Source organism: Oncorhynchus gorbuscha, linkage group LG19 (assembly GCF_021184085.1).
Source record: "Oncorhynchus gorbuscha isolate QuinsamMale2020 ecotype Even-year linkage group LG19, OgorEven_v1.0, whole genome shotgun sequence".
In the NCBI taxonomy this organism is placed as follows: domain Eukaryota; kingdom Metazoa; phylum Chordata; class Actinopteri; order Salmoniformes; family Salmonidae; genus Oncorhynchus; species Oncorhynchus gorbuscha.
In genome coordinates, this window is record NC_060191.1 from 28,421,221 (window position 1) to 28,709,578 (window position 288,358).

The 288,358-nt window shown below is 44.6% G+C and overlaps 5 protein-coding genes across 18 annotated transcripts in view; 2 read left to right on the plus strand and 3 right to left on the minus strand.

Annotated features, from left to right (window-relative positions):
• LOC124005441 (nuclear factor of activated T-cells, cytoplasmic 1-like) overlaps positions 1-16,263 on the plus strand; it is a 99,118-nt gene extending 82,855 nt beyond the window's left edge. For both annotated transcript variants that reach the window (XM_046314710.1, XM_046314711.1), the window contains exon 10: positions 15,548-16,263. In XM_046314710.1, the coding sequence (XP_046170666.1) occupies positions 15,548-15,603 (56 nt within the window). In that variant the 3' untranslated portion in view covers positions 15,604-16,263. The remainder of the gene's footprint in view (positions 1-15,547) is intronic.
• A 12,470-nt stretch (positions 16,264-28,733) lies between these two features.
• On the minus strand, positions 28,734-36,041 carry LOC124005831 (riboflavin transporter 2). 3 transcript variants are annotated; one of them, XM_046315432.1, is made up of 4 exons: positions 35,731-36,041; positions 30,716-31,800; positions 30,281-30,404; positions 28,734-29,888 (listed from the first exon to the last, which is right to left on the minus strand). In XM_046315432.1, exons 2-4 carry the CDS (start codon positions 31,753-31,755, stop codon positions 29,676-29,678), a joined length of 1,377 nt encoding a protein of 458 aa, XP_046171388.1. In that variant the 5' UTR covers positions 31,756-31,800; positions 35,731-36,041; the 3' UTR covers positions 28,734-29,675. The 3 variants fall into 3 exon arrangements, with proteins under 3 accessions (XP_046171388.1, XP_046171387.1, XP_046171390.1); XM_046315431.1 differs by lacking the exon at positions 35,731-36,041 and adding an exon at positions 33,033-33,246; XM_046315434.1 differs by lacking the exon at positions 35,731-36,041 and adding an exon at positions 32,734-33,005.
• A 2,244-nt stretch (positions 36,042-38,285) lies between these two features.
• Positions 38,286-92,103, minus strand: macf1b (microtubule actin crosslinking factor 1b). Its single transcript, XM_046313698.1, has 42 exons — positions 91,999-92,103; positions 91,707-91,759; positions 88,373-88,484; positions 74,469-74,525; positions 74,114-74,284; positions 70,823-70,989; positions 70,483-70,642; positions 70,252-70,336; positions 69,440-69,684; positions 69,086-69,205; positions 68,717-68,824; positions 68,383-68,601; positions 67,599-67,802; positions 66,841-67,072; positions 61,871-62,097; positions 61,528-61,650; positions 61,325-61,426; positions 60,682-60,783; positions 60,324-60,488; positions 59,908-60,063; positions 59,573-59,770; positions 59,112-59,240; positions 53,607-53,777; positions 53,160-53,315; positions 52,753-52,959; positions 52,416-52,535; positions 52,249-52,259; positions 52,050-52,172; positions 51,599-51,758; positions 51,246-51,440; positions 50,824-50,949; positions 50,014-50,157; positions 47,847-48,035; positions 45,734-45,848; positions 44,982-45,151; positions 44,676-44,838; positions 44,259-44,413; positions 43,967-44,041; positions 43,684-43,801; positions 43,239-43,393; positions 42,660-42,780; positions 38,286-40,692 (listed from the first exon to the last, which is right to left on the minus strand). The coding sequence occupies exons 1-42, from the start codon at positions 92,101-92,103 to the stop codon at positions 40,667-40,669; spliced, it is 5,940 nt and encodes a 1,979-aa protein (XP_046169654.1). The 3' UTR covers positions 38,286-40,666.
• Positions 55,722-58,892, plus strand: LOC124004677 (nuclear factor 7, brain-like). Of its 2 annotated transcripts, XM_046313365.1 has the most exons (6): positions 55,722-56,157; positions 57,128-57,223; positions 57,301-57,531; positions 57,637-57,659; positions 57,735-57,862; positions 57,969-58,892. In XM_046313365.1, the coding sequence occupies exons 2-6, from the start codon at positions 57,191-57,193 to the stop codon at positions 58,490-58,492; spliced, it is 939 nt and encodes a 312-aa protein (XP_046169321.1). In that variant the 5' UTR covers positions 55,722-56,157; positions 57,128-57,190; the 3' UTR covers positions 58,493-58,892. The 2 variants fall into 2 exon arrangements, with proteins under 2 accessions (XP_046169321.1, XP_046169323.1); XM_046313367.1 differs by lacking the exon at positions 55,722-56,157 and having other exon boundaries at positions 56,634-57,223.
• A 2,855-nt stretch (positions 92,104-94,958) lies between the features above and the next one.
• plecb (plectin b) lies at positions 94,959-188,746 on the minus strand. Of its 10 annotated transcripts, XM_046313354.1 has the most exons (37): positions 186,001-188,746; positions 146,432-146,493; positions 140,695-140,709; positions 139,622-139,711; positions 139,025-139,060; positions 138,021-138,098; positions 137,727-137,819; positions 134,679-134,845; positions 130,648-130,763; positions 129,967-130,067; positions 128,973-129,092; positions 124,899-124,994; positions 124,549-124,676; positions 122,050-122,143; positions 121,316-121,470; positions 120,734-121,055; positions 120,392-120,469; positions 120,059-120,220; positions 119,744-119,848; positions 119,417-119,512; positions 119,146-119,271; positions 118,663-118,815; positions 118,261-118,418; positions 117,900-118,026; positions 116,832-117,015; positions 116,477-116,497; positions 113,823-113,980; positions 111,079-111,260; positions 110,757-110,895; positions 109,890-110,246; positions 109,556-109,639; positions 109,338-109,439; positions 109,096-109,194; positions 104,079-107,432; positions 96,329-103,576; positions 95,954-96,070; positions 94,959-95,799 (listed from the first exon to the last, which is right to left on the minus strand). In XM_046313354.1, the coding sequence occupies exons 1-35, from the start codon at positions 188,729-188,731 to the stop codon at positions 97,223-97,225; spliced, it is 16,443 nt and encodes a 5,480-aa protein (XP_046169310.1). In that variant the 5' UTR covers positions 188,732-188,746; the 3' UTR covers positions 94,959-95,799; positions 95,954-96,070; positions 96,329-97,222. The 10 variants fall into 10 exon arrangements, with proteins under 10 accessions (XP_046169310.1, XP_046169316.1, XP_046169313.1 ...); XM_046313360.1 differs by lacking the exon at positions 139,025-139,060; XM_046313357.1 differs by lacking the exon at positions 139,025-139,060 and having other exon boundaries at positions 120,710-121,055.
• Positions 188,747-288,358: the final 99,612 nt, after the last annotated feature.

Genomic DNA, 288,358 nt, shown 5'->3' on the forward strand with positions numbered 1-288,358 from the left:
AGAGAGAGAGATGTAGATGGGGAGAGAAAGAGAGATGAAGATGAGAGAGAGAGATGTAGATAGAGAGAGATGTAGTGAGAGAAAAAGACAGAGAGAGATGTATATGGGGAGAGAGAGAGAGAGAGAGAGAGAGAGAGAGAGAGAGAGAGAGAGAGAGAGAGAGAGAGAGAGAGAGAAAGAGAGAGAGAGGGAGAGGAGGGCCACTGAGTCTGGAACTCAGTGAGGTCACTATCCACATCACTGGAGGCGGGAAAGGAAGTCAACCACCTCCTCATATCCACTCTGCACCCACAGACCTGGGCAGACTGGGCCTACTTTATCAGCTCCTAGCCCACTGGACAAACAGGCAGAGAGGAGGGGGCGGGGGCTTATCTAATGAGGGCACCCTTTCATTTATTGTGGGAGTAGAAGTGTGTACATGATTAAATACTGTATTTTCCCGGTGTTTCTATGAATATGAATGTTTATGGATATGTGTTGTGATAAACGAGTTCAGTGTGTGAATTATGATTGACTTAAACAGCTCGGTACAGGTAAACATTTTTAAATCATTCTGAATAGAATGCTTGGACATATGCACGCATGCGCACATGCACACACACACTCACACACACAGAGTTGGGGCTCACCTCCCTTTCATGAGGAACTACTGGATAAAGTCAACCGAAGCCGGCTGTTTTTAACCAGTGATTCCGCTCCGGGCTAAACAGGCTTTTACACGTTGAGGTTATTTTTAGTTACGCCTCGAGAGAGAGAGAGTTACGCCTTGCGAGAGAGAGAGAGATGGGGAGAGAGAGCGAGACGTGGGGAGAGAGAGAGATGTAGATGGGGAGAGAGAGAGACGTAGGGAGAGAGAGAGATGTAGAGAGAGAGAGAGAGAGATGTAGATGGGGAGAGAGAGACATAGGGAGAGAGAGAGATGGAGAGAGAGAGAGAGAGAGGGAGGGAAAGATATATGTAGATGGGGAGTGAGAGAGATGTAGATGGGGAGAGAGAGAGAGAGAGAGAGAGAGAGAGAGAGAGAGAGAGAGAGAGAGAGAGAGAGAGAGAGAGAGAGAGAGAGATGTAGATGGGGAGAGAAAGAGAGATGAAGATGAGAGAGAGAGATGTAGATAGAGAGAGATGTAGTGAGAGAAAAAAACAGAGAGAGATGTATATGGGGGAGAGGGAGAGAGAGAGAGAGAGAGAGAGAGAGAGAGAGAGAGAGAGAGAGAGAGAGAGAGAGAGAGAGAGAGAGAGAGAGAGAGAGAGAGAGAGAGAGAGAGAGAGAGAGATGTAGATGGGGAGAGAGAGAGATGTACAGTGGGGCAAAAAAGTATTTAGTCAGCCACCAATTGGGCAAGTTCTCCCACTTAATAATATGAGAGAGGCCTGTAATTTTCATCACACTTCAACTATGACAGACAAAATGAGAAATCAAATCCAGAAAATCACATTGTAGGATTTTTAATGAATTTATTTGCAAATTATGGTGGAAAATAAGAGAGAGAGAGATGTGGGGATGGAGAGAGAGAGATAGATGTAGATGGGGAGAGAGAGAGAGATGTAGAGAGAGAGAGAGATGTATATGGGGGGAGAGAGAGAGAGATGTAGATGGGGAGAGAGAGAGATGTAGAGAGAGAGAGAGAGAGAGATGTAGATGGGGAGAGAGAGTGAGATGTGGGGAGAGAGAGAGATGTAGAGAGAGAGAGAGATGTAGATGGGGGGAGAGAGAGAGAGATGTAGAGAGAGAGAGAGAGATGTAGGGGGAGAGAGAGATGTAGAGAGAGAGAGAGATGTAGATGGGGAGAGAGAGTGATGTATATGGGGAGAGAGAGAGATGTATATGGGGAGAGAGAGAAAGATGTATATGGGGAGAGAGAGAGATGTAGAGAGAGAGAGATGTAGATTGGGAGAGAGAGAGAGATGGGGAGAGAGAGCGAGACGTGGGGAGAGAGAGAGATGTAGATGGGGAGAGAGAGAGACGTAGGGAGAGAGAGAGAGATGGAGAGAGAGAGAGAGAGAGGGAGGGAAAGATATATGTAGATGGGGAGTGAGAGAGATGTAGATGGAGAGAGAGAGAGAGAGAGAGAGAGAGAGAGAGAGAGAGAGAGAGAGAGAGAGAGAGAGAGAGAGAGAGAGAGAGAGAGAGATGTAGATGGGGAGAGAAAGAGAGATGAAGATGAGAGAGAGAGATGTAGATAGAGAGAGATGTAGTGAGAGAAAAAGACAGAGAGAGATGTATATGGGGAGAGAGAGAGAGAGAGAGAGAGAGAGAGAGAGAGAGAGAGAGAGAGAGAGAGAGAGAGAGAGAGAGAGAGATGTAGATGGGGAGAGAGAGAGATGTACAGTGGGGCAAAAAAGTATTTAGTCAGCCACCAATTGGGCAAGTTCTCCCACTTAATAATATGAGAGAGGCCTGTAATTTTCATCACACTTCAACTATGACAGACAAAATGAGAAATCAAATCCAGAAAATCACATTGTAGGATTTTTAATGAATTTATTTGCAAATTATGGTGGAAAATAAGAGAGAGAGAGATGTGGGGATGGAGAGAGAGAGATAGATGTAGATGGGGAGAGAGAGAGATGTAGATGGGGAGAGAGAGAGATGTAGAGAGAGAGAGAGATGTATATGGGGGGAGAGAGAGAGATGTAGATGGGGAGAGAGAGAGATGTAGAGAGAGAGAGAGATGTAGATGGGGAGAGAGAGTGAGACGTGGGGAGAGAGAGAGATGTAGAGAGAGAGAGAGATGTAGATGGGGGGGAGAGAGAGAGAGAGAGAGAGAGAGAGAGAGAGAGAGAGAGAGAGAGAGAGAGAGAGAGAGAGAGAGAGAGAGAGAGAGAGAGAGAGAGGTGTATATGTGGGAGAGAGAGAGAGATGTAGATGGGGAGAGAGAGAGATGTACAGTGGGGCAAAAAAGTATTTAGTCAGCCACCAATTGGGCAAGTTCTCCCACTTAATAATATGAGAGAGGCCTGTAATTTTCATCACACTTCAACTATGACAGACAAAATGAGAAATCAAATCCAGAAAATCACATTGTAGGATTTTTAATGAATTTATTTGCAAATTATGGTGGAAAATAAGAGAGAGAGAGATGTGGGGATGGAGAGAGAGAGATAGATGTAGATGGGGAGAGAGAGAGGTAGATGGGGAGAGAGAGATATGTAGATGGGGAGAGAGAGAGAGATGTAGAGAGAGAGAGAGATGTATATGGGGGGAGAGAGAGAGATGTAGATGGGGAGAGAGAGAGATGTAGAGAGAGAGAGAGAGATGTAGATGGGGAGAGAGAGTGAGACGTGGGGAGAGAGAGATGAAGAGAGAGAGAGAGATGTAGATGGGGAGAGAGAGAGATGTAGAGAGAGAGAGGGAAGGAGAGAGAGAGAGAGAGATGTAGATGGAGAGAGAGAGAGAGAGAGAGAGAGAGAGAGAGAGAGAGAGAGAGAGAGAGAGAGAGAGAGAGAGAGAGAGAGAGAGATGTAGATGGAGAGAGAGAGATGTAGATGGGGAGGGAGAGAGACCTGCTAGAGCAGTACTGCCAGACCTGGGCCCAAGACTGAAATAATGATTTTCCAGAGAAGATCCAGATCTCAGGGAATTAGACCAAAGTTCTCAATTGGTACAACATATATAGAGTACTGTACACACTACAATTACTTAGGTTTAAAAATAAGCTCAAATGGACACCTTAATGAGGCAGTGAATGAGCTGAGAGAGAAAGCACGCAGGGCATTCTATGCCATTAAAAATCAAATTAAATTTGAAATACCTATTCAAATTTGGCTAAATCTAATTGAATATGTCATTGAACCAATTGCACTTTATGGCAGTGAGGTGTGGAGTCCACTCGCAAAACAAGATTTCATCAAATGGGACAAACACCCAATTGAAACCCTGCATGCAGAGATCTGTAAGATTCTCCTACATGTCCAGAGGAAAACTACAAACAATGCATGCACGGCAGAATTAGGCCAATATCCACTAATAATAAAAACTCAAAAAATAGCAATTCAGTTCATATCATTACCAAGCCCTGCAATGCCAAGCCAAGAGCTGAGCAAAGAAAAGTGTCCCCTCCTCCAGCTGGTCCTGGGGCTGAGTTCACAAACCTGTTCTACTAACACACGGAAACCTCAGGACCAGAACACCCAATCAATCAGGATAAACCAAATTACAACACAGTCAAAACAAAACTATATTTCTTATTGGGAAACACAAACACAAGCACAAAGCAAAAGAAAAACATTGACAAAGTACAGGCTCAGTGAGCACAGCCTTGCCATTGAGAAGGGTAGACACAGGAAAACCTGGCTCCCTGTAGAGGAAAGGCTGTGCAACCACTGCACAACTGCAGAACCTGAGACGGAGCTGCATTTCCTGACAACATGTAAAAAATATATAACAATTAAAGAGTGTCATTTCCAAAAATGTGAAACCCTTATTCAAGGTTTTAAAGACCTCTCTCATGAGGATAGGCTACGCGTGGGGAGAACGCAGAGAGCTGTGGGTTGGCAGCACACTACATTGCTGCCTGCCAAAAGTTGAGGGACATAGTCTGACAGACCAATCAACCTGCACATGTCCTCTACTGTATGCTTATTGTTACTGTTGAATGTATGGTTATTTTGACCCTTGGTTATTGTTGTTACTGTTGTCCCGTTGACAATTTTGATTCTCATTTTATATATTTTTTTTTATATTGTAAATATCCAAAATAAGCTTTGGCAATATGTACATTGTTATGTCATGCCCATAAAGCGAATTGAATTGAGAGATGTGGAGAGAGAAATGTGGAGAGAGAGAGAGAGAGAGAGAGAGAGAGAGAGAGAGAGAGAGAGAGAGAGAGAGAGAGAGAGAGAGAGAGAGAGAGAGAGAGAGAGAGAGAGAGAGAGAGAGAGAGAGAGGGGAGGGAGGGAGGGATGTGGAGAGAGAGAGATGGCGGGGAGAGAGAGATGTGGAGAGAGAGATGTGGAGAGAGAGATGTGGAGAGAGAGAGAGATGGAGACAGAGAGGAGAGAGAGACTGGGGAAGAACGAATAGTCCCCCAGGAGCTTCTGACACTAGCCTATATACTAACAGCACATCACCCCCGGTTTCAATGGTGCCGGCCGTTACACAAATCATCCTCTACACAGATGTTTCAACAGAGAGGAAAGGAGTTTTCTCGTATACACATTTATAATCGTGCAGTTATTTATCGATTTCTTCTGTAGTTCTTTCTGTAATCATGTCAAGTTTTAGCATCATGATCACGGGAGATATTTTCTACTTTGGAGCATATATTCTCCTTGTGAAATGAGAATCGTAGACAGAGAAAGAGACAGAGAGACAGAGAGAGCGAGACAGAGAGAGAGACATGTAGAGAGAGAGAGAGAGAGAGAGAGAGAGAGAGAGAGAGAGAGAGAGAGAGAGAGAGAGAGAGAGAGAGAGAGAGAGAGAGAGAGAGAGAGACAGAGAGAGAGACAGAGAGAGACAGAGAGACAGAGACGAGAGAGAGAGAGAGAGAGAGAGAGAGAGAGAGAGAGAGAGAGAGAGAGAGAGAGAGAGAGAGAGAGAGAGAGAGAGACAGAGAGAGCGAGACAGAGAGAGAGACATGTAGAGAGAGAGCGAGAGAGAGAGAGAGACAGAGAGAGTGAGACAGAGAGAGAGACATGTAGAGAGAGAGAGGGAGAGAGAGAGAGAGAGAGACAGAGAAAGAGAGGGACAGAGAGAGACAGCGAGACAGAGAGAGGGGAGAGAGAGAGAGAGAGTAATATACTGTACGCACGCATGACTGTAACACACGGGGCACAGACCTCAGTTCAACATTTAGTTTTTATTTACATTTGATTGAGTTGTGAACTAACCTAGAATCCAACGTAAAATCAACAATAAATGTCACTATGTCATTGGATTTAGGTTAAAAGATGGGTGAAAAAATGACTAAATAGCCTTACAGTACGTTGTTGACCTTTTGCAAATCCAATCAGTTTTCCACGTTGATTTAGCGTCGTCACATTGATTTCTTGGGTTGAAATGACGTGTAAACAACATTGATTCAACCAGTTTTCACCCAGTGGGAAGTTCCTTTGGATAAAAGTGTCTACTAAATGGCATACAAGTATATTTATATATATTTATATATATATATATATATATATATATATATATATATATATATATATATATATATATATATTGAGAGAGATAGGAAGCAATAGGGCAGAAGCTGCAATGAGAAGGGCTATAGGTGGCTGGGGGAGGGGGGGGGGGGTTGCAGGCACCCTCAACACCTATTTAGATCCAGGGATATTCAGTCAGAAACACACAGGGCAGACTCACAGGAAGCTTGTCGACCAGAGAAAACTTAGTTGGGAAGAAGAGGTGAACAGACATACTGAGAGTGAGAGGGGAAAATGTGAACGTGAAGCAAGAAGCACGCAATCTCCGGTTAGATTCCCTGGCAGTTTCTCCCGGTGCCGCTGTACTTCACACGCAGACAGAACATACTTGCTCGTTATCTTAGAAGTCTAAGAAATAAAAACACGACTCAGAGTGGAGGAGTGTATTTCTCTCTCTTTTTCTCATTTTCCCACTGAGCACCTGTAGGGCAGAGAATGACCATGCTGAGGTTGAATGAGTTTGCTTTTAAGGATCCTTCAGTGAGCATTCAGTGTCTAAGAGCTAGTCTGGGGAGTCCAGTTTCAAACTAGGAGGTGATATGAGATGGCAAAGCTGCACTCTTTTCCTCTGTTAGGTATTATAAATCACTCATGTCAAACCTGCTCGCACGCTCCTCGCGTCAGATAAGGTCAGTTGTTAAATGCTCCAAGTGAGCGGAGATGTCACATATGTTTTAATTGAGTCAGCGAGATTGACTGTATTTAGGAAAAAAAAGAGCAGGACTCCCTCTCTGCTAAGACGTTCATGTGGCCGAACTCCCCGAGCGATGTCAACCATTAAATCTACAGGGGATGAAATTGTATGGCCATAATCAGGTGAAACCACCAGCTAGGATTTACCAGTGACGGCTCAGATAGGTTTTTGTTTATGTGTGTGTGTGCGTGCGTGCGTTCGTGTGTGTGTGTGTGTCTGTCTGTGTGTGTTAGTTTGCATGTGGGCGCTTGTGGGTTGCTATGATGTGTGTAGGAAGAAGTTGGAACAGATATCCTGGGGTCCATATCGATGTTATATTATCTAGGATGGCTGGATGGATCAGGACCTCCAGATGTAGGAAGGTTGTCTGTCTGCACAGGTAAATTAAAAGCGGTTGGCATGAGGAGAGGACTTGCCAAGCCAACCCTTCACTTTAACCCTATCCCAGGTAAGTAAGTCCACAAGTTGACCCTTTTACCTCTCAGTCTACCAATCGGAGCAGGTGGGAGAAGATTTCAAACCGTGCAGACTCAGAGCAGATTCCAGGTCAGTGGAATGAGAGTAAATCAGATCTGAGACTTACAGTATAATATAAGTCTGGCCCTGTAGGTCAGCCGCGAGATCCCAGCGGGAGTGTTGGAGACCAGAGACGTTTCTCTGCACTGCTTGAGCCTTTTGTGGATTTTAGTGTCCATGCTGAGTTTTAGTGCTGCGCTGTGATGTGCCGTGACTCCTGGAAGTTCCTCATTGCAAGGTCTTCACAGTATATCCAATACTGCGAGGCAGATTGAGACAATATCCCTGCTGGCATTGGGATGGGTGCTCCAGGAGAATGTTGTCAAGTTCAAGGGCTCCCTTTCATAATGCATGAAAGAGATGGCGAAGAACAGTAGCTCATACCCCTTCACCGGGATGGAAAGAGCAACGGTCCAGTCCAAGGCCAAGCGCCAGGCTCTCCACACACACACACGCACACTCAAACGACGAGGTACCTCTCTAAGCCTTGTGTCTGTGATAGATAGGGGCTAATAAAACGTGCACTTAAGGTAAGCCTTTTTGGATGCAGGGAATGTGGTTTTCTAGATAAAACGTGGATTCTGAAATCCCACATTACAACTGACAGGGAACAGGTGATTTAAAGAGGCAGAATACAAACGCTGATGTCATAAATCCCATTATGTGCAGGTGTACGGCCAAATCCTCACTCAGATGGTTGTAATCTAGCGCAGTATGATCGCTTCAACATGGCCATGCTTTTCCGCCATATTCAAGAAGTGAGATCTCTATCCATGTGCATTAGCCACTGTTGCCTCATGCCTTTCCAATTCACTATCAATCAGACTGGCCATATCCGACGGCCATCGTTATTTTAGCATGAAACTTTTAGTCAAATGAGGCATGCTGAACGTTTTTAAATCTGTCTCCTTTCATATCTCCACCATGCAGACGTGTGTTTCACTCACTTTCTCACTCGGATACTTTTAGTCGTTGTGGCTTTAAACATAAAGAAACACATATCGCATTGCTATAGCATGAAGGAAGGGACGAACCCCTGTTTGATTTTATTACCAAATATATCAGGAAATCTTGGTACCACTGCTTTACTTTGTACTGTTAGTAGCAGAGAAACTGGGAGAGGACACAGCGAAGGCAATCAAGTGACTTATTTCAGTCCATCAATGATGAGCTCACAGGAGAGCGGCCCTAACCATGTAAACACCTCCCCAGCCTCGTCCCCGGAGACGGGCCCCGCCGAACACACCCACCGCCCCCAGGGCCTTAGAGGAAGTGAGAGGAGGAGAGGAACGGGTGGTGGCGGCGGCATCTCACAGAGAAGTAAGATAGGGAGGGGAGGCAGCAGTAGCGACACACCATAGAAGATCAAAGAGAAAGTGCCTTGCCAAAACAAGCAAATCAGTGTCGGGTGGTTTTCAGTGAAGAATCTGTTGTGTTTAGATTGGCTGTCCAATTTTGGGGTGGCTGGCTATTGTTTTTTCAGCCTGTTTCGGTCTGTGATGCGGCAGTTGCAGCCCTCTGGCTACTGCCTGGGCTGAGCACAGAGAAGGCGCTCGCTAGCTCTCTAGGGGTCCACTCGTTTAGCCTGGCAACGAGCGGGGCTTCATCTCACTTCGGAGACAAAGGAAGCAAGCTGTCTGAGATATGAGGAGCACATCAGAGACTCACGTAGGAAGACACAGGTGGAGATGAGATGAGAGCAGCACTTCACTTTATCTCACGTTATCTCCCTGCTCCCTGCTCTCCACCGCTCCACGTGGTATTAAGAAACAAATGGCTTTGCCATCTTTCAAAGCCGTTCTCCGTGGAGCAATACTCAGAGGTCCAGCAAGCAGTAGCAGCCATCAGAGGAAAGTATTCTTGGAGATCCAAGGACTCCCGCTCTCCCTATATCCGCCAGCGTGGCCTCAGCCTCTGTTAACCATTACCCCCCCCCCCCCCCGTTCTCTCCTCCCCCCCTTACCATTGGTCTGCACCTTGGCAGTGAAGGAAGCGGATTGGCCGAGGACCAGGGCACACAGCAACGTGTGCGCAGCTGCCCAGCTGCTGCCGGAAGGGTTGTAAAACTCGAGCAGAGACCCTCAGAGTCGACTCCAGCTACCCCCCCCCCCCCGCGCCTCTCTCAACTCTCTCTTCCACACACTTTAACTTTTTCTTTCGTCTCCTCCGGTCAGTTGTGAGGCTGAGTGCTTCCACATGGGGAAAGGCAGGCTTCACACATCCGCAGAGTTGTGGGGATGATATATCCACATCTGCACATATAATCACATCATTACACCCACAGGGCATCCCAGGGTATCAGTCTCTGTTGTCTACCTGCTAGTCTGAGACGAATTAGCTTAGTGTCATTTCTCCGTGTCCAACTGCGTTTATCTATGGGAGTGCACGTGTCTGTCTGTCTGTCTGTCTGTGTGTCTGTCTGTCTGTCTGTCTGTCTGTCTGTCTGTCTGTCTGTCTGTCTGTCTGTCTGTCTGTCTGTCTGTCTGTCTGTCTGTCTGTCTGTCTGTCTGTCTGTCTGTCTGTCTGTCTGTCTGTCTGTCTGTCTGTCTGTCTGTCTGTCTGTCTGTCTGTCTGTCTGTCTGTCTGTGTCTGCGTGCATGTATAGGTTCTGTGTGTGTGTGTACCGCGTGCGTGCGTATGTGTGTGCCTGTCTGCATGCTCTGACCCTTTCACCCCCCCCTTCACAACACTGGTTCTGACAGATCCTTATGAGAAGAGGAGTGAGTGATGTCCATCCAGCCTCTCCCTCTAGCTGTCGCAGACATGCGTGGGAGGCTGCAAATTGTCAATGAAGCGTTTCTGCTGAAACCCGAGAGCAGATTTGATATTTGTGGGGAAACAAAAGTAATATGTAGCAGGATATTCAATTGTCTCTCTTTAGCAGCTTCAAACTCCAGTTCAGCTTCCTCACCAAATCAATTTCATGTACACGTTCAGTTCAAACGAGGTTTAGCATTTATTTTGGTGGATATCCTAATGGCTGTGCGCCCCTCTTCTGCCTATTACAGTATTTTGAACATAGAGATGGGTAATGCATAATTTTGTTGCATTACGTTATTGCTCCTAAATCATCTGAATTTTCATGGCATTGTTTGCATGTGTGTGTCTGCCTGCGTGCTCCTCTGTGCGTGCCTGTTTGCGTCTGTCTGCATCTCTGCTTGCCTATGTGCTCCTCTGTGCGTGCCTGTTTGCGTCTGTCTGCATCTCTGCTTGCCTGTGTGCGTGCATTCACGGACGCTGTCTTGTGGGCCTGCATGCGGGTGTGTGTCCATGTTTATATTCAGAATGTTTACATGAATGACCATTATGATTCAGAGCAGCTTCTTCATATGCAGTAGGGAGCCAGAACACAATAGGTGGAAGCTGTGCTTGTCTTTCTCACAAGGCACGATGGGTCACGAGAGGATCCGGGGAAGTGTAAGCATATGAAGAGTACCCCTACGTACGGCACCAAGTCCTCTAACCCTAACACAACTGGAGTTGATTTAGTTTATCCACCCTGTGAAAGTGTTTCAGGAAGTGAGCTATGCCTTTCTTCATGAGCAGCCAGAGAGAATAGAAACTCCCAAGCAGGATGCCTCTCTTACAGCGCTTACAACTCAGAGTTCAAAGGGTATGTTTAGAAAGTTGAACAGGAAGAAGGTGAAGTGAAGTCAGCGCTGCTGCTGCCAGGTCCTTGCCAGTCGTTGATTGGGTAAATTGGGAATCGGGTTACGCTTGCAGGGACCACCGAGTGTTTTTGCGGCCCGGGAGGCTCTCCTCTCCATCTCCTCTAACCACATGGCTATCCTCTGTTCTCAGAGGAAGCCCGGATGTTATCGAACCCCGACGCCAGCGCTATCTGCTAACCTCGGCTAACTCAATCCCCCGCGCGGGTCAGGTTCGGCTGGGGGAGCTCGGGTGGCACGTTCTCCTCGCCCAAATGAAGTCTTAATGCTTCTGCCTGAATAACTCAATCAAAACAGGGCCAAATTGCTCCACTGCTGCTCTGATGGACTTTGCTGTTGGTCTCGGATCAGTCTTTATCAGAATTGAACGTTGACAAGCTCTTTAACCTTTTGGGTGCCTACTGCCTTGGCGTCCATTTCAGGCACGTTACAGTAGCTTAACCTAACAGCAGCCTGTAATCCAAACCTCACGGTTCACTTGGTTCTGTGTTCTAATTTCATGAACAACTGACAAACATGGTTTATTCAAAGCTTGAAATTTAATTACATGGCATTGCAGTCCCTCTGCTGTGCACTTTGGGCCCTTTCAGAGGTGCCTGGTAGCTCCTCCCTGAGATGAGGGTAGTCTTTTTAATGACTGTTTATGCCGACAGAGAGAGTACCTTGGAGAGCTCTCTCTATACACTTGTTCAGTAGGGCCACACCCCGGAGGGAAAGCTGCTTCTTCCCTGATGTATTGTAGCAGAGAGATTAGAGAGCCCAACCCAAGCCAATCCCAGAGATACATCCATCTGTTGTCCGTCCGTCCTTAGAAACATGGTTCGACGTGTACTCCCCACCGCACAAACACATAGGAGGTACTGCGGCAGGATAATTATTGAGGTGGGTAGGAGCAATGTCTGCTTCATTGACACACTATATTTCCATACTACCTCCTCTCCTTCTACAAACACTGAGTACATTTACATGCACGGTAATAATTTGATTCTAAAATCGATTATGGTAATAATCGTGTAAACACTTTGCTTATAAGCAGCGTACGGTCAACATCGAAGTAAGCATACGCCGATTATAAAACACCTGGTCTTCTGAGTAATCTTTCGAAATTATCGGGACATGGAAACAGCTTCATTGGCGTTCCAACCCGTTTATGTGATCTGCAAATGCCAGCATCAGTAGCTCAAGCCTCCCTCTTACGCGCGAGTGAAGTGAGCTTGGAGAAACCGAAAGTACATTTTCTACATACAAACTTTATATGTCCGAACGCAGAATCAAAAAGGCTTCTCTGCGGTATAAAGGTTCATTAGGTAGCCGAAATTCAGATGTGTCCATATCAACAGGGTTATTAGGGAAATCGTTGTTCTTGCAAAATGTGTAAATGTTTTAAACAAACTATTATATTCCCCTGACCATGCACAATCATCATATGATTGTGTGCATGTAACCGCACTGATTGTAGGAGAAAATCAAATGATCCTTCCCTCTTAAGGAGGCGAGGAGAGAGGAGGTGAGAAACCAAGGATCCCAATTGAGATTCACCCTCTGTCACTCTCACACCTTCCAAAATGAGCTGTTAAACAGGCTGACAGCTATGGCTGTGGGTTGGATGTGATTAGAGGCACTTGAGCTAATAAAGTATGATGCTATTATTTATCTGGCGCGGATTGTGTTGTTTTGCATGAGTGGAATATGTTCCGTTGAATTTTCCACTGTTTCTGTCGATTCAACAAAGGACTTCTCCCACTTATAGCTTTCCATGCATCAGAAACAGGAACCTAAAAAGTTTCCAATGCTGTGTAGAAGCTGGTCAAACAGGTTGGATTTACATGACAATACGAGAGTGTTCTCATCAATCAAAGTTTGATCCAAGGAGAGTCACACATTAACGTCTGTAGTGGTTGCAATAATATTGCGATAATATTATCGTAACCTAAATTAATAGGACTTTATATAATATAACTACATTTGATACTGACTGCCTATCTAACGACGATTCACATTATCATGTGTGAAGTGTGATCGTTGGTCTTGTTTTTGTCAGTTGGGCATATCTGGTAGGGTCTTACTCCGTCTATGAGGAGACATTGCAGACCTGCACTAACTCACAAGGTTGTGCAATACCTTGAACTGCCTTGATTTATAGCAACATTTTACTGGGTTTTTGTGCTGATCTCCTTCATATGGGAGAGAGTGAGGTGGATGGGGGGAGTGAAGTGAGTGAAGCACTCTCATCTGGGTTAGTGTTGCGTCACGGAAGACGAATGCAGTGAGAGGACCTAGGCCAACCTCTGACCCCTTTCACCTTCTTTCTTCACCTCAGAAGAATGTGTTTCTCCTTAAGGACTCGGCAGGGTGGGCTAGGGTACAGTACTTTGTCATGTCCATCAGGTACCAAATGGAAGAAAACTGCCTGAAATAGGGAGGGACTACCTTTACTCGTCCAATGAGAAACATTGATTTTTTTTGTTTGAAACCATTTCCATGAACATGATCCAGGACTTGAAGCCTTAACCTTGATACTAGCCTACAACTTAGGACAGTCCCTACCTAGTAACATGTGCACATAATTTGAGACAGACTTCATAAATGAATAATGCAATAAAGTTTTACATAACATCTTATGGGGATCTCTAAGCACAGTAAAACACCAAACACGAATACAAACTCATTTGTCCCTGGTCAGTCAATTGTTTTGAGGCCTACCTAAGAATGATTCTTTTCTCCTTGAGGCACAGATAACTGACGGCAAAATAGCTAGTTATAAATAACTGTTTGTGATAGTTGTGTGGTGTAACAGTTAGCCACATCCTGTTTCGGTCGCTTGCTGAACGTCAACAGGGCTCAGATAGGAGGCCGTCAGTCAAAGGTAGTCCCTGTACAAATGAGATTTTTTTAAAATTCACCATGGAAAATCCTGCGCTTCGAAAATGGAAAATATTAGTTGATAAAGAATAGAAAAACAACACTGTGGTTAATGCGTGGGTGTTGAGATGGCAGTGTTTTTACCCTGACTGACAAGAAGAGAGGAAGCTACTCCTTTTCTCTCAGAGAAAAGGTACATTTGTGGCATACTCTGCTGAGGTGTTGGATTTTCCCTCCCTCGACAACACTTCTCTGCCCCCAGCTATTTTCTTGTTTCTCACACAACGATGGAATTGAAGACTGGCATTAAAGTTTGATCATTTAATTGTAACATCCTTGTTTGCCGTTTTTGTTTTGTCCCACGGAGGCGTAACTAAAAATAACCTCAACGTGTAAAAGCCTGTTTAGCCCGGAGCGGAATCACTGGTTAAAAACAGCCGGCTTCGGTTGACTTTATCCAGTAGTTCCTCATGAAAGGGAGGTGAGCCCCAACTCTGTGTGTGTGAGTGTGTGTGTGCATGTGCGCATGCGTGCATATGTCCAAGCATTCTATTCAGAATGATTTAAAAATGTTTACCTGTACCGAGCTGTTTAAGTCAATCATAATTCACACACTGAACTCGTTTATCACAACACATATCCATAAACATTCATATTCATAGAAACACCGGGAAAATACAGTATTTAATCATGTACACACTTCTACTCCCACAATAAATGAAAGGGTGCCCTCATTAGATAAGCCCCCGCCCCCTCCTCTCTGCCTGTTTGTCCAGTGGGCTAGGAGCTGATAAAGTAGGCCCAGTCTGCCCAGGTCTGTGGGTGCAGAGTGGATATGAGGAGGTGGTTGACTTCCTTTCCCGCCTCCAGTGATGTGGATAGTGACCTCACTGAGTTCCAGACTCAGTGGCCCTCCTCTCCCTCTCCCTCTCTCTCTCTCTCTCTCTCTCTCTCTCTCTCTCTCTTTCTTTCTTTCTTTCTTTCTCTCTCTCTCTCTCTCTCTCTCTCTCTCTCTCTCTCTCTCTCTCTCTCTCTCTCTCTCTCTCTCTCTCTCTCTCTCTCTCTCTCTCTCTCTCTCTCTCTCTCTGTCTCTCTCTCTCTCTCTCCCTCTCTCTCTCTGTCTCTGCTTTACATTGGAGTGCCCTGAGGAGCCTCTTGTTTGCTACCAGTCCTAGGGCCCTGGTCAGCCACTTCCCCCCAATGTGCCAAAACACACAGCAGATAAAGAGAGGGGACTGCTCTCTGTCTGCCCAACTGTGGGAAACACGCGGGCACAGGATCTAGAACGGAAAAGACGAAAAAGAGAATAAGGGTGTGTGTGAGTGTGTAATTGTATCTAAATCCCAGAGTGGTGATTCACTGAAAACTCTTAAGAAAAGTATATTTATTGCTGTGTCAAAAGAGATTTAGAATGAGTTATATCTTTTTCACCTTGCAGTTGTGCTGCTGTTGAGAAAGTGGAGATATTACTCTAACATGAACCCGCAGAAATCACAGTGACAAACTTTTAACCACCAAATATCATGTGGTACAGCTACAGATAATGGTGATGATGATGTTGATGAAGATGACGAAGATTAATATTGTGACAATGATGATATAATGAGAGGTATGTTTTTTACATTTTCTTCGAGTAACAATATCTCTCCTTTTATCTCCACAGTCAATGAGATCATCCGAAACGACCTGTCCAGCATCTCAGTGCATCTCAGTACATAAACTCTCTGCAGATACAAAAAGGGACAGAGGCAAAAGGACCCCAAACCAAGCTTCCACATGAGGAACCCCTTAACAGAGAGCTTTCACATTACCACTTCCTCATTGCTACATTTCCCAGATGCCTGATTTGCTTGCCCCTCATGACGCTGCAGAACGATTGGCCGACTGGTGGTCATTAACAGGAAACTGCAAAGCTTCATATGAACGAATGTTATAATATAATGTGAGATGGCCTTTAGATATAATGAGAGGGACTGTGACAATTACTACACTTGCCTTAAATGACAACTCTTGCTCTTCCACGGACCAAACAGCTCAGTAAGACTGAATACTCGTTTCGTTACTGATTGCCTCTTCTTTATGTGTGTTGGACTCTAATATACGGACAAGCCAATGGGTGTATCATATGTTGGTCAGAGCGTCCTGGCAAACCACAGCAACCCAAGCGGTGCCTTACAACATCACTCACTGACTAGAATGCAATGTCACTTCGATCACGTCAATCATTCGTTTACAGGGAAACAAAAAATGGCTGAAAATGATGTAGGGACGTGTGTATAGGTTAGATTTGTGTATCAGTTTTTTTTTTATTATGTCCTTGTCCATTTATACTGAATGTTGTGTATGATATTCTTTGTATAAACATGTATTTGAAATGTACTTATGCCTTAGCTCGTCGTTTTTTTCTTCTTCAATGCCTTCCTCTTTCTGATGATCCAATGTGTACCACCTCGTTGCTAGCATCTGTCTTGACACCTCGTTGCCTCTTCTTTCCTTCTGCTCTGGCCTCCCTCGTCCCTTCTTTCTAAAATATGCACAAATGCTTAGACAATCAGAAAAGAGCCTACTGTACACTTTGCAGGAGAACGACTGGGGTTTGCATGTACATACCATATGATGATAAGGACTATCTAAGACAAAAATATGTCCCTTGCCTGTATAATAAAGCTAGAGAAGGATGGAGGCTTCAGCTTGGGAATAATTGATTTCTTCATATCAAAGGATTTTTCGCCTTGGAAGTGATTGTTCAAGCTTCTTCTTTGCTATTAGAGACAGTGGCTCAGTCGGCTTCAATCAGGATGTAATGCACTTTGCCATAGTAGCAGTAACGGGTTTCCCTTCCGTCATGACCAAATGTTATAGGATCTAGATTCCTATACTTAGTGTGATAGTACAGACATCCCTTACTGAGCCACGGGGTCTCTTCTTATAAAGGTTGACAGGTCTGCAATCTTTTTCTACGTCGTCGAGTTCAATGTCTTTCTTCAGCATGCAGAGAATACTAATGATATATATATACGTGATTTCGCTTTACGACGCCGTTAAATAGCGTCTTGAATAAATGTGGACTATAGGATAGCATGGCTCTTATGTAACAGATTGATGTATCGTGCCTTATTCTCCATTGTCTCTCTGCTACGACATGATTGTAACTCTTAATCATTTTCTATCCAGGCACAAAGGTGAAACATATTTCCTCTTTAATATGAAATATTTATGGAAATTCAAATGGTGTTTTATGTACACTCAATGTGTTCTATAAAGAAAATGAATTAATAAATGACATAATGTTGACCATACTGACATGTGCATTGCTGTTATTAGGATTTTAGCTTGATTTTTATGTTGAGTATTTTACACTCACACACACATGCAGTGATACTCCAGCTGTTTTATATTGCAGTCTTTACCAGATGGCATTGTCCCTGAATTTATGCGTGTGCTATAAAAATCCTTTCCCTTTCGGCACAAATCATTACCAGAAATCATATATGGTGTTTAATCCCTCCGACTGTCTGGAATGACATAACATTTTTACATATCTAATTCACCCTCAACGTTGAAACAATCATTTCCATACAGCGACACAGAATCAATAACTTACCAATTGCATCTTTCTAAGCACATTGAACTCGTTCCCTCCCTTATCCGCCTTATGCTCCATATGGCTATGCTTTAGCTTCAGACTTTCTCTATATAATTCAGCAGCTTTGTGTTATACTATTTTTGACCAATGTAAACCTTGGATGGTTCCAACCTGTCCCCATATGCCTAATAAAGCTTGACATGGACACAGCAGGACTTTGACGTGAATGGGCTATATTCAATTATCTTACCATGGTTTTATGCAGACATTTAAACTCTGGTGATTTATTTATCTCTCTCTCTCTCTCTCTCTCTCTCTTTTCAAGGTCTCTTACAAGGCACAATACAGTAGTATAGATGTATGGCCTATGTATTAGCAAAATGGTGAAATACAATGCAAATATATGGACAATAGTTTTGAATTTTCACGTAGGCCATTCTTTTTTTATGGGGGGGGGGGGTTGCAAAAAGGTAGTTACATAAATGAACTGCGAATGGCAGGCGATGTTCGACATCATTTTTCTTCTTATGCAACTCTAGCCTTTGATCCAAGATTCAAGCCTTTACCTTAATTCAGACTGACCTGACGAACCTGGTGAGCTGCTGTACTCGATCAAACATGCACTTCCTTCAGGTGTGTGTCTTTGCACGGACGTGTATAGCCTCCGGTACGGTATTGCATGTGTGGAGTGGGTGGTTATGCGAGTGGCATGGTGTGTCTCACCGAGGGGAGCTGTACCACGCTCCTGTGTACCACCTGCCAGTCCTCCAGACTTTTTCCATCCAGCAGCAAAGTTTGGAATGGCCCATCGTCATAGTGACAGAAGTCAGGCGGGCAGGTCTGGGCGGTGCTCCCTTGTACACCCACGGCAGTCCCAAAATAGCCCCTCTATTTACAGATGCAGTCACGCCTCTTTTTCCTGGCGCCCGCTCTCACCTAGATCTTCCTCTGCCGGAGACAGCTACCCTTTGACACAGTTGAGTAATCTTTGAAATCGCTATCATTTTATTAGCGGACCCATATAGTTGATTTAGAAGAAGAATCGAACTGACAAACGAATAGCAATGGTCCTATCGTGTTCACGTTGTGCGGCATTTATTGATGAAGTGGCCTTAGACAGCGTGAGATAAATCAACAGATTTCACCACACCTACGTGGCTTGATTCCGTGTGCTTCCATTGTCAGTGTAAAAAGAAAATCGTCATGATTCTAGCTCGTGCCATTTGGTTCCTGGGGCTCTCGTGCACCCTTCACCGGGGCACGAGGCACTGCCTAGAAGTTCCAGAGGGTAGATTTACAGGTTATTTATGGCTCTGCTTCCTCTCTTATTGTATTCCTCACCTAGCCCTTGATTTCTGCTTTTATAAAGTGATAGCATAGCTAGGAACGGTGGTTCAGCTCATGCCCTCTCTTCTCCTCTCCTCCAGCCCAGCCATCTGCAGATCGTAAATCCGGGATATAACTTACCTCTGTTATGAAGGGCATGTTGAGAGAACCATGAGGGCGACTTTAAGAGATGCTTTAAGAGATGATTGCTTGACCATGCATACAGTTGGACTTTGATATTCTGTCATTCTAAGCAATAAAGATGTTTTTGATGTTTTTCTATTTTGGTTAAAGGGGACAACTGCATGGATATTTGTTCCATGATCACAGTTAGAGACATAAGGGTATGTCGCTATGCAAATTTAGCAGGATAGTGGCGATATTAATGATGGTCTTTGATCAGCATCTACTGCCCATGAAGAGGATGATTATATTGCCCCTCATAGGGAGTGGGGAAGGAGGGGCTGAGGGTAGATAGGGACTGCCTGTGTGTGTGTGTGTGTGTGTGTGTGTGTGTGTGTGTGTGTGTGTGTGTGTGTGTGTGTGTGTGTGTGTGTGTGTGTGTGTGTGTGTGTGGGGGGTATCCACAGGTGCACTCTCTCTCCGCATGGGCCCTCTGGACACGTGACAGGCCCAACAAATGACCCACTGACATGGTCACATCAGTACGGTCGCAAAGACGAATCCCTTTTTAAAAGAGACTTTAAGAGACTCTTAAAAAGACAGAGCCAGATGGACTGGAAAAAAAACATCTTTTCTTCATCTGCAATCATTCAACTTGACTCACTATTTCTCTCTCTTGCGACGCGTGAAATGTCATGCAAGGATTTATACAATTCTGACGCGGACATACTGTTGTGCTTGAGGAGACTTGAATCGAAAGAGTTAATTTATTGATATTATCATAAGGTTTCAGTGTGTCAATCTATACAATAAATGTAATTCTGATATCCCCTCCTGATTTTTAAAATAAATGTTACCTAAATGTTACCTTTATTTTACTAGGCAAGTCAGTTAAGAACAAATTCTTATTTTCAATGACGGCCTAGGGACTGTGGGTTAACTGCCTCTTCAGGGGCAGAATGACAGATTTGTACCTTGTCAGCTCGGGGATTTGAACTAGTAACCGAAAGGTTGAACTTTGCAACCTTTCGGTTACTAGTCCAATGCTACCACTAGGCTACCCTGATTCATTTGTAATGCTCTAAATTCATGCGGATAAAAACGCTGAAACACTCACACACACTACCGTCATCGACCCTGCATTTGCACATTAGCTTGTCTACCGTGCAGTTCTGTATACACTATGTAGTTGTGTTGACCTTACCGTAACGGCAGACACGTGGGCTGCTCTTAATGGGGCTAGTCAGAGTTCAGGTGGACTCTCTCTCTCTCTCCTCTCTCTCTCTCTCTCTCTCTCTCTCTCTCTCTCTCTCTCTCTCTCTCTCTCTCTCTCTCTCTCTCTCTCTCTCTCTCTCTCTCTCTCTCTCTCTCTCTCTCTCTCTCTCTCTCTCTCTCTCTCTCTCTCTCTCTCTCTCTCTCTCTCTCTCTCTCTCTCTCTCTCTCTCTCTCTCTCTCTCTCACTCAGCTATGGGCTCTCGGATTTAGAGGACTTCATTGTCAATCACTGGAGGCTTTTAGACGCCTTCTCTAAGCTCAATCTTCGTTTCCCCCTGACACTGATTTCACAATGAGGATCCGGAGGAGAGGGGAATGTCCAGCTATTCATTTGAATGATCCCTCTGTATTGATTGTTAGCAGGGTGGGGGCGGGGAGGAAGGGTAATGATTCTTTGCCTTAGCAGGCCGATCCCTCCTCTTAAAGGAGTAATCCACTAAATAAGCACTCTAATGGATGCCCAGCATGACCTCAGGGTGACCTGCTGGCACACCCCTGGTGGATTGGCTTCCTGACAGAGAGGAGACTATAGGATTTCTCAATAGGAGGTTTTAGTCTGGGTCACTGTCACGGACACATTTCGGCCGCAGCCTTTTTCAGCATATTTTTTATACATTTGTTTTCACCTTTATTTAAGCAGGTAGGCAAGTTGAGAACGAGTTCTCAATTACAATTGCGACCTGGCCAAGAAAAAGCAAAGCAGTTCGACACATACAACGACACAGAGTTACACATGGAGTAAAACAAACATACAGTCAATAATACAGTTTAAACAAGTCTATATACGATGTGAGCAAATGAGGTGAGAAGGGAGGTACAGGCAAAAAAAAGGCCATGGTGGCAAAGTAAATACAATATACAGTAGCAAGTAAAACACTGGAATGGTAGATTTGCAGTGGAAGAATGTGCAAAGTAGAAATACAAATAATGGGGTGCAAAGGAGCAAAATAAATAAATAAAATAAATACAGTAGGGAAAGAGGTAGTTGTTTGGGCTAAATTATAGGTGGGCTATGTACAGGTGCAGTAATCTGTGAGCTGCTCTGATGCTTAAAGCAAGTGAGGGAGGTAAGTGTTTCCAGTTTCAGAGATTTTTGTAGTTCGTTCCAGACATTGGCAGCAGAGAACTGGAAGGAGAGGCGGCCAAAGAAAGAATTGGTTTTGGGGGTGACCAGAGAGTTAAACCTGCTGGAGCGTGTGCTACAGGTGGATGATGCTAGAGAATATAGAGAATCAACATAGCCAGATTAGCTCAAGACACCTGTTAGACATGGAAATAAAATGCGTAGTGAACGGCTCGGGCTCTATTCAATATGTATCGCTGAAACGATAGAAATGTACAGGTCATTTCTGATTGAGCCCACATATGCAGTGTTTATGCAGTCTCGGCAAACGTGGGAACTTGCCTTTAAATGCCAATCACCCTGAGGCGCGGAACTTTCGTGATACAGATTGAATAGAGCCCCTAGTCTTACCTTCACAAAAATGTATCACAAAGAGCAAAACAATTAGGTAACTTAAGAAAATAGTGTCTTCCATCACTACTAACCTTTGCCATCAATAACTGTTCACTTGTCCTCCCATTCTGTGGTCCAACAGGGTTTTCCTCACCTGATACCATTTGGGATCCAGTAATTCCCCTCACATGAGACATTTTGTGATCCATCTCAAATCGGTTTTGAATGCCCTGCTTGGCCTTCAGCAGACGACTCGCAGAGGACTCACAAGGAAGTGCTTCCGCGTTTTAGAGAGCCAGTAAACACCAAGGTATTTCCTCCTCTGTCCGCAGCTCAGACATTCTGTTTCATAGTCCCTACTGTGTGTATTGTAGCACAGAAAACAGTCAGAATTTCTCAAAACAGCTGAGTATTATGTTAACAGAAGCGCCTGCACTCTCTGTGATGGGACTGTGTGTGTGTGTGTGTGTGTGTGTGTGTGTGTGTGTGTGTGTGTGTGTGTGTGTGTGTGTGTGTGTGTGTGTGTGTGTGTGTGTGTGTGTGTGTGTGTGTGTGTGTGTGTGTGTGTGTGTGTGTGTGTGTGTGTGTGTGTGTGTGTGTGTGTGTGTGCGTGCGTGCGTCGTGTGTGTGTGTGCGTGGTTGTGTGTGTGTGTGTCTGTTTGTGCATGCGTGTGAATGGTGTGTGTGTGTCTGTTTGTGCATGCGTGTGAATGGTGTGTGTGTATGTGTGTGTGTTTGTTTGTGCACGCGTGTGTGTGTGTGGTTGTGTGTGTGTGTGTCTGTTTGTGCATGCATGTGAATGGTGTGTGTGTGTGTGTGTGTGTGTGTGTGTGTGTGTGTGTGTGTGTGTGTGTGTGTGTGTGTGTGTGTGTGTGTGTGTGTGTGTGTGTGTGTGTGTGTGTGTGTGTGTGTGTGTGTGTGTTTGTGCACGCATGTGAATGGTGTGTGTGTGTGGTGCCCAGGGTCCCTGCACATGCTGCAAGGAGGCATGAGGACTGCAGATGTGACCAGGGCAGTAAATTAAAATGTCTGTACTGTGAGACACCTAAGACAGCACTACAGGGAGACAGGACAGACAGCTGATCGTCCTCGCAGTGGCAGACAGGATCGGTACATCCGAACATCACACCTGTGGGACAGGTACAGGATGGCAACAACAACTGTCCGAGTTGGCCTCCCGGGTGGTCAAGTGGTCTAAGGCACTGCATCACAGTGCTAGCTGTGCCACCACCAGGTTCACGGTGTTTCCTCCGATACATTGGTGCGTCTGGCTTCCGGGTTGAATGTGTATTATGTCAAGAAGCAGTGCGGCTTGGTTGGGTTGTGTTTCGGGGGACGCATGGCTCTCGACCTTCGCCTCTTCGGAGTCCGTACGGGAGTTGCAGGGATGAGACAAGACTGTAACTACTACCAATTGGATACTACGAAACTGGGGAGAAAAACGGGGGTAAAAATAATAATAAATTATGAAAAAACAACTGCCTGAGTTACACCAGGAACGCACAATCCCTCCATCAGACTGTCCGCAATAGGCTGAGAGTGGCTGGACAGGCTTGTAGGCCTGTTGTAGTAAGGCAGGTCCTCACCAGTCATCAGCAGAAACAACGTCGCCTATGGGCACAAACCCACCGTCGCTGGACCAGACAGGACTGGCAAAATGTGCTCTTCACTGACAAGTTGCGGCTTTCTCACCAGGGGTGATGGTCGGATTTGCGTTTATCGTCGAAGGAATGAACGTTACACCGAGGCCTGTACTCTGGAGCGGGATCGATTTGGAGGTGGAGGGTCCGTCATCTGCTGCGGTGTGTCACAACATCACCGGACTGAACTTGTTGTCATTGCAGGCAATCTCAATGCCGTGCGTTACAGGGTTGACATCCTCCTCCCTCATGTGGTACCCCTTCCTGCAGGCTTGTTGTGACATGACAATGCCACCAGCCATACTGCTCGTTCTGTGCGTGATTTCCTGCAAGACAAGAATGTCAGTGTTCTGCCATGGCCAGCAAAGAGCCCGGATCTCAATCCCATTGAGCACATCTGGGACCTGTTGGATCGGAGGGTGAGTGCCAGGGCCATTCCCCCCCAGAAATGTCTGGGAACTTGCAGGTGCCTTGGTTGAAGAGTGGGGTAACATCTCACAGCAAGAACTGGTAAGTCTGGTGCTTTCGATTTTGACCCCCCTTTGTTCAGAGACACATTATTCAATGTCTGTTAGTCACATGTCAGTGGAACTTGTTCAGTTTATGTCTCAGTTGTTGAATCTTGTTATGTTCATGCAAATATTTACACATGTAATGTTTGCGGAAAATAAACGCAGATGACAGTGAGAGGACGTTTCTTTTTTTGCTAAGTTTAGTACACTCTGATAGTACACTCCTGGCGTACGTAGGGTAGAGTGTCTGTCAGCTACAATTGGTCGATAAGGGGTGGGAGAAAGATGACATTAGAAGTAGCCATCTACTTTGTAAACCCATACTGCACTTAACCGCAAGACAACCCTGTCATCTCCAAAGATTGTTATTTAATATAGCCCATATGAATGTTTTATCATAAAAGCCTTGCTTTGTGTTGCTTTCAACTTTTGATGACCGTGTACATTGTTGCACAAAAAGAGGAGCCAAGGTCAAGACAACTGTGTAATGGGCTAAATGGAAAACAAAAGTCTCTGGCCTTCCACAAAGGGCCCAAAATGATACTATGAAGTTGCACTCAAAGTGTTTTTGATGAGTTTGGACAAAGTGGTAATGTTAATGCCTGGGAGTCAGCCAACCTTTGCGCATAAGACTTTCAAACGCAGCCAAGCAGGTGGAAGGAGTAGAATGAAAACAGACATGACTTAATCATATAAATAATTGTGCATAGCAGGATTCCCATAAGAACCATATGTTTCCCTCCGTCGGGAAATATAGTAAGTCAAGCATCACAGTGTTAAAAAAGAAGAAGAAGAAGAAGAATTCAGCAATATTAAAAGTCAGTCGCCTCCAGAGTCTGGAGGTGAATCAAATCTCATTTGGCTCAGCATTCCTTTAATATTGTCTTGAATCATTTAGAGAAATCCCTTTTTGGTCTCGTCCCTTTTTGGTCTCGTCCCTTTTTGGAAATCCCTTTTTGGCTTTCCAGTCCTCCCTCTCAGGCTTTTCCCAGACGTGGCGTAAGGAGGGGAGTATGGTCGATTGCATAACGTCAGGCGAGACCTGATTGTCCCTGGCCTTAACACAAAATTCAATCATTCTCAGCATTCTCCTATCCCACTTCGGCCCATTAAAGAGCAGTGGGAGCTAGGATTTCCCCTCATATGTTTTCAATTGAAATTAGGATCACAATGTATGCTGTACGCATAATCAAAGGGAGCCAATAGAGGGAAACAGACAGTGTGAGATTTGGGTCAAGAGCGGGCGACTGAATGAGAGAATTGGTTCGAGAGACAATAGGAGAGAGAGAGAGAGAGAGAGAGAGAGAGAGAGAGAGAGAGAGAGAGAGAGAGAGAGAGAGAGAGAGAGAGAGAGATTGCCACTGCTACACCAATGACGAGAGAGATGGCCACTGCTACTCCAATGACGAGAGAGATGGCCACTGCTACTCCAATGACGAGAGAGATGGCCACTGCTACTCCAATGATGGGAGAGATGGCCACTGCTACTGCAATGACGGGAGAGATGGCCACTGCTACTCCAATGACGAGAGAGATGACCACTGCTACTCCAATGACGAGAGAGATGGCCACTGCTACTCCAATGATGAGAGAGATGGCCATTGCTACTCCAATGACTAGAGGAATGGCCACTGCTACTCCAATGACGAGAAAGATGGCCATTGCTACTCCAATGACTAGAGAGATGGCCACTGCTACTCCAATGACGAGAGAGATGGCCACTGCTACTCCAATGACGCGAGAGATAGCCACTGCTACGCCAATGACGAGAGAGATGGCCACTGCTACTCCAATGACGAGAGAGATGGACACTGCTACTCTAATGACGAGAGAGATGGCCACTGCTACTCCAATGACGAGAGAGATGGCCACTGCTACTCCAATGACGAGAGAGATGGCCACTGCTACTCCAATGACGAGAGAGATGGCCACTGCTACTCCAATGACGAGAGAGATGGCCACTGCTACTCCAATGACGAGAGAGATGGCCACTGCTACTCCAATGACGAGAGAGATAGCCACTGCTACTGCAATGACGAGAGAGATGGCCACTGCTACTCCAATGACGAGAGAGATGGCCACTGCTACTCCAATGACGAGAGAGATGGCCCTTGCTACTCCAATGACGGGAGAGATGGCCACTGCTACTGCAATGACGAGAGATATGGCCACTGCTACTCCAATGACGAGAGAGATGGCCACTGCTACTCCAATGACGGTTACACCAAAGCACCCACCTTCAAGTAGGTCAGGCAGTCCACCTGCATTACAGTTTGTACATTCAAAGAAGGAATAGCATTCCTAGAAGCAATGGCATTCACAGAAAAAGCATCCTAATTTGCCAGGGCTCTCTCTCGACAAATAGTGGATAAATAAAATGAATCACTTCATATATTACTTAGCACCTAAAGTCATCTAACCTCTGCTATTGATGGGCCCCTGCACACTTAAACCACTAAAGCCACAAAGAGACATAAGAGCATATGTATGGTAGGAGACAACAGGAGATGATGAACCCAGATGTCCATTGGGGATCCTTGGGGGCCGCTGGGGTCTGAATCAGGCAATGACTTGGTTCCTCAGTGCTCTCTATCTTTAGGGCCTGTAGAGGAAAAAAGCACACACCTGCACCCGCTCTCACTCTCACTAAGTTACTGTGAGTGGGTGGGATTCGGAAAATGATCGAGACGTGACTCTAGCGGCATGGGGCAATACCCAAGAGACATGCACAACTCCTACGGTACTTTGAGCAATTTCAAGATGCATTCAAAAAGCAGAAGGAAGGGCAAATAGAAAATGAGTCATGTAGAAAAGAACAGAAGTATGGTCTCCGGAAATATATATATATATATATCTCCAGAAATTAGGATCAGAATAGATAGACAATTATCCTTCATCATTATCAATGTGATATAGTGAAATTTATACAATTATCTTGAATATGGCTTATTATGAAAGGGCTATTTTCATGGTACAGTTGAAGTCAGAAGTTTTCATACACTTAGGTTGGAGTCATTAAAACTCCACAAATGTCTTGTTAACAAACGATAGTTTTGGCAAGTCGGTTAGGACAACTTATTTAAAAAAAAAGTTGTATTCATAGCTATATAGTTTCCCATTAGATCTTGCTGGCAGATTGAAGGCGTATGTGATATCCATAGGTCTGAGCTGTAATTCCAGGATGTGGACCCCTGCTCTGTTCAGGTCTCGCATCTCACTCTCAGTTTGTGTTACCATTACCTTAGCCTGACATCTACTGGTCAAAGTATCTACAGTTGAAGTCGGAAGTTTACATACACTTAGGTTGGAGTCAATTAAAACTCGTTTTTCAACCACTCCACAAATTTCTTGATAACAAGCTAAAGTTTTGTCAAGTTGGTTAGGACATCTACTTTGTGCACGACACAAGTCATTTTTCCAACAATTGTTTCCAAACAAATTGTTTCACTTATAACTCACTGTATCACAATTCCAGTTGGTCAGAAGTTTATATACACTAAGTTGACTGTGCCTTTAAACAGCTTGGAAAATTCCAGAAAATGATATCATGGCTTTAGAAGCTTCTGATAGGCTAATTGACATCATTTGAGTCAATTGGAGGTGTACCTGTGGATGTATTTCAAGGCCTACCTTCAAACTCAGTGCCTCTTTGCTTGACATCATGGAAGAAAAAAAAAATCAGCCAAGACCTCAGAAAAAAAACTGTGGACCTCCACAAGTCTTTCATCCTTGGGAGCAATTTCCAAACGCCTGAAAGTACCATGTTCATCTGTACAAACAATAGTACTCAAGTATAAACACCATGGGACCACGCAGCTGTCATATCGCTCAGGAGGGAGATGCATTCTGTATCCTAGAGATTAATGTAATTTTATGTGAAAAGTGCAAATCAATCCCAGAACAACAGCAAAGGACCTTGTGAAGAAGCTGGAGGAAACAGGTACAAAAGTATCTATATCCAGAGTTAAACAAGTCCTATATCAACATAACCTGAAAGGCCGCTCAGCAAGGAAGAAGTCACTGCTCCAAAACCGCCATCAAAAAGCCAGACTACGGTTTGCAAGTGCACATGGGGACAAAGATCATACTTTTTGGAGAAATGTCCTCTGGTCTGATGAAACAAAAATAGAACTGTTTGGCCATAATGACCATTGTTATGCTTGGAGGAAAAAGGGGGAGGCTTGCAAGTCGAAGAACACAATCCCAACCGTGAAGCAAGGGGGTGACAGCATCATGTTGTGGGGGTGCTTTGCTGCAGGAGGGACTGGTGCATTTCACAAAATAGATGGCATCATGAAGTAGGAAAATTACATGGATATATTAAAGCAACATCTCAAGACATCAGTCAAGAAGTCAAAGCTTTGTTGCAAATGGGTCAAGGTATTGGAGTGGCCATCACAAAATCCTGACCTCAATCCTATAGAAAATTTGTGGGCAGAACTGAAAAGGCGTGTGCGAGCAAGAAGGCCTACAAACCTGTGTCCGTTACACCAGCTCTGTCAGGAGGAATGGGCCAAAATTCTCCCAACTTATTGTGGGAAGCTTGTGGAAGGCAACCCAAAACGTTTGACCCAAGTTAAACAATTTAAAGGTAATGCTACCAAATACTAATACTAATATGATGAAAGAAATCAAATCTGAAATAAATCATTCTCTCTACTATTAATATGACATTTCACATTCTTAAAATAAAGTTCCTAACTAATAAAGATCCTAACTGACCTAAGACAGGGAATTTTTACTAGGATTAGATGTCAGGAATTGTGAAAACTGAGTTTAAATGTTTTTGGCTAAGGTGTAAACTTTCCGACTTCAACTGTAAGTATGATTAGGATTACAGTGATACTTTATATCCATCCTGGTGATAAATAAACCACAGAAAGTTGATAATGAGGTCTGCAATTAGTACAGAAATACAAAACATGTACATAAGCATACATTTTAATTGACATGAGCCATACATAATTACAGTACATTACATTATAACTGCAGTAAGGTCGTATACAAATATTGTAACACAAACGTTGGTTTTGAAAAACTCCCATAAATTATAGACTGGTAAAGAATAAACATAAATTATCTTTTTGTTGACATTTGCAGAACTAGAAATTCAAAAATTAAGACACTGTTTTGTCCCAGTAACATATTCCAATCATCACTATTATATCACTATACTTAATTACCCTTCAAGCAAAAAAAAGGCATTCATCTTCTTTAAAGAAGATTTGTAAAAATCTTAGCAATAAAATTTGATAATCTTTGTGGCCTTTGTAACAATAAATGTCTAGTCTGAGACATCAATACACTGGCCTCCCATGGTGTTTACCTCAATATAGGCAAACTGAGTCGTATTCATTAGGGCACACTGTATAGATTTCGTATCTTAATTTGAGCCAGTTTGCTACAGCAGGAAAATAATCCTGCAACAACAGGCAATTTGGATTATAATTCATGGGCATTTTTGTAGGGGATGATATTTTTTTCGCAAGGGAAAATTAAGTCTGAAATGTCAAAGTGGAAATTGCAAACTTCAGAAGCCTTTTAAACCTTTTAAACCTTTTAAGTTCCTGCATTGCAGGAAAAATCTATCTTGCAACAGGGTGATCAAATTAAGGCCCTACATCTGAGGCAAAACGTTTTGAAACATAATTCAACAGTAAAATAAACACAAGCGATTTGGTACCATTTAGTTCCTAATCTGAGGATGTGCTTCAAAGAGATCCTTCCGCAACCATAGGAAGATATTTCATTGCTTACGCAACAGACGAGAAATCAGTTTAAAGAGGCAAACTCACATGATGAAAGATATATTTCCAGTGTCAACCATTTTTGTTTTCTACAGTGAGTTTCAACAGTAAGCCACGTATTGATCCCTATTTTGTGCACTTGGTGTTACAAGGGTCCCCTGATTTGAAGAGTCCATAGACACTGACCAAGGGAAACATGGACAGGGCACCCAGCATGGAGCCAAGCTGCACTACTGCTCCACACCAGACGAGGGCGCTGTGACCCTCATCCCGAAGGATCACCCCAATGATCACCTTCACATAGGAGAGGGTCAGGACAAACAACACCCAGGCTATGACCTACAACAGAGAGTAGATAGACATTACAAACAAAACAGAAATTAGAATTGTGTTTACATTCACAGTACATTAGAGGATCATCATTTAAACATTTTTAAAAATCACCTTTATTTAACCAGATAGGCCAGTTGAGAACAAGTTCTCATTTACAACTGCGACCTGGCCGTTGTAACTGCATATTGAACAACATGGACATGAGTTTGAATGTTTACTGTCGTTTAGGAAGCCTTTGTTTGACCTCAAACATCCCATTTTCACTCAGAAACACGTCGTTTTCAATGGCCCAATGAAATCAAATTGAAGTCATGTTGTGTTCAGATCATATCAGCAATCTTGCAACGTAACACATGTATTTTCTCTATTCCATGACGTAATAACAGAAAGAGCCTTACTATGAGTGCGGTGCCTGAGACGCTGTGGACCAGTAGAGGACAGGGGCTCAGTGCAGCCATAGCCATGATGTAAGTACCAAACCCTGTCCCAACTATTGTCAGAAGCCCAATCAGCACCAACGACCTAAAAAAGAACAAGGAAGAGCTACACGGTCAGTTGAGGAAGTGGGTTGGAAGTGGGTTGTGGAAATTATCCGCTGAAGTATTGCATGTTTTAGGATGAGACAGTGCAATGTTATTTAATACTGTTTATTCTGTATTTTCTTATAGAAATCAACTTGATTCAGTGACTGCCAGTCATTCTATTCCAGCCATTACAATGAATCCTCCCCATGTCTACCTTCAACAGCCTTCACTGGTGACTGCATAACTCTGACATTCTGTGTTCAGCAAATTATTCATCAGTCAGTTATGCTAATCCAATGTCGGGCTTACCTTAAGGGCAGGAACATGGCAATGAAGCAGGCCACGGGGTTGGCCACGGCTGCCATGGTGGCCGCCAGATGGTAGGCCTGGTTCCCGTAGGGCAGACAGGAGTAAGACTGCACTGAGGGCAGCACTGCATTGGTCAGGGCATTGACCCAAGCCAGAACCACAAAGATGAACGCCAGCTCCGGCCCACTGTAGAAGCCCGTCCCGAAGGAGCTCCGCCGGGCTCTCCGGTGGCTATCCGGAGAACTGATCATGGCCTTCTCCTCTTGAGGTCTGTGAGGCAGGGACAGGGCTTGGTCGCTCTTCTCCTCTGCCAGGCCTCCATTGACGTATAGCTCGCACTTCCTCTCCCTGGCCACGGCCGGGTGGTGGTTGAGCAGGAGGAAGGCGGCCAGACACACCACCATCATGGCACTGAGGAAGAGGAAGAAGACCTGGGCCGAGAAGTTAGCGGGCTGGTATTGAGCCTGGAGCTCTCCACTGGCCCCTACAGTGGCATTAACCCCTAAGGTCCCATTGGCTAGGCTAGCCACTGTAGCATTCCGACAGTGAACCACCCCCACCCCCTGCACCAGAGCCACTACGGCAGGCACCAAGCCACTAACGCCCTCCCCTACAAAGTACGTAGTGAGGTACTGGGGACCGAGGCGCATCATGAAGGGCAGGAAGGTGACCGAGGAGGTGCAGTCCACCACAGAGATTAGGAAACAGAGCACTAGAAGGGGAACACTATGCGTAGCGCCCGCTAAGGGCACCGTGTGCTTCCAGAAGAAGGCCAGGAGGAAGGTGGCGACCACGCCCAGGCCCACTATGGAGTAGATGACGGGTCGCTCGTCCAGTTTGCCCGGGCGGAAGCGGTGCATGAGGGTGACGAAAAGGGGCCCCGCATTGGCCATCTGGATGAGCACAGTGAGGTAAGAGGGCAGGTACCAACCCTCTGGGATTTCTGGCACGATGAGGGGCAGCTCCACCCACATCCCGTTGATGGCCACCCAGGAGCCCATGCCAAAAAGGCATGCCAGCACATGGGTTAGGAGAGTCATGGTGAAGGGCAGGGGCACAGCCAGTAAACAACTTGCATAAAGGACCTGAAACACATGAACAATGCACATTATTAAAAAGCAACAACATACATTGCCATAATACTGATCATGTACTGATATATTATTATTATTTTTATTTTTTATTTTTTTTAGGGTGTAGATCAGCTTTAATATTGCAGATACATTGTAGCTTCCATCAATGTAATTGTCTGCATCACTTCCAATCCCACATTTTTTTTGTGCATATATATATATACATACACACACATACACATATAAATATATACATATATACATACTGTATCTTTATTTCCTTTACTACCCTCCAACCCTACCAGCCCTCCCCCATTTGGAGCAAACTAGTGAACAACATGAAGTGAAATTTGTTGGGGTGTTGAAAGGCATAATTACCAGCACACTATTCCTTGTACCAGAACACAGAACTAAATCAATGTGCTGCTAAAATCCCTATTCTCAGCTCTGCAACACCAGCGCAATGACAACATTATATGAACACATTTCCATAGTTTTCTTGGTTCTCCTCAAGGTTAACCTACATGTAAATGTTGGTGGGGTCACACATGTTGTCATTGGTTACAAAAGCTAGCCTGTCTGCTAAACAGTATGTGACCATAAGACTCAGACTCAGCAGCCTTCCCTCCCCCGTCCTCCCTGAATGTTGAGTCTGACACAGAGTACCTGACCTTTCACACACAAACCCACTGGTCTCAGAACAGTCCATACAGACAGGCTGAACCTACACATCATCCTTTTCTGTGGAAGTACACCATGGTAAGAGGGTGTTACGGTGACTTCTGCGGATTCATAGTGCCATGTAATTCAACGTCTGTAACTGAATAGTTGATGAGTCACCTCACTCAGTGTATGGAGAGAAACACTGTTTTTATTTACATACATACCGATACACACACACACACACACATAAACTTAGAGTTTACAGAACTACTGTATGCTCACAGGAACTCAACCCTAGTTCCTCTCGTCCTGGTTCTTCTTCAGCTTGAATCCATCCTACACGGAAGAGATCATCATTCCACAAGCCTCTTTTAAGTCCATCTGTTCCACCCTGTAGCTGAGACATTTTGATAAATAGGCAACATGGGATGTGAGTGATGAGGAAATAGTCAAAGCAATAATACCACTGGTTAGACTATTTCCACAACCCATGTTGCCTAATTAACAAACTGGCTCAGCTTCAGTGTGGAGCAGATGGACTTACAGAGGCTTGTGGAATTACTTTCCAATCATGATCTTACCTTGTGATGGAGTGGGACTGCCTATTATATCTCCTTCTCTCTTGGGTAACTTCTCACTCCGTTGTGATCAGAGCATTATTTTATTACATCAGCCAGCATGTGTGCCCATTCAGTTCATATTCCCTCCCCCCGTCTTTATCTCTCTTACACACGCTCTCACATAGACGAACACACACACACACACACACACACACACACACACACACACACACACTCACGTGACTTCTGTGTCTCCCATTCAACTGACAGAACAGGCAGTGCGCAGGCTCCTCATCTCTATGACACTCTAATCCCCCGCGTTTGAAAGGAGTCTCTTTCGAAAATGATTTATCCATGTGCCCTGTCGCTCTGCCTCCCTGCAGCCCCAAGAGCACTAGAGAGGGGGGGTCAATTACTGTACCCTCCCCCTCGCCTCCACCCCTAGGAAATATGACCTTGGCTCTGCCCCCACTGAACAGAAAATGTTGGCTGTAGCTTGAGAGAAAGAGAGAGAGAGAGAGAGAGAGAGAGAGAGAGAGAGAGGGGGGGCGAGAGAGCGAGAGAGGCAGCTGCCTGGTACACTACTACACACTAGTCATAAGAAGCTGTGTATTTATAATTGATTGTTGGAGGGCTGTTCTGACTACTCCAGATTGGTTTTAGGAGAATGTTACAGTGACCTAAAGGGGTGATAATGAAACAGGTTGTTACTTTGCCCCTGAGTAACCTACTCAAAGGAAACGCAGTATATGCTACTTTGACCACTTTGTGTATCTGTAATGTCGATGACCTTACTGTAATACAACACACCCAAAACACATGAAAAGGCAGGATTTACTTGTTTGCTCAATCTTCTTCCTGTCCCATGTTCTCTCCAACAGCCTCGAGTCCTTAGAGAGTCATTAAACGTGTCTACCCCATAGAGGTTGATCCGTTGTGTTTATCTCTATGTTCTACCCTCTAGTGTGGTGCCTATATAATGTTGTCACAATCATATTGTGCTGTTGATCTTTTTCTAATTGTTCATTTGACATAACACAATTTTGTCTGGGGTTCAATCCGAAACAGTATTATAGCGAGATTGACATTCAAAGGTCATTTCCAATTGAGCTGGCATCTGCCGCGTTTATCTGGAACGTTGTCGACAACTCTTTGTTTGGAGTACACCGTGCCTCAAACCGTTTCTGACAGTGGAATTCAAGTCAGCTAACATTTGCTTTCGTTTGCTTTGGTTTAACGTTTGTCTCCTGATTCAGATGAATGTCGGGCTGTGGAAATTGGACCCAACACTGCATTATCTAGCTGGAGCATATGAACCAGTCTAATGAGAAAAAAAGGATTATTACCTAATTGTTCTTCCATTGTCCCCTAACAGAAATAGCAGGTATTTCCTCAATCTCTTACAACTTGTTTTTTTGTGTGTGTTTTTTTGTGTGCCAAAAACCAGATGTGTGCAGCCTATAGTGAACATGTGTTACTTCACAGTGAAGAAATGCCTGTGAAGTGCACTTTTGGCAAAATACAAACAATTATAAAAATCACACATCAGTGTAGCAAACTTGTTTTATGAAACAAGTAATTAAACTAAGTCATTTTTTGTTTAACCATTCACAATAAATCTTCAGTAGAAATCAACAAAAATCTTACGCAGCCATATGGTACTACTAAAACGCTATTGAATATACGTCACATCGCCAGTAGACCAGTAGAAAAGATGCTAAAAGCATCTGATTTCGTTTTTCTTCCTTCACCTCACATTGGAAGTAGCCCAGACAGTTATACAAGAGAAGGACAAAGTGATATGAAGACGGATGAGAAAGTACATTCATCTGCATTTTACATGACCATTGCAATGGCAATGGCAATTGTATTTCAACTACCCCATGTAATTCCAAGGAAAAGCGATAACATCATCCATACTGTATTTCCCCCATTTCAATTCGTTTGGTATTGTATAGCTGTAGCCAATCCCCAGCCATAATCACGGTGACAGAGAGACCATTCGTCTTTTCCTTCCTTGTGCGACACTTGGTAAAGTTTCCGTATGTTGTTGACTGTAAAAATAAGTCATGGAAATAAGTGCAGTCAAGTTTGTTTCACACAGGCTACTCGCTAGAAGAAGGAAAACCAAAGAACACCAAACTTCATATTGGATGTACTGCACTGTACCACTAATTGCTAGAAAAGGGGGTATACAACTTAATTCATGTGAATTGGCATTTAAATCCTATGAGGTAGGTCGTCTTAGGTAAGATGGGGTTAGTTTGGGACACCTGCAAATACATACAGTGCAGCGCGGTAAAGTAAGAAACATAGAAAGGTCCTCAATTATCTTTGAAGAGACCCGATTAACTTGTTGCAGCTCTCAATCCAAATTGTTACGTCATTTCTCCTCCAAACACAGTCAAATATGCTTCTGTTAGTCCATCCCAATTACCCTGGGAACTTGATAAATGATAGTAATGCACACCTGAAAAGTAATAGTCATGGGTCAAATCAAATCTAGAGGAAAACAGTACAATAAAAGTGAGGATTTTATAGCTCAATAAGCAACCAGGAAATATACCGCCCCCATTATACCAGTGATCCCTCAACCTCAGATGGCAATGTAGCATGATGGGAGTCAACACCTAACGCAACTATTTTCAAAACACGATATAGTAGTTCTTGACCTACACATTTCCTAACCTGACCGAAACACCTAACAGGAAGCGCCTACCTGACTCTGTAAGCTTCCTCTCAGTCAGACAGAGTTGGATGCAGTTGATGGATGTTGGCTGCCGGTGTTTGACTCCCACAGCGCGATGTGATGGTCCTCTGACAGAGTATGTGTGTGTGTGAAGTCGCCGTGCTGATACACTACGGTCTGGAGCGACCTTGTGCAGGTTGCTGATGTGTCTGTCTGTTAAAATAACAGCGGGATGGTGCTGTGTGTGTATAACTAGTGTATCAGAATGTCACGTGACTCTGGAGGGCTTCGTTGCACTTTGATTCACGGGGATCCAGTCAGGGAGCCAATGTCCTGGGCTACAGAGGCTGGAGAGGGGTAGAGGAGTTGGGTGGCTCTGGAAGTGAGGTAGGGTGGAGTAGCAGGGTTATGCCCTCCCTAATGGTTGGAAAGCTGGGTGTGTAGCACAGCTTAGCCAACCATACGACGGCTTCAGACAGCAGCTTGTGATGTTTGACTTCAGAAGGAGGGGGGCTGCAGGGTAGCTTTTGTTATGCTGTCAAATTAATGGGCCTGGTTAGCCTGGAGCTTGATTAATAGATGGGAGTTGATTTGAGTGCAGAGAACGAGCACCCCTCTACCTTCTATCTCAACCCCCCTCCTCTACTCAATTAAGATATTTATTCTCCTGAACATTTCCTAAAATTATTTTCACCCTGATTTGAGGCTTCTTCATTAAAACTTGAGCATGCTCACAGTAGATGCATTTTACTGAGTGTCTATCATCTGAACCTGCCACCAAAGATAAAACATTTCTAACAATCTTTGAAAGAGGGTTAACACTCACACTACAAAACTTATCACATTTTTGGTGTTGGGAGTTACTGACCCCAAAATCAACATTGTACTTTTTTTTTTTAAAGAATCCTGCACACATCCGTTACCTCTGCACATTTGTTGTCAACATTTATATTTCACAAGTTTTTATTGCAGGGCGTATACTTTTAATTGTTCTCTGCTGATCAAGTTCTGGAGTTACGAAAACATACTGTTTATTATTGAATTATTTAATTTAATTATTTTTTAGCATGTGCTGTGAATTCCCCAAAACAAAAAAAGTGACAAATAAACTAACAACCACGTTTGTTCTCTGAGCCCTCCCCATTCCTCCTACATACCTGGGTGGCAGGGTAGCCTAGTGGTTAGATTGTGTTGGACTAGTAACCAGAAGGTTGCAAGTTCAAATTCCTGAGCTGACAAGGTACAAATCTGTTGTTCTGCCCCTGAACAGGCAGTTAACCTAGGCTGGTATTGAAAATAAGAATTTGTTCTTAACTGACTTGCCTAGTTAAATACATTTTAAAAATACCCTCCCACATGCCCTGCCACCCGCAGGGCTTATACTTCTTGTCTGATAAAGTTCTAGAGTTACAAAAATGCCTTTGTTACTATTTGCTCAGATTTACTATTTGCAATCCAGGCTGGTTTTGTCAGATTCATGTGCCCTATAGCCATGGGATTAAGGTGGATGTCAGGCAGTGTTTGGCTGTGAATCGTGAACCATCCTCAGTAACACAGTTCACTGGTCTCTCATTAAGTTAGCTCTTTCCTGTCTTTGGGAAGGGATCCAAGCTGCAAGGCATTGTTCGGACTGTTCTTTACTTCATTACCAGCACAGTGAGAGTGTTGAGTCTGCCAAGTAGGACGAAAAAACTCACACTCTACTGTGCAGATGAAGGAGCCCATGATTGGCCTGGAGGAATTTGCTCTCATCGCTCTCACCGGGCACGTTCACTGGAACGCTTCAGCTTTACAGATTGAATAGAGCCCTAGATCAAAGTATTTGAGAGAAAGCAACTACTATTTGAACCCAGGCCTGGTGGGCACTCGCGAGCTGGACACAAGTCCAGCCACAGAACACAAGTCCAGCCACAGGGACCATGGTGGTTTCACTTCAGGCCAAGCCGGTCAAGCAGGTCACTCTCATGACCTGAGTTGGTGCTGGCTGTGTGTGTGGAAACACAATCGACCGTTTTCTTCCACTTCTCTCTTTCTGCCGGGTCTTTGTGGCTCCATTTTGCACAATACATATTCGTGTGTTTTGGCTGACATGCATTAATAGGACGTTGGACATGAAGGGTCTGAGTTTGGAGAAAGCCAAGAACAAAGGTTACAGAGTAAGACGCCCACCTGGGTATTATGTTAGATGTTGCTCTTTCTACACTCATATTAGGTACAGGAACAAAAGACATGATCATTTGAGACTAAGGATAGCTTTTTCCTCGATTTTGTGTGTGCATCGTGACCCAGCATCCTTCAGTACCCAGTTCATGCTAGCCGATGCCATCAGGATGTTTTCCTGTCTCTAAATTATTTCACAGAGTACTAACAAAGAGTACACTATGCATACATTTATGAGCCTCCGTGTCACTTCTCTGTAACATTTAAATATGAGAACATGGGCACATTTGAATTAAAAAGGAGGTTTTGAACCCCATGTTTTTAAATGTAGCAATGATGATGTCTCAAGGTCAGAAATAAATGATAGAAAATCAACGCTAAAAAGTAAGTGTGCAATAAAATATGAAACATTATCTCCATTTCATTACAAATGGTTTATTTTACAATGGACTTAAAACATTATTAGTTTCATTCTTCTACAGTGTTCCTAAATTAGATACCAGAACAAGCCCTGGATATAGAAATTGACATGTACCGTACAGAAAGATAGGGGTGCATAGCAGTAGAGGAATCTGGATATTGTGTTTTACAGTACATTGAGATTCTGTATTGCCCAACATTCTCACATTGAAGCGTAAAATGACAATAGAATGAATCGGAAACAAAGGAGTTTGAAATGTTGTTTTCTGTTTTTCTTAATCAGAACTGCATAAGCCCAAACCTTAGTCTACACAATCCACTGCTTTTGTCATGTAAGCTTGTACCTTTCTTGGACCAGTCTCAATAAAAAAATTAAAACCCATACTTAACACATGCCCATACACACACGTGCTAACAGTGGTAACATACACACACTTGCTTACAGTGGTACAATTTACCAGATATACAGTAAACCATAGAGAAGGCAAGCATGATACAAGATTAAGCAGGGACAAGTCCAGATGCCACCTATAGACAAAATATTTGTACGTTGTCCATTTTAGGACATTGTCAGCCTCAAGCCTCACACCTCATCTGTCTGAGCGGGTCACATGATATACAGTTTTCTTTTGGGTTTATAATATTGATATGAATTGTAGCACCGGCACAGTCATGGTGAGCGGCATCAATCCTCTGTCTGACAGTTGTTGTATGCAGAGGTGTAATTGTTTGAGACACACGTGAGGAACGTTTGCTATAGGTGGGACATTTTGCTTTTATGCCTAGGCTCAAAAGGAGGAAAGAGACATAAATGAATGTGTTGCTTTGCCTAAAATAGTCCGAATTAAGACCGAATGGAGGAAAGAAAGCCAAGATCTCATTGAGAACTACACTTTTGTATTTTGGGAGGGCCACACCCCGTGAAACCCTACAGTTGTTCATCAGAAATCAAATAAACTCCCGTCTATTTCTCTAGTCCTAAACACTGAAACGAAGTGAATTAAATCGCAAAAAGTGACACACACATACAGAACCAAACCAAAGAAAAAGTGCATTCCATGAGGAGAAGTTAATGTGTGAAGAACACAACTTGCCCTTCAAATGTCCCGCCATATAAAACCTCCAGTGGCTTCTCAGCGGTGACATAAAAAGTACATCTACAATCTCACAGTAATGTTCCACGTAGACATTCAACCCTTAAACATCAAAAGGCAAAACCAAACCTGAGAAAATAATCTCAACAAAACAATGACCCATGCCCATCTTCATACATGTTTTGACCTTAAAATGTAGCATTTAAAACAATACGTACAGGACGTTAAAAAGAAACCTTTACACTGACAGTGTAGCATCTGTTTAGGTTGAAGTTGTAACTTGAAACAGCAATGTGGCCCCGCCAGCAGTTTTTCCTTAGCCTGGTGCCAGATCTGTTTGTGCTGGCTTGCAAACTCCTATGGACGCTATTGGCGAAAACAGTACAAGCAGATCTGGGACCAGGCTAGTGTTTCCTATTATGTCATGGGAAAATAATTACAACGGTGAAAGATGATGGAACCATTGGCTCTGTAGGCTTTGGCATCATCCTTTGGACGGTCTGTGTCTTGTTACTAAATACAGCGTCTACTAGCACAACTTCACGTACTTGCATTTGAGCGCATTTTACAGACCCACTTACTTCAAAGGAGAAATGCAGTACACACAGTAACATAAGGGAACTAATTATGACGGTCGCTGATGAAACCCTGCCTTCATATGGCTTAGAAAACCATGATCCAGTTGCTAATGCACGCGTTTGTTCTTGCAGAGTATTGAGACAGCTTTAGGACACACCGTTGCTTGATCGCAGCTTGCCCTGACATCATTATAAGGGTGCAGGGGTAAAACAAATGTTGTAGATTGTAAGCTTTGTCGATAGCCGTCATGCAATTCGTATCCATGCAGACTGTTCCAATATCTTTATCCTCGGATACTGTCATATTCGGAAAGCCAGTATCGAAGTTGTTCAGACGATCGAAATGATGACTATGTCAATATAACGACTCAGAGAGGAGAGTAGTGGGTTATGTCCAGGTTTAGGTCAGAGGTCATGTCCAGATCCCTAGCTGACCAATCGAAGGCTCTCCAGAGAGCCTGCAAACACAGTGTCCAATAGTGTATCTGGCCCTTTTTGTATCACTTTCTGAAGGTTGTGAAGTTTGTGACTGAGGCCTTGTCTTGTTGGTCTCTCTGTCTCTCTCTCTCTGTCTCTCTCTCTCTCTCTCTCTCTCTCTCTCTCTCTCTCTCTCTCTCTCTCTCTCTCTCTCTCTCTCTCTCTGGACCCAAAGGCTGTAGTGGAGCTCATCACTGTAGCGTTCACATGATGCGCGTTGTGGACATACCTTCCTCATCATGTGGGCAGTCTTTCAGCTTCCTCTGAAAAATACAAAAGCCATCATTTGTATTTCTTTATTTCACCTTTATTTAACCAGGTAGGTCAGTTGAGAACAAGTTCTCATTTACAACTGTGACCTGGCCAAGATAAAGCAAAGCAGTGCGACAACAACAACAACACAGAGTTACACATAAACAAACGTGAAATCAATAACACATAAGAAAATAAAAATAGAAAAATCGATGTAGTGTGTGCAAATGTAGAAGAGTAGGGAGGTAGGCAATAAATAGGTCATATAGGTTGAAATAATTACAACTTAGCATTAATACTGGAGTGATAGATGTGCAGATGATGATGTGCAAGTAGAGATACTGGGGTGCAAAAGAGCAAGAGGGTAAGTAATAATATGGGGATGAGGTTGTGCTATTTACAGATTGGCTGTGTACAGGTATAGTGATCGGTAAGCTGCTCTGACAGCTGATGCTTAAAGTTAGAGAGGGAGATAAAAGACTCCAGCGTCAGAGATTTTTGCAATTTGTTCCAGTCATTGGCAGTAGAGAACCGGAAGGAAAGGCGGCCAAAGGAAGTGTTGGCTTTGGGGATGACCAGTGCAATATATACCATGCGGGTGGGTGTTGCTATGGTGACCAGTGACCAGTGAGCTGAGATAAGGTGGGGCTTTACCTAGCAAAGACTTAAAGATGACCTGGAGCCAGTGGGTTTGGTGACAGATATGTAGTGAAGGCCAGCCAACGAGAGCATACAGGTCGCAGTGGTGGGTAGTATATGGGGCTTTGGTGATAAAACGGATGGCACTGTGATAGACTACATCCAGTTTGCTGAGTAGAGTGTTGGGGGCTATTTTGTAAATTACATTGCCGAAGTCAAGGATAGGAAGGATAGTCAGTTTTATGAGGGTATGTTTGGCGGCATGAGTGAAGGAGGCTTTGTTGCGAAATGGGAAGCCGATTTGAGATTTAATTTTGGATTGGAGATGTTTAATGTGAGTCTGGAAGGAGAGTTTACAGTCTAACCAGACACCTAGGTATTTGTAGATGTCCACATATTCTAGGTCAGAACCGTCCAGAGTTGCGATGATAGTCGGGAGGGAGGGTGCGGGCAGCAATTGGTTGAAGACCATGCACTTAGTTTTACTGTCAGTTAAAAGCAGTTGGAGGCCACGGAAGGAGAGTTGTATGATATGAAGCTCATCTGAAGGGTTGTTAATTAACACAGTGTCCAAAGAAGGGCCAGAAGTATACAGAATGGTGTCGTCTGCGTAGAGGTGGATCAGAGAATCACCAGCAGCAAGAACAACATCATTGATATATATTCAGAGAAAAGAGTCTGCCCTAGAATTGAACCCTGTGGCACCCCCATAGAGACTGCCAGAGGTCCGGACAACAGGCCCTCCAATTTGACATACTGAACTCTATCTGAGAAGTAGTTGGTGAAACAGGCGAGGCAGTCATTTGAGAAGCCAAGGCTATTGAGTCTGCTGATAAGAATGCGGTGATTGGCAGAATCGAAAGCCTTGGCCAGGTCGATGAAGACGGCTGCACAGTACTGTCTTTTATCGATGGCGGTTATGATATCGTTTAGAACCTTGGGCGTGGCTGAGATGCACCCATAACCAGCTCGGAGACCAGATTGCATAGTGGAGAAGGTACGGTGGAAAAAGTATGGCTTTCGAAGATTTTAGAAAGGCAGGGCAGGATGGATATAGGTCTATAACAGTTTAGAGTGTCTCCCCCTTTGAAGAGGGGGATGACCGCGGCAGCTTTCCAATCTCTGGGGATCTCAGAAGGTACAAAAGAGAGGTTGAATAGGGTAGTAATAGGGGTTGCAACAATTTTGGCAGATCATTTTAGAAAGAGAGGGTCCAGATTGTCTAGCTGTCTAACCCAGCTGATTTGTAGGGACCCAGCTGATTTCTAGGGACTCATTTGAACTTCACTATAATTGCAAGTCCATTTCCATTCACAGAGGGTTTATTTACTGTACACACCTGATGGTGAAAGAGAATCGTCATCCCCCGCAGTGGAGAACTGTAGATCTGACCCCAGAGCAGCTATGGAGCTCCTGGGTCGGATGCAGCGGTCACCTGAGAGACTCCTCCGCAGTAAGGCCTGGAACATAGGCTTAGAGATGAGTTAACCATGACACTAGCCATCTCAATGACATGAATAGGTGAGCTTACCTTATTGCTTTGAGGACTACCATACTACTACAAAGGAGAGTGTGTTGTTTTTATCTATTTATTTGACATTTATTTAACTAGGCAAGTCAGTTAAGAACAAATTCTTATTTACAATGATGGCATAGGAACAGTGGGTTAACTGCCTTGTTCAGGGGCAGAACGACAGATTCTTACCTCGTCAGCTCAGGGATTCAAGCTAGCAACCTTTCAGTTACTGGCCCAACGCTCTAACCACTAGGCTACCTGATGCCCCAACAGATTGTGTTGGTTTGGGGCTAGTACAAAGTTACAGCGGCATGCTTACCTTGTTGGTTTGTAGGCTTATACACAGTTAGTGATGTGACTGTTTCTGGGTCTGGTAGTACACTACGATGGAGGAGATGTTACCTTGCGTGTTAGGGGGCTGCTAGGAGCCGAGGCGCTGCTGTAGAGACTCAGGCTGGAGTTGGACCTGCTGACCATCAGGGTTTTAGATGAGCCTCCTCTCCGAGAGTTGTCGAACAAGTACTTCTCCTTTATCTTTAGGTTCGTCCGACCTTTCACTGTGACATAAGTAACAGATGTCAACGGTCATTATGAATCTGGCTTCATTTTTGGAGGATGTAGTGGATGCAATGCTAGTGGAAATGGATTGTATTAAAAGCATGGGGAAAGAGCTCTACAGAGTTCGTCTTAGGTCCCCACGGCCTCTGTCCCCATGCTTTCTGGACGTTGCTAAATAACCAGCTAACAAACTTCAAAATGGTTTGGATGAAATGACAACATCCAAGATAAGTTAAAACCTTATTTTTGAGAATTATACGGCCCTACTGCACTTTAAGGCTCCACTAACCTCTACAAGGGTCGTTCTTGACCAGGAATTCATCAAGTGCTGTCCAGCCTCCTCCCACCCGTACCATCAGGGTACTGCGCAGGATACGCACCATCCGCAACTGTTGGGAATCCCCAAACTACAGCAGAGACCAACAAAAAACATAACTGGTTTTAATAGTCTGGCATTAATCAAGGCATTACCAACCCTATAACCAACATTTTCACTGGGTTCAGTTAAACACATGTTCCTTGTTCCAATGACCTACATACAATCAAAAGGTCAAAGGTTAAATGTCCCTCACCCTGTAGCGGTTGGCACTGATCTGCTCCACCTGGAACCTCTTGGGACAGTTGCACTGAGACACCTGTCGACCCACCTGAGGGAGATACGGGAGTCAGTCAGTCAGACAACTTTGTATGCATGCACACATGACTGTAAGTCGCTTTGGATAAAAGCGTCTGCTAAATGGCATATATTATTATTATTATTAACTTTCATCAAACCCAACTGTGGTTAGGTATGATACGTTGAACTGTATGCTGTTACATCGTTGAAGATCATGGGCATGAAAACAACTCTGAGAGACATTTCACCTCCTCGTTGATCTGATCTGCATCTAGCGTCCTCCTGTAGGGATCCCGGCTGGGATGGAGGGCACTCACAAACTCATAGTAGTCAATGAAGCCGTCCCTATTCATGTCAAAGATATTGGCCACTGCATTCATCTCTAGGGAGTTGGTGGGGAATTCTAAAAAGGTAATATGTGGATTTGTTCAAGTTTTAGACTTTGAATCAGTGATGGAAGTTGAAATTTCAATAACATTTTAATAACAGACCGATCAAAGTTTTATGCTGATTTAGTAAGGCCATCATTCTCTCCAGGACGTTAGTGTCAAGTGGCAGTTTTATACATGAATCAAATCAATAATGAATGGGCGTTGAGTAAATGAACGTAGGGCTTGAGGGACAGATACTGAGAGGCTGGGAGTGGGGATGGGGGCAGGGCTTACTGGATGCCAGGACGTTGTCGATTAACTCCTTCTTGCTGATTCGTCCGTCCTGGTCCCTGTCGATGTTTCGGAACACATCTAGGATCCGAGACTTGAGGTGGCTGATCCACTGCATGTAGCGCTTTCGCCAGACGTTGAAGTCGAAATTCGCAAATTCCTCCATCTGTTTGTTGAGAATCAATAATATTAGCGACAAATGACATTAACACTGTACAACGAGTAATTTATGTCCGGTTTTGAAGCTATTGAAAGGGAAACTAACGAACTAGAGCTAACACATCGGTGGCAGTATGTTGTGCCAGTCACCTCTTGGAGTCCCTGCTCGTGCTGCTCTAGGCGGCCCTGTCTGGCCAGAGCCAGGAGCCAGAGTTTCTGCCAGTGGCTGACCAGCTGACACAGCTGAGGGGTCTGAGGGTCCAGGTTCTCCAGGGGGAGAGGGATTACTGTAGGCTGGAGTTTCAGAGTGCTCCTCCGCTCTGGAGCAAACACAGAAGATGGATACCTCAATTAGCTTAGTAGATACAAACTTCAAGGAACATTTTACATTAACATACCTATATATATATTTTTTATCTCAATTTAAAATAATTTCTGGGTGAAAAAAATATACAAAAATAGCAAAGAACAATTTCTCAAGCAAGAATTTATCAAGGACTGTCTGGGAGTGATCTGATTGGGGGAGGGGGGACTGAAAACAAGCCGTTATTGACCGAGAGGTTTGGAACTCTCTTTAGTCTTTTCAGTAATTTACCGCCTGGTGATGTCAATAGGCAGGCCAAAACTCTTACACGAGAAGGGCATTATCATAATTTTCACAATTTCACAGTATTATTCCAACTTCATAGCGTGGAAATATATATATAAAACACAGGACAATTACGTGTTTGACTGCGTTGGGCCTTTAATGTAAAATGAGTCCATATTTCACATAATCCCTCAAAAAACGGACACGTCAACATTTTAATATGGCTCTAGATTAGAGCCGTAAGTAAAACAGTTATTCAATAAAATACAAAGTCCCGAAGCCAAGTGGTTGCTAACCCTAACCCTTCACTTACTTGTCAGTGCCTTGCGGCACGGTGAAGCCTGCTGTTTGGGGATCAGCTTCTCTTTGCAGGATTTTGTGGCATGTTCAACCTCTGGTAGTTTTCGGTTCAGCTTCTCCATGAATACCTGGAGGTAGGAATGGTGAGTTATTAACAGTCTTAACAAAAAAAGTAGTTGAGTCTGTAAAAAAAAAAATAGTATTTTGTGAACTAATACTCGCACTTGACTTTTTCCCCCTTAATACAGTGCCTTGCGAAAGTATTCGGCCCCCTTGAACTTTGCGACCTTTGGCCACATTTCAGGCTTCAAACATAAAGATATAAAACTGTATTTTTTTGTGAAGAATCAACAACAAGTGGGACACATTCATGAAGTGGAACGACATTTATAGGATATTTCAAACTTTTTTAACAAATCAAAAACTGAAAATTTGGCCGTGCAAAATTATTCAGTGCCTTTACTTTCAGTGCAGCAAACTCTCTCCAGAAGTTCAGTGAGGATCTCTGAATGATCCAATGTTGACCTAAATGACTAATGATGATAAATACAATCCACCTGTGTGTAATCAAGTCTCCGTATAAATGCACCTGCACTGTGATAGTCTCAGAGGTCCGTTAAAAGCGCAGTGAGCATCATGAAGTACAAGGAACACACCAGGCAGGTCCGAGATACTGTTGTGAAGAAGTTTAAAGCCGGATTTGGATACAAAAAGATTTCCCAAGCTTTAAACATCCCAAGGAGCACTGTGCAAGCGATAATATTGAAATGGAAGGAGTATCAGACAACTGCAAATCTACCAAGACCTGGCTGTCCCTCTAAACTTTCAGCTCATACAAGGAGAAGACTGATCAGAGATGCAGCCAAGAGGCCCATGATCACTCTGGATGAACTGCAGAGATCTACAGCTGAGGTGGGAGACTCTGTCCATAGGACAACAATCAGTCGTATATTGCACAAATCTGGCCTTTATGGAAGAGTGGCAAGAAGAAAGCCATTTCTTAAAGATATCCATAAAAAGTGTTGTTTAAAGTTTGCCACAAGCCACCTGGGAGACACACCAAACATGTGGAAGAAGGTGATCTGGTCAGATGAAACCAAAATTTAACTTTTTGGCAACAATGCAAAATGTTATGTTTGGCGTAAAAGTAACACAGCTCATCACCCTGAACACACCATCCCCACTGTCAAACATGGTGGTGGCAGCATCATGGTTTGGGCCTGCTTTTCTTCAGCAGGGACGGGGAAGATGGTTAAAATTGATGGGAAGATGGATGGAACCAAATACAGGACCATTCTTGAAGAAAACCTGATGGAGTCTGCAAAAGACCTGAGACTGGGACGGAGATTAGTCTTCCAACAAGACAATGATCCAAAACATAAAGCAAAATCTACAATGGAATGGTTCAAAAATAAACATATCCAGGTGTTAGAATGGCCAAGTCAAAGTCCAGACCTGAATCCAATCGAGAATCTGTGGAAAGAACTGAAAACTGCTGTTCACAAATGCTCTCCATCCAACCTCACTGAGCTAGAGCTGTTTTGCAAGGAGGAATGGGAAAAAATGTCAGTCTTTCGATGTGCAAAACTGATAGAGAGACATACCCCAAGCGACTTACAGCTGTAATCACAGCAAAAGGTGGCGCTACAAAGTATTAACTTAAGGGGGCTGAATAATTTTGCATGCCCAATTTTTCAGTTTTTGATTTGTTAAAAAAGTTTGAAATATCCAATAAATGTCGTTCCACTTCATGATTGTGTCCCGCTTGTTGTTGATTCTTCACAAAAAAATACAGTTTTATATCTTTATGTTTGAAGCGTGAAATGTGGCAAAAGGTCGCAAAGTTCAAGGGGGCCGAATACTTTCGCAAGGCACTGTAGCTCTGACTTCGATGATAGCTACTTTATTGTGGGAAATATATGTGGTTTTCCCACCTAGCTCTAAAGATGAATGCACAAACTAACGGTAAGCGTGTCTGCTAAATTACAAAAATGTAAAATGTCAATTTATTTGGTAATTGAATACTGTGTGAATTGGAACTGTTTAGCTGTGTTTGTTAGTTCTGTGCTCTGCATGGTTTGAGACTGTGTTTATGTGGTTTGAGACTGTGTGTTTATGCACGATACCATGTGTTTGGCGATGAGTTCCTGGTTGTGTTCTATGCTCTCAGCCGGTGGCTCCTGGTCTCTGAGGTTGAGGGCCTCCTCGGCGGATGAGATCCAGTCCAGTAGGCACTGTAGCTTCTCCCGCTCAGCCTCCAGAGCAGACAGGCTGGCCTGGATTCTCTGGCCCTGCTGCTGGGCCCAAGTCTGCACCTGAATCAGAGAGAGAGAGAAAGAGAGAGAGGGAACACCAGCAAAAAGTCACACCTGGATTCTGTGTTGTCTACAGGGAATCAGCGAGACCACCTAACAGAAAATGACTAACTGCAGACTGACTGCAGATTGACTGACAGGCTGCCAAAGAAGCAACCAAAACATAATTTTTCTTCAAAATGGATCAAACATTCACAGTTTTTTTTTTGGGGGGGGGGTCAATGTAAATATAACCTAGTGTAGCAGGCGTAGGAAGATGTCTGAGCAGAGTTCCCACTTCAGTTTTTAGGGGAAGCAGAATGTTTGGCTGTAAAATACTGTATCCCTGAAAACCGGATGTTAGTGTTTTCTGGTGACTCCGCAAAGGCTAATTTAAATACCTCTTTTATTTATTTATTTTTTGTTTGTTTTTTTCACCTTTATTTAACCAGGTAGGCTAGTTGAGAACAAGTTCTCATTTGCAACTGCGACCTGGCCAAGATAAAGCATAGCAGTGTGAACAGACAACACAGAGTTACACATGGAGTAAACAATTAACAAGTCAATAACACAGTAGAAAAAAAGGGGAGTCTATATACAATGTGTGCAAAAGGCATGAGGAGGTAGGGGAATAATTACAATATTGCAGATTAACACTAGAGTGATAAATGATCAGATGATCATGTACAGGTAGAGATATTGGTGTGCAAAAGAGCAGAAATGTAAATAAATAAAAACTGTGGGGATGAGGTAGGTGAAAATGGGTGGGCTATTTACCAATAGATTATGTACAGCTGCAGCGATCGTTTAGCTGCTCAGATAGCTGATGTTTGAAGTTGGTGAGGGAGATAAAAGTCTCCAACTTCAGCGATTTTTGCAATTCGTTCCAGTCACAGGCAGCAGAGTACTGGAACGAAAGGCGGCCGAATGAGGTGTTGGCTTTAGGGATGATCAGTGAGATACACCTTCTGGAGCGCGTGCTACGGATGGGTGTTGCCATCATGACCAGTGAACTGAGATAAGGTGGAGCTTTACCTAGCATGGCCTTGTAGATGACCTGGAGCCAGTGGGTCTGGCGACGAATATGTAGCGAGGGCCAGCCGACTAGAGCATACAAGTTGCAGTGGTAGGTAGTATAAGGTGCTTTAGTGACAAAACGGATGGCACTGTGATAAACTGCATCCAGTTTGCTGAGTAGAGTGTTGGAAGCGATTTTGTAGATGACATCGCCGAAGTCGAGGATCGGTAGGATAGTCAGTTTTACTAGGGTAAGCTTGGCAGTCTGAGTGAAGGAGGCTTTGTTGCGGAATAGAAAGCTGACTCTTGATTTGATTTTCGATTGGAGATGTTTGATATGGGTCTGGAAGGAGAGTTTGCAGTCTAGCCAGACACCTAGGTACTTATAGGTGTCCACATATTCAAGGTCGGAACCATCCAGTGTGGTGATGCTAGTCGGGCAAGCGGGTGCAGGCAGCGATCGGTTGAAAAGCATGCATTTGGTTTTACTAGCGTTTAAGAGCAGTTGGAGGCCACGGAAGGAGTGTTGTATGGCATTGAAGCTCGTTTGGAGGTTAGATAGCACAGTATCCAATGACGGGCCGAAAGTATATAGAATGGTGTTGTCTGCGTAGAGGTGGATCAGGGAATTGCCCGCAGCAAGACCAACATCATTGATATATACAGAGAAAAGAGTCGGCCCGAGAATTGAACCCTGTGGCACCCCCATAGAGACTGCCAGAGGACCGGACAGCATGCCCTCCGATTTGACACACTGAACTCTGTCTGCAAAGTAATTGGTGAACCAGGCAAGGCAGTCATCCGAAAAACCGAGGCTACTGAGTCTGCCGATAAGAATCTGGTGATTGACAGAGTCGAAAGCCTTGGCAAGGTCGATGAAGACGGCTGCACAGTACTCTAATAAATAAGGCTACAACGCTCAAGTCATAGTTATTATATTTTTGTCCTACGTAAAGTCCCAAGTAGGTAAGAGTGGACGCACCTCTTCGTAGCGGGTCTTGGTGACGCTGATCCAGGACTTGAGTGTGATGATGGAGTCTGGGTGACAGGAGGACAGGATTTCCTCATTCAGACACCGGATGCTCTCTAGCTCCATCTCCTGGGAGCGCAGGGAAGTGATTGACTCCTAGACACAGGGCATAAACGCAGAGCTCGTTACACCCCCTGTCTACTGGGTAATGCCATCAAAATATACTATGAGTAAATACAAAATGCTTGGTATCTTGAAAGCTTGGTATCTTGAAAGTCAGTAAAACTGTAAAAGTAAACACAAAACTGAAACGACCTTCCTCCAGCCATCTGAGTCCATCACCATCTTTCAGTCTAGCCCTACCTCTTCAGCATGGCTTACCCTTAAACCCCACTATCCTCACACACTCTTCTCAAGCACCTGCTATTTTCCACATACTCACACACACACACAACACCTGCTCGCTCAGTCATGCACCGACACATCACACCTTTTCCCATCCTTGAGCCCAGACCCTACCCTTTATTCCATGTTTTTGTCCTTTTCTTTAGTTTGGCATTGTTTGGTTTTGATTTCAGTTTCTTGTTTTTCATGTCTACAATTTTAAAGCAACTTTGGGTTCTTGAAAAATGCTTTGTAATTTCCATGACCTATTATTATTATTATTACTATAATTATTAATATAAAAAGCTAGATAAATGATCAGGCTTTTATAACTTGTATTTTGCAACCTCTACAAGCCCTGATGGTAATTGTTATTATGCTATTTATACACCTTAATAATGGAGGCTACAGTCATATTAGGCCTACATGTCTACCTACCTCATGCTGTTTGCGGAAGGCCAGCAGAGCTTCCTCCTCCTCAGGGATGACCCCGTACCTCAGCACCCTCTCTGCCTCCGCCAGATGCTCCAGGAAGGAGTGGACCAGCCTGTCAAACTTCTCAGCCTGACAGAGACACACATATGAAAGGACAATTGAGACAAACCATCCTTCAGAGAAAGACATAAAGCTTCAAGCACGTTTATAACAAGTCATAAATCATTATACCTGCAAAGCTATATTAAGTAAAGTGTTTAGGAAGGATAGGCTTTATTGTCCAAGAGGTGGGAAATTTTCTCGGACAATTTTTGGAGGCTCATCCGAGATGTGAACTTTGATATACCCTGTCCACACGAGACAATTACATAACAAGATAAGTCAGTGTTATCATAAAATGTGAATAAGACAGTATGGTGAGTTACCTGTTGAAGGGCTGCCTCCAGCCTGGCCTGCTTGGATACGGACAGTTTACACACGTCCTCCCAGCGTGCCTCCAATTCGTCCATCTGCTCCTGCAACCAATGGGCATCAGCAGTGCTGCTCCTGGTCAGGTCCCTCACCGAGCGCTTCAGGGTCCTAATGCACCCGGCTCGCTTCCCCAACTCCTTCTGGAACACCTGAGAAACAAGAGAGTCCAAGAGAGTGTCAGCTGTCCACTGTCTGCTGTCACACAGTTTACAGGTGAAGCCTCAAAGAAAGGCATTTTTATGGTGTCCATAGGAAAGCCTCAATATCTTATCGGATCACATACACAGAATGTATTTTAAAAAATGACCTTGTGCTTGTCGATCAGATTGTTGACCGTGTCTTTTTCCCCACCGACAGGTACGTCTTCAGCCAGCTGTGGCTCTGCTCTGTATAACCAGTCATTCAAGGCTTGAAGGGCGTCTGTGAATCTGCCTGAAAACAGCAGTGCTTCCTCCAGTTTGTGTTGCCTGAGGAAAATGTAATTGGATTATATACTCTGTCAAAGTTGCCATGTTGCCCAAACTGATTCCGATCACAATCCACTCTCTACCTTACCCTTCAATGTTTGCGAATCTGTAAGGTGGAAGCAAAATTGTGGATAGTCCACAACTATTTGGATTGAACCTATCCTATCACTTCAGGTCTACAGATATCAAAGGCCTAGGGGAAGAGGTAGGGAGCGAATTGGGACCAGTGTTTGAAATCATTTTAGGTGTGTGGAAATGCTATTTCCCTCATCAGTGCATTGTGTCCCTCACCTTTCCAAGGATTTGCCACTGATGGTATCCCATGAGTCCCGGAGCTCAGAGAGCAGGTTCTCCAGGTGCTGTCTGTCCTGGGCGCTCTGAGACCTCTCATGGAGGCCCCGCCCAGAGTGGCCTCTTTAGAAGTGGCACATACAGAAAAATACATTTACATTACATTTAAGTCCGCAGCGCTCTTATCCAGAAGACTTACTGGAAGACATCCTAGGAGCACACATACAGAAAAATACAGGAATGAAAGGGATAGTTCAGTGAAATATGTCATTTAAAAAGTAAAAACTATGGATTTAAATTATACATTCCAAGCTAGAAAAATATTCACAAGAGCTATAATTATTTACATAATTTCTTTAGGCCTACCTTCTGTTCGGTGAGCTGCAGTTTAATTTCCTCGTGGTCCACAGCAATCTCTTTATGTGTGTCCAGCGTCTGCTCCACCTCAGTCATCCAGTCCACTAGGAGGCGCCAAGATTCACTGAACTGAAATATTAGAGGTTTACACCCGCGTGTTATCATGAGAGCCCTTCTAAATTGGACGATTGAAACTGAGGCATTAGCTGTTTGGAAGGTTATTATGAGTTACTAGATAGAGGATGTTGGAAAGAAATGACTATGTGGGGTGGAAAATACAGAATAGTTTAATAATGACAAAAAAAAACTCTATTTCAGAGAATATCTGATGGTTCTGTATCTCTACCTGTTTTGCATTCTTCTTGACGTCCTCTAGTGTTCGGCCCCTCTCTGTGGCTCGCTGGTGAAGTTTCCTGTAGCGGTCGTGTACGGTCATGATCAGGTTGTGAACCACGTCACAGTCCTCCTTCCTGCTCAACTCGGTCAGCCTGGAGCCTGCAGTCTCCACCACTGTCTTCTTCTCACCGTAGCAGTTCACCTCACTCACCAGAGTCTGAGGGGGTGGTGGTTGGTGGGGGGGGTACACTATGATTTATCATATACACGCAGACATAATTCGCACATGCACACCCATATGCACAAACATACACTTTACTCTCACACACATAGACACACAAATGCATGTGCACATGCATGCTAATATGCACAAATACAAACTCACGTGCAGGCACAGACACACACACACAAACCCACCCTGTGGTCTTGCAGCTGGCCACAGACTGTGTCCAGGACAAAGCTGGGGAAAGGCAGGACTCCTATGGCCTCCTCACACTTGGCCATCCTGGTCAGCAGCTCCTGGACATTACAGTGGAACTCCTTCGCCAGGCTCAACCCTTCGGTTAGCTTAGCCTACGAACAGAACAGAAACCACACTTTTACTCAGGTCGTTCACAAACAACCTGTTCTTAGGCCCCTAGTCGGTGTCACTTAGCCTGGTCCCAGATCTGGGTTGGAAGTAAACTGATTGAAAAAGGGAGGGACTACTTGAACTTATCCAGTAAGAAATGCTCCTTTTCGTTTTCTGTAGCTAAAACATTGCCGCATGCCCCAGTGAACACAACCCTGTATGTAATGTTAACAATGGCCAGAGGAGTTGGCTAAAGCACGTAGATCCGGGAGCGAGAGAAGTCTCACTCTCACCTTGCGGTCCTGTACTTTCCCGTAGACGGTAGTCCACTTCTGCTCTAGGATACAGAGGCTGTGTTCCGTGCTGGAGCCCCGGGTCACATTGCTGCTCTCCAACATCCTGCGGATGGCATTCCTCACGTCTGTGTAGGCATGGAGCTTGGAGTCCATCTCATTACACAGTTCCTGGGGGGGGGGGGGGGGGTTAAAGACAGGGAAAGGGAAGGGGGATACCTAGTCAGTTGTACAACTGAAGGCCTGCAACTGAAATGTGTCTTCCGCATTTAACCCAACCCCTGAGAGGGGCGTTGAAAAGAGACACTCGAGTTTGGCGTAGGCCTTGTGGTTGACGCAGCGGACTCTGGACCACATCCCCTTGCAGTGGGGGATTGAACCCTGCTCAGCATCCACTATGTCCACTCATATACAGTACGTCTCCCACTTTCCTTTCAAACTGATATATATATATATATATATATATATATATATATATATATATATATATTTTTTTATTATTATTATTTTTTATTTTTTTTTTATGTACAAAATATTATTATTTATGTATGCAGTCAAACGGTCATCTACTCACTAGTTTTACCGTCCACCATAACTGTGTAACACAGGAGAGAAATAGCCTATTGACTAATTGTCATCTTTTTGCAAATCGGTTGATATGAGGCTGCAATAAATGTGACACCGTTATACTCTATTGATAACTATATTAAATATGCTCTCGGAGCCATTGCCATCAAAACCTTCCGTCTCCCCAGAGTCTGCGCAGCAGGGAGGAGCTCTACAGCACAGTGGCATTGTGACATTGAACAAAGAGGATGAGGGTATTTTGGGACAGGCACTGAGCATTAGCACCCGGTCCTCTCTCAGGACCCTCTGGGGAGTGCCAGTGTTGTAGTACTAAAGTCCAGTTTAGCGACTTGACTACAACACTAGGCCCAGCACACTGACACTGTGCTGTCAGCTCAAGAGGAAGATCATATTTTGGTACAGGCACTGGGCTCTAGCACCCTCTCCTGTCCCAAGGACCCTTGGAGAAGTGCAAACCACACTGACACTCTGTACTGTCAGCTCTGTAACACCCTGAGAGTGGTGTGAGACTGGTGGAGAGGTCTTGATGCACTCCAGAAGGCATCTGTCACTGAGACTAGTCCCAGGGAGAATAGTAAGAGAGAACACTATGTCAAACTGCCTAAGCTCATTAGAACCTAGGGGGATTGACAGCCATCCTCAGCCCTAATAAGGCTCCTAGCTTCCTGGCTGCCTGGGAGGGAGAACATTGGACAGTGTGAGATAAGTAATTCATCACTAAGCCTGTGTCCATCGCATTGCCTGCCTGCCGCTCCATCTTAAAGAGAGAGAGAGAGAGAGAGAGAGAGAGAGAGAGAGAGAGAGAGAGAGAGAGAGAGAGAGAGAGAGAGAGAGAGAGAGAGAGAGAGATGGCAGACGATAACATTTAGTTGAAGCTCTTAGAGATGCTTGCTAATAAGATGAAAGCATACCTTGGGACAGGTTTACTCTGACTGGGATTCACGGTGACTTTTCTCCACCAGATTGTAAAGGTAAAATGTTACATACTGTATTACAACAGTCTCAATGGTGAACATGGCTTTATGTTTACACCGTTTTAAGCAATACCTTCATCATTTCCATGTCTTCACCATGTCTGGAACTTACTGACATCTAGTGGTAAAGAGGTGTACTCACATAGGCAAAAGTCCTCACCAAATGTCGTTTTTTGCTATAATATAATAATAATAATATATGCCATTTAGCAGACGCTTTTATCCAAAGCGACTTACAGTCATGTATGCATACATTCTACGTATGGGTGGTCCTGGGGATCAAACCCACTACCCTGGCGTTACAAGCGCCATGCTCTACCAACTGAGCTACAGAAGGACCAAACTATGTCTAATAGTTTGTACAATATTTTGCCTTTGTTAATTGTTTGCCATATTGCTATAATCATAAACAGTTGACATTATTTTCCAAGACTGAGTTTCTGCACGGAGGCAGAGTGAGTTTGGTTTCTGTTATGTTTCTTGGTAACTCGTGGGAGGAGTCCATTTCAATCATATCAACATGCCCTTTGATCCAGCCACAGCTCACATCGACGAGGAAGGAATAGCACAGACGATCCCTGTGTGTGAAAAAGAATGGCAGCCAGTTTGTCTCTCTTGGAGGAGCACCTCTCTTGTCCCGTGTGCTGTGACATCTTCAGGAACCCTGTGGTCCTGAAATGCAGCCACAGCTTCTGTGAGGAGTGTCTGCAGAAATACTGGAAGGAAATGGGGAATCCGCTGAGTCCTGCATGCAGGGCAGAGTGTTCATCTGAGGAGCAGGGTTTAAGCATCGCCTTAAAGAGTCTCTGTGATTCCTTACAGAGGGGGGGTGAAAAGATCAGATCTGATACCTGCCGGCTGCATGGAGAGAAAATGAAAATCTTCTGTTTCGATGATAAACAGCCCATCTGTGTTGTCTGCTACACATAAAAAAAAACCATAAAGGTCATAACTGTTATCACATTGAGGAGGTTGTGCCGGATTTGAAGGTGAGACCATTTTGTAAACTTTCTGTTAACTTTGCTTTCATTTAACTGCCAATGTATCTCCCTCAGTGACGGAATAAATGTCTTCATCAGCGTTATTTTGTGAGTTGAGTGGACTTTGAGTTCAATTTGAAAAGGCTTGTTGGGTAAAATGACAAATTCATTCAAGGCAATGACAAAAGACATTGCACAAACGCACTTTCATCTTGGAGGTTGACGAAGAGAGCACATCACCAGAGAGGAAACCACTAAATACTCTCTATGGCAACACCATTTCCCAACGTGCCGTCCGTTGGTCTTGTCCTGGACCCGTATTGAAAAAGCATCTCAGAGTAGGTGCCTGGCTCCCAAGTGGATGGGCTTATGCCCTCCCAGGCAGGAGGAAATCCATAGATTAGGGCCTAATTCATTTACATCAATTAACTGATTTCCTTATATGAACTGTAACTCAGTAAAATTGTTGAAATTGTTGATATATTTGTTCCGTTTAAATTATACACCAGATAGGTGCGATGAAATAGTAATATTCGAAACAGCGACCTTTCAGTTACTAGCCCAGGGGGTAACATCCTGGTTCAATGCACATATACTGTTCCCCGAGGGGTTCAGTCCTTCACACCACCTTTCCAACAATTTATCCCACTATCCCTTATTCTGCATCTGTCTGAATAAAGTACAAAACCCTTTAAAAAGAAAAATGTTTTAAAATATATCAGGGGAGAGCCCAGCAGGAGGTTAGAGGGCTTCAGATCATTCAACACAGGCAACCAACCAGCTGCAATATGATTTCTCGTTACATTTGTTGGTTGAGCCAATATGCCTAAATGTTGAGCAAACTAAAAACGGTACTGCAGCTGGTTGCCTAGATGTTCTGAAGCTCAATCAACATGTTTTTTTTGTGTTTTTTTTTACAGTGTGACAGAGTTGTGTAACTAAAAAAAAAGATGTGTTCCAATTATCACTTCCAATCTAGAGTGAAATTCAGGCTGTGGTTTCCACTTTGAAGAACAAACTAGCAAACAGGAATGCAGCCAAGATGAGCCATCAAAGCTGGGAGGAGCACATCAAGGTAGCTATCGCAATACAATTTAAGCAACATGCGAATTGAGCAGTGTTGAAAAGTGAGCCTAATGTTTTCTACTGTAGGGCCAGGCCCAACGTGCAGAGGAGCAGATAAGGAGGGAGTTTAAGAAACTCCAGCAGTTCCTAGAAGAGGAAGAGACGGCCAAGATAGCAACCCTGCGAGAGGAAGAACAGAAGAAATCTGAAGTGATGCGAGAAAGAGCCGAGACATTGGCCAGAGAGATCACAACCCTTTCAGAGACAATTGTAGCTATCGATAAGGAAATGGAAGTGGACAATATCACATTCCTCAAGGTAAGGGGTCTGTCAAAATGTTTCAAATCCCATTGCTGTAAAACTATTTCTCTCACAGTTACCTGATATCAAAAGTGACGTCTGTCCTCATTCATTTTTTTATAGAACTACAAGGCCATACTTAACAGGTAAATCAATCAAAAATATATCTAAATATCTATATTTTTTTCCATTTCACTGACGCCATCCCTTTTTTACCATAGAGCCGACTGCACATTCCCAGATACTGCAGATACTGAGGTAGCATCAGGAGCACTGATTAACATGGCCAAACATGTAGGATCTCTCAAGTTCAAAGTTTGGGAGAAGATGCTTGAGTTTGTTGACTACAGTGAGTGCATTCCCTTCCCCCCCCAAAATAAATGTGTTTCTCTACTGTCTCCCCCACCAATATAGTTCAATATTAATATACAACATCTCTGCACACATCCCTATAGCTCCTGTGATCATGGATCCGAACACAATGTCCACTAAGTTCACCCTCTCTGATGACCTCACCACTATGACATACTGTGACGAGAGGCAGAGTCTCCCAGACAATCCCGAAAGTTTTCTTAACATAGGAGTGTTGGGTTCTGAAGGGTACAGTAAAGGCATCCATTACTGGGATGTGGACGTTGGAGATAATGATAACTGGATCTTAGGAGTAGCCAAAGAGTCCATTCCACGCAAGACGCAGGTCAAAACGGAGCCTCGGAGTGGGTTGTGGATCATCAAATACATCTGTGGGAAATACAAAGCAGGTATAAAATCATACGTCCAGATCGAGGTAGACGAGAGACTACGAGTGATCCGAGTACAACTGGACTGTAACAGAGGGGAGATGAAATTCTTTGACCTCACCAAGAACACGATCCTGTGCACCTTCAAAGACAAATTCACTGAAAAGATGTTCCCATACTTTAACAGTGGAAGTGGGATTTGCCCACTACGCCTTTTAGGAAAGGCAAAAATTAGTTAAATTGCCAGGGTTAAGTGAGGACAAAATGTACTAACATATGAAATGATGTAATGACTTCATGTACTGACTAGCTGAAGGGTTGTGAAGATAGTTAATGACTCAAACTCCATGTAATTAACAATAAAACTCGCCGTTGATATAAGACACACTGCCATCTCAGAAGTAATGAACAAGTGTTTCAAGCAGTTGATACAGTATATAAAAAAAATGTAATGTCAGTAACACAAATAAATAATATACGTAATTTTCCATTGCACCTTTCAATTCACCCTTGAATTTCCACATTCAAAGAAAAAGTTTGAATTAAAGAGATCAACTACTAGATGGGGTTATCCAGGTCTATAGATATCACTGTTGCTCGATGCCACAATGTGCATACTCAAAGATTAGGTTCCTCTGAGCTGAAGCAAAAACTTGTAAAAATCATACAATTACAATACACATTGGGTTTTAATGAGATGCAGTTGGATGGGGAAAGTGTTCTCACCCTATTATTATTAGGAATCTCTGAACTTGGATATCATTTTTTCATCAAGGCACAGGACAGTTTCAGCGGGCAGTTACTAGATACGTTACTGCGGTGGGGTACAGTTGGTGTGAGGTGTTGGGTTGGCCTTACCAGATGTGCGTTGAGCCTCTCGCTGGCAGAGTCCGGCATCCCCCACACTGTCTTACTGGAGGACAGTCTCAGGTCTGTGTTCTCCAACCACTGAAGAAGGTCCTGGATCTCCATGGTAACATCTTGGACCTAGGGTAGAAAAAAATTCAGATAAATAAATTTCTGAAAACCACATTTATAATGATTTAACAATCAATTAGTTATCTGTTACGACTGCAATATTTCTTATTAGTCGGATTCAGACACTGGCCCCTAGAGGGCACCACAGAGCAGATGATCATTCAGTACTGTGGACTAACGATATCGCAATGTTGGGCGAAAAACCTACTAAGTAGCTAGACCTAAGACTTCTAATAAGTTTGGCATCTCTTTGCGATAGTGAATGAGAGATGGAGGGACCATGAAAAAATAACCTTTAACTTGCCTCTTGGTCTATTCCCCCATTCCCAATCTCTCCCCACCTGACTGAGGTTGTTCTCCAGCCGTAGCTGTCTGCGCTCTGTCTCACAGCGGACAAACTCCCAGCGTTCGTTCAGCTGCTCCAGCCGCAGGTGCAGACCATGAGGGCTGTCCCCAGTCCCCACCTCCAACAGGCCCCGCCCCGCCTGGTTCAAAGACTCCACCGTACGCACGTGGGACATGACGTCATTACGCAGCACCTAGAGTGTGGAGAACATAGTACATGCATATCCAATATATCCAATTAGTATCATCCTTCCTCAAACACACACACCCATAGGTGTCAGAAGCATTAAAATGGCATTGATCCCAATAAACTGTGTTTTAAGTCACGAACCTTGTGTTTGGCCAGCTCTATCTCGCATGCCTGCAGGTCGATGCTGATTGGGCGGCTGCCCTGGAGGAGGTCGGCTGTGTGGGAGAGCCAGGTGTGCAGCTCGTCCAGAGTGTTCTGGAACTGACCCAGACCCAGCAGAGCACACTCCAACTGATGCTGCAACCACAAGTGGTGAAAACACATTCACGCATTGTCCGACCTCTTCAATAACATAACCCTTAATAAAACACTGAACAGGCGTCGGTTTCCCGAACACAGGCTATGCCTTATCCGAGACCAAAAAAACATCCTCAATGGAATTTCTCCATGGAAAGTGCTTCTTAATCCAGGACTCGTGTTAATCTGTGCCTGGGAAACCAGTCCCAGCCAGTCCCAGCCGATCCCACATATTGATGAGTGATTGAGTGGAGTCTGACCTGTCTGCTGACGGTCTCTGCCTCCAGGCTGTCCCAGCGCTGTCTGAAGTCACACAGGGGAGAGACGGATCCGGGACGCTCAGAGCCTGGAGACAGCCTGCACACGAAGCGGTGGTTCAGGCTCTCCACCTCGATCTTCTTCTGGTACAGCTCCCGTTTAAACTCCTGAGGAGAAAGGGGCACCTGGTTTCATATACTTTACAGAGCTGACAACGTGGAAAGACCTGTCAAAGACTCAAAGGCTTAAAGTGACAATTATGGAAAGTCTTGCTTCTCGCTCCCATGATAAACGTTTGGTTTGAGTTTAGAAAAGAGTGGGACCTCTTCAGTATGTTCTGTTTGCGTAGAGTAGACTGACCTTGAGATCACACAGCTGCTCTTTGACTGACTCCAGGTCAGTTCCTACCAAGAACTCCTCTGTGGATCTCAGCTCTGCTGACTTGAGCCACTCGAAAAGCCCCTGTGGGAAAAATAAGGAACGGATTGTTTTTATATGATTAAAAACATCATTCATTCATATACGCACAAGTTTGTGTCACAGGAGACTATGAATAGTTGCTATGTATTTTGAAGTGGTGAAATAACTTCCATATTGAACAATGAAACATGCGATCCTGCGGACTTGTATAAGTGGTGACACTGAGGCTGGCTTCCCAGACCTCGGGTATAGACGGGTGTCTCTCACAGTTAACACCGTCAACACCATTTGTTTCCCACTGGCAGGGAAGTGCACAGTCTGTCAGTCACTCGTCACCAACATCACAGGGAGCTCGAGTCTGGTTTCTGCCATTGCAATGGACATGAAAGACTAGTGGAGGCGTTTGTTGGCTGATTTCCACTGCACTGAGGGGAGTTCAGAGGAGAAGCGGCAGCCAAGCAAAGCTATGTGACAACACGGATATGTTAGTGACCGGCTCCCACACACAGGCACGCACAAACGCATTCACGAATGCACGCACGCACGCACTACACATGCACGCACACACACCGTACACACGCACCTGTATGGTGTCCTGGTAGTGTAGAGCCATCTGTAAAGAGTCCTCCAGCGTTTTGTGACACTCACTCCAGAGTTTACTCAGGTTGTTCCATGTGCAGTAGAGCTATGAAGTCAGTGACAAAGTTGTTTCGAAAACACATTGGAAAATGATTGTCTGACGGAAAATGAATGTTAAAATGAATGTTACCGCCTCTCACTCCTCACCTCATCTAGGCTCTTGGTGACATCAGGTTTGTCTGTATCCCCACATGCTGACATCAGGTCCATTCCCAGAATGCCAAGCGTGTCCAGCTCCCCCTGTAGACTGTCAATGTCCTTCCTGAGTGTCTGTAAGGCGATATCGTCAGGGGTGAGAGGCCCCACAATGGAATCGGTAAGAAGGGAGATAAATAGAAGCAGACAGCATAAAGTACATTAGTTGAAATACATCGTCTTGGATCGTCTTAGTACCCGACAGAGGACGAAACCAACACATGACAGAAGGTGAAAAAAACACATTCACTGGAAATCTTAAGATCAAACCAACAGCTCCACCGGCCGCAGTTACCTGCATGGTATCCAGGCTCTGGCGGATGGTTTCTGAGTCTGTCCTACTGGCGTTCAGGTCCAGGACAGCCTGTTGGGCATCGTTCAGGCCGGCCGCCACGTCACTAACATCGCTCCAGAACTTGAGAGCCAGGTCCAGCAGATTGAGCAGCCAGCCATCTCTCTCCTGAGCCTGCGTCTGAGCCTCCTCCCACAGCTGGGTCAGGCTGGACACCTGCTCCTGGATCGCTAGGGAGAACACGGAACATCGTCAATATAATACATTGTGTTTTAGTCATTTAGCACACATGGCACACACATATCACAAACATTGCAAGTCACAGTGACATTGTCATGTATTGTCATATATTGTCATGTCTTGTCCCTGTGCTTTCTCTTCTATTTGTTTCCCCCTGCTGGTCTTATTAGGTTTCTTTCCCTCTCTCTATCCCTCTCTCTCTATCGTTCCGTTCCTGTTCCCAGCTGTTCCTCATTCTCCTAACGACCTCGTTTACTCTTTCACACCTGTCCCCTATTTTGCCCTCTGATTAAGTCTCTATTTCTCTCTCTGTTTCTGCTTCTGTCCTTGTCGGATCCTTGTTTGCTGTGCTGTGTTCTTGTTCCGTCCTGTCGTGTTTTGCCTTCATCAGATGCTGCGTGTGAGCAGGTGTCTCTGTCAGCTACGGCCTGCGCCTACCCGAAGGGACCTGCAGTCTGTGGCCGCTTATCCTGTACTACCTTGTCGGTCCATCTACGCTGGACCGGTTCGGCAGCTTCCTGCAGTGCCTTGATAGACTCTGGGGCTGAGGGCTGTTTTATGGACGAAGCATGGGCTCGGGAACATGACATTCCTCTCAGACAGTTAGGGGAGCCCACGGCCATGTTCACCTTGGATGGTAGTCCTCTCCCCAGTATATTATGTGAAACACTACCTTTAACCCTCACAGTATCTGGTAACCATAGTGAGACCATTTCTTTTTTGATTTTTCGTTCACCTTTTACACCTGTTGTTTTGGGTCATCCCTGGCTAGTGTGTCATAATCCTTCTATTAATTGGTCTAGTAATTCTATCCTATCCTGGAACGTTTCTTGTCATGTGAAATGTTTAATGTCTGCTATCCCTCCTGTTTCTTCTGTCCCCTCTTCACAGGAGGAACCTGGTGATTTGACAGGGGTGCCGGAGGAATATCATGATCTGCGCACGGTCTTCAGTCGGTCCAGAGCCACCTCCCTTCCTCCTCACCGGTCGTATGATTGTAGCATTGATCTCCTTCCGGGGACCACTCCCCCCCGGGGTAGACTATACTCTCTGTCGGTTCCCGAACGTAAGGCTCTCGAAGATTATCTGTCTGTTGCTCTCGACGCCGGTACCGTTGTGCCTTCTTCCTCTCCCGCCGGACCGGGGTTTTTTTTTGTTAAGAAGAAGGACGGTACTCTGCGCCCCTGCGTGGATTATCGAGGGCTGAATGACATAACGGTTAAGAATCGTTATCCGCTTCCCCTTATGTCGTCAGCCTTCGAGATTCTGCAGGGAGCCAGGTTCTTTACTAAGTTGGACCTTCGTAACGCTTACCATCTCGTGCGCATCAGGGAGGGGGACGAGTGGAAAATGGCGTTTATCACTCCGTTAGGGCATTTTGAATACCGGGTTCTGCCGTTCGGTCTCGCTAATGCTCCAGCTGTCTTTCAGGCATTAGTGAATGATGTACTGAGAGACATGCTGAACATCTTTGTTTTCGTTTACCTTGACGATATCCTGATTTTTTCACCGTCACTCCAGATTCATGTTCAGCACGTTCGACGTGTTCTCCAGCGCCTTTTAGAGAATTGTCTTTATGTGAAGGCTGAGAAGTGCGCTTTTCATGTCTCCTCCGTCACATTTCTCGGTTCTGTTATTTCCGCTGAAGGCATTCAGATGGATCCCGCTAAGGTCCATGCTGTCAGCGATTGGCCCGTCCCTAAGTCACGTGTCGAGTTGCAGCGCTTTCTCGGTTTCGCGAATTTTTATCTGCGTTTCATTCGTAATTTCGGTCAAGTGGCAGCTCCTCTCACAGCCCTTACTTCTGTCAAGACGTGCTTTAAGTGGTCCGTTTCTGCCCAGGGAGCTTTTGATCTCCTCAAGAAGCGTTTTACATCCGCTCCTATCCTTGTTACTCCTGACGCGGTTTCGCGAATTTCTATCGGCGTTTCATTCGTAATTTCGGTCAAGTGGCAGCTCCTCTCACAGCCCTTACTTCTGTCAAGACGTGCTTTAAGTGGTCCGTTTCCGCCCAGGGAGCTTTTGATCTCCTCAAGAAGCGTTTTACATCCGCTCCTATCCTTGTTACTCCTGACGTCACTAAACAATTCATTGTCGAGGTTGACGCGTCAGAGGTGGGCGTGGGAGCCATTCTGTCCCAGCGCTCCCATTCTGACGATAAGGTCCATCCTTGCGCGTATTTTTCTCATCGCCTGTCGCCGTCGGAACGTAACTATGATGTGGGAAACCGCGAACTGCTCGCCATCCGCTTAGCCCTAGGCGAATGGCGACAGTGGTTGGAGGGGGCGACCGTTCCTTTTGTCGTTTGGACTGACCATAAGAACCTTGAGTACATCCGTTCTGCCAAACGACTCAATGCGCGTCAGGCTCGTTGGGAGTTGTTTTTCGCTCGTTTCGAGTTCGTGATTTCTTATCGTCCGGGCACTAAGAACACCAAGCCTGATGCTTTATCCCGTCTCTTCAGTTCTTCTGTAGCCTCTACCGACCCCAAGGGGATTCTCCCTGAAGGGCGTGTTGTCGGGTTGACTGTCTGGGGAATTGAGAGACAGGTAAAGCAAGCACTCACTCACACTCCGTCGCCGCGCACTTGTCCTAGTAACCTTCTTTTCGTTCCCGTTTCTACTCGTCTGGCCGTTCTTCAGTGGGCTCACTCTGCCAAGTTAGCTGGCCACCCCAGCGTTCGGGGTACGCTTGCTTCTATTCGCCAGCGGTTTTGGTGGCCTACTCAGGAGCGTGACACGCGCCGTTTCGTGGCTGCTTGTTCGGACTGCGCGCAGACTAAGTCAGGTAACTCTCCTCCTGCCGGTCGTCTCAGACCACTTCCCATTCCTTCTCGACCATGGTCTCACATCGCCTTAGACTTTATTACCGGTCTGCCTTCGTCAGTGGGGAAGACTGTTATTCTAACGGTTGTCGATAGGTTCTCTAAGGCGGCTCATTTTATTCCCCTCGCTAAGCTTCCTTCCGCTAAAGAGACGGCACAAATCATCATTGAGAATGTGTTCAGAATTCATGGCCTTCCGTTAGACGCCGTTTCGGACAGAGGTCCGCAATTCACGTCTCAGTTTTGGAGGGAGTTTTGTCGTTTGATTGGGGCTTCCGTCAGTCTCTCTTCCGGTTTTCATCCCCAGTCTAACGGTCAAGCAGAACGGGCCAATCAGACTATTGGTCGCATCTTACGCAGTCTTTCTTTTCGAAACCCTGCGTCTTGGGCAGAACAGCTCCCCTGGGCAGAATACGCTCACAACTCGCTTCCTTCGTCTGCGACCGGGCTATCTCCTTTTCAGAGTAGCCTTGGGTACCAGCCCCCTCTGTTCTCGTCCCAGCTCGCCGAGTCCAGCATTCCCTCCGCTCAGGCTTTTGTCCAACGTTGTGAACGCACCTGGAGGAGGGTCAGGTCTGCACTTTGCCGTTATAGGGCGCAGACTGTGAGAGCCGCCAATAAGCGTAGGACTAAGAGTCCTAGGTATTGTCGCGGTCAGAGAGTATGGCTTTCCACTCGTAACCTTCCCCTTACGAAAGCTTCTCGCAAGTTGACCCCGCGGTTCATTGGTCCGTACCGTAATTCTCAGGTCGTTAATCCTGTCGCAGTGCGACTTCTTCTTCCACGACATCTTCGTCTCGTCCACCCAGTCTTCCATGTCTCCTGTGTCAAGCCTTTTCTTCGCGCCCCCGTTCGTCTCCCCCCCCCCCGTCCTTGTCGAGGGCGCACCTATCTACAGGGTCCGGAAGATTATGGACATGCGTTCTCGGGGACGTGGTCACCAGTACTTAGTGGATTGGGAGGGGTACGGTCCTGAGGAGAGGAGTTGGGTTCCATCTCGGGACGTGCTGGACCGTTCGTTGATCGATGATTTCCTCCGTTGCCGCCAGGGTTCCTCCTCGAGTGCGCCAGGAGGCGCTCGGTGAGTGGGGGGGTACTGTCATGTATTGTCATATATTGTCATGTCTTGTCCCTGTGCTTTCTCTTCTATTCGTTTCCCCCTGCTGGTCTTATTAGGTTTCTTTCCCTCTCTCTATCCCCTCTCTCTCTCTCTATCGTTCCGTTCCTGCTCCCAGCTGTTCCTCATTCTCCTAACGACCTCGTTTACTCTTTCACACCTGTCCCCTATTTTGCCCTCTGATTAAGTCTCTATTTCTCTCTCTGTTTCTGCTTCTGTCCTTGTCGGATCCTTGTTTGCTGTGCTGTGTTCTTGTTCCGTCCTGTCGTGTTTTGCCTTCATCAGATGCTGCGTGTGAGCAGGTGTCTCTGTCAGCTACGGCCTGCGCCTACCCGAAGGGACCTGCAGTCTGTGGCCGCTTATCCTGTTATTCCCCTCTACAAACTAGAGGATTTCTGTTATCCCCGTTTGGACATTTCCTGTTAAGAATTCAGGATTTGTTATTTTCTGTTTGGACTTGAATAAACTCAGTTTCTGTTAAGTCGCTTTTGGGTCCTCACTCACCTGCATAACAGACATCTCTGCGTTTTCTCTCAAATTACGTTCTCTACACACTCCAAAAAAGAATGGAACCCATTGTAGGTAACCTATGCGGCATCTCTGTCAAAGGCGTTTCAAGATAAATTCATGACACAGGCAAGCAAGCAAAACACCTGCCATGTATTCCCCCTCTCCAGATGTCTGCTGCTAAACAAGAAAAGCTCCCTATTGATGGAAACAACTCACACAAAAGAAAGTTACACACCCTTTGCACTCCCAACCGTTTAACGCAAAGAACAGACATGGGTGTACCTGTACCGATGGAGGCGTCCCCAGCTGCCAGCGTGTTGGCCAGGAGCTCGTCAGCCTGGGTCCGGACACTCCCCAGCCCCAGCTCCAGCTTGGAGAGCTCAGCCAGGGTGTGCTTGTTGTCCTGTAGCTGCTCCTGGATGCGCGGGGTGTGGCCCTGCAGAGAGTCTGGGGACTGCATGTGGCCAAGCAGACGATCCAGACTCTCTCTAATCAGCGTCATCCTCTCATTCAACTACAGAGACAAGACACCATTGTGTTACTGTGTGTGTGTGATGGTCAAACATTTACATGTGTATAGTCTATTCTCACAGTATGCAGTTTGGCAACACTGCTGTGTGTTCTGTATTTAAGTATACGTGTACCATGTGTGTGTCTTCATGTGTGTCTCTTTATGCATGAGTGTGTGTGTGGGTGCGTGTGTTTCGGATGTGTGTGTGTGTTTATGTTGCACGTGTGTCTTTTAAAATATGTTAACCCTTATTTTACCAGGTAACTTGACTGAGAACACATTCTCACTTACAGCAACAACCTGGGAAATAGTTACAGGGGAGAGGAGGGGGGATGAATGAGCCAATAGTAAGCTGGGGATGATTAGGTGGCCATGATGGTATGTGAATTTAGCCAGGACACCAGGGTTAACACCCCTACTCACGATAAGTGTCATGAGATCTTTAGTGACCACAGAGAGTCCGAAAGACAGTCTTCGTGCATGCTTGCGTGCACATGTGTTCATGCAGCAGTGCGTGTATAACTGTCACCTGTGTGTATCTTGGCAGGGACTCTTCCAGCAGATTGGCAGCCTCTCTGACCCTGTCCCTGATGGCCCTGTGCTGCTCCTCAGCCTCTGTGGCGCTATGACAGAACTCCTCCCCCTGGGCGGGACTAAGCTCTGACAGACGCTTCCCCAGCGAGCACAGCCGTGCTATCAGAGGTCTATGCTCTGCTATGGACTCCCTTAGGCCCTAGGTGAGAAACGGTTAGGGGTCATAGAAATAGATCCCTAGACACAAAGATCTGGGTTGTATTCATTTAGGGCACATAGTAGTAAAACATTTTAAAACTGAAAACTAAAAGGACAGTTTCTTATTGGACAAATTCAGGTAATTCCTCCACGTTTTCTTCCGTTTGGTACCTAATGAATATGACCCAGATAACTTTTTGGGCATGGTAAAGGCATTGTAGAGTGCACTTAAATGGCTATGTTTGAAAAACGAGGAGTCTCAATTCTATCCCTGAGAACTGTTGAAGAGGAAAGGCAAAACGGGTCACCTTGTCTCACTTTCCATTAACTACCTACGAGAATAGAGATGTCTTTATGTACCTGTGGGAATGTTCAATGTTATCCTGTCAGGAAGTAGATTAAAGTACACTAATGAACGGAGCCAAACAATCTACAAGGGAAGAACAGTAGAACAGCACATTTGAGCAGAAAACGGAGGGGGAGCTATGAAGTCTAAAAGGGCATCATTGTTGAACGGGGGGGAAAAAGACGACAAACAAAGAATTGTCACTCCACTCCATGGCAGGTCTCTGGTACAGTACCTGTAAGAGGTCCTGTTGTTCTCGGAATGCCTTGTAGCTAATGGTGCTCAGGGAGAGCTGGCCAATGAGTGCTTGGGTTTCCTGTAGCCATGGTGACACCTCAGCAAAGCCCTCAGTGAACTGAACCAAGAGGGATTGGGCATGCTCCAGCTGCAGGACCACATGGGAGTTGGTGGCTGATGTGGTGTTGCATTGTTCCTGTAAGGCATCCAACGGGGTCTGGGGAGATCGGATGACAACGGCTTTAACGTGACCTGTATGCTAGTAGCTTGTCTCATTTGTTGGAACGTTTTCTATTCAGATGATAACACGGGTAAGATGGTACAGTATGTACCTGCAGATCCCTTATCTCCCCTTCATCGCCGTATGTCTGCAAGATTTCAGCGATCTTCACCATCTTCTCAATGTTGAACTTATGTTGCAGAATCTCCACCGCAAGGATCTTCATGCACACAACAACACAAAAGCAGGGCATATTTTACAATCTAAAATGAAGGTAATGTAAAATACTGTGCAAACACACAAGCCTTTGCAAACCAAGAAATATTTTCTAACTTCACACATCATCAGACCTCTACACAAATCTACATAGCTGGTTGTAAAACAAAACATGGCATATTTAGAGGTGGCTGAACAGGCTTGTATAGGGTGGCCCTAAAGGACAAAGTAGCTTTTAAAATGTAGTTCCAATGGGTCTCTTCACCTTCTGTTCATAGAGTTGGTCAGAGATTAGCTCAGGCTCCAGAGTAATGGCTTTGAGTTGCTCCAGGCCTAGGGCAGTGTCTCTGAACCAGGCCATCTCCTTCACCACAGCCTGCTCCAACTGACAATAAATAACACACACATACAGACAGGTTAACAAAAGGTTAACACAAGTACACATTGCTGTCTAGTTGAAGTCTGTGCAGAGATCCTACTACTTCATCCTTATCAGAAGACTATCAAAATGGACTAAATGCACAGGACCCAATGAGTAGTCGTGACTGCTGAGTAAGCAATCCATCAACCTCACATCAATTATTGTACACAGGCAATATTGCTAAGCCCCGCTTCTTACCCTCTGTCTCTCTGCAGCACAGAGCGCCGTGTCTCCACCCCCAGTCTGCCCCCCAGCAGGCCCCAGCAGTTCCCTCTCGATGCGGCCCAGCCACAGGTGGAGGTCTTCCTGGCTGGAGGTGCAGCGGCTGGATGCCTCCAGGGCCTGCTCCAGTCTCTGCAGCACGTCACCACTGGTCAGGCTCAACACCGAGCAGCGTATCCTCAGGCTGTCCACACGCTCTTGCACCTGCTGGGCCTCCTCTTCTGTGGGGACCACACCAACACAAAGACTTGTAGGATTAGCATGTTGCTACACATAGCATGTGGATGTTAGTACTAATATAATAATAATATATGCCATTTAGCAGACGCTTTTATCCAAAGCGACTTACAGTCATGTGTGCATACATTCTACATATGGGTGGTCCCGGGGATTGAACCCACTACCCTGGCGTTACAAGCGCCATGCTCTACCAACTGAGCTACAGAAGGACCTTAGCATGTTAGTACTCTTAGCATGTTGGTACGCTTAGCATGTTAGTACTCTTAGCATGTTAGTACTCTTAGCATGTTATTACTATTAGTATGTAGCACAGGAGGTTGGTGGCACCTTCATTGGGGAGAACAGGCTGGTGGTAATGACAGGAGGAATGGGTGGAATGGTATCAAATACATCAACCACATGGTTTCCATGTATTTGATGCCATTCCATTTGCTCCGTTCCGGCTTCTCATGTTGTTTCTCTATGTAAGTCATCTGTTCATGAATTTTGTGTATCGGTAAGGGTAAACATTTACAAACGCATTGATTTTGCAACATTCATTTATGTACCTGAAATCTTCTCCTTGAGGTCATGACCGCTCTGTTGAATTTTCACCAAGTCAGCGTTTTTCGCCTTGATCTCTTCCACCACAGCCTGAGGGGTATTCCAAAAATATGTCAGCCATTTTGTGTCAGACGATTTCTCCGCCCACCAGCCTCCACTGGTATATAAACATGCAGTATATGGCACAGGGTATAGGTCTGCATATAGAAGAAACATATACATAGATGATGTCCTACCTTGGCTTCCTCCGTACCCTCGGGGAGGTGTAGCATTTCCCTCTCAGCATTGCGTAGCTTGGCCAGGTCCTGCTCCACAGAGATGAGCCATTGCTGCAGGCTGTCCACCCTCTCCTGGAAGAGCTTGGCCCTGGGCAGGATGAGCTCCAGATTGCCCCGCCTGTCAACACCAATACACAACACCCATTACATTACAGCTCAGCCACGCTGCCAACAGCATGATAGCATAGCATAACATAGCAAAGCAAAGCTAAATAAAACATAACATGACATAGCATAGCAAAGCATAGCATAGCATAGCTTAACATGAAGGGAGATCACCACAGTTCAATGAGCTGACCTGTTCACCGCATCTACCAGTAAGGCCTCCCATTTGTGTCTGAGCGTGGAGAGCTGGACCCTGGCCTGCTCCCCCTCCTCCCCTGGGAAGGCCTCGGCCATATGAGGGCCCTCCAGCATCATGGTCTCCATACTATGCCTCCGGTCCTCCAGGAGACGCTGCAGGAGCTGTGAGATGATAATGGATACTCAGCCATTGCCTTATTGTTGTTATGACCAGGAGTTTTACCTGACCACAGTAACTGACCAGGGAAAACGCCAATTCTTACTCGTTGTCTTTCTGATGGTGAGACTCATAGATATTTTCTCAGTGATAAAAAAGTCGAAACCTGTGATAAGTCGGGGATGGGCTACTTTGGAACATTCCGTGTAATCTTACAAATGCATGAAAATCGGCTACAACTATTGAGAAGTGAAGTGTAAAGCCAGAGATGACCTCAAATAGACGTATTAGGAGTTAGGACAACCCCAGCTCAGACGACTCCGGTCTTAGCTGCAGAGAGTCATTGCTACTTGCTAGCCCTGGGAATTTACATTTGGGTATACAGTATGTGCCTTTTCTTGTCTCTCCTGCCTTTGTGTGAGTGCAGTGAAAGCACCATCTCAAGTGTCAGGCCTGCATTGTGAGGAGCCGGGCAGGTTTCACCTCACCCACTGTACTCACAATGGGCGCCGGTTCACACTGAAAGGTGAATGGCTTAAAAAAAAAAATATTATCCCAGGAATTGTATGAGTGAACCTTCCCTATTCAGCCCTGAATATAAGGGATTTAATAGAATAAAGGGAGCATTTTACTATTTCCATGATCTCAGTGCCATTTTCCATAGATAAAGTGTCCTCATGCGATTGATCAAACATTAGAGTTACTTAGCCGTGGGTGCTGTGTGTAAGCTTAGATATTTTGTGTACCGTGTTGTAAATTAAAGTACCAGTCAAATGTTTGGACCCCCCTACTCATTCAAGGGTTTTTCTTTATTTTTACTATTTTCTACTTTGTAGAATAAAAGCGAGGAAGTAACACATATGGGATCATGTAGTAGACAAAAAAGTGTCAAACAAATCTAAATATATTTTAGATTCTTCAAAGTAGCCACCCTTTGCCTTGGTGACAGCTTTGCACACTATTGGCGTTCTCTCAACCTGCATCCTTGAGGAAGGCTTTTCCAACAGTCTTGAAGGAGTTCCCACATATGCTGAGCACTCGTTGGCTGCTTTTCCTTCACTCTGCGGTCCAACTCATCCCAAACATTTACATTTACATTTAAGTCATTTAGCAGACGCTCTTATCCAGAGCGACTTACAAATTGGTGCATTCACCTTATGACATCCAGTGGAACAACCACTTTACAATAGTGCATCTAAATATTTTAAGGGGGGAGGGGGTGAGAAGGATTACTTTATCCTATCCTAGGTATTCCTTAAAGAGGTGGGGTTTCAGGTGTCTCCGGAAGGTGGTGATTGACTCCGCTGTCCTGGCGTCGTGAGGGAGTTTGTTCCACCATTGGGGAGCCAGAGCAGCGAACAGTTTTGACTGAGCTGAGCGGGAACTGTACTTCCTCAGTGGTAGGGAGGCGAGCAGGCCAGAGGTGGATGAACGCAGTGCCCTTATTTGGGTGTAGGGCCTGATCAGAGCCTGGAGGTACTGAGGTGCCGTTCCCCTCACAGCTCCGTAGGCAAGCACCATGGTCTTGTAGCGGATGCGAGCTTCAACTGGAAGCCAGTGGAGAGAGCGGAGGAGCGGGGTGACGTGAGAGAACTTGGGAAGGTTGAACACTAGACGGGCTGCGGCGTTCTGGATGAGTTGTAGGGGTTTAATGGCACAGGCAGGGAGCCCAGCCAACAGCGAGTTGCAGTAATCCAGACGGGAGATGACAAGTGCCTGGATTAGGACCTGCGCCACTTCCTGTGTGAGGCAGGGTCGTACTCTGCGGATGTTGTAGAGCATGAACCTACAGGAACGGGCCACCGCCTTGATGTTAGTTGAGAACGACAGTTTGTTGTCCAGGATCACGCCAAGGTTCTTAGCGCTCTGGGAGGAGGACACAATGGAGTTGTCAACCGTGATGGCGAGATCATGGAACGGGCAGTCCTTCCCCGGGAGGAAGAGCAGCTCCGTCTTGCCGAAGTTCAGCATCTCAATTGGGTTGAGGTCAGGTGATTGTGGAAGACAGGTCATCTGACGCAGCACTCCATCACTCTAATTCTTGGTCAAATAGCCCTTACACATCCTGGAGGGGTGTTGGGTCATTGTCCTGTGGAAAAACAAATCATAGTCCCACTAAGCGCAGACCAGATGGAATGGCGTATCGCTGCAGAATGCAGTGGTAGCCATGCTGGTTAAGTGTGCCTTGAATTCTAAATAAATCACTGACAGTGTCACCAGCAATGCACCCCCACACCATCACACTTCCTCCTCCATGCTTCACGGTGGGAACCACACATGCGGAGATCATCCGTTCACCTACTCTGGTTCTCACAAAGACACAGCGGTTGGAACAGAAAATATCACATTTGTCCTCACTAGACTAACGGACAAATTTCCACCAGTCTAATGTCCATTGCTCGTGTTTCTTGGCCCAAGCAATTCTCGTATTATTATTGGTGTCCTTTAGTAGTGGTTTCTTTTAACCAATTTGCATGAAGGCATGATTCACACTGTCTCCTCTAACCAGTTGATGTTGACATGTGTCTGTTACTTGAACTCTGTGAAGCATTCATTTGGGCTGCAATCTGAGGAGCAGTTAACTCTAATGAACTTATCTTCTGCAGCAAAGGTAACTCTGTGTCTTCCTTTCCTGTGGCGGTCCTTATAAGAGCCAATTTCATCATAGCGCTTTATGGTTTTTGCGACTGCACTTGAAGAAACAAGTTCTTGAAATTTTCCTGATTGACGGACCTACATGTCTTAAAGTAATGATGGATTGTCATTTGTCTTTGCTTATTTGAGCTGTTCTTGCAATAATATGGACTTGGTCTTTTAGCAAATAGGGCTATCTTCTGTATATCACCCCTACTTTGACACAATACAACTGATTGGCTCAAACGCATTAAGAGGAAAGAAATTCCACAAATGAACTTTTAACAAGGCACACATGTTAATTGAAATGCATTCCATGTGACTACCTCATGTAGCTGGTTAAGATAATTCCAAGAGTGTGCAAAGCTGTCATCAATGCAAAGGGTGGCGACTTTGAAGATGTCTTCACTATTATTCTACAATGTAGAAAATAGTAAAAATCAAGAAAAACCCTTGAATGAGTAGGTGTGTCCAAACGTTTGACTGGTACTGTACCTTCTGCTCTTGCAGCTGTGCTTTCACTACTTTGACCTCTGAAGATGGAGGCTTCTGATTGGCAGTCAGCTCCTCTATCTCACAGACCCAGGTCAACAGTGCTTCCAGGGATTGATGGAACGTTTCAGAATCTGCAAAATCATCTCTCAGAGTCAAGACAGATCTCGTTCCCTGGGGAAAAAGAGAGCATGACACAGCATTAACACTGTTTATAGTAACTCAACCATATGAAAACATGGACACCATGGAACCATTCTGTAATATCAGTGTTACCTTCATACTGTGCAGAGGCAATTGAGATAATGCTCAATAGTAAATCACATAAAAAAACAGACAAATGCACTGGATATCTTACCCTCCAACGATCCAAGCTGGAATCTTGGTCTGAACTAGAATGTCCATCACTTTGCAGCTGGGATAGAAATATAAAAGTCAACACAACAGCCGACTTCACTACTTCTCTGAAAAAGAGCACCGTCCTGACAAAAATATAACACATTCTGTAGCACAATGCTGCTGAAGAGATGTTAAGGAAATTGCAGAGCGGTAAAGATGAAAAGGTGAAGTTCAGGCGTTCAATGAAAGAATGGAATGGAAAGGGGGGAAAAAGGAAAGTCAAATCCTAGTCTACTGTACTGAATAATAATAGACACTTTAGAGAGGCTGTTTGCTGTTGAAGTTATATTGACCTCAGCGAGTTCCTCAGCTGCTCCAGTCAGAACCCTAACAGTCCTGGTGACTATGGGGTCTCCGCCCTTCTCTCCAGACGGGTACTCCGTCACCTCCACAATCTCTGTCACAACTGTCTCTGTCACTTCCGTCACCTCCGTGACCTCGCGGGAGGCCAAGGTCTTCCAGGACCAGGGGCTGCCCTCTCTAGAGTCTCTCCTTTGGAGGCTTCCTTCTCTGGAGTCTTTCCTCTGGAGGCTGGCCCTCCTCTCCGCTGAGCCTGGGACTGAGCCAGGCTGGGCTAGAGGGGATCTCCCATAGGGGATCTCTTGGACCACGGCCTTCCTAGTCAGGGTGCTGTTCCTGGAAGTCTTGATGGGGGAGGGGGTGCCTTGCCAGGCATTGTCCAGAGTACTGGTGGTGGTGACCGTGGGGGCGGGGGAGGGGTTGGTCCTTAGGGGTTTGTCCGAGGGAGGGGTGTTGCTGTGAGACACCTCATCCTCCTTCGTCCTGTCTGTCACCCTCTCCTCCTCCTCCTCCTCCCTCTCTCTGACCACCTCCTCCCGCCTGGTCTCCCCGTGGTGCGTCAGGGGCGGAGCTTGCCATTCGCGGCGCCGCTGGTAGCACTCTTTGAGGAAGTCCTCGTCGGACCTCACCTGCTTGGACTTCTGGCCCAGGCAGCTGGGCCGGCTGATCAGATTACCCATAACCTTTCAGCCCAGGGGATAGTGAGGTAATAGGTGAGAATGGGCCCCTCTGCCATGCATGCAGGAGATCCTTCAGATGCCTAGAGTGAGACAAGGGGGCTTGGGGTGAGCATCCAGCTTAACTGTAAAATCATTCCTCTTTGACCCCCCCCAAAACAGTTTGATTTATATTACATGTTTTGTTGATCTCTGATGTTATTGCACCAACTTTGGATAATGGTAAATATCATTATTTGCAATGTGCACGACTTGTGAAAGCAAACCCTAACTAAAATATGGTGAAAACTACTACAACTGCAGAAACATATCCATTTAGAGTTTAAGTACCTATTCGCTCCATCTCTAACCACGTGCCACCACAGCCCATTTGTTGAGAGAGAGAGACAGAGAGAGTAGTACAGTAAAATCAACTGAAGCACAGCAGAGCCAGGGACTCCTGGCTGGCTTACTGTGCAGACAAGCCTAGTTCTTTGTCATACATGCACGGATCTGGGCTCTCTTGGTCTTGGATGGTCTGCACCAGGCACCAGCTAAGACACTCTGGCTATTGAAATGTGTGTGACAGGCCTGTCCACTGAAAGCAGAATGTTCAAGGATACCCACTGTTAGGAAACCCACTGTTGAGCTCTGGCAGGCAGGACCACTATTTAGGAAACTATTTAGCCCATAATCAAATATGACAGGCATAAAAACGCCCCCTCAGTGATGCATAGTCGGGGAATCACAGATAAAAGATGTCTATGATGACACAGGACACCGTTCCACTTTCTGATCTTCTTGTGATGACCTGACATAACTGCAGAGACACTGGGCTCACGAAGCATTGTGAACAGGTTGTACTGTAAAGAATTGTGAATGGTAATAGCAGCAAGATTGCTGCTGTGACTGATCACTAACAAATCACATCATCACAACCATTTGGACTGTAAGCCACAGTACAGTCCACCATTTTCAAGTATTAAACATCTTTGCCTGGCTTACAGTGCATCCTTTTCCAAGAGTTCATTGGCTAATTCCAACATAACTGCCATGAGTTTTATCCATGACTAGGGACTCAAAGGGTTCAAAGGTGAGTGTATTTGTCCTGGCCTATATAGGGGCTGAGGTGGGCCCATCAGGGGCTACCAGGGAGGGGCTCTGCTATACTCGGCAGCGACTGCTTCCTCTGAGGTCAGAGTGGATTAGTGCCTCTGGATCGACAACAGGTCATTCCAGGTCATGGCTGGTCGCAACTGGTCTCGGCTGGCCGGGTCAGATAAAGTGAGGAAGCTCCAAAAAACCTGCCAAGCGGTTTTTCTGTTTTACTGGCTCGCTGAACCAGAAGACACCAAATTTTACAGTGCCGTCTTTGCTGGCTGTATCCGCTCTTTGTTCTTTGGTTACAATGAATATTCAGTACTCACAGGTTAGGAGCTCGAAACAGTTAGCTGCATGACTAGATTCGGCTGCTCCCTTTGCTGGAGAGAAAACAGCTTGTTCGGCTTGTAGCAGAACACAAACCCCATTGTGCCTCTGTCAGCAGTTTCATGTCATACTGGAATTCTATTCTATTCATAATTCATAATTCTATTCCGTTCATTCTGCTTCACAGCCATGATCCCCATTATAAACCAGGACGTATCTGTCCTCTATGATATAATAAGGGTGTAGCTGAACTGAACATTTTGATTAGGCCTCTCTCTGTGCATTTTTGTAATTACAGTCGTACTATGCACATGTCTGCAACGCAGATGATTTAGGCCATAGCATGGATCCCAGGGGGAACTCTGTGAATACACAGAATCAGAGAGGAGAGTGGCTCACAGACAAAGCCCCAGCCCAAGATCAATGATTACCCTGTTAGCCTTAATCACATCCTCCTATTCTCCAGAGGAGAGTGTCTGTGGCCAGGCAGCTGTGTCCATGTTCAGTAGGTTAACAAACCAAGGCAAAAAGGGTGAGGGTGTGCCAAGTCTGACTGGCTATTGCACTTGATGTGCTCCCAAGTGGTGCATCGGTCTAAGGCACTGCATCTCAGTGCAAAAGGCATCCCTACAGACCCTGGTTCGATTCCAGGCTGTATCACAACCGACCGTGATTGGAAGTCCCATAGGGTGGCGCACATTTGGCCCAGCATCATCCGGGTTAGGGTTTGGCCAGGGTAGGCCGCCGTTGTAAATAAGAATTTGTTCCAAACTGACTTGCCTAGTTAAATAAAACGTGTAGCCTGGAATTCAAACCGAGACGTCCTGTTTGCCCATTGTTTCACTTCAAAATAGCAGACAATGGAAACCGAGCATATCAGGTTGGATCCCAGGCTACCTGAGTGCGCTATCGTAAACTATTCCTATGAGACATACTGTATGTAGCGTGAAGATGCTGTTTGGCATCCTACTGACACACACTTACTACATCAACAGTGAGATGCCATCTGAAAACAAACACAGAGGATGCTAATTACCGCATCAATCCAATCAAATGAAATCGTATTGTATTTGTCCCATGCGTCGTAAACAACAGGGGTGGACTGACAGTGAAACGCTTACTTACGGCCCTTCCCAACAATGCAGAGAGGAAAACTTGAAAAATGACAACACAAAGAATAAATACACAATGAGTAACGCTAACCTTGCGATTTGCAGGGGTACGGGGTCATTGAGGTAGACATGTACATATAGGTCTGAGTCAAGGGACTAAGCAACAGGATAGATAATAAACAGTGGCGGCAGCGTATGTGAAGAGTCAAAAGTTAGCCCAAAAAGTGTCAATACAGATAGTCCGGGGTAGCTAGTATTATAGCGACAAAACTAGCAGTTACGTATTTCAACTGTACGAGGTAATTGGGTCATTCTAAGAGCCCATCTTCCAGGTCCATCAAAATCTCAAATAATCTGCAAGGACATACTGCAATTTAACTAAGAACTCAAACAACCCAGGCAATCATTCGACAACAGGTTAAATGATACTGTTTTGACACATTTTATTAAGGCCATGTTGCTATATGATACGATTGTGCACAGTAGCTTGTCCTGCGCTAAAGCTGAAGCCAGGCAACCATTTCACCGAACCCATATCTCAGATGACCTGGTCCAATCCACCACTTAACCTCTCTAGAAATGACCCTCAATTTAGACTCTGCCCTTTGTGTGCTCTCTGCAAGACCATTTCCCGATGAATCAAATTTAGAGTCGCAATAAAGGGCGACTCTGCAATATATAAAACATGCAATGAGACCTGAAAGGGCAGTGAAATGTCTGGTACTGTTATCTCCATCATTACAAATGGAAATCTATGTGTCCTATCACTGATGGACACTAGACAGTTTGAATGTGTGTGCGTTTCTTTTTCGGTGAGTGTCTGTGAGAAACCCACACCTATACCGACATACACTCACACACAAAAGAGAATCTGGTGTTTTTGGCACCATTGTCCCAGAATGTATCCCAAACCCCCCCGAAATGCATCCATTGACGGGCAAAACCAGACCCTTGATTCCATTAACCACAGAATAATAATCATCAATTACAATCTTGGAGCCGCACAAAGACAGGCCAGTCCCAATTCACGGAGGGTCTCTATGTGGTAATCAAGATAGCGGTCTTCTAATTAAAGCCGACAGCTGTGCGTTCACCCGTCACGGGTCTTATCACAGATTTTTTTTTTTTAAAAGGTCATCCGTTCGAGACTAAAACACAAACAATTGTATCAAACTGTTTTGATATCTAATACATATAAATATCTAAAACATTAAAACCAAGATGCAAATTGGCTATGGTAAGACAACATGTGACGGTTGCATCCAATGGTGAAATTGTTTGATATTTTGGTGAATTGCATTTAAAACTGCACATGTTGATTCTTGCACCACAATGTTTTTTTTTTTATCATTCTGATCATGACAAAATGTAGCAAGGGTCCATAGAATTGTCCCAATTTCACATATCAAACTCACTACTTTCTTCCTGAATCAAATCTGTAAATTAGAATATTCTATCTTGCACATTACCATTATCATGAAGACTTTATACTTACAACTGTGTGAAACAATCAAAAATACATATTTCCTATGTGTGGAGTAAAAATAAAAACATACTTCTAGCTTCACATTCACTGTTCAGACTCGGAACTGTCCCTTTGGCCCAATGTGGACCAGTGAACCAATGGCCATAGCCACGTTGCATCATCACATGCTCTTCCAAGCTACAATCACAGGAGAGTAAACTCCTACTGAACTTTTCTTACAAGCCAATCCAGGCCTGGTGGCAGTTTTGGCGGTTTGAGATTTAGGTGACGCACACTTACCCTGGAGCAGAGATGAGGCACAACGGCTAGAGCAAAGGAATTCAGCTAGTCCTCAGTCACCATTCAAAAAGGAGAGAAAAAAATTCCTGCCTTGTTTGAGCATCCTTTGAATTAGCCTCCCTTCCTTCCCAAGAAGTCTCCTCACGCACATACACTCACAACTCACTCAGACATCCTCACATCAAAACACACTCTCTAAACACAAACACACAAGCCCTGATAACCCATGCTTTCCGTTGCTCACAGCCACAGGCAAACAATGTCCTCCTCTCCCCTCTCACAGCACCCCCTCCTCCCCCTCACCACCAGCTCCGCTCCTCTCCCCTCTCTCCTTTGTTGTTGGAGCTCCGATAGAGGAATTCCTTCCTTGTTCACACCACCAATAGGATGATGGTGCACCCGGATCAAGACAATGTATTTCCAACGGCTCAACTAGATTCCCTCGGTTCCCAGCCAGAAAATGGTTATTGCATTGTGATCACACTCTGGGAGATCCATATGACCGCAGGGCAGAGGCTTGTGCTCCTGTGCCAGACAGTTAGACAGCAAAGTGCTTCCCTTACCTTCCTCCTTTCTACCCCCCCCCCCCCCCCTCTATAGCCCCTCCCTTAGAAGGTTTTATTTGGGCTCTGAAACTCCATGCTGCTTGTGGTGGAAAAAAAAGAGAGTGAGAAAAAAAAGCCTTCTAAAAAGCTCCGGGTCGCCCTCCTGGAAGCATTCACATGCCTCCAGCTGCCTCCAGCCCCTTCTCTCTGCCTCTAGCTCACACAGCGCCGGCAGGGGCAAGCAACGCAAGGCCACAAAAGGAGGGACCTTCACCCACCCACACCCATTCCCCCCCATCTCCATTCAGTCAGTGCAGCAGCCTTCACAGCAGCAACAAAGACAGCAAATGACTGTAAAAACATCTCTGATTACTTTTCTCAACTCACTTCCAGACCCATACAACTCCTATGAAAAACAAAGAAGGTAAATGAAGACGAAATTGAGAAAATTGGATGTTGGCAAAAATAGACCTTTCTGACTCCTGGGAAAGCTATGACGGAACCCTGTGGAGGTCATTTATCAAACTACATTTGCATCGAACTAAATCTCAACTATACAATAGCATCTACATGTGATTTGTCTTTTTACATTAACACTGTGTAACCTACTTGTTTTATGCCCTATTATATCTATTATAGGGAGACTAAGACTAGGGAAACCAACACCCCAGTTGAATGAAACCAGCTAATCACACACTCATGTGATCACCTGGAGATGATGTGTGTCGTGATCTCCCCTGGGATAAGAGCTGGGAGTACTACTAGCTGTGAGTAAGTGGACAGGTGCAGGGCAGCAGGTGCACTGGAAGCCCTGGAGGACAGGTGCATTTTAGGTCACTCCCTTCAAAGAGGTGTTTAGTCCCTGAAGCCCTGAACAACCTAATTTAACATCTCTGTCTGTCTGTCTCTCTCTCTCTCCGTATCTTTCTCTCTCCCTCCTCCAATATTCTCCCTCTCTCTCACAACACACTCTCGGTCTCTCTCTCATGGACACGCGCAGCCCCCTCCCTCTTCTATAATCTAAAGTCTTTCAAAATCAAATTAAACTTTATTTGCTACATGCTCCAAATACAACAAGTGTAGACTTTACTGTGAAATACTTACTTACAAGCCCTTAATAACCAACAGTGCAGTTCAAGAAGAAGAACATATTTACCATCTAGGCTAAAATAAAAAGTAATAATAAAAAGTAACACAATAAGAATAACAATAACTAGGCTATATACAGGGGGCACCGGTACCGAGTCAGTGTGCAGGGGGTGCAGGCTAGTTGAGGTAATCTGTACATGTAGGTGGTGGCGAAGTGACATTGGAATCCATGTCTCTAGAATGATTAGTCAGAGGAGAAAGTGCATGGCAGATGGAACAGGGGGCGAAATATGGACTCTTTCTGTGCAAAGACAGAAGGGGACACGAAATCACATGTCCCTCCCTTTTCACTGTGCCAGGATTAGCTGATTACCAAAACACCATCTTTCTGTAGCGTAAACACAACATGTTTCACACTGATGCCAAGATACTGTCATACCGGTATTGCACGTCTTCATGCGAGATTTAACCTTGCTTAGGCTTATTTTCTCAGGCGTGAATGTTTGTTTATGACAGTGTTACTTGCCCCTTTCAAAACAATGAGGGACAAGGAGTAACTGGGAAAGAGGTGATAGCATGAATCACAAAGGAGACTGAAAATGCCCTGGCTGCGAAGGAAAAGTGAATTCAATAGCGTGACCCCCACGGGGTCAAGTTATTTAACCCTGTGACTACTCCATCCCTGTGTGTCCTAAGTTATACTAGCCTCACATATTAGGAGCTCCCATACTTTAGCTTCTCCGTCCCAGAGATCTGAACCTGCAGGCAATGACAGAAATGCACGGACAGCTGCAACCGACAGTTCAGAGAGATTGATACTCTCGGCAGACACATTTACATTTACATTTAAGTCATTTAGCAGACGCTCTTATCCAGAGCGACTTACAAATTGGTGCATTCACCTTATGACATCCAGTGGGACAGTCACTTAACAATAGTGCATCTAAAACTTAGGGGGGTGGGGTGAGAGGGATTACTTAACCTATCCTAGGTATTCCTTAAAGAGGTGGGGTTTCAGGTGTCTCCGGAAGGTGGTGATTGACTCCGCTGTCCTGGCGTCGTGAGGGAGTTTGTTCCACCATTGGGGGGCCAGGGCAGCGAACAGTTTTGACTGGGCTGAGCGGGAGCTGTACTTCCTCAGTGGTAGGGAGGCGAGCAGGCCAGAGGTGGATGAACGCAGTGCCCTTGTTTGGGTGTAGGGCCTGATCAGAGCCTGGAGGTACTGAGGTGCCGTTCCCCTCACAGCTCCGTAGGCAAGCACCATGGTCTTGTAGCGGATGCAAGCTTCAACTGGAAGCCAGTGGAGAGAACGGAGGAGCGGGGTGACGTGAGAGAACTTGGGAAGGTTGAACACCAGACGGGCTGCGGCGTTCTGGATGAGTTGAAGGGGTTTAATGGCACAGGCAGGGAGCCCAGCCAACAGCGAGTTGCAGTAATCCAGACGGGAGATGACAAGTGCCTGGATTAGGACCTGCGCCGCTTCCTGTGTGAGGCAGGGTCGTACTCTGCGGATGTTGTAGAGCATGAACCTACAGGAACGGGCCACCGCCTTGATGTTAGTAGAGAACGACAGGGTGTTGTCCAGGATCACGCCAAGGTTCTTGGCGCTCTGGGAGGAGGACACAATGGAGTTGTCGACCGTGATGGCGAGATCATGGAACGGGCAGTCCTTCCCCGGGAGGAAGAGCAGCTCCGTCTTGCCGAGGTTCAGCTTGAGGTGGTGATCCGTCATCCACACTGATATGTCTGCCAGACATGCAGAGATGCGATTCGCCACCTGGTCATCAGAAGGGGGAAAGGAGAAGATTAATTGTGTCGTCTGCATAGCAATGATAAGAGAGACCATGTGAGGTTATGACAGAGCCAAGTGACTTGGTGTATAGCGAGAATAGGAGAGGGCCAAGAACAGAGCCCTGGGGGACACCAGTGGTGAGAGCGCGTGGTGAGGAGACAGATTCTCGCCACGCCACCTGGTAGGAGCGACCTGTCAGGTAGGACGCAATCCAAGCGTGGGCCGCGCCGGAGATGCCCAACTCGGAGAGGGTGGAGAGGAGGATCTGATGGTTCACAGTATCGAAGGCAGCCGATAGATCTAGAAGGATGAGAGCAGAGGAGAGAGAGTTAGCTTTAGCAGTGCGGAGCGCCTCCGTGATACAGAGGAGAGCAGTCTCAGTTGAATGACTAGTCTTGAAACCTGACTGATTTGGATCAAGAAGGTCATTCAGAGAGAGATAGCGGGAGAGCTGGCCTAGGACGGCACGTTCAAGAGTTTTGGAGAGAAAAGAAAGAAGGGATACTGGTCTGTAATTGTTGACATCGGAGGGATCGAGTGTAGGTTTTTTCAGAAGGGGTGCAACTCTCGATCAAGCTTTCGAAATAGTAGCAATACTCCAGACAAGGGTTTGGTTGGTCCCATAAGAGAGCAGCAGTGTCTTCAGCTGTTGAACGAAGAGCAAGTGTGCTGGCCCTCCTCCTTCTTCCTGAGTGGGTCTGGCATGGATGAGACCCCGGTATGCCAGTTACACTGTTCTAAACCCACAACACCTGATCCTGGTTTTCAGCTAGCTCCAAATCCTCTTCGAAATAATTGAATCGTTTCACCAAACCCGCTCTCCCTTTCCATCTCACACCATGGCCTTAACCACACGTAACCCCCGTTCCAAAAGACTGTCTGGTGTACAGTAGTTGAAAAAGCACTGGAACACTGGCTATCAATGGGGCTACGAAGCAACACACCATTAACAGGCTGGGCAGCCAGGCAATTGATAATTTCCCAGTTTCTCTACCATTAACCTCCCATCTGCCCCCTATGCTGTATGTAAGACTGGGAAGTGTAGGTTCTGATATTGGGGATATAGGGGCCTGACAGAACACAACTCCAAATTGGTTGGTAATGGGGCCAAATTTGATCACAGACCCCATGTGCCAGAAGACCTGAGAGCACTAAAGTAGATTAATCCTGCTGGCTGCCTGGCATGTCCCCCCTTCTCCTCCACAACCTTCCTTCTCTTCCCTCTCTGCTCTGCCTTCAAATTAAACAAGACCTCAGTGGATCATCTATGGCTCCAGTAGCCTATGTGGGAATTAGCACTTTGGCAGCCACACCCACCCCTAAGATAGGGAGCCCTCTTCATGAGGAAATGAAAAAGGGGTCCCTTTTATGGGCCAAAACTAAAGCACCATTCAACACCATTACACACACACATACTCACGCATGCACGCACGCACGCACATGCACACGCACGCACGCAGGCAGGCAGGCATGCACACACACACACACACACACACACACACACACACACACACACACACACACACACACACACACACACACACACACACACACACACACACACACACACACACACACACACACACACACACACACACACACACACACACACACACTTCCATGAAATGTGTGGGTTTGGGTGAAAAGGAGTGAGGGGCTTCCTTGGGGTGCCTGGATACTGGAAATCTTAGTCACAATTCAAAACATGATGAAAACACGCACACACATACACACATACACACCACCACACACACAATCCCTCCCCTCCTTATCTTTACCACTTGGTGATTCACAGCCATCAACACCAACGCATCTTCCCAAGTCATTATCTGCCGTCATCAGAGAGAGGGGCTTCTGTTTTCCCACTGTCATCAAGACAGAGGAGAGGAGAATAGGCTGCTATCTCTCACCCCTCTTCCTGGTCTGTTTACAGGTTATGTATGCAGGGCGTATTGGAGATGCAGACTCTGCAGTGGACCAAGGGAAATTAGAGACCTTTAGAGACAGAGGGACACAGACACTCTTTATCCAGCAGTTCCTCAATAGCGGGGGGACGGAACAAAGAGAGGAACTTTTGGCCTTAATACGTCCCTCTGAATGGAGAGATCGCTTTTCTGACTTTTGAATGACGCAAACGCAGCACTTCCTACACAGTGCCATCACTTCAAGTCATTTTCAACAGGTGGAACATTCAGCGTAAACTTCTTGGCCAACTTTTTTATTTTAAACGAATCAAATTTCTGCTTCACAGCTGTTTATGAATCGCCTTCACCTGGTTTATGGAGGCTGTTAGGCTGTATGGAGAAACAAGGTGCCGTTCAACAGCCACGGATTGAAATCAAATGTCCCAAAGTGGAGTGAAACAGTGAAGTCGTTCAAAAGTCAAATGTCAAATTTTCCATTGCAAAACATTTTGCTACAGTATGTTCTAATGAACATGGCTCCACTGTCAGAGCATGTGTAAAGGAGCAGGTGTGTCTCTCTCCTGTGTATTGTTGGCGTGTTGGGGGAAGTTGCATACACGTAACGTTAGCTAGCGAGCCAGCAGGCTAACATTAGCTAGATAGCTAAGAGTACGCTTGAACTTGAAATGAAAACGACTTTGACTAAATAAAAAATGTGTAATGAGTGAGTGAGTGAGTGAGTGAGAGAGAGAGAGAGAGAGAGAGAGAGAGAGAGGTGTGTGACGTAACATGGGAGATCTCATGTGTCTCATTCATGCAGTTCGCCGAGCTAACGAACGAGTTCCCACAGACCAGACTGAAAGCAGCAGTGGTGCAGACTAGCAGCATTAACATGACAAAAGGCTTATGGAGGGGTGCACTGTGATAAAGGCACAGTGCTGATAAAAGACTACCTGCATTTAACCGCATGCTCGCTGGGAGAGGCACAGGAGCCCCCGCACACCCTCAGCTCACCACTGAACATAGCTTATAGCTCATTAAAAAAAACATCTGAAACGCTGACTCCTTTAAGTTGAGTCATGCATGTGTCATACACACATTTCTGAGTCACACAAACAAAACAAAGCATGACGATGGCATCATAATGCAAAAATATTTTGCAATTGAATAGAGAAAAACAATTGGCTTTGGCTTGATGGATAAGTTCACCCGAAGATCATGTGTATTTATCCAGTTTAAACCCGGATTATAAAATGAAATAATTCAGTTGTTACGCCAGTTAGCGTTATAATCAATGAATCAATCAAACAAACTGTCACGACTTCCGCCAAAGTTGTCTCCCCTGCCTGTTCGGGCGGTGCTCGGCGGTCGTCGTCACCGTCCTACTGGCCGCCACCGATCCCTTTTTAGTTTGTCTGTTTGTTTTGTCTTATTAGTTTCACCTGTGTTTCTGTTGTTTGGTTTAATTAGCTTCCCTATATTTAGTAGGTAGACCCGCCCTTGTTTTGTGCGGGATTGTCTTTGTGTTACGTGTGTGCATTTTAGGTAGTGGTTTATTTTATTTTCTTTAACTTGGCACCCTGTGGTTTTTGGGTTGTCTCGTTGTGTGTCCCGCGCCCAGTATTTGTTGGGCTTATTATTTTGTTGTGCCTGAGTAAAGAACTTAACCTCAGTGGAACTCTCTCTCTGCGTCTGATTCCTGCACCCACACAGTCCCGCGTGACAAAAAAACAATTAGGACAATGGAACTTTTAGTAGCACCAAATGTACCAAAACCTATCAATCACAATAAGGTCCTCCTTTCCCCCTGAGGTAACACAGTGCTCACAACCGCACAAAAACAATAAACACAAAGAAGACCAAAAGGCTAAAGGAATGCAGAGAGGAGCGACGTGATGCTGAAACACACAGTCTGGCGATTGATTCCATCAGTGTTCATGTTGTAAAGAGTCTCGGTGTGCTCTTCAGTCTGGTCATATTGATGTTTCATGCTAGTCCGCTTTAAATCTGTGGATTAGGCTAGTTATCGGAGTCGAGGCCCTTGTTCATTATCCTAAGTCTAAAAGAACACTGTTACTGTTTGTGTTATAAAATATCACCCTTCAAGACACACTAATTATTGTGCAACGCTGAGATGTCATTGTCCGCCACTAACAGATAAAAAAGACTAATGGCTGGGGGAAACACAACAAATGCCTTTATGGCCAGACCACAGGACTCGGTAAGATCCTGTTTTTCTTTCCTTCTTTTCTCTCCGTCCTCATCCTCCCATCTGAGTCTAATGTCCTTTTCAGTCTGTTCGCTCATGTGTGCAGTGGGCCTCCACTGCTGAGCGTCTCTCCAGCCTCCCTGTCCCAGCACAGCACAAAAGAGCTTGCCTGCCTGCCCCTCTCCCCAAATGAAACTTGCTGCAGGACACGGAGGAGCTAAGACCACCACCTCGATCTCCGCTTGAGTCCGCCTGGCTCTAGATTCTTCTCTCTCACTGATTCCCTTGCTCTTTTTCCATCTGTCTGAAGTCATACGCCTGCATGTGTAATGTGTCTCCCTCTTCTGACTCTTGCTCTGTTGTTTGCACAGTTTTTCTCTCGTTCTCTGCTTGGTGGTATCATGCCAGCCCCCTGGGTGGGAGAGCATTTATTTCTCTGGGGCTTAGGGCATATTATTCGATAGTGATGCTCAGCCCAGCGCCATGGCGTATTACACAAAAGGGGCCAGTCTCAAATCACTGTTTTTCTTTGAAATCTTCTTTGGATTTCTCCCAGCCCAAACGATTACCGTTTTAGACCAACAAGTTGCATCATGGGGGATGGGTATTGTCCAGTCTTCTAGCATCCTGTGAATGGATAATATATCAACATTGTTCACTCATTCTTCTCCTTCACTTAATATCCAGCCGCCTCTCCATCAGTGTATTTTACTCTGTGTAATTGGATGCGCAGCAACAGAGGATGGAGGACGGTGTACGTCTTTAATGGTTCAGTGGATATCCATTGATGATGATGGCAATAGATTGATAGCCTCATTCAGCAGATCTCACTACAAGGATGTTGCTTTACTAAATATGCCAAGGCCATGTTCATTCTACTGTTAACTGGGTAATGTGCACTAAACCTCTGAGAATAATTTTACGGAGGGAAAAGACTGATGTTTAGCAATGTTGACATAAAATGTATTTTTCATATATATAAAACAAATGACATTCATGCTGTAGGTTAAATAGGTGAACGAGAGAAAGGTAAGAAACCGAGCAACTCAACAACCCAACTGACCGTATGGTCCAGAGGAGGTAGCCTCATCTCCATGCTCTTCAGCCAGTGTCGCAGGGCTCGGATTTGACCTCTGAACTCCCCCTGCCATTGGCTCCACTCCTCTGACTCCCTCCTGGAAGCATACAAGCCCCACAAAGCTTGTGTCAATATCACTCATTCATCTCATTCATTTGAAGTCGGAAGTTTACATACACTTAGGTTGGACTCATTAAAACTCGTTTCTCAACCACTCCACAAATTTCTTGTTAACAAACTAGTTTTGCCAAGTCGGTTAGGACATCTACTTTGTGCATTACACAAGTCATTTTTCCAACAAATGTTTACAGACAGATTAATTTCACTTATAACTCACTGTATCATAATTCCAGTGGGTCAGAAGTTTACATACACTAAGTTGACTGTGCCTTTAAACAGCTTGGAAAATAATGTCATGGCTTTAGAAGCATCTGATAGGCTAATTGACATAATTTGAGTCAATTGGAGGTGTACCTGTGAATGTATTTCAAGGCCTACCTTCAAACTCAGTGCCTCTGCTTGACATCATGGGAAAGTCAAAAGAAATCAGCCAAGACCTCAGAAAATAATTCTAGACCTCGACAAGTCTAGTTCATCCTTGGGAGCAATTTCCAAACGGCTGAAGGTACCACGTTCATCTGTACAAACAATAGCATGCAAGTATAAACACCATGGGACCACGCAGCTGTCATACCATTCAGGAAAGAGACGAATCTACTTGAGATTCATTTACTTTGGTACGAAAAGTACAAATCAATCCCAGAACAAGTACAAATCAATCCCAGAACAACAGTGCACTGGTGCACTTCACAAAATAAATGGCATCATGAGGGAGGACAATTATGTGGATATATTGAAGAAACATCTCAAGACATCAGTTAGAGATTGGTTGCAAATGAGTCTGCCAAATGGATAATGACCCCAAGCATACTTCCAAAGTTGTGGCAAAATTGCTTTAGGACAACAAAGTCAAGGTATTGGAGTGGCCATCACAAAGCCATGACCTCAATCCTATAAAAAAAAATGTAGGCAGAATTGAAAAAGCATGTGCGAGCAAGGAGGCCTACAAATCTGACTCAGTTACACCACCTATGTCAGAAGCACTGACTCAAAATCCACCCAACATATTATGGGAAGCTTATGGAAGACTACCCGAAACGTTTGACCCAAGTGAAATAATTTAAAGGCAATGCTACCAAATACTAATTGAATGTATGTAAACTTCTAACCCACTGGGAATGTGATGAAAGAAATAAAATATGAAATAAATAATTCTCTCTACTATTATTCTGACATTTCACATTCTTAAAATAAAGTGTTGATCCTAACTGACCTAAGACAGGGAATTTTTACTAGAATTAAATGTCAGGAATGGTGAAAAACTGAGTTTAATTGTATTTGGCTGAGATGTATGTAAACTTCCGACTTCAACTGTACGGTATGTACAGGAATACCTGCCTAACCAGATACCTACTGTAACTTCAAATACCTAGAGTATTGTAAACTGCTTTTCCAGCTACACTGAAAAGGGAATTTGTATTTAAGCAATAAGGCACGTGGGAGGGGTATGGCCAATATAACACGGCTTAGAGCTGTTCTTAGGCACGACGCATAACGGAACCCTATACACAGCCCTTAGCCGTGGTATATTGGCCATATACCACAAACCCCCGAGGTGCCTTACTGCTATTAAAAACTGGTTACCAGGGTAATTAGAGAAGTAAAAATAAGGTGAATGCACCAATTTGTAAGTCGCTCTGGATAAGAGCGTCTGCTAAATGACTTAAATGTAATGTAAATGTAAATGTTTTGTCATATCCGTGATATACCACGGCTGTCAGCCAATCAGCTTTCAGGGCTCAGACCACCCAGTTTATATTTTAGCATCTTAGCATTTTTATGTAAGGATTGATCAGAAATACAGTGTAGACATTGTTAGTGTTGTAAAATACACATAGGGTGACAATAAATGTGGCTCAATTCACAGTTGTTTCAGAGTCCCCCAATAAGAGCTACGACACTAATGTTCTCTGACTGTCACTGAGTAGACTGATACCCCATGTCATTGATCCACAATCCATAGGTAAGGCTGTACAGTGAAATAAGTATGCTCCCAATGCAAAAGTATAATACATTCAGTGTGATTTCAACAGATTTTTGTCAAATTAACAAATGATTGTCTTTTGTTGATTTTATATAAGAACATTCCAACCTTGTTTAGCATGATCTATTCAATTATGGTATAATTATACTATTTGTATTCACTTGCGTCACTGTCAATGACATACATTTATTTTGAGGGCTAACAGCAAAGTCCCCTATTGTGCCTAATCCTTATTGTGGCTAGCTTCACATAGATGGGTCCGACCACCATTAATTAAATAACAACTGTTTTATAAATTAGGGTCATTTTAGATGATGACACCTAGCTATATAGTTAGTTAGATAATGATTGCTACTGAAACAGATTATGTAGTTTTGCTATGTTTTTGGAGAAGAACATTGTTTGCATCCATGAACTAGCTAGCTTTTTTTTATGACCAGCACTGTAGGTGCGCGAGACTTTAACAGCATCATAGCATACGTATAGATTAATGGTTGTGACACATGAAATACGAGTGATAGCGTAATCAATGTGTAATAACCGCACAAAAAAAAGTATGGACGCGTTAAACTATTATGTGACGTACAGTCACATTCAAGTCCTGATTGGTCAACAAGCTTTTTGACACGTCAAATAGTGTTATGTGACGTGTATCTTTTTTGACATGCAAAAAGACCCAAACGGCGTTCCATAGAAATCCTGGTTGAGAATGAAACGACTGAACAAATGAACAATAAAAAAGCGCAACAAGTAAGTGAAATAAATATGTTTTGATTATGTTTTACTGGTAATGGGGACATACGTAAATACCAACAAAATAACTTTTTTGGGCAGTGTGGTGTGTGTGTGTAACCTTTATTTAACTAGGCAAATCAGTTAAGAACAAATTCTTATTTACAATGAAGGCCTGCCCCGGCCAAACCCGGACGACGCTGCGCCAATTGTGCGCAGCCCTATTGGACTCCCAAGCATGGCCGGATGTGATACAGACTGGATTCGAACCAGGGACTGTAGTGATGCCTTTTGCACTGTGCTGCAGTGCCTTAGACTGCTGTATGTGTGTGTTAACTTTACTAGAATGCTTTATAACTGGTTAAAGGCCGCAAACATTTTAAATATTGGTTATCGGTAACAAGTTCTTTTGGCAAGGAAAATATTGGATATCGGTATCTGCCAAAAATGCTATATCGGTGCATCCCTAGCATTTACCCATACCCAGAGCTTGGTTCCTTGGATGTGGGTGTTGCCAATCCATACACACTTTCCTCCTGAAACAGACAACAACAATAAGAATACATCAGAGATGATTAATGTGTGTTTGCTTTCACTCAATACACAGTATAATACAATGAATTGGACAGGACACTGAGTTTGCCCTCATCGATACATTAGTATAGTACTACCGAAGTTCAAATTCAGCTATTTCGTTTTACTGCTCAGTACTGGTAGGTCTGTTACAGCCCTGTCTTCCCAAAGCACAGCCTCACCCCATTCTCGGATGTCTTACCTCCTCGTCACCCCTCTCTGGGAGGGGTGGGAGGGACAGGGTCAGTGAAGGGTAGTCAAGGCAGTCATTAGAGGTATTCTGGCAGGTAGACGGCCCGTCTCTCATATTGGCTGGATCTTCCATCAATGTCAAAGGCTAACATTAGCATAGAAAGAAACACACGTAGACATATAGATAGACCAAAGAGCACAACTTCCACACAGACGGTATATCTAAGTCTCTAATAACGTTCTCCAAGTTGTTGATGATTGAGGGGATGAGGGGTCATTGTTTGCTTGTATTCCAAGACCTCTGATTCCAAGAGTACATGAGTTGAAATTACTTGTCAAACTAATAGTGCCCTCATAATGGTGAAATTAAATAATGCAGACAGTAGTGCTTGTAGACAGCAAGTAGAGGGCATTAAAGACACTACTTCATAATGATTCTACTATGGTATACTGTAATAGTGGTGTAAAGTACTTATATTGGTTCTGTACTCTAGCAATTTGAGTTTGAAATGATACAATAAGGGTGAAGTGCAGACTGTCAGCTTTTATTTGAGGGTATTTCCATACATATCGGATGAACCGTTCAGAAATTATAGAAGCTTTTGTACATAGTCCCTCCCATTTTCGGGCATCAAAAACATTGGACAGTTTAACAATGCAGAAAAAAGTAATCATTGTTAATATTTGGTTGCATATCCTTTTCATGCAATGACTGCTTGAAGTCTGCGATGCATCGACATCACCAGACGCTGGGTATCTGATGCTCTGCCAGGCCTGTACTGCAGCCATCTTCAGTTCCTGCTTGTTTCGGGGACTTATTGCCTTCAGTGTTCTCTTCAGCATGTAAAATGATGGTCAATTGGATTCAGATGCGGTGAGTGACTCGGCCAGTCAAGGATTTTCCACTTTTTGGCCATCAAAAACCCCTTCGTTGCTCTAGCAGTATGTTTAGGGTCATTGTCTTGTTGTATGATGAAGTGCCATCCAATGAGTCTGGAGGCATTTGGTTTTATCTGAGCAGATAAAATATTTCTGTAGACTTCAAAATTCATTGTTCTACTTCTGTCTGCAGTCACATCATCGATGAAGACAAGTGAGCCTGTTCCACTGGCAGCCATACAGTCCCAAGCCATAACACCCCCCTCCACCATGTTTCACGGATGAGGTGGTATGCTTTGGATCACGGGCATGTCTTTTTCTCTCTCCACACTTTCCTCTTTCCATCACTCTGGTACATGTTAATCTTTGTCTCATCTGTCCACAATACTTTTTTTCCAGAACTCTTGGGGCTCTTTTAGGTGATTTTTAGCAAACTGTAATCTGGCCTTTCTGTTCTTCAGGCGTATCAGTGGTTTGCATCTTGTAGTGTTTCCTCTGTAGTCCTGCTGGTGTAGTCTTCTACGTATGGTTGACTTTGACACATCTACACCTGCATCCAGGAGAGTGTTTTGATCTGTTGGGCTGTTGTCAGGGGGGGTTTTCTTCACCGTAGAGAGTATTCTCCGGTCATCCACTACAGTGATCTTCCTCAGTCTACCGGGTCTTTTGACATAATTGAGTTCCCCGGTTATTTTTTTCTTGTTAATGATGAACCAAACAGTTGACTTGGGCCCAGGGTTTTTGCAATGTTCCTGATTGATTGATTTTCATTTCTGAGCATTATGACGGCCAGCTTCATTTGCCTCAACACTGCGGTCTTCCTCATGTTGTCACACCCCAACAACAACCTTCAAAGGCAATAGCAAAGTCTAGAATCAATACTATTCATCAACAGCTCTCCTGCATTCACTAACGACACAAATGAATACACCTGCCTAACGACACACATCTGTGAAGCCAATTCAACAAATACTTGCAGTACCTTAAAATGGGGGGGGACCATGTATGGTGCTGTCATTTATAAATTCATCCTGTATGTATGAAAATACCCTCAAATTAAAGCGGACAGTCTGCACTTCACCATCATTGTCATTGTAACCTTTCAAACATAAATTGCTAAAGTACAGAACCAATATAACAAAAAAATGTCACTGTCCAGGTGAATGATGGTGCTCACTGTAAGTATAATACTTTAAAGTAATACTTATGTCGTTTTTGGGGGGTATCTGTACTTTACTATTTATATTTTTGACAACTTTTACCTTACTACAGAAAACAATGTACTTTTTACTCCATACATTTTCCCTGACACCCAAAAGTACTAGTTATATTTTGAAAGCTTAGCAGGACAGGACAATGGTCAAATTCATACACTTACTGTAAGTATACTTTAGCAATTACATTTACTTCTGATACCTAAGTACTGTATATTTAAAACAAAATACTTTGTCTTTTACTCAAGTATTATTTTACTGGGTGACTTTCAACTTCGTCATTTTTTATTAAGGTATTTTTTACTTAAGTATGACAATTGTGTAATTTTTCCACCACTGTACAGAACAATGCTTTTAAGCTTAAGTATATGCATACCACAATAAAATTACTAAACTAAAGTATAAGGCCTACCACAAAAAACAATGGCTTAAACTGAAGTCATATGAATCTTATTTGCACTCATTGTATATAGACTTTGTTTTCTTTTTTTCTACTGTACTATTGACTGTATGTTTGTTTATTCCATTTGTAACTCTGTGTTGTTGTGTGTGTCGAACTGCTATGCTTTATCTTGGCCAGGTCGCAGTTGCAAATGAGAACTTGTTCTCAACTAGCTTACCTGGTTTAATATACAGTATATATATATTTTTAAATGGAGCAATTTTGCATGAAAAACAGAGTATATCAGATGCTGCTACCAATAAATTGGTTTATAGCCTTTAGTGTGAATATCTATATTGTGCCTACAGGTACACACAATGTAATCATATGTGTTATGCTGAAAATAGTGATATGTTTTGTATGCTGTACGGTCACTGTGTAGATAATTCCATGGTCAGTGTGATTTACCTGGACATTGAAATGTAGTTGACAAGATTACCTTTTTAAAGCACATTTATTTACATTAAAGTGTTATCATCAAAACATACACCAGATTCCACTCACCATGCCACTCAACACAAAAATATGTTAATGAGCAAAACCAACCAGTTAGTTTTGATTAAATATCTTGTTACCGACTTAAATCTGCATTTAACAAAACAAGTTTTGCAGAGCAGATTCATGTCCTATTCTCTTCTTCTTACAATATTTTTTCCCCCAAAAAATATTTATTACCAAGTTAATAAAACATGCAAAGCAAAAATGTATTATATAAGATATGAAAAAAATTATGAAAAATGAAAACGAAGAAGTAAAACACTTCCTAGAAGCAGAACAGAAAACAAACATACCTGGTATGGAAAACATACCAATACTGGTTGAAAAGCGACATATGACAAAGCTTCAAAATCATTTTTGCAAAGGAAATATGTAAAATGTCAGAAAATGTCTTGAAATGTATTCATCCTATAAAATATGTACATTCATTCAATGTATTGTCGTATCAGATCAGATATTGCAATGTCATCTCAGCAACTATTTACTTTGGTTCTGACTGATGTTACATTGATGTTGCTTACAGAAAATTAAGATTACACTGCATTTCATCTTCATGGCGCTGACAATGTGAAAGCCCATAAACATAGTCATGTGTAAGAGGTGTAATCCAAAAATAGGGGGATTATGATCAATATTCAAGTACGAACGTTGGACAAAACAAAAAATTCATGGAGTTTGTTCCTAGTATGGTATCCCAGGGAGACTTCAGGGGTCACAAGCCTCAACTGTCTTCAAAAATGAGGGAGGTGCAATGGAAGCAAGGTACTCAATGGCAGATCTAAAAACAAAACAAAAATGATAATTTCAGACAACAAAACCAACAGTAAAAAAATATATTTAAAAAAATCTGAAATAATTGTAATGCAAACAAATAAATACATTCCAAATGTATTTGATGATTTAATGCTTTACATGGTGGATGATGAATTTACCTGAATTTCTGGATGGTGAAGCTGTTGAATTGGGATATCGTCCCTGTTAAGAGACTCATCAGCCATGCCCATCTGAGTATCTGCAAATCCCCATCGAATTCTGATGGAATGAGACATCTGCCAAAAAAAGGGAATCACTCATCTTAAAATACTGAGGTGAAAAAGGCATGATCATAATCATCCAACTGATAAAAATGTTTGATAGCGCTTTCTTCCAAACTAGAATTGAAATGCTAGCGATAAAGGGGGAAGAGAAAAAACAGAATCAGAGGAGAGTAGAGAAGGTGTAAGGCAGTGATGAAAGGGATAAAAGGAAAGTATTTTACAAAACTACATTACTAAAATGATAAAATCAGAAAACTGATTTCAACTTACAAGAACCAAAGCAACATCCAGGATGCAGATCTTTGCCTCTAATGTCAGAGGAAGCATGGTGAAGCCTGACATCTTCTTAGGACAGTCTACCAGGAACACTTGACAAGAGGTACATGGTGGGTATAGTAGTCCGTAATGATGGGTATAATAGTTCAGAACTTTGGAGTGGGCGATTAAGAATAAGGTGATGACTTGGTACATGGGCCTGTCCACTGAGCAGAAAGGGCAATGTTGTCTGGGATGTAGGACACGGAAGCAGTTCATTAAATGTTGAATGTTGCAGTCTTCGTCCACTGTTTAAGTAGTGTTTTTTTAATTCTGCTCTGCGACTATTTGTTTTACTGTGCCAGATAACTAATTTCACTTAAAAAAGAAAAAAAACTCTGGGTCAAACTCTATACAGACATTCAGAAATATGAAGACATCTAAAAGTGTCACTATAATATCTATGTTGGCATATTTCATAGGATATTGGCAAACAGATAAAAGAAAGAGGACAAAAATATTCTTAAGTTCAAAAAGAAAAAGAAAACTGGAAAAATATATCTGTTCGAAGTACATATATTCGTTTCAGGAAAGCTTAAGTATACAAGTTGTGTTAACGCGAACTATAAAATCAGTTGTGATCACTTTATATGAAGTAAAAACTAAATCCGATACTTTGCACTTAAAATATAAATTGACTTACTAATCAATAAAAATTGCAATAAAATGGAACAAAACATTAAATTGATCTAATAGTTATAAGAAATTAAGGCTGGAGAGATAAGGCATTGTTTTGGACATATATATGAGGACCTGCATTTAATTACTTCCAGCCATTTCCGAATGTGACCACATGAGCAGAATAAATTAATAATTTGTTTTTCAAATGTCAATTTCTTTTCCTATAAATTATGCGACTGTGGTATGCATTGGTATCATCATTGGGAAGGCTCGTTGTTCTTCTGAGCTGCATGGCCTGATCATTGTTAGAGCCATAAGGGCTTGGGCAATCTCATCCACGTTGAGCCCATTATGAGGTCCTGCATCATATCTGCGGCCACCGTAATTGCTGGAGCTGGTGAAGGAGGAGGATGAGAAGTTCATACTGAAACCGGAACCTGTGGCATCAAAGCTGCCTCTTCTGGATCCTGTTCTGGATCCAGTCCTGGACCCGGACCGGGAGCCAGCGGCAGACCCGGAATTGCTGGCATTGTATGGGCTGTACAGCCCTTTGCTTGACTGTGAGGAGGCCTCCAGCAGTCGCAGGCCAGATCCTTCCTCAACCATGCTTCTGTCCATGGCATCTTTGTAAGAGATTTTTAGTTTGGTTTTGGGACATGTCAGGTATTTGGAGTAAGCACTCACATCTCTCAGCTTCTGAGCAGTGCGAGCATCAATTGTGCCCTTTCTGATGGATTCGTCCAGTGAGACTCTACCCTCAACATCCGGTTCAATCAGCCCCCCCGTAAGGTATTGGACTTCCAGAAAACGTTGCCCAGCTTCATAATACAGCCAGCCTTTCTTTAGAGCTTGGGAGGCAGACATCTTCACTTTGGTTCTTGGGTCCTCAAATCCATTGAAAGCTTTGTGAGCCAGGGTGATACGGTCCACCATCACCTTGTCCACAAGCCCTTTCTCGGTTGCCTCAGTAACAGCGAATCGTTCACCAGTAGTTGGGTCAATTATGCCCCCTGTGCAGGCTTGTGCCTCAAGTAGTCTTTGGCCTGTTATATTGTCCACAAGGTTCCTGTGCATGGCCTCTGTGACCGACACCTTCTCCAAAGTGTCTGTATCCAGGATTCCGGCTACAGGGCCAGTCTCCTCCGTGGGGTCATTCCACATGGTTGCAGGGGGTCTAATGGAGGGTATGGGGCTCATGGGATTGTATGATGATGAGGTGGAACCAGAGGTGGAACCAAAAGAGGATGACCGGGAGCGGAAGCCACCCATGTTTCCAGACAGCATGTCAGCAAACTCAGTGATGGACAGGTTTCCGGAGCGGTAGGTACTAAGTGAAGTCTGGTCGATGAGGCCTCGTGCGAGGGCGTCATCAATGTCATACTGTCTTCCTGACCGTCTGTCGATGATCATTGACTTGACAACGCCATCAGAGGATGTCTGTGTGATCTCTTCCCACTCACACTCCTGCTCAGAAAGCTCCAGGTAGGTCTGATGGTCAATGAGCTGCTTTCTAAATGCCTCATAGACAGTCATCTCTTTGCCTGACTCTGGGTCCACGATGACCACTCGGCGTTTGCGGACAGAGGATTTGGAGGAGGTCTTTCTCTCGCGCTTCTTCTCCTTCAGGAGCAGGAGGACAAGGCCAGTAGCTGGGTCAGTGATGCACCTCTCCATTAGCCCGAGGTAGGTCAGGTTCTCCTCAGTGTTGGGATCGAAGAAACCCTTGGTGTCATCTGATGGATCTGTGAGAATCTCATTCATCTCCTCGTCGAAGAGGCCACGGTTGTAGGCCACCTCCACTGGCAAGCGATGACTCTCCTCTGGGTCAATGATTCCGCCAGTGGCAATCTGAGCCTCAAGGAGACGTATTCCATGGTCTTTTAAGATGAGCCCCTTCTTCATGGCCTGGAACAGAGAGATTGTCTTTCCGGAATAGGGGTCTCTGTAACCTGTCACGGCACGCTCAGCAGAGAGAAGCTTGTCTTTGAATTCTGGCCCCACTATTCCCATCTTGATAGATTCATTGACAGTAAGTTTGAGATTTTTGATTGGGTCAATTACATAGCCTGTGGCAGCCTGAGCCTCCAGCAGTTCAAAGGCAGTTCCTGGCCTGATCATGTTCTTTTTCATGGCTTGGTAGACTGATAGACGGTCATTAGTTCCCTCTACATAAACACCAGCGATACAGCTTGTGCCCTCAAGGTATTTTTGGAGTCGACGGCTAACCTCTTCCACTGAAATCAGACCTTCATTCAGCTCATTGACCGTCTGTTGGTCGATGATCTGAGAGCGTAACATCTCCTCTATGGTGATCTGTTTTCTAAGACCTTTGAACGTCAGCCTCTTGTCTCCCAGTGACAGCAAGCGCATCCCATTGGTAGGGTCAATCTTGCATCTCCTGAGTAATTGGGCATAAGAAAGTTTCTCCTCAGTGACAGGGTCAACAAATCCCTTTACGTCATCAGCAAGCCTTTCATTTGTTTCCTTGTTGATGTATCCTCTCTGTGTGGCAATGTCCGCTGGGAGGTGGAAGTAGAATTCAGGATCCATAATGCCTCCTGTGGCAGTCTGAGCCTCCAACATTTTCAGAGCATAATCCTCCAGAACAAGGTCCTTTTTCATTGCTTGGAAGAGAGATATTATTTTGCCACTGTAAGGGTCCTTGTAGCCTGTGACCGCTCTCTCAGCTGACAGAAGTCTGTCATGGATCTCAGGGCCGACCACAGCCTTGCGGACAGCCTCATCAACAGTGAGTGTCTCGTTTCTCACAGGATCAATTATGAATCCTGTTGCTGCTTGTGCTTCCAAGAGACTAAGGGCAATTTCAGGCTTCAAGAACCCTCTCTTCATCGCTGAATAAATGCTCATCCTGGAAGTGGAGTCAGATATGACACCAGCAACGCAGCCCGTGCCAAACAGATACTGCTTCACACTCTGCATCTCCATAATGTCACGGATGTTTCTTTTGTCTTGCTTCAGCAGGTTGAATGTCTCCAGGTCAATGATACGGGAATTGTAGAGCTCCTCGATAGTGACCCTACGTCTGATTGTGTTGCAGGACTTAACAGTTTCACCTCGGATGATCTCTCTCTGCTCCATAATCTCAATAATGATGATGATCATGCGCTCTTTAGTGATACTGCCAGAGCGATACTCCTCCATCAGCTTCTTCCTCTCTTGCTCAGGAAGTAGATTTGAGTTCATGATGTCCCAGAGACTTTTTGACCCACCAGCAAGGGACTCAAGTGAACTGGGGAGGTCAATTTGTGTTGTGGCCAGGTCATTCTGCGTCTGTTCCTCTGTGTAGAGGTATGTCTTCTCCACCACAATAGGGGCCTGTGGCTTGGAAAGTGGTAGAAGGTTCATGCCTGAATCAGGATCTCTAGTGCACTTCTCTTTCAGCTGTTTGTATGTTACTTTATCATCTGAATTGGGGTCTGAGAAAGCTTTGTTATCGTCAGATGGTTTAGAGAAGCTGTGTGTCATTTCTTTGCTGAAAAAGCTCTTCTGATAGGCAACGTCAATAGGAACGCGGTGGCTGTTCACAGGATCAATGATTCCTCCTGAACTCAGTTGGGCCTCCAAGAGTGGCATGACATGCTCTTTAATGATTAGATCTTTTTCCATTGCTTGGAAGAGAGAGATTGTTTTGCCCGTGAAGGGATCTTTGTAACCAGTGACTGCTTTTTCAGCAGCAAGCAGTTTCTCATGTAGCTCAGGGCCGACAATGCCTGTTTTAACTGCATCATCCACTGACAGGTACTGGTTATTCACTGGATCTATAATGAACCCTGTGGCAGCTTGGGCCTCTAGAAGTGACAGGCCTGTGTTGTGTCTCAGAATATTTTTCTTCATAGCTTGATAGATGCTGATCTTCTCTTTTGTTGGTTCAAGGTAGACACCAGCAATACTGTCAGAGCCCTGCAGGTACTTGCTTACATTGACATTTTCGCTGACCTGTGTAGGTGTCTTTTTGCCTTGTTGGAGCATGTCAAACGTAGCTTTGTCAATGATTTTGGAATCAAACAGTGACTTGGCAGAAACAGGTGCTCTAAGCCCTTTGAAGCTGTCTTGCTCTTGTTTCTTAGCCTCTTTCTCGTTTACAATGGTGATCACAATCGTGATGATCTTTTCTATTGTAATCTTTCCAGACCTATACTGCCTCATCAGGTCAATTCTCTGTTCCTCTGTAATATATTCAGAGTGGATAATTTCCCAGATAGTGAGGTTCTTCCCTTTGAATGGACCAGACTGCAGCTCCATTGTTTCTTGGCTCATGGCCTCTTTGGTTTGGATGTCTGTGTATGTATGCTCTTCCTTTGCATTGATTGCTTTCTCAGACAGAGGAAGAAGCTGAAGGCCAGATTTATTGTCAGTGACACATCTCTTGTATAGCTGTGAGTATGTGACATTTTCCTGTGTGTTGGGGTCAAAGTAGCCTTTAACATCATCAGTTGGATTATTCAGAATATGCTTCATTTCATCATCAAAGAAGCCTCGTTTACAGGCAACATCATGTGGGATGCGGTGGCTTTTCACTGGATCAATGATGCCTCCTGTTGCAAGCTGCGCATCTAGGAGTCTGATGCCCTGATCTTTTGGAATGAGTTCTTTCTTCATTGCTTCGAACAAAGACACAGTCTTTCCTGTGTAAGGATCTTTGTAGCCTGTAACACCTCTTTCAGCTGACAGTAGTTTTTCATGCAGCTCAGGACCAATGACAGTTGCTTTCACAGCTTCATCGACAGTGAACTTCTGATTCTTTATAGGATCAACAACAAATCCTGTTCCTGCTTGTGCTTCCAGCAGAGTTAAAGCAGGCCCTACCCTCATCATATCCTTCTTCATGGCTTGATAGAAAGACATAGTCTCCTTAGTTGAGTCAATAACTACACCTGCAATGCAGTTTGTACCCTTCAAGGATTTGTGAACAGGCTCCATTTCAGACACCTCTTTGATTGTTTTATTGCCTGTGTGCAGCTTGTTGTAGACGTCTTTGTCGATTATCTTGGACTCCAGTAGTTCAGTAGCAAGGACAGGTCCCCTCAGACCCTCAAAAGCGATTTCGTTCTTTTTTTCCTTTTCCTCTGCCATGGTGATAACAATCTTGATGATTTTTTCCACTGTGATCTTTCCTGTCTTGTACTGACGAATAAGATCCTTTCTTTGGTCCTTGGTAAAGTACTCCGAATTGATGATTTCCCAGATAGTTACAGTCTTTCCTTTGAATTTTCCGAATGGCACAGAGATGGTTGTCTTGCTGAACACATCCTTGGTCTCCTCCTCTGTGTAGGTTGACGTGCTCAGAGCAGCCTTGTCAGTGATGGGCAGGAGCAGCAGTCCTGTCTCCGGATCTGTGCTGCATCTCTGCATTAGCTGATGGTATGTTAGGTTCTCCTGGGTGTTAGGATCAAAGAATCCCTTGGTGTCATCCGAAGGGTTCTCCAGTATCTTGTTCATCTCAGCATCAAACTGCCCCTGTTTGTATGCAGTCTCGATGGGCACACGGTGGCTGTTTATGGGATCAATGAGTCCACCAGTAGCTATCTGAGCCTCAAGCTGCCTAATGGCATGGTCTCTGTCAATCAAGCCCTTCTTCATAGCTTCAAAGAGTGAGATCTTGTTACTGGTGTAAGGGTCTTTGTAACCAATGACAGCTCTCTCAGCAGACAGCATTTTGTTGTGCAGCTCAGGTCCGATCAGGCCTTCCTTCACAGCCTCACTGACCGAGAGTTTCTTGTTTCTAACTGGGTCGACTACATAGCCAGAGGCTGCCTGTGCCTCCAGGAGGATCAATGCACAACCAGGAGTCAGTTTCTTTTCTTTCATAGCTTGATATATTGCCATTTTCTGATTAGACTGTGTCAAGACACCCCCTATACAGTTCTTGCCCTGCAGAATTGTTCTTAACTTATCAGTCTGGCTGAGGTCTTGCACGGTAGCTTTGCCATTCTCCAGCTTATCAAACTCCTTTTTCGTCAAAAGGCCAACTTCATAAAGTCTGCTTGCAGGTACTTTCTCGCGGATGCCATCAAAAGACAATGTATCCTTCTTACTGTCAACCTCATCCCCAACACTTTGGCCATTGATAACCTGCTTTGATGTCTCCACCATGGTCATATGGATCAGTTCATCCTCAGGCACATTGTCAGTCTGGATATCGATTTCTCTGGTGTGGGAGATTGGCTCTTTATGGGCGACCTCGAGCTGTTGCAGTTTCTCGCGAAGTTTCTTGTTCTCCTCGCCAAGCAGCTTTTCCTGTTCAAGTCGTTTCCTTTCAAGCTCCTGCATCTCTTTTTGCTTGTTGAGCATTTCTTTCTCAGCCTCTTTTTGTTTGTTGAGGGCAGCATCCATGGTAGCCTGAAGTTGATTCTTCTCCTCCTCCATTTGCTTCCTCTGCCGTTCCTGTTCTTCTTTGAGGGCCTTGGCCTTCTTGACCTCTTCCTCAAACTGGTTCTCCAGCTTCTTCTTCTCCTCTTCAATTTGTTTCTCTTTCTTCAACAGCGCCGCCTTCTCTGTGGTGAATGTCTGCTGGAGTACTGTCTTCTCGTGTTGGATTTGTTTCTGCTGAGCATTGACCATCTAATTGAGAAAAAGGGAAAACAAGAACATAATTAGAACAATATGAGTTTCATTTATTTAAAAAAATACTCTGTAAAAAACTCATCAATCCACATACTGTGCAATATAGCAAAGGAATTACTACATTTTAGTACAATACACTCCACTTATATGAAACAGTCCCAAATATTTAAAAAATATAGATATTAGATTGAATTATTCCTATGTTACATAATAGTATATACACTCTTCTCAGTAAGGGGAGGACATTATGGGGAACACCACCAATAATGAATCTACATTTTTGTCCTGGACAAACTGAAAATATCTGGAAGGGATATGATATTTTTAAGCTTAGTGTACCGTAATAGAAATATAACTCAAAACAATACAACTGTGTAAGTGGTTATTTTTAGGAAAGGAATAGATAAAGAAATGTAATTAAATCATTTAAGATTGTTCATTATCAGAGAGAGGGTTAACAATGACATACGCTGCACTACTATGCCATCTCTAACAATACCTCTTTAGAGTTATTCTGTAGGTCTTCGGCCTCCTTTTTCAGTTTGTCCTTCTCCTTTTCTAGATCAGCGATGGCTTTGCGTAACTCATCAGCCTCTTTGTTGCTGCTCAGTCGCTGCACTTCAAGTTTCTCTACAACAGTCAATTTCTCTTTAGTTGCTAGCTCTGTCTGATGAAGACGGGCACTGATCTCATCTGCTTGCTTCTTGAATTTCTTGGCCTCATTCTCTGCTTTGGACTGAGCATCACTTAGTTGGGACACTTTGACTTTGAGGTTTTCAGCTTCGGCGGTGATCTCCAGCTGTCTCCTGCGCTCAGCTTCCAAGGATTTCTGGAAGCCCTCAGTCTCTTCCTCAAGACGCTGCTGCATCAGTTGTTTATCCTCAAGCAGCTTCTGGGCCTGCTCTTGAGCCAGGTCCTTCTGTCTTTGGAGCATCTCAGCCTCTGCTTTCAGCTTACATGCTTCCTGAATGGCAAGCATCTTCTCCTTTAGCATCTTCTCTGCAAGTGCCCTCTGTTGGGAGAGGTCAGATTCAGCGATCTGTCTCATGTGTGCAGCCTCCTGGGCTTCCACACTGAGTCTGGCAGCTTCTTCTGCAAGCTTCTTCATGTTCTCAGCTTCCTCGGCCAGGAATTTCTGAGTGTTATCCTTGTCCTTTTTGATAAGACGCTGGTTCTCCTGCTCAATTCTGAGTTTCAGTTTGACCAGCTCCTCCATCTGAATCTTGACTTTGAATAACTCCTCTTCCACCTGGGCCTTCTGCTTGACCGCATCACCGACTTCGTCCTTTAAGCGCTGTAGCTCCTCATCTAAGACAGATTTTTGCTTGTCAGTTTCATCCAGCTGAAGCCTGACCTTTGTGAGCTCTTTCTCTACCTGAGACTTTTGACTCACTGTTTTCTCTGCAAGTTTTTTGTGTTTTTCCATCTCAGCATCTGCTTGTTGTTTCTGTTTGATTGCATCAGCCTCAGCCTGCGCTCGCTTGGCAGCTTCGAACTCTGCCTCCTTTCTCAATTTCACGGCTTCCTCTTGAGCTTTGGCTTGGGTGGAAGCTTCGAGTTCAGCGGCCTGTTTTTGGCGTTCTGCATCCTCAGCTTGTTGCCGGAGAAGAGCAGCCTCCTTCTCTGCCTTTTCCTTGGCAAGCTCCGCCTGTTTCGCAAGCATCTTGGCTTTCTCATACTCTTCCTTGAGCTGTTTCTGTGTGAGGTTGTCCTCCTTCTGTTGGACAAGGACACTCTGAACTTGCTGTTCTGCTGCATTGCATTTTTGTGCTGCTTGTTTGGCTACGAGGATCTGTCTTTCTGCTTCCTTGTCAGCATCCTCTTTCTGCTTTTTGGCTTCATCTGCCTTCTTTTTGAGGCGCTCCACTTCCTCCTGCGCATTTCTGCACTGTCTGCCTGCTTCTTCCTCTGCAGCAGTGATCTTTTTGACCTTTTCCTCTGCTTCGCGCCTGCGTTTCTCCTCCTCCAGGGCAAGTTTCCTGTGTTTCTCAGCCTCTTTTTCAGCTTGGAGTTTACTCTGTTGTGTTTCCTCTGCAATGTTTTTCAGTTTATTCAACTCCAGCTCCAAATCAAGCTTGCCAGATGAGGCTTTCTCAAAGTTTAGCTTGAGAATGCGAATTTCCTCCTCAACCACTCGTCTCTGCTTGAGAGTTTCATCTACAAGTGTCTTTTGTCTTCCCAACTCATTCTCAGATGACTTTTTGAGTTGATTGATCTTTTCTTCAATATCTTGCTTGTGCTGGCTGGCTTGGTCCTCCAGAGCCTTCCTCTGGTAAGCTTCATCCTCAGCTTGTCGTCTGAGTCGCTCATTCTCAGCCTCTTTTTCTTTGAGGGCAATCTCTGCTTCAGTCTTCATGCGAGTTGCCTCGTTAATGGCAGCAAGCTTCTCTTTGAGGATCCTTTCAGCTTCAACTCTTTGACGAGCTGCTTCTTCCTCAGCAACTTGCCTTTGTCGCTTGGCTTCCTCAGCGATGGATCTAAGTTTGCCGGCCTCCTCAGCAAGGTCCCTCATTTTTGCAGCTTCAGATTCAAGGAGCTGTTTGCTCTTCTCAGTGTTGGACATGCTCTCCTTTTCTGCCTTGGACTTTAGCTGCAGGAGTATATTCATTTCACTCCTCACTTTGGCCAGTTCATCTTCAAGCTGTTTCCTTTGCTGCTCTGCTGCATTGACTTCATTCTTCAGGCGGTACAGCTCGTCATCAAGCAGGGATCTCTGTTGCTCAGCATGGTCGAAGTCTGCCCTTAGCCGGATTAACTCCTGTTCTGCTGAGAGTTTCTGCTGAGCAGTTCCCTCAGCTATCCTCCTCTGCCTCTCCAGCTCTTGCTCTGCCATATCTTTCTGTTTGAGTGCTGACTCCTCAGCTTTAGCCCTCTTCCTGGCCTCACGCTCAGCATCCTCCTTCTGTTTCTCGGCATCCTCCTGGGCACGACTCTTTTTGTGAGCTTCTTCCTCAGCCTGGAGCCTTAAGCGGAGTGCCTCATTGGCTTTCTGCCTCCATTTCTCTAACTCCTTCTCCGCCTCCTCCCTGGCCATATCAGCCTCTTCCTGTTGCTTCTTGAGACGAGCTGCCTCCTCCTGCAGCTGGATGACGGTGACATGCTCTAGTTTGAGTGATTCCTCCAGCTTTGATGTCTTTTCAACATAGGACATGCGTTTGCTCTGGAGTTCGGTGGCAGCACTCTTCTGTGCCACCTCCTGGGCAACCTTGATCTGCCTCTCCTTCTCCACTTCAGCTTGCTTCATGCGTCTCTCCGCCTCCTCCGCCTGCATCTTCAGCTTCTCAAGGTCTTCCAGAGCCTTCTGCTTCTGCTTGGCTGCCTCCTTCTCAGCCTCAGACTTTAATTTGAGCTCTTCCTCTGCCTTGCGTTTTTTCTGGGTCTCCTCGTTGACCTGTTTGCGGAGCTTCTCAGCCTCCTCCTGTGCAAGCTTCCTCAGCCTCTCGGCTTCAGACGCTTTTTCCCGGAGCTGCTTGAGCTCATCCTCAGCTGTAAACTTCTGTTTTACAGTGGTCTCCAGCTGGATCCTGATGATACGGATTTCCTCCTCAATCTTGACTCTGCTCTGATTGGCTTCTTCTACCTGTTGACTCTTGGACTTGATCTGCTGCTCTGAGAGATTTTTGAGCTCATGTAGTTCCAGCTGGATATTGTGCTTTTGCTTTTCTGCATCTACAGACACAACTTGTCTCCTGCTGACTTCCTCCTGCATCATGAGCTTCAGCTCTTGAGCTTCCTGCTCGGCCTTGGCAATGGCCTTTGCATGAGATTCAGCTAGCTGCTTCTGTTTGTTTAACTCAGCCTGCATCTCTGCCATTTTTTTCCTGTCTTCCGCTTTCATTTTCTCAGCAGCTTTCTGTATTAGTGGAAGCAAATGGTAAAGAAAATATTAAAAATTAAGCATGACAGGTTAAATGTTAATAGGTAGCTTAAAGATAGATATATGTTCAGATGTGAATTCATTCAGGAGGATGCTGTTAAAGCAAGATATCTTTGACAAAGACAATTCAAGGTAGAAACAAGTAAGATGGAAGAATGGTTATGTAACAATTCATGTATGGAGACAAGACATCACAACACAACAAAGTGAGGAACTCATGTGGCATGCAACTGTATCTTCTTACATATCGGTGTCCTTAATGCAATTATTTTGTGATAAACCATTTTGCATAAGTGAAATAGTAAAGTGAATCTTTTTTTTAAATATAATCTATTTTCAGCTTGAAATTACTCAAAGTTGTTATTCAAAAATGACATCACAATCAACCAGCAACTAGTTAGTTGAAATTCATCTATTCATATGGTTAAACAACCTGTTATGATTTCTTGCACAACAATGCAATGTATTCTTTAGATCCCTATTATCAAGGAACTGGGCAGAATATGTGCAAAGGGGAAAGCAGGGATAGTACAAGGATTGTCTGAAAATGTAATAAAGAAAATAGCACCTAAAGCCCATGCGAACACAGAATAAACGAGACACGGAAGTGAGTGTAAGGTAAATATGAAAATGTCTGACAGTTTAGGTGATGAATTGAAGCCTGAGGGTATGGAAGGTAAGGCACATAATGAGAGAATAGTGACTGGAGCGTAGTGGATTATTTACCTCTTTTAGCGCCCAAACAAGATAAGCATTCATCATGACAAAGCACTGGCAAGCAGTTAAGAGAAGCAAAGAAACAAACAAAACATTAGGGTTAGAAAAGAACGGGAGACGGGGAAGTGTGTGTTCATCTGAAAAAAGGAAAGTTGAAGGACATGGCAGTCGGCCTGAAGCATACAGTGGGAGAGCTTAGATTGACATCTAAGAAAGAGTGGCCCATGAGAAAAATAGACATAGTGAAAGAAAGAACGCCCTTTAAAAAAATATATATTACGGCACAACTCAATAAATGACGTGAAAATGAATAGGCCAGAATACAAAATGTGTAAACCCCTATGAGTTGCTTCTCCTAACCCACTGGAATTTCCTCTCGTGGTCTGGTCTCTTAATCGTTTGAGGATGCTCACTTTCTTTTGCTTCAGACTGAACGTAAACGTTTCATCAATTCATTGAATTTTGTGACAAGGCCACTACTGCTTATCAAAACAGTATGCAATTGTCATTGGTGTTCATATAATAGATCTACTTGGCCCTGGATATTTTAAGGCACCATAAGAAATCAATATGACACTCTAGCCATATTCTAATTGATAGTCCCAGGTTCCCATCTGAGAACCATGACACTTAGACTAGGCTGATTTTTGGTAGAGCATTCATATTTGCCGAATAGCACCGCATGGCCATCATTCTAAGAGATAGGACTTCCTGTCTGCTAGGTGCCCTAACATCCTGCGGCTACAGCAACAGCATGCCAATGCCAACGTTCCAAACCATACATTACCTCAAAATGAAAGAATATCATCCATACATTAATGTGTGTGTATGCATTTGTGCGTGCAAAAGAGTGGTCATGCATTTGTTTTTCATTGGTTGTCAATGGGTTAGGGTTCGGATTTCCCAGTGTGTTGTCACGCACCTCCTCGTCCTCCAGGCGGCGCTGTGTGTCGGTGATAAACTTGATGTACTGGCTGGTCAGAGTCATCAGCTCGCTGTAGCGGGTTCTTAGCGTCACGTACTGATGGAGAAGAAATGAAACAGGAAACCTTTGATTAGGTGCGGGGTTTTGTCTTAAACTACCGATCTAAACTTCTCTCCTAGCATTGCAAATGGTTGTCAGAGAACGACAATCTGCGCTCAGATTACACAAGTGGCACAGACCTCTTGAATGATGTTATCTGAGGCCGAATCCATTTTGGTTTTCTTCAGGGGTGAGAGAGGGTCCACCTGTGCTTTGTAGGCCACCAACTGGAGTTCATAATCCTAATATAAAGAAACAGGATGTTTTAACACTAAACCTTTATGAAATGAAGACATTTAAATAAAGCTGGATATGAATGTAATAATATGGTTTCCTCACTAACGTTGTGCATGCTTACCTTGATAGTGTCGATATATGCCTTAGCATATTTCTGACACTCGTCAACTTTCTCTTTGTTTTGCTCAATCTCTTCCAGAAGTTTCTATGTCGGGGGAAATAATCAGAATTAGTCTGGATGGGATTTCACGGTGTGCCTGTGTATGTTCAATGATGAGAACTACACAACACACACCTTTATAACGTTCATCGTCTCAGAAGTAGCATACAAAATAAGTCGGAAAAAAAGGTGTCAATGATTTATTTTCACAAAGTTCCAGAACGTTCAGTTGATCAGCTAAGCACCTGGAGCAATGCAGTGATGTAACGGACCCCTAATATTCCCCCATCAGTACCTTCTCCTGGGCCAGTTGCTCCTTCAGAGTCTTGCTGTCGCTGATGGACACGGCCTGGATCTTCTCCTGCCTCTGCTTGGCCTCACCGATCCACTGGATGAGCCAGTCGTAGCTCTCTCTGTAGTAACCCAGCTGGCGACCCAGCTGCTCCAGCTCCCGCTGACGCAGGTCCATCTGGGAGAACACAGCCTGCCAGCGGTCCTGGAGACCGGACAGGAGATGACGGTAGTGGTCCAGCTCAGCGTCACGCTCACTGTGCACACGAGACATCTTCTCGCTCACGGCTGCTGCCTTTCCGAGCTCGCCCTCCAGAGAATCGAATGCAGGCTTTTCACCCTCCGCTTCAGCGCGCATTTTCTACAGGGAAGGAGACGGCAGGGAAGAGCAACAGTTAGATTGTTAAATAAGCTGTCAATAAGTGCAGCTTACGTCAACAACAAAAAAATATTGGAAAAAGTTAAATTTTTCCACAGAACAAGTTATGCATGTCTTGTTTCATCGCGTAAACAGTTTCTCTCTCTTTGTAAACCTGCCTTGTTACCATGTTCATAATCCAATGATACATATATAAAACGCAAAAATACACGAGCGTTGGCCGTCAACAAACCCGTAATGAATCCCACACAGTTCATTAATGTCCCAAAAGCGCGTGTGTTTTTAATGTAATAAACATCACAACCCATCTACTGAGTAGCGTTTATGCAAAAGCCTCAACCAGTTCCCTGGCTTGGAAAAAGCGGACCAACTGTGTCATACAAAGAGGAGGTAAGTGTTCAGAGAACGGAGAACAAAAGCCTGGTTGTTCAGTGGAAACATAACACAGGAATAAAGGCTGAGGCTGTGCCCAGAGCTGCCCAGTCAGTTCACCTTGAGCTGGGTGCGGTACATCTCCACCTCCTTGACGTCATTGGGCACCGTTTGCACCTCGCGCAGTCGCTGCTCGTACTTCTTCAGAACGCCCTCGGCCCCCTGCGTGTTGCGGATGACCACGTCCACCGTCTTCAGCCTGAGGCAAGGAAGAGGAAATGTCCGTGGAGGAGGGATGGGGAGGGAAGTGGCGTGAGAGATGTAATGCTGCTTCAATAGAATGTTGTATTTTTCACTTGCTTGTTTGTTGCTTTTGTCAGGGCAATAAGAACCCGAAAAAATGGAAACTGGCTACAGAAAGAAAACCGACAAGTCGACTCACTTCTCTAGATAGACAGAGGAGAGGATGTAGGCGTGGTCCATCTTCTTCAGGGTGAAGTCCAGTTCAGAGCGCAGGACAGGGGCAGTGCTGGACTGCTGAGGAGTGGTACTCAGGACCTCCTCGGTCTTCACGGCCACCTGGTCCAGGTTCTTCTTGATCCCCTCAAGCTCCACTTGGACTTTCTGAAACAGGAGAGAAACAAGCGCATGACGATTAAGATAAAGAAAAGGACAAATAGCAAAACAAAGAGAGAAAATCTCCTCTGATTACAAACTTCCACCGAGTGTCATAATGCTGAACGAGTCCCCTCCTATCAGGACCAAGGAAGCAGTGTGTTCCTGAGCCTGACCTGTGTGTGGACTCTCCGGGGGATGAGCTGCCAGGGGTCTTGGTGGAGTAGCATAGAAAGGATCCCCACTAGGCCCAGAGCTAGCAGGGTCCAGAGGAGCTGGATCAGCAGGCTGGGCAGTGGGCCTTCCAGCCAGTCACCCTCAGTCTCCATAGAGAAACACAGCCCAGGGACTTACTGAACACACTGAGCATATACACTACTCTATTTTCCCTTTCCTTCTCTCTCTCTCGCGCTCTCCGTCTTACTCTCATGACTTGCCTTCTCCTCTCTCCCTCTTCCCCCCTGCGAGGCAGCGCAGAAGGCGGCAACCATGCCATTCCGCTCCCTCCCTCTCTATCTACCTCTGCCCCGCCTATCCTCCCGTCTACCGAGTCATCGTTCCTCTCTTTCCCGCTGCACTTGGCTCCCGTACAGTATGTATATCTCCTTTCTCAAGCCCCCTTCTTTCTCACATTTCTCTCCCCGCCGCAGAAAGCCCTATCCATAGCTGCAATCTGCTGTAATTAGGCCTCGCCGTCTCCTCTCTCGGTATTTCATTCCCTCTCTTTCTACACCTCCCTCTCTCTCTCTCTCTCTCTCTCTCTCTCTCTCTCATTTTCTGTGTAGTGCTTTGTCCTGTTTCTGGTGCCAGTCTGTAGCTTGGTATCAGGGTTGGGGAGTAACGGATTACAAAAAAAAAAATAGCTGTACGTTACGTTACCAGCTAAAATATTGTGATCCGATTACAGACACTTTCGGAAAAATAGATTATTCTCAATGAATAATCAAATCAGCATTGAAAAAAGGAACAAGTTCATGTTTGTTCCGCCTGAGCGAATCTGACCACAAGGCAGAGACAACTACGATGACACACCAAATGTATGTGAAGGATCGCAGGGAAACAGCAGGAATTAGGCTTCTGTAGTAGGCTACAGTTCAAGCTACAGTATGTCTTCCAATAGTGCGAGTGCTGTCGGCATCCAAAGATGATCCAACTTGGGGAAAAAAAACGCTTGGACGTAAAGGACAGCAGATACCACTTCCTATTGGTGTCTACATGGCGCACTGATTTGAATCACACCGGTGCTCTCTCATTTAGCTATTTGCACCTTACGGATTGTGGTGGTTGTGGATGGCTGTTCACAAATGGACATGTGTATTTTAACACAATAATGGTTGAATGAAATAAGTTTAAGCTGCCTATCAAATCATTGTTTTTTGTGACAAGTAGACAGCCAGTGAAAATGTTGATCTTGCAAATAAGCTGCAGAGTGCAGATCCCGGCCTTGAGAAAAACAAGTTGGAGGGAGTTCCTTCCTTCTCAACTCCTCTGTGATATCGTGTTGTCAAAAACAAGTTGAATTTAAGAAGACCACAAGCGGGGCTTTTATTGCTGGATCTAATGTGTGCTGATTCAGGAAAATGCCCATAGGCCTAATGGACACATGGCTCAAACTCGCACACTTTTGATAGACTTAAACCAAATTATAGAGGTATCAAAGTGTCACCAAAGAAAAATTGAAAACAATAAGCCTATAGCAAATGCAGAATATGGTATACATTTTTCATATGCAAGGTTGCACTTTTCAGTAGTGCTCATAGAATGCCGTTCAACGAGAGCAGGATTTATTTTTAAACTCAAAGCAATGAGCCTGCATGACAACAGAACCATAAACAACAGAGTAGACTAGTAAGTCCTTTGTTTTGGGGTTATGCTCACGTAAAACAATTTGGCTAATCTACATTTCCATATTTACAAGTCCTATTCTTGAAGATCGAGGGGTATTCAATTAATTGGAGTGACTGTAAATCTGACAGACTTGTGTTTTTATTGTAAAGACATAGCCTAATCAGATTGTTATCTGTAGTAGAAAGCAATGGGTTAGAAGAAGCCTACATAACCAACCCATAAAGCAAAATGCAACATCCATTTATGGCCAGCTATGTAAACGCTAATATTGATTTCTCCTGTAATCGATATTGGTAAATTGGTAATATAAAGGTTTGCCGCCTTCTAACGCAATCTTAAGGGGAAAGTAATCTATTACAATTGTGGCCATGTAACTAACAGATTACATTTAGAAAGTAACCTACCAAACCCTGCTTGGCATCACATTTTAGGTGCTTCCCCCTCCATAACAGTTTTATAGTAGCTCCTGAAAACACAGTCAGGGTTCTTTATGACGTTATTCCCAGTGTCCAAATAAAATAGCATTGTTTTTTGGTGATTAACTTTGGTATCTGTTGCCCCTCCCCCACCGCTACCTTCACCTGTATAGAGGTTATATTTTATTATCCTTTATTTATACAGGTTGAGCCCACTGAGCGTCTTTTACAGAGGAGACCTGTTCAATAAATAGGTTAGACCTAAGTCACAACGCATTCTTTAGTTAGTACAGTCTAGGAACAGCACCTTTTGGTCGGTGGTCTTCTGGGCACAGTCCTGGATGGGGTCCTTGTCCACGGGCTTGCGGATGCGGGCCACGGTACGAGCCTCGCAGTCCTCTATCCGTAGACGCAGGTCCTTGATGTGGGTGATGTAGGTCACACACATCGACTCGTCCTGCTCACCTGTGTGCAGCGTGGACATTGTGGAGATCGGTTAGGGTGGTAAGAGTGTGGCACTAGTAGCTCCAAGGCTGTGGGTTCAATACCCACCGGGATCACATACTCAAAATGTATGTGCTCACTGTACTGTAAATCATTTCAGATAGAAGCACCTGCTAAGTGGCAATAATAATACAATTATTATATTATTATGGTGAGGAGCTTAGGGCAGGATGGGTGTGTGGTTACAGTAGGTGTGGTAAGATAGAGGGTTGACTGTAGTGTGGTGAAACCTTTCCCATGTTTTCTTCCATGTATGTTCTTTACCTTGCAATACCTCAGTAATTTGAATGGAATTACAATTGCTGATTATATAAATAAATAACACACACACACACACACACACACACTTGAAGTCGGAAGTTTACCTAGACTTAGGTCCACAGATTTCTTGTAAAAAACTATGTTTTTGGCAAGTCGGTTAAAACATCTACTTTGTGCATGACAAGTCATTTATTTATTTCACTGACAGATTATTTCACGTATAACTCATTGTATCACAATTCCAGTTGGTCAGAAGTTTACATGCACTAAGTTGACTGTGCCTTTAAACAGCTTGGAAAATTCCAGAAAATGATGTCAAGGTTTTAGAAGCTTCTGATAGGCTAATTGACATAATTTGAGTCAATTGGAGGTGTACCTGTGGATGTATTTCAAGGCCAAACTTCAAACTCAGTGCCTCTTTGTTTGACATCATGGGAAAATCAAAGGAAATCAGCCAAGACCTCAGAAAAGAATTTGTCCTCCACAAGTCTGGTTCATCCTTGGGAGCAATTTCCAAACGCCTGAAGGCACCACCTTCATCTGTACAAATAATAATACGCAAGTATAAACACCATGGGACCACAAAGCCGTCATACCACTCCGGAAGGAGATGCGCTCTGTCTCCTAGAGATGAACGTACTTTGGTGCAAAAGGTGCAAATCAATCCCAGAACAACAGCAAAGGACCTTGTGAAGATGCTGGAGGAACCAGGTACAAAAGTATTTATATCCACAGTAAAACGAGTCCTATATTGACATAACCTGAAAGGCTGCTCAGCGAGGAAGAAGCCACTGCTCCAAAACTGCCATAAAAAAGCCAGACTACGGTTTGCAACTGCACATGGGGACAAAGATCATACTTTTTGGAGAAATATCCTCTGGTCTGATGAAACAAAAATAGAACTGTTTGGCCATAATGACCATTGTTATGTTTGGAGGATAAAGGGGGATGCTTGCAAGCCGAAGAACACCATCCCAACCGTGAAGCATGGGGGTGGCAGCATCATGTTGTGGGGGTGCTTTGCTGCAGGAGGGACTAGTGCACTTCACAAAATAAATGGCATCACGAGGGAGGAAAATTATGTGGATATATTGAAGCAACATCTCAAGACATCAGTCAGGAAGTTAAAGCTTGGTCGCAAATGGGTCTTCCAAATGGACAATGACCCCAAGCATACTTTCAAAGTTGTGGCAAAATGGCTTAAGGACAACAAAAAGGTATTGGAGTGGCCATCACAAAGCCCTGACCTCAATCCCATTGAAAACTTGTGGGCAGAACTGAAAAAGTGTGTGCGCCTACAAACCTGACTCAGTTACACCAGCTCTGTCAGGAGAAATGGGCCAAAATTCACCCAACTTATTGTGGAAAGCTTGTGGAAGGCTACCTGAAACATTTGACCCAAGTTAAACAAGTTAAAGGCAATGCTACCAAATACTAATTGATTGTATGTAAACTTCTGACTCACTGGGTATGTGATAAAATAAATAAAAGCTGAAATAAATCATTCTCTCAACTATTATTCTGACATTTCACATTCTTAAAATAAAGTGGTGATCTAACTGACCTAAGGCAGGATCCTAACTGACCTTACTAGGATTAAATGTCAGGAATTGTGAAAACTGAGTTTAAATGTATTTGGCTAAGGTGTATGTAAACTTCCGACTTCAACTGTACACACACACTAGTGCAGTGTATTCATATGGTTCATGATCAGACATGCATGTGTTCACATGTAGTGTGTCACAAACACACACACACACACACACACACACACACACACACACACACACACACACACACACACACACACACACACACACACACACACACACACACACACACACACACACACACACACACACACACGTTGATATGCATTCAAACAAAGCATATTACCCACTGTGCAGTGGTATCTCTACACACAGCAAAACACAGCTTGACCACTACCTGAATGTGTTTTTCGAAAGCACTATATTGCATAACAAAACAACAAACCAAGCCACATTGGAAATTGACCAAAAAAAAGACAAAATATCATGCACTCAATCAAAAGCTGGAAGAGCTAGCGAAAGCATTGCTATCAATGTGAACACTAAGTTGATGGGGTTGGAGTGACGGAAACAAACAAATTGTTAATTTTTGAACGTGCCAACCATCCATAGTTCAAAAGCATGGCGGTTCACTGTTCACACTCACCTTTGGTTTTAACCACTGGTCCTGAAAGTTTAATTTGACAGTTACCCAATGTTTCTGAACTGGTGTACAGTAACACGCCTTTCACCCCTGACTACACACATCCACTGTATAAAAAAAAATGTTTGCTAGTGGTACTCAGAGAAGGAGAGTAGATGCCACCCAGCCCGCTGTTTATTAGGTCATTACTTGTACATTATTTGTCAAACCAGGTAGTCGCCAAACCAGAAAGTACCCACTAATACCCCATTAGTTTCTTAGTTAACACCATGTAAACACCAGGTAATTCCCAGGCTGTAAACATAAAGGCATACAGAGGTTTGTAGTGTCTGTTCGTGAGCATGTAGGTGGAACTGACCTTTCTCCACAGAGCGCAGAAGGTTGTCGTAGTACTGTGTGGTCTTAGAGTAGTCGCCTTCGATCTGCATGCGGTCGTGCGGCCCAAACAGCTGGGAATCCTGACTGTCACGCATGAAGTCCTGATAGTGAAGCTCCAGGTTCCTCATAATCAGCCTGTACTCCTCCACCTTCATGGTCTTAAACTATAGAGGGAAGAGAGGGGAGGGGGAGAAAGGAGAGAGAGAGAGAGAGAGAGAGAGAGAGAGAGAGAGAGAGAGAGAGAGAGAGAGAGAGAGAGAGAGAGAGAGAGAGAGAGAGAGAGAGAGAGAGAGAGAGAGGGAGGAAAGAGGGAGGAGAGAGGGAAAACAATAGGGTGAAAAGGAGAGAAGGAAGACAAAGAGAGAAGAAGAGGCAGGAGAGAGGATGGAAAAAGAGGGAGAGGTAGAATAAGGAGAGAGGTAAGTAAATAGTCAATCTAAAACATGTTCATCTTAAATCGTTATAATCCTTCAAAACCTCCTCCGTATGACAGGAACTGATCCGAATTGCCTGTCAATTTGTCCCCGTCATTCTGTCCATGTGCCCTGCCTGCATCACAACCTGTTATAGGCGGTTAAAAAAAAATCTAATCTACTATACACTCAAGGCTTTTAGTTTGTTTGTCACGTAATACAAACAGGCTTTGGTAGACACCGCTCCTTACTGGGGTAACAGTATGAGAACTTCCCCCGCCGATAATTCCATTTGGAAACCCATGAGCTTTTCTAACTCAATAAAACACTTGTCCATGTTTACATGGTCTGCTCTATAAATAACAGAGCTCGAGACTCAACCTCACCGTTAAAGCAACAAAGGCATGGGAAATCTCCCCGCTCCATTCAGTACACTTGCAGTGACCCAAACGGGGTGACCACTTGACTCCCTCTCACGGGGTCACTGATTGGCTGTCTGTGAGGATCACGTTTGACTTCAAATAGTCTAAGCGCCAAACAGTTAACTAATGTCAAACTATTTAAATCACTATAAATCTTTCTCCGTTGTTTTTCAAGATAATACATTTTAAAAATCACAGATGACCAGCGTTTACCATGGTGATGTTCCAGGTACGTATCTGTGTGATGTCTCTCGTCAGGTACTGCCAGGACAGCATGCTCTTCATGTCCACATGCATTCTCTGCCACAGGAGCAGCATCGACTGGTGACCAGAGTCCAGACTGGGGTAGGAGACAGAAGGAAGTGTTACTGTACTGTACAACAAATATAACTAGGGGCCAGAGGTTTTTTTTCCATGGCTAGGTCACGAAAAACCAGCCTGGTCCCAGATCTGTTTGTGTCATCTTGCCAACTCCTCGGGTCATTGTGACGGAAGAACAGTGCAAGCAGATATGGGACGTGGCAACAAAAGATCCATTGATGGAGAGCGCTGTGTATTGATGTAAGAGTCTCACCTGGACACACTGTCCATAGCCTCCTTGTTGACAGGTGGAACCAGGAGGCAGACTGAAGGCACCACCGCCTCAATGCCTGAGCGGTTCAGGATCTTCCACTTGTTGGGCTGTGGGGAGTTGTTGATGAGGGCACACTCCTCTCCCTTATGGACGGTGATCTGCACAGAGAGACGGAGTATATGAGACGTTACAGTCCATGGATGGATGGTGGGTGGCTTAGACCAGCATGAATGAACGAACCAGGAAGAATGAATGAATGAACGGGGGGGGGGGGAGTGATGAACGAACAAACAAATTAACGAACAAACGAACAAAAAAGTAAGTATCTACTTCCTCTACATATGTAGAGCCGTTATTCCCACACCAGATACCTTCAAAAGGTGATAGGGATGATATGCTCACCTCCATCTGTTTGAAGTCACACACGGCCTGGATGGGCAGTTTGCCCTTGATGGACTTGGTGGGGTTACGGGGCTTCAGCTGGATTATGGTCTTGGCCCTCTTGTTCAGGCCGGCCACGTGAGTCTTAAACTCGTTCAGCTGTTCCTTCTCCTCCTGGTGAAGAAGGGAAATAATTCAACATCTTCAGGAAAAAGATGGAACACAAAGATAAAGAGAGTTTCCTGGTTTTCTTTCTCTGCATTTGAGCAACTAAAGTCCTGCCTATGAGACGAGGGCCCATACTCATAAAGTATCTCAGAGTAAGAGTACTGATCTAGGATCGTGTACCCCCTTTCCATTCTTCATATATAAAAAGCAGACCTGATACTAGATGCGGAGTCCTACTCTCACGATTTATGAATACGGGTCCAGAGCTAGGTGACCTCAGGATTTATGTGAGCACAAGCACCCGTACACAGTCCAACTGTGTATTAGGCTACGTACCATAGCATCCTGCAGCAGGTCCTCCAGTCGCGTGGCCGTGGTGGTGCGATCGCAGCTGTACTTCTTCTTCATCGTCTCCTGCATCTTCTTCATCGTCTCCTCAGCTTCTTTCACGTCCGAAAAGAACTGCGAAGAAGCACAAGACGATAAGGGCATGTGTATTGAACAATAACACCAGAACGTCAACAATTGGGTTTGGAACTATCACTTATGGAACCATGCAGGTTTATGAGCCATTCTCTATTTAGAAAATGATTCGGAGCATCCAAACCTGGTAGTACGCTGTGTTCTCTTTGAGATGAGCCTCGATGCAACAACACAGCTGCAGGATCCAGCTCCACTGAGTCTGCAGGGCTGCTGTGAAGGCCTGGAAATTAAAGGGGAACATGAAGAGTTGGGCAAAAGAGGGTGGTGTTCATTAAGCACCAAGCGGAGGAATACTGCCTGAAACAGAGAGGGACTACCTGCACTTGTCCAATAAGACATGCTTGTTTGCAAAATAATCTACTACGGTATGCAGTTCGGTGTACTAACGCATACATCCAGGTTTACCCTGCTATTGCTCATGGAGACCACTAGGAGGTAGTGTAGTGCTCACCTCCACTGTTTTCTTGCCAGGGTGGCCCTCCTTCAGCATCTTGTCTCCTGTGCCCTGGATGTCATTGACCTTTTTCTCTCTCAGCTCCAGCTCACGCATCAGACCCTTCAGAATGAAAATGAGCTATCATTGAGCTATCAACAGGCTTACATTCAGCTGAGCACTACTCCAGAGTTTGGAAATACTGTATGATCTATTCAATCTTTTTCTAGGCTTCAGAAAATGTGCACTTGAACAACCAAGCTGTCTTAACAGCATTTCTGATATATTTTTCAAGTGATGTATCTGGTTTTCTGGGTGGGCGGTCGGACCTACCGAGTAGTTGTCTTTCTTGGCGGTCATGTTGGTGTTGCGGTCGCTCCAGTCGTAGTTGACCTCCTCCTCCTCTTTGTCGTTGAGCCACATCAGCTCCTTGGTTGCCGCGCTGACAAACACATAGAGCGAGTCCAGGTTACGCAGACGAGACTTGGAGGAGTTCTGGGAGAGAGCGGTGAAAGAGGGAAGATATAGATTAGATGACACACTGCATGTGTGCATTTATGAGAATACAATTATTACTAATCCTGGTGGTTGTTGACTAGAACAGCATCTTTACCGCCAAAATATGACATTTAACACTAAATAACGCTTCTGAATAAAAGATCTTACCAGCAGCTTGGCATACTGAAGGTCCAGTTTGCCCAGGTATTGACTGTACATCCCCTTACTGACTGGGGATAGCTGGCTCTGAGGGACACAAGAGACACACGGGCAACATCAATGCAATGGCACAGTCAGAGAGGATCTAGCACTTGATGATGGTAATAAACGTGTATCATGTCTCCATTCCCTCGGATCGAATACAAAGTACATGATATAAACTTGTTTACATTTACATTTACAAAGTGTAATGGAAATACTGTATGTGGAGATATAGAGAGTCTATGAAACAAAGTTGTTATAACACCCCACTAAAACATATTTCACCTTTGCCCCTTTAAGGTCTAGTACCTCGTCAGCCTTGGCCCGTTCGATCTTGGCGCGGAAGTCCTCCACGGTCTGGTGCAGGCCCCGGTGGCTGCCCAGCTGAGACTCCACGGTGGGCAGGTCCGAGCCCCACTCGGCCTCGTCAATCCGCCTCTGACTCTCCTCCACCCAGGTCAGCAGGTCCTGGGCGTAACGTAGGGTCACCTCGTCCAGCTCGGGACGCACCCTGGAGGACGACTGCTGGATGGTCTGGGTCTGGATCATCTGGGTGGTCGTCACCTGCGACTTGAGACGCAGGTTGTAATCGGTGCGCAGGTTCACAAGACGCTCGTGAAGGCGGTACACCCTGTGGGAACGACACGCATTTGACAGGTAAGTGTTCTGTCCTGCAACACATTTCTTCAATTAAATGACTATGGCTATGCAACAAGCTTAGGTCTCAATCAGCGTTCATGACTACAGGGAGAGGGGATATAATTTATAATTTAGAGAAAATTGTTACCCTAACAAAGCAAATCGCTGTAATCGATCAATGTAATAATATAATCGAATAGAAAATAGAAACTTTATCATCCATTTTGTGAGAAGCTGAAACGGCCAACTCACCTGCGGTACATCTGCTCGGCCTGCAGGTGGCGCCCATCTTTGAGCAGCTGCACGTCGTTGAAGAGCAGACGTATCATGCCGTCTGCCTTGTCCAGGTCCCGCGCCACCTCGGCAGTGTGCTGAGCCGGCTTCCCTGCACTCAGGAGACGGATATCCTAGAGGGAGGCGGGCACAACAATATTAAATGTCATTAACCTATGAGCGTTCGAAAGCGAGAAGGTAAAGGGTTTCTATGGTTGACAGACAAGTAATGCATCCTCCACTTTAAGGATTCCATGGCTCTGCAAACTTGTTGGGAGATCAGTTCAGATCTTAATTTTGTTATCTGAGACTATCCAGCCCACCTCACGCTGTTGTATGACATAAGAGGGAATACCATTCTGATTGGAGCATTTTCACTGGTGATGACTGGACACATTGTTTACTACCTCATTCAAAACCAGACAGCTAATGATTTTCTAACTGGAGCATATGACTTACCCGGTATGAGTCATTTGACCCAATCACTGGCCTATAGCAACTTCACATAATTGAGGACAATGACTGTCCTTAGTTTCCCCCAGCTCTAGCCACAGCCTGTCCCGGCTCCAGCCTCATTCCCAGCCCTAATCCCAGCTCAAACCTCAGCCCCAGTCCCAGCCTCAGTCACAGTCTCATTCTCAGGCTCATTCCCAGGTCCAGTCCCAGCCTCGGGCCTCACTGTACAGTCAGAGTGTTGGTGGTCCAAGACTCACCGTCTGCAGCAGGGTCTCCAGCTGGTTGAGCTGCTCCTCACACACACCGGACTCCATCTGGACTTTACTGACGATCCTCTGGAGTCTCTCTAGCCTGAGGGAAGAGAAGAGGAGCGTTAACACTGATCTGGTCAAAACATTTTTGTTTTCAAATGTTTTTTTAGCAAACATACCCGGTCAGGGTCAACACGGGCCTGGGTATAGGATTTCACTTCTGTACCATGCTAAAAGTGAATGAATCAATAGAAAAACAAACAAACCAAAAAATGTTTTATGTCACGATTAAGAATATCAAGTATCAAATACAACATATTCCTTGCTTGGCCACAGCTAAAAAAGTCATAACATAGTAACACAATAACCACGACAACACAATCGCTGAAAGTCCGAAACAAGACACTCACGGCCTCTTCGAATGCAGAAGGTACTCTACCCTATAAGGGTCCGTCACAAATGCCATACTCCTTGTCCCTATGCCCTCCCTTTTAAAGTCCCAGGTAGAGCGGTGGCTCTTCTTAACACAGTCAGGTCGTGTCATGGGAATTCTCTCCCAACCTTGGCAGGGACAACAAGTCTGCTGCGTTGTGTAAGGCCAAATTCTGCTGCGCTTGTCCAGCCATTCCTCCTCCCAGTTCATGAATAAGGCTGCCCAGACACAGCGCTGCCCAGTCTGATGAACTTCGTCGAAACTAGCAAACAAACGATGACTGCCCATTACACTGAACACGGACCAGGCAAACAAGGCTGTCTCATGACAGTGGACCAGCCCATTTGAAGACCACTTGCAGCGCAACACCCTCCAGCTATCTAGGCCTTATGATATTGATAACATTGGCATTTGATGTCTCCTGACAGATAATCACATCTGATTAAGTTGACAAGAAGACATTTTGTTAAAATAAAATAAAATAAAAATCGCTCCGCGTGTACAGAGGATGTCTTTCTTCGCAATCCCTTCATCGCAAAGGGAAAACCTGATTCAATCATAACATCTGGATATGGAGTCTCCAAATGAGGGGAGATGGGTAATAGAATTACTGTGCATTACTAGGCTTCAGAGGTTGTTCTTGCGGCTGTTGAAAACAGCACATGTAACCACAAGGAAATGATTCGGTGAATAGAATCGGCTTGATAAGAATCCATCTGTCACTCTCTGTGGTTTTAATATGAACCATGATTCATTCGCTGTAAGTAAATTGTAAGTAAATTGTACTCGTCAACGGTCTGATATTCTAACCTACGCTTTGTGGCGCTACTCAATACAAAAAAAAACTAGTGGAAACGTCCATCTAAAGTCAAGAAGTCATCCCTGAAGACCTTGTCCAAGCTCCTTACGGCATCCTAGATAGCGAACCTCGGGCGTGCCAATGGTATTACTGTTCAAGAGGAGCTGGCTCGAGACAAACCACAGCCTAAACACGGTCCCAGAGCAGTGCAACTAAGGTAAAACTGGGTTTAATAGACTAATGGAGTTAGTTATCCAGGATGCTCTCACACAGACCAACGAATCAATGACCGGTCTTGTGTCAAAACAACAACATATTCTTCCCATTTTGTAAAATGAAGGATTTCTTTCTAACAAAACAGGCAGAAACTAACAAGGTCACTTGAAGGGAGTAGATATATAGTAAACAAAAATATAAACGCAACAAGGAACAATTTAATTCATTTTGCTGAGTTCACATGAGGAAATCAGTCAATTGAAATAATAAATTCATTAGGCCCTAATATATAGATTTCACATGACTGGGAGTATAGATACGCATCTGTTGGTCATAGATACCTTTATAAAATGGACCTTACAATGGGCCTTAGTATCTCTTCATGATATGTTTGTGCATTCAAACTGCCATCGATAAAATGCAATTGTGTTCGTTGTCCGTAGCTTATGCCTGCCCATACCATAACCCCACTTTGGGGCACTCTGTTCACAACGTTGACATCAGCAAATCGCTATCCCACACGGCGGAATACACGTGGTCTGTGGTTGTGAGGCCGGTTGGGCGCACTGCCAAATTCTCTAAAACGAGGTTGGAGGCGGCTTATAAAGAAATTAACATTCAATTCTCTGGCAACAGCTCTGGTGGAAAGTCAGCAGGCCAATTGCACGTTCCCTCAAAACTTTAGACATCTGTGGTATTGAGATTTGTGACACATTTTAGAGTGGCCTTTTATTGTCCACAGCACAAGGTGCACCTGTGTAATGATCATGGTGTTTAACCAGATTATTAATATGCCACACCTGTCAAGTAGATGGATTATCTTGGCATCCCCACTAACAGGGATGTAAACTCATTTGTGCACAGAATTTGAGAGAAATACGTTTTTTTGTGCGTATGTAACATTTCTGGGATCTTTTATTTCAGCTCACGAAACATGAGACCAAGACTTTACATGTTGCGTTTGTATTTTTGGTCAGTGTAGATCCAGATGAGTTGATGGAATCATGGAATAATACGGCCAGACATTGATATCCACCACACAGCTTCACTCACACACCTCTCAAACTCTGTCCTGAGCAGTCGTTCTCTCTCAAGGATGGACACGTGCAGACGGCCCCATTCCTTCTCCACATCAATGGGATGGTAGCCTGGAGGAACCTTGACCTGACCAGCATGCACTGCACTCTGTAGAGGGAGTGATGTAAAATAATAGGTGTCAGACCTCTAACCACAAATCAGACAACCACTTTTATCTATCTATATATCAATCTATCAAAAAATAGAATATAGTAGAGTATATTGGAATTGGATACAATAGAGTAGAACATAATAAAATATAATCGAAAAAGACTAGAATGCAAATAGAATAGAAAATAACAGAATAGAAGCTCTGTGCGCATGGCTAACCTCAAAGGACTGGTAGATGAGTTTGGAACGGTGCTTGTCGGCCTCCTTTGCAGGCAGTTCTGTCTCTTTGAACTTCAAGAACTGACGCCACAGGATCTGAAAGAAAGAGAGAGACAGGATGAAGGAGACATTTTTTTTTACCGTTCTTGAACGGTCACAAAAGGGAAATTGACGTAGGAAAAAAAAATCTATGTGTGGTGAAGTGTTGTATCCTTGCTCAGGGATACATCGGCAGATATTTCACATTGTCGGCTCAGCTATGCGAACCAGCGACATTTCGGTTCCTGGCCCAACACTCTAACCGCTAGGCTACCTACCTTATTATCTTGTGACTCAATCCATCCTACTCTTGCTTCCTTTTTAAAATGCTACATGACACTGAACAGGGTTGATGACAATTTTATTTCAAGACAGTCAATTCAGAAAGTAAACTGAAATTCCATTTGAAATGGAATTGACCCCAACCACGACAGCAGTACTTATTCAAACTGCTTCCATTGACTCTAGTCTAGGAGATGATTCTGCTTCCTAGTCTAGGAGATGATTCTGCTTCCATTGACTCTAGTCTAGGAGATTATTCTGCTTCCATTGACTCTAGTCTAGGAGATGATTCTGCTTCCATTGACTCTAGTCTAGGAGATGATTCTGCTTCCATTGACTCTAGTCTAGGAGATGATTCTGCTTCCATTGACTCTAGTCTAGGAGATGATTCTGCTTCCATTGACTCTAGTCTAGGAGATGATTCTGCTTCCATTGACTCTAGTCTAGGAGATGATTCTGCTTCCATTGACTCTAGTCTAGGAGATGATTCTGCTTCCATTGACTCTAGTCTAGGAGATGATTCTGCTTCCATTGACTCTAGTCTAGGAGATGATTCTGCTTCCATTGACTCTAGTCTAGGAGATGATTCTGCTTCCATTGACTCTAGTCTAGGAGATGATTCTGCTTCCATTGACTCTAGTCTAGGAGATGATTCTGCTTCCATTGACTCTAGTCTAGGAGATGATTCTGCTTCCATTGACTCTAGTCTAGGAGATGATTCTGCTTCCTATTGATTCTGCTTCCATTGACTCTAGTCTAGGAGATGATTCTGCTTCCATTGACTCTAGTCTAGGAGATGATTCTGCTTCCATTGACTCTAGTCTAGGAGATGATTCTGCTTCCATTGACTCTAGTCTAGGAGATGATTCTGCTTCCATTGACTCTAGTCTAGGAGATGATTCTGCTTCCATTGACTCTAGTCTAGGAGATGATTCTGCTTCCATTGACTCTAGTCTAGGAGATGATTCTGCTTCCATTGACTCTAGTCTAGGAGATGATTCTGCTTCCATTGACTCTAGTCTAGGAGATGATTCTGCTTCCATTGACTCTAGTCTAGGAGATGATTCTGCTTCCATTGACTCTAGTCTAGGAGATGATTCTGCTTCCATTGACTCTAGTCTAGGAGATGATTCTGCTTCCATTGACTCTAGTCTAGGAGATGATTCTGCTTCCATTGACTCTAGTCTAGGAGATGATTCTGCTTCCATTGACTCTAGTCTAGGAGATGATTCTGCTTCCATTGACTCTAGTCTAGGAGATGATTCTGCTTCCATTGACTCTAGTCTAGGAGATGATTCTGCTTCCAGTCTAGGAGATGACTTCATTGAGTCTAGGAGATGATTCTGCTTCCATTGACTCTAGTCTAGGAGATGATTCTGCTTCCATTGACTCTAGTCTAGGAGATGATTCTGCTTCCATTGACTCTAGTCTAGGAGATGATTCTGCTTCCATTGACTCTAGTCTAGGAGATGATTCTGCTTCCATTGACTCTAGTCTAGGAGATGATTCTGCTTCCATTGACTCTAGTCTAGGAGATGATTCTGCTTCCATTGACTCTAGTCTAGGAGATGATTCTGCTTCCATTGACTCCAGTCTAGGAGATGATTCTGCTTCCATTGACTCTAGTCTAGGAGATGATTCTGCTTCCATTGACTAGTCTAGGAGATGATTCTGCTTCCATTGACTCTAGTCTACGAGATGATTCTGCTTCCATTGACTCTAGTCTAGGAGATGATTCTGCTTCCATTGACTAGTCTAGGAGATGATTCTGCTTCCATTGACTCTAGTCTAGGAGATGATTCTGCTTCCATTGACTCTAGTCTAGGAGATGATTCTGCTTCCATTGACTCTAGTCTAGGAGATGATTCTGCTTCCATTGACTCTAGGAGATGATTCTGCTTCCATTGACTAGTCTAGGAGATGATTCTGCTTCCATTGACTAGTCTAGGAGATGATTCTGCTTCCATTGACTAGTCTAGGAGATGATTCTGCTTCCATTGACTAGTCTAGGAGATGATTCTGCTTCCATTGACTCTAGTCTAGGAGATGATTCTGCTTCCATTGACTCTAGGAGATGATTCTGCTTCCATTGACTAGTCTAGGAGATGATTCTGCTTCCATTGACTCTAGTCTAGGAGATGATTCTGCTTCCATTGACTCTAGTCTAGGAGATGATTCTGCTTCCATTGACTCCAGTCTAGGAGATGATTCTGCTTCCATTGACTCCAGTCTAGGAGATGATTCTGCTTCCATTGACTCTAGTCTAGGAGATGATTCTGCTTCCATGTTTACATTGACATGTTTACATTCTCACAGTGGGCGTTACTTGAGAAAGGATTGCAACCTTGTAGGTTTATAACATGTTCCCATGTCCTTAATTCACATACATACACACAGAGCTTGACCTTTTCAAATGGCCATTAAACATGGGATTACCAAAATCCAACACGGTAACCAGATCAATAATGTGGCTAACCCGATTATTCAGACACCTTCCCAAATAAAAACACAAGCCAACAAAGATAAGGGGCGTGGAAAAGTATTACGTAGAACAGTCAGGTGCCTTATTAGAAGACGCAGACGGTGTATCGACACAAATAGAAACAAATAGAGACTATCGATACGGCTTTTGTCTGTATTTGGGAACCATTTTCTAGGAAAAGAGTTCTTGGAACAAGACTACCTTGAAGCACAATATCCGCAGCCTTGTACTGCTCATTCTGATAATGCCATTTTAAGCCACATAATAGGTGTTCCAGTTGATAAAGGAAATTTGACACAGAGGTGCGCCCTCCTCTATTTTACTGTACAATTCCTTTGACTCTACTGTATAAGATTTGGAAACTGATTACAGCAACTGATAGGGTTAATGAATGTTTTATACATTATCCAATAGGAGAACTTAGCTGACCTAGCCTTTTGTCTGACTGTCCCCTTTGTCTCCACAGAGAAAGTTGCAGGCACGCTAGCCAGGGAATGGGGAGGGGCAGTACGGAAGATTCCACCGAGGATTAGGTAGAATAATGTGTGGCTTCAGGTCTGCTTTTCTCAGCTCCAGTGCCACCCAGCCAGATGCCACACAATGCAACCACACGAGACAATGCAATCTCAAGACTGTAATTGCTCTGTTTGATGTGGGATCGAATGGCAGAGCTATCTGCTTGTTCATATTTGTTTTTTTTAATACATTGATTTAACTAGGCAAGTCAATTAAGAACAAATTCTTATTTTCAATGACAGCCTACCAGGGAACAGTGGTTTAACTGCCTTGTTCAGGGGCAGAACGACAGATTTTTTTACCTCGTCAGCTCGGGGACTCAATCTTGCAACCTTTCAACTAGCCCAACACTCTAACCACTAGGCTACTCTGCCGCCCAATAACGACTTCACTATTTAACGACCATGCGACTCACGAGCGCTGACGATATACACGCGCATCCATATCAGTAAGAGCTCAGAGAAATGCATTTCCAGAACGATTTGATCATGTCAGTCATCTCTGAATAGGCTTAGTGATGGCAACAGAAAATGTGAGTGGAGAAATGTTAGAATCATAATTCACAGCCCCCCCAAAAATGTCTTCGCTACAGATCCGATATATAGACACAGAAACACATATAGTATTTTCATTATCCAAGTTACAGTATTCACGCTCCCCTTTCGAACAATAATGCATTACGTGACCAGCCACAGATAGCATTCCATTCCCACTCACAACAGCCCTACTAGTAACTGTCCAGGTAGGAGACTCACCTCTATCTCCTCATAGCTGCCTGGGAACCTCCTCTCCCCGAAGATAACGACATGGTGGCTTATCCACTGCCGAATGATAGTGACCAGCTCATAGTACTCTGTCCAGCGCAGCTCCAGCTCCTGTGGCGCAGAGAACACAGCAGGCAACGACGGGGGTTTAACGACAGACAGCCAAGAGCCTTCTCCTGGAGAGCCACAATGACTCGCCTGCTCACACACCACCCTCACTCAATTAGGTGTCAACAGGCCCAGCCTTGTGTGGCTGGACAGGGAGCGGAGTGTGAGTGAGTGAGTGAATGTTGTTACTGATTGTCCCGTTGACAATATTGATTATTATTACGCTTTGGCAACATGTACAGTACATTGTTACATCATGCCAATAAAGCAGGTTAAATTGAAAGAGAGAGAGCGAGAATGATAATGTAGTGTGTGTGTACGTAAACAAAAGTTCCCTCCTTTACAAAAGTCCCCTACTTTACCTTTACCTAGTACATCTTTAGTTAGCATTGGAGTACAAATGGCACTCTAAAATCTGTTTTGGCAATACAATACAGTACACCATTCTGCTTTCCCAACAGCTCTCTTCTGTGTGCTGTGATCATGCTGTGGTGTGAGAGGGGTGTTTATTGGGTAGAAAGTCCTTCGAGGTAAACACAGAAGGTTGCTAATTTCCAGCAGCTCCATTTAGGATGGCAGGACTTCTACTGTAGTCCCAAACTGAAGCGGCTCTTGCTGTCAGTGTCATAAATTAAGCAATTACATGTTCTGACTGTCACAAGCCATAATCCAGGAGTTTCCCTGAATGAACTCTCCTTGAAAGTAGGTGTTTGAATGCAATAACAGTGGCTTTATAGCGTGTCCTTTTTTAAAAATGGATCAATTAGAGTCTCGGGACATGAGGTGTCCAGTTTGTGAGTATATCAGGTTTAGGGACAATCTTGTAAAAATAATTATGAAGTGATCAGAGATCAGCGGCGGTCAGAAGTACACTCACGTTAGCCTGGATTCCATCCTGGACATCCCGGGGCATGGCGTCATACAGGGACGACACGTAGGTGATGATGGACTTCTCATCAGGGTGCGGCACGTCAACATCTGGGGAAATCATTTGTGTGTTTATAGATGGGGGTTTTTCACAGCGAAAGAGGAATGGAGATGCCGCAAATACCAAAAACGGGATTAAGTACTTTGAGGTGTTATTAGTTACTTTGTACATTTTTTTTAGGATGAGGACCTTTCATTGTATAACAAAAAGTGAAGTGCACCCAATCATTGGTTGGTATGTGAAGATGTGTGTAAACATTAGTTATACACCTAGATCATGTTCATGGTGGATGTGGAGAAGGGAGTAAGCTATCAAAATAGTTGATTGGACACGGCTCTCACCCCTGACTCACCCCTGACTCTCCTTCCATTAAATAGCAAAAGTACAAAGTTAGGTGGGACGTGGTTGGAGAACCTGGGGTGCATTCACTAGGAACAAACCAGAAGCAAACAACAAAATGGGGAGGGAATTTGCCAAATAGAAGCTATTGTTTTTGTTGGAAAAAACGTTTTCCGTTTGCGAAACATTTTGCAACTCTTTGCTACAGTGTGCACTTATGATTCCACCCCTGGTGTTGAGGTCAGCCATCTTCACATGTGCATGCACTGGAGGAGCTCCGTGCAGTCTTACCCTCTGGATCCAACAGGCGTGTCACGCCCAGGTCCGTCTCGGCCACGTTGAAGGCGTACTCAAGGTTCTGCACGTTGGTCTGGCGGTACACCTTACTCATGTCAATGAGTCTAGGCCTGCAGAGACAGAACCATGGGACATCAGTCACGATTGGTGTACAGGCAGTGTAGACAAATGAGGGTATAAGGACTGGCCGGGCAGACACGGATCATTCCTACCTACATATTGCTTGTCCTAAATAAAAATGCCACGTAATATAATAATATATGCCATTTAGCAGACGCTTTTATCCAAAGCGACTTACAGTCATGTGTGCATACATTCTACGTATGGGTGGTCCCGGGGATCGAACCCACTACCCTGGCTTAACAAGCGCCATGCTCTACCAACTGAGCTACAGACATGGCAGATATCTGTAAGTGAACACCTGCCTTCCCTGGGGTGCTTGGCATCTATAAATGAACGGAATGTTACATGGGGCTGCAGCAGACAACAAGGGCAGCCATGTTTCAAATTAGATAAGCACCTAGACTCGCTCCCCGTTTACCATCCTCTCCGTGGTGCAGATGAGTGGAAGTGAACAGAAAATAACCATAGGGAAACATTCAAAGCATGCCGTTACTCAAATTCAATTCTTGACCAATGTAAACATTACAACAACAAAAACTCTGTTCCCTCTCGATTTCATTTTTCATTGCATCCACTGAGAACCAAAAGGCACTGTTTAGAACTTATTCTATTTCTTTAATGGCACAGTGTACTCATTCTCTCTTTACAATATGTTCACATTATTCTGATATACTCCATAAGTAAAGCCCAAGACAAATAAGAGAGAAGCTTAGAGCAGACCCGTACAGCGATTTGACATGAAGGGTGGAGCGAACAGTGTAGTAGTCCCCAGGGCTTGGGTCCGATTCCAGGCACTGCATCTCCGTAAAAGAGAGCTGCTTCCGTGGCCTGGGGGGCCTCTCTTCTACCCTACTGGGGCTGACTAGCCTCCCCTCCCCTCCCTGGAGGCTGTGGGGGCTGCAGTCATGTCCCAGCCCTGTCCCCTGGCCCAATTCCTGGTCCCCTGAGTGGGAGTCGCAGCTGGAGTGGGCTACTGAGCCGTGGGATCCCTGGCCCGAGTCCCAGGAGGAGCCTTCCGAGGGGATATTGTCACACTGCATGACCACGCGGTCTTCCAATGAGCTGACCAAGCCTGCGCCCCTGCTGGACGAGCAGCCAGTCCTCTTTCTGGACTTTGTGGACAGCTTCCTCTTCAGACTCGACATCATGGTGCCTTCTGGGAGTTGTAGTCCCCCCAAAACAGAGAGCTAGCTGGCTCGATGTTTCGTACTCATCCAGTGGCAAGTGAAAGCGTTGCACTTAACGGTGAAATTCCAATTCCAAAAGGCGTGCTGCTCCAACCATTTTAACAAGGTGATGGTTTGGTGTTTGTTCGGGAAACAGTCGGGTCCATGTCTGCAGAATGTGCAGGTAAATCCCACCCGAGCATTTACGTCTTCAATAGGACGTCTTCACAATCGTCACGTCGAGGTTACAAAGAGTGCTCAACCCTCTCCGTGAAAGAAGAAACATCTCTGTACCACTAGGAGGCTAACTGCTGTCATCCCCTCTGACCTGACCTCCCAACCTCAGCCCGGTCTATCCAAAACAGCTCCCCCGATGTCAACTGTAACTTTCACCAGTTAGGTCCTTAGTTCCCAGCGTGACAACAACATTCAAACCTCCAAATAAGCTGTTAAAAAAAGGGCCTCAAATTGGCGGATAGTGCAGACTGCAGGCTGTGCAAAAAGTAACTCTGCAGTGTTCGTCGCTTGAGTAGGAGTGTTACAGTGACACACCTCTCTCTTTATGAAAATAAGCTACTAAATAGACTGCCTTAGGTGACACTCAAAACCGTAAAAAAAAAAAGTGTTCTCTCTCTCGCTCTCTGTTAGAGGGAGCAGGGTGTAGCTGAACTTTGCAGGTACACGCACAGCTTTGATTGAACCTGCCCTGTGGGCCTCTCTTTCTTCCTTCCTGTTGTGCCACGCCTGGCTGGGTATTCACCCAAGTTTCCCCTCACCACATGGCCCTCTTTTTCAGTCGCTCTCATGTTTCATTCAGACTCCCTGGGGATGTGCAGGGTGCTGCTTTCATTACATGTTAGGTGCTGGAAGACCCCTATTATTTACAGATAATGAGCCCCGTCTCTGTGGCTTTTTAGGACTCCGCCTCCCACTTTGAGAGACCACAGACATGTCTCCACTCGTCCGCTCTCATATTCATGTCTATATACGTAACTGTATGAATCAGCAGAGACTAAAGCAGCTCTAAGGCCATTGTAATATTTAACAGAAGGAGTGATTCACTGAGAACTCAACTGGTCACTCCTCTAGTCCAAGGCTCCCAAGGAAAATAGATTCTTATGAAAGGGACAAGTAAAGAAACACCATCTTTCCCAATTCTACACCACCCAGGTGCCTCAGACAGCACCCTCTCCATCTGAATGGGCATTAGTGAGTCTAATAACGTAATAATAACAGCATATACAGTAAGTGCTCAAATCAGTGCCAGTACCTGTATCCATCTGAGACAACACCCACCTGTGGTATTCCAAGCCCAGGGCAATGACAGGTTCAAATAAATGTCTTATTAGAGCTGCCTGAAACCTGTACGATCAAGTACGGCCAGGAGAGGAGATTGAACAACTACAGAGTTAGATGTAAAAACGTAATTTACCTCAGGACAAGTCAGAACTGAGAAATAAAACACGAAGTGGATACACAACCTTCTTTTATAAGACATGGAAAACTTCTCTCTCGCTTGTCAAAACTGAAGGCCGTGTCTGATTGATTATGTACCTGATAGTCTACATTTGTACTCATATACACTTACATGACTAAAATGATGTGGACACCTGCTCGTTGGACAGCTCGATCCAAAATCATGGACATTAATATGGAGTTGGTCCCCCCTTTGCTGCTATAACAGCCTTCACTCTTCTGGGAAGGCTTTCCACTAGATTTTGGAACGTTGGTGCAGGGACTTGCTTCCATCTAGCCACAAGAGCATTAGTGAGGTTGGGCACTGATGTTGGGCGATTAGGCCTGGCTCACAGTCGGCATTCCAATTCATCCCAAAGGTGTTCAATTGGGTTGAGGTCATGGCTCTGTGTAGGCCAGTCAAGTTCTTCCATACCAATCTCGACGAACCATTTCTTTATGAACCTCACTTTGTGCACCGGGGAATTGTCATGCTGAAACAAGAAAGGGCCTTCCCCAAACTGTTGCCACAAAGTTGGAAGCTGTAGCCTTAAGATTTACCTTCACTGGAACTAAGGGACCTAGCCGAACCATGAAAAACAGCCCCAGACCATGATTCCTCCTCCACCAAACTTTACAGTTGACACTATGCATTGGGGCAGGTAGCGTTCTCCTGGCATCCGCCAAACCCAGATTCGTCCCCAGGGCTGCCAGATAGTGAAGCGTGATTCATCACTCCAAAGAACGTGTTTCCACTGCTCCAGAGTTCAATGGTGGCGAGCTTTACACCACTTTAGCTGTGTAAAGCTTTACACCACTCCAGCCGATGCCTGGCATCGTACATGGTGATCTTAGGCTTGTGTGCGGCTGCTTTGCCATGGAAACCCATTTCATGATGGTCCCGACAAACAGTTCTTGTGCTGACGTTGCTTCCAGAGGCAGTTTGGAACTTTGTAGATAGTGCTGAAACTGAAGATAGGCAATTTTTACATGCTACACGATTTAGCACCCCCGCGGTCCTGTTCTGTGAGCTTGTGTGGCCTACCACTTTACGGCTGAGCCGTTGTTGCTCCTAGACGTTTCTACTTCACAATAAAAGCACTTACAATTGACCGGGGCAACTCTAGCAGGGCAGATATTTGACGAAGTGACCTGTTGGAAACGTGGCATCCCTTTTTCCAATCAAACATTTTCCGTACAGGTGGTCCCGGGAATCGAACCCAGTATCCTGTCACTACAAGCAGCATGTTTCTACCAACTGAGCTACAGAGGACCACGTACTGGTGTTTGTGGATGACGGCGCTGAAGAGCTTGCCGTCCCTCCAGCTGGTGGTGAAGTTGTCACAGCGGATGCCCTGGTAACCATCCACCATGCGCTGGGACCACATCAGCAGCTTCTCCTTGGCCGACATGTCGTCTGATTGGCCATTCACCTGGATGTCCGAGATCTAACAGGGGAGGACAGATACCGGGGGTTAGACAGGGGAGGAGGCCACACGCCACCAGGGTTGGGGTCAATTCCATTTACATTTTGTCAATGCAGGAAGCTAAATGGATGAAAATGAGATTTGGAATAGAAAACTGAGTTTCAGTTCACTTCCTGGATCGACTGTATTGATATGGAATTGACACCAAACCCTGCTTGTCATGGTGGCAGAAGGAGATAGTTGGAAACAATAAAGATATAATCTATTTGAGAAAAATCGATGATGCATTGTAAGGATGGGGTTTGATTCAATCATATGATATTCTGGCTCAATCTGAATCAGGTTTGTTCCCCTCAATGATCTGCCAGGGGAGGCAACTCCTGTCATCAACAGTACATATGTGACATCAAAGGGAACCGCCAACTAGATCTCAATTCCTAGGTCATTGGGTAGGTGGGAGGAATGTCCAGTGGAGACTGCTCCTGCTTTGGGTCTCCAGACACAACTTAAGCACTATCTGTCCATTGGCTAATGTGGCAGGACTGTTTTTTTAAATTATCTTTTTATTTGGGCCGGAAGGGAAATGAAATGAGTCACAGTCACCAGAGGCTCAGAGGGTACTCTCTGTTCTTGCCAAAAAGACTGCTCAATTACCAAAATCTCTGCCTACTGGTCTCTTTCTGTAGTCGGTGTGTGTGGGTATACTGTAAGTGTGTGTGTCTGTGTGTTCTCCTCGGGATCCAATCCACCCCTCGATGGCCCCACCCTAAACCTCTCCCCTCTAAAGAAGAGTAGAATGCCTATGATGACTCACCAGGCTTCGGCCCTGATGTCCCCCCCCCTCCTTCTGAGAAATGAGAGATACGCCTCTCTAGCCAACGCAGTACACGGAGTGCAGTAAACCAATGAAAATGTAAATCAAAACTAGAATTTGAACTGATGTCTGTGCCCAGTGGGTATTACACCAGTCTGACTGCAGAACCAACATCTCTTCCTGTGCCCTGCTCAACCATGGCTGCCACTTGGGCTTACTGCTCCATCTTAACTGGCAGTGCCACTCCTTCTTTAATCAAATAATGTTGTGTTATAGAAAGCCCATGTGTTATTTCACAAAGGTTTTACAGCATAACATAGCAAGTAAGGGAGGTATCAGACCTGGTTTCAAATACTATTTGAAATCATTTCAAATACTTTAGCTTGGCTTAATGGAACCAATAGTCAATGCTACCGTGGGGAATAGTTTGCAGGACACAATGTTCTTTTATTTCCTCTGCCTTCATCGGAACATGGGTCCCTCACAGACCTGGGTTCAAATACTATTTGACATCTTTCAAATACTTTTCATGTTTACTTAAGCCCACCTGGGGTGCCGGATAGGCAGGGTTTGACTATTGTATTGGTTCCTTTAAGCCAGGCAAATTCGATCAAGTTTAGCTAAAGTATTTGAAATTATTATTGAAATTGTTCAGTAAGACTGGACACAGAGGTCAGTTCAATGTCTAGTGTTGATTTACAATTGTTGTCAACTAACGTGAAATCAACAAAAAATGTCACCACGTCATTCGATTTTGGTTCAAAGTTGTGTGAAAAAAAGCAGTGGTGTAAAAGTACTTAAGTAAAAATACTTAAGTCGTTTTTGGGGGTATCTGTACTTTACTATTTATATTTTTGACAACTTTTACTTCACTACATTCCTATCAAAAAATATTGTACTTTTTACTTTATACATTTTCCCTGACAACAAAAAGTACTAGTTACATTATGAATGCTTAGTTAGCAGGACAGGAAAATGGTCCAATTCAAGCACTTATCAAGAGAACACCTGGTCATCCCTTCTGCCTCTGATCTGGCAGACTCACTAAACACAAATGCATCTTTTGTAAATAATGTCTGAGTGTGGGAGTGAGCCCCTGGCTGTCCACACATTTTAAAAACAAGAAAATGGTGCCGTCTGCTTTGCTTAATATAAGGAATTTTATATGACTTCTACTTTTGATACTTAAGTATATTTAAAACTAAATACTTTTAGACTTTTACTAAAGTTGTATTTTACCGGATGACTTCCACTTTTACTTGAGTAACTTTCTATTAAGGTATCTATACTTTTACTCAAGTATGACAATTGGGTACTTTTTCCACCTCTGAAAAAAAGACAAAATTCCCTTACGTTGATGACTTTCTGCAAATCCAATTAAGTTTTCCACGTTGATTCAACGGCATAACAGATTTTTTGGGGGTTGAAAATATGTGGAAAAAACGTTGATTCAACCAGTTTTTGTCCAGTGGGTCAAAGTTATGCCACTCCTTTCCCTTGGGAAGCATGGGGAGAGTGATTCACACACACACACACACACACACACACACACACACACACACACACACACACACACACACACACACACACACACACACACACACACACACACACACACACACACACACACACACACACACACACACACACACACACACACACACACTGATGCTATTGTATTGCAACACTTCATCCTACATCATAAGATCACTTCCTTATTCTTTCCATGTTTCAAAATAACTAAATTAAAGCATGATCATTAATTATCAGGAAGGGTTAGCATGGCCTATAGTACATTAGCCTACTATGAAGAGGCTGGAGTTTAATCTGTTTTAATAATTATAATTATTCAACTGTAATAATACTACGGTTGAAATATATTTGAGAATAATTTGATAACAGATTTGATAGTAATGTGATTTTATGAAAGCGATGTGGTAACATCTCGAATGATTGAGATAATGGATTACAGGTGATTGGATTGAGTTCAATTTGTGATTGTTACTGATTGGCTTGGATCAGAGCCAAGGAAGTAGGAGGATGAGGAGCTATATGGTAATGGTACACAACACTGACAGAGTAGGACACCTGGAAGTGAAGGATGATGGTCCATATCAGCCCGAGGGTCAGCTTGGGGTTGCCATCCGCGATGTCATCGTTTCTGATGTTCACCAGCTTGACCTGTGATTGGACGACAGAGAAGAGCGAGACTTAACAATTATAGTAGTTCACATCATAGTAGATACATTATTACCCTGTTCCAATGCATTGAGATAGTCCTCAGTCATGTCACTTACAGTAAGTCATCTTAATACAGTACAAGATGGTAAATCATTTGTTACATCATTTCCATTATTACATTTCAATTGCTGTTTCTCTTACCTGTCGGTGTTTGAGGAAGTCCAGTGCAATCTGTACATTCTGCAGCTTGTGGAATCTCATGCGGCCTTTCTCTCTGGGCTGGAGAGAGAGCGAGAGGAGCGAGAGAGCGAGAGGGGTTAGAAACAGACTGGACAGGAGTTAATGCTACCTTCGAAGAGGCTTTCGAGAAAGGAGAGTGAGACTACGTCGGAAGAGAAAAATGTGATGCAGCTACGACAATATCCAACAAAGCGGGAAAAGAGAAATTGGGAACTAAAATTGCAGACTCGATGACAAGAGTACACATGGTTTTCCTCCAAAAGAAAAAGATGAATGACAAAGAATACGACGAATAACTGATGCATCGCACAGATCTCCGAGTACAACTTCCCTCATTGTAAAACCACATTAATGACGTCATTCGTTAGTGTACCTACCTGTTCTTCACCTTCGAAAGATAAAACACAGAGGTAAATAGGATATATATTTGGAGTGAAAGAGGCTGAGCCAATACCATGATTAGCTATTGGGTACAGGAATCTTTGGATGGTTTTGAATTGTGTCACCACTTCGGTCATGTGTTCTGACGGGAGAACAATGAATCGAAGACTTCCACTTCCAAAGAATACTGTATTTGTGCTATGCAATAAGCATTAGTAATTGAGAGAAACAGAAACAATAAAGCTATTTTCAAATGGATAATTTCCAATGCTTAAGTATTGTTATAGGGTCAATGACTAGAGTCAATAAAGTAGTTAGACAATCATGCCCTTCCTTCATTCAGCCATGGCACCTATCAATATACGAGCGTTTTTTGTTCATAGCCAGCAGCGAAATGGTTAATGCAACTCAGTCTTTGCAAGCTTGTCAATGATAAATAAGTGACGGCCAAAGGAAAAATAATTAATGGAATCATAAGCACAGGAAGTGACATCATGCACAGCTGAGCCACTGGGTAACGGATGACTCAAGCCACAGGAAGTAGAAGAAGAAAATGGAGCCGAGTTACAGAAAACCCCACTCACCAACCGCAAGTTCCTGACCACGTCTCTCTCCCTTGCCTAGCTCCAGCAAAGAGCAGTGCAAAGAGAGGAGGCATCGGCCAAAGTTCAGCATACAGGAAAGGGGGGAAAGTGTAGGGGGTAAAGAGGGGGACATGAGGAGGGGGGAAGGAGAACCAGAGAAAGGTCAGACAGGAGCACACAGTACAAAAAGAGAAGCCAAAGTGGGGTTATTGTGTTAGGACCATGGAGGCGTCTGGTAGATGAGCAGAGACCAGCAGAGCGATGAGCTACTGTAGCAGAGACAGAGTGCAAGGCTTCCCGAGAGATCTGCAGTAACCTAGAACGCATCATCATAATGTGCAAGCGTCCAGTGTTGACTTACTGACTTGTTTAAAAAATCTAAACAACTGCAAATAGTTCATATTTCCAGCGACTGGAATGAGAGGGAGGTATAAATAAGGGCTAGACTTTTGTTACTTAGGGTCGGGCCTTGGTTCAGCGTGGGGGGTTTGGATCGAGGTCCGTTACAGATGCAGAGGTCAGTCCATTTGCCAATCAGAAGTCAGGATCAGAGGTACAGGCCAGTCCATTCGCCAATCCGAAGTCAGCAGTACTCACCAGTGTCTCCCCAGAGAGGACCTCCAGGAGGGAGATCAGGTTGTGTCCATCTCTCAGGTCTTCATACAGATCAGTCACCTGACTCTGTGACTGTGGAACACAAAGAGAAGGTTGTCATCACAATGTATTTACTTTGTGCAACACCTAAGACAAAATACCTACAAACTATGCATTGTATTTGTGTAATAACATTTTAATATTCCGGATCTGGTTATGAGTCTGTTGACAGGGCACCTAGACATGGGGGATCATCCTCTTACAGTAAACCTTGGAAAGAATAACCAATCTTTCCTGTATAAAATTATACAAAATGTTCAAGCTCCTCTCAATCAGTCTACACAGCTCAGGCTAGGAGCCTGCAGCTCTCGCTCTCCGCCAGTACATCTGTACAAGGGACAGGAATGCACGGCTGCAGGCAACCAATCGGCCTGCGTTGGACACCCAAGACACCTGTGGCAGCTGCCAGATCTACTGAGAGATGATGGATGGAAGTCAGGGGGTCTTCATAAAATAAAATGACAGTCAAAAACAACTAAGTAAACAGTACGAACGTAGGCAAACGGATACGTGCAAATGAAAACAGATAGTCTAGAGTCTTGGGACTGGGCGCATGCTATAATCAATTCCAGTAAGAAAGATACACGGTCATCGTGAGCAGAAGAGGGTGAAAGCTTACGGAGCGGAGCGTAGGAAACGACTGAAACTGAAGGATTTAAAAGTAGCTTTCATCCAAAATGCGAAGGGACTGCATGCCTCAAAAGTATGTACTTCATTGTGCAACACATAGTCCTAACACTTGAGGTCTGTGCACATAACCTGGACAAACCTCCCATTGGCATAAGCGCGTGATTTACGTGACCAAGCCCTAGTTACTCGCACATATCTCAAGTTAGGGTTTGGCCCACGGTCCACAAGGCATAGGCCTATTTCTGTGTGACAGCGTCAGCGTAATTCCTCATACTTTCACAGTGATGGCAAAGGTGTGGGGAGGGGATAGTGTTCAGGTGCGCTACATGCTCATCAGAATGTGTCCCACATACAGTGCCCTCCTGCTGGGGCTTGCCGGCACCTACCTCTGCTGCCCCATGCTGGACGGAGGAGGAAGCGCGGACGAGGGATGAGATGAAGAGAACAAGGAAATAGAGAGAGAGAATGACAGAAAGATGAAGAGAATATGATCATGAGTCACGTTCCGTTAAAGGTCCCCAAAGCACACACATCCCCGGGTCGCTCGTCTTTCCAGTTCGCTGCAGCTGGCGATGAACGAGGGGCAACAAACCCCTGAAACTGGACAGTTTTCTCTCAATCTCTTCATTCAAAGACTCAATCATGGACACTCTTACTGGCAGTTGTGGCTGCTTTGCGTGATGTATTGTTGTCTCTACCTTCTTGCCCTTTGTGCTGTTGTCGGTGCCCAATAATGTTTGTACCCTCCTTTGTGCTGCTACCATGTTGTGTTGCTACCATGCTATGTCGTCATCTTAGGTCTCTATGTAGTGTTGTGTGGTCTTATTTGCCGTGATGTTTGTTTTGTCCTCTATTTTTATAAAATGTTTATGAAATCTTTAATCCCAGCCCCCATCCTCGCAGGAGTCCTTTTGCCTTTTGGTAGGCCGTCATTGTAAACAAGAATTTGTTCTTAACTGACTTGCCTAGTTAAATAAAGGTTAAATCAATCAAATCAAATAAATGAGCCTGAGATGATATAAAATGATTAAAAATGATGAAAGAAAATAAAAGAAGTTAGATGAATAGAATAAAAGAGTGTGGTCAAAATAGTTCCTAATATCAGTGCTTAAACACATGGTTAATATTGGGAGATTGCATGTAATGCTGTTCTACTGTGTCAGTGTGTTTAATCTTGTGAAAAACATGTACTGGCCTCGCACAGGTATGTATGCAATTCTCGTCCCTGCAAGTTGTAACACTCACTACCTTGATTTATTACTGGCATCTGGTAAATATTGAGTACTTATGTAATACTGTGTGTTATAAGTAGTTATATAACCCTGTGTGTGAACACAGTAACTCACTCCTGCCCACCTGTGGCGTACACACTCCATCCATGGAAGTTTGAAATGCAGTGAGGGTTGATGGCCACTAGGGACCACTGTTAACACATTAATCACGTAAGATTGTCCAACTTCAACGAAGTCTCCAACTTCAACAACATTATACTGTATGTATTATACTGTACTGTATTATATTGTATGTCTGGAACTGAGGGGACAAGATCGCATAACATTCAAGTGTTTCTATTCAGTTCAACTGCTTGGGGCTACAATATGACAGTTTGTGACTATAGGCCAAATTACCTCAAAATCAGTCAATATCCAACTTAAGTTCTAAGGCATTCTACAGTCCCAGAATTATTGTTGGAAAAATTATTGTTGTCTATCTACATTGACACGCCACCAGGGTCTGACAATCTGGATGGAAAATGACTGAGGATAATAGGGGACGATATTGCCACATCTTCAATTTAAGCCTACTAGAAAGTGTGTGCACTCATGGCCTGGAGGGAAGCTAAAGTCATCCCCCACCAAAGAATAGTAAAGCTCCCTTTACTGGCTCAAATAGTCGACCAATCAGTCTGTTACCAACCCGTAGTAAACTTCTAGAAAAAATTTGTGTTTGACCAGATACAATGCTATTTGACAGTAAACAAATTGACAACAGACTTTCAGCACGCCTGTAGGGAAGGACACTCAATAAGCACGGCACTTACACAAACGACTGATGAGTGTCTGAAAGAAATGGATGATAAAACGATTGTATGGGCAGTCTTGTTAGACTTCAGTGTAGCTTTCGACATTATCGATCATAGTCTGCTGCTGGAAAAACTTGTGTGTTATGGCTTTACACCCCCTGCTATAATGTGGATAAATCGTTACTTGTCTAACAGAACACACAGGGTGTTCTTTAATGGAAGCCTCTCAAACATAATCCTGATAGAAGCAGGAATTCTCCAGGGTAGCTGTTTAGGCCCCTTACTATTTTCAATATTAACTAACGACATGCCACTGGCTTTGAGTAAGGCCAGTGTGTCTCTGTATGTGGATGACTCAACACTATACATAACTGAGCTACTACAGCGACTGAAATGACTGAAACGCTTAACAAAGAGCTGAGGTTAGTTTCGGAATGGGTAGCAATGAATAAGTTGGTACTAAATGTTTCCAAAACTAAAAGCATTGTATTTGGGACAAGTCATTCACTAAAACCTAAACCTCAACAACATCTTGTAATGAACAATGTGGAAATTGAGCAAGTTGAGGAGACGAAACTGCTTGGAGTAACCCTGGAATATAAACTGTCATGGTCAAAACATATTGATACAACAGCAGCTAAGATGGGGAAAAGTCTGTCCATAATAAAGTGATGCTCTGCCTTCTTAACATCACTATCAACAAGGCAGGTCCTACAGGCCCTGGTTTTGTTGCACCTGGACTACTGTTCATTCGTGTGGTCAGGTGCCACAAAGGGGGACTTGGGAAAATTGTGGTTGGCTCAGAACAGGGCAGCACGGCTGGCCCTTAAAAGTACACAGAAAGCTAACATTAATGACATGCATGTCAATCTCTCACGGCTCAAAGTAGAGGAGAGATTGACTTCCTCATTACTTGTTTTTGTAAGAGGTGTTGATAAGCTGAAGGTACCGAGCTGTCTGTTTAAAATACAAGCACTCAGCTCAGACACCCATGCATACCCCACAAGACATGCCACCAGAGGTCTCTTCACAGTCCCCAAGTCCAGAACATACTATGGGAGGCGGACAGTACTACATAGAGCCAAGACTACACGGAACTCTATTCCACATCAGGTAACTGATGCAAGCAGTAGAATAGGATTTAAAGATGAGGTTAAAATACACCATAAGGAACAGCGGGGACTGTGAAGCAACACAAACATAGGCGCAGACACATGCATACACACACATGATAACATACGCACTGTACACACACGTACACATGGATTTTGCGTTGTAGATATGTGGCAGGGGAGTATGGGCCTGAGGGCACACAGAGTGTTGTGAATTCTGTAATTATTATACTGTAATGTTTTTTAAAATTGTATAACTGCCTTAATTTTGCAGGACCCCAGGAAGTGTAGCTGCTGCCTTGGCAATGGGGCTCCATAATAAATACAGTATAATTGCAGTTGGTGTGAAATGCTTCACTCTCATTGGTTCCTCTATGGTAGCTACAACAGTCTCTCTCTGCAATCCTGCAGCATATGTTTAAACCCTGTCTGTCATCAAAACGCAATAGCCCATGTTGAAGAAGCTCAGATTGAGTCAACGCGATCAGCTGGTGTCATGGTACAAATTGTGCACTGCAGATTGTGAGGACATCAAGGTTAAAACCATTTAGGCCAGTCAACACAGAACCTGACAACACCTCATCCGCCACGTCACTTTCCCATTACAAAACAACCTTTAGGTGATGTGTCCTTCAGTTAACTCAGGTTCACATGTGTTATTATAAAATGTTGAACGCCTATAAAAATCACACATCATTGAATAAGCAAATAGTGATAGTGTCTGGTCTGTACACTTCATTAAAAGTGACTGGGGCATTACATCGACAGAACGATGTCAGCTTACAGTGGATTCACCTTTTACATAACACCGCAGAATAATGGTTGAGAAACCCTCCGTTCGGTCTTCCCACCCTTGTCGACACACAACAAGATTTATGCTCGAGTGGAAGTTATTCCTTATCCCTTTTTACAAGCCCTCATGGCCCACCCCGGGACGTGCCCATTGGAAACGCTTTAAAAACATTTAGATCAACGTCGGCTTGCCATCACACGGGCGGACTAACACTTTCGTTCTACCGCAAAATGCTATATTTAAAAATCTCCTGCGTGATGTTTCTCATTACGTTTTTCAAGCCTGGCTCGGGTTGCTATTTCATTTGAATGACTCGGCTGGTTCTGTAACAATGCATTGCATAGCACATACTGTGTATGGTATGAAACGGTTTCTAAGAAGACAGTTCTCTCTAAGAAAGCGCATAATTAAACATTTGTCTACTTCGTGTCAAAATATAGCCTACTTCATTTAAACTTTTTTTTTAAAGGAAAAAATGTACAGTCATCCCAGTCCGTCGAACATTAAACGAGGTGCAAATCTTGTCATACCAATTTGTCATAATGGCAGTGGGACGACAAGGGACACAGATTGATTCCTCTGATAGTACCTGTAAGGAGCACTTAAGGACCTTGCCTAGCAAAGAGCTAAGGGTGGGCAGTCAGCCACCCAGAACCAGCAGTCAGTCTGTGTAGCACATGTGCTACTGTTGGCCCAGCTAGCAGCCACCGGGACTTGGGCCCAGAACAGAATGCGGTGCTTAAGAGGCAAAGAGCAAAACGTATCCAGATGTCTGGGACTCACATAAAACACTTAACGAAAAAGACTGCTCGCTTGTGTGTTATATCAGGAACAGAGTATGTTTGCACCGCATGGTTTTCAGCCCTAAGGGAAGGGGCAGTGGTGAGGTAGGTGAAACGAGAAGGGTGACAACAGCACAATTGACAAACTCACTCAGTCGAAGAGTGACTGGTCTTCGGGTAAACCTTCCCTCAAAACACCAAGCTAGAAACCAAACACTCATGATTTCCAGTAACCTTTCTCACTCTCTCTGTGTGTGTGTGTGTGTGTGTGTGTGTGTGTGTGTGTGTGTGTGTGTGTGTGTGTGTGTGTGTGTGTGTGCGTGTGTGCGTGCGTGCGTGCGTGCGTGCGTGCGTGCGTGCGTGCGTGCGTGTGTGCGTGCGTGTGTGCGTGTGGCACGTCTGTGTATGACCAATGCATGTCACTGTCAATTAAGCCCTTCCAAAGGGGTTGGTCTGTATTGATGTAGTAGGTTGAGATGGTGCTAAAAAAAAAAACCACTTGATGGTTTGATATCTGTGGATATCTGTCTGGTGGTGGAATCAAAACTCGTTGTCATAATATTGTGTTGTCATGGATACTACCCAGCATGGGATCATGACTTCAATAGCACCTGCATGTTCAGCATGGCTGGACCAGAATGGACCCCAGCTCCACTCATAGTGATGCAGTAACGGTTAAATCAGACATTCACATCTCATCTACTAACATACCAACACAGATATCCCCTACACCAAAATAATTCTTGTAAACATAAAAGGTGAGAACATAGTTTCTGTATCAGAGGAAGACTATCTGGGCCTGTGTTCATAAAGTGTCCCAGAGTAGAAGTGCTGTTCTGGGATCAGGTCACCCCATGGCCAATCATTACAATGTAAAAGGTCAAACTGATCCTAGACCAGCACTCCTACTCCGAGAAGCTTTATGAATGCTATTCATATTTGATTAAGGGGTGACAGGTAGCCTAGTGGTTAGAGCGTTGGGCCAGTAACCGAAAGATTGCTAGATCAAATCCCCGAGATGACAAGGTAAAAATATGTTGTTCTGCCCCAGAACAAGGCAGTTCACCAACTGTTCCATCATTGTAAATAAGAATTTGATCTTAACTGACTTGCCTAGTTAAGAAATTAATTTTTTTTAAATGGGTAACAAGACAGGAATACTGATTTTGAAAATGTTGTACGAGTCATTGTGAGAACTCAAATAAAGCTCAGAAACAAAATTGAAACAAATCTATTGAAATCAAACTGATATTGGTTAACAATAAGTCGGTGTGTGTGCATGTGATTGTCTTTGTGTATAAACTATTGATACCAGTGATGAGTGTATTAACGTAAGTAAGACAGGGAGAGTGAGTTAGGTATTGAGTTATTGAGCACATTAAAAAAAAACACTCTGGCAGTGTGTTACCATACCTTTATCAAGTGTTTGTTCACCCATTTTGTGAAGGTCTTTTTCTGTACCCGATCCCGTTCATCTGCAAGACACAACAAAGAGCAAACGTCAGACATGTTTAAAAAGAAATGAAGAAAAAGATTTGATACACCCTCTGAGTACATACAGTCATATTGAGGTGCTGAGGTATTCTAACAGGGGGTTGAGAAGACTCGGTCAAAATGTAAAACATGTCGCAGGCTATTCGGGATACGGAGAAGATCAAAGGATTTAAAATACATTTAACATGAACAAAAAGAGCTGAAAAAAGTACAAATATCCCAGATGCCGCCATCGTTTTGAACATCCCCGAGACAAAGAGAAGTCATTGGATGGGGTTAGTCTTGCCTAGTGAGACCTGATACCAGAGCGTCTGGACTAAACATGTCTGACTTACGAGAAATCACCAAAGCACAGTCGGTGCCTAGATATACACCGTCATCGTCTAGTTGTGTCTGCGAATGCTTTTCACTATGGTATGACTACAGGTAGGGCCTGAGGCTTAGTGGAAGGATTACACTGTGTACAGGTGTTCAGTGTCTCTATAGGCGACATACTGTAACGGGCCCGGTCGCGCATGTTGAACCTGCCAAGATACGGTAGCTCTCAGAGAGTAGAGACAACGATGTCTTAACGGGCAGACAACCACATCTAGCAGATAGATACGGTTTCAGCCTCACCATACTGAGTGGAATGGACACACCCTCAGTCAAATACCTGGACACACCCCACTACCCTGGGGTGCTGGAAAACATACTGCAGAGCACAGACACAGACGTACCAACTGTAGACACTGACCCTCCCCGACCAAGAGGCATATCGCAAACTGTTATTCATCATGCCAGACCACTTCAATGAAAGATTGGTTAAATAATGGATACAAAAAAAATAAACAAAGAAGTCCCATTGAGATATAGTATTTGGGCTCAATGATGTCATTGGAAACACTTATCTTCGTCACAATTATTTTGTAATTGGCCATTTTCACATATGTTGATGTTGGGTTGGTGCTGGAGATTATTAATTTGAAGTTGCATTTTGGGGGGAATTTTCCCTTAAAGTGGCCGACCTGACCAAGTCACATAGAATTGTGAGTTATAGATCTATCATTCTACTTGAGAGCAAGTCTAAGACACTGAATTTCTATGCTTCCCATTCTTACATTTACATTCAAGTCATTTAGCAGACGCTCTTATCCAGCTTTTGAGTCTTTTATTTTTGGTTTCGTACACCAGCTTCAAACAGCTGAAACAACAATATTCATGGTTATGGAAAATATATTTCACAGAAAGTTTAGATGGTACAATGATTCTCTACATTAAAAACTAGCTTATTTTGTCACATCAAGTGAAATTAGGTGAACTATTAGAGTTTTAGCAACCAGGAAATGGCAGAGTGTTTACTGCATAGTGCAACGCCCTGCCGAACCAAAGTACAACGTTGAAGGCAGTGCTGATTCACTGCGGCCGCAAACTGAACCCGCAGGCTACGTTTTAGTATTTTAAGGTGTGCCATGTTGCTATTGTGTTATGAAAACACGTTGCCATGGCAACCACCGGGTGTTTCTGTGTGCCTGGAGACTGACGCAACTTTGACCTCTGTCATTCTCTGTCGTTCATCGATAAAGCGACAATACAAGAGCAATCCTGATTGGTCGATTGCTGGCATAAATACTAATCAAATTTAGGACGTTTTCCAAAGGTCCCATAATCCTGGACAAACCCCGCACCTTGACCTATGGTCATTCAACTCATGTAAATTCCAAATACTTGTGTTAGCGCAGCAGTAGTGTCCAGCTTGCAATCAGCATAGACACTGCCGCAGTCATGACTCAGGCTAAAACAAACTATTTAAACTCCATTGTACAATGCCAAAGATAAACACAGTGATCACAAATGTAAAAGGGGCGAAGGTCCTACCTCCTTTACCCTGAGCCATCTCCTTGATTCACCGCAGGACAAGGGAGTGTTTCAACCCATCGTAAAAAGTGGTAAACTAATAGGTCCTCCCGAGTGAGTTACTCTCAGCGCTTGATATATAAGTGACCATTAACCAATTTGCATATGACTATTACTCTACTGTTCTATAACATAACCAGAAGTGAATGAGCAAGTAAGAAAATGTCATTCAATAAGAACAAAGGTATATACCCAAACGTGCTTTAGCCCAGCTTAAACGAAAAAAGGGAGTCAGGTGCTCGACTGAGGTGCTTGAAACCCCCCCCCCCCCCAAAAAAAACTATCTTTACTCCAGGACATTTCAATGGGTGACTATCCAGGACAATAATGAAAACAAAAAATATATACATTTACGGGACACAAACAAGCTCCCGTTTCGGCGTAAAACACCTCCACTAGAGTCGTGAAGGCAGTTTACGCCGAAACTGAAGCGGTGTCCCGTAAATAAATGTTTCAGATCTATGCAGAAACAGAGTGCTCCATTTTCTTTGTTCAACCGTTGAAGTGTCCTGGGTTAAGGAATGTTTTTTGGTCCATTCTATAGGACTTGTATCAACAATGTATAGACATGCTGAGAGGTCATCCCCTCCATTTCTCCCCCACATTCTGTGAATGGGGTTCGCTGACCAATAGGGTGGGAGGGAGCGGCTGATGCGGGAGATTAGTGGGAGTGTCCAATCCTGGTCACAATGTGGACCACTGGAGAAACAGAAAACATTACAGCAACAACAACATCCTTTTAAATCTAAATGTATCCTGACACTTAAGAGAAGGGGAATCCCCATAGACGATGATTAGAGAAAGCTCAAACTGTAATTGAGAGTGCACTAAAGGGGCCTGAGGGCGCACGGTGTGCTGTGAAATCTGTGAATGTATTGTAATGTTTCTAAAACATTGTATGAACTGCCTTAATTTTGCTGGACCCCAGGAAGAGTCATCTTTCAATTTAAATTGACACTGACAGTTGGTATGCATCTTAGCATCATGAAGGGGCTCGTTATTTCACAGACTAGCCAATCAGGCACAGACTTGAACCTCTGAATAGACTTGTCTGTGCAGGGATATGAAAATGGTCCAAACCTGTAACTACAGCAGTGAAACTTTTCCTTTCACAGGAAAAAAAAACACCCAGGATTTTAACTCTCTCCCTTATGCAAACACAAACCACAGTATCAGAGGCAAACTGTTCATATGAACCTATTTGACACAGAAAGTCTAGGTGTCTATGACACACTGTCTAAGTGACCACTGTCATCCTCGTACATATAGAACCAAACGTTTCATGTACTGTTATTAACGTCTATGACACACAGATTCCTAGGTGAACGCTGTCGTACTGGTACCTTTCCTGTCGTCCGTAGACTTCAGCATCCCCTGGTAGTAGCTTTCGTCTGAGGGCACCCTGTCCCTTCCATCCCTGCCACCACTGTTATCTGTCGAGAAGTTCCTGTATCTCTGTTGCTGACCGCTCATGATGCCACTCAACTCCGAATGAATGAATCAAACGTGCCCTCTAACGCGCTCTGTGGCCGCTTTTTGGTCGTCACACGTTTTCCGTCGGTAGCTTATAACGTTTCTCTCTCCTGCTCTTGTTCCTCCTAAAAATTCCTCAGTGCTCCTTTCACTCGTGCAGTCGGGTGGCTAAGATCCAGTCCTAAAATGTGTTCCTCTCGCTCTATCACCGTATGAGCTCTTATTTCCGTTCCTTCCCGTTGTGTTTTTTTCTTCCTCTCCTCCTTTCGCAATAAGTTGTGCCTTTGGGGTACGGTGTCTGGGCCTGTCCTTGTGCTGATCTGCACACTATGATACCTGCCTGTGTGTTTGGAGGACATTGTGGTGGGTAAGGCTCGGCCACACCTCTTCCTCTGCCCCGTCATATTGGTGTGGGCTGGTGTGAGCGGGAAGGGTGGGCAGGGACAGAGTGAGTGATCGGACGAGGTGTGGTGGCCCAGCAGGCCCGTTGTGCCATAAAACACACCACCTGCATACACTTTTACTCGTCATCAGACCTTGGTTTACACAAGAGTGCACAGTACACAGCCTGAATCATTCCACTTCGTTGCGATGGCTGTATAAGCAATAACGAAGAATGGCACCGGAATAAATAACGCAATATTGTTTTACGGTTTGATATATTATTTTAGAACCCTGTTCAATGTCTCCATCGATGTCTAATTATTTTTTAACACACACACACACACACACACACACACACACACACACACACACACACACACACACACACACACACACACACACACACACACACACACACACACACACACACACACACACACACACACACACACACACACACACACACACACACACACACACACACACACACACACACACCAATATGAATCATTGCCTACTCATGGCATTCCTGAGAGAGCTGTGGGTGTTACTCAGTGTGATGAGGAAGAGGGGGAGGCTGAAGGAAGGGCTACTTTGGCACCCACACACACACAGAGATCAGCCATGACCCAACCCTCAACAAGACTATACAATACCAGCTATGCCCTCATCTAAGGAGATGTAAATTCTCGAACTAGACAATTAGTGAAGGAGTACTTATTCCTTCTGCTCTGCTGAAGACCTAACTGTGTGTGTGTGTGTGTGTGTGTGTGTGTGTGTGTGTGTGTGTGCGTGTGCGTGTGCGTGTGTGTGTGTGTGTGTGTGTGTGTGTGTGTGTGTGTGTGTGTGTGTGTGTGTGTGTGTGTGTGTGTGTGTGTGTGTGTGTGTGTGTGCGTGTGTTTTTTGTTTTCCCTTTAACTACACCAGCATGACCACTCATGTACGCTCACAGACCTGATTTCCTCAAACTCTACACTCACATGTAGAGACATTACAGAAACATTCCAGCACAACTCCACGACAACCAGCTAGCATCCTTAAGCCAGCGGTTGATGATGATGAGTCCTTTATCAGCCTCTAACCCAGAGACGACCATTCAGAGAACTGGTAAGACACCATATCAGTGAAGACATCAGTGCAGGCTTGTTTTGGTGTCTATTCCCCTCGTAATAACATGGGAAGACACTAAATACACTGAAGACAGACCCAGATAAGAACACGGGGTTATACTACGAAGTAGGATCAAGGAGTTAGCCAGCTGACTTTGATGAACAAAGTAAGCTGGCTTCATTAAAAACGCTCAACTAAAATATGCATTTTTGATTATTGAATCAGTTAGAGTAGACTATTCCAAGATCTTTCAAACATTTTTATTTGACTTCTATGACAATATATAACTAGCTCCTTGAGTCTGCTTCGTAGTATACCCATCAGGGTTCCTAGTCCTGTATATTTTGGGGCTTCACTAAGGTCCCCTTCACTGAGGTCTAACCCCCTATAAGAACTGTAGGGTGCTGACACCCAAACCAATGCCACAGGGTGTGACCAACAGGCCCTGGTAAATCCTAGCCCTCTAACAAATGAAGAGGGTAGGAGGTATGCATCTCATTTCCACACCCTGTCTGACATAACGTTAAGAAGGATGTAAAAAATATATATATAATAACTTTTCTTTCCAATGTGAGGTTATTAAGGTTATGAAGGCATCTTGTTTGAACATGAAGCAGTTGATTTGTCAGGATGTGTGTGTGTTTGTTTTATTTAAACACTAAGTTCACAAAATTAGCAAATTGTGGAGAGGCACACCTTAAATAGTAGCTCTGTGTACTTCCACACGTCTAGGCAAGAACAGGAATTAAGGAGGGCAAGCAAATACCATGATACTGTACAGTCCAAGACCGAGAAGGGAAGAGAACAGTGATAACAACGCACACATAATCACACTCGACAGTGCCGGAGGCTAAACATAAAAACATCGAGGATTCATATGATCACCTCTCACAGGGGAGTTTGGATAGTGTAGCATGTGACATAAAGGATCAATATATGACATCATTGATTTCTATGTGCTTAGCAGAGAAAAAAATGAAGAAGGAACCCGCACACTGCTCTTGATAGTATCACTGATCTTTAATAATCTTTACGTATCGGCCTCACGGCATTTGTAAAAGGTTTTCAGAGTTGAAAAAAAAAAATAGCACCCAAAGGTAGACCTAGCCCCACCCACAACCGTTAGATGAATTGAATGGGGTTGGAGGCGAAGGAAAAACAAATAAGTGCTCCAAATATAACAATGTGCATTTCTTAAATATTTGAATAAAGTGTGTACACGAAACATATTGAACACGTCTGTAAAACCACAATGAGGACATCGACCTACCAAGCAAGTTTTCATGAATCATTGGGTACAGCGTTCGAAAAACGTCAGAGTAATCTGAAATAGGGGCATAATTCATGTTCACATTTACAACATAACATACATAGGCATTTCATCATTAAGACCTTTAGGAAATAATGTCTGGAGGGTGGAAATCCCAAAACATTCCATTTTACTCAGAGTATTATTTATATCTTAACCTTCTCTATGCCACAACATCTAAAAAGGTAAACATGTCATGTTTTAGGTCATTAAAATATTCTGTGACTGGATAATCCCTGTCATTTCTCCTGATTGAACTTTTATGTTCACTGGTTCTCTGTTTGAGAGAACGAGAGGTTTTACCGGAGGTTAAAGCGTGGTCGCAAATGGGTCTCCAAATGGACAATGACCCCAAGGATACTTCCAGAGTTGTGGCAAAATGGCTTAAGGACAACAAAGTCAAGGTATTGGAGTGGCCATCAAAAGCCCTGACCTCAATCCTGGAGCAAATTTGTGGGCAGAACTGAAAAAGTGTGTGCGAGGAAGGAGACCTACAAACCTGACATAGTTACACCAGCTCAGTCAGGAGGGATGGGTCAAAATGTGGGAAGCTTGAGGAAGGCTACCTAAAACGTTTCACCCAAGTTAAACAATTTAAAGGCAATGTTACCAAATACTAATTGAGTGTATGTAAACTTCTGACCCACTGGGAATGTGATGAAAGAAATAAAAGGTGAAATAAATAATTCTCTCTACTATTATTCTGACATTTCAGATTCTTAAAATAAAGTGGTGATCCTAACTGACCTAAAACAGGGAATTTGTACTCGGATTAAATGTCAGGAATTGTGAAAAACTGAGTATACATGTATTTGGCTAAGGTGTATGTAAACTTCCGACTTCAACTGTAGCTACCATTTGGAAGAGGGCGTAAAAGAGCCTGGCTGATTTTCTTTTGTGGCTGGTCATTGGCATGGACCAATTTATCGCGGCAATTGCGACCTCTCCTATATACAATAAGTGGTGGATTCTTAAATTCAGCAGGCAAAGCTGGGTCCGACGATAAAACATGCCAGTGTTTCTTGACCTCATCTCCCACTTTTCGCGAGTTCAAAGTATATGTAGTTGTGAACATTACAGAGTGTTCTTTAGCTCTAGAGGGTCTTTTTTTGTGGCAGTTCGTCTCGTGCTTTCCCCAATGCCAAATTAGAGCTTCATCCACACATTGTGGAGAATACATCCTCTTCTTAGAAACCTATTGCGCATCTCTGCTGCTTTTTCTAGCTCGTCGTCTTCTAACTACCGTAATTTCCGGACTATAAACCGCTACTTTATTCCCACACTTTGAACCTCGCGGTTTATACAATGACGCGGCTAATTTATGGATTTTTCCCGTTTCACAAGATTCATGCCGCCAAAAAACTGAGCACCGTCACATAATGTGACGTAAATCGAGCGCGCTCAAACTTCCCATCATTCTGATTACGGTAGTAATTTTGTCACCCTCATCATGGCAAAGACACGGAGAAATGCATATGATGCAGCTTTCAAGTTGAAGGTGATCGATCTGGCTGTTGGAAAAAGGAAATAGAGCTGCTGCACGGGAGCTTGGCCTTAATGAGTCGATGATAAGACGTTGGAAACAGCAGCGTGAGGAACTGACTCAGTGCAGAAAGACAACAAAAGCTTTCAGAGGGAAGAAAAGCAGATGGCCCAAAGTATTTGCAGCCACTGACATCAGTGTAAATCGTGCATTTAAGGTGGCGCTCCTTGTTCAGTGGGAGGCTTAGATGACAAGTGGGGAGAAATCCTTCACTAAAACGGGCCGCATGCGAAGAACAACTTTATGGTCAAGTCTGCCAGTGGGTCCTGACAGCGTGGAGCATTGTCGAAAAATCCACTATCATCAACGGGTTTCGAAAGGCTGGACTGCTGCGTGTTGAAGGGGCAGCATGAGCTCAGCGGGGTATTTGCCTCAGGATGAAAGTGACGAGAGCGACAATGAAAACGATCCAACATCGGATGAAGCAATTCTGAGGCTATTCAACTCCGACACCAAAGGAGATGACTTCAGTGGTTTCAGTGCACAGGAGGATGAAGATAGTGACCAATGACTTTCTTGGTAGGCTACTGTTTTAAATTTTGTTACAAGCCGTGTTTCATTAAAGCCTATTTATTTTTTGTTCAATGTACCGGTAGGCACCTGCGGCTTATAGACATGTGCGGCTTATTTATGTACAAAATACATATTTTTTAAATAATTCAGTGGGTGCGGTTTATATTCAGGTGCGCTTAATAGTCCAGCAATTACGGTAGTCCTCGGTGCAGTCTGAAAAACAGGCTTCTTGGAAGTCCTCTTTTTAGTGGCTCAAAGTGGAAGCGGTCCCCCTGTAATAGAGTATTTCTGTCCATTCCTTTTCTATACAGAGTTGTAAAACAGTGTTCCATTTGATTTCTCAATCCACATATCGAGGTCATGAACACGTTTAGTGTCACATTCAATAGTGAATTGGAGATTGGGGTCAATGTCATTGAGTAATGCCATAAAGTCTGACAGCTCTTCTCCCGTTACTCCCCCATATACCCCAAAAAATGTTTTCAATATATCGATACCACTTCAGGACTTTATTTATAAATGGATTTTTACGTTTTCATTATTAACAAAACGTTCTTCAAAAAGACCCACATAAAGGTTTGCATAACTGGGAGCGAATATGGAGCCCATCGACGTTCCATTCGTTCGGAGGTAGTATTCATCATCAAACCTGAAAAAGTCAGCTCCAGAATAAAGTTTGTTGGTGGGTATTCGTTAGTATCTCTGTCTCTCAAATAGTGAACTATGGCTGCCAGCCCTCCACATATGGGGAAGACCGGTATATAGATTCTCGACATCTAATGTAAACCCAAAACACAGTCTTGTGTTAAACCCGTTATAGGTGAGACCACAACACGTTAACTGCTACGGATATCTTCAAACAGGTTGGGAGTTTTCTGGAACAGAGTGAGTTTATGGAATCAAATGGCAATGTGCGTGGGGTGGGGTGGAAAGAAAGCTAGAGTTGTAGGTGAAGTGAAAGGTATTTGATCATGGACTACTGCTTACACAGCTGATAGGTTGCCGACTGAGAGCAGGGCATGTGATGAGCAGTTGGAATGTGTCTGCGATCTCCTCTCTGCTGGCTGGTGCACCGTGCCAAAGTCCTAACCTAAATATCCTAACCCACCACACCAAACAAACACACCCCACATCAATCTACATACAATACCCCATAATGACATAGCAAAAACAGGTTTTTAGATATGTTTGCTCATTTTTATAAAAATTTAAAAAATGAAATATCACATTTACAAAAGTATTCAGACCCTTTACTCAATACTTTGTTGAAGCACCTTTGGCAGCGATTACAGCCTCAAGTCTTCTTGGGTATGACGCTACAAGCTTGGCACAGTTGTATTTGGGGAGTTTCTCCCATTCTTCTCTGCAGATCCTCTCAAGTTCTGTCAGGTTGGATGGGGAGCGTTGCTGCACAGCTATTTTCAGGTCTCTCCAGAAAAAAGTCTGGGCTCTGGGCTCTGGCTGGGCCATTCAAGGACATTCAGACACTTGTCATGAAGCCACTCCTGCATTGTCTTGGCTGTGTGCTTAGGGTCGTTGTCCTGTTTTAAGGTGAACCTTCGCCACAGTCTGAGGTCCTGAGCACTCTGGAGCAGATTTTCATCAAGGATCTCTCTCTGTACTTTGCTCCATTCAGCTTTTCCTCGATCCTGACTAGTCTCCCATTCCCTGAAAAAACATCCCCACAGCATGATGCTGCCACCACCATGCTTCACCGTAGGGATGGTGTCAGGTTTCCTCCAGACATGATGCTTGGAATTCAGGCCAGAGTTCAATCTTGGTTTCATCAGACCAGAGAATCTTGTTTCTCATGTTCTAACAGTCCTTTAGGTGCCTTTTGGCAAACTCCAAACGGGCTGTCATGTGCCTTTTATTGAGGAGTGGCTTCTGTCTGGTCACTCTACCATAAAGAGCTGATTGGTGGAGTGATGGAGAGAAGGTTGTCCTTCTGGAAGGTTCTCCCATCCCAACAGGAACTCTAGAGCTATGTCAGAGTGACCATAGGGTTATTGGTCACCTCCCTGACCAAAGCCCTTCTCCCCGATTGTTCAGTTTAGCCGGGCGGCCAGCTCTGGGAAAAGTCTTGGTGTTTCCAAACTTCTTCCATTTAAGAAGGATGGAAACCACTGTGTTCTTGGGGACCTTCAATGCTGTAGAAATGTTTACCTTCCACAGATCTGTGCCCCGACACAATCTTATCTCAGAGCTTTACGGACAATTCCTTCGACCTCATGGCTTGGTTTTTGCTCTGACATGCACTGTCAACTGTGGGACCTTATATAGACAGGTGTGCACCTTTTCAAATCATGCCCAATCAATTGAATGTACCACAGGTGGACTCCAATCAAGTTGTAGAAACATCTCAAGGATGACCAATGGAAACAGGATTCACCTGAGCTCAATTTCGAATCTCATAGCAAAGGGTCTGAATACTTCCAATATGTAAATAAGATATGTTTTGTATCTTTAATAAATTGCAAAGATTTCTTAAAACCTGTTTTCGCTTTAATCGCTTTAACATGATGGGTTATTGTGTATGGATTGCTGAGGATTTTTTTGTTTTGTATTTAATCCATTTTAGAATAAGGTTAACGTAACAAAAAGTGGAAAAAGTCAAGGGGTCTGAATATTTCCCGAAGGCACTGTAGCAACACCAGGGTGTTTAGGTACTTCACACATAACAATACAAAGCCCAGGGGGGCATAACAACGGGAAATGTGGAATGTCACAGGAAGGCCCAAACTGAAAAGAGCAGCCAACATCAGAGATACCATGGAAAATCTTACTCATGAAACTGTAGTCGCCAACGACGCTCCAAAGAAAGGATGTATCATTAAGGTCTATACATGCTTATAACCCTGCTCCCTCATTTGCCATCATCTAAACCAGATGGAACGCTTGGCCTTTTAAAAACAGGAAGACTGTTGAAAACATGAAGAGATTTTTTTCTCTCTCTCGAAATGACATGCTTGAGGTTCTCTCATTGCTAGAACGGGACATATTAAAGTAGAGTGTCTTGGGGGTTCTACACAATGTTTCTCACACTGACTGGGCTTCATATGTGGACACCCTTAGCAGAGTTCCCATCAAACAGATGCATCCATTCTTCAGGGATAAAGTTACTTCAACCAAGCCAGAGGTGGAAACTCCGCTCAGGCGTTTCTTTTACGCCTACTACGTTAGATTATATGTGGATGATGTGGATGGATCATTCTTGTGGAGGGAAGAGGGGGAAACCCCCGGGATCCACCCCTCTAATTTGTACGCCCAATGTTTAGTTTCAATGCTCATGTATATTCAAAGAACTTAGGGACTCTACAAAGCCAAACTTTGTCAGATGTTTGTCCGATGTCGAAACGAGTCAGCATCCCACACGATCAGTAGTGTATTCATCTCCATACTAGACAGAAAAGAATATGCCCACAAGCCTACGCATCAGTAGAAAGTCCCAGATGAAAACACCAAACACGTCTATATCACTGTGAATCCTCTGAACTGTTCCATTAATACTACGTCCTTGTTTCTGAAAGATCTACCAAATGGGTTGACGGAAATTGTGATTTTTATCCAGAATCAACAGTGGTGCAGTAGTTGTTTTCCATTTCAAATAGAAAACAACTAGGTTCCATTTCAAATAGAAAACAACTAGGTTCTATTTCAAATAGAAAACAACTAGGTTCCATTTCAAATAGAAAACAACTAGGTTCCATTTCAAATAGAAAACAACTAGGTTCCATTTCAAATAGAAAACAACTAGATTCCATTTCAAATAGAAAACAACTAGGTTCTATTTCAAATAGAAAACAACTAGGTTCCATTTCAAATAGAAAACAACTAGGTTCCATTTCAAATAGAAAACAACTGGGTTCCATTTCAAATAGCTTCTCATGGTACTCAACCCTACTCACTCAACTCACTCCGCTATCTTAACTCAGCAGAGAGAAGCATCACAGTCATAATCCAACCAGGGTCGTGTTAATGAGGCACAAAATGGACTGAAACATGGAGTGACCTTCTCCATTAACATTTACATTTACATTTAAGTCATTTAGCAGACGCTCTTATCCAGAGCGACTTACAAATTGGTGCATTCACCTTATGACATCCAGTGGGACAGTCACTTAACAATAGTGCATCTAAAACAAGAAAGGTTTGTTTCCGTTTTCCATTGCAAAACCTCCGGAGAGGTAGGCCTACTCTTGCAGCGATATAGAAAATAGTCCCCTCTGCAGACATTCATTCTAACCCAGAGTTCAAGAGGAGAGGAATGGAGAAACATCCAAAAGGTAACAGAAGATAACGTAAGATAATCACAACACTATTCCGGGCCACACCCTTTCTGTTTGTACTCGTTCACAACTGTAAACGGTCACATAAATGCAATGCTAATGCCTGACCCTTCAAAGTTGGAATGTCAAAGCCATTATGCTTTCCATATGAACATTTGTGCAGTATATGGCTCATGTCAAGTACATCTGTAAAAATCATCAGTTTTTTTGACTGAGCCAATCGGACTTGTAGTCATAGGGAACGTTAGGAAAACAGAGATTAAACAAAACAGCAATCCGCTGTCATGACTTAAAAAGTCTTGAGCTCACGGAGAGAGAAAATGTGAGAAGAGGGGAGGAAGAGGAGGGTAGGGTTTAACGCCCCTCATTCCAGAGAAGGGAACAGCCTCACCCCTCCCTTAGAGGGACATCCACCTCCCTCAGGATGCCTAGCACTCACCGACTCTCCCTCCCACTGTCCTGTCACTCCAGCCCAATGCAAGTGGGAGCGTGTACTCGGAATGTTAATAAAAATAAAACCAAGAGGAACAAGTGGGATACACCTTGTTTCTGACTGTGTGTGTGTGTGTGTGTGTGTGTGTGTGTGTGTGAGCACACCCAGTTTGGGTCAGCTGTGTCTCACAAAGAAATAGAAATCAAAGGAACTACAGCACAGTGTACCTTTGAAATATTAATAAAGATCAACAGACATATTGGGCAAGAGGGGATTGCTGCCGCTGCTATGGAATGACTCACTCGCTGTCCGACATTATCTTCACAGATCTAAATCCCTGCAGCAGGATAAGACGTCATGGTCAGAACTAGATCGAAAGATGAAGCTGTAAGCCCAATTTAACTCCGACTCAGCACCGAATGGATTAGCCCTGACAGCTGAGGTTAAAAATGGCTAATTAGTCTACCGCTCCTGGAGCCATGGTGGAAAGCCCCACATCTGTGAATTAACGCTTACTCTCATGGACTTTCCTTGAGTAAACTTACACAAAGAGAAAAGTGAGTCTGTTTGATCAAGGTGTAGGTACGGTACCTGTACAATACAACACCCAGTCTCCCTCTATTGGAGATGGTATCATACTACACCAGCTGATGCACTCATTACAAACAATACTTTTCGACTGAGGGCAACAGACACTTTATTTAAAGTATGCAAAAATGGAAATGACATATTGCTACTGAGAAATACCTGTCAAAACATCACTCTCACTTCATTCCCTATTCCTTCAAAAATCATTATTACTGGTTTCCATATTTGATTAACATTAGTGGAGGGCTGAATCGAGAATTATCTGACCGACGGTACATTTGAATGTGGAAAAAGGGGAACCTGAGAGGGGTTGCTGTGGCAACATCTCCAAACATACGGTAGCTTTTTCCGCCTGTAGATGGGTTATTTTTCACTTATATTACTCATGGCTATATTTTTAGACGGGGAGCTGTGTCTTCCATGATTGACTAACTTCAGAGAGAAAGGAAAACAGTGGTTCTCCTCTGGAGGGAGAAAAGAACAGAAAGTTCACGGAGTGAACACTAGATGGCAACAAAGCACAATGAGGACAGAGTGACTTTTCCTGGCCTTGTTATTACGTTGCTATATTTTTTTTCTGTGGCCATGACCTAACCAGGAGAATTATAGTCAAGTTACATGGTGAGAAGGAAAACTCCTGGATCCAGTTGTTATGAAAAATGAACAACAACAAAAAAAAGTCATGAAAACCTGCCAATCCTGCATACAAGTAGACATTTCAAATCACACAAAAGGAAATGTATGAAAAGGCAAATATAATGAGGGTGCTATTCAGACCCTCTTAGAGTTAATTTATGGACTAGACTCCATACACACTGAATACTCTAAAACTGGGTTATAGATAGTTACATGGAACTGGAAGTGTTTCTTAAGACACGACTCGTCATCAGTGTCTCTAAAACAGTAATATTTATAAAAGCTGAATCACACCCTTGATCCTAACTGTCGGGACATTGCTTAATCCAGTCAGGGTGAGTAATCCACAGCGAACTATCCCTACCCAATGAAACCCCTCCCTCAGTCACTCTATCTGCATATTACCCAGTTGCCATGTCACACCCGGAGCGCAATAACAACCTGTGAACTGTGTTACAGAGGAATAAAAAGTGTGTTGTTATTTGTACACTTATATGGAGTAGTTATTAATTACTATAGACTAATACTAAACTGTTAACAGTTTGACTTGTAGGCAGTTCCCATGCATAGAGAACAAATAGTTGGTCGCCTAATTCATGTGTATATTCGTGTGGGATTCTGAGTCAAGAAGACCTACCCCATTGGAAAGGCTTGCCAAAGCCCATGATGGTAGTCATTTGTGATTTGAGTGAGAGCTGGGGAGTAAGAGCTCTTTCAGTGTACCTACTTCAAACACATATGGAAGTGAGTTGGACATGAGACAGCTGCAGGCAATCAGCAAAACATCCGCCATTATATAACTGGAATCCAGGACTAGTTTAACTGTAACACTAAAAAGAGACAGCGAATCAAGTCTCATACGCTTTCACCCCCATTCACAAATCTCACATGCTAATATGTATCTAATATGTATTTACTAATATGTATTTATTTGAGAATTCTACCATACATTCTGAATCCATTCAGTTGCCCAAGATTGAAATGGCCATTCATTGAAAGAAAGAGTAGCCTAATCAACAACACACTTGAGGTATCAACATTTTCACTTGGAAATGGAAACTATCAAGTGAAAATAATACTATATTAACTATCATGTTCTAGGGCCCTGTGTTTTGCTCTATCATGTTACATGCCTGGTTTTTAACACTTTTTATATGATGGTCCAGCACCATCCTTAGACAATTGTTTGCATTTTTTGGTGTATTTCTAATTTCTGGATTAGGTTTAAAATACAGGAACAAATCTTGCTATGTCAAATGATTGCGCAAAACACAGGGCCCTATACCATATATTAAATATCAACTATAAACTTCAATTATTACCAGAAACTACATTTGTATTACATGTGATCATATTTACAACTGTAGGACTAGAACCAGCGTGGGGAACGCCTACTTTGCCGCATCCCGTGTCATAATTTATATTTCTGCCACTCACCTACACAACACATTTTGCTGTACAAATATCTGGTTCTTTCTGCATAGCTCATCTCGGGCAGGTGATCTTCCCGTTCATAAACTATTCCCAGATGAAATAACGACATTGCTCCAGTTGGAACTTCGGGGCTCCCCTGCGTCGCTATAACTTCAAAAGAGTTCTCAAGAAGCGCTCACTGACGTTCCGGAGCGCAAGAATGCAAACACACTCGCTTTTCATGGTGCGACAGTCGAAGGAGAGAAAAAAATGCTTTCTGATGGATGGGTGAAAGTTTCACTTTCACAACAGCCCTGCCCATCTCATGTGGGTCCTTTTAGTTCCCAAAGGTATATGGATTTGTACTCCGTTCTATATCAATTGATATATACAGTATATAGGTCTATCCATTCAAAATAGAAGTGAAATGTAAAAAAATAAATAAATAATTATGATGATGAAATGTTACACTTTGTTAGAAATTATTTTAATATTCTTGGGATAAAGTTCAATTACAATTGCAATATTTATATGTGAGAATTAAAGCAAATATTTGATATTCGGTGGGAAATATTACGTGTGAAAAACATAGTTTAATTATTTCACTTTGTGTGTGTACACATGCCTTTGAGAACCTTCCGGAGTGTTGTGGTTTATGAAGTGTGTTATCTGGGCTCTTTGGCAGTTTTAACAGTGGCCTGGGGTCTTATAATGGTCTTATATCATGTGAATTTAGAATGATAAAAACTGTCATCAGGTCACCTATGAGGCTGCCTTGGTACTGGTACTACCACTGTTTGGGCCGAATTCTCATTATGAAAGTAAAAGGGGGAAAAGCAGACGACTTTCTCTCTTTCTAACAGGACTGTAAATGTACGACAGGTCACAACTGACCTGATCCTAGGTCAGATTAAAGAGTGGGCAGATGGCCTGAATATGAGACTTCTCTTACAGACGACTGACCTCTGCTCCACAAACATACAACTGCAATGGTCTTCAGGCACTAAGGACTGGTTTCCCGCACCCGTACTAAACAATCCTACTTCTGGACTAAAAAGCATAAGGTCAACGGAGAATCTTCGTTGAAAGTGATTTTTAGCCCATGGATAAGCTTAATATTTGTCTGGGAAACTGGACCTAGGATTCTAACTTCTAACCTTTAAGCAATATTATGTGACCCGTTTCAGGAAGTTAGGTGTATGTTGCTACTTCACAGGAGAGGCATCTTGAACAGTTATGTTTATAACATTGTTTCCAGAGTGCATCAAAACAGTGTCCCTATCAGTCTAGAGCATGGCGCCTTGAGTCTTTTGGCAGAAATGCCATTGTTTTCATCAAACAAACTTGTATGTCGTTCTCCCGGGATAAATAGAATGTATGATGATACAGTGGCATATTATTATTATTATTATTATTAAACAAACTTCTGTAAACAGGAATACAGTGGTTAAAACTTTGAGCCGAGTTGGTTCGGCCACGGAAAAAGCTGAGATGATGGATGAGCTGGACATGCCGAGAGATGAGTTTGGATTGGTCTGCCATGTAGCACACATCTGTCTATAACATGAGCTGCTCAGTACGTGTAGATAAGCCTTGCTACTGCAGCATTTTTTGAAAGGTGTAACGTTGGCAATGGAGAACTGCAAAAGTGTTGCTACTGGTCTCAACAACATTGCTGCCAAAATTTATCAGGCGCTATTGACAAAGATCAGTGGGGAAAAAGTTGTGATGGACTACTTTCTGAACATGGTCAGTGTGAACCGGAGTGACTTGACACAATGTGGGTCAAACAAGCTGTACAAACAAAACAGAGTTAAAAGGTGTTCTAGTCTGAAGCCTTCATCTATGTATACGGGTAAGAGTCTAGCTACATTTTCAGATATTATAAGTTTCTAATTTCAGAAAGTCAGAAAGTTTTCATTGTAAGTTAAAGCGTACTGTTATCTAGCTAGCGAACAATAGCTTGCTGGATCGCTAGCTAACGTCACGTGTATGATCTGTGTAGTAATATTATTAGCATCTCAGAAAGCTATTTGCATTGCTAGTTACCGGTACCCCCCCGTACATAGCCTCGCTACTGTTATTTTATTGTTGCTCTTTAATTATTAGTTATTTTTCTATTTTGTTCTTATTTATTTTATGTAAAATGTATTCTTTACTTCAGTTTAATTTAGTAAATACTTTAACACTTATTTATCTTAAAACTGCATTGTTGGTTAAGGGCTTGTAGTAAGTAAGCATTTCACCTGTTGTATTCGGCGCATGTGACAAATAAAATTTGATTTGATTTAGTTGTAGCCTAGTATTAGCAAGCTAGCTAACATTGAACCTAGTTGGCTAGTTTTAGAAACCTGCAGATTCAAACTACAGCATTTCCTGCCTGGTGGCTAGCTATGACAATCTGTTTGCATTGCTAGTAGTATGGGGATTAGGATTATGGTTCATTGTTTAGCTCGCTAGCTACATGTCTAAACAAAATGCTTCACTTCGACAGATAATTACATGACTCATCAAGTTAGCTAGGTGTGTCTGGGGGTGATTAAGGCCATCTATTGTATTTCATGAACATGTGTACATGTCTAGACAATAGTGACCCATCCACTTAGCTAGATGTGGCTAGGGGGGTGGTGGTTATAGCATTTCCTTTCACAGGACCCATACATTTAGAGAAGTGTGTCTGGGTAAGCATCATCTAACAATTAGAAATATTTATCAAATATTGTTTTTATCCGGACACAATTTCTTTATTTTGCTGCTATGCAAATACGCAAGTAACCATTTCACTGTACAGTTTCCACCTTCTATATCCTGTGCATGTGACAAATAAACTTACATTTTATTTGATAGAGTGTGTGTTTACCAGAGACGAACAACATGACCTGCACCAAAGTCAGATTAGGATATAGGCCAAGGATCAGATAAAGTGTATTTTTACCTGGAATTTGTCCTTATTGTAGTCTACTGTACTTTCCCCACTTTTAGTCTGTTTATCCTTACTCACTCTGTTTAGCACATGGCCTCACATGTGAATCCTTAAAGATATGGGTGGGGCTAAGGCTTAAGAGGGTGTGCACTATGCTGAATAGGTGGAGACAAAGAAGAGCTCTCCAGTAGTTGTACCGAAACATTCAAGGGCCACGTTGATCAACTTTCAAAGTGGAATTGCTTTCCAATTGTTCCCCAACTGCAGTACATTATATACCGTTTTGTAGCTCCCGACTTTAAAAAACGCCATTTCAAATGTTGCGTCATAAAACCGAATCGAGGGGGTCGGTCACATATCCTAATCGAATTCTAATTCCTAACTCTATGATCCTACTAATCAATTAATTTCCCGCAGTACAAACAAAAAACTATAAAGAGATCTTCTGGGTGGCAGGTAGGCTAGCGGTTAAGAGTGTTGGGCCAGTAATCAAAAGGTTGCTGGTTTGAATCCCAGAGCCGACTAGGTGAAAATAAGAGTGTCTGCTTAATGACTAAAATGTAAATGGTAATACCAAAGCATCGCCGTTGTGTCATGAATAACCAGCCTCAACAGACAACAACTGACAACATTGTTACATCCATTTAGCAAGCTAAACAATATTCGTTAAAAAGGGCTATGGCTTTATTATTCACACAGGTGATGATGTGTGTGTGTGTGTGTGTGTGTGTGTGTGTGTGTGTGTGTGTGTGTGTGTGTGTGTGTGTGTGTGTGTGTGTGTGTGTGTGTGTGTGTGTGTGTGTGTGTGTGTGTGTGTGTGTGTGTGTGTGTGTGTGTGTGTGTGTGTGTGTGTGTGTCTAGGGTTAAGCGGGTGTCTCAGTGTGAATGTACTGTACAATCGGGATTCATCAGGTCTTTCTTCTCCACCAGACGCGGATATCACATTGTCAAGAGAGAAGACTAATTTGTATTTGATTTGCATCAGGCTTTACAAAGAGGGGGCTTTGAACATCATAGGTAGTAATGATGATGGTAACCTAAGAGGTGAAGTGAAGGGCTGTTAGAATAGGTACATTTAAATACAAATCCCATTTAATCCCACACTCATTGAACTACATACAATAAAAAGCCAACATTAATTTCCCCATGAAAAATAAACTGAATGGAGAGAAAACCATGAGGAATTTTCTGGAATAAGGGTCAGAGCTCAGATGATCACTGGCAGATGCTACCCACAGGGGGCTCTCCAACCATCGCATGTCTATCAATGAGCGTAGCAACACAGTGGTGAGCTACACTCACTGGCCAGTTCATTAGGTACACCCATCTAGTACTGGGTAGTACCCCCTTTCCTTCCAAAACAGCTTGAATTCGTTGGGGCATTCTATGAGGTATCGGAAACGTTCCACATGGATGTTGATCATGCTGACGCGATGGCATCACGCAGTTGCTTGAGATTGGACAGCGCGTTCCATAGCACCCCAAAGATGCTCTATCGGGTTGAGGTCAGGTGACTGACCAGGCCACTCAGGTAAACTGAACTCACTGTCATGTTCCAAGTGATGTTTCTCCACTCCTCAATTGTCCAGCGTTGGTGATCGCGTGCCAACTGGAACCACTTGTTCTTGTTTTTAGCTGATAGGAGTGGAACCGGTGTTGTCGTCTGCTGCAATAGCCCACCCGTGACAAGGCACGATGAGTTGTGCGTTCCAAGATGCCATTCTGCACACCACTGTTGTACTGCGCTGTTACTTGTCTGTTTGTGGCCTGCCATTCCCCTTCGAATCGCTCTAATCAACGAGCTGTTTTCGACCACAGGACTACCACTGACTGGATGTCGCATCCTTCTCGCGTGAAAAGCACAGGAGTGCGGCCGTTTCTGAGACACTGGATCTGGCGTGCCTGGCAACAATCACACCACACTCAAAGTCACTTAAGTCACTGGTTTTTTCACATTCTAACGTGTATACACAGAAAAATCACTAGCGTTTACTGCTGATGAGTATTGAGGGAAACGGTTTGGGAAGGTTTAGGAATGTGCCCTGAAGGTTTATGGAATGTGCCCTGAGACGAGATAAGTCATGTGTGTATGATTTTCCAATGCTCTACCAACTGAGCTACAGAAGGACAATGCCTCGCAAAGAAGGGCACCTATTTGTAGATGTGTAAAAAATAAATTATATGCAGACATTGAATATCCCTTTGAGCATGGTGAAGTTATTAATAACACTTTGGATGTTGGATCAATACACCCAGTCACTACAAAGATACAGACGTCCTTCTTAACTTAGTATCCTGGAGAGGAATTAAACAGCTCAGGGATTTCACCATGAGGCCAATGGTGACATTAAAACAGTTACAGGGTTTAATGGCTGTGATAGCAGACAACTGAGGATGGATCAACATTGACAGAGTGAAAATGAGGAATTCTGTAGAGAAACATAAATCCTGTTTGCAACAAGGCGATAAAGTAATAATGCAAAAAGTGCGGCAAAGCAATTTACTTTTTTTCTTGAATACAAAATGTTATCTTTGGAGGCACATTCAATACAACACATTACTGAGTCCACTCTGTATTTTCAAGCATAGTGGTGGCTGCATCATGTTACGGATATGCTTGTCATCATTAAGGACTAGGGAGTTTTTCAGGATAAAAAAGAAAAGGAATTGCCCTAAGCACAGGCAAAAACCTAGAGGACAACCTGGTTCAGTCTGCTTTCTAACAGACACTGGGAGATGAATTTACATTTCAGCAGGACAATAACCTAAAACACAAGGCCAAATCTACACCAGAGCTGCTTAACAAGAAGACAGTGAATGTTCCTGTATGGCCGAGTTAAAGTTTTGGCTTAAATCGGCTTGAAAATCTATAGCAAGACTTGAAAATGGTTGTCGAGCAATGATCAACAACCAAATTGACAGAGCTTGAAGAATTTTGAAAATAATAGACGGGCAAATGTGAAACAATCCTGGTGTGCAAATCTCTTAGAGACTTACCCAGAAATACTCACAGCTGTCATCACTGACAAAGATTATTATAACATGGTATTGACTCAGGGGTGTGAATACTTATGTAAATGAGATAGATGTATTGAAAATGAATGTAAAAATGTATAAAAACTTTTTTAACTGTATCATTATGGGGTGTTGTGTGTATGGGTTAGAGGAAAAATAAAATATGAATCCATTTTGAATTCAGGCTGTAACACAACAAATGTGGAATAAGTCCATGGGATTGAATACTTTGTGAATGTAGTATGTAAAGTACCCCTACAAGTATAGAGGCCTATGCAACAAGATATTCATTTTATTCAAGAAAGAGACCAGGATCCAGTTGACCAATAAATTCATATAATTTTTTACATTGACACATCTTCAGGTATCTGGGAAGATTAGGGGGAAGGGATAGTAAAAAGGGGTTTCATATTGTATAGAAATCACCTTCCTTGTTCCTAAATATAGCACACATTTTCACACTGTAAGATCTCACAGTACCCCTGAATTATTGTTGGTGGCTCGTCTTTCATCCGGTTAAGGAAAATGCAGTTGCAGGCCACAAAGAGTCATTTCTGAAGAAGATTGAGCTGTGCTAAGGTAAGTGAGGGCCTATTCCCGACGACACCTAGTCCAAATAGCCACAGGTCCATTCTTATAGGACATATGAACATGCTCCACAGCTTCGTTTTGAAATTTTCCCCGAAAATTCTAATTCATGGGCAAGTCCAAAAAAAGATGGCCATGAGATGGCCTTTTTCCTTCTTATACTTACAACAGGTGTCAGAGAATTCTGCTTTCATTTACAACATATAATAGGAGTCCTATGAACCGCTTGCATCATCTTGTATGGGATCTTGCACCTTGTTGCAGGTGAACAGTTGTCTTGTGTGTTTAGGTCTTTCAGCTTTCAACAGGAGATTGTCCACTGGGGGTAACCAGCATTCTTTAGTGGGAAGTCCCATAGCTTTGATAAGGGTTATTTGCAGGTGAACAGTTGTCTTGTGTGTTTAGGTCTTTCAGCTTTCAACAGGAGATTGTCCACTGGGGGTAACCAGCATTCTTTAGTGGGAAGTCCCATAGCTTTGATAAGGGTTTAAGGGCTTCACAGATAATGGGAGATACTTCCCCTAGATTAAATATCACTTATTACAGTATGATGCTTATGTATACTAACTAGGGTGCGCTGTTGAGAAATCCCCTGATGAGGGCAGTGAGGTATAAATAAACTCTTAGCCTAGGACCGGATGTGTTTCCATGGTCCCAGAGCAACTCATAAATACAGCCTCAATGACTGGGACTCATGAGGTCCACATGAGGTCTGTACGTTGTTCCTCTGTGTTTTGGCAGGGTCAATTGCTCTGCCCTCTCCCGTCCTCTCAAAGGACAATGAACAGCATCCAAAAGCAACAATCTGAACCAAACTACATGTATGATTTACAACTCTGCTCCCCATGTGTCCCCTGTTGCACATGTTGCATATGTCCACTGTTTATCTTGAAATTCTGGAACCTTCTGTTATGAATACCGTACCACATCAACACAGCTTTACAGGCAGAGTGTTGGTGTTGGGGGGGATATGTGTTATTTCGTACACACTCATGGTTCCTGGAATGATAAAAAGCACACAAGTGAATCTAATTGAATCACTCCCTCCCGGCCGGAATGTCAGTAGCAGCCTCCAGGGTAGATGTGGGAGTTGTGATTGTTTCCAGGAAACACTGTGGAGCTTTCCTCCACACCAGAGACTCGGTGCCAAGCCAATCACCCCAGTCCTTTTATAGCATCAGCCTACTACAGAATTATGAGTGTTTGTGACATCTCTTAGACAACAGAGAATAATGTGTGTGTGTACAAATGTAAGAAAAGATCCATTCTAAGAAAATGTAGCAACTCTTGAGTTACTGTAAAAGTAGGGTGACAGATAGGGCAGATGGCGCCGACATGTAGGGCAGCCGTGCTTCTAGTTCCTAGGCAACTTTTCAGTATTTTGTTTTTTTTATGTGTTATTTCTTACATTATTACTACATACAGCTGGGAAGAACTAGAGAGGACTTCTAGTCCAACTCAGGAGGCATACACACCACCCACCACTTCCGAGTATATTACTCGCTAATGTTCAGTCTCTGGATAATAAAGTTGACGAGCTCAGGGCGAGGATTTCCTTCCAGAGAGACATCAGGGATTGGTACGTACTCTGTTTCACGGAGACATGGCTCTCTCGGGATATACTGTCTGAGTCCGTACAGCCAGTTGGCTTCTCAGTTCATCGCTCAGACCGGAATAAATATCTCTCTGGTGGGGGTGTATGTTTCACGATTAACTACTCAAGGTGTGATTGTGATAGCATACAGGAACTCAAGTCCTTTTGTTCACCCGACTGAGAATACCTCACAATCAAATGCCAATCATATTACCTCCCAAGAGAATTCTCTTATAGTCACCGCCGCGTATATTCCCCCTCAAGCCGATACCACGGCGGCCCTCAAATAACTTGACTGGACTTTATGTAAACTGGAAACCATATATCCTGAGGCCGCATTTATTGTAGCTGGGGATTTTAACAAAGCCATTTTGAGGAAAATGCTGCCGAAGTTCTATCAACATACTGACAGCGTACTCACGCTGCTAAAACACTTGACCACTGCTCCAACTTCCGGGATGATTACAAGGCCTTCCTCTGCCCTCCCTTCGGCAAATCTGATCACGACTCCATTTTGCTCCTCCCTTCCTATATGCAGAAACTCAAACAGAACTATTCAACGCTGGTCTTACCAATCGGAATCCACATTTCAAGATTTTTTTGATTACACGGACTGGGATATGCTCCGGGTAGCCTCAGAGAAAAACATTGACGAATACACTGATACGATGACTGAGTTTATCAGGAAGTGTATAGCAGATGTTGTACCCACTGTGGCTATTAAAACCTACCCTAACCAGAAATCATGGATACGTGGCAGCATTCGCGCAAACTGAAAGCGCAAAGAATCGCATTTAACTATGGCATTCCCTCCATAAGTCAATCAAACAGGAAAAACGTTAGTAGAGAGACAAAGTGGAGTTGCAATTCAATGGCTCAGACACGAGACGTATGTGGCAGGATCTACAGACAATCACGGACTACAAAGGGAAAACCACCCACGTCGGAGACACTGACATCTTGTTTCCGAACAAGCTTAATACCTTCATCGCCCGATTTGAGGATAACACAGTGCAACCGACACGGCCCACTGTTTAAGCGTGTTAACCCTCGCAAGGCTGCTGGCTCAGAGCATGCGCAGATCAACCTGCTGGAGTGTTTATGGACATATTCAATCTCTCCCTATCCCAGTCTGCTGTCCCCAATTGCTTCAAGATGTCCACCATTGTTCCTGTACCCAAGAAAGCAAAGGTAACTGAACAAAATGACTGTCACCTCGTAGCACTCAACTTCTGTCATCATGAAGTGCTTTGAGAAACTAGTCAAGGACCTCCACCTTACCTGACACCCTAGACCCACTTCAATTTGCCTACCGCCCCAATAGATCCACAGACTATGCAATCGCCATCGCACTGCACTAGCCCATCTGGACAAAAGGAATACATATGTAAGAATTATGTTCATTGACTATAGCTCAGCATTCAACACCATAGTACCCTTCAAGCTCATCATTAAGCTTGAGGTACTGGGTCTCAACCCCGCCCTGTGCAACTGGGTCCTGGACATCCGAACGGGCCGCCCACAGGTGGTGAAGGTAGGAAACAACACCTCCACTTCGCTGATCCTCAACACTGGGGCCCCACAAGGGTGCGCGCTCAGCCCCCTCCTGTACTCCCTTTTCACCAATGACTGCGTGGCCACGCACGCCTCCAACTCAATCATCAAGTATGCAGTGACAACAGTAGTAGGCCTGATTACCAACAATGACAAAACAGCCTACAGAGAGGAGGTGAGAGCCCTGGGTGTGTGGTGACAGGAAATTAACCTCTCACTCAATGTCAACAAAACAAAAGGAGCTGATCATGGAAAAAGCAGAGGGAGCACCCCGTATCCACATCGACGGGACCGCAGTGGAGTTGGTGGAAAGCTTCAAGTTCCTCGGCATACACATCACTGACAAACTGAAATGGTCCACTCACACAGACAGTGTGGTGATGAACAGCACCTCTTCAAACTCAGGAGGATGAAGAAAGGTGGCTTGGCACCTAAAACCCTCAAACTTTTACAGACGCACAATTGATGGCAACCTGTCATGCTGTATCATCGCCTGGTAGGCAACTGCACCACCCACTACCGCAGGGCTCTCCAGAGGGTGCCCAACGCATAAATGGCAAACTACCTGCTCTCCAGGACACCTACAGAACTTGATGTCACAGGAAGGCCAAAAAAAATAATCACGGACAACAACCAACCGTTCACTCTGCTATCATCCAGAAGGCAAGGTCAGTACAGGTGCATCAAAGCTGGGACCGAGAGACTGAAAAACAGCTTCTATCTCAAGGTCATCAGACTGTTAAATAGCCATCACTAGCATATTAGAGGCTGCTGCCCTATATACATAGACTTGAAATAACTGGCCACTTTAATAATGGAACACTAGTCACTTTAATAATGTTTACATATTTTGCATTACTCATCTGTATTATACTCTATTCTACTGCATCTTAGTCTATGCCGCTCTGATGTTACTCGTCCCAAAATGTATATATTCTTAATTCCATTCCTTTACTTTAGATTTCTGTGTATTGTGTCTATTGTTGTGAAAATGTTAGATATTACTGCCCTGTTGGAGCTAGAGACAAGCATTTCACTACATACCACAATAACCTCTGCTAAACACATGTTTGCGACCAATAACATTTGATTTGATTGGAATATCTTTGTTGTATTTGCAACCTCTATATCTATCTACATGAGAAAGGATTGCCATAAGCCTGGATTAAACTGTAAACCACCTGTAAAACATGTTCTGCCTGAGAACTAGACGGATGAAGTCAGTATGTACCAATTATGCAAAACACTTCCAACACTTTCAACCGTCTGGTAAACACCCTCTCAAAACTAACCAGCCTCTGAATATCACACACCTACTAGATACACACGATGCATAATAGGTGTAGAAAGAACAACAGTTTAAATATTTGCATGACCCCCGAAGGAACGATTTGCTAGCTATGGTTGCCTGGGGCGATGGTAAACAAACACAAATGGAAAGGTTAAAGTTCAGAGAGAACGAAAGGTGATGCACCTTGTACGTGAAAGAGGGAGTTTTAATGGTTTTACTTAGCCACGCCCACTTACAATGACACTGACCCTGTATATAGCTTCCACTCTTATTTTTTATTTCTCATGTTTTCTTTACTATACAGTATATATATATATATATATATATATATATATATATATATATATATATATATATATATATATATATATATATATATATATATATATATATATATATATATGCCCAACCTGCAAGCTCCACCTAACAGGGCAGCAATCAACAAAAAAATATCACAACCATATTTGTTCAGATTTTTTATTATTGGTTGTGATATTTTTATGTTGATTAATGCACTGTTGGGTTGAGCTTGCAGTTTGGGAATTTCACTGTACTTTAAACTTTAACTTTAAAATTAAACTTGAACTAGGTCAGGTCAGCAAATTATAGCCTCTTCCCGTTCCAGTGGGATCATATTCATTACCTGTTTCAGTCCGTTTGGTGCCAAATGAATGTGACCCAGTACAACAGAGCCAAACTACCTATCCAATACAGAAGCAGGGGAATTGGCCACTGTATAATATACCTGCTATTATAAACTGGGTGGTTTGAGCCATGAATTCTGATTGGCTGAAAGCCATGGTATATCAGACAGTATACCACAGGTATGACAAAATGTTCAGTTTTACGTTGGTAACCAGTTAAATAGCAATACGCCTCCTCTTGGGTTTGTGATATATAGCCAATATACCGTGGGTAAAGGTATGTGATCCTCACTACTCTCATCATCACTCTGTATATTAAGGATGGGATCCACCTAAGAAGCCATTGTGTGGGGTTGGGGGACCAGATACCCTTGATACCACCTGGTCACTGTCACTGCACAGGAAGAGCATCAATCACCAAGAGTACCCACATGTACTTAACCCTTTTACTGACTCTGATGAGACTTCCTCCCGCTGCATTCCCCCAGCTACTTAACCCCTTTACTTCCTCCTGCTGCATTCCCCCAGCTACTTAACCCCTTTACTTCCTCCCGCTGCATTCCCCCAGCTACTTAACCCTTTTACTTCCTCCTGCTGCATTTCCCCAGCTACTTAACTATTTTACTTCCTCCTGCTGCATTCCCCGCAGCTACTTAACTATTTTACTTCCCCCAGCTACTTAACCCTTTTACTTCCTCCTGCTGCATTCCCCGCAGCTACTTAACTATTTTACTTCCTCCCGCTGCATTCCCCCAGCTACTTAACCCTTTTACTTCCTCCCGCTGCATTCCCCCAGCTACTTAACTCTTGATGATGCTTCTCTGCTGTGTTCCACTTGCTGTGTGTGTGTGTGTGTGTGTGTGTGTGTGTGTGTGTGTGTGTGTGTGTGTGTGTGTGTGTGTGTGTGTGTGTGTGTGTGTGTGTGTGTGTGTGTGTGTGTGTGTGTGTGTGTGTGTGTGTGTGTGTGTGTGTGCGTGTGCGTGTGCGTTCACAACATACACGACATAGTGGATGTTATTCTACCTAGATGCCAGGTCATGATATTATTGTGGATCGGTTTTTCTCTGTAGGAGCCAAACATTGATGCTCTTCCTGTTCAGTGACAATCACTTAGTGGAGCCCCCAGCTACGAATACCTTTACCAACTCTGAAAGGTTAACAGAACATTATCATTTTGGTTGTAGTGGATGTTATTCTAGCTAATTACTGGGTCATATTCTAGCAGCCTGACATGTAAACAACAGTTAGCCTACCCATGTGTGGGGTTACACAGAACCCTTCGTGCGTTTAACCTACCGTCTGTGTCATTCCACATGACATTACCCATCACAGATCTGATGTTGATTCAGGCTAGCACCTTGAAGACATCAAAGTGTTCCTGTTGAATGGCTGGCCCTATGGATTTCTACATCTCTCTGTAACTCTGTCTGTCCGCAGGGTGGGGACATCCCTTCCCTGTCTCCAACCTGACAGGTGCATTTAACCATGACCCTAGTAACAGTGATTAATCCCACCTAAAAGGATACAAGGCAAATTTCAACTCTCACAGGTGGGCACACACACACCAGCCCGACACCGACGCAGACAGCCTTATACATGACTGAAACAGGTTTGGGAGCTTACACATTGTTCACATCTGACAGGCCCTCATCAACTACCTTACAACAATAAGCATAGCTAAGTCTCGCTGGGGTGGAGGTGGGGTGGTCAGGAGGAGCGCCTCAAGCTTTCTCAGTGGTGTGACTTGTCAAGAACTACCTTACAACAATAAGCATAGCTAAGTCTCGCTGGGGTGGAGGTGGGGTGGTCAGGAGGAGCGCCTCAAGCTTTCTCAGTGGTGTGACTTGTCAAGATGGCTCTGGTGGGTCTAACGGATCACAGGAAAACCTGCACCACGAGACAAGGTGATGGGCTTCCCATGTTACCATGCACTTACTGTGTAATGAGAGCTAAGCCCTTTGCTGCTGCAGTAAGGTCACTTCAATCACGTACCGGGTGCTGACGTGCTATCAGCACGGAAAGACCCCGCAACCTTCACGGCTTGCCACGGGTTATGCCCTCCGACCACAGAGGTCCGACCAATAAAGGTGAAGCTGGTGTAAGCATGCAGGACGAAATTAGCATGTTGTAAGCCGATTCAATCACATCAAATCAATGTTGGAAGTACTGGAAGGCACTTATGACCCTCATATTAATTTCAATCATAATCTAACGGATAAACGGCCTGTTCTGTGCTAACGCCAAGATGAAAATGTGATTATAATATAATATTGTAAATACTGTAGCTGCTATTTATTCAGAGAGGCTTGGTAGATTGCCTCCCCAATGCCTCTCTTACCACATGCCACGACTGCTAACATGGCTAGGATAGTAGTCAGCATTTAGAGGGTTAACTTCCAACACAAGAGGGCTGAGGAGAGTAAAGCAAAAACGAGAGAGAGACAGAGTTACTGTAGGAAGAGAGAGGGCTGGTGAGAGAGAGAAGTAGAGGAAAAAGGAGACCTACTGAATGGTACAGCCGGCTACTCTATGACTTTGACTCTCCTTTACTTAAGGTTAGTGTGTCTTCTTAGTGGGAGACTACGACTGAAAAGCCCTTTCCCCTTTTCTCCCCATCTCCTGAAGTTCTCTTACCTTGCCTCTTCAGTCTCGTCAATCGCCAGACTGCGATCAGGGTCACTATGTGCCCCAAAACCACCAGGGCAGGGTACATGGGTCCTGGGGGGCTCGCCACAGCCAGCAATAGGACAGAGATAAGCCCAGGACAACTTTGGCAGCACTGACAGACAGGTGGTAGGGCATGGAGTGGGAGGGGAGTGGGGCCGTGTGGGTGTGCCAGAGGAGAAGAGAAGGTGGGAGTGTGGTTTAAAAAATAATGACAGGCAGTCCTGGCCAACACAGTGAACCCCTAGCTTTCTCTCACTCGCTGCGACGCCCTCAACACTTCTTCTGTCCCTCATCTAGGCTTCTCTCTGTTTACAACACACTCTCTCTTTCTCTTTTCTTCCTCTCTCTACATTCTGAACGTATGTTCCTATAATGTATGTGTCTGTTCTGTAATAACCAGCGCACTCTGTGTGTTTACAGTGTCTGCTTTCACTGCAAATGGCTGTCCAAGCTATAGTGGATCTAGTCACACTGGGCATTTAACTAGACTGTTCATTAAACATACAGACACACACACACGCAGTCAAAAAAAGCAAGATAGACTTCAAATGAATGAACAGTTTTTAAAAAACTACCACTGTAAAATGATGTCAAAATCCTATTGTCCCTCTTGAAACAATCTGATAATATGGTTATAATTTAAGTAAACGTTAACAGTAGGTGGACGTTTACATTGAGAGTATTGTGTTCTTACCACGTTGAATTGAACCCCCTCTCTCACTGATTCCATCCTAGAGTATCAATGTTAATTTTGTTCCCCTTTTCTCTCTCTCACTGCAGCCGAATCACTCCCATATGTTCCCCAATGAATGCCCCCCCCCCCTCTTTTCCAACCTCTACACATACAGTACATCGTAGTTCAACTGAACAAGGATTTAGTTCTACAATATTTCGCAAGGAAGTAGGTGATGCAAATCCCTTTGTTAGGTTAATTACAGCGGGACTGGCTGGTCTGGAAGCGTTATCTAAGTAGGTCCTCTCACGGAGCGATCCCAAAAGGAGAAAGCCCAGCCCGATTGGAAGAATGGTAATCACAAGTAAGGCCAGTCATCCCAGGGTAAAGGTCTCTCTGTGATTTCAACATCTAACAACGGCATGTTTACCATACTAGCCCATCAATCACGCCTTCACACACGCCCCATGTACAGTATCACCTCCATCTGGCAAAAAAAATGTCCTTCGAGAATAAGAGTGAACTAAGCGCAGACAATTTAAATAGTCATCAAATAATCCTGCCTTCTAAATCTCTACGAAAGAAACAGATAGACCACCAGTTAACTTGCTTACATACAACAACAACAATCCCAAATGGCCTGGCGACACTGGTGGCTTGAGCAAGGCTTGTGCAAGACACGAAAATAGATAGCCCAAACAGACACAGAGGAGTTTCAAATGGAGCAACACTATCCTTCTAGCCAGTCACAACACTCTTTTTCTGGACTCACGTCTGTCCAACTCAGAGGACCAGACAGTCCCCTTCGGGTGGCTTCTGTTGTCCTTTTTTTTAAACAGTCAGCAGACATGATTCACAATTCAAGTCTGCTATATTGCCAACAGGTTTAAATATGGAATAAAATCCGTACTTTGGTAGCTGAAGGTTGCGGTTAAGCGGCCGTGAGTGTGTGCTTGTGTGTGTGGTGAATGTGCGTCTGTGTGTAATACGGATGTGCATTCCCCCTCTCAGCAACACAACAACATTTCACACACCGCGTTTGCCAAAAACACACAGTAGGACAGCCGACAGAGAGACAGATGGACATCGACCCCAACAACAGTCACCCCAGTCGGTTGACCTACCAGGTATGATCTTCATCTATGTTCTCAGGAAAAGAGAGAGGAAGAGGAAGTAGGAGGAACAGAGAGAGCCGAATCAGGGAAATGAGGGGAAAGAGGAGGACTCCTGTTTGTTTGCTCCCCGCTGTCCGTTTCTCCACCTTCTTAATTTTGACAGCCCCGTGCCTGCTGCTAGGATTTGTCAGCCTGTTCTCTAGTGGCCTCACAATTAGAAGGGGGGCAAGGGGGAACCGACAGGGGGGGGGGGCGTGGAGGGGGAGGCAAGGGGCGGTAATGAAGCTTACTGTTGGGCTATAAATACCAGACAGGGACAGATGATCACACCATCACAGTTTAGAGGCTGATGGAACCACCCTGGCGGCCATTTGTTTTTGCTGCAGTAGCCACTACGCCAGGCTACTTCCCTTCTCAGATGAGATCTTTATTCGGTGAGATTATGTCACAGGTTTCAGCCAGGCCAGGAAAGAGACCTGACCCATTTAAGAGGAATCTGATGACGTATACAGTTTGCCTGAGCACATACTGTACCTACATACACGAAGTAAGTCCTTCAGCTAATACTGTCATCAAATAGCCTACTATATAGCCATAATCTAATACCACTACGGTCAGTTGAGCTTTCTGTCAAAAGCCTATCATCTATGTGGCATGAAGACACAAGTGAAGAATCAGCAGGTGAAGCAGGACAAGTGGTTCTCAATTAAGCACCGTGTCAATTACAATGTACTCTAACATAAACCTGATTTCTCATATCCAGAACTGGAACTAATCTGGCTCAGGCTGGCTTGGTGGTCTTCTTTGAAATGTCAAACTTAACTTGACCTAATCTCCAAGCCTCTCGAACTAATGATCCACTGTTGCTTTGGGGACCCCTGCAATGTATAACGTTAGCTAAATATAGCATTTCTTTTAAATTGGTGGCTATGTATCTAGGTGTGCTTGTGGCATTGTGAATTACAGTACTGACAATGTATGTTCCATTCGCAACAATACCATACCTACTTTCTGAGACCGTTTTTCTTTGGTCCCCTATGTTTGAGGATGAAATAGGCCTTTCTAAACTCAGTATTATGCGTTCAACGTTAACTAGGCTTAGTCATTTGGAGCTCTATGAAACTGAGAATCAGTTACAGAGATTGAAGATTTCAATATTTTGTCTGCTAGGAACTGATGTTCTTATAGGATTATCTATGGCCCATACACAGTTCCTAGTAAGATTGACATGGAATATTTCCACCAAATGAACCAATAAAGAGGTGCAGTCATTTCTGTAACAGAGCTATACTACGACACCCCTTGGAGGCTCAGAGTAGTCCATAGACATGACTTTGTAAGGATCTGGGTGTAGATGGTGCAGAGGAGTCAGGCGCAGGACAGCAGAGATGAGTAACACAAGGAACTTTACTCAGAATGACAAAATACATGAAGTAGCACCAAGCCCACAAGCATCAGACCGAACTTACAATAAACAAACATGAACAAAACCATGGGGAAAACAGAGGGTTAAATAATGAACACACAACCGGGGAATTGAAACCAGGCGTGTAAAACAAGACAAAACAAATGGAAAATGAAAAGTGGATCGGCGATGGCTAGAAGGCCGGTGACGTCGACCGTCAAACACCGCCCGAACAAGGAGAGGGACTGACTTCCTGTTGGAATTTCTATATGTCAACAGATAGATAGTTCACCCTATAGTTCACCCTTGTGGTATCCATACACACATCACTCACATTTCTGGAGTGATGAAAAGTGCCGGAAAAGTGCCTAAAAAGGCTTTGAACATTGAAGAACTGAGAAATAGTGCCATATTTATCTCCCTTAAACATTTTTTAATTACATTTGTTCTACAGGATTTTTTTTTCTTTATATTTGTTATGGTCAGTCTTTCTGTTGAAAAAAAGTTTTTTTTTCAACAGAAAGACTGGCCATAACAAATACAAGAACAAAGTCCAAGAAAGGCACAACATTGAAAAACACATAATTGTTCCATTTAACTGACCATAAGTCCACGTCCATTTCCGACCAAGCCATAAAGGGGCCCCATATATATATATATATATATATATATATATATATATATATATATATATATATATATATATATATATATATATATATATATATATGTTCTATACATATGTATATGTACATGTACATGTTATATATATCTAGTGGAGAAAGCTCAGCTAATTCTCTCTAAACCATAGAGTCCCTCTCTGCTCTAGTTAATGTTCCATCTCGACTTGGAGAACGTCAGGCGGGTAGCTGCTGAAAAACATACTGTTACAATTCGGGAGGTTTGTGTTGAAAGTCAGATGTTTCTGAGACCGTTGAAAGAGTAGAGAAGCCCTATAGTATTTTGTATATGGGTGGGTGTTGTGGGAGGTGGCTTTGTATGTGTGAGCGTGCATGTGTGCATGTGTGTACACGTCACAAAATCAACATTGACTTTTTAGAATCCATTCCCTTCCCTCCTCTCAACACCCAGGGGAGGATCGTCATACCTGAGCCACATACAGTGCCTTCGGAGATTATTCATACCCCTTCACTTACAGTATTTAACATGTGTGTTGTGTTACAGCCTGAATTCAACATTGATTTCTCACCCATCTACACACAACACCACATAATGACAAAGTGAAAAGATGTTTGTATATATTTTAGAAAATATATTGAAGATGAAATACAGACATATCTTATTTACATACGTATTCACACTCCTGAGTCAATACATGTTAGACTCACGTTTGGCAGTGATTACAACTGTGAGTCTTTCTGGGTAAGTCTCTAAGAGCTTTGCACACCTGGATTGTACAATATTTGCACATTATTATTATTTTTAGATCTTCAAGCTCTGTCAAGTTGGTTGATGACCATTGCTAGACAGCCATTTTCATGTCTTGCCATAGATTTTCAAGCCGATTTAAGTCAAAACTGAGACTACGCCACTCAAAAACATTCAATGCTGTCTTGGTAAGCAACTCCAGTGTAGATTTGGCCTTGTGTTTTAGGTTAATGTCCTGATGAAAGGTGAATGTGTCTCCCAGTGTCTATTGGAAAGCAGAATGTACCAGGTTTTCTTCTAGGATTTTGCCTGTGGTTAGCTCTATTCCATTTGTCATTATCCTAAAAACTCCATATTCCTTGCCGATGACAAGCATAACCATAACATGATGCAGCCACCATCCATGCTTGAAAATATGAAGAGTGGTACTCCGTGATATGTTGTGTTGGATTTTCCCCAAACATAACGCTTGATATTCAGGGGAAAAAGTTCAATTCTTTGCCACATTTTTTGCAGTTTTACTTTAGTGCCTTATTGCGAACAGTATGCATGTTTTGGAATAGTGCTATTCTGTGCAGGTTTTCTTCTGTAATTTAGGTTAGTATTATGGAGTAACTACAATGTTGTTGATCCAATCTCAGTTTCCCATCACAGCCATTAAACTCTAACTGTTTTAAAGTCACCATTGTCCTCATGGTAAAATCCCTGAGTGGTTTCCTTCCTCTCCGACAACTGAGTTAGGAAGACGTCTGTACCTTTGTAGTGACTGGGTGTATTGATCCACCATCCAAAGTGTTATTAATAACTTCACCATGCTCAAAGGGATATTCAGTGTCTGCATTTTATTTTTACCCATCAACCAATAGGTGCCCTTCTTCGCGAGACATTAGAAAAACTATCTGGTCTTTGTGGTTGAATCTGTGTTTAAAATCCACTGCTCGACTGAGGGACCTTAGAGATAATTGTATGTGTGGGGTACAAAGACGAGGTAGTCCTTCAAAAATCATGTTAAACATGCAACTTACAACGTGATTTGCGAAGCACATTTTTACTCCTAAACTTATTTAGGCTTGCCATAGCAAAGGGATTGAATACTCATTGACTCAAGACATTCCAGGTTTTCATTTTGGATTAATTTGTAAACATTTCTAAAAACATAATTCCACATTGACATTATGGGGTATTATGTGTAGGCCAGTGACACATCATCTTATTTTAAATTCAGGCTGTAACACAACACAATTTAGAAAAAGTCAAGGGGTGTGAATACTCCCTGAAGGCACTGTAGCTTCTAATTATGTTGTTGCCCAAGGACCAAAATCCAATATGTACCATGGGAAATACCTAACATCAGCTCATCTTGGCCTACTACTCATTATAGGAACATATGCTATTGATTTGTGTGTTTGTTCCATAGTTTAGACTACAGTGAGTTAACTGTTATGTGGAGGCAGTAGATGTCCCAGTCACTCTGACATGAGCCAGCCAGGCTGCACTCATTACATTGTATTACAAACTATAATTAACGCTGGTTGTTCCAGCAGCCTTTTTCCTCCATGTGAGCCAGCTCTGCTTCAACTGGCAACCCCCTCTGCCTGCCTACGCTGGGAGACAATACCCTGCAGGCTCCTGTGCGAGGACTATGTTACACAACCTCGATATACTGCAGCGATACACTATACTATTATCTACATTGTTTTGTTGTTTGATACACGTTCCTGCAAATGGATCAGACCCGTGTGACGTCAAGCATGTGACAGCAAATCAGAGAGATAAGATAAGTACATATCTCTCATTTCATCTCGTTATTTCAGAAATATGGAGCGACGCGTGTTTGCCTCATCAGCCGGCCTGTAAACACACAGGTGCCGTCCCAGCCCAGGAGACATGCCTGGCGGTGTCAGTGGAAAGACATAGGAGCAGCCGAGCTACCCAACCTTGTTTTGAGCACAACAGCAAAGCCCAGATTCACAGGCTTACGCTGTACTCAATATGCGCATAGCTGCGATGTCACACCGCGGGCTACTGATAGCGTGACGGCTAACAGTGCTCGACCCCCATGTTTTTTCACTCACGGAAGGTTAGGCTCACACACTCACATACGCCACACCACAATCGTGAGCCATTTAGTATGAGAAGGGACAGAGGAGAATCCTGAGAGTTGCTGGTAATGTCATATATTACACAAATATCTGGGAATGCCGTGAACCAAAGTAGAGAGAAGCCTAGCAGAACAACATGGCCTGTCAGAAATATGAGTTGGGGTCGGGGTAATGGCCTGTTGTGTCCCACGTGTGGGCAGATTTTTGAATGGCGCCAGCAGGCAGCCCCACTTATCGAAAACACTGCAGCTTTTGTTTGAACATGCAGTGCTATTCATTCATCACACACGATTGCAAATGTCACAGACACAGAGTAAGTGTTTTCCTGGGATTTCCCAGATCAAGAGTCACTGTCGGCTTGGCCTGATGTATAAAGAGCGTTAAAGTGACAAGATCTAAAGATCCCTGTTTTGATTTCCACACATGAACGGATTCTATTGATCTGTGTGTTGTTCCATAGTTTAGACTACAGTGAGTTAACTGTTTTAATGGAGGCAGTAGATCTCCCATTCACTCTGAGCCAGCTCCCGAGTGGCGCAGCGGTCTAAGGCACAGACCCTGGTTCGATTCCAGGCTGTATCATAACCGGCCGTGATTGGGAGTCCCAATGGGCGGTGCAACATTTAGCCCAGCGTCGCCCGGGTCAGGCCGTCATTGTGAATAAGAATTTGTTCTTAACTGGCTTGCCTTTTTAAATCAGAACAGCCACATTGACAGAAGTCTAAGAAAGGGTTGAATGAGTCCTGAGAGTCTCAGACAGTGTTACAGTATCAGGATAAAAGTAGGTGCAGTGTATCTGAGGGTATTACTAAATCCGAGAGCGATATAATTACATTGCATACCATGAATACTAGATGCTCTAGGATCTTCAGATATGAAGAGACACCCTCGTACCAATGTGGTGTCTGCTAAACATCTCCATTTGAAGTCATTATCACTGCCAGATGTATTCCTTCACATAGATACTGTTTCTAACGTATCTTACGGTATGATTGATAAAACTACATGATTGGTCACATGACATGCATTCAAAAATTCATTTAAAAAAATTCCCCATAGAAAGACACTACGCTTTTACAGTGGTATTTCTGGGGTAATGAGCACATATACACATGGCTATTATGGATCATCCACTGTAGGTGGCAGCAGTGAGTTAGCAAACATTGGTGTTATCTGCGGTTAGGAAGGCACTCTGAAGCATGATGGGCTTCCCTGCCAGATCAGTTATACAGTCTTTTTTATCCCATGACATTCACATAAAGACCAAGACCATTTCACACTGGAATGGAAAATGGAATGTAATGCCCTAACATACAGTATAACAATATGCCACTGGACATTTTGAAGAAGATTTTGCTTCCAGATTTGTTATTCGATCCATATCCCAAACGCTCTAAACGCTGTTGACTAGGTGATCTGTTCACACACACTAACTTTAAATTGCTGAAAGTGGAGTCATTCCCCTGATGACAAACACAGCTTGACCACTGCCTGTCATGTGAGCAACGCAGCTAATTCACTCGAGACCTGCAGAAAGCAGTGTGACGTGCAGCACCGAGGAAACACACCCAGAATAGTACGGCTATGGTATGAGCAAACTATTCCAATTTCCTGTCCGTTCTGTCGCTCACACAACAGCACAGACAACGCCCATGTGTACTGCTCTCTCACCACTCTGTGCAAGGGTTATATTCTACAGTATATACGCATCAACACCCACGTAATACATCTCAAAACCCACAATCCATACATCTCAAAACCAAATTGTCACCAACGTGCATCTTGCTTTAATAACAACAAACAACAGCAGAGAAACAGAGATTTAAACCTCTAGTTCAGTCAAAGCCAACAACATGGGATAGCATTAGCAACATTTTTACGCACATTCCAGCAATTTCCGTGAGCCAATGTGGGGTGGAGAGCTGGGAGCTGCAAGCAGGTATGATAACATACTGTTCACAAGCCCCATATCGCTAGCCTGTTGTTCGATAACGCACACAAAGGCACACTATTATCACACCCGAGAGGGGAAACCAGGAACCAGAGACCACCGTTCAAAATTCAAAGTGCCAAGAACACAACCTTCCTGACAACAACAAAAAAAAAACAGAGAAGAGCGAGAGAGAGATTCTCAAAAGCACCACACCCCCTTCTCTCATTCATTCTCTTCCTCACTTTATAGCGCAGGTCATCTCCACAGAGAAAAGACAAGAGGGGAGTAAGCTAGGCGTTGCACATAGCCACACCACAGGGATTACTGCAGGTCTGAATCATTTCTGGCAGGGAGACAGTGAGTGTGCATTGCTTAAGTCCAAACTCAAGGTCAGGTGGCTCTGCTGTTTGTACGGCAAAAATACACGTTTCAACATGCATTGTATGCTACAATATGCTGTTATGCATGAACATCTATCACATTTTTGACTTTGTGGTGTGTATAGGATTGAGTTATCTTCCTTGCCAGTGAAACAGATAGGATATGAATATACATTAGGGTGTGAACTACTATAGAGGCATGCGCTCTCATAGATAAATCACAGCTTCATGCTAGTTGGTTTGTACTCATTCATCATCTCACTGAAACTATTCTTAAAGTGCAACCGGTTTTATAATTGAATATAAATCAAAACACTGAAACTAAGGCCCGGGACTATAATACAGATTTTTGCTGACCAAACTAATACCATCGTTTGAACTTCAAAGGATATACTCTGAAGGGAAAGATGCATAAACCAACAAGTATAATAACCTAAACACTGTTTATACCACTATGCAACTAGAACATAATAGCACATGGTAAAAGACATGGTAGTGCCATCACCACAACGCCCACCTAAGATTCCCACAGTACATACAAGGGGGGGAAACCTCAGCAACAGTGACATCACACAATAAACACACAGGACAGGAAGTAAATAGGGGGAAACAAGAAATTCTTGCAAACCTTCTATGAAGTTGGGGAAGGTCTTCTCCTCTGGTACGTCCAGAGAGTGGTCCCAGTCATCGTCGGAGATGGTGCTCTGGGCGGACTCGACCACCGCTCCCCCGGCCAGGAGAGCCCGTTCGATGGCCAGTGCGTGCAGGACATCAAAGTCCAGTTCTTGCCCTGCTTTCTCAGGTACAACAGCAGGAGGAACCTCTCCTCCAGCCACTGCCTGCGGGCTATTTATGTGCTGCACCTCAATCACCTCCTCCACCACTACTATCTTCTTCCTCATGTTGGCCTCGTCTACAGGCTGGTCACTGGTGTCCTCCAGGTGAGGCTGTGCTGGCCGAGGGGCTGTGGCTGCAGTGGTAGCAGGGGTCTGTGGGGGTTCCTTGTCCTTCTCCAAGGCCTTGGGAGGAACAGATAGACTTTTCTTCTTCTCCTCCTCTGTGCTCTGTGCTGCTGCTAGAGCGGCTGAGTGTTGTGCAACAACTCTGGGAAGCTCCCCCTGCTCAGTGTGGAGGCTGGCCCGTGCCTCGGCTCTGGCTGACGCTGTCTCTCGGGCTGCAACGGGTGTTTCCCTCGCAGAGGAGGTTTTTGGTTTCGGGTCCTCCCGTTTGATTTTTTCAGCAGAGAGATGTGCAGGCTCCGCCTCCCCTTTGTCTAAAGCAGGGGACCCAGCCTGCACAGCTGCTACCACGCTGGTTTCCTCAGACCACATTCTTTCCGGAGTCATCTTTGGACAGCAGTCCATTACTTTTGCCCCGGGGGTGTTTGGGAGGTCACCCTTGACGGTGGCCCTGGTCAGCGGCACCTCTGTTGCTGATAACGTTTCAGCTGCAGGTGGGGATAATGGTTTTGTGGTTTCAAGGTCTGGGGAAGAAACCTGCTTTTTCTTTTTAGCTTTTTTTGCCTTTGATGAATCAACCACAGTTGTTTCTATAGGGGCTTTAGCCTCCGGCACTATGGCAGGTTGAGGTGTTTGCAGTGGCAGTGTAAAAGTCATCTCCACAGGTTTGAGGGCTTCCTGTGTCATCTCCATCTTTATGGTCTTCGGCACTGTCACCATTTTCACTTTAGTGACACTCATCTTTGACCTGTGGGATATTTTTCCAGATGAGCCTGAGGTCACTTTATTGGTTGTCTCAGTCTTCTCCTGCACTTGGACAGTGATTGGAGGCTCAGCTGGAGGGGCTGCAACGGGATGGGGTGCATCTTGTAATACTACAGATTTCGTGTTGCTCTGTTCCACTACTGGTTTGGAGGTCTGACGATCAGCCTCATTTGATTTTTGAACCTCAGCCTTAGTTTCTCTTCGAACCTCAGCCTTAGTTTCTTTCTTGGATTCTGGTCCCTTGGGCTTTATTGACGATGTCATAGCTGGTGGGGGTTTGGCAGGCTCCTGTGTCTCTTCCTCTGGGGTCTTCAGTCCTTTTTCTGGGGACACCTTTGTGACAGGTGGTTCAGCAATCACAGCCTTCGCTGTTGCTCTTTTCTTCTTTGATTTGGAGCCATCTTCAATCATCACTTTCTTAGTTTCGATAACCTTCTCAATAACAACACCGTCATTGCCATTGACCACTGGTAAGTGAGCGGTGATGTCAACTTTGAATGATTTGGTGGGTTCGGCTGAGAGCTGCGGGGTCTCTTGGGGGACAGTCATTTCTGATGCTTTCTTGGGTTCTGGAATTACCTTCACTTCTGTTTTTTTCTCCTCCTTAACCTTTTTAGTAGGGGGCAGGGGTGCTGGGATGGCTGGCTTACTGGGGAAAGGTTCAGCAGAGACTTTGGGGGTCTCCTCAGGGACGGTCGCTGCTGCAGCTTTCTTGGGCTTCTCTTCACCCGCTTCATTGAAAGAGGATTCAGCTGAGACCTTCACTGCTGCAGCCCCAGCTACTGCAGCACTAGTCATTGCAGTAACAGCTAATGGGAGGGCTGTTTTGGAGGAGGCTGACTTGATGCTGACCTGTGATTCATGTGTTGAAGTAGAATTTTTCTGAACCGGAAACACCTGGGGCCTTTCTGCATGGACCTTAGTGATGATCTTCTCCTGGGGGGACATCACTGCTTTTCTGCTACTAGCCTCAGTGGTCTGAGAGAAGGTAACCGTGGATGCCCTCTTCCCCTGGCTTTCCTCCATCATTGAAGCCTCAGTGTGGAAGCCCTGTGCCTTCCTCAGGGGAGGCTGGGCCTGGGCCTCAGATACCCATGGTGCTCTTGGTCTGACCGGCTCAGTGGCCATGGGGCGACCTCTGAACCTTGGCGTTCGGTCTGAGGGGCCTTCCTCCTCAGCTGCGTCCAGCCTCCTGTGTCGGTAGACCTGGCGCTCAGCCATCGCCTCCTGACTCTCTTCCCTGCCAGGTTTGGGGACATAAGATGTGGGGCCGTCCACTGACTGGACCCCACGCGCTGCCCTTTGGGCAACGGCCAAGGTGGCTGTTGGACGGCGAACCCTTTGTAGGGAAGAGGGGACGATCTCAGCAGGCAGACGGAGGTAGTCGCGCAGGTAAACAATGCCCTCGTTGGTCAGGTACCAATAGAAGTGCCTCCAGGCGAACGTCTCCCTCAAGTAGCCCCTGGACTTGAGGGAGGCCATGGCGCGGATCACCTGCAGGTTTCCCACGCTGGGGATCTCTGGGTGCTTGGTCTGGGGCCGCTTGTCCTTCTTGGCCACCATGACTCCATCGCGAAACAGGAGCTCGTAGATGACCCTCAAGTCCACCAAGGGCATCACCATTCCGGCCACCATTGTTGCTCTGTGTGTGTGTGTGTGTGTGTGTGTGTGTATTTGTGTGTGAGTGTGTGTGCGTGGGTTTGTCCCTTCAAAGTACGACTAACAAAGCTGGAGTCACTCCGCCAAGGGAGAATGAATTTCAGGATGACCTCACTTCTCAGTCTGTGAAAGGGTCCAGTGGCTAAAACCGTGTGCCAAGTGCTTTTCAATCCAATCACAAAAAGTATGAATAAATCCTCTTATTCTCTCTTATTGCTTCTTCACTCTCTTCTTGTTGTCTTTGAGCGCGTGAGGAAACAGAGGAAACTTAAAGAAAACTCCAAAACCGAAGTCAAAAGAGTACTGTTCCACGCTTTAGTCAGACTTGCTTGGAAGTGAACAGACTCCGGTCTGACGCATGTAGCGGCAGTGTCAGAAGAGAGAGAGAGAGTGTGTGTGTGTGTGTGTGTGTTCGAGAGAAAGAGAGAGAGAGGCACACTGCTCCAAACGGCTCCTCCTACCTTCTCTCTACAGTTGAGGAAAAGTTGGCATGGGAAAAAAAAACTTCAGAATAAACAAACTTAAACAACGGCAGAATGCCGAAAATGACTGACGAGCGGGTGAATAAACGTGCGCAATCGAGAATAGACTAGGATATGCGAGTGAAAGAAAGAAAAGTCAAATGAATGGAAGCTACTAACAGACCTCTGTAGTACTTGAGCACATGCAGGGCTGTTGCTAAAAGAAGACGCCCACCCACACACGTGTGCTCACAGTCACACACTGTGGGTTGGACCAGGAGAGATTGGCTAGCGGCAGTAAAGGGAGACAACCTTTAGGCATGCCATCCTACACTGCAGAGACATACTAGACATTTACTTACGGGAGGCTTGTTACCCCCCAACCACCCTGGTTTACACATTTCAGATCCAGTATCACTGGCTGCCTGACTTTTGAACTACACACAGAGGATCTGCCTGAAAACTGCATCTCTCCAGACCCCATGCCTAAGAGAGTAAACACACTTTCTCCTTGTATATAGTATGACACATACAGATCATGTGAGAGATAAAAGAGAGATAGGCTATAGCCACAGCTACGGTGACATGGACAGAGGTTTTGATGTGACCGACTAAAATTAGAATGCTGTAACTTGATAGTTAGACAAGTCAGGGTGGAAAGCACAAATAGCCCTATGGGACTGAACTTATTTCACTAATCCATCTTGTTCACAAGCCAAAGAGGTATAGCCAGATCGCACGCATATAACTAACCAAACCATTGATTTCATTCAACTCTATTCGTGTCAGTGTTTTGTTAGGGCACCAGGTGAAGAGGAAATAAAAGAATCTCACCAACTTCTCCCAATGTAACCCATTAAAGTGATGCAACAGGCTGTAAGAACCACTATTCCCACTGTCCAAACGGCTCAAATGGAGGCTTCATGCCCTGATATAGCCAGTGAACTTGTATTGCCTGACTCAACTATATAAAGAGCCTGTACATTATAGCTAACCTTTCACAGCACCCAGGAACATGATATCAGATTACCCTCCCCGAGATCATCTCTCTCTCTCTCTCTCAGAGGGAGTCTCCAGTGCATTCATGTGTGTAAGAGAGGAAAACTAGAAAGTGCCCTTAGGGGAAGAGAGATCAAGGCAGAACATTTCATTAGTCTGAATTATATTCTGTTCACACACTTATCAGGTACAACAAACACGTAGGTCTGAAACTCACTGATAGATAGTATGTGAGTAATGCCTGTGGCGACAACGCAAAGAATGCCATGAGGAAACGCATAGGCTACTATTTCCAACCACAAAAAAAGGTTTTCTTTTTCATTGCCATGGCGACAGACATACAAGACAGTGTTCCAGTTCAGAGCAAGTCAAATAGAGCTCACCAGCTTGTAGTCCTAAAACCCGGAAATGAGTTACCTCTGGTTCGTTCAGCCATTCCTATGGGGAAAATTAATGGGGAAAGAATGGGGTTTTGGGATAAATGGCAAAAATAAGGTCTGAGGTTAACACAGGCTTAGGAAATCTTAGGAAATACGTTTTGTTCTATGAGGTAATATCAGTCAGTTAACCTGACCTTTATGAATTATGAAGCCTTTATGTGCTTTGTGCATTTTAGGATTACGTAAACTCTATAGAAATTCACAAAAAGTGACATTAGCTGTCGAAGATGATCTAATAGAACAAAACATATAATATCTCCTAAGCCTGTATTTACCACAAACCTTATTTTCGTCGTTTATCCAGAAACCCTACAAAAACACCATTAATTTCCCCATAGGCCTTGTCCAAGGAACCATGGCGGAGTTAGTGTCTACAAAAAGACACCATTACTATTTCTCTCTATATCATCTTTAAGGGCTGCAGTGGGCCATAAATATGTTGTTCAGGGCAGCTTGACTCCACTGCCACTTCACAGACAGCTGTCTGCAACAATTAGCATTGTGCTCTCAGCCAAACTATACAATAGGCGCAAGTCAGCGTTCAATCACCAATCAAGCCATCCTAAAATAATCACCTGATGTAATTGCACTCTTTAGGTCTATATTTTAGAATTACAGTCAGCTCCTTAAAACTAACTGCATGCAATTAGATCTAAGGCACTCATTTAAAAAAGTACATACTGCCACAATAATAGCCTCGTTCATGAACACTGAAGACTTGTTTTTATGCATTATATAGCAACAAATGTAAATAATTCCAACAGAGGAATTATAAAAAGCATATGCATGACCAGGGTAGCAATTGAAAGATAAGACTTTGGAAATGACGGGGAAATTGTCAGACCAAAGACTGAATCCAAACATTACAATGTTGATTTTATGTGCATTTTACTTTGACCGTACTTTTCACAGCATTTGTCAATGACAACATCTGAAAATACTCTGGATACATTCAACATAATACGAATATTCACTGTACTTTTGGAGTAGGGGCGAGATATGAAGAAAAAAACAATTACGGGTTTGAGTGAGAGGACTAACTGGTGTCTCCAAGTGGCCACACACCTGTCCAAACTTGAAAGTAGTTTCAAAGCACTTTTATGACTCACGAAAAGAGCTTTCAACAGCACGGTGCTTTGTTTTCATTTTATTTTTAGCTCTCTTTGCCACTGAGGAACTGAAGCAAGCGCACTTACACAGGCCTGTGTCCCCACCATCACACAATTACTGTTGTTGTTTACATAATCCAAAAACCTTCCATTATAAATCACAATCTGGGTCAGGTGGGTAACATTTGAAAGCTTATTCTATTGCCAACATGATAACTAAATGATAAAACACCATCACCTTTGAACCTAACATGACCTTACACACTCAAGACTAGCAACTCTTTCAGAAGAAGGGTCAGTGGCCACATTTAATAGCGTAAAAGCACAAGGAATGCTGGAGGCAATGTACTGCAAACACATTCCTTGCAACTACGAAAGAAATGGATTATCATTGGCATGCTACAGTCTGCCTAATCACAGAAAGGAAGGTTGTGCAGGTGTGCGTTTGTACTCCTACACGATTCATATTAAGTTGCAATATGCAGAAATCGCTTCGCCATTTCCTGGTTGCTGAAAATGCGAATAGTTCACCTAATTTCAGTTTGTGACAAAACAACTGTCGAGAATCATTGTACCATCTAAACCGCTGTGAAATATATTTTCAATAACCAAAAAGATTGGATTTTCAGCTGTTTGAAGCTGGTGTACAAAACCGAAAATAAAAGAAGAAAAAAACTCAACTTAAGCAAGGGACGCATAGAAATAGAGCACATAGAACAGATCTCCCGCTGCTTAGACTTGCTTTCAGTGACAGCTCTATAACTCACTATAAATCACTATTTTATCTTTTGCTTTAAAATGAAATGTCTCCAATTAATCATCAATTTCAAAAGGACCATGATCTATCAGTTTATAATGAAAAGAGATGACCCTATTACTTCCTTAAGAAAATGTGCTCCTGGTTAAAAACGATAAACTGGCAATAGCACCTTAATACCATCCCCCAATTTCACTGTGCCATGCCATGTCCCCTAGTTGTGCCTTCTGCCCATGCCAGCACTCCTAATTAGGGATAATTTGCATCCACATGCCCAGTACCCTCCTCTTAGAACTGCCCATCAGTGGGATTTCTTGCGCTGTTTGTGCATAAAGTGCTAACTGAACAACCCGTTGTCTCACAATGACCTATGAACTGGTTAAATGCCCAGACCCACTTATAACCCCTTCCTCCAAACCATGACACTCTATGACACAGCTGACCATCGATTCAGTGTTTCAACAGGTCGTAATGGTTGCAATTGCTTTATGATTGCTGATACTGTATGTTTGCATTATCAGCCAAATGAATGGTCAGAAATAGAAGTCTAAGAGAGAGGGAATTGTTTCCACTGTGCTGAATAAGCTGTTCATTATCTCTGGACTGCTGAAGTTGGCAATGGGACGTCGGGCCAGGGAATGGAAGTCGACATTGATAATAGATAGAGGGAGATGAAAAACGGGATAATCAGAAACGAGAGTGAGAGAGAGAGAGAGAGAGAGAGAGAGAGAGAGGCGAGATCGTAGGAGAGTCCACTCCAGCCAGATCCTTTTCCTGGTAAGTCTGCTTAGATGTGTCAGAAAACCCACTCTGCCCAGAATAGACATGTCAGCACCCACACCAGGGACGCTGACTGGGCTCCATGCCCACTGTAAAGGCTCTGTGCTCTGGGGCTCAATGGTCCGTCCAAGACACGTGCCTATGGCCTGCCCACTCTGATATCAGACCCCAAGCCATTCCAGCCACTCCCAGGGAAAAACAAAGGTCATCAGGATATGTCTTAGAGACCAGTTGTGTGTATCTGTTGCGTTGAGAGTAATATGTCCAGGAATCAAATGAAGCTCAAATTAATGTGGCTGGTAGATGTAATTACAGCTGCTAATAAATGACTGAGACCCCCACAATCTGTCTCTGGGAGGAAGAACGTAAAAGAGAAAATAAAGAGAGCAAGTCAACAGGATGCTTGACAGCTGAGTTTGCCAGCAAAACATTCAAGTGCTCTGCTACGGATAATGGCACAAACCACATCCAGGTAGTAAGTTCCCAACAGTACTGCAGGTAGTCTAACCGACCTATGATAGGTCTTTAGATGACTAAACACACCACAGATCATTACGAGCCCACATGCTCTGAGTGTCACATCCTGACCATAGAGAGCTGTTTATTTTCTATGTTGGTTGGGGCGGGACAGTGACTAGGGTGGGTTATCTAGGTGGTTAATGATTTATGTTGGCCTGGTATGGTTCCCAATCAGAGGCAGCTGTTTATCGTTGTCTCTGATTGGGGATCAAATTTAGGCAGCCATTTCCCCATTGTGCTTGGTAGGATCTTGACTATGGATAGTTGCAAAGTTGAAAAATGTTTGGGGGTGGCAAACGGAGTGGTCGGCGATGGTGAGTCGGAGACCGAGGAGGAATATTGGGACAGAATGAGCGAGGAGTGGGCAGCGAAAGTTGAGGGGAGTGAACCAGCGCCAACTCCCCGTACTCACCGTGGGGAGCGTGTGACCGGTCAGGCACCATGTTTTGCGGTGATACGCACTGTGTCTCCAGTGCGCATTCACAGCCCGGTGCATTCTGTGCCAGCTCCTCGCACTTGTCGTGCTAAAGTGGGTATCTGTCCAGGACGGGTTGTGCCGGCTCAGCGTGCCTGGTCTCCAGTGCGCCTCCTCGGTCCAGGATATCCTGCACCGGCTCTATGCGCTGTATCCCCAGTGTGCCTCCACAGTTCAGTACGTCCTGTGCCTCCTCCCCGCACTCGCCATGAGGTGTGTGTCACCAGCCCGGTACCACCAGTGCCGGTCCCACGCATCAGGCCTCCAGTGCGCCTCCACAGTCCAGTACATCCTGTGCCTGCTCCTCGCCCTGAGGTGCGTGTCACCAGCCCGGTACCACCAGTGCCGGCCCCACGTACCATGTTTCCGGCGAGGATCCCCAGTCCAGAGCTTCTGGCGACAGATCCCATTCCAGAGCTTCCGGTGACGTCTCACAGTCCGGAACCTGTGGTCCGGAACCACGGACCGGAACCACCAAATAAGGTCCTTCCGGGTTGGAGCGAGCGGTCGCATCGGCACTTCGCTCTGCAGGTAGTATAACTTTTTCATTACATTTCATTACATTTCATTATAGCACAACGGTTTGATTTGTCTAATCTTAGCAATTTCTTCTTAGCTAGCTACATAGCCGTCTTTGTATCAAAGATAATTGCGTAATTATCGTATTTCGTCGTCCTAACGTAGTCTTCACTGCTCTGCCCAGCAGCTAGCCAGCTAGCATACGTCCACCGATTAGCAGCACTGTAGAAGCTATTACACTCAACTGAACGACTTGATTAGTGTAGTGTTAGCTAGCTACATAGCTGTCTTTGCTGTCTTCGTATCCAAGGTAATTGTGTAGTTTAGAGTGTGTAGTCTTAGAGTGATTATCTTAATTTACCGAGGTTAGCTAGCCAGCTATTTGTCGTCCTTAACGTAGGAGACTCTGCTAGCTAGCCAACAGCTAGCCAACAGCTAGCCGACAGCTAGCCAACAGCTAGCCGACAGCTAGCCAACAGCTAGCCAACGTCTACTGATTAGAACTCAACAACCCGGTCGCATTCACAGGTAGTATCACATTTTCATTTCATTTCATTACAGTACAACGGTTTGCACCCACCCATACGTAGAATGTATGCACACATGACTGTAAGTCGCTTTGGATAAAAGCGTCTGCTAAATGGCATATATTATATTATTATTATTATTTGTTTGATCGTAGCTAGCTACATAGCTAGCTACATAGCCGTCTTTGTATCAAAGATAATTGTGTAGTCTAGAGCGATTTTCTAGGTTAGCTAGCCAGCTATTGTCGTTCTTTTAACGCAACGTAACGTAAGCAACACTGCTAGCTAGCCAGCTAGCCCCCGAATAGCAGCACTGTCGAAACTATTACACTCAACGGAACGACTTGATTAGTGTAGTGTCAACAACGCAGCCACTGCCAGCTAGCCTACAAAGTCAACAACGCAGCCACTGCCAGCTAGCCTACTTCAGCAGTACTGTATCATTTTAATCATTTTAGTCAATAAGATTCTTGCTACGTAAGCTTAACTTTCTGAACATTCGAGACGTGTAGTCCACTTGTCTTTCCAATCTCCTTTGCATTAGCATAGCCTCTTCTGTAGCCTGTCAACTATGTGTCTGTCTATCCCTGTTCTCTCCTCTCTGCACAGACCATACAAACGCTCCACACCGCGTGGCCGCGGCCACCCTAATCTGGTGGTCCCAGCGCGCACGACCCACGTGGAGTTCCAGGTCTCCGGTAGCCTCTGGAACAGCCGATCTGCGGCCAACAAGGCAGAGTTCATCTCAGCCTATGCCTCCCTCCAGTCCCTCGACTTCTTGGCACTGACGGAAACATGGATCACCACAGACAACACTGCTACTCCTACTGCTCTCTCTTCATCCGCCCACGTGTTCTCGCACACCCCGAGAGCTTCTGGTCAGCGGGGTGGTGGCACCGGGATCCTCATCTCTCCCAAGTGGTCATTCTCTCTTTCTCCCCTTACCCATCTGTCTATCGCCTCCTTTGAATTCCATGCTGTCACAGTTACCAGCCCTTTCAAGCTTAACATCTTTATCATTTATCGCCCTCCAGGTTCCCTCGGAGAGTTCATCAATGAGCTTGATGCCTTGATAAGCTCCTTTCCAGAGGACGGCTCACCTCTCACAGTTCTGGGCGACTTTAACCTCCCCACGTCTACCTTTGACTCATTCCTCTCTGCCTCCTTCTTTCCACTCCTCTCCTCCTTTGACCTCACCCTCTCACCTTCCCCCCCTACTCACAAGGCAGGCAATACGCTCGACCTCATCTTTACTAGATGCTGTTCTTCCACTAACCTCATTGCAACTCCCCTCCAAGTCTCCGACCACTACCTTGTATCCTTTTCCCTCTCGCTCTTATCCAACACCTCCCACACTGCCCCTACTCGGATGGTATCGCGCCGTCCCAACCATCGCTCTCTCTCCCCCGCTACTCTCTCCTCTTCCATCCTATCATCTTTTCCCTCTGCTCAAACCTTCTCCAACCTATCTCCTGATTCTGCCTCATCAACCCTCCTCTCCTCCCTCTCTGCATCCTTTGACTCTCTATGTCCCCTATCCTCCAGGCCGGCTCGGTCCTCCCCTCCCGCTCCGTGGCTCGACGACTCATTGCGAGCTCACAGAACAGGGCTCCGGGCAGCCGAGCGGAAATGGAGGAAAACTCGCCTCCCTGCGGACCTGGCATCCTTTCACTCCCTCCTCTCTACATTTTCCTCCTCTGTCTCTGCTGCTAAAGCCACTTTCTACCACTCTAAATTCCAAGCATCTGCCTCTAACCCTAGGAAGCTCTTTGCCACCTTCTCCTCCCTCCTGAATCCTCCTTCCCCCCCCTCCTCCCTCTCTGCAGATGACTTCGTCAACCATTTTGAAAAGAAGGTCGACGACATCCGATCCTCGTTTGCTAAGTCAAACAACACCGCTGGTTCTGTTCACACTGCCCTACCCTGTGCTCTGACCTCTTTCTCCCCTCTCTCTCCAGATGTAATCTTGCGTCTTGTGACGGCCGGCCGCCCAACAACCTGCCCGCTTGACCCTATCCCCTCCTCTCTTCTCCAGACCATTTCCGGAGACCTTCTCCCTTACCTCACCTCGCTCATCAACTCATCCCTGACCGCTGGCTACGTCCCTTCCGTCTTCAAGAGAGCGAGAGTTGCACCCCTTCTGAAAAAACCTACACTCGATCCCTCCGATGTCAACAACTACAGACCAGTATCCCTTCTTTCTTTTCTCTCCAAAACTCTTGAACGTGCCGTCCTTGGCCAGCTCTCCCGCTATCTCTCTCTGAATGACCTTCTTGATCCAAATCAGTCAGGTTTCAAGACTAGTCATTCAACGGAGACTGCTCTCCTCTGTATCACGGAGGCGCTCCGCACTGCTAAAGCTAACGCTCTCTCCTCTGCTCTCATCCTTCTAGACCTATCGGCTGCCTTCGATACTGTGAACCATCAGATCCTCCTTTCCACCCTCTCCGAGTTGGGCATCTCCGGCGCGGCCCACGCTTGGATTGCGTCCTACCTGACAGGTCGCTCCTACCAGGTGGCGTGGCGAGAATCTGTCTCCTCACCACGCGCTCTCACCACTGGTGTCCCCCAGGGCTCTGTTCTAGGCCCTCTCCTATTCTTGCTATACACCAAGTCACTTGACTCTGTCATAACCTCACATGGTCTCTCCTATCATTGCTATGCAGACGACACACAATTAATCTTCTCCTTTCCCCCTTCTGATGACCAGGTGGCGAATCGCATCTCTGCATGTCTGGCAGACATATCAGTGTGGATGACGGATCACCACCTCAAGCTGAACCTCTGCAAGACGGAGCTGCTCTTCCTCCCGGGGAAGGACTGCCCGTTCCATGATCTCGCCATCACGGTTGACAACTCCATTGTGTCCTCCTCCCAGAGCGCTAAGAACCTTGGCGTGATCCTGGACAACACCCTGTCGTTCTCAACTAACATCAAGGCGGTGGCCCGTTCCTGTAGGTTCATGCTCTACAACATCCGCAGAGTACGACCCTGCCTCACACAGGAAGCGGCGCAGGTCCTAATCCAGGCACTTGTCATCTCCCGTCTGGATTACTGCAACTCGCTGTTGGCTGGGCTCCCTGCCTGCTCCCTGCCTGTGCCATTAAACCCCTACAACTCATCCAGAACGCTCCTCCGCTCTCTCCACTGGCTTCCAGTTGAAGCTCGCATCCGCTACAAGACCATGGTGCTTGCCTACGGAGCTGTGAGGGGAACGGCACCTCAGTACCTCCAGGCTCTGATCAGGCCCTACACCCAAACAAGGGCACTGCGTTCATCCACCTCTGGCCTGCTCGCCTCCCTACCACTGAGGAAGTACAGTTCCCGCTCAGCCCAGTCAAAACTGTTCGCTGCTCTGGCCCCCCCAATGGTGGAACAAACTCCCTCACGACGCCAGGACAGCGGAGTCAATCACCACCTTCCGGAGACACCTGAAACCCCACCTCTTTAAGGAATACCTAGGATAGGATAAGTAATCCCTCTCACCCCCCTTTAAGATTTAGATGCACTATTGTAAAGTGACTGTTCCACTGGATGTCATAAGGTGAATGCACCAATTTGTAAGTCGCTCTGGATAAGAGCGTCTGCTAAATGACTTAAATGTAAATGTAAATGGAACCTCCTGAGATGGTCCGCGGTCCGGAACCTCCTGAGGCAGTCTCCTGAGGCAGTCCCCGGTCTGGAACCACCGGCGACGATCTACGGTCCGGTTTCTCCTGCGACGATCCACGGTCCGAAAGCTCGACGGTCTCATTCTGTGAGCTGTGTGGCCTACCACTTCGTGGCTGAGCCTTTGTTGCTTAGAGACGTTTCCACTTCACAATATCAGTTTGAGCCACGAATGCTGATTGGCTGACAGCCGTGATATATTACACCGTATACCACGTCTATGACAAAACATGTATTTTTATAATTACGTTGGTAACCAGTTTATAATAGCAATAAGGCATCTCAGGGGTTTATGGTATATGGCCAATATACCAATGGCTGAATCCAGGCACTCCACCTTGCATTGTGTATAAGAACAGCCCTTAGCCATGGTATATTCGCCATACCACACCCCCTCAGGCCTTATTTCTTAAGTAACTTACTTGAACTCCGTTACAGTATGCTTCCCTCCACTAAATCAGCCAATGCTGGGGAGGCTATGGAGCTTTCTAATGTTGAAGAATGAACTGGAATTAATTACAGTGCATTCGGAAAGTATTTAGACCCCTTGACTTTTTCCACATTTCGTTACGTTACAGCCTTATTTTAACATTTATTTAAATGTTTGAATCCCTCTTCAATCTACACACAATACCCCATAATGATAAAGCAAAAACTGTTTTTTAGACTTTTTGCCAAATTTATTAAAAACAAAACACTGAAATATCACATTTACATTGGCATTCAGACCCTTTACTCAGTACTTTGTTGAAGCACATTTGGCAGCAATTACAGCATCAAGTCTTCTTGGATAAGACGCTACAAGCTTGGCACACCTGTATTTGGGAAGTTTCTCCCATTCTTCTCTGCAGATCCTCTCAAGCTCTGTCAGGTTGGATGGGGACCGTCGATGCACAGCTATTTTCAGGACTCTCTAGAGATATGCGATCGGGTTCAAGTCTGGGCCACTCACGGAAATTCAGAGACTTGTCCCGAAGCCATTCCTGTGTTGTCTTGGCTGTGTTTTTAGTCCTTTTGGAAGGTGAACCTTCACCCCAGTCTGAGGTCCTGAGCGCTCTGCAGCAGGTTTTCATCTTTCATCTTTCCCTCGATCCTGACTAGTTTCCCAGTTTCCCAGAAACTGGGAAGGGTATCTGTGCAATTATACATTTACAACCCCTATTGTTTTTGTGCTCGCTTGATCTGGTTTTGAGGATGACCCCCTCAGATTGGGACAAGGTGACTAGCATGTCACCTCGCCCCTTTGGAATCTCTCGACCGGGGGAGAACTGCAACCAGCTGGAGGGGCGCTTTAACCCGATAACACTTCTTAAAATGGGCTACTTATAGAGAGAAAATCACAAACGTATAGGTTGGGGTAACAAGGCAACCGTGGACATGGAGATTAATGTTGATGTCAATATGACTTATCCAGGAGGATCCATTGAGAAAGTTTTCTAGACACAGATTATGCCTAGATCTGGACTAAGCCCGTTCTTTTTTTTCAGAGGCTGGAAGTGTCCACTTATTGGTTATACATTCGTGACATCCGTGTTTGGTGTCTGTTGAGAGAATTTGCCAACAAAATGTTTTTTTTTTCCCCCAGTCAGCGACGGTTGGTCAATTCCCTGCATACTGGGTCACCAATTAGGGTAACAGGGTTTTGGGAGCTTCAGCAACTTGACAGATGTGACCTAGTTTTAGGAAGCACCTCTTTGGACTCCTTCTCTGTACGGTAACGGTTAAAAGTGCCATCCAGGTGACTGACAGCTTTCAACATAGCAAAGGTCAACAGGTTGACTGGTCACTTGCTATAAAATGGTTCATGACCCGAGTGGCAACAAGCAGCATCAAGCAACATTAAGGGCCAGAAAGCTCATTCACTGAGGTGACCTTAATCTACAGTGTGTCTTGCTTCACGGGCCGTGTCAATCAGCACCTTGGCCAGCCTTGAGTGGCACCTTTGAAATGCAAGAGGGCCAGAGCAGCATAGATTAACCCCTGGCACGAAGCGGGCGACTAAATTGGGATGATTTAGTGAGACCCAAAATGGTGGGCTTCAGCATCCCTGGTGTGACTTGTCATGAAATTCTAAACCAGAGGAAAAGAAAAGAGAGGTGTGGTGGGTGAGTTGGCATCGCAATGGACAGCCTCTGTCGGTAAACCACCAAAGGCCACCATAAGGAAAGACTGGAAAACCACAAAGGACTGTTGCAGACAAAAGAGCAGTGTTTTCTTCATGAGCTGGCTGAAAGAGGGAAGGAGAAGGAGAGAAAAAGAGGTGCCATTGGCATTCCACATATTGAGAGGAAAATAAACAAGTTGACTGTTCTCGGCTAATTGAAATTAAACATCAACTTCGACTGCAAGGGGAGAAAGTTATGGCATGTTGACACAGAGGGTGTTGAGTCCATGAGAGGTGAACAGAGAGAGAGAGAGAGAGAGAGAGAGAGAGAGAGAGAGAGAGAGAGAGAGAGAGAGAGAGAGAGAGAGAGAGAGAGAGAGAGAGAGAGAGAGAGAGAGAGAGAGAGAGAGAGAGAGAGAGAGAGAGAGAGAGAGAGAGAGAGAGAGAGAGAGAGAGAGAGAGAGAGAGAGAGAGAGAGAGAGACATATTGTGCAGAGATCAATAGCAAACTCCAGGAGCTGTTCTGTAAACTCGGCCAAGCTAGAACTGTCTCCAGATGCTGCCTAATAAATTAAATCGTTTTGGAATCAAGTAAAGCAGGTCCGAATGATTAAGTGGTAAAAACTAAGCTTTTACATAAGATGTGGGTGTGCCATGACCTTTTCTCTTGGGCGGAGTTCACCTATATATATAAAAAAAAATGAAGCTGATGTCACATCTGAAGAAGAGGCTATTGTGTGTGTTACGCAAGAGGAAGCTTCAAGTTGTATTTGTCACATGCGCAAGGACAGTGAAATACTTAACTTGCGAGCCCTTCCAATCAGCGCAGTATTCAATATCAACCTAGTATGACAATACATTTAAATGAAATAAATAGGAGAATGTAAGCTACATACAGGGTCAGTGCCAGTGTAATGTGCAGGCATACTGGAGTAGTTGAGGTAGATATGTGCACGTGGGCACGGCTTAGGAGAAAGTGACTGGTAGCAAGATAAATTATAAGAACATGAATAACAGTAAACAGCACGTCAGCAGAATAAGTGGTGGGTGTGTGTGTGCGTGATGGTGAACGTGTGTATAGGTGTTAGTGTGTGTGCGCGCAAGACTGTCAGTGTCGGCGTGACAGGTGGATATACATGTTAACAGGGCTGAAAAGTGACTCGTAGCAAGAATATACGTAGAAATACTTATGGTAATATGCTACCGGTAATATAAACAGGAGTAAGTGACCAGTAGCAGGATAAATGGATACTAATAATGGCAATCAATAATCAATGAACAGCAGCGTAGTGGTAGTAATAAAAATCGAATCAATAATCCTTTTAGGAGCAGCGTAGGTGTTAAGGGAGAGCAGCTTGGCTGAGTTCTCAGAGGCACGAAACACACATGGAAAACCTATAAATTGGGTGCAGAGCTTGAGGTGAAAAATATCAACTCCATGAGTCATGGATCACAACGACTTCTCCTTTCCCAGAGTGGAAAGAAATATGAAGTCAGAGATTACCGCTCACCCGACGAAAATAAGCACCTCTCCCACTTCCAGTGTTGCTACTTGTCTAATCTAATGAGCCGAGATTCGGCGGGGGACAGCGGCGCGCTCCCTGACCAACCAAACTGTAACTGCGCCCCCTGCAGATCCTGGAAGAGGAGCCCAGTGGGACTCACTATGGGCGAGGGCTGAAATCGTGGGCCTGTAACGGAGTCCGACAGATTTACAGTGTATTACGTTAAGGTGTAATGTTTATCAACTCCAACATTATTACTGTAAAACCTGTCAGACTATCGAGCAATGCTTCATTTCACATCAATGTTTCAATTCTGAAGAGAAAAAGTCAGATGCATGCCAAAAATCCCACTTTGCATTTCGTAATGAAAATCAGGTTTGAAAGTTGTGGTGGTACATTGTGTTCACCAAGGCTTTGTGTGCGGTAAACAAGTTCCAGCAGACTCGGGGATCTGATGTCCGCAGGGAATGTGAAACAGTCCTGCTCATTCGCAGATCCCCTGTGGGAGCCATAGATTTCCACACAGCTCTGCAGCAGCCAAAACATCAGGATGATTACTTCACTTTTGCACCAGTCAGGATTAACCATTGACGGGCAGACTGTGGTGGTCCAATAATCTCTCATATCAATCCCTCGATCTCGCCACTTCAGCCCCTCTGGATGACAGACTATGTAGAATGGAAAGCAGGGCGTGTCATATTTCAGTCACACTTGGAACGTAAAAGGAAGTAGCCACAAACTCTATCGTATTTATCATTGAACCAAAACTAAATACACCTCAGTCGCACACCTGGCTGGTGGCAGTACTTGCGGAACTTATGCCCCCAAAACGTATGCAAATGCGCAATAGAAGGTATGTGGGAAACTCAAAAGACCATCCACCTGTCCAAAGGAAAGATAAACAGCTAGCTGGCTTCCATCCACGCACCCACCATGTCTTTCACCCCCCAGCCCCTCCTCATGTCTATTCTCACCTCGACCTCTGAGGAATGTCGTATCAGTCTGGTTTGTCTCCTACCTCTCTTAGGAAAATCTTGTCAGTCTGGTTTGTCTCCGACCTTTCTTAGGAATGTCGCATCAGTCTGGTTTGTCTCCTACCTGTCTTAGGAATGTCACATCAGTCTGGTTTGTCTCCTACCGGTCTTAGAAATGTTGCGTCAGTCTGGTTTGTCACCTACCATTCATAGGAATGTCCTCTCAGTCTGGTTTGTCACCTACCTTTCTTAGTGCCGCGCCAGAAGCGATCTCCCAGTGGGTCGCCCATTGAACACTCAGCCATGTCCATGGCGCTTTGACCTCTCAGTGTCACCTCAGGTTCTCCTGGGTCCATCCACTCTAACCCTCTAGACCATATAGACTATACTAAACCTTCCACCACCTCCACTGCCTTAGGCCAGAATTGAACCACTCCTATCCCCCATGTGAAACATATTGCCCGTCTTGTCTTGTAGATCCACACTGCATACAAGATGTGACAAGGAAGAGAAGGAGGGGGTCGATGGAACAAGAGCTTCTTTTCATCTTATGTCCAATGTGCCCATAAAGACAAAGCAACATCTGAGTAGGCCTACACCATAAATCTAAGGCCTTGCCAGGAATCAATGTGTCCTCCTCCGGCTCCTGCCCGCCCGCACCTCTCTCTCTCTCTCTCTCTCTCTCTCTCTCTCTCTCTCTCTCTCTCTCTCTCTCTCTCTCTCTCTCTCTCTCTCTCTCTGTCTCTCTCATTACACCGTACCCCATACATCTAAGAGCACCCACAGATTGTTCCAGAACCACTCTGTCAGGCCAGACACACAAACACACACACACAGGGCTCCTTGTCCCTGGAGGCCACACAAATTTCAGCCTTGCTGACTAAGACGAAGGTCGGACATTGCCATGGAGCGATAGAGAGGCAAAGAGAAAACTAGAGGAGGGACAAAAACAAAGAGTGAATCTGGCCTTCTTCTCTTATACCCATTCTTATTCAATAAAAGCTGCAATTCAGTACTGCATTGTTACCCAAGTTCACCCCACAGTCAATCTTCGCCTCTCTTCTACTCTCTCCTACTCATTCCTAAGTTCATGGAGGTGAGCGGTTAGGCCTTGTCCAGGTTGTTAAAAGAAACATTCCGTTCTTCTGCAGACAGTTGGAGGCGTGTTGAGGCCCAGGGAGAAAGTGACAAGAGATCCAGATATCCTCCCTCCCTCAAGCCTCCATAACAGTTCAAACCTGTATTAATAATCAATACTTTATTTGTTTTGAGTGGCTGAGGAAGGATTACCCAAATTGTTAACATTTTTGAAGGGGACATGGGCTGGAAGATAACATTCGCAACGCATTTGGGACACACAGATATGAGTCAGTGCACTTGGCTAGATGCCTTCGTAGTGGATTTAACAACGCACTTTGAAGGATACGATCAAGATAGGAAAGATAACAGTAAAACACCATTGTGCAAATTTCAACAATAAAATAATTGTGCAGGCATCAGCCCTGTCTCTACTTGCTTTCCCAGACAGCACTGGTGATGACTCTCTTATAAGGTTTTCCAACTCCGGGTCTCATTTGAACATGTAGAAGCACCTGTAGCATTATTGCCATTTTTTAATCACAAGAGCAGTGTGGAATTGCTGAAGATAACACGAAAACGGTTCACTAAGAGCTGCATCAACATTGTCTGCATAGGACACACTACAACCAATACCTTATCATGAACTTCTTCTTACACTATTCACAAGGCCGTTTCTGGGGTGATAACTGTTGTTGATTTTTTCCCCTTGCGCTTCCTGTCGGAGTTTGAATCGGAACTAAGATGGAGGAGCAGGGAGGAAATGTCCGTCGGGCCCGGGAGTGCCAGCCAACACCGGGCTCGGCCCGTTTGCGCCACCCAGAGCCCGGCGGCTGCTCCAGACCAGAGGGAAGCATTCATTCCACAGTGTCGATATGATTAATGAAGTTAAACTACACAGCGGGGGAAAGCCACAGTAGAGGACTAAGTCTCACACTCAAACGTGTCCCACAGTCAAACGAAAGGGCAGCAGCTAAGTCGGTGTTGAGGAAGCAAAAGTGCAATAAAAACCTTGGGAATGTTTGTGCTATGACTCAGCGACGTTCAGCGACTACAAAACCACACATGGGAGTGGTCATGCTGATCCATGCGTTGCCATGGAGACGCCGCCTGTAAATGGGACACAGACGAGGCAAATACAGTACTGTCTGTGGCTGAGGTCGAAAGAACGTGGCTGTTGCCCCAGCAACCGTCACCGAAACAAAACTGACACAAGATACCCTTCCTTACTGGCAGTGACTTGGGCAGAATTTGCATTGCGACCTGAAGAGGCTTGGTTGTATTATATTTTTAGCCAGGCATCCTGAAAATCAACTTAGTCGACATTTAAACCAGCAAACACACACACACAAAATGATGCACACAGGCACAGCGGGCACCGCACAAATGAACACACACAATAAGGTGATTCATTATCCACATTTTGCCCATAAAAACCTCTCCATCTGGAGAGAATAAATCAGTCGCATTCTTTCCTCTGAGCGGAACAGGGGGGGGGGGGGATTCCTGGAAGAACTGCCATTCGTAAAAGCAGCCTGCTGTAATGTATTTAGTTTGTTTGTGGCTGAGAAAAGAAAGGGTCCTTTCTCTAACAGCTCTGGACATCAACATTAGCAGTAACTTTCCAACATTGTCGTTCCTCTCTAGCTATCATCAAATGGACCGTCTCTGAGCTGATCTCGCCACAAGGGAGCTCTTTGTGATTCCAGGGACACGGTAGTCAGAGACAGCAACATAGAAGGGTCTGTCCATTCCACAGGCTTTAGCTGGAGAACCAGAAAGGGAACTATCCCTAAGCTCTTTAACTGAATCCTTATACCAACTATCATGTGTGTAGTACCCCTCTTAATGACCTACTATAACCTACAGTACATCTCTCCCAGCAGTCCATGTATGTTGTTAGGTTTGAGCAGATGTGTAAATAGCAGCCTATTAGAGAATATATAAAGATATATTCAAGAGTTTAAACATTTTGAAAAGTGAGGTAAGCGGGCAAATAAAATCCATAAAGTAGACCCTCTGGTTAAAATATTATAGCAACCCTAGTTCAATAGCAACCCTATAGCAACCCTAGTTCAATAGCAACCCTATAGCAACCCTAGTTCAATAGCAGTCCTATAGCAACCCTAGTTTAATAGCAACCATATAGCAACCCTAGTTCAATAGTAACCATATAGTATATGGTCTCTCCTATCATTGCTATGCAGACGACACACAATTAATCTTCTCCTTTCCCCCTTCTGATGACCAGGTGGTGAATCGCATCTCTGCATGTCTGGCAGACATATCAGTGTGGATGACGGATCACCACCTCAAGCTGAACTTCGGCAAGACGGAGCTGCTCTTCCTCCCGGGAAGGACTGCCCGTTCCATGATCTCGCCATCACGGTTGACAACTCCATTGTGTCCTCCTCCCAGAGCGCTAAGAACCTTGGCGTGATCCTGGACAACACCCTGTCGTTCTCAACTAACATCAAGGCGGTGGCCCGTTCCTGTAGGTTCATGCGCTACAACATCCGCAGAGTACGACCCTGCCTCACACAGGAAGCGGCGCAGGTCCTAATCCAGGCACTTGTCATCTCCCGTCTGGATTACTGCAACTCGCTGTTGGCTGGGCTCCCTACCTGTGCCATTAAACCCCTACAACTCATCCAGAACGCCGCAGCCCGTCTAGTGTTCAACCTTCCCAAGTTCTCTCACGTCACCCCGCTCCTCCGCTCTCTCCACTGGCTTCCAGTTGAAGCTCGCATCCGCTACAAGACCATGGTGCTTGCCTACGGAGCTGTGAGGGGAACGGCACCTCAGTACCTTCAGGCTCTGATCAGGCCCTACACCCAAATAAGGGCACTGCGTTCATCCACCTCTGGCCTGCTCGCCTCCCTACCACTGAGGAAGTACAGTTCCCGCTCAGCCCAGTCAAAACTGTTCGCTGCTCTGGCTCCCCAATGGTGGAACAAACTCCCTCACGACGCCAGGACAGCGGAGTCAATCACCACCTTCCGGAGACACCTGAAACCCCACCTCTTTAAGGAATACTTAGGATAGGATAAAGTAATCCTTCTCACCCCCTCCCCCCTTAAAATATTTAGATGCACTATTGTAAAGTGGCTGTTCCACTGGATGTCATAAGGTGAATGCACCAATTTGTAAGTCGCTCTGGATAAGAGCGTCTGCTAAATGACTTAAATGTAAATGTAAATGTATATAGTAACCCTAGTTCAATAGCAACCCTATAGCAACCCTACAGCAACCGTAGTTCAATAGCAACCCTATAGAAACCCTATAACAACCCTAGTTCAATAGCAACCCTATAGCAACCCTATAGCAACCCTAGTTCAATAGCAACCCTATAGCAACCCTAGTTCAATAGCAACCCTATAGCAAACCTTGTTCAATAGTAACCCTATAGCAACCCTAGTTCAATAGCAACCCTATAGCAACCCTATAGCAACCCTAGTTCAATAGCAACCCTATAGCAACTCTACAGCAACCATAGTTCAATAGCAACCCTAATGCAACCCTAGTTCAATAGCAACACCATAGAAACCCTAGTTCAATAGCAACCCTATAGCAACCTTAGTTCGATAGCAACTCTATAGCAACCCTAGTTCAATAGAAACCCTATAGCAACCATAGTTCAATAGCAACCCTATAGCAACCCTATAGCAACCCTAGTTCAATAGCAACCCTATAGCAACCTTAGTTCAATAGCAACCCTATAGCAACCCTAGTTCAATAGCAACCCTATAGCAACCCTAGTTCAATAGCAACTCTACAGCAACCATAGTTCAATAGCAACCCTAATGCAACCCTAGTTCAATAGCAACACCATAGCAACCCTAGTTCAATAGCAACCCTATAGCAACCTTAGTTCAATAGCAACCCTATAGCAACCCTAGTTCAATAGCAACCCGATAGCAACCCTAGTTCAATAGCAACCCTATAGCAACCCTAGTTCAATAGCAACCCTATAGCAACCCTAGTTCAATAGCAACCCTATAGCAACCCTAGTTCAATAGCAACCCTATAGCAACCATAGTTCAATAGCAACCCTATAGAAACCCTATAGCAACCATAGTTCAAAAGCAACCCTATAGCAACCCTGGGGATGACACCGTAGAGGGATAGATCAGCCATATTCCGAATGGAAGTAGTGTATCTCTTAAGTGTGAGAACATTCTTTTTGCTCTACGACTGCAATATTTCAGTACAATTCTTGTACTTTTTGAGGAATGTAAAGAGGGCCATTCCTTAAACATTGAATAACGTGTATTCTAAGTGTATGCTCTGAGGGAGGGAAAATTAGCAGTTCCTGAAATCCTCTCATGCCATCCTTATGGAGGAGACAGGCGATGCCAAATGGCAGTGACTGACAGCTATGAAGTAAACCAAGAAGTGAAGTCAAACCACCTATACAGATGTGCTGGAGGGAGAGATTAATGGTAAAGGTGTACATTTATGAATGCAAAGGCTGAACGCAAGGACACTATAGGAAGTTACAATGCCAAGAAAAATCACCAGAAACTCAAGTGAAGCAATATAAATGAGTGGATTCAGCTATTTAGCCACACCTGTTGCTGACAAGTGTATAAAATCGAGCCACAGCCATGCAATCTCCATAGACAAACACAGGCATTAAAATGGCGTTACCGAAGAGCTCAGTGACTTTCAACGTGGCACCGTCATAGGACGCCACCTTTCCAACAAGTCAGTTTGTCAAATTTCTGCCCTGCTAGAGCTGCTCAACTGTAAGTGCTCTTATTGTGAAGTGGAAATGTTTAGGCGCAACAACCACTCAGCCACGAAGTGGTAGGCCACACAAGCTCAAAGAACGGGACTGCCTAGTGCTGAAGCGCGGGTTTGGCAGATGCCAGGAGAATGCATAAGTCCCAACTGTAACGTTTGGTGGAGGCTGTGTTTCGGGCGAGGCCCCTTAGTTCCAGTGAAGGGAGATCTTAAACACAACAGTTTGGTTAAGGCCCGTTCCTGTTTCAGCATGACAATGCCACCATGCAAAGTGAGGTCCATGCAGAAATGGTTTGTCGAGAGTGGGGAAGAACTTGACTGGCCTGCACAGAGCCCTAACCTCGACCCCATCAAACACCTTTGGGATGAATTGGAACGCCGACCTCGGGTCGGGCCTAATTGGCCAACATCAGTGCCCGACCTCACTAACGCTCATGGCTGAATGGAAGCAAGTCCCCGCAGCAATGTTCCAACATCTAGTGGAAAGCCTTCCCTGAAAAGAGTGGAGGCTGTAACAAAAGCTAAGGGGGGTACCAACTCCATATTATTGCCCATGATTTTGGAAAGAGATGTTGGACAAGCAGGTGTTTGCGTACTTCTGGTCATGTAGTGTATTTGCAGAGACAAAGAAACTTCCGGGACCTTTCCCATGACCTAACTAGGCTTTTATATAGCGTAAGTTGAGCCCTTAGAAATAGAATTACTGGAATTCTATTTCTACAGTTCAGCTCCTTCTCTGCGTGTTTCCTCTTAAGAGAAGAGCAGGTGGGACCTCCACTAGCAGTCTATAAATGTTGGAGTCCTAAATGTAGGACTCCTACATTTAGGACTCATTTCCTACCACATGTAGGACTCATTTCCTACCGCATTTAGGCTCGCAAGTATAGTTTGGTCTTTAAATGTAGCAGTCTCTAACTTCTGTCCGCAACACATTTGAACTGAGTTATTACACAACATAAACTCAAGACAACATGCCAAATAGATAGAGGTGGCTATTAGAACTCATATTACTCTCATAAAAAAAGTCAACATCACTATCATTTGGTGTCATTGGCTATTGTAAGCCCAGGATCCGTCACAAAGATAATCGCGCAACGATTAGGAAGATAGTGATCAAATGCTACGAAATAATCCAAGAGCACCATCTGATAGCGGGTGTTTGTTTTCATTTTCTCACACCGCGTCTTCGGGAGACACCTCTGGCCCGGCTACAAGTGTTCAGCGGGGCACAGGGCCTGCTGAACACAACATATTCACCACACCCGAAGTTACAGCGCAGCAGAGCAATTACAATATCACACGGCAGTTATGGTTGGGATGATCGCAGAGGGGAGCGGGTCAACTCAATAGCATCAGAGGGGAGCGGGCCACATCAACTCAATAGCATTAGGATTCACTGCGTTAGAAAAGGTTTGAGTCCTTCTGCATTAGGCTACTTCTATAACCAAACATATCATGAACAAAATGATCGAGCCTCAACCTGCGCACCAATTCGTTTTAATGTAGTACCTGACATTTTCTTGGCTCGTAATATCTAGCATCTTCTAATGTCACCAGTCACCATCGCTGCAAGAGGTGACATTTACTTTGCCTTTGCTTATCAGCACAGCTGGACTGGGTCTCGCCCTATCCTGTTTTGCACTATGAGTACCTAGCAAAACAAACACGCTCCTTCTAACAGAGAAAGAGCCAGTTCAAACAACAGGCAGATGATACTTGCTCTTCACTCCTTCATTTCAGCTCTGGTCATATAAAAAAAGCCTACAGTATGTGGGCCTCTCAGACCCCTCCCAGAAGAGGCTAAGGGCAACAGTGTGAGTTGCAGTGTGTTCACATTACATTTTTTTTCCTTCAGAGAGTGTGGACTTGTGGGGGGGGAGACGGAGAGAGAGTGAGAGAAAAAGAGTGTGAGAGAGAGAGAGAGAGAGAGAGAGAGAGAGAGAGAGAGAGAGAGAGAGAGAGAGAGAGAGAGAGAGAGAGAGAGAGAGAGAAGCACGGTATAGTATATCTATTGCCAGCAGCCTATCATGTTTCTCCCCTGACAACTCTGAGCTCCCCAGAGAGTAGTGGTACAGTAACCTATCAGGGCCACCAGAGACAACACATCAAAGTCAACAAACATACTTTGATCTCACGGAGGATTTCATTTGTGATTAGAAACAGACTAAAAATCTGTAATATAATCCTGCGGCTCTGCGTTCACATAGACATTTATACTATATGGGCAAATGTTATCCTGTGGTGGAAGGTGGAGGTAGTCTCTCCCAGAGAGATTCATAGCTCGCTTAAGATTTGATAATGGCTTGCAAGAATAAAGACGAGCAGACATACTGTCATAACACTGGTGGATGGAAAGTGATTACCAGCCTCCCTAGAGAGGAATTGAATGCCAACCAGATGGATTTACTTTCAAAATAACCTCCCTTCCATGGTCTCGCAGAAAGAGGACACATGCGTGGTGTGCCCAGGTTGTTGCATGATGAAATGCCCTCAGGTGCAAAAATGACACCGACACACTCCGTGTGCTTTCTAGAATCTAAAAGGGTTCGTCGACTGTTCCCACAGCAGAACCCTTTTTGGGTTCTCCTTTGGGTTCTCCTTTTTGGGTTCTCCTTTGGGTTCTCCTTTTTGGGTTCTCCTTTGGACTACCTCCTTTTGGTTCCAGGTAGAATCCTTTTGGGTTCCACGTAGAACCTTTACCACAGAGCGTTCTACATAAAACCCTTAAAAGGGTTTTTACCTGGAACCAAAAACGGTTCTCCTAACGGCGACAGCCGAAGAACCCTTTTGGAACCATTCTTTCTAACAGTGTACTCTAGCCTAGCTAGCAAGAGGGCTGCAGTCCTTGGCCTGCTCAACAATGCACCTCAACTGCTACTTTATCAACATGCTGTCTCTGACTATACTTTCATTCTACATGTTTTTGTAGACCGCCTGCTGCTTTCTGGAGGTCTGCAAAAGACATATAAACGCATGTAGAGTCATGAGTCTGTTGACTCTAGATACTCGAAAGTAAATTGCTAAACACACACGCATTCTTCACATACTGATTTCACAAAACTGGATGCTCTACCAATACTGCACCATGGTGGTGACCTCTCCCAGTCTCCCGTTTTGGACAAGTCCTCTCACTCAGGTGTTGCTCATCTACAGTAGGTGTTACAGCACCTACACAGGTCAGAAGAGGGCGTGAAGCATTCCAGACAGTTTTAAGATGCTAGTATAAGTGGTCTGGGAAACAGGGCAAGTCACAACAAAGCCCTTCAACTTCACTGGAGGGGCCTCTTTTTCAAGACAGCATTTTCTTTCTTTTTTACACGGTTACAGAGATGTTTCAGTATGATTAACACATGTTGTGTGTGCGTGTGTGTTCCTGCATGCGCATGTAAGGAATTTCATATCTACATGCCAGTGATTCCATTTCCCAAAATGAGCCACCTGGAGACAGTTGTTATTCCTGCACTGTCCATCGCTGTTCACCTTGAAACACTCGATTATCCCCTAACTATTTGATTCAAGGCAGCTCCCTGCACAACTACACTCAACTAAACTCAATGCATCATTGCGATGGATTTGGCAAAGAAATTGAAAGGCTTACACGCCTACATCTGTACACACTGTCCTGTCATCTTGTATACAAATCCCAGCAAATGCAAATGCAAATGCGAAACAGCACCACCGCTAAACCTGCCTGAGAACACTTAGGGCAAACATCGTTTCCAACCATGACAATAACATGATCTGTCCCACATTTTCTCCGACATTTACCTACGCCTTCATGTGGATTCCTTTTGTCCCTTATGGTATGATATAATATAATGGTATGTTCATGTTATTAGAGTATTGTTCTTCGACTGAGACAGATGGCATCAGACCCCTGTGTCCCACCCTTCCTTCTGATGAGTCAAACAACGGAAGAAGAACTCATTAGTTCATTGCATATTATTTGAACACATTTTTTTCGTACTAATTAGCTAGAGGCAATGTAAATCTTCAATATGTTCGCAACTAGTAGAGCATACCAAGACGAAACATGTCAATGTTAACAACCCATGACTCTTTCAAAGTCTTAAGTTAAACGGTCGCATGCTTAGCAGGAGTAAACCTCCAGGGTAAATCTTGAACCTTTCTTCCTCCCGTTAAAAGAGAACAATGGGATCAGCCTACACCGGAACTGTTTCAGTGTTTCGTTCACATCGCAGTTTTGCAAACACAATAATTGAATAGTAGAGTGAGCAAGAAGCATTGAGCTTTCAGAGGGGATTTGTGATACTGAGGAGTCCAGGCTATAGCTTAGTAGTAGATGCTTCAGTGATAGGTTTATGGTCGCTGTAGGAGTGTGCACTGTGTATAATCCTCCTTGACACATCAACCGAGTTTGCACTGAGAGACCTCACACCATGGCAAGGCCTGGATGACTTGCCAACATTGCCACCTGCTGGGATTAAAGAGTAGAGCCATGTGTTCAAAATGTGACATATTATGCTTTGGCCACAAATCAAAAGGCTTACTTTTCCCCCTCCCCCCGAATGGAAGTATAATTATACTGGTATAATCTAATACTATCTGTATATCAATGTAGAAATGATCTACTAATACAAGTTTAAATAACTTCCCTACTAGACACAAAGGCTACTAGGTCAACTTCAAATACTGACACCTAGCCATTTACTGACATGACACTGTATAATTTACCTGGGCATCTTCCTTTTAAAACGCAGCCAGTGCCCATACACCATATTGTTGTCTACTTCAGCCTTTAAACCTAGAAAAGTAACGCCTTTGTAGCTCTCCTATAGGAGTTGACAAGACAGAACAGACAGATCTGGGAACAGGCAAGTGAGTGATGATTGTGTGGGTGGGCGGGGAAAAAAACGGGCTGTTCTGTGCACTTTGGAGATGGACAACAATCAGAGAGCACAATGAGAATCTGGGAGGGAAATAATATGAACTCTTAACTACTTCTACTCTCTGAACTCTTAACTACTCCTACTCTGGAACATTCCAGGATAGTCACATCTCCTGGTAGGACGCAAACCAGCTGCACAAGGGCCAGAAAGACTCAAGTCTGTCAAACCTCAAGGAAGCATGTCAAAAACACACAAAAAAACATTGCAATTCTGTTTTACTGTAATCGGCTATATTCAAGGTTGACACCATGACTTAAATATACCCTACATTATTGGGAAAGGTTCTTCTCTGGAGGGACTTGGTGGAGAAAAACACACCCTTGGCCCTTGTTATCCAACAATGCCCAAACGCAACACACACACACACACACACACACACACACACACACACACACACACACACACACACACACACACACACACACACACACACACACACACACACACACACACACACACACACACACACACACACACACACACACACACACACACACACACACACACTCAACTCTCTCCCTTTGTCCCTCTCTCTGAATGCAGGCCAATGCATTCTGCCTCGACCAGCCAAACTGCAACCTCAGTCAGAGTGCAGCTTCAGGCTTTACCTAAACACAACTGGCATTCACAGCCACAAAAAAAAATCGCAGACAGACTCGCTCCTCATTCCATTCCCATGGGAGGTCTCGATGGAGACACGTCTCGATGGACACAGAGGGACCTTTCACCCTTAGACAGACGCACACAGACACACTCTCCATTAAAATACTCTTAATGAGAAGGAGCCTTGCCAGTGGCCACTAGACTAGGAATCAGCTGCAGCCTCAGATTCAGTAGGGCAGACAGACGGGCTGATCTGGAGAGGTCACTGTGCTGCTTAGTGTTTAGAAGAGGAGCCAGTAATGGTGGTCTAAATAGCTCACTTAACCTCCACAGTACAGAACTGATGCCAGCTGTTCCCGTAAGGCACTGGTCTGGTCTGGATTAGTTTGAAGCGAATATCAAGTCTTTCATCCTTTTCATTGCGTCTCCCCCCAGGACCTTTTCGTACAATGAGTTGAGAGGGAGGGCTATTGACAAAAGAGTTTTAATGATGGGGGTGTTATTGAGAAAGGCAGAGGGTGAGAGGGAGAAGAGTATAGAGAAAGCAGTATGTGTCCGTGTGTTACTGTAGGCCATGTTCAGACAAACTTTATATTCGTCAAAAAAAAACAGATTGAAACAACAGGTGGCTATCTGTGATTTATTGTACCTTTGACAGTCAAGCGGGTGTGTATGTGTGCACAGTGTAGTGCATCCATCTGTCTGTATAGGCCTCGTTGCATTCTGTGTGTGTATGTGTGTAAATAATATATATATATCTATATATAATATTGTTCAAAAGAACATTAGAGTGTCTAGTTTGAGAAATATACACCTCAGAAGTCCTCAAATGGCAGCTTCATTAAATAGTACCGGTAAAACACCAGTCTCAACGTCAACAGTGAAGAGATGACTCCGGGATGCTGGCCTTCTAGGCAGAGTTCCTCTGTCCAGTGTCTTATGTTCTTTTGCACATCTTAATATTTTATTGTTATTGGCCAGTCTGAGATACGGCTTTTTCTTTGCAACTCTGCCTAGAAGGTCAGCATCTTCAATGTTGACGTTGAGACTGGTGTTTTGTGGGGTACTATTTAATGAAGCTGCCAGTTGAGGACATGTGAGGCGTCTGTTTCTCAAACTAGACACTCTAATGTACTTGTCCTCTTGCTCAGTTGTGCACCAGGGCCTCCCACTCCTCTTTCTAATCTGGTTAGAGACAGTTTACTCTGTTCTGTGAATGGAGTAGCACACAGTGTTGTACGAGATCTTCAGTTTCTTGGCAATTTCTCACATGGAATAGCCTTCATCTCAGAACAAGAATAGACTGACGAGTTTCATTAGAAAGTACTTTGTTTCTGGACATTTTGAGCCTGTAATTGAACCCACAAATGCTGATGCTCCAGATACTCAAATAGTCTAAAGAAGGCCAGTTTTATTGCTTCTTTAATCAGACAACAGTTTTCAGCTGTGCTAACATAATTGCAAAAGGGTTTTGTAATGATCAATTAGCCTTTTAAAAGGATAAACTTGGATTAGCTAACACATCGTGTCATTGGAACACAGGAGTGATGGTTGCTGATAATGATCCTATTTAGATATTCCATTACAAATCTGACGTTTCCAGCTACAATAGTCATTTACAACATTAACAATGTTATTTTAATGGACAAAAAATGTGCTTTTCCTTCAAAAACAAGGACATTTCTACGTGGCCCCAAACTTTTGAACGGTAGTGTATATACAGTTGAAGTTGGAAGTTTAACATACACTTAGGTTGGAGTCATTAAAACTCGTTTTTCAACCACTCCACAAATTTCTTGTTAACCAACTATAGTTTTGGCAAGTCGTTTAGGACTAACTGACCTAAGACAGGGCATTTTTACTAGGATTAAATGTCAGGAATTGTGAAAAACTGAGTTTAAATGTATTTGGCAAAGGAGTATGTAAACTTCCGACTTCAACTGTATGTGTGTGTTTGAGGTAGACAGAGTAGTATGTAGGAGAGGGAAAACAGAGGGCAGGTGGGTACTGTTGCTTAATCCTGCAAAACAGCAAACAGAGTCACTCACATCAACGACTAGGCTCGGGATTCTAATGACATTTAAACAACCCTTTTTAGCTTGTTGGGGCGGTCAAGAAATAGAACATCAATCATCACATCATACCATTTGACTAGGCTACACATACAGGACCACGGCAGAGGTATAAGGACAACAAAAACAAGACCCCTAATTACTAAAAGGTATACACAACCATTAGTACCACTCAAGCTTGCGGTCTCGTCTACCCTGCAAGCACAGACACAAGGAGCACACAGTAAACTAGCTGTCCTGTAGCGTACACAGCCCATTGGGAGTCAGCCAGGCTGAACTTTAAGAACCAGGCTCAATACATTGTTTGTTGATGTCATCAAGTTTTATGCACTAATTCCTGTAGATGTGCCGAGAGACCACACACTCATCTCCCCATATCTCATTCCCATACACGTGGGCGCACACACACACACATACACACACACACACACACACCCACACACACCTTATGCCTTTGTAACCATGAAGTAAATACGGTGCAGAAGGATCTGAATTCCCCTGGACAACAGTATGTAGCCCCTGGATACAGACAGACGGACACCGGTCTGCTATGGTGTCTATACTCCCCGGCTAGCCCAGAGGGTCTGTCATGCATACTCTGCACCTGCGTTTGTTTCCTCCACCACTCTTTGGTTTCTTCAATTCCAGCGTTCCACTATTGTACCCGCTAACGCAATCCGCTGTCTTACCTTTGGTCGAGGAGTAGGGAGAAGACATGCCTTAGCAGCTACTGAGACCTTTGGAACTGCTGAAGCTACGTCCCTTGAGATTCCTTGCTGAACCCTTTCCCTTTCTCCCCGTCTCTTGATCTCAGTTTGTGCAGCCTGGTCTCTGTCTTTCTCGGTCTGTCGTCCTCTCCCCTTTTCTAACACGTAACGCCTCGTAGTTCCACAGAACAGGAGTCCCCCTCCCCCCTTCACAGGTTGGAGCCTCCCTCAATCATAAGGCCCATGTAAAGCACCGCTTGTGTGAGAGTGTATGTGTGTGTGTGTGTGAGAGTGTATGTGTGTGTGTGTGTGTGTGTGTGTGTGTGTGTGTGTGTGTGTGTGTGTGTGTGTGTGTGTGTGTGTGTGTGTGTGTGTGTGTGTGTGTGTGTGTGTGTGTGTGTGTGTGTGTGTGTGTGTGTGTGTGTGTGTGTGTGTGTGTGTGTGTGTGTGTGTGTGTGAGTGTCAACGCAGCGCTCAAGTGCTTTGAGAGAGTCGAGGTATTCACATCAGCAACAAAGGCCAGCGGGGAATAAAACAACTTCAAAAGAACAGGACAAGAATGCAGAATGAGGAAATAGTTCTGCATTCGATTCGGTGACAAATGCAAACCAGCCAACCACTGACACTGTGCACTTGAGACGTGTGAGACGCAGGCTCATGATTCATTATAAGGAGACAAGTGCAATGCTTTGAGGACATCCCCAGCTGCCACCCTCTACTGAATGGTTCATAGCTTAGCTAGCAGCGTTAAAACAGGTTGCACCTCCTGAGAGATCCTGTGGTCGAGTGAAGTATATATCCTGACTGACAGCCAGACGGACAGACAGCCAGACATGCAGACAGAGATACAGACGGATGGACAGACAGAAGATGCCTTGATGAAAGCAGCAGTGGGGGGGGGGACTATCACCACAGAGTTCCATGGAGGCGGGGGGGTCGAGGTGGTTAAGTGTTCTGGCACAGTGACAGAGTGGTTCAGTGGCATGGCCCTCTGCCAGCACTACTGAGGGAGCAGGGGGAGGGGGGGGGATACAGTCTGTTTGGGCATGCAGTAGAATACATAATGTGCCCTATGTAGAAACAATCCACTACCCCCTTAACCTAAACACTGCATTAGACAGGTACAAGAAATATGGTTAATAGCTCCACCTTGCCCTCGAGTAAAGCTAAAAGGATACTTTACCCCATATTGCTTGTGCCCACCCAATTATTTAGGATCTATACAAGTCTACGTAAGTCCAAGGGGTTAGGGCTAGACCTTGTTTCTTGACCTTTGTGCAGCGTTTATATTGAGTAAGTACAAAGCAGAGAGGTGTAGTGCACGTCAGCATCAGCATTGATACGTCGCTGTAACACTAAAGAACTTGTGGCAGACGTGGCGCAGGTGTGCCGTGTGTGTGTGTGTGTGTGTGTGTGTGTGTGTGTGTGTGTGTGTGTGTGTGTGTGTGTGTGTGTGTGTGTGTGTGTGTGTGTGTGTGTGTGTGTGTGTGTGTGTGTGTGTGTGTGTGTGTGTGTGTGTGTGTGTGTGTGTGTGTGTGCCTTGCATTGCTACACGTGTAGCTTATCGGTGGTGTAGTTCAAAAAGGTGCAGTGTTGAGAAGCTAGAGACTGACGACGCTATGTGAACACAGTTAACCATTTACAGTTATCATGGCCTAATGGTACACTGTATGTATGCACAACACAAGCTAAGTATGACTGCAGCCGTACGCAAACGCTGACCTCAAAAGTGGCCCCACCGTGACCATTGAGCTGAGTGAAACTGTATCTCCACACCAAGACAACGGAGACATATCTTCTTTGCAAATCTTAGTAACACCAGCTGGGAGTGGGGGGGTTAACGGAGGCGAGGGATGTGATTGTTATGGAGGTGAGGGACTTGACTTTTTGTTTGGTGGGCGATTTAAAAAGAAAAGCGCGGAGAATGTTTGTCGTTTTTGTCCATTGTAATCTCGTTATTGTAATCTCCCATTAAAAAAAAATGTTTTTGCGAAATACCAAACAAATCTCTCCCTTTTCCGTGGCAAAACATTTTGCTACGGTGTGCACTAATGAGTAAAACCCAGCTGCACCCTGTTTCTGCTTCTGTCCTGATCACATATTAACCACCAGCAGAGGGACACTTCACCCAGGGAAAGCCCTAACCTGCAGCTGTGGAGGGACATGCCTTATGTTTATCTACTGTACTGTCTACAGCTCCCCTGGGCCTCACAATCGCTGTGAGTAGCTGGAAAACAGAGGTGGAAACCAGTCCTGTGATGCATTTCCTACCAGTGATGACCATGTTAAAGGAATGTCCTGCTTTGAGGAAGCTTGTAGCGCTGGTGTGGCAGAGTGGTTGTGGGAAATTGGAAATTGACGTGAAACCACAGGAATTCAGGTCTGAATCCCATGTGGGGACATTTTGGAAATGTTGAGTTGAACTAATAAAGCTCTATGAGTGCATGAGTCAGCATTGTTTGTTCAACAGTAATAGGATATTGCTGACAATGGCTATATTCACTTAACAGTTTGTTATTACTAACTAGTTCAAGGGTTCTCAACCTTATCTGTTCAGGCCAACTGAAATGCTTTTAAAATCCCCCTACATAAGAGATCATTCAATAGAAGCTATCCTTGAGAGGTTATCCAGGGACAGTGTTATGATATCTAAGGCAGTATTTCCATATCCCACCCACCCACACACACACACACACACACACACACACACACACATCAACATCGCCCTCGGAATCAAGGCCAGAGTGTTTGATGTGATCCCCAGATGAAGTAACTGGGATAAACTGGGAAGGACAACCGCCGGATGGGAAATCCCATTCCCTGCCCCACCAAAATAAGCAGACGTAAACAATACCAGACAATGGGACCAGCAGCCACCCAGCCATCGTTCCACACACCAAAACACTGTAGCCACCTCCGCTAGTATACAGTAGCCAGCCGACTAGAGTATGATAGCAATCATCAGTGATAAATCACAGGGTGACTGTCGTGGTTCCAGGACTCTCAGACTAGACATAGGAATGGATCAGATAAAACTGGACAGGGCGTTCTGGTTCCCCCTGATAGAGCAGGCAGTGACGCATCCCCCCTCCTGTCACTGACAGCTGAGCGGAGGAATCGATGGGCTCTTCTGTCTGTCTGTCTGTCTGTCTGCTCACTGATTATTAACTATTCCCAGTGAGTCAAGCATCTACCAAAGCGCTATTGTTACATTCTGACTGCCACCACACCATCAGTGATCAATGGGAAAGACAAACACTTGGGTAAACAACTTAAGAGTAATGAGATGTCGATCAGGGCCACTACCCTGCAAAGGGTGTTGCCTTCGGATAGAACATTACAGTAAATCAATGTCCTGTTCATGAGCTGTTAATCCCGAGCTCTCCTGGCTCAAACAACAAACTTGGCCCCCTCATACTGTACTAACCTGACCACCTAGTCCTAGGCTAATCTCCCCTTCCAGTTGGCTCATTTGAACCCTCTGCTCTCCAATGCAACTCTTCCCCAATCCCCATCTTATTTAGAGCGATATATCGGTTCACCTATATTATTGGCCGATATTGGCCTTTTACCGAGATATCTGTATCGGCTAAATATGACTGATAATCAATAAATAGGAATTGAAACTATAGTAGGAAATGGATGTCCTCAAATTAACAGTAGAGGGCAGAAAAACGGTACAAGCAACAGACTGAGTGATGACAAGTAAGCCAGATATAGCCTAGTGCAGGGGGATGTTTGAGGTCGGTTCAATTTAGGTTAGGTTTAAAAATATATATATATAATTATCAAATAATGACATTAAAATGATTGTATTACTTTTTATTGGAAATTACAAAGCTCAATATAATGAACAATCAATTGCCAAAACATTGAAAACATTTCATTCTCTCTGTCAGGTCCACTGTCACGCCCTGACCGTAGAGAGCATTTTATGTCTTTATTTTGGTTTGGTCATGTTCTATGTTATATGTTCTATGATTTTATATTTCTATGTGTTTGGCCGGGTGTGGTTCTCAATCAGAGGCGTGACAGTGGACCTGACAGAAGCCTTTTGAAACCTTGAATACACTACACGTTTGCATTTCTTGCAACACCAAGATGATCAAATTAAGATACAGCATCTGTAAATCTCTAGTTCAAGGAGTAAGCTCCAGACTATCCATGTCTTACTATATAATTCCTTTCATTCTGCCCAGACTGAGGCAGGCTCATATTAATCAAGCAAACAGCCACTTCACACACAAGGGGGCATGGCTTTACAGTAGCTCCCATGTACAGAATACTTCCCTTTCATCTGATATCAGATTTCATAAAAGCAGCTACAATTTCCAATTTCTTCAACAACAAAAAAACTCTTGCGGCATTTCCTTCCTGTCTTTGTTGTCTCTCCTCCTTCAAAACTCTCACCAGAATCTGATTCACTGAGTCCCTGACCACGCGCACACACACACACACACACACACACACACACACACACACACACACACACACACACACACACACACACACACACACACACACACACACACACACACACACACGCACACACACACACACACACACACACACACACACACACACACACACACACACACACACACACACACACACACACACACACACACACACACACACACACACACACACACACACACACAGAGTACCTTTAGGAAGTATTGACAAACCTAGTCTTTTTCCACATTTTCTTGCATTACCGTTTGAATATAAAATTGATTAAATTCAAATGTTGCGTCACTGGGTCTAAGTACTAAGTATTCGACCCCTTTGTAATGACAAGCATAAATAAGTTCAGGAGTAATATGTTACTTAACAAGTCACATAATAATTTGCATGGACTCACTCTGTGTGCAATAATAGTTATTTTTTTAATGTCTACCTCATCTCTGTACCCCACGCATACAATTACCTGTAAGGTCCCTCAGTCAAGTAATGAATTTCAAACACAGATTCAACCACAAAGATCAGGGAGGTTTTCCAATGCCTCGCAAAGACATAGAATATCTCTTTGAGCATGATCAAGTTATTAATTACACCCTGGATTATGTATCAATACACCCAGTCACTACAAAAGATACAGGCGTCCTTCCTAACTCAGTGGCTGGAGAGGAAGGAAACTGCTAAGGGATTTCACTAGTAGGCCAATGGTGACTTTAAAACAGTTACAGAGTTTAATGGCTGTGATAGAAGAAAACTTAGGATAGATCAACAGCATTGTAGTTATTCAGAGGTTTAAGGCACTGCATCTCAGTGCTTGAGGCGTCACTATAGACACCCTGGTACAATTCCAGGCTGTATCACAACCGGCCGTGATTGGGAGTCTCATAGGGCGGCGCACAATTGGTCCAGCATCGTCCGTGTTTGGCCGGTGTAGGCCGTCATTGTAAATAAGAATTTGTTCTTAACTGACTTTCCTATTTAAATAAATGTTTTTAAAAATCAAAAGAAGGAATCCTGTACATAACAAAAAATATTCCAAAACATGCATCCTGTTTTCAATAAGGTACTAAAATAAAACTGCAAAAAATGTGAGGGAAAAATAAACTTTATGTTCTGAATGTTTGGGGCAAATCCAACACAACACAATACCACTCTTCATATTTTTAAGGATGGTGGTGGCTGCATCATAAGGGTATGCTTGTCATTGGCAAGGACTAGGGAGTTTTTGGGGGGATAAAAAAACTGAATAGAGCTAAGCACAGGCAATATCCTAGAGGAAAACCTGGTTCAGTCTGCTTTCCAACAGACACTGAAGGACAAATTCACCATTTAAGCAAGACAATGAACTAAAACACAAGGCCAAATATACACAGGAGTTGCTAACCAAGACAACATTGAATGTTCATAAGTGGCCTAGTTACAGTTTTGACTTAAATCAGCTTGATAATCTATGGCAAGAACTGAAAATGGCTGTCTACAGCATGAATAATAAAAATTATTTTTTAAATGTGCACATGTTGTACAATCCAGGTGTGGAAAGCTCTTAGAGAGACTTACCAAGAAAGATTCAGCTATAGTCACTGCCAAAGGTGACTCTAACATATATTGACTCAGGGGTGTGAATACTTATGTAAATGAGACATTTATGTATTTAATTTTAAATACATTTGCATACAATAACAAAACAAATGTTTTCACTTCGTCATTATGGGATATTGTGTGTGAGAAAGACAATTGATTTGAATCCATTTTGAATTCAGGCTGTAACAACAAAATATAGAACAGATCAAGTGGTAAGAATACTTTCTGATGGCACTGCACATGTATATACACAGACACATAGTAGACACAGCATAGTACTGTATTCACAGCAGCACACACACAGGCGCATCCCCACCACGTTTAGCAAGCTAGCTGCTCCACTAACTTCCACTAATTGTGTCAAAACAGCTGATTCCACAATTACTGCAACGAGTGAGATCAATGACGTCAAGTTAATCTGTACTTTGCATTCCTGAGTAGGAAGAATGTTGCAGGAGGAGTCCTACAGCATCTCAACACTGATGAAACTGAAGAAGATACAGGGAAATCAAGAAAGAAGACTTATTGAGGAGATATAGCAGACAAGTGGAACAAACAAACAAACTGTGCGGTCAGCATGGACCACCAGTAAGGTCATGTGAACCCCAGTCCCCTGGCCAAAGGCCAACCAGAACATGCCTTGCTGAGAAGCTGTCTGTCCTCGCACCTTTGTGTCTTTCCTAATGAGTCAGGAGGTGTGTGGAGGAGACAGCTGACTCATCTGTAAAATAACACTGTCAAACATAGTCACACACACACACACACACACACACACACACACACACACACACACACACACACACACACACACACACACACACACACACACACACACACACACACACACACACACACACACACACACACCTCTCTCACTCTATCGTCAGAGTGGCGCAGTGGTCTAAGGCATAGCATCTCAGTGCTGGAGGTGTCATTACAGACCCTGGATCGATTCCAGGCTGTATCACAACAGGCTGTGATTAGGAGTGGCAGGTAGCCTAGTTGTTGAGAGTGTTGGGCCAGTAACCAAAAGGTTGCTAGATCGAATCCCTGAGCTGACAAGGAAAAAATCTGTCGTTCTGCCCCAAAACAATGCAGTTAACCCACTGTTCCTAGGCCGTCATTGTAAATAAGAATTTGTTCTTAACTGACTTGCCTAGTTAAATAAAGATTAAGTAAATAAATTAGGAGTCTGATAGGGCGGGGCACAATTGGCCCAGTGTTGTTAGGGTTTGGCTGGGGAAGGCCATCATTGTAAATAAAAATGTGTTCTTAACTGACTTGCCTAGTTTATAAAGGTTAAATAAAAATACAAAAATGAGCCAACATTCCTCATATATCCTACTGTGGTGCCTCTTAAAGTCTGACTGAAAAGTCAAACTTGTAGTGTAAGACCGATGTCTAACACTGCCCTGTATTTATCATCATCAGACTGGTGGTAATTTGACCAGGGTCAGTTTGTTATTGACATGGCACTCTGTTCACATGGTCTCTGATGAAGTTTGACACATTAAAGATCATAGGCTACACTCAACTCTACTGAAGCTAAATAACATCTGTGAGGGGAAAATAACCATCCCAAACTCCTTGCATATTGATACTTGTCTGTACATTTTGTTATGGCTTTACACATAGTCTAAGTAACACCCAAGAAAATACCATTTAAATTGACATTCAAGGCCTATGCTCAGTAAAGTTTATGACTTCAACTAACTCAAACATATGGTTTCAACCAATGTGTTTGATTGACTTTAAAAGTCTCGTCAAATGGCATTATGAGTAGTTTAGACTCATACAATAGCGAGAGGGGGTTAGGCACGCCAACATCTTTCAGCAAAACTAGGTCAAGTCTCAGCACTTGGATTCTGAAAGAGGCTGAGGTATTTGATGCCACCCTGCTTGCCATTCAGGGACTAGTCCAGCACAGTGATAGGGCACAACCCAGCGCAAACACTCTCCACAATCACATGGAGCTAACAGTACTGTTACTGACTGTGGGCCTGTGTGGCTCAGTTGGTAATAGTGTGGCACTAGCAACACCAGGGTTGTTGGTTCAATTCCCACTGGGACCATAACATGTATAGCCTCACTGAACTGTACTTTGGACAAAAGTGTCTGCTAAATAGCATATATTATTATGAGGGCAGTTAGAGCTTCATGGCTAAGAAGAAAAATCATTTCAAAAGAGCTTAACCTTTACCATTACAATGACCAATAAGGGGAATGTCAAATAATCTCTGACAAGGGGGTAAGGGGGAGGCCCTCCAGCAGGGTCCCCCCAACTCCTCCTTGTAACACACCTGGCGGGGTTGGGTCAAACTGTCTTTGGCAGGTTAGTGTGAGGAGGTAAGGGAGGGGCCCTCTAGTAGGGCCTCTTCAGCCCCTCCTGGTAGGATGCCTGGTAAGGACTCATTGCGCCATCTCGAGCAGGCTAGTGTGGGGAGGTAGAGAGGGGGCCCTCTAGTAGGACCTCTGTTCAATTATTTTATGAAATCTGGTTGAGGCAAATCATAAACAATAACATAAACAACAAAATCATAAACAATAACATCCAGACTTATCAGGCATGGGCACACGTACTGTAACTACATGATAGTGTATACACTAGGTAAGTACAAGCGAAATAGCACACTTGTTGTTTATGTTTTCTGTTGCTACCAGGAGTTCAGCATTGCAGTTCTTGGTCTGACTGACCTCGGCGCCAAGGAAATGAGAGTGCAGGAACTTCAGGAAGACAGGGTATGTGGAGTACCTCCCTGCATGCCACTCACGCAAGACCCAGGGATTCCCCCTTACATAGGGTTGCAAAGCTACCAGTAATTTACCAAAAATCCAGCAGTGTCATTAGGTCTGGGCTTCAGGGGCCTCAGTATTGGATGTTTTTGGTCCAGACCCAAACCTTTAAAAAAAGTACATGCAGTATTTAATACAAAATGTTTTATTGATAAAAAATAAACTGACAAAAAAAAAACAATACAATATACTGCGCAAGGCAGTAGCAGGCACTGCAAGAAACCCCTTGTGTGACGCCATGGCCCCTTGAGTTGCCGTAATGCCCCTAATACAAAATCTGGCCGTTGTGCCCTCGAGCTGAATATAATAATTATAATTCCCTTCTCCTGGCTGCCAATCACCATGCTCCAAAGCACCTCTCACTCACGTGGCTCTCTCAGATATCTCAATTGTTATTAGTCAATGCCCGTCAAGTAGGGGTGAAACAGTTCACAAAATTCACGGTTCGGTATGATACGGTACAGTGGTGTCACGGTTCGGTACGATACGGAACAGTGGTGTCACGGTTCGGTACGATACGGTAGAGTGGTGTCACGGTTCGGTACGATACGGAACAGTGGTGTCACGGTTCGGTACGATACGGAACAGTGGTGTCACGGTTCGGTACGATACGGTACAGTGGTGTCACGGTTTGGTACGATACGGTAGAGTGGTGTCACGGTTCGGTACGATACGGAACAGTGGTGTCACGGTTCGGTACGATACGGAACAGTGGTGTCACGGTTCGGTACGATACGGAACAGTGGTGTCACGGTTCGGTACGATACGGTACAGTGGTGTCACTGTACGATACGGAACAGTGGTGTCACGGTTCGGTATAATACGGTAGAGTGGTGTCGCGGTTTGGTACGATACGGAACAGTGGTGTCACGGTTCGGTACGATACGGAACAGTGGTGTCACGGTTCGGTACGATACGGAACAGTGGTGTCACGGTTCGGTACGATACGGAACAGTGGTGTCACGGTTCGGTACGATACGGAACAGTGGTGTCACGGTTCGGTACGATACGGAATAGTGGTGTCACGGTTCGGTACGATACGGAACAGTGGTGTCACGGTTCGGTACGGTTTCGATACATCGACAAAATAAACGCCTGAGAAATATGTCATTTGTATTTAGATTTTCCATTTATTATAATAGTAAACATGGGTAGCTTGAGTTCCCAGGAGCATATGGAAACAAAGGGACATCAAAAACAGCAGTGCCTGCCTTATAACATAAAACAATAAAATTGTAATTTAAAAAACAACAAAAGATTGTATAGTCCAGCAACATATTGAAATATTGAGTCACATAGCAGTGCCCTAAACAAAATAGGACCACTTGAGACTGGTTAATTATAATAATATATTTTTTTTAAATCAGAATTTCAAGTTTTTCTTAAAGATGAGTCTATCCACATTATCTGCAGTGAGCACAGATAATGCTTGCTGTAACAATGTCAGCCGCTGTGGAGGAAACCCTCTCGCTAGGGACAGAGGTCCCAGACACAGCCAGGTAGCGCCTTGCTCACATGGCAACATGAGGGTATACTAACCCTTTAGTCTTCCACCATGTAAGTGGATCAGCATCCAGGGGAAAAAAAGTCCACTTCCCTGTATGAGGTCACCTCCTCCTCTATGACCTTGACCTTTGACTTGGTTCCCTGCTCCTGGGTCGTGAACAACTCCCCAAAAACGCTCAGCCATGGCAGACTTATTTTCTGGAGGAGAACCCCCGTCGTCTGCCATCTCTGGAGAGGGGTTGGCTCCTGCGGTATCTGTTGATTGACCCTGCAGAATTAAATTAGATGAAAATTACTATCTCTGAAGTGGCTTTAAAAATATGATTTGTTGTTTGAAATATATAATCAGACACTATTATGACAATTACAATTATTACTTTATAATTAATTGTTAAATCACTCATTAACAAAATAAATACAATACCCGTTGTATATTGGTCACTATCTCCTCTGTGAGTTCATTGTAGACTCTCAGACGAGGGAGCAGCATCCAGGTGCAGCAGGGACTTGAGGTCAACTCTGATAGCAGTCTTCACATCCCTTACTGCGGGTTCATCTTCATCAGATGCCACCATTGATTTCAGGATCATTGTCATTCATAGGCAGGACCATGGAAACTGATGGAACGCACACAGTGCATATCAGTGTTGTGACTGTTTTGAGAGGTTTCCACACTTTGATAACTTCCTCTGCTAGTTTTATGTCATTTTCAGACAAAGTCACAATATCTTTGACATTCTTCCTCACAGCTTGATCAGACAGTGTAGAATACACCGCGACTTTCTGCTCAAGGTATCTCTCAACCATGTCATGGCTTGAATTCCATCTCGTAAGGACATCTTGGATTCGTTTGTGGTTTGGCAGCTCCAGCATCTCCTGTTCTGTCTTGAAAACATGTGCAGCTGTTGTGCTTTTATGAAAGAAGGATACCACCTTCCTGATCTTTGCTTGGAGGCGAGAGGTTGGAATCACTGACATTGCTTTTTGAGATGCTAGATTATTAACGTGAGCAAAGCATCCTATCTGTGGCACCAATCCAGCTAGTGCAACTGCATTTACAATATTTCTAGCGTTGTCAGTGGTCACAGGAATCGTTTCGTTATCCCCCTCCAACTTCCACACTGCAACTACTTCCCTTAGCTCTTCCCCCAAGTTTACACTGGTGTAACGACTCTCAAGGGGACGTGTTTGAAGAGCAACAGACCACGTTTCTGACAACTCGCTCTCAAGTTGTTCATGTCTGGGCCAAATGTGTACGCGAAGGAATAGTGAAGCGCGGCTCGACCACTTTAAACATGTTTCTGAACCCCTCATTCTCTACCACAGAGAAGGGTCTCATATCTGCTGCTATGAATTTTGCTATCGCTGGATTGATTTCTTTAGCCCTTACCGGAGTCAGACGCATGTTGTTGCCAGACGCATGTTGCTCCTCTGCATTTAGCTAACTGCTAGTTCCTTCATAAGCTAATTGCTGCTAAGACGGTCTCTCAGCTCTGTTGTCGCTGGAGTGAAATAACTAAGGAGTGGAGCTGCATACAGCTACGAGACAATTATTATTTATTTTTTTAACTTTATTACTATGTAGATATTTTTCTCACGTTAATTTATACGCCATTGGTTTATGCAGTATAATATTTTTTTTACAATTATATATATATTTTCCTAGCTATAATATATGATTAATGTATGTTCGGTTCGCAGTGTGTACCGAAATGTGCACCGTGGACCCTGTACCAAACCGTTTCACCCCTACCGTCACGTGATTGGATCCTTTTCACAGGCATTGCAGTTCCGAACTAGGCTACAAGTGAAGACAGACACACTGGGGATGCAATGGCACGTGTCCTTATCGAATTTGAAGACGCATATTGAAGATATTAAAAGAACTATGTCAATCTACTATCCCATATGTTACATTCCCTAGTTTCTGTCACGCCTTGGTCATTGTATTTTGTGTTTTTGGTATATGTTTGGGTAGGCCAGGGTGTGACATGGGTTTATATGTTGTGTTTCGTATTGGGGTTTGTATTAATTGGAATTGTGTATGATTAGGGGTGTGTCTAGTTAGGCTTGGCTGCCTGAGGCGATTCTCAATTGGAGTCAGGTGATTCTCGTTGTCTCGGATTGGGAACCGTATTTAGGTAGCCTGAGTTCGCGTTGTATTTTGTGGGTGTTTGTTCCTGTCTCTGTGTAGTGTTCACCAGTTAGGCTGTAATTAGTTTCTCGTTTCGTTTGTTGTTTTTCGTATTTCAGTTATTTCATGTACCGTCTTATCATTCATTAAAGTAACGCCAGGGTATCATTCATTAGAATGTATCACTTGTCTGTAAGTAACTGCTAAATAGCATATATTATTATTATTATTATTATATTATCATGAGTAACCTACACGCTGCATTTCGGTCTGACTCTCTTCATTCAACAGACGAACAACATTACAGAAACACCCACCACCACTCACAGACCGAGCCGTGTGTAAACTGGCAGGATCTAAAGGAGGATGTTATGGACGGTAGAAGCATGGATTATACGACGTGGGAAGAAATCGACAGGTGGGCGGCCGACCCAGAGCGAGTACAGGAGCCCGCCTGGGATTCGCTTCAGCAGTGCGAAGAGGGCTACAGGCTAATGGAGTCTAAGAGGAAAACACGGCGATGCAGAGCGAAAACCGAAGGTAACGGGGGAGAGCGCAGAGAGAGAGTGGCTGAGTCAGGAGTCAGACCTGAGCCTACTCTCCCTGTTAATTGTGAGGAGCAGCAATATGAGAACTTCTGGTCTTGGGAGATGGAATTAGACGGAAAAGGACCCTGGGCGCAGCCGGGAGAATATCGCCGTCCCAAGGAGGAAATAGAAGCAGCTAAAGCGGAGAGGCGCAGGTATGAGGAGGTAGCACGGCGACGTGGTTGGAAGCCGAAAAAACAGCCCCAAAAAATTATTGGGGGGGGGGGCTAGAAGGGAGAATAGTTATGCCAGGTAGGAGACCTGCGCATACTCCCTGTGCTCACCGTTGGGCTAGAGAGACCGGGCAGGCACCGTGTTATGCTATGGAGCACACGGAGTTTCCAGTGCGGGTGCAGAGCCAGGTGCGGCACATACCAGCCCTTCCTATTGGCCGGGCTAGAGTGGGCATCGAGCCAGGTAAGCTTGGGCAGGCTCGGTGCTCAAGAGCTCCAGTGCGCCTGCACGGTCCGGTCTATCCAGAGCCACCTCTACACACCAGTCCTCCGGTAGCAGCTCCCCGCACCAGGCTTCCTGTGCGTGTCCTCGATCCAGTACCACCAGTTCCAGCACCACGCACCAGGCCTCCAGTGCGCCTCACCTGTTCAGCGCAGCCAGCGCATTTCTCCCCTCCTGCGCTGCCGGAGTTTCCCGCCTGTTTAGCGCAGCCAGTGCTTTTCTCCCCTCCTGCGCTGCCGGAGTCTCCCGCCTGTTTAGCGCAGCCAGAGCCTTTCTCCTGTCCTGCCGGAGTCTCCTGTCTGTCCAACGCCGCCAGTGCTCCCAGTCGGCCCAGCGCGGCCAGTGCTCCCAGTCTGCCCAGCGCGGCCAGTGCTCCCAGTCTGCCCAGCGCGGCCAGTGCTCCCAGTCTGCCCAGCGAGGCCAGTGCTCCCAGTCTGCCCAGCGCGGCCAGTGCTCCCAGTCTGCCCAGCGCGGCCAGTGCTCCCAGTCTGCCCAGCTCCGCCAGTGCTCCCAGTCTGCCCAGCTCCGCCAGTGCTCCCAGTCTGCCCAGCGCCGCCAGTCTGCCCAGCGCCGCCAGTGCCGCCAGTCTGCCCAGCGCCGCCAGTGCCGCCAGTCTGCCCAGCGCCGCTAGTGCCGCCAGTCAGCCCAGCGCTGCCCGACAACCAGTCTCTTCCAGATCTGCCCGACAACCAGTCTCTTCCAGATCTGCCCGACAACCAGTCTCTTCTAGATCTGCCAGCCAGCCAGGATTTACCGGAGCCTACTACCTGCCTGAGCTTCATCTCAGTATTGGGCTTCCTCTCAGTATTGGGCTTCCTCTCAGTATTGGGCTTCCCCTCAGTAGCGGGCTTCCCCTCAGTCCCGGGCAGCTTCAGGCCCGAGCTGCCCCTCTGTCCCGGGCTGCCCCTCTGTCCCGAGCTGCCCCTCGGTCCTGAGCTGCCCCTCTGTCCCGAGCTGCCCCTCTGTCCCGAGCTGCCCCTCTGTCCTGAGATGCCCCTCTGTCCTGAGATGCCCCTCTGTCCTGAGATGCCCCTCTGTCCTGATTAGTTATGTGGGGATCTGGGTGAGGACTATTAGGCCATGGTCGGCGGAGAAGGTGGATTATCCCAGGACGCGAAGGGGAGGAACTAGGACATTTATGTAGTGGGGTCCACGTCCCGAGCCAGAACCGCCACCATGGACAGACGCCCACCCGGACCCTCCCTATGCTCTTGAGGTGCGTCCGGGAGTCCGCACCTTAGGAGGGGGGTTCTGTCACGCCTTGGTCATTGTATTTTGTGTTTTTGGTATATGTTTGGGTAGGCCAGGGTGTGACATGGGTTTATATGTTGTGTTTCGTATTGGGGTTTGTATTAATTGGGATTGTGTATGATTAGGGGTGTGTCTAGTTAGGCTTGGCTGCCTGAGGCGATTCTCAATTGGAGTCAGGTGATTCTCGTTGTCTCGGATTGGGAACCGTATTTAGGAAGCCTGAGTTCGCGTTGTATTTTGTGGGTATTTCTTCCTGTCTCTGTGTAGTGTTCACCAGTTAGGCTGTAATTAGTTTCTCGTTTCGTTTGTTGTTTTCGTATTTCAGTTATTTCATGTACCGTCTTATCATTCATTAAAGTCATGAGTAACCTACACGCTGCATTTCGGTCTGACTCTCTTCATTCAACAGACTAACGACGTTACAGTTTCGGTGTTGTAGTTTGTGTATTTGAGTGTGTTTCAGGAGATGGCTTCCTGAAATCCCCCAGCAGCTGATTGGTCGACTCCACGATTAATTGGAGAGCTGACCCCCCTCTCCAATTTCCAATTCCTTCTGAAGCTATAAAAGCCAGTGTTCTGTTGTTCAGGGGATAGATTGAATGTGATATAGATCATTGCTGAGAGAGGAGGGTTGTAAGCATGTTGGTCGTAGCATGTTGGTCGTAGCATGTTGGTCGTTGGTATGTACTGTGTTAGTTGTTGCTGGGAACAGTTAGTATGTTCTGTGTGAGTTTGTTGCTCAGATAGCGCTTATTTGATGTCCTTTTGTTTCTTAGTTTGTTTGAGATTGTTTGTTCTCCTGTTTCATTTGTTCCCAGGGGGAAGGGGAAGGCACCTAGGGAGTGCTTAGGCAATAGGCCCGCGGGCATACATATACCCATAGTATATTCACTGTCTAGGCACACTAGGTAAGACCTGGGCGGATCACCCCCTGTATTTTGGTTAGGGCACCAGGTGGTGCAAAATTAGCTAAGTAGTGGTTAGGCAGTTAAGGTAGGAGAGGGGGCTTTGAGATACTTTCTTTGCTTTGAGTAAAATTCATTATAAATACTACAATGTAATTTTTCTGGATTTTTTTTCTCATTTTTTCATTTTGTCTGTCATAGTTGAAGTGTACCTATGATGATAAATTACAGGCCTCTCCTTTTTAAGTGGGAGAACTTGCACAATTGGTGGCTGACTAAATACTTTTTTGCCCCACTGTATTATATACAGTACCAGTCAAACATTTGGACACCTACTCTTTCAAGGGTTCTTTATTTTTACTATTTTCTACATTGTAGAATAATAGTGAAGACATAAAAACTATGAAATAACATGGAATCATGTTATATCTTGAGCTTGATTATTTATATATATAGATATGCTCAAGTTTGCATATCACTGTGTGTGTATATATCTATCGAGAGGTTGCCCTGATCGAATGCCCGAGCTGACAATGACGGAACATAAGAATTTGTTCTTAACTGACTTGCCTAGCTAAATAAACACATATATTTTACACAGGGGGGCCAAAGATAATTACAAACACCCGTGATAATCTGAAGTACCCAAAAAAGGTAATTAAATATGTGATAAAATTGCATAAAAGTTACACAAATGCTGGTAGTTTACTGGTAAAAATTCCAGTAATACGCCCCCCCCCCCCCTTTGCAACCTTACCCATACACTAATTACAGCTTGTGTGTAGTGTGAGAGGTTCAGTGTGCCAAGGCTACTTGGAGGCAATGCAGAGATGCCATTTTGCTTAAGTTAGGGTAAAGGCAAGAGTTTATACATTTTTTATTTATGATTTCTAATACTCCCATTAGATCCAAAAAGGACTGTTTGCCTCAGGCACAGAGGAAATCTCAGTTCATTTATGGTACGACATAAATAAAAACGCTTGTTAGGCAGAAATCGGAGGGATTCCAGGATATTTCCTGGAGTCAAACCTGATTTACTGTAGTTCTCTCTCTCTCTCTCTCTCTCTCTCTCTCTCTCTCTCTCTCTCTCTCTCTCTCTCTCTCTCTCTCTCTCTCTCTCTCTCTCTCTCTCTCTCTCTCTCTCTCTCTCTCTCTCTCTCTCTCTCTCTCTCTCTCTCTCTCTCCCTCCGTCTCTCTCTCTCTCTCTAATAGACCTAATCTTTGAGAGGCATATTAACCTTGTTTTTTATTTTAATCCTTTTAACGGTGTTCTTCTCCATTACTTCTTGACACACACAGTAGATGGGAGGTAAAGTACACACGCATGCAGTTGGAACATTTCCTGTGTAATCAGAGGTGTTTCCTTTAGACAGCAACACCCTTTGTTCAGTGTGTGCGCGTGCGTTCATTCATTTCGGTTGTGCTTGGGTCTCACCAGCTCTTTGCTCAGCTGCATTGCAGTGGCTTAATGGACTGAGTTTGGACAGTTTAAATCAAAACCTATCCCATACCGCTGAAGGCTTTCCAAATAGTGGAGTGGCTCATCCAGCACATGAGCTGATCAACCTTCCTCAAGCAAATGCTTTACCTTGCAGTCTGCTGCTCACTTGGTATTGACCCAGAAATATGGGGAGTATTTTTTTAGACAGTCCAAAGCATCAATACACTATTTTAGGTTCCAAGATACCCTGGCATTTTTACACTCAAACACACAACGGCATCATCCCTCATGGGGAGAGTCTATATATTCTACAAGATACTATGACAATATCAGATTAAGACCAGAGGGAGAATCTGTATATTCTCTCCCTCTTCCCCAGGCCAACCATAAAGCTCCTATTCATCATACGGTGTAGTGCAGAGCTATATATTTAGATGGCTCTGGTACAGTGGTGTGGTTCACTGTGCAGCAGGGCTACAGTGGGTTTATATGGCTGTAGATCTCCACCAGGAAGTCCAGCTCAGACTGAAATCGATCGGCGGTCTGGAGAGCTGATATACGAGAGGCTGCTGGGTTGGTGATCAAGGGGGAGATGAGATGAATCCCCTATCTAGGAGCCACTTCCTGGCAACGCACCCTCTTCCAGCACTCACTGATGCACATGTTATATACAATGTAACATACACAAACACACCCACCAATGCATTCGTGCAGGCACACACAAACGCAGTAAACGCACACAAACACACAAGTAAGGATATAGGCTTAAGACTGATCAAGATCGCGTATCACTAACTCGTCCTGGATCTCTATCTCAGTGCTGAATGAGAACTAGCCACTCCTCCCTGCTTCTTCGCCATGACTGCGAATTCCTCCATCTGACCGATGGGCATTGATGACAAGGTGTCATCTAAAATGTATCAGTAGGCCTTGTCCAAATGTAGCACCGCGGCGAGACACAATGTGTTCTATTAGCGCGTCAGTGTTAACAGGCTAGCCTAGGGACGGGGCGTCAGAGAGAGTGAGTGACATGTCTGGAATTATACAGAGCGATTGATCCGGGACTTCCGACGAACACAGTGGCTGAGAAGAGTGCTTACACCAGACTATAACGGGAGTCAAACGGTATTACCCCCTCGCGCCAATCGTCCAATGGGTGTGGTAGAACTGCATTTGTGGTGTGCGGTTTAGTGGATTTACTGTATACTCACTCAATTAATTTAGATCACATGCACCGCACCGTGTGCACACACATACACAAACACCTTCTCTTTGCTCTCACACTCCCTGGTGATATGTCATCTCAGCTCTGCTGGCCGGGTAGTAGGGTCAAGGAGTGCCCGTCATGACATCATTAAGTCACACCACTGTCTGGTGCTCAACAGGATTATTACTGAATTACTTTTTCACACACACGCACGCACACACACTGCCGGCAAACAAGCAGGTAAGTATCATGGACAACACCATCCTCATTGTCATCCTCATCAAAACAATCATAATGTAGGCTATGGTCATGCTAAATTCTCCCGTAGTTTTCCCTGTTCAAAATATTAAAAATAAAATGGTGGTAGATAGATGTTGGTCTACATGGTCGACAGACTTAGCATTGTTTTGCTGATGAAATCACATGTCCGTCATTACATCATGACAGCAGAAACTGTAGTGGCATGATTTAGAAGCCAAAACTTGACTGGTTACTCCAGCATGTTTAGAAAAGACAATACCAATCTCTAAAATGCTTCATTCATAGGGTTTGAGTAGCTGTGGTAGTACTAACTGCTGGAAACGTGCAAGTCAGATTTGCCTGATGGGTGTGCATAGGAAATATGAAGTTGAGATGTTAGTGCTACCATGGCACACGTCAGCACACTACTACATACTCTACACAACTCCTCTAGGACTGCAGCTGTCTGTCAGGTGACAGGTCAGTCGAAGCAAAGACATTGTAGCTTTCCTATACAAACAACGCAGACTTAAGAGACACAGACAGACACTCTTGCCTTGAATCTTTTCTCGCACACGCACACACGCACAAACACACACTCTCTTTCTCTCTCTGAAACACACATGCAAGGATGTAAATGTCTGAGCTGGGAGATATTCTTCCCCCACTGCTCTGAAAACAATGGCATTGCCGGACACCCCTTCCTCACAGACAGCCTAAAAAACAAAAACAATGTTGCTTTAGGAAAATTCCACAGTAACAGAGTGACGGACAATTGTGACAATTGTGACAACTGAGACAGATTTTCACTTATAAAATGTATGTCAAACAAAAGACAAATGATTGTAAAGTTAAACAAACCATACAACTCCATGCACAAGGACTACTTTTAACAATTTCCACAGAAAATGTTAAGAACAGTCCAGATGCAAAGTTTGGTAACAGATTGACGGTTTGTGCTGTTTGTGTCGTCATTCTGTTACCAAACTTTGTATCTGGAATGTACCTAAAATTTTCTGTGGAAATTGTTAAAAGTAGTCCTTGTGCATGGAGTTTAATTGTCTGTCTGTCTGTCTGTCTGTCTGTCTGTCTGTCTGTCTGTCTGTCTGTCTGTCTGTCTGTCTGTCTGTCTGTCTGTCTGTCTGTCTGTCTGTCTGTCTGTCTGTCTGTCTGTCTGTCTGTCTGTCTGTCTGTCTGTCTGTCTGTCTGTCTGTCTGTCTGTCTGTCTGTCTGTCTGTCTGTCTGTCTGTCTGTCTGTGTCTGTCTCTGTCTGTCTGTGTCTGTCTGTCTGTCTGTGTCTGTCTGTGTCTCTGTCTGTGTCTCTGTGTCTCTGTGTCTCTGTGTCTCTGTGGTTAAGTACAATGAAGAACGCACAGAGAGTTCCTCTGTAAACTCCCCTGTTACAAGTATACTGTAACTCTGCAGTGACAGTACAAAGTAAAGTTTGCCCGCAGTCCAGACAGAAGGTACCTTTGAGAGAAATGATCTCCTGCTGAATGGACCTGTAGCCTTCCATTCTGACTCTCTGGCCTGCTGTTGATGGTTGATGACAGTTCTCTGTGATGTTGATGACAGTGATGATGTTGATGCCAGTTCTCGGTTCAGCTCCTACTGTGTACCTCTGCCTCAAGTTGTCTTTGCAAGTGTCTGTGAGTCCTGGCTACTCTTCTGCAGGCTTAGGAACTGCCCAATTTCTGTCTCCCTCTTTTTGCCCTCTTTCTTTCGGTCTCTGTAGTGCTGCTTGCCGGGAGAGGCTGCTGTGTTTGGGTCCCCTCTCAAATACACATGCACACGGACACACACACCTTGGGTGTACAGGAATATCCTTCCGTGGGAAGCCCCTCCCTTCTTCCCTCCTCCTCCGCCTAAAGCTGGCTTTTCACGGAGGACTGTGCCTCTGCAAATCACTGCACTGCACAGTCCTCTCATTCACCATGACTCAGCCAATGGTTGAAGGGCACTGGCATCCGCTTCATTATAGTGCAACCAATCACAGTGTAACTCTGCCATTCAGACTCATTACTGTGACAAGTAGAGTTTGAATGATGGTGAGTTGGCGGCAGAGAGAGAGCTAGAGAATGGGGATAGAGTAATAGACATAATAGACATATGATAAAATCCCTGTGCCACACCCAGTTCCCGAACCAGACAGACCAGAAATCCCAAGTCATGTGGAAATGGAAGATAAAACCAAGGAAGGAAGATCCCTTATCGACACACAGAAATGTATAGGCTAGACACCATATCGCACAACCGTATAAGAGCTATCTCCGGTCAGGCTTGGGGGGGAATAGTGGGAGGACGCAAAAACAGTAACCCACTCTAAATTTGACAGATCTACTCTAATTCATACAGTAACTGTCCACAGTAGCAACGTCCCTTCCGTCTTCAAGAGAGCGAGAGTTGCACCCCTTCTGAAAAAACCTACACTCGATCCCTCCGATGTTAACAACTACAGACCAGTATCCCTTCTTTCTTTTCTCTCCAAAACTCTTGAACGTGCCGTCCTTGGTCAGCTCTCCCGCTATCTCTCTCAGAATGACCTGCTTGATCCAAATCAGTCAGGTTTCAAGACTAGTCATTCAACTGAGACTGCTCTTCTCTGTATCACGGAGGCGCTCCGCACCGCTAAAGCTAACTCTCTCTCCTCTGCTCTCATCCTTCTAGACCTATCGGCTGTCTTCGATACTGTGAACCATCAGATCCTCCTCTCCACCCTCTCCGAGTTGGGCATCTCTGGCGCGGCCCACGCTTGGATTGCGTCCTACCTGACAGGTCGCTCCTACCAGGTGGCGTGGCGAGAATCTGTCTCCTCACCACGCGCTCTCACCACTGATGTCCCCCAGGGCTCTGTTCTAGGCCCTCTCCTATTCTCGCTATACACCAAGTCACTTGGCTCTGTCATAACCTCACATGGTCTCTCCTATCATTGCTATGCAGACGACACACAATTAATCTTCTCCTTTCCCCCTTCTGATGACCAGATCGCATCTCTGCATGTCTGGCAGACATATCAGTGTGGATGACGGATCACCACCTCAATCGGCAAGACGGAGCTGCTCTTCCTCCCGGGGAAGGACTGCCCGTTCCATGATCTCGCCATCACGGTTGACAACTCCATTGTGTCCTCCTCCCAGAGCGCTAAGAACCTTGGTGTGATCCTGGACAACACCCTGTCGTTCTCAACTAACATCAAGACGGTGGCACGTTCCTGTAGGTTCATGCTCTACAACATCCGCAGAGTACGACCCTGCCTCACACAGGAAGCGGCGCAGGTCCTAATCCAGGCACTTGTCATCTCCCGTCTGGATTACTGCAACTCGCTGTTGGCTGGGCTCCCTGCCTGTGCCATTAAACCCCTACAACTCATCCAGAACGCCGCAGCCCGTCTAGTGTTCAACCTTCCCAAGTTCTCTCACGTCACCCCGCTCCTCCGCTCTCTCCACTGGCTTCCAGTTGAAGCTCGCATCCGCTACAAGACCATGGTGCTTGCCACGGAACCTCAGTACCTCCAGGCTCTGATCAGGCCCTACACCCAAATAAGGGCACTGCGTTCATCCACCTCTGGCCTGCTCGTCTCCCTACCACTGAGGAAGTACAGTTCCCGCTCAGCCCAGTCAAAACTGTTCGCTGCTCTGGCTCCCCAATGGTGGAACAAACTCCCTCACGACGCCAGGACAGCGGAGTCAATCACCACCTTCCGGAGACACCTGAAACCCCACCTCTTTAAGGAATACTTAGGATAGGATAAAGTAATCCTTCTCACCCCCTCCCCCCTTAAAATATTTAGATGCACTATTGTAAAGTGGCTGTTCCACTGGATGTCATAAGGTGAATGCACCAATTTGTAAGTCGCTCTGGATAAGAGCGTCTGCTAAATGACTTAAATGTAAATGTAAATGTAACTAACCAATGCTCAAATATCCCTGTTTAGCTGCTGATCGGACATTGAAATGCCACTGAAAAACTGCCAGGTCTTTGTCAAATGTTCCAGTTACGGTCCATGTTCAATTTCAACATAACCCAACCCCATCTCATCTTTAGAGTCCCCTGGGTTCCTTCAATATTACACAGAGCCCCCAGGCTACACTGAAGACAGAGAGAGAGGCAAAATCTGAGCATATTTCACAGCAACCTCTGCTCCACTCTCATGGACAGAGACAACTCTCCCTAAAACCACACAATAACTAATGATAGTAATGAGATCCTCATGTAAATGATTTGAATATGGAAAAATTCAATGGAAAAACAATGATGCTGAGACTCACTTTAAAACGTATGCCAAACAAAAACAAGCTAGTTTCATAACAGAATGACAGTAAAATCCCCCTCAGTGTTTTATGTTATGAAGTTTTCCAAAATCTTGGTTAAATATCTACTCTGAATGGAGATTCAAAGATGTTTGCGAAAATAATGGGGTGTCAAATATGATGACCCCTTGAGTTTGAAAAAAATAGATTTTGCTTATTGAACTACAGTAAGAGAAGTGGATTAACACCTGACTGTTTGGGTATTATTCAACACATTGACTATTATTCTTCCCCAAACCCAAACAAGACCAAATTTGGTTGGTATGGACCAGAGCAAATCTGAACCAATCATAGACGTCCATGTTACACAAGTTTAGACATCACAGTAGAGCACAATAGAGTACAGTACAGCACAGCAGAGTTCAGTACAGTAAATTATACTGTACTCTACTGTAGTGTGCTCTACTGTACTAAACTCTAGAGTACTGTACTGACCTATACTCTACTCAACTATTCAGTAAGAGCCGGAAGAGGTGACATTAACTTGAGAGGAGAAGGAGTGTGAGAGCGAGACAGAGAGAAGAGACAGAGAGAGAAAAGAGTGATGGAGAAAAGAGAGAGAGAGAGAGAGAGCAGTTGTTCAGATTGTTTTCACAATTATGAGCTGAACATAACAGTATGCCAGTGGAAGGACAGTAGCATGTGAACCAACTGTGGTTTGTGACTACTATATTTTCTTATTTTAGCCAATTCAATTGCAGTCATTCTGTTAAAGATTTTACGGATTTTGTAACAGAATAACACATTTTACACCGGCCAAACCAGGACGAAGCTGGGCCAATTGTGCGACGCCCTATGGGACACCCAGTCACGGCCGGGTGTGATACAGCCTGGAATCAAACCAGGGTGTCTGTAGTGACGCATCTAGCACTGAGATAGAGTGCCTTAGACCGCTGTGCCACTCGGGAGCCCAGTATTAATCACTTAATGAATCATAAACAAAATTGTTATCAGTAAAAATACTAATTGGTAGGTCTACCTTTATTTGTTACTTCTGCGAACTTTCATTTTTTCCGTCCTCATGATAATATATGTTTTTAAATACTGTATCTTAAAGATACAGTAGGTGAGGTTTTTCTAACATAGTTTCAAGACACTAAGCAATAAAACAGAAGGCAAGTCATTTAGGCAAAATTAAATAGAAGTGTTGATATTAGTTTGCAAGGGACTTAACTTCATTATTATTGAAGTTTTGATGTATTTAGAATACCTTTTAAGACTTTTTCTAGTATATGTTTTCTAAGACCCCTTTTCCATCAGTTTGACCAAAAATCCAAGCCCTTGCTTATTCCTAATTTGAGGGTGTAAAATGGTTGAAAAGTGTATGTAGGTCTTCATTTATAAAACATGTCTTAAAAAATTAAAAGGCTTTCATTTGACACCCCAAATTGAAGGCTTCTGTCTATTTGAGCTGGTACGTCTGTGTTGGTAATACTGTCGAAAGTGGAGCTAGTAGTGGAGCTGTAGTGGAGCTGCATAGCTAAGTGTTGCTCTGCACTCTCTGGAGGATCAAGTTTTGAAATCATTGGAATTAGATTATAATAGCTAAAGAGATGGAGAAAACACCTGTGTCCGGATTACATCTTCAAACTAAGGGCAACTGTGGCATTGGCATCCATGACATGGAAACGAGTCCATCATGCATGATGATGATACCAAAACAATCAAAGGCCATTTTCTCAAAATTGCATTTTCCGAGTTTATCAACTTTCAAAGCAGAATAACTTTCCCATTGTTCCTCAACAATGAAGTATGATATACAATTTTGTATCTCTGAGTCTCTACTTTTATCCAATGTAAAAAAAACACCATTTCAAATTCAGCTACATAAGAACGAGTCCAGGTGGTGAGCCACATATAAAGTCTGACAGTTGACAGTGCATGTCAGAGCAAAAACCATGAGGTCCTCTGTAGAGCTCCGAGACAGGATTGTGTCGAGGCACATATCTGGGGAAGGGTACCAAAAAATGTCAGCAACATTAAAGGTCCCCAAGAACACAGTGGCCTCCATTCTTAAATGGAAGAAGTTTGGAACCGCCAAAACGCTTCCTAGAGTAAGGTGGCCAAGTTCCTCTGTGGAGATGGGAGAACCTTCCAGAAGGACAACCATCTCGGCAGCACTCCACCAATCAGGTCTTTATGGTACAGTGGCCAGGCAGAAGCAACTCCTCAGTAAAAGGCACATTCATTTTCTAAAAAGGTACCTAAAGACTCTCAGACCATTAAAAACAAGATTCTCTGGTCTGATGAAACCAATATTGAAATCTTTGGCCTGAATGCCAAACATCACATCTAGAGGAAATCCTGCACCATCACTATGGTGAAGCATGGTGGTGGCAGAATCATGCTGTGGGGATGTTTTTCATCAGCAGGGACTGAGAGACTAGTCAGGAGAGGGAAAGATGAACGGCGCCAAGTACAGAGAGATCCTTGACGAAAACCTGCTCCAGAGTGCTCAGGACATCAAACTGGGGTGAAGCCAAGACAGCCAAGACAACACAGGAGTGGCTTCAGGACAAGTGTCTGAATGTCCTTGAGTGGCCCAGCCAGAGCCCGGACTTGAACCCGATCGAACATCTCTGGAGAGACCTGAAAATAGTTGTGCAGTGATGCTCCCCATTCAACCTGACAGAGCTTGAGAGGATCTGCAGAGAAGAATAGGATAAACTCCCCAAATACAGGTGTGCCAAGCTTGTAGCGTCATACCCAAGAAGACTCCAGGCTGTAATCACTGCCAAAAGTGCTTCAACAAAGTACTGAGTAAAGGGTCGGAATAGTTATGCAAATATGATGTCAGTTTCTTATTTTTAATAACTTTGCCAAAATTTCTAAAAAACAGTTTTTGCTTCGTCATTATTGGGTATTGTGTGTAGATTGGTGAGGGGGGAAAAAAACAATTGAACCCATTTTAGAATAAGGCTGTAATGTAACAAAATGTGGAAAAAGTCAAGGGGTCTGAATACTTTCCGAATGCACTGTACATAGAAATGACCCTATAATTCTGAAGCATCGGTCTGATTCAGAGTACACAACCCTGAGGCGCTCTTCCTGGAATGAATGGTGCTATTATTTGAGTCACAATCAGTATTGCTTTCTCTCTCTCTCATATTAATAAAGGAAGGGGGGAGGAAACGAGTGACATACTGTTGGCCGCAAAGGAACTGGCAGTCTAGCCATTCTGTAATTTCAAGGGAAAATACATACAAAACAGTGTGTGTGTGTGTGTGTGTGTGTGTGTGTGTGTGTGTGTGTGTGTGTGTGTGTGTGTGTGTGTGTGTGTGTGTGTGTGTGTGTGTGTGTGTGTGTGTGTGTGTGTGTGTGTGTGTGTGTGTGTGTGTGTGTGTGTGTGTGCATAGGTGCGTGCATAGGTGCGTGCGAGGGTCCATGGCTGGGGTCCCTGACTATTTCCTTATGGATGTGTTCCCTGCTATCCCAGTATTCCACAGCACCAGAGAGACTAAACAGCCAACAAAAGACACAGAGATGGCACAGCTGTGTATGGGATGACTGTTGTTTGGATTGGCTCACACCAGCATCCCTTTGGACCTGTGCCTCCCTCTCTTCCTGTACCTCCCACTTTGTCAGTGTGACAGGTTGAATGAATACTTACCAGCATGTAACCAACAGAAGGCAATAGGCAAGAACTGTAATGAATTAGATGTGACAATAGCAACAACACTCCCCAATAACTTCCAGATGGGTGAGCTGACTAACATAGAAGTGGATCCAGATTAAAACTGGACTACTTTGAAATGGACTGCTCACATGTCACTCACAAGTGCAACAGGATGAAACAGGATAGAAGGTGTGGAGAGATGAATATGTCTGGCCAATGTAATTTTGTCGTATCGCATGCATGTGATTAAATGCTGCATGCATTTTTCCACACCGGACACACAGGAGTGCCTCACTGTTCATCATAAGAATCTCTACAGCATGTGCTAATGAGTTTGAGAAGAGAATAGCAGAGCTATACTGTATTCCCTCTACCCAACTTAGATCGGATGATCTGAGTCCCTAGTCCTTATCCAATAGGTACTAGAGGTCGACCGATTAATCGGAATGGCCGATTAATTAGTGCCGAGTTCAAGATTTCATAACAATCGGAAATCGGTAATTTTGGACGCCGATTTTGCCGATTTAAAAAAAATATATATATATTTTTTACACCTTTATTTCGTCTTTATTTAACTAGGCAAGTCAGTTAAGAACATATTCTTATTTTCAATGACGGCCTAGGAACGGTGGGTTAACTGCCTTGTTCAGGGGTAGAACGGCAGATTTTTACCTTGTCAGCTCAAGGATTCAATCTTGCAACCTTACGGTTAACTAGTCCAACGCTCTAACCACCTGCCTCACGAGGAGCCCACCTGTTACGCGAATGCAGTAAGAAGCCAAGGTAAGTTGCTAGCTAGCATTAAACTTAATCAATCATAATCACTAGTTATAACTACACATGGTTGATGATATTACTAGTTTATCTAGCGTGTCCTGCGATGCATATAATCGATGCAGTGCGCATTCGCGAAAAAGGACTGTCGTTGCTCCAATGTGCACCTAACCATAAACACCAATGCCTTTCTTAAAATCAATACACAGAAGTATATATTTTTAAACCTGCATATTTAGCTAAAAGAAATCCAGGTTAGGGGATTGGAGTAGTTGTTCCCCTTGCTCTGCATGGGTAACGCTGCTTCGAGGGTGGCTGTTGTCATTGTGTTCCTGGTTCGAGCCCATGTAGGAGCGAGGAGAGGTACGGAAGCTATACTGTTACACTGGCAATACTAAAGTGCCTGTAAGAACATCCAATAGTCAAAGGTATATGAAATACAAATGGTATTGAGAGAAATAGTCCTATCATTTCTATAATAACTACAACCTAAAACATCTTACCTGGGAATATTGAAGACTCATGTTAAAAGGAACCACCAGCTTTCATATGTTCTCAGGTACTGGTACTCATGTACCGCTGGTTCTGCTCACACTGCCCTACCCTGTGCTCTGACCTCTTTCTCCCCTCTCTCTCCAGATGAAATCTCGCGTCTTGTGACGGCCGGCCGCCCAACAACCTGCCCGCTCGACCCTATCCCCTCCTCTCTTCTCCAGACCATTTCCGGAGACCTTCTCCCTTACCTCACCTCGCTCATCAACTTATCCCTGACCGCTGGCTACGTCCCTTCCGTCTTCAAGAGAGCGAGAGTTGCACCCCTTCTGAAAAAACATACACTCGATCCCTCCGATGTCAACAACTACAGACCAGTATCCCTTCTTTCTTTTCTCTCCAAAACTCTTGAACGTGCTGTCCTTGGTCAGCTCTCCCGCTATCTCTCTCAGAATGACCTTCTTGATCCAAATCAGTCAGGTTTCAAGACTAGTCATTCAACTGAGACTGCTCTTCTCTGTATCACGGAGGCGCTCCGCACCGCTAAAGCTAACTCTCTCTCCTCTGCTCTCATCCTTCTAGACCTATCGGCTGCCTTCGATACTGTGAACCATCAGATCCTCCTCTCCACCCTCTCCGAGTTGGGCATCTCCGGCGCGGCCCACGCTTGGATTGCGTCCTACCTGACAGGTCGCTCCTACCAGGTGGCGTGGCGAGAATCTGTCTCCTCACCACGCGCTCTCACCACTGGTGTCCCCCAGGGCTCTGTTCTAGGCCCTCTCCTATTCTCGCTATACACCAAGTCACTTGGCTCTGTCATAACCTCACATGGTCTCTCCTATCATTGCTATGCAGACGACACACAATTAATCTTCTCCTTTCCCCCTTCTGATGACCAGGTGGCGAATCGCATCTCTGCATGTCTGGCAGACATATCAGTGTGGATGACGGATCACCACCTCAAGCTGAACTTCGGCAAGACGGAGCTGCTCACAATGACAACTCCATTGTGTCCTCCTCCCAGAGCGCTAAGAACCTTGGCGTGATCCTGGACAACAAACTGTCGTTCTCAACTAACATCAAGGCGGTGGCCCGTTCCTGTAGGTTCATGCTCTACAACATCCGCAGAGTACGACCCTGCCTCACACAGGAAGCGGCGCAGGTCCTAATCCAGGCACTTGTCATCTCCCGTCTGGATTACTGCAACTCGCTGTTGGCTGGGCTCCCTGCCTGTGCCATTAAACCCCTACAACTCATCCAGAACGCCGCAGCCCGTCTAGTGTTCAACCTTCCCAAGTTCTCTCACGTCACCCCGCTCCTCCGCTCTCTCCACTGGCTTCCAGTTGAAGCTCGCATCCGCTACAAGACCATGGTGCTTGCCTACGGAGCTGTGAGGGGAACGGCACCTCAGTACCTCCAGGCTCTGATCAGGCCCTACACCCAAATAAGGGCACTGCGTTCATCCACCTCTGGCCTGCTCGCCTCCCTACCACTGAGGAAGTACAGTTCCCGCTCAGCTCAGTCAAAACTGTTCGCTGCTCTGGCTCCCCAATGGTGGAACAAACTCCCTCACGACGCCAGGACAGCGGAGTCAATCACCACCTTCCGGAGACACCTGAAACCCCACCTCTTTAAGGAATACCTAGGATAGGATAAAGTAATCCTTCTCACCCCCCCCTTAAAATATTTAGATGCACTATTGTAAAGTGGTTGTTCCACTGGATGTCATAAGGTGAATGCACCAATTTGTAAGTCGCTCTGGATAAGAGCGTCTGCTAAATGACTTAAATGTAAATGTAATGTAAATGTACTGAGCAATGAACTTAAACGTTAGCTTTCTTACATGGCACATATTGCACTTTTACTTTCTTCTCCAACACTTTGTTTTTGCATTATTTAAACCAAATTGAACATGTTTCCGTATTTATTTGAGGCTAAATTGATTTTATTGATGTATTATATTAAGTTAAAATAAGTGTTCATTCAGTATTGTTGTAATTGTCATTATTACAAATACATTTCAAAAATCGTCTGATTAATCGGTATCGGCTTTTTCGACCCTCCAATAATCGGTATCGGTATTGAAGAATCATAATCGGTCGACCTCTAATAGGTGCTATAGATAAACCACTGATACTAGGAGGTTTAAAGGATAAGGATCATGTCAAAACAGCATTCCACTCAGAGAGATTTGTGCGCGTTTGAATAAGCCTATTACCCCGTTGAATGCATTTGTTGTCACACAGTAAACATTGTCTCCCAGATTAAATATGTCCAGATGTGAATCCCTATGAGACACTATGTTTTGTCCAACTGAAGAGACCAGATAGAGCCCATAAGTCTATTTATTAGCATGCTTGATTAGTGTGTTTACTGTTTGTGTTCAGTCATTAGCTTATTTGGTTGTCTGCTTGAATAGGCATTGAGCAAATTCAAAACATGGCTGCAGGCGGCAGGAATGGAAACCGAATTCATCAGGTGCGTATTGCAACTGCAGCCTGCTGTATGAGTCAGCAAATGTTTGGCCAGAGGGAGGGAGGTTTAATGGTAGTTCTCAAATGTAGTTCACCAGCATCACTGCATGTTTGAGTGAGCCTTAGTGACTGACTGAGATTTAGGTACAGCAGACCTGGGTTCACATAGCATTTGGCATCTTTCAAATACTTCAGCTGTGATTGATTGAGCTTGATATTCCCAAAAGTGCAAACCCCGCCCATCTTGGACTCCAGCAAGGCTCGAGCACACATTCTAAGTATTTGAAAGATGTCAAATGCCATTTAAAGACAAGTCTGAGCCACAGTACTCAACGGGTGTATTCAAGATAACAAACAGTTGTGACTACTAAGGTTTTCTTTTGAAGGGGTTGTCCCAGTAATAGTAATCTTGGTCACATATGGTCAAGGATACAGAGATGGAACTTTGTGTCATTAGCAGTAGCGGGCATTTGTTAGTGACAAAGAGCATCCGTGGAATGAAGTTATGAGGCAGAGGCCTTTAGTCGTAACAGTAGGGCCTGTGTTGGAGCTATGTGCTTGTCTGCTGTTTATAATGCAGAGTGCAGACTTATGGGGGAACATGTCAATCCCCACAGCCGTTTATTAGTGGTCCGGGTTACAAAGTGTTAACGCCTGCTAAAGGAATCCTCTTTTCTCCTCTCGCCAAAACCATGACGAATCCAACGGCCCGTTTCACTCTCCCAGTGATGTCTCTATTGCTCTGTGCACTGGTTTTCACACGTAGCTTAAGTCGAGATATTATTCCCGTGGAGGGTTAAGGGGAGGACTCTGTACATTTGCTGAGAGGAACAGTATTGTAGATTGTGCTAGCGTGTGGATGTGGATTGAATGTGGGATGTAGGATAGAACGCTTTCCAGTGCTCCCTTTCTTTCAATCTGCCACATAAAGGCGGTGTGGGACAGTGTAGCACCTAGTATCGGAGTGGACACTCCCTCACAGTCCTGTCCATTTCAGAGCCGTCACAATTTCAGAGCCCTGTCCATTTCAGAGCCTTATATCCTTTCACCCCTGACTGTGTGGGCCATGAATGTGTTTGCAGCCCCTGGCCAGTTTACGCCGGTAGCCCCGCTGTGATTGTCCAGACAAAACATTCCATCTCCCTGAGGTCACACAGCCACACAAATCTCCAGTCCAATGTGACAGCTTAGAGCGCAGGGCAGCGGCCAGGCCGGACAGATTTCCCGCAGCACTGAGAGAAAAGCTTTGCACAGAGCCTGTATCTGGTGATAAAACTGTTAGTCAATGGACAGGCTGAGGCCAACACACAACAGGTCCCAGTCTATTGATCACACACTACAAAGAGGACACATACACTCACACACTTAGCAAATATCTCTGTGAAACATCACTGTCTACTTCATTAAAGTCACAGGTGATGCTGGTAACTGAGGATCCCTTGCAGGTGCAGTTGAATAATCTTGAGGTTAAATACCACGCATAGAGTGTTAGACACACACGGTTGAATTAAATGCACAAGCACACACACACACACAAACGTGCACACACATACACACACGGGAGATATAATCCCCTGTAAGAGTGTGCTGAGAGGGCAGGGTGCTTTGGCACACATTCTGCCCGACACACCCCCACCATTGTATCCTGCTACTAAAGGCGGTCCACTACAGGATCATACTGCCTTATCTTCCACCTCACCGGATATTCACTTCTCAAGATAAGAAGATCATGTCAACACACTGCAAGAGAACCCAGAGTTTCAACCTCATGCCCTCTGGAGGATATTGCTGAATACACTTTCGAAAAAGCCAAATCCCCCTCGCAATAACTGGAGCTTATCAACTTCCATAACTTTCATTCGATATTCAAAAGTCTCTAATTAGATCTGAACATGTATTTCAAACAACTGCTACTTAAGTCATTATTTATACCATGACATTTTATTGACGTTACAATCTTGAGGTTAAATGTCTATACGCTGACCAGTACATGATGTGTGTGGCGAGAGAATGAGTGGGTACTGTCACTGTGGATCTGCTTCTCTACGTCTGCTTGCCTACAGTATGTTGACAGGCATACAGCTGCTCTAACTCTGCCCGGGGAGAAGGTTTCCGACCCAAAGGGCTGGGCGGCTGGCGGGGTAGCGTGCGTTGGCCTGGTGCAGGAATGCTGGGAATGGGGCTGGAGGGTAACGGAGCACAGAAAGTGATGACTGCAGCCAGGTTTCCTCTATGTTCTGTCCCAGACCAGGGACCAGACCAGACCAGGCCCCAGGGTTTAAGGCACACACCCATGCTCAAAGGGAACGGACCGGGAAGTCAAGGTCAGAGGGCTGGAGCTGGACCATGAGCCCCGCTGGACACTGGAGAGATGCTGTCATCTCAGTAGCTAAAGGCAGACCTGCAATGGAGTTAATAACCGCAGTACTTATTTGCTTGGCTGTAGTATTCCAGAGGTACCTTTATCTGAAGCCTGACACAATCTCCTCTTTCAAACAAGTGAACAGTGGGTCCAAAAGTTGCTATACGTTGTTATGTGGACTATGTTCCACTAGGGGCTGTGCTTACACTGTACAACCAAACTATCCCCAACTCTCTGAGTCAGGACTCTCAGTGGAGAAAGGGTGAAAAGACAACTATTTGTTTTCTAGGAAACGGTTTGTTAAATTACAGGAAACAAGACAGCAGTTACTGTCCAGACGGCAAGTAAATAGCAAAATGCTATTTTGGTTTGTTGAAGAAAACGAGTCACAAACAGATGGAATCACAATCACATATGTGCTTGGGCATGGGGGGAATGGAGTAGTTTTACCATATTTCTTACATAAATGTATACGAAACAGCGTATTCATTATTGATGCTATCCTCAGTAACATGCATTTTTAATAGGTTGCATACATGTCCTACGTCGGTAGATAACTGCTGAGTCCGCATGTTATAGTTTCACAGGGAGTATAGCAGGTTGCCATGGGAGCTGTAAACTGGATGCTCACATATGGCTCAAAATGTTGCCCTTGCCAAGGGGCTGTCTCCTTGGGGGGGGGGGGTGAGTGAGTGAGTGCGTCTCTTCTGGCTTGCCTAGATATCGTTGCAGCGAATCAGCAGAAACAGACAGCCATTTCAGGGCTGAACATGAGTCCCACAGTGACAGGGCTGTACTGTCACCTTACACATGTCTAATAATCGAAAAACAAACTGCTGAGTGGAAGCCAACCACACAGCTGATCAATACAGTAGCACGGAGAGACTAATAGCCTCTCTCTCCCTCCTGTGTCTCTCTTTCTCCCTCTGTGTTTTCCTCCCTTTCATACTCTCCCATCTCTCTCCCATCTCTCTCTGTATATGCCTGGAATATGTAATGATGCGGGGAGTTTTTGATTGAAGGCGCCGGCTCGGCTACTTTGTGTTCCCCCGGGTGCCTGGCCAGACTCATCCAAGATTTCTGTCTCTGCCTGGACCTGGGTACTGTTGTACTGATTCTGTTACAGGAGCCTCAGCATCTCCAGAATAAACATACGTCTTTCTCCTCTCTTTTAACTGCTGCCTCATAAGGGCCACATCCAACAGGCCCTGGGGGAATCTATCGTCTGCAACCAAAACAGGTACAATACATAAAAATGACCACAGCTTTACGAGCTCGGTAAAACCAGACCTAACGCTGTGCTCAATTAGTGAGAGCAGCATTCACTCTGGTTTAACTAGGTGAACAACTTACAGCCCCTCAAGGAGTCCTTTCCTTTATGAGACGTCTAAAACTGTCATAGCTAGAATTTCACACGTAATCCCATTCACATACGATACAATGTATTAGGATTATGCGTTATTCAAATCCAAATTATTGGTGAGATACACATCCTAGCTCCAACAGCACAGTCGTATCTAACAATTCACAACAATACACACAAGTACAAAAATGGAATTAAGAAATATATAAATACTAGAATGAGCAATGTCCGAGTGGCATTGACTAAAATACAGTAGAATAGAATACAGTATATACACATGAGACGAGTAAAGATTACTGCACAACAGTACTATCGGAAGCAAAAACAAGTACTTCAAAACAAACACATTCACACACACAAGACATTAACCCTAGCGGTGACACAACAAGCAGTTGTCATGGCATATCCATGTACACAAACCTTTGAGCTACAGATTCCTAACATGACAACAGAACTGCAGAGTGACGATGCCAGCCAGAGGACATGACATTTACACTATACACCATTTACACTATACACATTTACACAAAACATTAAGAACACCTTCCTAATATGTTGTTGTACCCCACCCCTTTTGCCTTCAGAACAGCTTCAATTTGTCAAGACATGGACTCTACAAGGTGTCGAAAGCGTTCCACAGGGATTCTGACCCATGTTGACTCCAATAGCTTCCCACGGTTGTGTCAATTTGGCTGAATGTCATTTGGATGGTGGACCATTCTAGATGCCCACGGGAAACTATTGAGTGTGAAAGACCCAGCAGCGTTGCAGTTCTTGACACACTGCCACCGGTGGGTGCACCCGGCACCTACAACCATAACCTTTCCAAAAACATATGAAATATTTTGTCTTGCCCATTCACCCTCTGAATGCCACATGTACACAATCCATGTCTCAACTGTCTCGAGGCTTAAAAATATGGTTTTAACCCGTCTCCTCCCCTTCATCTACACTGACTTTAAGTGGATTCAACCAGTGACATCGACAAGGGATCAAAGCCTTCACCTGGATTCATCTGGTCAGTCCATGTCGTGGAAAGAGCGTGTGATGTTCTAAACGTTTTGTGCACTCAGTGTATAGCATACTGTTGATGGGCAGCACTGTATCCTCTTATTGTTCTGTCCTCTTTTATCATACATAAAACACGGTAAAGCGCTCGTACAGAGGTGAAATGCTGATGCAGTGAACAGTGGTCCTGTGTAGCTCAGTTGGTAGAGCATGGCGCTTGTAAAAGTGGGTTGATGCCCGGGTGAACACGTGAATGATGCACACATGACTGTAAGTCGCTTTGGATAAAAGCGTCTGCTAAATGGCATATATTATTATTATTATTATTTATATTCAGCAACTCCTGGAAAGACAATGTCAAAGCAAACTTCCATTGTCCAGCCAAGGGTTGCTGAATATCTTTTCATATTTGATTTTTCACGCTGCTTTTGTGAGCACTGATAAGCGAGCTCAGATAGGACCTTGCTTTTGCTACTGTTGAGAAATGCTGAACGACCTTGACCCCCGTTTGCTCTGACTGATTAAAAAATGTCTACAGGAGGGGCTACAACAGGAAAACCCAGAATTAGCTGCGCTCTTCGTGCTTTGATAAAAATGAAAACTGTTTTCCAGTGTGGCCATTCTTCCCCACAGGAGAAGGGGTACACCCCTCTGGGCTGGAGAGGTCAGAGACCAACGTTACATTTTATTGAACCTTTATTTCTGCAGGGAGTCATATTGAGACCCAGGTCTCATTTTCAAATGAGAATACCCCTCAAAAGAAAATTGTGGTGAAATACAAAACGGAATCAATAGCAGTCAAAAAGAGTTACCACAAGAGTTTCCCCACATCCAGGTATCTGAGACCCTGTTCACACATCTAATAAGTTGGTATTCCTTATACAAGAAGTTTGGGTAATGGCAACTTATGTCACTCAGTGTTTTGCTTGGTATTGTTGAGGCTGGGGAATAACAGCTTGCGAGGTATTTGTCTCTGCCTCCAGGCATCACTTCTCCAAAGTCTTTAGCGTGTCAATATGCGGCAAACCAAGCAGCCTGCTACCAGGGTAGAATGTAGCAAGTGATACCTCAAGGACAGTCTGTATTACCCCAGGGTTTTCTACGAGTGTGTGTGTGTGTTTGTGTGCACTCACGTGCATGCATGTGTGCACGCATTCCTGTGTCGTGTGTGTGTGTGTGTGTGCGTGCGGCAGCTGTGCAGGGTGACCTGCTGTGACATTACCGGCCCTCGTGGTGACTCTGTCATGCCGGCTCGAGTTGTGCAACGTGCCTGGAAGCAGCAATGTGCTAGAGAATGTCATGGCAGACCACTGACACACACACACACACACACACACACACACACACACACACACACACACACACACACACACACACACACACACACACACACACACACACACACACACACACACACACACACACACACACACACACACACACACACACACAGACCGATCTAAATCTCTTCCACACAGAAGCACCCTCATTTCTCACTGATTGCTCACAGTAATAAACATATGACCTTCTAGGGACTTTGTTTGAGTAGTTACCCGCTAGAAGAATGCTCAACTGTTTCATGTCCATTTCAATCCATACCCTCTCTCTGGAGCGGAAAACATGTTTCCATCAGCCAATTGCTCCTCTCTCAGTAAGAAGGACCATCTTTCATTTGAATATAAATAAAAGTGCTATCAAACAGAGCTTGTTCTCTCGTACAGTCCTCCTTCACAGAGCATACAGACAGACACGTCCGTTTAAAAACTCACCACAGCACAAGACTCCACATTAAAGTAGAGGTCCAATTAGGGCCGTGGAAAACAACACACACTGTGGCCATTCACACTAAATCCATTCCATCCTGATACCTTTATCTTCTATGCATTCTGTGCTGTGCTGTGTGTGTGTGTGTGTGTGTGTGTGTGTGTGTGTGTGTGTGTGTGTGTGTGTGTGTGTGTGTGTGTGTGTGTGTGTGTGTGTGTGTGTGTGTGTGTGTGTGTGTGTGTGTGTGTGTGTGTGTGTGTGTGTGTGTGTGTGTGTGTGTGTGTGCGCGCACGCGCGCAACTGCAGGAGCAATAAGATTACTCCTATATGTTTTCATTGCTTACTGAAGCCTTGGGGCAGCCGTACCAGACACATAGTGCAGTCAATAGAGCCTAACCCTGGTAGCCCTAGACAGAGGAACAGAGGAACAGAGGAACAGAGGAACAGGGAGAGATGGAGGAAGAAAGAGAGGCATTGTGTCAAACGCAGTCCAGGTGCAAACAGTGTTTTTCCACATAATTCCCGACAACAGTTGAATGAAAGTCATGTGTCTCCATGAAAAGCTTAAAGGAACTGTTGCAAAAAAATGATGCGGGGACTCCTGCTTGTACGTAGCATATAATCGACCCGAGGTTGAAACTTTTCACCCCTGCTTTAGTTATCTGGTACACTGAGCTGTCACTCCATCAAACGCTGACACCTGTCACTCAGCTAAACTGTCAATCATGCCGCTTTCAAACAAAGATGTCTGAGAAACATCAAATAAAGATGTCACGTCATGTAGTTTGAGGAGAAGAGATGAGGTGGACAAAAACCATGACTGTAAGCGAATGAGACGGCTCAGCATTTCACCGACTTTATCAGCAGACTGCAGATCGGTCTGTTCAGCATGTTCAGAGGCCCAGATGGTGTGTGTGTGTGCGCACTCCCTCACGTGTAATGTTTGTCAACATTGTTAAAAACTGAATCTCAACAGACACATTACGCGCGAGGAAGTTCATACACACACACACACACACAGACAGAGACACTGACACAGACAGAGACACAGACAGAGACACAGAAAGAGACACAGACAGAGACACAGACAAACACAGACAGAGATACAGACAGAGACACAGACAGAGAGCAGATTTTACTGTGGGACTTGCTGTAATCCAAGCAAACAGAACAGTAGCTTCTGCACAGCTATGCCTCTCTGACAGGAAACGGACAGTAAATAATTGGGAAGGCTCCCAGCGGACTCTGCAAAGTCCATATAAGGCCGGAGGAATCTCTGTAAAGCATCTATTATCATCCCTCCTGGCCGGTCATAGCTGGAAGGGTCTAGCCATGACCGGCCAGGACGTATTCCAGCTTTTGTCAAATTAAAGTCCAAAGGCGAAAAAAAATTGGCATTTTAGCTAACCTTAACCCTTTTCCTAACCTTAACCTTATTTTCCTAACCTGATACGTTAATTATCCTAAGGTGTTGCATAAGTTCTCCTAACCTGCTACGAAAAGTCAAATCTGACGTTCATTTGACAAAAGCTGGATCCCGGCTAGCCATGACCCTCCTGGCCTTGAAGTGACCTCCCACCTGAGCTGTGTGTCAGTGCTGATCTATCCCGGGCTGCTGCCACCGGCCCTAAGAATGCTGACATGACAGGAATACAGAAACACATAGAGGCCGGGAAAAGACCCGGAATAACCCGCCGTCTTTCCCTCAGCATGGTTCAGACGCCTCTCAGAGTTAAGTCCGACGGAACAAAGGACTCTCTCTCTCCCACTCACACTTTACCCATCTCTCTCCCCCGCTCTCTCTCTCCCCCCTCTCTTTCTCTAACACACACTCCTTCGCTCGCTCTCTCTTTTCACTCTCACACACTCTGAGCTCGCTGCATTTCTGCTGCAACGACTTCACAGACATACTGTACAGAACATTTCCATTACTGAGATTTTCCTTTTCAATTTTTGCTCCGGAAAACTGTCAGCTTAAGCTCTTTGAAAGGGACCATTTTGGTAGGCACTCAATTAAGGAAAACGTCCTCATAATGTCACACATTTTACACAGCAGACAGCACACACACACTTTGATTTTCTACCTAGGCACAATTGTTCATGACTTCCTTTAGCATTCACATGTCATTTGCTCTGCCTGGTTGACCTCTGCGTCAGTTCAGTGTGCGTGCGCGCGCGCACGTGTGTGTGTGTGCGTGTGTGTGATTCACAGAGCTACAGCCATAGGGGCCACTGTAGGGCAATGCTTCAGAGGGTGAGGGGCGATTTTCGAGTAGACACAAGCACTGAGGGTACTACTGGAAAATCACAGGTACGTTGTCAGCAAAGCAATTTAAGACAGCACAGTAGGCTACAACACCTGATTCCAATGTACCTGTGTTGGAGTCAATGAGGAGAGGGACAATGCTTACCTGTGAGATAGAACACAAGACAGACAGAGACACGTGAGCAGCATGGTTCTCAAATATATGTATTATTCAATTTCAGTACTTCTGCGGCAAGCTAAATGCAAGTGGTATGTGAATAGCTTCATACACACTGCATATTTATGGATTTCCATTTCAAAGTGGTTACACAAACACACTAAAAAGGGTATATTTAAAGTAACACTTTTGAGAGTCCTTAATTCAGCCGGTCGACGGGAGACGGACATACATGGAGAGTCTTAGAGAAAGAGAGAGGGGGAGAGAGAGAGAGAGAGAGAGAGAGAGAGAGAGAGAGAGAGAGAGAGAGAGAGAGAGACTGAGAGAGAGAGAGATAGACAGAGAGAGAGAGAGAGAGAGAGAGAGAGAGAGAGAGAGAGAGAGAGAGAGAGAGAGAGAGAGAGAGAGAGAGAGAGAGAGAGAGAGAGAGAGAGCAGTGACTCATGGAGATCTGACGTGTCACTGACCCTGATCCTTAGAATCCCCATCACTTCAGCCTATCAGCCACAAGAAGCTCCTCGGGCCCACCACACACACATCACTCACTAGCCTGTCCACTGGGGAAACCTGATCTGCCAGCTCATATACACACTGAACAATAATATAAACGCAACGTGCAACAATTTCAACGCTTTTACTGAGTTACAGTTGATGTAAGGAAATCAAGCAATTTAAATAAATTCAGTAGGCTCTAATCCAGGGACCATCAACAAGATGCAGCTACGGGACGATTTCTTTTGAGAGGATGGTCGGGGGGACGGAACGTAATTACAAATCATTTGTAGAGTGCAAATTGACCACAAGAAGCCGAATAGATATAATATTTGACCAAAACATAATGATTTCAAACCTTGCTTACACTTGTATATGATCACATCTCTCTATTATGTGTGGAAAAACTTGGGAACAGATTTACTAAATTAAAATCACTTGGAGCTGATTTCCTTGTGTTTTTACATTTTATTTATGTCTAACAATGAAAATAAAATATATTTTTTCAGAAAACTTGGGGGGCCGAATAAAACCAACCAGTCGGGGATCCCTGCACTAATCTATGGATTTCACATGACTGAGCAAGTGCGTGGCATTGGCTGCGCCCCTGTCCAGTCATGTGAAATCCATAGATTAGGGCAGGGTTCCCCAACTGGCGGCCCACGAGCTGAATTTGACCCACGGTTGGCTTTATTTGGCCCCCCAAAAACATTTTTAAAACTATAAAAACACCAGGAAATCAGCTCCAAGTGATTTTAATTAGGGAAATCTGTAGTCTGTGGTTGTGAAGCCGGTTGGATGCACTGCCAAGATCTCTAAAACGCCATTGGAGGCGGCTTATGGTTGAGAAATTAACATTTAATTGTCTGGAAACAGCTATGTTGGACATTCCTGCTGGCAGCATACCAACTGCACACAACCTCAAATCTTGAGAAATCTGTAGGATTGCGTTGTGTGACAACTGATCATGTTTTGTGCAGCTGTGTAATGATCATGCTGTTTAATCAGCTTCTTGATATGCCACACCTGTCAGGGGGATGGATTATCTTGACAAAGGAGAAATGCTCACTAACAGGGATGTATACAAATTTGTGCACAAAATTTCAAAGGAATAAGCTTTTTGTGTTCATACAGAAAATGTCTGGGATCTTTTACTTCAGCTCATGAAACATGGGACCAACACTTTACATTTTGCATTTATATTTCTGTTCAGTATATACAGTATACGCACTCACTCACCGCTTTAAAGCAGACAGTCACTACAGTCGCACATTACATAGCAACAGTAGAATAGACACCACTGGTTTTAAATAGTTTGTTCATTCATCAAGCTGGGTGACTGACCACTTCCCAAAGGACTTTACACAAGGCCCCTATAAATATAACTTAAGTCATCCACTGACAGATTCTTCATTGATCTATGGAGATTCATCAAGTTCGGGTTGTCACAACCACAGTCTTTTCTTGTGAGTGCACCCCTCACTTTCTGCAACCTGCAACCTTTGTTTTTAGCATGAGTAAAGATTCCATCATTCCATAGCATAAGCACATGTATATCAAATCAAACTATTAACCACAGTCCATATATGTCTGTGTTTAATAACCCAGAATAAGATGGTACAATCAAAGTCTGCCCTCGAGCCAAAAATAACTATTTAATTGGCTGGCCGAATAAGGCTGAGGTTATATTTGTGGGTTATTTTAAGCCCCCGCGGAAAAGGGAGGCGCCATGGAAGTTGGCGGTGGGAGAGAGCGTGGATGCCAACCGTAGTCTGCCCGTCCGCCCGGCACGTCCATCCAGACTGGGGCAATCCCCCTCACCAGTGACGACCCGTCTACATCACCTGCCGTCACAAATTGCATTAGAGGACGCTGGGAAGCCGGCCAGCCACAGTAGCCCGCCTGCCTCCCTCACTCCCTTCGCCATGCTGGGACAGTGAGACAGCACAAGTGAATGAAATAGGTAGAGCACAGGCTGACTAACTTCCAAGGAGGGATATGTTCTATACACAAACTCTGGCGAACGTAAGACAGTAGTGTCATGTTGTCTCCCGAGCTGCAAATGAACCAAAGAGAAATTTTGACTAACTCCTACAGAGGGATACATTTATATATATATAGACACTTACAAATGTATTACAGTATTGTTATCCATTAATGTTGTCCGTCTTCCTGATATGACAGTGGATCAAAGAACACAGGCTGAGTGACTCCTAGAGAGGGACACATTGTCACGACTCCAACCGAAGGTGGCTCCCCTTCCCATTCGGGTGGAGCTCGGCGGTCGTCGTCGCCGGCCTACTAGCTGCCACTGATTCTTTCCTCCCCCTCCTTATGTGTTTATTGAGTACACCTGTTTTGAGTTTGTTGTAATTAGTTGGGCTTTATTAGTCAGCCGGCCCGCCCGTTTCTTTGTGCGGGATTAATTATTGTAACCTTTGTGTTTGGTGTAGACGAACGTGTTGGTTTATGTTCGTGGAGTTTGCTGGATAGTTTTCGTCCCCCGTGACTGGGGCGTTTGTTTTGAGCACCCAGTGTTTTGTGGGGTGGCCGTTGTTCACCGTGAGTGCATTGAAAGAGTACTATATTGAACTCTCTGTTTCCTGCGCCTGACTTCCCACTCACGACACCCAGAACGTTACACACATTCTATGTACTGTACATACTGTGATGAATGTAAGACCCAAGTGTCATGTTGTCCATCTGGCGGTATGACAGAATGGGGGACGGACGGTGAGAATTTTCAAATAGTTGTTTCATCACCCAGGGGGATACGTCTTCTACCGTAGATAAACTCTGACTAGTGAAATGGAGGAGCATCAGGACAAAGTACCAGAGCAATGGTTTAGCATTCTATTCAGACATATTTACCTCATCTCACATAATATGCATCACCAACTTTCTTCTCTCATTGAATATAATCATTTCTGAATCATCGGCTGACAACTCCACCCCAGACTTCGAGCGAGGTCATTCAAGTGGTCCATAATCTGGCACTTCTATGGCAACCACTCCTCCTTCCAACAGTGAGGCGAGAAGCACACTTACAGCTCAAAAAAATGGGGAATTCTCCGGTGAGTGGTGAGTGTGGACAATGAAATGAAATCTCCCAGTGAAACACCAACACTGTCACGGTATGCTGCCCTGGCTAAAGACGCCTAGCGGATGAACAAACTAGACATGTGAACTGCGAGCCACCTGGCAATGTTTACAGACTAAATACTTTCTATTATCGGACATCAGCAGGCACACTAGGTCCTACTATATGCCGAGAGATACGCAGAGAAGAACCAGAACAAGAGTTGAAGGCAAAAGGGGGTTTACAAGAAGTCTGGTGAGTCATGACCTGAGATTCACCTGTGCATGATAGTGAGGAAACACCACTGAAAGGAGCACAGGTTCAGATTAAAACAATTAACTCAAGAAATCAAGAGACAGAGAATGAGACACACTGGTAGGGATGGCGAAAGACGGAGAAAGAAAGAGAGAAAGACAGAGATGCTGGGAGGGATGGCGAGAGACAGAGAAAGAAAGAGAGAGAGACAGAGATGCTGGTAGGGATGGCAAAAGACGGAGAAAGAAAGAGAGAGAGAGAGACAGAGATACTGGGAGGGGATGGCAAAAGACGGAGAAAGAAAGAGAGAGAGAGACAGAGATACTGGGAGGGGATGGCGAAAGACGGAGAAAGAAAGAGAGAGAGAGACAGAGATACTGGGAGGGATGGCGAGAGACAGAGAAAGAAAGAGAGAGAGACAGAGATACTGGTAGGGATGGCGAGAGACAGAGAAAGAAAGAGAGAGAGACAGAGATACTGGTAGGGATGGCGAGAGACAGAGAAAGAAAGAGAGAGAGACAGAGATACTGGGAGGGGATGGCGAAAGACGGAGAAAGAAAGAGAGAGAGAGACAGAGATACTGGGAGGGATGGCGAGAGACAGAGAAAGAAAGAGAGAGACAGAGATATTGGTAGGGATGGCGAGAGACAGAGAAAGAAAGAGAGAGAGACAGAGATACTGGTAGGGATGGCGAGAGACAGAGAAAGAAAGAGAGAGAGAGACAGAGATACTGGGAGGGGATGGCGAAAGACGGAGAAAGAAAGAGAGAGAGAGAGACAGAGATACTGGGAGGGATGGCGAGAGACAGAGAAAGAAAGAGAGAGAGACAGAGATACTGGTAGGGATGGCGAGAGACAGAGAAAGAAAGAGAGAGAGACAGAGATACTGGGAGGGGATGGCGAAAGACGGAGAAAGAAAGAGAGAGAGAGACAGAGATACTGGGAGGGATGGCAAGAGACAGAGAAAGAAAGAGAGAGAGACAGAGATGCTGGGAGGGATGGCGAGAGACAGAGAGTGGGGGTGATACAGAGAGAGACAGAGACTGGGAGGAATGGAGAGAGAGAAAGAGACAGACAGAGATACAGGGATGGACAGAGAGCAAAAGAGAGAGCGGGGTCTGAGACAGAGAGGGAGAGATGGAGAGAGACAGATGAGCAGCTCATTGCCTCCCTGACTCCTGTGCCTTAATAAGGAGAGCAGAGCAGGACAGTCTTGCCTGTTTTACGTTCCATGCCTGTAGGACAGATACTGTGAATACAGAACACAGAGGAACGTCTCAAATATAAACACCTGCCTGGCTGCCACCGTTCTTGGCCATGCGTTCTATAACCCCCCACACGCAGACACACACACACACAGTGACCTCAGCTTGAAATAAAACAAAACATGCCCCCCCCCCACAAATAGTTCACAAACAGAAACCCACAAACGTGCAGATCCACCCAGCAACAGCTAAATTGATTCAGCACCGGGGCTCATTCTCCAGATCCTCTCGGGGGAAAAAAAAACTGGGGCGATATTTATAGATGAGCTCTCTGTTTTCTGAAGGAAGGACTGGCTGGAAGGACTACTTCCTCGGGGGAAAGCAGAACGGGGATACATAAAGGGGAGCAAAATGCAGGGAGAAGGAGAGAGAAGGGACACCAGGATGAGAGAGATGGAGGGAGTTTGAGCTTTGATATCCAGAACAGTAAAGGAATAAGGAAAGACATGCAGAGAGATGGTGATATGGAGAGGAGTTAGAGCTTTGATATCCAGAACAGTAAAGGAATAAGGAAAGACATGCAGAGAGATGGAGTTATGGGTACAAAGACACACCAATGCAGGTGTGTGATATGATTGAGGTCGTGCATAATCACCGGTGCATCCCAAAACCCACTTCTGACTGGGGGCTCAATTCAAGCAAGTCCACATTGCAGTATTGCATTTACACATTAGCTCTTTTTCCCCATGGTGATATAAAATCACAGACTGGTCTGGGGTTGCTGTATAGAGCCCTATACAGACTACCAGGTAGACTCCCCACACGGGTACGCCTTCACTTTTCAGACGTGTGGAAGCAGGGTGACATTTTTAAACAAAGCCTCTGTACTGAACAAAAGGAGGTGATTGACATTCCAACCAGTGGATGTGACAGACTACGAACAACAGAGCATTCTTTATCAAGAACATTAGCCAAGTGGCTCAAAAGAGACAATTAAAGAGAACATTAATTGTATTAATTGTGGTAGACAACACATAATGTGATAATAATTGACGGACAGTATGTTTCATTGTAGAGAAACAACCCCTGTCCACGTCCCATGAACTGCAGCGGGGCAAAAGATAACACAATCAGATGAGCACTTACAGTACACGTAAGACCCTCTCCGCTCCATTTCATTAAGGTCAAAGGATAGAATGGTAGACCTAGTTGGCTATGGCCACATGTCAAAGTAGAGCAGTGGAGTAAATCAACAGTGAACTTTGACAACCTCCACTGAGAGAGACCGGCAGAGTGGCAGCAAAACGTGGTCCAATCAACACTTCACTCAGCACTCTGGAGGAGCAGTGTGTGGCTGGCCGCCTGCACTCCCTGTTGCGCACACACACACGCACACACACACACACGTACACGCACACACGCACACGCACACACACACACTTGACGTGAAGAAAGACACATGAAGGTACACAGGCTTATACAAACACGTGCTGTTAACACCCCAGTGCAGAGCTACCGATATCACACACTCTCCCTCTCCCCCACACCTCCTCACACACACGCACTCAATCCTGTCATCACCGGCAGCAGTAGCAGCAGTCACCCCTCTATGTGAGTGTGTGGGCCCTAGCTGGCATGTACCTTTGTACTTCTCCCTGACGTTCTCATACGCCTGGATGAAGTCCTGCTCCTCTGCATTGGGGGGCAGGCATGCGGGTTCGTACATGGCCATGGCCGGTGCTGTCTGTCAACGGGGCAGGTCACCCTCTGCTCCTCTTTTTGTTGTTCTCCTCTGCCTTCTTCTCCTTTTGAGGTCAGGGGGCTCCCTCTCTGACGTTCCCTGTTCGTGCAACAACCCCTGCTGTCTGTCTGCCTGCTCTGTAGTTCTCTCAGTAGGTTGTGAGCTCTCCCCAGCTCTCAACTTCATTCCAGTGGTCAGCACCCCCCCCCTCGTAACAGAGAAATAGTCAATATGAATGCCAGGCTCCTCCTCTTAAGCTCTTAAAGACACATGGCAGGGGAAGCACAGAGAGAGAGAGAGAGAGAGAGAGAGAGAGAGAGAGAGAGAGAGAGAGAGAGAGAGAGAGAGAGAGAGAGAGAGAGAGAGAGAGAGAGAGAGAGAGAGAGAGAGCACCATCAAACCATTGCATGGTAGTAAAGCACCACATGGGTTTAGCATGTACTCTCCTAACCAAACTCAGTCACACCCAGTGACAACTCCTACACAAATGAACACACAAGCTGCTACAGCATTTCTACAGCGGGCCCAATTCCTGACTTAGGGTTAAAAAAGGAAGAACAAATTCTCAACATAAGATGCAAGACCCAAACACAAACAGTGAGAAATATATATATATATACTCAAATGTACAGTATATGCAATCCTAATCACAGAAACAAAATAAAAGCTCAATTGAATTATAAAAAAACAAACCAAATAAAAACAATTCTCATGATCAAGGATATTTTTCCCTCCCTTCCCCAGATTGTGCCAATGCACTATGCTGTTGCTGCCTAGCTGGCGTGTCCGGGTCATTCACCAGGCAGTGGAAGTCAATGTTTTGATGCTGCTGCCTCTCAATTGATGAATACGTTTAAAAACTAGTTACAATGCAGATATGCCCTTGTCATCCTCTGGGAACAAGCTCCTTCGAAAGCAGGCAACATTGAATATTCAGCAGCTCCTCTACTTGACAATCCAGGGATAACTATTATTTATTTTTTATGTCATGACTTCCTCAATTTAATATCACACCTGATTTGGCGGCCTCACTCACGGTACCCACACAAGCCACATAAAAGGTTTGATGAATCATCTGTATCGGTGCGAAAGCAATAAAACAACTAACAATGCTGACATCTTCCAACAGTTGAAAGTGCCGTGCCCAGTTGATAATCACTCTGATACTTGCCTCGAAACGGAACCTAAACTATACTGAAACTCATTTCACACATGCAACAACAGATGAAATAAATTACGTAAAAGCATGATGGGGAGAAAGGGGGAGAACGGGTGAGTTGATGAACTAGAGGAGGTGCGAACAATGCATAATTACGTAATCAGCCATTGTGAGTGAAGAACAGGGCGGCCCATTCTATTGTATTGATCCACTCTCATGTACCCGACATCAGTCCTTCGAATCAAAGCAGTCCTATCAGTGTTGCAGAATGTGGTGAGTGTTGCAGAATGTGGTGATGAGGCAAGGGGAGAAATGTCACTATGGCCAAGTTGCTTGCAAAGAAAACAAGTCTGGCTGGCACCGTAAACAAAGCTCCCTCCCTCTGCGCAAAATAAGGCCCCTATAAAGAGAAAACCGGAGACCAATACGCACTACAACCGAACAAAGGTATGTGTAGGTGTGTCAACGAGTGAGTTACAAACATTTTGTCAACTGTTAGGACAAGGGATAACAGCTAAATGAAATCACACTAACTCCTGCGTGAAGACGCACACAAGCACATGCTGATAATAATTGACTATTTTTGACTGCTGCCATATCGACACTTATATTCATTATAATGTCATTATTGCTTTTGTGCTGAGTTTCACTATTTATCAAGGCCACTTGGTGCATATAATGATGTTTAGGCTACCAATGTTTTCATCAGTTGACCGTGCATCTTGACCCTGCATCTTGGTGGCTGGGCTATTTTTAGTCTATTTTGTTATAAAAATGAAGCTGTTACCGTGTTCAGACACATTTCTGCTTCATAGTTCTAACAAACACTAATAAAATTGACACGTATTTCTTTTACATGGAGCCTACAGTAACATAAACTGATAATTAGATTTTGATATAAAATATATTATAAAATAATATAAAATAAAGTAATCTAACGTTACCCACAGCCTTCATAAACACTACCAAATTATTATTTTTGCAAAAGCATATATGAAATGTATTAATTACACTGTTAGAACGTTGCAGTCAGAATGACTGCTCATTAGCTTGAAGGGGGGTCCCTCGAGGCCCAACGGTTCTAGTGTTAACTCCTCCAAGTACTGTTATATTTCAGTGTCTTTAAACGTCAGATCCCCTCAGCAGCACAATGACAGGGGGTAGAGGCAGTACCGTAGGAAAATCTCCCCTCGTTGTTTCATTGCTGTCCTGGCCGTTCTATCAGCGAGTTTCTCGTGCCCAAGGCCAGTCCCTGACATCAGCCAGGGGCCTTTCCTGTGAGGAAACAGGATAAGTCCAAACGCCTCACTCGCCACTGGAAAAGGAGCCGTTGTTGCCGTTCCAGACAAACGCCCACACTTCGACAGGAAATGGAAACTGTTTCACTACTGGCACAGGATAGGACTAGGACTACACAGACCTGATCTAGCCTGGTCCCAGATCTGTTGATGCTGTCTTGCCAACTCCTATGAACATTGTTGGTCCTTCCTCTGATCACTGTCCCTTTCCATCTTTGGAGGATGCACGCACTCAAAGACTTGGCCTCTATTGGTTTACCTGACTATAGCTAGCTAATGATGTGTTGCTTGTTTTTTTTTTTTTTAAAGCACTTTCAGCCTGTTATGAAAAGCACAAAATATATTTTTTAAATGTATTATTATTATTATCAAGCCAAACATTGGCGACTCAGTGACCATAGGAGTTGGCAAGTCAACACAAACAGATACGAGACCAAGCTTGCATCCATACTTTACTGCACTGTTTGTACTGTGCTGAAGCTAACTCTAGTATTCTATCGTTGCCATGTGCCATAACAATAGAAAACTCGAGTAGCCTTCGGTATACGGTAGATGCGGTAAAGAGGCCAATCGAACTCGACTAAAATAATGAAATTGCCATGGAAACGCGCAGGGGAAAGAGCCATGGGGGAAAGAGTCTCCTCATTGCCTCCTTGCAAAATTAGCCTACATTTAGGTTATTGTTTGTATGTGTATTTAACACTATGTTGAGGTAGAAATCTGAGTATAATTGTTGTATGGATGTTAACCCCTACACATGTTCATGTCATCGTTACCAATCAACTGCATTACAGTTAAAAAACGACGATTTATGTATGCTAGCTATGCTAACCATCTTAAACAAGCGGGAGTTAGCATTCACTTCTTCTAAACCTGAAAAGGGAAAGACCTGCCACCGGTGCAGAGATGGAAGATGCTGAAATAGAGGAAGCACCTCTGGATATGGGAGCCGGTGAGATTATTATGACCCTCACGGAAGTGACCACTGAGGACCTTGTTGAACAGGATGTGGCCATTGAGACAAATGAGGAGAGAAACTAAGATTAACAACGTCATTGGAAGTACCAGCCCCCCAGATCCGCTCAACTCATTTCAGCAGAGGCTCCTCCAAGCAACAGCGTGATCAAGACCACCTTCCTCAACGTTGGTCTCATTGTTGAAAGAACCTACTCTCTACTATCTTGACTATTTATTATTGCAATTATTGTAAAAATATATTATAGGCCATCACAAGGGCCTTGGTCAGGGAGGTGACCAAGAACCTGATGGTCATTCTGAAAGAGCTCCAGAGTTCCTCTGTGGATATGGGAGAACCTTCCAGAAGGACAACAATCTATGCAGAACTCCACCAATCAGGCCTTTTATTGTAGAGTGACCAGATGGAAGCCATTCCTCAGTAAAAGGCAGATGACAGCCCACTTGGAGTTTGCCAAAAGTCACCTAATGACTTTCAGACCATGAGAAACTAGACTCTCTGGTCTGACGAAACCAAGATTGAACTCATTGGCCTGAATGCCAAGCGTCACGCCTGGAGGAAAGCTGGCACCATCCATACGGTGAAGCATGGTGGTGGCAGCATCATGCTGTGGGGATGTTTTTCTGCAGTAGGGACTGGGAGACTTGTCAGGATTGAGGGAAAGATGAACGTAGCAAAGTACAGAGAGATCCTTGATGAAAACCTGCTCCAGAGCGCTCAGGACCTCAGACTGGGGCAAAGGTTCACCTTCCAACAGGACATCTACCCTAAGCACACAACCAAGACAACGCAAGATTGGCTTCAGGACAAGCCTCTGACAAACTCTGAATGTCCTTGAGTGGCCCAGCCGGACTTGAACCCGATCAACTCTGGAGAGACCTGAAAATAGCTGTGCAGCGACGCTCCCCATCCAACCTGACAGAGTTTTAGACGATTTGCAGAGAAGAATGAGAGAAACTCCCCAAATACAGGTGTGCCAAGCGTCATACCCTAAAATACTTGAGGCTGTAGTCGCTGTCAAATGTGCTTCAACAAAGTACTGAGTAAAGGGTCTGAATACTGATGTAAATGTGATATCATTTTTTAAAAATCTGAACACTTTCCAAATGCACTGTATCCAGCTCAGGGCTAAAGCTATCCATTTAGTTTGCTAACTTGCTAGCTATGTGGCTAGATGTTAAGAACAAGCTTCTTGTTAGATTTCTTATAGTTCAATTCCCTCCTGGATATATATTTTTTTAAATAGCGCCCCTTGTGTGCACTTTCGGTAATACCATATGCCCCGGAACGGTACAGAAACGGTATGATGGTATGATTGTTGGATGTCTTTGAACACACTGTCATACATCCCTGCAACGAGCCATTGAAGAGAAGTGGGATATGAAGTCCAATATACTGACCACTGAGAAAATGGAGGAGAGGCACACAGCTGAGAACCTAAAAAACGTAATTTACTCCCCCGTTGCTGAGTGGGTGGGGGACAGTAATAAGGTGAGCGCCGTATGGTAGCCAAGACTGCGGTAGATTGAACTGAATGGCCTCCTAGTGGTCATATGCAGCACCATATCTGCATTATGAATTCACATGTACATTTTTTTTGTTATTGTTTAAACTGTATTTAAAAAATGAAGTTTAAATGTTAAGAACATTTTTACATTTGTCACATCCCTAGTGTGCATGTGTGTGATGTATGATTCTGGGGATGTATAACCCTGTACAAACCCATGTACACAACAAACAAGGGAGTGAATATGTCCACTTCGGCCTATGAGGTGAGTGATATGACACTGCATGAGCACGTTGACATGTAAACACAGCTGGCACAAACATGGAATTAAACATGCCCAACTTGACCTGTGACCTGTGCCCTTTACTTTTACCCAGGTGGCTTGTGAGTCCTTCATAGCTTTCCCATGTGTGTAATGCCATTGATGAAGCCAGACAGGCTTGAAACATGCCCCCTCAGTAACCTCACACCTCTAAGTCTCTGCACTCTCCGTTCTTCTGCAGGAATTAGGTCTATACTTAGAGAAAAAGGTGCTTCCTAGAACCATAAAGGGTTCTTGGACTGTCCCTGTAGGGAGAGCCCTGTTTGGTTCCAGGTAGAACTCTTTTTTGGTTCCAAGTAGAACCTTTTGTTTAAGGTTTCTTGACTGGGTGAAAGGGTTCTACATGGAACCAAAAAAAGTGTTCTCCAACCGGGACAGTTCTCCTACAGGAACAGCCGTACAACCCTTTATGATCCGTTTGTTGTTTTAAGAATGTATGGCTCAAACCGCCGGTGTGCTTTAAGCATCCATCAGAGTTCGTTAATGTTTCTCTCAGCGTTGTACATCCCGAGAGTGAAGTGTCATTAATCCCAGGGCCCGCGCCAACCTCAGCAGCTTTTATAAATGTATGTCTAAGTTATTAATGAATACTCTGCTGCAGGATGGTGGCGATGACCGCATTTACTGTAAGCAGAGCGGGTACAGGGACCAAGCAAAGGCACACACACACACACAAAGACACAAGTATGCACGCACATACACGCGTGTACACACAGATGCGCGTGCACATACACACGCACACACAGTTAAGCGCAAACACACGCGCACACACGCAAGAAGGAGCTAATTTTGGCAGTAAAGGTGGGCCAGAGATAACAGACTCCTGAGCTGTAATTCTAAAGCCATAACTACGACTGTGTGTGTGTGTGTGGCTCTTGGTTTATGCACGCTATGATTTATAGTCCTTTGCAACGGGGAGGAAATTAATATGGCAAGTGAGAAATGAAACTGGAATTGAAGGGCGTAGAGGGATACTGTCCTACAGGGCTAATATTCCAATGTTCTATTGAAACAATATCAGCTTTTTTGGCACATGCGTTTGCACTGGGTTAGGCACTCTTGCTTGTTTCAAGTTAGATTCGTTTGCAACAAATCAAATCTGTGTCACAGACTAAGATCTATGCTGATGACCAAGATGGCTGACACAAAGAATATTACTCATGTCAGGCTACTACGTCACCCACATACTGTAAATGTGTCACCGTTCTGTGTGTGTTTCAAAGTGACCTTCCTGCCAGCTGTCCCTTAATGCCTTGAGTGTGTGTGTGTGGGGGGGGGGGGGGGGGGGAGGGGCTACAGAGACCCATCTCTCAGTTTATCGATTGCTCCCTCTCTCACTCCTACCTCTTGACAACATATCTCCATGCTAATCAGTTACAGCCAGGACAGGAGTCCTAGCTCGGGTTCATGTATAATTACATATAGAATCCCTATAAGCCTCCAGCTTATATGGCGTATTCTGAGCAGTGCACTACTTGTTTAACGAGTGTGTACGGACTGTGCAATGATGTTGACAGTACAGGAGAATGCCATGGAAACAGGCTGGTGCCACCCTCTGGTTACTGACAAGTCATTCAGTCTGACTTTCTTATCTTGGTGACATCAGGGACATGCCTATCTCGTCTATCCCATGCTCTACCTTGCCTCTAACTAGTCACCATCAGGCACCACTGTAATACCCCACCTTCTACTCTTCATACTAGTAACGTCATTCATTTGCGTGAGCATACAATGGGGCTTCGTCAGTGAGCCATTTTATGCTGTGTCCAAAAAGTCCTTTACCACACATAAAATGGAAATTGAACCCCTCTGACTGACTTTTCAGTAAGTATAAAACTTGTCCTCTGTGAAATGAAAGGAGAGCCATTGTGGCCAATAAGATCGGCCGCAACAAATATGTAACACATTCTATTGAAAACGATAGAGAATGAGGCACATTTTCCAGAGGCTCAAAGGGTTTCCAGGGCTACTCCAGGACCCGGTTGGGAAACTTTCCCATGCGGACTGACACCTGGTGGTGAATACGGCTACTGCAGCCTGGAGACTTCTGGAGGGATGGGGAAAAGGGTCCACTGACACACGACAGGCCTCTGTCGAGCAATGCCTGAGATGTTTTGGAGATCTGCGAGAGACAAATAAGACACATGCTGTACCACAGTGTGGAATGACAGACAGCCTGTTCTTTTTAGTGATACTACTGATGGCAGCCCTCAGGCATGGCTTCAACCCAAAGTCCCTCAGTGACTGAGACAGCACCAATGCGTGTGAATGGTGGATTATTTATTACACTGACTGAAGAGACTCTCTTTCACTCTGTTTACAGCACAGTGAACACACTCTGAGAGGAACAGAGAGGACGCATGACTCATCCAGTCATCAATATACAGTCAGTGCAGAATCACACGGCCCTATGAATCAAATGGCTCTTTCCCACATTAAAATCTGCTCTCTCTCTGTGTGTGTGTGTGTGTGTGTGTGTGTGTGTGTGTGTGTGTGTGTGTGTGTGTGTGTGTGTGTGTGTGTGTGTGTGTGTGTGTGTGTGTGTGTGTGTGTGTGTGTGTGTGTGTGTGTGTGTGTGTGTGTGTGTGTACCCGGCTCCGTGACTTTGACAGCTTTAGATCATAGCAGCTCTGTTATGAATAATAGACAGCCACTCAGTAGGGATGTTAGCCGGTTAAGTAAAGCCTTACCCCAGAGGAGGGCCCTGTCAGAAACAGACACCGTTCACACACATTACAGCTCTGAACACAACAAGGCCGTCAAAGTATGCAACTAGCATGGCACCAGATGTTGTAATACATTTTTTTTTATGTGTCAACAGTGTCAACATATTTATTCATGACTCCTGTCTGAGGTGAAAGCATTGAATGATTCTCTTCAGCCCTCTAAAATCAAAGCTAGCATATCTAGCGGTGTTGGATGGCATTCAAAACACGTATTGTATTGTAATCCACAGTGAATTCTCTGGTAGGGGTATACACTAGTTCTACCAAGGCTGTACACTGTGAATGGTGAATCTTCCCTCAACCACTGAGTGGCTGTCCTGAGTCTCTTCCTCTCCCTTGACCTTTTGGTGTGAGTGACTGAAAAGCGGGGACACTGCTCTGGAGTTCAGGTCCCAGGGGACACATTAAGGATGACACACATTCTTTGGCCCTGGCGCTTACACGACCTTTCACATCCCGGTTCCCTAGTTTGACCTCACTTTTCACCCTTTTCAAGAACACTGGTAGAGGAGCTGAGAAGAACTCCCTCTGGGAGAATTGAGTTGAACTTAACAAGAGCCTTTTGACACTGGAGTGTAAATGAGACAGATTGAACCATTCCCAACTGTTCCAAGTGTGCCAAAGGAGAGTGCTATATGACAAATAGCCATACCCCACATGTCACTGCTAGGGGATGCAGCTTCATGGTATTTCATTTATAACCGAACACATGAAGGAGGAGCTCAACAACTCCCCTGCTCCTCTGAGCCAGAGAGCTCCCGTAAGTGATTCAAATCAGCCTCGATGAAGTAATTAGATACATAGTAGTACATTTTAAAAACCTGCCTGTCTAAGACCCGCCACGCGAGGGAGACATTAGTGGATACATGTGTTTAAGGGAGAACTATCTGCAGAAGGCACCGTTCTCCGGTTCCTGCCAGTATGCACATACACACCTGCCTCTAGGGAACACTGCTGCACTCAGAGCAAAGCCTACTAATTAGCGCCTGTCCCACACAGCACAGGAGGCTGGTGGCACCTTAATTGGGGAGGACAGGCTGGTGGTAATGACTGGAGGGGAACGGGTGGAATGGTATCAAATACATCAACCACATGGTTTCCATGTGTTTGATGCCGTTCCAATTGCGTCGTTCCGGACATTATTACGAGCCGTTCTTCCCTCAGCAGCATCCTGTGCCAAACATACATGTACATGGCTTTAATTGGTGCCATACACCTGTGACTGACAAACATGACTGATGTGGGTCCCAATTCTCCACACTTTTCCCAAATGTGAGCATTAGCACTAACTGCCATCGGTAAAGCCATGATATGGAATATGCAAGTGCACACTTTGGGAGAAGTGTAGCAAATTCGGATGCACCCCAGCAAAGGATTCCCACGTAGTGTACACACATCCAAGTACCTGTGCAGTGCACACACACAGATGCAGCCGCAGAGGCAGTCCACTTGCCATTTGAAATGTGCACACCCCAGACCTATCTTAATGCCCCGGCTGGCTGTTGGAGAGCTAGAGGCTGAGATATATGCATGATTCCCCGTACTGTCAGGGTTTATAGCCTTCTCTGGGCAGCATGTCAGCAGAGAATAGAACAAAGGCTGCCCCATGTGTGCTGACACAGCCCCACCAGGTCCCATGGCAGAGGAAGAGCATAGGAGATAGGAGACAGGAGACAACCCCCCCCCCCCACACAAAAAAATAAATAATAATCATACAGTATATAATGAAAAAGACTAGGCAATAACTTAGACTTATTTTCAAATCTCAGCAGTTGCAATGGACGTGTTTAGGCCTCAAAGCCATCAGCAAATTCTGGGTAGATCTAACCTTACTTTAACCAGAGAGGAGACCAGCAAAACACGGAATAGTTTCATTGAAATGAGCTAGATGTCGATAATGATCCTGATGTATTAATGTTTGTTTGTCTTTGATGTCAAAAATGTTCTAGTGAAGCAAAGGCACATTTTCACATACATGGTGTGTGGACAATGACGTTGTTCTTATTCCAATTATGCTACAGAATGAGGGGAAGGAACATGCATTTCCTCCAAGCATCTAATGAAGACGATTTGTAATGAGCAGGGGTGATTTTAGCACTGTTAATTGCGACCAGATATGGGACTCAGGGGAAGGTGTAGGCACTCCAACGTGCACCTGAGGTCGTAAACTCAAAACTCAACGTTGCCGCGGCAACACAATGGTGAAAATGTAATCTGATTGGGCCCTTGATGTCCATTACACTGCCATCAGGGACTTCAATAGTACAGACCGACTGAGTGAATATGGTGTCAGTATACTGTAAGGAATGTACAACCGTCCCCACGGTAGGATGTTCTCAGCTACCAGTTGAGGGACACAGTTGTAACAAATATGTAACATAGATTATTTCATGTCTCTGAAACTGTTCTGTTGTCTCGCTGCACAACCACCCAACGAATTACAGTGTTATGGGTGGAGCAGCTAATAAGAAGGCAACATCAACGTTACGTGCCCCAACTTTCTAAATAAATCATGTGAATTAGATATCCCTCTATTGACTGAGCCCTGTAAGGACAATCACACCTAACACTTGACTATAGCCCCACACTCTGTGGACCCACACATCCTGTTCAGTTGGTGAAACTTAGTCCAAGGACACCTGCCCGACACAGCACTCGTACACACACACACACACACACACACACACACACACACACACACACACACACACACACACACACACACACACACACACACACACACACACACACACACACACACACACACACACACACACACACACACACACACACACACACACACACACACACACACACACACACACACACCACACACTCGGCTACTGCCAATGAGAACAGTCAACAAAATTCTACAGAAATCAACTACTTCAATGGCTGGTATGATAAACACACTCATACATAGATTGTGTCATTAGCCCCATTCAGACAAGGCTAGTTCAGACCCAATTTTCTAGCATGGGGCCTGTATGGAACAGTAGCATGGCAAAGCAGCATGTGTGAGAGGTGGCAGGAGGAGTGTCGTGGGGCTGCAGACAGCAGACTGCCTACCTGCGATGCGGATGACGGCCCTCTCAGCCGGGTCCAGGACGTCCCCGGCGCCTGAGGCAGACTTAGAGCGTTTGACCCTCTGGTGTTTAGCCAGGTTCCAGGGGAGTGTGTCCCCAGGGAAGGGGGCAGGGAAGCTCCTCTCTCCATAGCTGTCTAGCAGGGCCCTCTCCCTCTGCCGGTCCCTGTCCTTCTGTCTGTCCTTACGCCCCGACGCCATCACCTATATTACAGTACTGTACAACGACATGGAGGAGAGCAGCAGTAAGACATGGCACGTGTAAAGGCCTATGATTATTTGAAACATACAGTACCAGTCAAAAGTTTTGACACACTTACTCAGTCAAGGGTTTTTCTTTATTTGTACTATTTTCTAAATTGTCATCAAGACGGCTATGTAATAAACATGTGTTAAACATATCAAAATATATTTTAGATTTTAGATTCGTCAAAGTAGCCACCCTTTTCCTTGATGACAGCTTTGCACACTCTTGGCATTCTCTCCAGCTTCATGAGGTAGTCACCTAAAGTGCATTTCAATTAACAGGTGTGTCGTGTTAAAAGTTAACTTGTGGAATTTCTTTCCTTCTTAATGCGTTTGAGCCAATCAGTTGTGTTGTGACAAGGTAGAGGTCCATATTATGACAAGAACAGCTCAAATAAGCAGAGAAACGACAGTCCATCATCACTTTAAGACATGAAGGTCAGTCAATGCGTATCATTTCAAGAACTTTGAAAGTTTCTTCAAGTGCAGTCGCATAAACCATCAAGCGCTATGATGAAACTGGCTCTCAAGAGGACCGCCACAGTAAAGGAAGACCCAGAGTTACCTCTGCTGCAGAGGATAAGTTCATTAGAGTTTCCAGCCTCAAAAATTGCAGCCCAAAGAAATGCTTCACAGCGTTCAAGTTACAGACACATCTCAACATCAACTGTTCACGGGGGCCTGCGTGAATCAGGCCCTCGTGGTCGAATTGCTGCAAAGAAACAACTACTAAAGGACACCAATAAGAAAAAGAGACTTGCTTGGGCCAAGAAACACATGCAATGGACATTAGACCGGTGGAAATCTGTCCTTTGACACCAAATGTGAGATTCTTGGTTCCAACCGCTGTCTTTGTGAGACGCACAGTAGGTAAACGGATGAGCTCCAAATGTGTGGTTCCCACCGTGAAGAATGGAGGAGGAGGTGTGATGGTGTGGTGGTGCTTTGCTGGTGACACTGTCTGTGATTTATTTAGAATTCAAGGCACACTTAACTATCATGGCTCCCACAGCATTCTGCAGCGATACGCCATCCCATCTGGTTTGTGCTTAATGGGACTATCATTTGTTTTTCAACAGGACAATGACCAAACACACCTCCATGCTGTGTAAGGGCTATTTGACCAATAAGGAGAGTGATGGAGTGCTGCATTAGATGACCTGGCCTCCACAATCTCCCAACCCAATTGAGAGGGTTTGGGATGAGTTGGACCGCAGAGTGAAGGAAAAGCAGCCAACAAGTGCGCAGCATGTGTGGGAACTCCTTTAAGACTGTTGGAAAAGTATTGCAGGTGAAGCTGGCTCAGTGAATGCAAAGCTGTCACAAAGCTGTCACAAAGGCAAATGGTGGCTACTTTGAAGAGTATAGATATATAGAATATAGAATATATTTTGATTTGTTGAACAACGCAGAAAATAGTACAAATAAAGAAAAACCCTTTTTAATTTTATTTAACTAGGCAAGTCAGTTAAGAACAAATTCTTATTTTCAATGACAGCCTAGGAACGGTGGGTTAACTGCCTGTTCAGGGGCAGAACGACAGATTTGTACCTTGTCAGCTCGGGGATTTGAACTTGCAACCTTCCGGTTACTAGTCCAAAGCTCTAACCACTAGGCTACCCTGCCGCCCCTTGAATGAGCAGGTGTGTCCAAACTTTTGACTGGTACTGTATATTGTTCATATTTGAACACTTTGAGATCCACAATTTAACACTGGATACAGTCCACGTGATACAAATATACACAGCCACAGGTACACACATGGGCAATGTCTATAACATGTTCAGTTGGAAGCCTTGCCTAACATGGGTCAAGTGGATACACTGGAACTACAGTGGTTTACAGTACGACTCTCTGGAATCGCCTGGCATGTCAGGAAAAATTGTCGGAAAAATTGTCCACCAATGACAGAGCATGCATCCATGTTAGTTGAAAAGATAGTCCAGACTGGTATTCAGATATCAGTAGGATAATGACGACAACATTACATTTACATTTACATTTAAGTCATTTAGCAGACGCTCTTATCCAGAGCGACTTACAAATTGGTGCATTCACCTTATGACATCCAGTGGAACAGTCACTTTACAATAGTGCATCTAAATCTTAAAGGGGGGTGAGAGGGATTACTTATCCCATCCTAGGTATTCCTTAAAGAGGTGGGGTTTCAGGTGTCTCCGGAAGGTGGTGATTGACTCCGCTGTCCTGGCGTCGTGAGGGAGTTTGTTCCACCATTGGGGGGCCAGAGCAGCGAACAGTTTTGACTGGGCTGAGCGGGAGCTGTACTTCCTCAGTGGTAGGGAGGCGAGCAGGCCAGAGGTGGATGAACGCAGTGCCCTTGTTTGGGTGTAGGGCCTGATCAGAGCCTGGAGGTACTGAGGTGCCGTTCCCCTCACAGCTCCGTAGGCAAGCACCATGGTCTTGTTGCGGATGCGAGCTTCAACTGGAAGCCAGTGGAGAGAACGGAGGAGCGGGGTGACGTGAGAGAACTTGGGAAGGTTGAACACCAGACGGGCTGCGGCGTTCTGGATGAGTTGAAGGGGTTTAATGGCACAGGCAGGGAGCCCAGCCAACAGCGAGTTGCAGTAATCCAGACGGGAGATGACAAGTGCCTGGATTAGGACCTGCGCCGCTTCCTGTGTGAGGCAGGGTCGTACTCTGCGGATGTTGTAGAGCATGAACCTACAGGAACGGGCCACCGCCTTGATGTTGGTTGAGAACGACAGGGTGTTGTCCAGGATCACGCCAAGGTTCTTAGCGCTGTGGGAGGAGGACACAATGGAGTTGTCAACCGTGATGGCGAGATCATGGAACGGGCAGTCCTTCCCCGGGAGGAAGAGCAGCTCCGTCTTGCCGAGGTTCAGCTTGAGGTGGTGATCCGTCATCCACACTAATACGTCTGCCAGACATGCAGAGATGCGATTCGCCACCTGGTCATCAGAAGGGGGAAAGGAGAAGATTAATTGTGTGTCGTCTGCATAGCAATGATAGGAGAGACCATGTGAGGTTATGACAGAGCCAAGTGACTTGGTGTATAGCGAGAATAGGAGAGGGCCTAGAACAGAGCCCTGGGGGACACACACCAGTGGTGAGAGCGCGTGGTGAGGAGACAGATTCTCGCCACGCCACCTGGTAGGAGCGACCTGTCAGGTAGGACGCAATCCAAGCGTGGGCCGCGCCGGAGATGCCCAACTCGGAGAGGGTGGAGAGGAGGATCTGATGGTTCACAGTATTCTATGATCTACTTGCCACATGATAAATGAAAAGCCTTAGCCAACACAGTAGGATATCATCCAGCTGCTGCCAGTCAAGGTGTCTAAAAAGCACCCAACATTTATAACTGAGTTAGGGTCCGGTAGGCAATTCTCACGTGTTAAAGGAGGGACACTTTCGCTGTGACCCAACTCCCGGTTGATGATTAACCACCATGAAAATATGCAGCCAAGATAAATGTTAAGAAAAATATTTCCATATTACAGTCATAGAGTGGAACAAAGTGCAAACTACCATTTGCATCCCTTACTGTCCGTAGACTTGGGCACTTGATAGGAAAACGAGACGAGGCTGACTATGAACTATTGAGTTTCCTGGAAAAAGTCTGACTAAGTGGCAACTATCGGTAAGTGATGGACCTTAAGCTCTGATCGGAATGCAAAAACCCGCTCTGCTAATGTTACCCAATAACAATGCACTAATGTCGTTTTTGGGGGGTAAAAACATGTAAGCGGTGCCAAATCTGTTAATATTTGTAATCAAAGTATTTGATTATACTGTAACTAGATGAAGACAAAAGCATAAGGCATAGATTGGCCATAATCTCATAATCTCCCAAAACCAAATCTCACATCTTTCACAAGAGACTATGGCATTTGCTTCCCATACGGTCCTTTTGGAAATGTTGTAAATCCCAACATTAAAGGGACCTGAAGGAGTTGCGGCTCCATAATCGATATGTAAAATGGTGAAACGCAGAGCAAAGAACAGCCACATATATGCAAAGTCATTCCTGCACGGCTTCCTGTACGTTCCAATTAGTATTTTGAAGCCAGCCGTAAGGCAAACTGCCACACCATTGAAGTCATGTGATGAAATTGAAAAATTTGCTCTAGTATTCTGAAACTGAAACTACCCATCACATGACCAATCACCTTCAGTGCATAGTTTTATCAACTTGTTCAGATTTCGACCCATCCTGACCCCGGACATATTTACTTGCTTCCCATGTAATCCTTGGTTGGCATGGTGACAGACAGAGAGGCTCTCTGGCAGTGGAATATAGGTCTGACTGATACCAAACTCAAAGTCCTTCTGACTTCTGGAAAAGGCTGGAATGGCTATTTTGATGTTGTCGGCACGATGTGTTGATAAAGAAGTCGGGTGTGCTTTTACTGGTTGATTCTCCTCTGTGCCGTTCTCACTCAAACACTCACAGGCACAGCCACACACAGCCCCAGAGCGATGCCCCCTTCAATTACAGCTGTTGGATTTTCACATGCAAACAACCCCCCCAGAAAGAAAGAAAAAAAAACATTGGAGATAATCAATCAACGTGGCCACTCAATTTCTGAGCAAATATTGCATTATCAAATGACCTCCTTTCCAGACCAGTGAGTCACAGCTCTTCTGTGTGGTCACTAGTAAAATGTCAGACCATGCAACACATGATGTCATACCCAGCTAGACTAGACCCCTCCCCATCAGCCCCTAACCCTAACCCCCCACACACACACACACAGATGCACACACCCTCACATACTATGCATGCGCACACACACACACATTGGGTGGCTACTAGCTATTAGTGATGACATTTTATGCCATTCCCACACACACACTGGCGATACAGTGAAGCCAGTAAAATATATATTGGTACAGTGAAATTAACCTCAGCTATGACGATGTGGGTCAGACTAGGCCTCATTATAGCCAATGGCGCAATAGTTATTTTTGTTTATTCAACTGTGTTTCCTGAAAGGGTTACCAAAGAGATGGATAGCATGATAAGTTCACTAGTGTCTCACTGTCACATCATGAAACGTGGCAATCAGCAATGTGGTGTGAGGTCAATGCCACAACAAAGACCAACTGTTGCTGATATAGAGAAGAACCGTGGTATCTTCATAGGCATGCATATTGCATATTTGAGTTGCAAATGATTAGTACCAATGGCACAGTGACATGCCTACCGTGACACATAGCATATGGGTGTAAAACAGTCCTGTGGCTCCAAGGTCCTAGACAGTGAAGCACTATCCCAGAGACATGCTACTGGAATGTGTCAGCCTGGACTGTGTGCAAATGAGTCCTTCATAGAGACATGCATCTGGTGGCAGTGCATCTGGTGGCAGTAGATAGCCCAGATGTTAGAAAAACAGACCAGTAGCTGGAAGGTTGCTGGTTTCAGTTCCTCTGTACCATCTCCGGCCGTTATGCCCTTGAGAAAGGAACTTAACACCAACATATCTCCAAGGGCACTGCACTGCGGATGCCCTGTGCTCCATTCAACGTGTGTTGTGTGTTGTCTGGTGGGCAGTTGTTAGCAGAGTAGAAGAATTCCCATTTCGGATGGACTAATAAAGAAGAGCTTTCTACAGAGGTCATAACTCATGATCACTGATACCCATTTTCACTTATTAAAACTATCTGACTCTCGCCTGTCATTTTTAGCCTTTGAGACAAGGCAGTGCAATAATTGTATTACAGATATCTACTACAACATAGTTGGCTAAAGCTTCTGTTCTATTCCATTCAGCCCAGTATGTCTAGGTTTTCTACTGTCACCTTCTTACTGTATGTTACGATCATTTAGAGATGGATTGGACCAAGGTGCAGCGTGGTAGGCGTACATTTGACTTTTATTTATATGACACCGAAAAAACAACAAAAATACAAAAACGAACATAAAGCTACATGCAGTGCAGAAAGCAACTACACACAAACAAGATCCCACAAACTAAAGGTGGAAAAAAGACTGCCTAAGTATGATTCCCAATCAGAGACAACGATAGTCAGCTGCCTCTGATTGGGAACCATCCCCGGCCAACAAAGAAATAGAAAAACTAGAATGCCCACCCAAATCACACCCGACCTAACCAAATAGAGAAATAAAAAGGTTCTCTAAGGTCAGGGCGTGACACTGTACCTTTGACCCCTGGAAATGAGCATGGACAATGTACTGTACAGATGTTGGATCTAAATTTGATCCATTTCGTCACAGGAGGACAATAATCCTGCAGCAGGAGGATTTGAATATCTGAATAAATATTTAGAATCATCGCCAGGAGGGCAGGTGGAAGCGGTATTTGTATACCATGCAGTATCGTACCTACATTGTAGGCTACGTTATGTAGGCTATGGTGACAACGATGTAGACTGTGTGTAGCGGTTAGCGGTGAGTAGGAGCTCACCAGAGCTGAGTACTGGCACCTCAAGTTTTCTATTGCTTGAGCTCCTGTTCCTCTTATAGAATATTAGCTCAAAAGTATTGTGGAGCTCCTGCACCTAAATATAATCAGTACCAGCACCCAAAATGAGTGCTGGCACCTATTTCAGTCAACCACTGGCGGTTATGGAATGTAGGTTTGGTTTGGAAAGTTTTTTTTGCCTGGTCACAGATAGCTGTTGTGTTATGCACCGAAGTCCACTAGCGAAGGGAAAAGGTGAGTGGAGTGGAGCGTGAAGATGCAAGAAGGAATTATACAACGAGAAAAGTGATGATGCTATTTGTATGTGGCTGCTATGAAAGTGAACTGTGTGCGCGGTTGAAGCGGTCATAAACCTACTTGGATTTGTCCAATAGAAACTCCTGTTTGGACAAATGATTACACCCTAGATCAGCTACATGCAGACAAGATGTGTCACTATTTGCCACCTCCAACTTGTTTCTCGACCTGTGCACCTACGTTATAAACTTTTATTCATAGGATAGTTTGTAGCATGACGGGTATAGGGAAAATGTTTGTACTATGTAGTAGTCTAAACCTATCGATGTTACATTAAACTGGGTGAATGGAATATGAATGACAGTCCTCCAATATCCTTTCAAAGAAATAAGGCCATGCTCATTATAAAAAGCACCTTCCCTAATCTTAAAACAGCAACACCTGCCACTGATGGGTTCCTACCAAACTATTGACCAATCATTGTCTCTTACATGAAGGCAATGATGCTATGTAAAAGTATAATTGTGTTGCACCATTAGGCCTAAGCTTCAAGTTCTTGTGCGCAATTCAAAGTGACTGAACATATCATGGAACTACCACTTTACTATTGAAAAAAGTCAATGATGTTTCATAATGAAAGTATTAAGCACCTGCTGCAAATGGAGCCCATAATTCCCCCCCAGTGGATAAGTGAATCGACCATGGAACCTACAGTATTGATACACTCTGTAGTCTAGGCTACTCGACATTGCATTAAATAGTGTTACACAAACTGAATATTAAAGTACAGTACTGTGTAGTTGTTGTGAGTGACAAAATAGCCTTACCGTACCCTATGTTGGTTCTGCTTGCTGCTTTACGGGCTCCTGTCAAATAGCCATGAATGCGGGTGTCCATACGACTTCGCTGCAACCGAAACAAATGCAGTTGCTCCCTGTCAACGACCGTGCTTGCATGTGTAACGTTTCAATAGCCACTCCTTTTCAGGAGGCAGGGTATGAGAGACAAGCCGAATTGCAGAATCTGCAGTCCTCTGACGGTACTATTTACCCTCGGCGCATTTGTGAATGTGAACGTCTCCTTCGCTCTCACTCACCATCCCCTAACGCGTTTGTTGTTGGATCTAAACGTTAACCGATAGAGAATATTACAAATTTAAACCCCTTTCATCATTTAGAGATGGAGGCAGAAGATCAGACTTCATTGCGAGGTACGACACGCTCGGGAGCAATTGACGGTACCTTCACGGGCTGGGTCTGCTGGGAGAATCTGATGCAGTGAATTTAACCCAGAGCCCGTGCTTCGTTGTTCGATTAGTTATCCTGGTCCTGAGGAGAGCTAGAGCCCAGTCGAGGTTAGAGAGATGCTCATGACGCATGTTTCTGAAATCAGAAGACTAACCTGAAATACGGATTAATCTAATAGAGTGATAGCCCAGTTGTCTTCGTCACGACCATCATCATCTTCCTCAGCATCAGTAGCATGTCTGTTATTGCGTGGCTGTTATTATATGTTCGAAATTATTACATGCAAATGACTATCCCATATAATACTTACTTTTTATTTTCTAATTCCAAAAAACAATTATTGTGGGTTAGGCTATGATTTAGAAGATTCGGGTGGAAACAATTCATAATGGAATGATTGATTTCTCCCTATTTCTGTGCTCAGGTCCTCTGCCATGGAAACGGAGGTAAGTGAGAGTAGTATACAGAAGAGAGCGTAGCTGCAAGAGCTGAGCCCACAAGCATCAACCACTAGCTCCCCCAAGCACAAGTCTCATAATAGCACCCTGCACAGCTGTGTAATGGAGAAGAAATCTGGTGAACATGCCATCCTTTTAAATGAAGATGCTTGCCACTTCCCTTATCTTACCTCATTTGCATACACCGTTTATAGACTTTTTTTCTATTGTGTTATTGACTGTATGTTTGTTTATTCCATGTCTAACTCTGTGTTGTTGTCTGTGTCGCACTGCTTTGCTTTATGATGGCCAGGTCGCAGTTGTAAATCAGAACTTGTTCTCAACTAGCCTACCTGGTTAAACAAAGGTGAAATAAAAAAAATCAATAAAATAAAATTCACATTTTTACTGTACATAAAGTACAGTATTAAACTGGGAAAACCATAAGGCTGCAGTAGCATTGCACTGAATCCATGGCTGTATTCTCATCGAGAAATTGAGACACAGGGGAGAAGTCTCATACTGCACTGCAGTGATGAATACGTAGGCTCTGTGGGTAATAGGAGTGCTTGACAAAGCCGGATGTCTTCTGCCACTGAGTCATCCGGAGATTATGTAGAATGTATTGCTGATTAAATGATCTTTCTGTCAAGGTGTTGGAGAGCTCTGAATTATTCCTCAAGAAAGCACTCCTTTAAACACACAGCCCAACCAGATTATACATCACTATCACACACTGGCAATAAACTTCCCAAATCATTCTGTCTAACGAACAGGACAAAATGTGCTAGGCTACAACCTAGCCCAAGATCTACTGTTAAAGGGTCCAATGGAGCCATTATTATCTCAATATCAAGTCATTTCAATTATGTACCTTACTGTCATTGTTTTCAATTAAAATGGCCAACAAAAAATCAAAAACAGCTTTTGGTCTGGGAATTTCAATTTTAGGTTTATCAGAGCACATTTTCACGAGACCACGTTGTAAAAGCTTTTCTTATTTAATCTGAACTGCATCAGGACCTCCAACAGCCGAAGCTAAGTAGTAACATTAACATGATGCCTTCTAATTGCAGCCGCTGTGCTCGCCTTACGGCGAGGATAGCTGTACTGCAAACCCAGCTTCAGACGCAATCGTTAGGCAAGGGTAATTTCAGTGTAGGAAAGGATGAAACAGCGTCTGTGCCACCAGTAAGTACAGATAGTAGTATAAATCCCCTGGCACAGTCCCCGCAGCCGGACAACTTTCTCACGGTTTCTGGAAGGAAATGCTGTAGGAACGCTCAACCGGTGTCGCTCATTCAGCAGACAGAAACTTTCAACCGGTTCTCCCCATTAAGCAGCGGGTCGGTGTCAGAGGCCGAGTCTTCTCTGGTCTCTACTCCTCCCGTTACGGGGTCTGAGACGCCGAAGCTTCCCACCATTAGCTCTGACAAATTGAAAACTCTAGTCATTGGCGACTCCATTACCCGCAGTATTAGACTTAAAGCGAATCATCCAGCGATCATACACTGTTTACCCGGGGCAGGGCTACCGACGTTAAGGCTAATCTGAAGATGGTGCTGGCTAAAGCTAAAACTGGCGAGTGTAGAGAGTATAGAGATATTGTTATCCACGTCGGCACCAACGATGTTAGGATGAAACAGTCAGAGATCACCAAGCGCAACATAGCTTCTGCGTGCATATCAGCTAGAAAGATGTGTCGGCATCGAGTAATTGTCTCTGGCCCCCTCCCAGTTAGGGGGAGTGATGAGCTCTACAGCAGAGTCTCACAACTCAATCGCTGGTTGAAAACTGTTTTCTGCCCCTCCCAAAAGATAGAATTTGTAGATAATTGGCCCTCTTTCTGGGACTCGCCCACAAACAGGACCAAGCCTGACCTGCTGAGGAGTGACGGACTCCATCCTAGCTGGAGGGTGCTCTCATCTTATCTGCCAACATAGACAGGGCTCTAACTCCTCTAGCTCCACAATGAAATAGGGTGCAGGCCAGGCAGCAGGCTATTAGCCAGCCTGCCAGCATAGTGGAGTCTGCCACTAGCATAGTTAGTGTAGTCAGCTCAGCTATCACCATTGAGACCGTGTCTGTGCCTCGACCTGGGTTGGGCAAAACTAAACATGGCGGTGTTCGCCTTAGCAATCTCACTAGGATAAAGACCACCTCCATTCCTGTCATTACTGAAAGAGATCATGATACCTCACATCTCAAAATAGGGCTACTTAATGTTAGATCCCTTACTTCAAAGGCAATTATAGTCAATGAACTAATCACTGATCATAATCTTGATGTGATTGGCCTGACTGAAACATGGCTTAAGCCTGATGAATTTACTGTGTTAAATGAGGCCTCACCTCCTGGCTACACTAGTGACCATATCCCCGTGCATCCCGCAAAGGCGGAGGTGTTGCTAACATTTACGATAGCAAATTTCAATTTACAAAAAAAAAAAAATGACGTTTTCGTCTTTTGAGCTTCTAGTCATGAAATCTATGCAGCCTACTCAATCACTTTTTTATAGCTACTGTTTACAGGCCTCCTGGGCCATATACAGCGTTTCTCACTGAGTTCCCTGAATTCCTATCAGACCTTGTAGTCATTGCAGATAATATTCTAATCTTTGGTGACTTTAATATTCACATGGAAAAGTCCACAGACCCACTCCAAAAGGCTTTTGGAGCCATCATCGACTCAATGGGTTTTGTCCAACATGTCTCTGGACCCACTCACTCTCACAGTCATACGCTGGACCTAGTTTTGTCCCATGGAATAAATGTTGTGGATCTTAATGTTTTCCTCATAATCCTGGACTATCAGACCACCATTTTATTACGTTTGCAATTGCAACAAATAATCTGCTCAGACCCCAACCAAGGAACATCAAAAGTCGTGCTATAAATTCACAGACAACACAAAGATTCCTTGATGCCCTTCCAGACTCCCTCTGCCTACCCAAGGACGCCAGAGGACAAAAATCCGTTAACCACCTAACTGAGGATCTCAATTTAACCTTGCGCAATACCTAGATGCAGTTGCACCCCTAAAAACTAAAAAAATGTCTCATAAGAAACTAGCTCCATGGTACACAGAAAATACCCGAGCTCTGAAGCAAGCTTCCAGAAAATTGGAACGGAAATGGCGCCACACCAAACTGGAAGTCTTCCGACTAGCTTGGAAGGATGGTACCGTGCAGTACCGAAGAGCCCTTACTGCTGCTCGATCGTCCTATTTTTCTAACTTAATTGAGGAAAATAAGAACAATCCGAAATTCCTTTTTGATACTGTGGCAAAGCTAACTAAAAAGCAGCATTCCCCAAGAGAGGATGACTTGCACTTTAGCAGTGATAAATTCATGAACTTCTTTGAGGAAAAGATTATGATTATTAGAAAGCAAATTACGGACTCCTCTTTAAACCTGCGTATTCCTCCAAACCTCAGTTGTCCTGAGTCTGCACAACTCTGCCAGGACCTAGGATCAAGAGAGACGCTCAAGTGTTTTAGTACTATATCTCTTGACACAATGATGAAAATAATCATGGCCTCTAAACCTTCAAGCTGTATACTGGACCCTATTCCAACTAAACTACTGAAAGAGCTGCTTCCTGTGCTTGGCTCTCCTATGTTGAACATAATAAACGGCTCTCTATCCACTGGATGTGTACCAAACTCACTAAAAGTGGCAGTAATAAAGCCTCTCTTGAAAAAGCCAAACCTTGACCCAGAAAATATAAAAAACTATCGGCCTATATCGAATCTTAAATTCCTCTCAAAGATTTTAGAGAAGGCTGTTGCGCAGCAACTCACTGCCTTCCTGAAGACAAACAATGTATACGAAATGCTTCAGTCTGGTTTTAGACCCCATCATAGCACTGAGACGGCACTTGTGAAGGTGGTAAATGACATTTTGATGGCATCGGACCGAGGCTCTGCATCTGTCCTCGTGCTCCTAGACCTTAGTGCTGCTTTTGATACCATCGATCACCACATTCTTTTGGAGAGATTGGAAACCCAAATTGGTCTACACGGACATGTTCTGGCCTGGTTTAGGTCTTATCTGTCGGAAAGATATCAGTTTGTCTCTGTGAATGGTTTGTCCTCTGACAAATCAACTGTACATTTCGGTGTTCCTCAAGGTTCTGTTTTAGGACCACTATTGTTTTCACTATATATTTTACCTCTTGGGGATGTTATTCGAAAACATAATGTAAACTTTCACTGCTATGCGGATGACACACAGCTGTACATTTCAATGAAACATGGTGAAGCACCAAAATTGCCCTCGCTAGAAGCATGTGTTTCAGACATAAGGAAGTGGATGGCTGCAAACTTTCTACTATTAAACTCGGACAAAACAGAGATGCTTGTTCTAGGTCCCAAGAAACAAAGAGATCTTCTGTTGAATCTGACAATTAATCTTAATGGTTGTACAGTCGTCTCAAATAAAACTGTGAAGGACCTCGGCGTTACTCTGGACCCTGATCTCTCTTTTGAAGAACATATCAAGACCATTTCGAGGACAGCTTTTTTCCATCTACGTAACATTGCAAAAATCAGAAACTTTCTGTCCAAAAATGATGCAGAAAAATTAATCCATGCTTTTGTCACTTCTAGGTTAGACTACTGCAATGCTCTATTTTCCGGCTACCCGGATAAAACACTAAATAAACTTCAGTTAGTGCTAAATACGGCTGCTAGAATCCTGACTAGAACCAAAAAATTTGATCATATTACTCCAGTGCTAGCCTCTCTACACTGGCTTCCTGTCAAAGCAAGGGCTGATTTCAAGGTTTTACTGCTAACCTACAAAGCATTACATGGGCTTGCTCCTACCTACCTCTCTGATTTGGTCCTGCCGTACATACCTATACGTACGCTACGGTCACAAGACGCAGGCCTCCTAATTGTCCCTAGAATTTCTAAGCAAACAGCTGGAGGCAGGGCTTTCTCCTATAGAGCTCCATTTTTATGGAACGGTCTGCCTACCCATGTCAGAGACGCAAACTCGGTCTCAACCTTTAAGTCTTTACTGAAGACTCATCTCTTCAGTGGGTCATATGATTGAGTGTAGT

Bases quoted from the DNA above. Each gene is read 5' to 3' on its own strand.
- macf1b (XM_046313698.1), bottom strand. From the start codon at position 92,103: ATGAGAGACGGGCCGTCTACCTGCCAGAATACCTCTAATGACTGCCTT. The intron at 62,098-66,840 runs GTACACCCATGT...TGTTCTCCCTAG, and splicing joins GGACGCCTCCATCGGTACAG to CGATCCAGGAGCAGGTGTCC. The intron at 60,489-60,681 runs GTCAGTCTACTC...CTTTCTCCTCAG, and splicing joins AGCAGCTGTGTGATCTCAAG to GAGTTTAAACGGGAGCTGTA.
- plecb (XM_046313355.1), bottom strand. From the start codon at position 188,731: ATGGTGGCCGGAATGGTGATGCCCTTGGTGGACTTGAGGGTCATCTAC. The intron at 117,016-117,899 runs GTAAACGCTGGT...TTCCCTCTATAG, and splicing joins GTACCTGGAACATCACCATG to TTTAAGACCATGAAGGTGGA. The intron at 113,981-116,476 runs GTGAGTGTGAAC...CGCTGCACACAG, and splicing joins ACCAGTGGTTAAAACCAAAG to GTGAGCAGGACGAGTCGATG.
- LOC124004677 (XM_046313365.1), top strand. From the start codon at position 57,191: ATGAGCCATCAAAGCTGGGAGGAGCACATCAAG. The intron at 57,224-57,300 runs GTAGCTATCGCA...TTTCTACTGTAG, and splicing joins GCTGGGAGGAGCACATCAAG to GGCCAGGCCCAACGTGCAGA. The intron at 57,532-57,636 runs GTAAGGGGTCTG...ATTTTTTTATAG, and splicing joins ACAATATCACATTCCTCAAG to AACTACAAGGCCATACTTAA.
- LOC124005831 (XM_046315432.1), bottom strand. From the start codon at position 31,755: ATGACTCTCCTAACCCATGTGCTGGCATGCCTTTTTGGCATGGGCTCC. The intron at 30,405-30,715 runs GTAAGCCCGACA...GTTCTTTTTTAG, and splicing joins GCCATGTTCCTGCCCTTAAG to GTCGTTGGTGCTGATTGGGC. The intron at 29,889-30,280 runs GTAAGGCTCTTT...TCTCTGTTGTAG, and splicing joins TCTCAGGCACCGCACTCATA to GTCATAGCCTGGGTGTTGTT.